The 288358-nt window shown below is 39.3% G+C and overlaps 2 protein-coding genes across 2 annotated transcripts; one reads left to right on the plus strand and one right to left on the minus strand.

Moving 5' to 3' along the window:
* Positions 1-83398: 83398 nt before the first annotated feature.
* On the minus strand, positions 83399-84712 carry LOC149153408 (uncharacterized). The gene has a single exon (XM_089443816.1). The coding sequence runs from the start codon at positions 84710-84712 to the stop codon at positions 83399-83401; it is 1314 nt and encodes a 437-aa protein (XP_089299942.1).
* A 15920-nt stretch (positions 84713-100632) lies between these two features.
* LOC149153409 (Tetratricopeptide repeat (TPR)-like superfamily protein) lies at positions 100633-215214 on the plus strand. The gene is made up of 2 exons (XM_089439848.1): positions 100633-103986; positions 214862-215214. The coding sequence occupies exons 1-2, from the start codon at positions 100903-100905 to the stop codon at positions 214898-214900; spliced, it is 3123 nt and encodes a 1040-aa protein (XP_089295974.1). The 5' UTR covers positions 100633-100902; the 3' UTR covers positions 214901-215214.
* Positions 215215-288358: the final 73144 nt, after the last annotated feature.

Genomic DNA, 288358 nt, shown 5'->3' on the forward strand with positions numbered 1-288358 from the left:
AACATCGGCCAAAGCCTTGGAACAAACATGCAATCATGAGTTGGAAAAGAAAGGAAGACTAATCGCTGGCATCCAAAGTTTAACTTGGGATACATTTTGGTTTTTCTTAATCAAGCCATACAGTCAGAGGGCCGCGCTCAAATGTTTAACTGATGCTATCAGTTGCATGATCCCCGAGATCCAAAATGCCACATATTCAGCTCAACTGAATTCTCGCCTAAGCCGTCCCCTAGAGTTGCAACCGATGTTAGATATCTGCCAGCTCAAGCCGAAGGGAGATCATCCGAAACAATGAATCATGCTGCCGACTGAGGACAAGCCGATTTTGAGGAGATATTCATAGCATAGTTGTACCAATTAATTAGCACTTTTATTTTGTAATTAGTTAGCTTAATTAGTATTTATAGGCCCTTTCATGCATTTGGAAAGGGTCCTTAGTTTTTGTATAAACTCAAATCAGGAAGTCACACTATTGTGCTTCTGATCTATTTTTTATAAAGACTGGGCCAGTATTCTGAATTTTGACAAAGAAAGCTTTGATGATCTGTGCACTATTGCCTTTTGTGGAAGTGTTTCTAAGTTGGAAAAAGGAATTTGAATGCGATTGATATTGGGAGTGACTCGAATAAACATATGGTACTATTATCTATGCTCTTCTGTCATTTTTATGTGAATCTGCATTCGTTTAAATTTTGCTATCATTGAATATATATATGTGTTTTAACAGCAATCCTTATACTTTTCACTATTGAATGTCCGAGGACTGTTATTCTTTCACTCATATCTATGTCTATGATATATATGAGAAATAGTGCAATAATGTTTGCTTGATTGCTTTGTTCAACTATTTGGGCTTAATAATTATCATATGAATAAACATCTTTGCTTACCAACAAGAGTCATCTATATGCCTGTTTGTAAATGAAGACCATCCAAAGTTACACTAAAAGCAGCAATTTCCCGGGATAGAATAGTTGTTTATATTTTAACTTTAGATTAGATCATTCATCCATTATCATTAGATATTAGAAAATCAATTATTTATCCATCCCATTTACCAATCATTGGGAAACTGGTCCCATTATATCCAGTCGGAGCCACCACACCAAACGGAAAAGGAGTTGCCTTTAAGGTCCAGACTGGGTGGTTATCCCCGATGTTGATGCAGTGATTTTCGAGGCATCAACAGGACCACACCCTCTAAACTGGGAAAGTTGGGTCACAACCGAACTCAAGCAGTGTTGTGCACACGGTTGGAGGTCTTCAACCGCACTCAGGCATTTTCATGCATGCGGTTCAGGGTCTAGGTCAGTGAAAAGGAGCCCCAACTTAGGGTTTGGTCACCTTGGGTGGTTCTTTGGCCCCTTAGTGTCTTGTATCCCTTAGAGATGTTTTAAATTGTTAATTTTTGGTCAGATTGTAGGCCCCATATCCTAAACTGTAGCTTGAAGGTCGGGTCATGGCATTGTAAATCATCACCTCATGTTTACCTTGGTAGGCTGGTGAAACTGGTAAATGTGGGAGGGGTGGTTATAGAGTGGTATCAAAGCGAGGTTGCAGCACTGAACCTCGAGATAGATGTGATTGAGATGTATGCATGTATGATTTTCTATGTGTTTTCCATGCATGCATCTTGGTTATTTCTAGTGATGGTCACCATAGCAATTGGTGCTGTCATTGAGACGATTGATATGTTGATTTCAATATATATACATATGTTGTGCTAATCCAAATTAACTATTCTGACAAGATAACCTCCCCTGAACTTCACTGAGGTATGTTGGATTATGTTTATATTTGGTTATCTGACATGGTATGTTTGTAGGAAGTAGAAGATCAAATATGACAAGCATAATGGTGGATTACAGTTCACATGACTCTACTTATAGATCATATGAGTAACAAAGAGATGATTACTCTCCTATCATAGCAGACACCTTGAAAAGTTAAAAGGTAATAAGAAGTTATAAGGCAAATAATGAAATAATCATTCAATCACAGGAAAGAATCTCCAGGGTGCAGGAAAAGCAAGGAGAGGTCAATGCAGTGATTCTTCAGAGCTTATCATATCTGTAGAGACATGGATAACCATGAATCAGTTATGGGTGGGATGGCAGGACTAATGGGGCATATGGTAGCAGGTCTCATGGTGGGCATAGGTCGGGCAGGGATGATACGGTCAAAGGTGGCAAGTGGATGGATACACCTGATAGGAGAGGTAGTGGTTATGGGTTCTATTCTAGTTCTAGTAAAAAGAGACAACATGGTTATCATCGTTATCATCCTTATAGGAGGAATGGAAATAAGTTCTTGCCAGATGAGTTCAAGAAAGACAAGCCTCCTACATTTTATGGAGAGCTCAAGTAGTCAGAAGATGCAGAAGCTTGGTTGCTTGGAATGAAGAAGTTCTTCGAGTTGCATGACTATAAAGAGAACATGAAGGTTAGGATAGCTATAATCAGTCTCAAGGGAAAGTCAAACATTTGGTGGGAAGATGTGAAGCATGTCAGAGGCATCAGGATAGAGGAGTTGAGTTGGCATGAGTTCAACAGACCCTTCAAGAATAAGTACATGTCAAAGAGATACTATGACGTTAAGGCTAAGGAGTTCTACAAATTGAAGATTGGATATATGATAGATGACGAGTATATGACTATTTTTTTGGAGTTATTGAGGTATGTACCATATATTAAGGATGAGAAGACGAAGGTTCAAAGATTCATCAGTGAATTGTCTTTAACATTTAAGGATCAAATTGAGTAAGATGAGCCTCAGACATTAGAGGAAGTAATTGGAAAGCTGAAACATTGTTATGAGTAGTCTAAGCATAAATCAGGGCCTAAGCGAGGTTGGAAAGGTAATGACAAGACTAAGGGAAAATGGGATAAGAAGCAAGTAAGATCTCAGGGTGAAGGTAATAAGGAGAATGTAGCGTTGTACAATAAGTTCAATGCAGTTGAAAAAGTACATGGATTTCAGTCCAAGGAGAAGAACAAGGGTGATGGCAGGAAGCCTTTGCAGTGTTAGACTTATGGTGGAGAGCATCGCATGAGAGATTGTCCACAACATCAGGGTTGCAGACCGCAAATTTACAGTGCTGAGGAGGCACAGACATTTGGGGATGTTGGACAGAGTATTCCTCGAATTTATGCAGCATTGGATAATAGGCAGGTTTATCATCAGGCATCTATTATTTAGATGGAAGGTAAGCTTTGTGATAAAGTTGTTTCTATTTTGATTGACCTCAGATCTAGCTATATTCATATCAGTCCTGACCTGGTGTATAAGTGTTGCTTGAATAAAGAAGTGTGTGCAAGTTCTTGGTTAGTGCAGTTTGCTACAGGTACTAAGAAAAGAGTTAATCATTGGGTGAGATCTTATGTGTTAGATTTGAATGGTATGTGTACATCAACGCATTTAAATGTGCTTTCGTTGGGATAATACAATATGCCTTTGGGTATGGATTGGTTGTACATTCACAAGACTAAGGTAGATTGCTATGATAAGGCTATCGAGTGCTTGGATGATGATGAGAGGATAATCTTGGAGGGTGTTGTAGCGGCTACAACCACCCTCCAAAACTTTGTCTATGCTTCAATTTTGGAGCCTTCCTTACTATCCACAATGTAGAAATTTCTCTATGGATCAGCTAGCTCTGAAACCATGTAGAAATTTCTCTATGGATCAGCTAGCTCTAATACCATGTAGAAATTCTGCAAATTCTCTACAAATCTCGCTTTGAGACCATATAGAAAATCTGACTGTAGATTAACCCGATAATGCAATATACCAAAGCAAAATACTATAATCTACTTCTACTATCAATTTGTGAAATCTTAAAGATCGAGTTGAATCAGAGTTGAACACATATAACGATAAGAAGAAGAATCAATACACATGAAACACAAAAAATACTTAGCGAAAGCCTCAGTTAAGAACCCCACTATCTATATTATCATACAAGGTGGAAATACATCAGAATTATACAAAGCCTTAACTCTCATAGCTAGCCAGCTCTCAGTACAATCCTCCTGGATGTTCACAGGCAAACAAAGCTTCTGACAAGCCTTCTCCTCTACCCTCCAAGCTCCTATTTCCTTGTGTAGTTTCTCCTAGGTGATCCTCCTGTTACCAAGTGGAAGACTGATCACTCACACTGATCCTACACGCTATCAAAACTGCGCAATCCTCAAGGAACCTTACCTTGACTGCATGGATGAGTTTCTTTTATAGGAAAACACATGCAACTGATAGTAACCTGTCCTTGACATTTAACTCAACTGGGTATTTCTTAGAATAGACATGCATGAGTTTCTGATGAGGGAATATTCAGTTATCTGGAGTACACTCGTTGAATGCATCCATGCATCAACTGACTGATAACTCACAATTAGTTCCTCAAACAGTTTGGAACTAATTTAACTGGACTTAACTCAGTAAACTGAGCTAACTAATTACAACTCAAATATAACTCAATCTTATCTCCTTAATTAAGGGATAATCTCCTTAATTTAAGGGATAACTATTGCATGACTTCAGAAAGACTTCTAACTTGAATTTCTCCAGCTAATTAATCCATAATGAATTAATTAATTAATTCCAAACAGTTGGTGAGACTAAATTCAAATTTAATTCACAATTTTAATTTAAGGACAAATTAAAATTGGAATTTCTGGATTCTATTTTTATCATTCCTTGTTGCTATTTTCAACACACAACAGCTCATGTCGCATTGATCTAGGTATTCGTGCTTCGACTGAGACTTATATTTTTAGTTTGGCTTGTGTTTAATTACTTAGTTGATTTTCTAACTCACAAGATAATCTCCTAACTTGGTCCCACAGCATTTTTGGGCTTGCCCCTCGAAACTATGCAATCCTGGAGGGCAACTAGCCTTGCTAATGGCAATTGTGCACTCCTGGCTTCCAGTGACCCTTGAGCTCATAAAATGAAAATTCATGAGGAGGCAGCCCAGAAATTGTGCAACCCTCACTGAGCTTAGAAATTGCGCAATGCACTGAGCCGAAAAGTTGCCTAGTCGTCAGAACTGTGTTGTCTTTCCCAACAGTGTGCATGGAAATTTTCCCCTGAAAAGGAAAAAAAACAAAAAATAAAAAAACATCCCTATAAAATAGGGATATATTTTTAGTATCCCGAAGGAGGCACTTGCACTATTTTTAGAAATTTCTGCCAAGTGTCACTTTTTCCTTGATTTTGGGCATGCACGACATAAACCCTTATTTGCCCAAATCTATTTAATCGATGCTTCTAGAGCTCATTTGAACACTCGATCTTGGAGCTCTAGTATTCCCAAGCAGATCAAGGAGCCATCGATGTGATCGTCGTTGCTTTTCCAAGTGGGTTTTGATTTTGTCATGTTTTGCTACTTTTTCTATCGTTTTTTTTTTGTTTGGCTAGTGTGAGCGTTGTTTCACTTGTTTCTCTTCATGGTTATTAACGTTTTAACTTATTTTAACTTGTAGAAGTGTTGTTTCAATTTATATATTTCCTTTCCCAAGTGTCGCATCAGATTTCCTATTTTTGAACCAGTGGTCACTATTACGATAAATCTCATCACTTACTTCGTTTTCCTTCGGTTTGATCAATTGTTGCACTTGATTCACATGCATCTATCCACACTTTGTTAGATTTTCACTCAGCTTCACACTATCTCTCAGATCTTCCTTTTTCTCACACTTCCCTTGGGCAGATCTGGGTTTCCCTTGGTTGGATCTCACTTTGCACAGCTAGCACTACGCAATCTCGAGGCTCAAGCTACAAGCTTGGCCTCTGGAATTTCCAGTGCACAGTATAAGTTGGCTCCAACTGTGCACTGCGCATGTTCCAAGAGCCAGCCCCTCAGCTTGGCCACTACATAGTCTCTCCCAGGCCTCTACCTAGGCTAAACTGTGCATTGTGAAGTTCCAATCATCAGGCTTCCACCTTGGCTATTGGTACTCCGCAGTGCACATTTTCCACAGTAAGCCAATCCCCCATGTCAAGAAAATCATGCAATCCCTCACATCTAGTGCCCAACTTGTTGCTTGAACTTGACTTGAAGTTGTTTTTCTTTAAACTGACATTTGCTTGCCATGAGTTTCCTCTCTGCCACAGGTACAACAATTGTTGAGCACCTCTCTAGCAATCAATGTTACCATGGCATCTAAGAGAGTTGCATCAAAGGAAACCATTGACAGAAGTACTGGGGAAGTAGTTGAGTAGACATCGGTTAATTTACTAGTGTATACAGATACTCGGTTGTTTATAGCAAAGGGAACAATAATGAGATGGCAGCAGATAAAAGACACTTTTGCAAACGACTTTGAGGTTGATTTGAAGGACCGGTGGGTCTATCTTAGCACCCAGAAGTTGGGGTTATACAAGGTTGCATGCAGGTACCTCACCTTCCCATGTGCAGACATCATCAAGTGGACTGTCTCACATACGGATGAACGGACTATCACATTGAGCAGTGCGCTTGCCACCTTTAGGGAAGAAGACTTTCAACAAATGTATCACTTTCTCGAGCTAATGAAGCGCAAGGACTCACACTTCTATGCTACCCATAGCGACATGAACACAAGAGACATTCTCAAGCGTTGGGTGAAAGAGCCATGGAAGTTTAGACAAACACCCACCCATGTGTACAAGACAAAGTCCCTCAGGAAGGCTTACCAACTCTTGATTATCTTTTCTTGTAGAATCCATGATCAAGAGTACAAAAACCTTTCCTGAAGGGTGGGAAGTCTTATTGGATCAGATGGTGAATGATGGGAGGCCATTAAATTGGTCAAATCCTTTGGCTCAACAATTGAAGGCCCATGTAGCACAGGTTCGAAATCCACCCAAGGATGAACAAGCAAGATTCTATATGTCTGCATACTTACTAGTTGCAATCTGTGTGCAACAGCAGTTCCCTGGCATGAACTGGACATGGACACCACGAGAGATTGTCGTGAACATCTATTGCAAGTTGCTTGTAGACTGTAGTTATTTAGGAGTAATGGCATGACTAACTGGCCACTTTATTATCTCGCTATACAAGCTTATATTTGAACAAGATCCCTCTTGCATGTCCCAAAAAGCAATGGGGGTGATAGTAGACATTGCAGATTGGTATGCCTCACCAGGTGGAACCTTCATTAGAGTGTTTGGCGGAGATAAGCCTTCGCATGTCTTACCAAGGTATGCCACTGACAAACTGATCATGCAAGAAGTATCATACCATCTCGCTACAGGGTTGTCAGCAACGCTACATATGAAGAAGAAAGCACCATGGCCCACTCCTCTTTTGTGGATCAAATTATGTTATGCAACCAGCTTACAAAATAGAAGAAAATATAGATCAACTCCTTCAAAATTAGCCTCTTCGAGGGGTCAACCTCCTTTACATTACACAAATGAACAATTCTTGGATGATACAAATGAAAAAACCTCCTTTCTATATATATGAGTCTAAGGGGTCACAATATAATCAAATACGACATAACAATAATAATATAAGGGCACAATAATAACAATAGTGGGTTTCTATGGGGCACAATAATAACAATATGGGGACAATAAGGGCACAATAATAACAATAAGGGCTACAATGACAATAGTAATGGGGGAAGCACTAGTATTATAGGGACCTAACATGCTCCTCTCCTTCAAAAAAGTGTTGCCCTCAACGCTTGGGTAGTTCTGGATGCTTCTGTATAAAATTCTCACCCTCCCATGTGGAATCTTCAGTGGGTAAGTTCTTCCACTTGATGAGATACTCCAAAATTGATCGATTCCGTAGCTGTCGAATTCTTGTTTCTGTGACTGCTTCAATTTCCAATATGATTTTTCCTTCCTCGTCAAGTTCTGGCGATATTATTTGAACTGGGAGTTTGTCACCTATAACCTTCTTTAAGCATGAAACATGGAAAACTAGGTGCACTCGGGAAGTTGCGGGAAGCTCCAATTTGTATGCCATAGTACCAACCTTTTACAACACCTTGTACGAACCATAATACTTTGGTGATAACTTATTATCCTCCTTCACTTGCTTGAGGGACTTTATATGGTTGTAGTCGTAGGAATACCCAGTCACCTACATCAAAACTTATTTCCCTACGATGTTGATATGCCAGTTGTTTCATTCTATTTTGCGCCAAAGTGAGGTTATCCTTTAAGAGTTGGAGAACTTTTTGTTGATGCTCGATGTGATCTTCCACTGCTTGAAACTTAGAATTTTTTCTTAAATGTGACGTGATGGGCGGTGGATGATATCCATAAAGTACCATAAATGGGGTCATTTTTGTTGCAGTATGGAAGGAAGTGTTATACCACCATTCAGCCAGAGGCAACCATTTGACCCATTGTGTATGTTTATCAGATACAAAACAACGAAGATATCCTTCCAAACATTTGTTTACTATCGCAGTTTGCCCATCAGATTGGGATGATAAGATGAGCTATGAGCTAACTAAGTACCAAGACAAGAAAATAATTTTGCCCAAAAATTTCCTGTGAAAATGGGATCTCTGTCGCTTACAATAATCTTTGGGTTTCCATGTAGCTTTTGAATTGTTTCCATAAATGCAGTGGAAACTGTACTGGCTTTAAATGGATGCGATAGTGCACAAAAGTGTGCATACTTGGTAAGTCTGTCAACTACCACCATGATGACACTCTTTCCTTCAGACTTGGGTAAGAATGTGATAAAATCCATTGAAACCTTCTCCCAACATTGGCTTGGAATGGACAAAGGTTGTAATAGACCTAGGGTCTTAATTGTTTCAACTTTATTTTGTCGGAAAACCAAACATTCTTCCACAAACTTTTGAATATTTGATTTAAGGCCATCCCAAAAAAAAATCTTCTTAACCCTATGGTAAGTTTTTAAAAATCCTGAGTTCCCTCCTAAGGGATAGGTATGCAATTCCATAAGAATATTGTGTTTGAGTTGGGAATTATTACATAGGTATAAGCGATCTTTGTACCATAACGAATCATTTTTCCAGCTAAATGTATCAGATGTACTGGTATCTTGTTGTAACTTTTGAATGAGTGTCCACACTTCCTCGTCATTCTTCCATTCATCCCTTGCTTCGTTTATCCAATCTGGTTGGATAATAGAAATTGTGCAAACCAATGTTTCCACATCCTCGTCCTTTCTTGAGACTGCCGCAACATTTTGCTTCCCTTTTTTGTAGATGATTTCAAAGTCATAACCCAACATCTTTGTGACCCATTTTTGCTACTCTTCTGAATATAATCTTTGTTCTAAAAAGTATTTAAGACTATCATGATCTATTTTTACCTTGAAGCGTCTTCCCATTAGGTAGGGTCGCCATTTCTTAAGTGCATGTAGTATTGCCAACATTTCCTTCTCATAAATAGCTTTGTGTAAATACTCTCCTTTGATTGGACGACTTTTCGAAAGAAATGGGTCTTTCTTCTTGCATTAAAACAACACCAATTCCATTTCCTTAGGCATCACATTCCATAATAAAGGTTTTTGTGAAGTCCGGCATAGCTAAGACCGATGCTTGGCACATTTCCTCTTTAATATGTTCAAAGGCCTTCGTTGCTTATGGAGTCCATGAAAATGCATCTTTCTTCAATAATGTTGTTAGAGGTGTTGCTATTCACCCATAATTCTTAACAAACTTGTGATAATACCCTGTCAACCCAATAAATCCTCGCATATGCTTTATGGATGTGGGGATTTTCCATTCCTTAATGGATTTAATTTTGCTATGGCCTACCTTCACACCTTCATGAGATACAATATGACCCAGATATTCCACCTCTTGTACTCCAAAGAAACATTTGGAGCTTTTTGCATATAATTGTTTCTCCTCCAATAGTTTTAGCACCCTGTCAACATGTTGAACATGATCCTTCCAAGACTTGCTATAGATTAGTATATCATCAAAAAATACTAACACAAATTTTCTAAGGGTTTGAAAATGGAATTCATCAAACCTTGAAATGTAGAAGGTGCATTGGTAAGGCTAAAAGGCATGACCAAAAATTCATAACGACCCTCATGAGTTCTAAATGTTGTTTTTGGAATGTCTTCAGTCTTCATTCTGATTTGATGATATCCTGAACAAAGATCCAACTTGGTGAAGTAAATTGATTCATGCAATTCATCCAATAATTCATCAATGAGAGGAATGGGAAATTTATTTTTAATAGTGAGCTTGTTGATCTCCCTATAATCCAAACACATGCTCCATGACCCATCCTTATTGTGCACCAATACTACTGGAGCAAAGAAAAAACTTTGACTAGGTTGAATTATACCAGCCTCTAGCATTTCTGCAACCATACATTCAATTTCACTCTTTTGGGCATAGGGATATCTGCAAGGCCTGATGTTTGGAGGAACACTTCCTGGAATCAAATGGATAGCATGATCATGATCACGAATACATGGGAGGCCTTTGGGAGTCTCAAATACCTTGGATGATTGTCCAAGACCTTTTAGAGATCTGGAGAAATAGATGATTTCGATGTGGGAACCTCTAGTGAACATAGTTGTGCAATTATGCCTCATTGTTATTTCTTTAGAAGCTTTGTCATTCCATTAGAGCTGATTATCTTTCTTGGTTTCCCTGTGATACCCTTTAATTCAACTTCCTTTCCTTCCGAAGAAAATTTCATGAAAAGTTCTTGAAAATTAAAAGCTATTGTACCCAAGGATTGTATCCATTGGACTCCTAGTACAACATCAACACCACCCATTGGAATGGAAAGCATTGGGCTATTCAATACATATTCTCCCATGGATAGCTTGATATTATGGCACTTTCCAGAACAATTTATGGTTCCTCCACTTGCAACCATCACTTGACACTCTGGTGTTGGATATAGGAAGCAATTCAATTCCTTGACTATCTTACAATGAATAAAATTATGGGTACTTCCCGAATCAATCAACACTATTACCTTTTTCTTCTTGATATGTCATTCTATCTTGATAGTTTGAGGAGTGCTAATTCCAGCCAATGCATTACAATATATGGTCAGATTCATTTCTTCTTTCTCTAGGGTTTGTTCTTGGTGTATATCCTCTTATTTTGATGTTTCTTGTTCCTTTTCTTCCTCCTCTTCATAATATATGTAAAATAATTTCTTCTCAATGCACTTATGACCTTTAGTGTATTTGCTATCACAACTGTAACAAAGCCCTTTTGCTCTTTTTTCTTCCAATTGTTGTGGTGTCAATCTTGTAGGTTGTGGAAGGCTAGGGGCCACAACACTTCCATCTTTATAGTTATGAGTGGTAGGCTTCCTTGTGGCCATAATTTTGCTTTCCTTTTTCTTGCCAACTTGAATGCCTTCTCTAATGAATCAGGTTCCCAAAGTCAAACCTCATGTTGGATGTTATCCTTTAAAGTCCCTATGAACACATCAATCCTATGCTCCTCTAGAATATCTTTTACCCTTATATTCAATTTTCGGGAGTCCTTAATGTGCTCCATCATTGAACCCTTTTGTTTGAGATTTATCAATTGGCAAAAAAAAAGTGTTGTTTTTTGTATCCTCATAGTGTGCTATCATTTCTTCCGTAAAAATTGCCAAAGTTACAAATTGTTTACGAGAGCAAAGCCATTGATACCATACAAACTGATTTGGTTCCAAATATAAAGTTGCAATGCTTACCTTTTGTGTGTTTTGCACATTATGGAGATCGAAATATTGCTCCATCTATAGTATCCATGTTACGGGATCCTTGCCATCAAACTTCCTCATATTGATCTTTGGAACATGGTGGGTCTTCAATCCACCATTAGAGTCTATGGAATCATGATTAACATTTCTTTGGTTCTCCTCATGAGTTTCCTTTACTACCCTTTCACCGTCAGTAGTCATTTCTTGTAGCAAATTTTTCAAATCTTCCATGTTGCCTTCAAGTTTTTCTTCTATACCATCCATCTTAGCTTCCATGCCTGTCTTCAAATCTTCAATGTTACCTTTAAGTTTTTCTTCTATACCATCCATCTTAGATTCCACACCTTTCTTTGAATCATCCATCTTAGCTTCCACACCATCCATCTTAGCTTCCACGCCTTTCTTTAAACTATCAATCTTAGCTTCTGTTACTTTTTGTGAGAGTGAATTTTGTTGCACCTGGTCTCCGAATTTTGATATATGATGTTGCATTTCTTCCTCTTCTTCATGAGTCATGCTAGATATTTTAGGTTGCTTACTAGGTGTTTCCATTTTCTTTCTTCGGGGCATCAATTAATGATAATAATGCTTCACTATGCCCTTTGAATCCCTTCAAACCAATTTTTCAAACCAAACTTATGCAAATTTTATTGTAGGAGATCGATATTGAATCTGTTGTATCTCTGTAATTTTAGATCTCCAAGGTCTGAAATTGTGTCATGCGGTAACCCTCTAAGTCCACTTTCTAACCCCACAAGTCTGATCAAGATTGGATTCTCCAAGGAATAGTTATGCCAAATCTCCCACGATGACCTGATTATAGATTGTTTCAGTAGAGCGAACTTGTACGAAGTTCCACGTGTCATTGTTTCGACCTTAGGACCTGTAACCGATACACAAAAAACTACAGTCTGCCCTCTTTCTATAACTTTTTACGAAATTTCAATTTGATGCTCAGAAAGAAAGTTATGACGATTTTCCCCAAGTCACTTGTTTGAGATATAATTCAAGGTCCTGCACAAACCCTAACTTCCTTGGATCATATCTCCGAAAATATAGCAAGACAAGATCTAAAATTCAAACTAGAGGTTCATAGAGGCTGCAGCTCAAATGGGTTTTTTTAGCTTCTTAAATTTCACAAAAGAATAATAATAATAATAAATAAAAATAAAAATTTATAGCGAAAATGCCACTATGACCTGTTTGGAGGAGCAAAACACTAGAATCCAATGCTCTGATACCAAATGTTATGCAACCAGCTCACAAAATAGAAGAAAAGATAGATCAACGCCTTCAAACTCAGCCTCTTCGAGGGGGAAACCTCCTTTACATTACACAAATGAACAATTATTGGATGATACAAATGACAAAACCTCCTTTCTATATATAGGAGTCTAAGGGGTCACAATATAATCAAAGCCGACATAACAATAATAATATAAGGGCACAATAATAACAATATGGGGACAATAGGGGCAAAACAATAGCAATAAAGCTACAATGATAATAGTAATGCGGGAATCACTAGTATTTTAGGAACCTAACAGATTATACGAGATAAAGAACTTGAATGTTGCAGATGTCGAGCCTAAGGAGATAGTGAAATTCGAATTCGGCACCAAGGACTTTAATCGTATGATCCCCACATTATTTGCAAGGACCACTGTATGAGAGTTTACTTTTTGTGGATCAGCGGGGCATTTCATTGACCAGAGGAGGATCCTTGGAGATATTGCTAGAATGCCTCCAAACTCAATGAGGTGGTCAGTGTAGCAAGGACTTCAAAGGCCGCTCCACAGATAGCGGCAACTCTGAAAGCAATAGTAGCAGAAAGAAGAGATCTCGTGCAGGAAAAAGGAAAGAGGAAGATTTCTGACAATCCAGAGGGAGAGAAAAGCAGCTCCTCTTATCGCGAAGGCAACACAGGTAGTAGAAGAAAAGGATGCAAAGAGAAGAGCGGAGAAAGAGAGAAAAGCAGAGGTTGCAGGAAGCAAAATTGAAGTTGCAAGAGACAAAGAAGAAGTTCAAGGAATAACATGAGTTAAGGAGGAGAGAAAAAGAAGAGAAGCAGAAGCAAGAAGAAGAAAAAAGGTGAGACGTGATGACAAAAGAAACAATGCGTATACAAGTTGAGGAACAAGAAAAACCAACAGCTGAGGAGGAAGGTGAACAAATGCAAGATCAGGAGCTTGCTAAACAAATTGAGAAATTGATTGAAGTGACAGACATGGAGTTGGAACAGGAGACACAACATGAAGATGTTGACCTGAAGCTGAAAGCACCACAGGCCATCCCTCAGTCTCCACCACCTCCAGCAGCAAAGTCAACCTCGAGCGAGCAAGGAGATGTTGTTCTCCTTGATGATATCCGGTCATGGATGTTTACAATCTATCATTCAATGAGCTACATAAGAGGATTGTACAAGCACGGAGGAAGCACTTTTCGAATGATCACGCATCACCTGCATTCATCAAGGAAAGGTTGATAGTGTCGGATACCATGAAGCATCCAACTGCCATTTTCAAAGCCAGCTTGGCCTATGCAGGAGCAAAAATATCAAAAGTTTAGTATTTGAAGGCCGAGAATGAGCCACTGGCACAGAACTTGCAGGTTGCCATGCAAGAGGCAGAATAAATTCAAGCAACAATGTAGAATGCAGTTTCCGCATTGGGGGAGTTGACAGCAGCAATACTTGCAGAAGTATCAATACTTGGAGAAACCATGTGGAAGCTCTATGACAGATTTATCACCGTGCATAAAGCAGTTATCCGTTTGCATCGCCTATAGCAGTAAAACAAAGAGTTTGTTAAAACTCTCAAAAACATACAAGTTGTCATCGCATATGTACAACAGTGGACAATGCAGTTCAAAGGGGCACTGCTTGACTTAGTGAATAAAATGAAGCCATAGGAAGAGTTGGAGAAAGAAAAGTTTCAAATGTTGATCCAGAACAATGAGCATCTTTCCTCAGTCATTGGCAACATATAGGCCTCATATGTGAGGTTGTATAGTAGTTTAGATGTCCTGGTGATAACACACCAGATCCCATTGATTGGTTCCCTCACTAAAGCTAAACCCAAGAGCCAAGTCCGACATGAGGTCGAAGAGTACTTGGAGCAGCTAAGACAATAGGCCACAAGGGAAGACCTGGAGCTGAATGCACACAACATGCAGAAGTTCATCAGTGGTCCTATTAAGGTAAAAACAATGTTTCTCATTCTTCAGAACAAGTTGGACACAAGTTCCAAGACAGTGTCCCTGGATGCCATGGAGGATATACTCTGCTTCCAACAAGACACCATGAAGCAGTTTGAGGACACCATCACATAATACCAAGCTTGGCACCCATACATGACCAAGAAGAAATAAGTGGAGGTTTTTGAGCTGGACTTCACCCAAACTCCAAAGTCATATTGTTGTGTCTCGTTAGGCTGTCCCTACCCTATTTTGTCTTATATGGGTACAAGTGTAATTATGTTGTAAGTGAAATTCCAAGTGTCAATATTGGAATATGAAAAGTCACCATGTAATGTAATGTGTCATTTTGTGAAGAAGTTGAAGAGTCATGAGGGTAGTCCAAAGGTCATAAAGGGGAGTTGAAGAGTCACCCCCTCTTGTTATAAATAGAACCTCGTAACTCATGTAACAGGATTTTTGGAGTCAAGTGTTTGGCTAGGATTAGGCTTAGAAAGAGCTTGGGAGTATTGTGAAGAGCCTTGGCTTCTCCATAGCGTAGAGCGAGTATACTTCTTTAGAAGAGCACGTGTTCTTGATTGTAATGTTTCACCATTGGGGCTAGTGGTCGTCAATGGTGTATGTATGGATGGAACTTTCACTTATAATAATAAAATCAGAGCCAATGTGCTTTCATGCATATGTTCTTAATATAGTAGGAATATTCTTGTTGTATTGGCAATGTATGTTATTTAACTTACACATATGCTTATGAACTATTTTGTTTTCATTTGTATGAATCTTGTTGAAGGCATGTCACTGGATTAACTCATCACTTTAACTTGTGGACTATTTCGTGTCTTAGCTTGTGATTTCATTTCACTCGTGTGTTCCTTTCAAGCTACATACTATTACAAGCTTCCAAATGGTGCACCTCCTTTTCCCTTCATGTGTTGGAACCTTCATGCATCAATCTTGATTCTTTGCAGGGTCATACACTTTCTCTCACCCAACATTATCATACTTTCCTCTAAGTGTTTCCACGGTCAAGGCATTACATTACCACTCATTATTGGGACTCCTACTCCAAATGATGTGAGGTCTAGTTGGGACTTCATATCGAGGAGATCCCATGAATGTTGGCGGATCCAACACCATCAATAGAGGGTAAGAAAATCCTACATCAATGAGGATGGTTACAACTATGCAAGTGAAGTGCATTAGCAGGAAAGGATGTGTATTGTTTGTAGTTCATATTTCTAGTGACAGAGGGAAGGATGTTGAGGATGTTGAAGTCTTTAAGAGGTATCAGTTTTACAGCAGTTTCAGGAAGTCTTTCCAGCAGATATTTCAGAGTTACCACCTCACAAGGAAGTGGACTTTTCTATTAAGCTAATGTTGGGAGCAACACCAACATCAAAGGCCCCTTACCGTATGAGCACTCCAAAATTATTGGAATTGTAGTTGCAACTTAAGGAAATGATCGATAAGGGATACATTAGGCTAAGTGTGTCGCCTTGGGGTACACCAATATTGTTTGTGAAGAAGAAGGATGGTACTCTCAGGTTGTGCATTGATTACAGGCAGTTGAACAAGGTGACGATCAAGAACATGTTTCCTTTGTTGCGGATTGATGACTTGCTTGATCAGTTGAAGGGAGCAACAATGTTCTCGAAGATTGACTTGAGATCAGGATATCATAAAGTACGCATCAAAGAAGAGAACATCTACAAAACCACATACCATACCTACCAGGTATGGGAATTATGAGTTTGCAGTAGTTCTATTTGGTCTTACTAATGCTCCAACTATTTTCATGTAGTTTGATGAATAGTGTGTTGCGTCCTTATTTGGACAAGTTTATGATAGTATTCATTAATGACATATTGATATATTTTAAGAATGAGGAAGAGCATGCATAACACCTAGCAGCATTGTTTAAATTTTTGAGAGAGCATCAGTTGTATGCCAATCTTAATAAGTGCAATTTATTTCAAAGAAAAGTTCATTATTTGGGACATGTTAGTTCCAAGGAAGGTATCGCAGTGGACACGAAAAAGATCATATCTATCATGGAATGGCCAACTCCTAAGAATGTGGATGAGGTTAGATCACTTATGGGACTAGCAAGTTATTATAGACGGTCCATTAGGAACTTCTCATAGATTGCCTATCATATCACATCTTTGTAGTGAAAAGGGAAGAAGTTTGAATGGACTAAGGAGTGTGCAGCTAGTTTCAAGCAGTTGAAGCATTTGCTTACAAATGCTCCGATCTTGAATATTGTAGATCCAGAGAAAGAGTTAGTGGTATGTATATATGCTTATAAGAGAGGACTTGGCGGAGTCTTAATGCAAGAAGGATAGGTAGTATGCTATGAGTCAAGAAAGTTGAATGAGCACGAGTAAAACTATGTGATGCATGATCTTAAGTTGGCAATTATCATTCATGCATTGGATATGTGGAGACATTATCTTATTGGTAGAAGATTCATCTTAATGAGTGATCATAGTGGGTTGAGGTACTTGTTTAATCAACCTTATTTGAATGTTAGGCAAGCTAGATGGTTGGCTACTCTCAATGAGTTTGACGTTGAGATCAGGTACATTAAGGGAAAGGAGAACATGGTTGCATATGCTCTTAGTAGAAGAGTGTAGTTGAATCACATTACAATAGTTAGTTCTTATGAGACAAACTTGCAGGAGCGGATCTTGCAGGTAGGGCAACATGATGACAGGTATCAAAAATTGAGGCACAGCTTACCGCAGCAGGGTACAGGTGATAGGGATGAGGAGTATCACCTCATAATAGATGGCTTGGTCAAATTTAGGAATAGGATATATGTACTAGATGATAGTGAGCTCAAGAAGCTTATTTTGAGGGAGCATTTCAAGTCGTATTCAGGTCACCCGAGATATCAAAAGGTAATGAAACCAGTTAAAAAATTATATTATTGGTTGAACTTAAAGAAAGAGGTGGTTGAGTTTGTTGTGAGATGTTTGGACTGCCAGTAGGTAAAAGCAGAGTGTCAGAATCTAGGTGGTTTATTACAATTGATTTTGGTTCCAGAGTGGAAATGGGAGGTCATTTCCATGGAATTCATTATAGGTTTGTCGACAACATCAAAGCAGCACGATTCTATCATGGTCGTGCTTGACATGTTAAGTAAGGTATCTCACTTCATTGTAGTTAATTCTATAAATTTAGCTAGTGAGGTAGCTCATGTTGAAAATGCAATAAGATGATGGAGCTTAGTGGAAAGGAGTCGCCTTCACTAAGTGGGCCCGCAGGCTATTTTTGGCGCAAAGTCTATTTTTAGACATATGGATCATGGTCTATGAGTTGCAGGATGTTGTTTATGGATGATTGGTCATGTTGGGAAAAATAGATGGACTTCTATTTTTGGATCACAGTAGGAGTGATCAGAGTCTATTTTTAGACTGCTAGTCAAAAATAGAAAAGTCAAATATTATTGTCTCATAATAATATTTAGACTATAAACTTTATCTTATCCTCTTGGAGCACTTCAGTTTGAGCTACAGATGTGGCACATGCAGTTGTCAGAAGGAAATACGCTTTCTTTGTGGGTCAGTTGAGCTATTGCATGCAGGACATCAGTTAGAACTCATGTGGTTGAGTTCTGTGGAGTTGGATGAGCAGTTAATGGAGTTGTGTTCAGTTTGACTTAGTTGAACTAGTTGTATTTAGTCTAACTGGCCAATAGACTAAGTGATGAGTTGTGTGAATTAGTTATTAATTAATTCACTAATTATTAACTCATAATGCAACTGAAGAATACATCAGTTAACTCAGTTCATGTACAGTTCAGTAGAGACAGGTGTTAGAGGTTGAGATTGCTATCAGTTGTGACTATAGTTGTGCATGAGATCTTGCACAATCAAAGGATTGAGTATGCCCATGAGAATTGCTTATGCCCAGTGATATAGCCTGTTTAGTCAATTTAACGTCTTAAATTGCTCTACATAAATTATCAATCCGGGTATCGTAAACTGATGAAGTGTGGTGCACCATATGTGCTTAGTTAACCTTTTTCTTACTTCGTTGTTTTATAGTTTATGTTGTTTTTGGGGTTTTGTTCTTGTTGGTTTCCTAAAGTGTCTAATGCAAATGGAAATCCTATTCTAAGGTCTTAAGAATACTTTTAAAGGACAAGTATGGATAGAGATTTCAAGACAAGGTCTATGTCCCTAATGGTAACTTCCAAAACTTAGCACTTCAAAAGATCCCAAAACATGTTATTGATGGAATTAGTACTTAAACAAAAGTGTAAATATGCAGCTACTTCAATCAAACAAAAGATGAAATACTGATCATGAAATCACTGTCTTTGCTGCTTGTCTAAAAATAAAAGTTAAGCTATTGCACTCAAACAAATCAAAAATTGCAAGGAAAGTAAACTAAAATCACATTACATCAACTCATATTCTGACCCCTCACCATTCGACTCGCTCTGGCTATCGGAGGTAATCATAAACAACTTGAGCAATCTGATATCTAATTTGCAGAAAATAAAACTAATATTAAACTACACATTCATACTTCAATCCCTCACCATTCGACTCGCTCTGGCTATAGGAGGTAACTGAAAATGACATGAGCAATTCAATAACTATCTTGCAGAAAAATAAACTAATATCAAACTACGCATTCATACTTCAATCCCTCACCATTCGACTCGCTCTGGCTATAGGAGGTAACTGAAAATGACATGAGCAATTCAATAACTAACTTGCAGAAAAATAAACTAATATCAAACTACGCATTCATACTTCAATCCCTCACCATTCGACTCGCTCTGGCTATAGGAGGTAACTGAAAATGACATGAGCAATTCAATACCTAACTTGCAGAAAAATAAACTAATATCAAACTACCCATTCATACTTCAATCCCTCACCATTTGACTCGCTCTGGCTATAGGAGGTAACTGAAAATGACATGAGTAATCTAATATCTACTTTGCAGAAAAGTAAACTTAAAATCAAATCACATCAATTCATAGTCTGATCCCTTGCCATTAGTCCCGCTATGGCTTTCGGAGGTAATCATCAACAACTTGAGCAATCTAATATTTAAACTAACTAACAAAGTAAATGAATAAGACTGAAATCAAAGCATAACTAAAATTGAAAAGCTAAAAAAACAAAGTCAGCAAAGAGGTAAATCTCATGTCACTATTTGATGCAAAAACATGTAAAAAAAAAAAACTAATCTACAATCAACCGGTTGAACACACTTACATGAATTAAAATTGCATGAATGGAAAATCTAATCTATCAAACTTGAAAGCAATCAAATGACATAATGAAATCAAAGCAAAATTACAAAATGAAATCTACTCTACCTTACATTCTAATGTGCTCCATGACATCTACTTCACATCTCCTTCCATGTTGAGAACATCAAAGCTTTATTCAAATTCTTCAAAATTACAAAGTACAACAAAGCTCTCCAAAGCTTTCAAAAGCCATCAAGGAAGAACTACAAACTCCAAGCTAAAGAACTAAAAGCCAAGCCAAGCTAAAAAAAAGACTAACAAATGAAGGAGAGAGATCTCCTATTTATACAAAAAGATGAGAAGCCATCTCATTAATGAGAGTCCATGAATTTCTCCCTCTACCTCTAGAGTCCTAATCAAAATAGGAACTGATAAGACACATGTCTTCTTAGAGTTACAATATAATTAGGAGATGTGACACATATCCTCATGATCCCATGATTCTTTTCACTCAAATTCGAATTTGGCCTTAGCGTGTCACATAAGAGTCTTCTAGAAGCCTCCTTTCAACCTACACATGTCAACAATCTCAACCCACTTGTTAGGTATAAGCATATGCACATTATTTTCTAATTTTTAACCACAAATTCACTAAAAAGGCTTAGAATTAATAAAGTTTGGAAAAACATAAATGTGGCCCAATGATAATGAAAGTGGGATGAATGTGGTGACATAGTAGTGAAATGAAGGTGATATGATGGACATAATAGTGAAAGTGTAATGGAAATGAATGACATTTTCAAGACTCAACATAGCCTGTGCTCACGTGATTTCCAGTGTGAGTGATTTTCCAAGGTAAATAGAACTTGGAACGAGTTTGGATTCATTCATTCTCTTGCAGGATTGTGCAGTGGAGGCAAGCAAGCAGCGGAGGAGATTTGGAGATCAGATCTGAGTTGTATTATGTGTAACAGGTGGAGATAGTGCTGGATACTTGTGAGGAGTATTGCACTATGTAATGTTACATGTTCTCAATCATTAATATACAGATAGTGTGGGGTTTTCAGCTGTAAGCTTTCCCGGGGATACATATTGTGTTAATGTGTGCATGCGATTGATGTTTCATTGTTTTTGACGCTGCTAAATTGATGATCAACGTAGAGGAGGTTATGTATTATGCATGTATTCCGCAATAGTGTATAATTGGGATAATATTTGTGAATAAGTGTCATATTATTCAAAATTTCTACATGGTATCAGAGCGAGCTGATTTGTTGAAGAAGTTCTACATGATATCAGTGATGTATTGATCATCAGATCTATTATTCAGAAAGTGTTTACATTTTATTTCTTCAGGCAGAGTCTGTGATCGGGTCAGGTAGCCTCTGGATTCATCCTTCTTTTGAAAGGTGAGATATCCAGTGAATGCCCATACAGTCGATCTCTGTACGAGAAATACTTTGTTCTCACGAATTTTAGATCAGAAGCGATTGAGTTTTTTTGAGCTGGTGGAATTCGAATTTGCAGCAGTGTTTTCTTGGTGTCAAAGTTGAAATGTCTTTCAACGGATTGCGATTGGAGTATGCCCTTGAGGGCAGCTCGAACTATATTGCATGGAAGGACAAGATGGAGGTGGTGTTAGATGATAATGGGTTGAAGGAGTTCATAGATGCGGATGTCCCAAAACCTACTCATGCTGCTCAAGTCGGGGATTGGCAAAAGAAGACAGCAAAGTGTCGAAGGATTCTGTTGGAGGACGTGAGGGATCATATTGTGTCCAGCCTCCATGGAAAGGCTTCTCCATATTTGATGTGGAAAACGTTGACAGAATTATTCCAAAGCAAGAGCGACCAGAGGAAGTTGGCGCTCAAGGATAAACTCAGAAACATTAGGTGTGAGAATGGAGACAGTATGCCCCAGTATCTCACGAAGTTCACCCAATGCCGGGATGAGCTGGGAAGTGTGGGGGTAACTGTTGAGGATGAGGATATGGTGAGTCTAGCACTCCTTGGCCTTCCTAAGAGTTGGCATAGCTACCAGGACTCGGTGAATGGAAGGGAGAAATTGCCAGGATGGGAGAGACTTTGGTCGGATCTTGTGCAAGAGGAGATTAGACAGCGCACCAGAGACAGTTCTTCATCTATGCATGATGAGGAGAATTGTGCCTTAGCGAGTAAGGCGAAGAAGGGAAAGGGGAAGGTTTCTCTTTCCGAATCCAGTTCTTCCAATGATGGGAAGAAGGTTGACAAGTCGAAGGTGCAATGCTTTCGTTGTCATGAATTGGGCCATTATGCTACTAATTGCCCAAAGAAGAAGTCCAAGAAGGGATCCGGGGAAGGATCTGAAGGTGAGGCAGCCTCACTTGCTTCACAGTTTGAGTTGGACTTCACACTCTTCGCATGCATGGTTTCATCCATGGTGGGAAGTGGTTGGTTTCTTGACAGTGGAGCTTCTTTCCACATGACCGGTGACAAAAGTTTGTTCAATACTTTGGAGGAGAAAGATCTCCAGATACTCATAGCGATGGGTAATGATGAGAAGTATAGTGTCTCAGGTGTAGGCACCGTTATTTTTCAGAGGGAGCATGGAGCTCGCCTTACCTTGACCGATGTCAAGTATGTACCAGGACTGAAGAGAAACTTGGTGTCAATCGCGATGCTGGAAGGCAGAGGCTATGATGTAGTCTTTAGTAAGGGAAAGGTTTTCCTTGGACACATCATCACTAGACAGGTGAAGCAGATTAGTTCACGGGTCAAGAACTTGTATGCTCTTGAGGTTCAAGATGCATGCAAAGCCTTGAGAAACGAGGCAACTGATGGAGACTTGGTGGTTGAGAGGGAGCGTATATTACCTCTCAACATGCAGAGCCAGAAGAAGTCTCAGACGATTGTGGAGGAGCCACGATTGGTGCAGCAGCTTCAGGAGGTTGTGGAGCAGCCACAACAAGGGAAGTTGAGAGGAGATCGAGTAGAGACATCTACTCATGCAGAGACCTCCAGTAGGGGGAAACTTCGATCCAGGTGGGCTGAGGGATCGCATGCGGCCATACCTCCAGGTAGGAGGTGGGGTGATGTGGATTGATCGTACCAAGGAGGAGGGGCAAGATCCTTGAGGTACCCAACCTCTTGAATGAGACCTTGCTACGAGAGCCCCGATGTGCAGTAGCAGGAACTGGCTGATTGGGTAGAGATAGATGCGGATGGAGCGGCAGAGAGAGCGACAGTGTAGGGAATCCCAGGACAGCGCATAGCTAGCAAGTTGCAGCAATGCGAGAGGCACAAGTGTTTTGCACAGTTCTAGGTGGCACAGAGAGGTGTGCAATGGTGCGAGATGCATGGAGATGTTGCAGTAGCGCAAATGTCAGAGAGGGAGCACTTGTTAGCAGCAGGTAAAGCTTCAGTATCAGAGTATGTTCCTAGCCCAACAGAGTGGTCAGTTGGGAGTGTTTTTTTTGTTCCAAGTGTTGTTGGAGCAAGTGGACCGGGCAAATGTGTTGCATGCAAAACTTTCCAGAGTTGCAGGATAGGGGTTGCAGATAATCCATATCTTGTTGAGAGGAAGTGTTGAAAATGCAACAAGATGATGGAGCTTAGTGGAAAGGAGTCGCCTTCACTAAGTGGGCCCGCAGGCTATTTTTGGCGCAAAGTCTATTTTTAGACATATGGATCATGGTCTATGAGTTGCAGGATGCTATTTATGGATGACTGGTCATGTTGGGAAAAATAGATGGACTTCTATTTTTGGATCACAGTAGGAGTGATCAGAGTCTATTTTTAGACTGCTAGTCAAAAATAGAAAAGTCAAATATTATTGTCTCATAATAATATTTAGACTATAAACTTTATCTTATCATCTTGGAGCACTTCAGTTTGAGCTACAGATGTGACACATGCAGCTGTCAGAAGTAAATACGCTTTCTTTGTGGGTCATTTGAGCTATTGCATGCAGGACATCAGTTAGAACTCATGTGGTTGAGTTCTGTGGAGTTGGATGAGCAGTTAATGGAGTTGTGTTCAGTTTGACTTAGTTGAACTAGTTGTATTTAGTCTAACTGGCCAATAGACTAAGTGATGAGTTGTGTGAATTAGTTATTAATTAATTCACTAATTATTAACTCATAATGCAACTGAAGAATACATCAGTTAACTCAGTGCATGTACAGTTCAGTGGAGACAGGTGTTAGAGGTTGAGATTGCTATCAGTTGTGACTATAGTTGTGCATGAGATCTTGCACAATCAAAGGATTGAGTATGCCCATGAGAATTGCATATGCCCAGTGATATAGCCTGTGCTCACGTGATTTCCAGTGTGAGTGATTTTCCAAGGTAAATAGAACTTGGAACGAGTTTGGATTCATTCATTCTCTTGCAGGATTGTGCAGTGGAGGCAGGCAAGCAGCGGAGGAGATTTGGAGATCAGATCTGAGCTGTATTGTGTGTAACAGGTGGAGATAGTGTTGGATACTTGTGAGGAGTATTGTACTATGTAATGTTACATGTTCTTAATCATTAATATACAGATAGTGTGGGGTTTTCAGCTGTAAGCTTTCCCCGGGATACATACTGTGTTAATGTGTGCATGCGATTGATGTTTCATTGTTTTTGATGCTGCTAAATTGATGATCAACGTAGAGGAGGTTATGTATTATGCATGTATTCCGCAATAGTGTATAATCGGGATAATCTCTGTGAATAAGTGTCATATTATTCAAAATTTCTACAGCTCATATTTTCATCATGGAGACAGTGAGATTGCATGGTGTTCCTAAGAGTATTGTGTCTGACATAGATGCCAAGTCCACTTCTAGGTTTTGGAAAGAGTTTTTTGTAGGTTTGGGGAGAGAGTTAGTTTTTAGTGCAACTTATCATCCGTAGACAGATGGACAGACAGAGAGATTTAACATGATTATTGAGGACACGTTGAGAATGTATGTCATGCATCAACAAAGGAAGTGGGAAGAGTATCTTCCACTGGTAGAGTTTGCTTATAATAATGGGTATCAGGAGTCCTTGAAGATGGGTTTGTTTGAGGTTCTTTATAGGCAGAGTTGTAATACTCCCATCAGTTGGTCAGTTGGAGTGATCCAGTGAATAGGGTGTTGATTGGACATGACATGTTGGCATAGATGGAATAGGAAATGCAGGTTATTAAAATGAATTTCAAGGCAACACAAGATAGGCAGAAGAGTTATGCATATCGACACAAGGTATTTAAGGAGTTTCAGGTTGGAGAACATGTGTACTTGCACATCAAGCCCAAGAGGATCTCCTTGAGGATTGGATCATGTGCCAAGTTGGCATTTTGGTATGCGGACCTTTCAAGATCCTTTAGAGGATTGGACCGATGGCCTATCGACTTGCGCTGCCTCCGATAGTGAAAGTCCATGATGTTTTCCATGTTTCATTTCTTAAGAAGTATGTGTAGGATGGTGATCATGTGATTGATTGGTTTGTATTGCGGGTGGAACCAAAGGGAGAATTCCAACCAGAACCACAATGCATATTGCAGCGAAAACAGCTCATGTTGTTAACCCGAGTAATCGAGCAAGTTAAAGTGTAGTGGAAGCACTTTGGGCCCAATAAAGCTACATGGGAGATGGTTAATCATATGTAGGTTTTATATCCTTCATTATTTGTTGGTTGAGAAAATGAGTTTTTGGTATATGTATATGTATATGGATGTTGTTGTAGATGCCACAATGAGTTGTGTTATAAAGTTCCAATAAGCAGTATGATTGTCATGTTTTTTATGTTGGTCATGGTTTGCAATAGTTGTTCATTGTAAATACTGCATCAAGCTATGTTATAAAGCTCCATGGGCAGTATGTTTTGTTTTCAATGGTTTGTTGGTCATAGGTGTCATTGAACACCGAGGACGGTGTTCCCCCAAGGGGGAGGGGTTTGTAACAACCTCTGGTTGATTTTCCATGTAAATAAAATAAGACCAAGGTCATGGGACACGTATTCCAAGCTGAATGTTGGGCAAAACATAGTGATGGGTATCACTAGCGATTAATTAGTGGCTATGGAAATTGGCAAAGGCAAAGTGGCATTTATTGGCATTTTATTTGTGAAATAAAGGAAAATAGGAGAAATGGAACGTGAAGGGACACAAGTTTTCACGAGAATAAAAATGAAGGAAAATGAAGAAAATAGAGGCCTAAATGATAAAAGGCTTGTGAGGACCAGTTGCTAGTCTTTGTCAGATTATTTTTGGAGCTCTCTTCTATTATCTCATTCTCTCAAACTCTTGCACACACAGAGTATTCATAAAGCAATTTGGCATACATTGGATTTGGAGAAAGAAGGCAAAGAAAAGCATGAAAGTGCAAGGGAACAGGTGGATCAACAACTACAGCTGAATTTATTTGCAAGTAATAGGTTGCATGTGTGACTTCCTTGTTGAGTTTTGGATGCATGGTATATGCATGTGATTTTCTGGTTATGAGCTATCATTGACATGGAGATTTTCTTGGATTGAAAGTGGTGTTATGGATGTTTGCTTGGATTGAAAGTGGTTTTAGCCTTGCCTTTCCATTTCCTGGATATCCATGGTGTTATATGTTTTTCCACTTGTTGTTTTTCTGATTGGTGCTCATAATTCCTTATGGTTGTGGGTTGGAGCAAACACTCTGGAAGCCTTAGAAAAACTTGGGTTGAGTTACTAGTCTTGGAGCCTAGGTTGGTATAAATGCTCTGGAGCCCTTGGTGGGTTGAGTCACTCTTCCCTAGAGCCGAGTTGGACAAACGCTCTGGAGCCCTGGAATGTTGTGGGTTGATTTACTAGTTCCTAGAGACCTAGACAACTTGGGTAGAGACCAATCTGGTTGGTGTTAGTGATGTCCAACAATGGAGGTGGAATCATTGTGGTGGAGGGTTGAGGTGGATTTGCCTCTGAAAGCCTTCGTTTTGTTTTTCATTGGTTTAGTCCATGAGATACCACATTCATGCTTAGAATATGGCGCGAGGGTGATTGGATAAAGGAGAGATTTGGTTCAGCCCAATCTATGGTTGGGCAGTACATGGAAGTCCCTGAATTGGCTGGTATTTTCACATGTTAATATGAGACATTTCATTATTGTGACCTATGAACATTTGTAGTGATTGTGTTGGTGATATTATCACTGAGTTGCCACAGTTTCTATGTTGGTTATTTTCTGGTTATATAATGTATATTGTCCATGGGTCTTAACATGTTTTGATGAATATATGAATGGTTGATGAATGCATGGACTAACAAGTGTTTATGCAGCTATTTGAAGAGGGCGTAGGGCCTTCCTGGTGATTCTCATATGAATCTCAAACAATTATGATCAGATATTTATTCATGACCTATAACTTACATGTTTTCCATGTGTTTGACGAAATGTCTAGTGTGTTCTAGGCAATCTAGGTTGAGTTTCGATTTGAGTCTGAATGTTTAGCCTTATTGTCATGTCATTTATCATTCTGGAGAAGTCTTAGGGAAACTGGGTAAATGTGGGAGGGGTGGTTACATTAGGTAAGTGTAGAGATCATTCTCACCTACATTATTTATCATTTCAGCATTTACTTTCATATTCTAGCTATCACTTTCCTTCACGATAGTCAATTTATTGCTTATCCCCTTCCTTCCATTATGGTCAATTTATTCTTTTTGCTTGTCATCATGACATTGAAATGTGTGTGTTTTGGTTTTACAGTTGTTTCTTGATGTTTTAGTGTAAGGACATCCACATTCTCCATGAGTCTATAACTTTTCGCATGAGAACTTTCCCCAATGTTTTTTTTTAAGAAAAAGAGTTTACTCCTTTACTGTAATTTTTAAAATGAGTAGAGATATATTTTCCTTATGGAGCAACATAGTCCTAAATTATTGCTATATTCATATGGTATAGCTTGAGACTATTGATACAATGGTATCAAATCCACGACATGAGACAAAATAAAACAAAAGAGCCCAGTTAAATCAAACACTAATAAACCTATCTTTGACATGAAGATTTGTCTATCATCACTTACATTACCATTCAAAAATAACACTTTCATCTCCAAATAGTTAGACCGGCCCTCTTTATCCTCCCATGTTGTCATCTATTGATTAGGAAGTTCCACTATAGTCTAGGTAAAGGAATTTACCTATTGATTATATTCTCTAAAAACATGAGTGAAAGAGATGAATCTGAAATATGCTGAAATAAGATGAGCCACAACAATGCTCAACATTAAGTGAATATTGTGAACTTACATGGGTCTAGTCAACTAGTTTATAATGAATCTAGAATCACTATGCACATTTAGATTAATAACCTCCCTTTCTTAGTGTACTTGAATGAGATAGTATACTACAAGCAGTATTGAATTATCCATGGTACTCTAACTCATGTCCAACCCGAAAGACAACTAGTAGTAATTTTGGAGGAGAAGGTAATCTCCAACACCACTTAGTATCAAATCACCTTTTTCTAATCTGTCAAAGATGCCTAGATATCTATTAGGGATCATAGTAGGGGCTACAAGAAACCTTGGTGGTTCCCAAATATAAACTAGAGACCTTATAGGAAGAGAAAAAAAGTTGACAAAAAAACATGAGTGATTTGATCTGCTTACCTTGAAATAAAGAGTCATTACGTGCCAACCAATTGGACTACAGGACAAATAAAAGTAATCTCTATGTATGATCATATCCATTTGTCTTATTTAGTTAATTTTTATGTGGTTGCAACACTTGAGCCAGCGAGGTTAAAGGCATAATTCCAATTTTCCTTAGAAAAGTGACAGGGGATAAAAATGAAGACTATTGATTTTGATCATTCCTCACATAGATAGTAGGGACTAGGGCCTTCGTATCCCTTGTATTAGAATCCCAAGTTAATATTGTATTCAAAACCAACTAGGAAAAAACATTATTTTTTGTTGTGATTCAAATTTCCATGGATATTTCGACCAAGATTAGGGGCTTCATCCTAGATTGCACAACACAACGATTTGTAACCTAGTTTGGTGAAATAAGTGCTCAAATAGATATTTTCACTCAACCTTGGTATGTTGTCTTCATCCTTAACATTTGATTCCTACATTAATAAGTAGTCCCTTAAAGGTTTTCCGCATGATCTAGCCTCTCCACTTAGTCCCAAGCCATTGTTGTTAGACCAAAGTCGATATAATGACCGATGTGTAGATGGAATAACTACATTGGAAATGATGAAGAAATTCCATAATTTTAGTTTATGTTTAAGCACTCCAACCAAACACCTTAATTTTCCATTGATCCCATCCTAACTTGATCGTTTTACCATTTCCAACCTACTAGTAATAATATTTACTTATAACTTCAAAGGAAGTGACTATAGTTTTCAAAAAAACCTAGAGCCCCCCTTATGGGATTTATTTGGTGGATATATCCATTATTTAAGCACGTTGGACCAATATATTCTCAAAGGAATATATCTTGTTCTAGACCTATTTTGGTGATTATCTTTGAACCTCCATTCATTGCAAAAGATTTTAAAAATAAACCTTGTTGTTTGATACCCTATCTTCCTTTCTCATTAGGTCTACGCATGGACTCCCAACTTGAAAAAGGGAGGTCATTGTCCTCCTTATTGGCCTTCCAATGGTAACTAGAACCAAGGTTATAAAAAGTGTATATATTCACACTATCATGTCTAATGAAGGTGTAGGGGAGGGGAATCACCTCACTATAAACATTACTAAAAGGGGAGAGGGATAGTGGAGTTTCAACTCAATTTTAGGGAAAATAAAGAAACCCTAGGGTAAGAAGAAGAGTGGAAGAAAATAGAAGGGAAGAATACCCCTAGAATAACTATGATTTTACTCTTAATTAGTTTTATATGGATCTAAGTTAATTAGGGTACTTCAATTAGGATTTATAGCAAGTCACCAACATTAATATACAAAAGAAATTCAAGTTAACTTAGGGTTAATTCCCAATTTCCGGTAGTGAAATTAATTAAACCAAGTGTTGGAAATGGAAGAGGGGGAAAGGAGGAACTCACTTAGATGATATTTTTTGTAGTTTTTCAAGCCTCTTAGGCTAAAGATGAGAGTTATGGCAAGTCTTTGAGAGAGTGTTCCAGCTCCTAAGTGACCCTATACATGCAACTCAATATTCCTACAAAATAAACTTGCATTAATCTCCAATACAAAGAGATAAAAAAAACTAGATCTCCCATGTAAATGATATAAAAATTCAATCAATAATTGGTGACATATAGTGCACTCGGAAGGGTTTCATACCTCCCTTGACCTAGCTATGTTGGAATCTCTATTGAGGTTGTAGGGTTAAATGATCCAAGGCACAACTATGGATTTTGAGATGCTTGAGGAGAATAAAACAAACTCAGTGCAAGGTTAGATCCTAACGAATAGTAAGAAATCCTTGTTGAGGTGATGGAAGAAACAAATGGAAGCAACTCAATGGAATGGTAAGAAGACTATGGAGGTAGATCAAGATTCGATGCGAGACAAAGTTTGTGCCTACAAGACATCGTTTGAAAGATAGGTTGTTTGAAGAGAAGAGGAGAGAGAAATTAAAAGGTGTAAATAAACACACAAAAAAGACCCCAAGGTGCGAGTGTCCATAAAATTAATTATTGGATAGAAAGGGATATGTACACCAAAACTCAAATTATGACAGTTTATTTTATACCATGATTTGTCAAGGTTGTGTCATAGATTTTCCCCCTAAAATGAGATATATATGCCAAGAGTTGTAATACATAATTACAATACAACCATGAATCTTGAAATAATTAAATAATATTTCACTCGTTTGATCCCATACATAGCAATTCAAAACATATTTGGGTCATTATGGACTTGTAATAATTTTTCTTAAGTAAATATGGATCCCTTCAAGCATTTGTGCCCTAAATTGAACATACAAAGTTAGGAACTATCCCAAACGAGTGTCCAAAAGGTCAAAGTGAACCAAAATGGTAACAAAGGGTCGAATACCAGAGAGGAAAAGGGGAAAAGTACCCTACCAAAACACTAGACGTCCCTAAGAGGTCATACCTCTAGGCACATAAGGTATGGTGAACTCAGGATATGTAGTCAAACATTGTAGGAGGGTAGAGAAATATCATGCCATCACTATGCAAGTCATGTATAAACATAGCACAAGATTTGACCATGCATTGGAAACTCTACATAGGTAGGAATGTGTGAATGCTAGAATGTGAAACTTGTATGCTACATATTTGCCTTCTTACTAAAGTTGATATCCATAAGATGAGAATAGTAGCAAGTTGTAAGGAAGTATGTGAACAAACAAAACTAGAGAAGGCAAAGTGAAAACAAGAGTAGCAACAATCAACATAATGATACATCGGGAAGAGCCTATCAACACTATGTGTGGTGAAAATTGATGCATAAACACGGAGAGAGGGTAGTCTCCATTGTTCAACTTCACTTAAGTTTTTTATGTTTACATGGTGGCATCATTCCTTGATAATTAGTGCAAAGAGAGAAGCTATCAAACCCATATGTAAGTAAAATGATATCGATCATGTATAAGACAAAGAGAAATAGGAGTTTAGATAATCTTCGGCGAAATCACATAACCAATCTTTTGTCGACGCGTTTCGAACCAACCAGTGTGGTTCATCGTCAGGACAAGTTGAAGAACCAATCCGGCAGAACCAACTTGTCCTGACGATGAACCACACTGGTTGGTTCGAAACACGTCGACAAAAGATTGGTTATGTGATTTCGCCGAAGATTATCTAAACTCCTATTTAAACAAGCTAAGCCGGATTGGTTCTTCAACTTGTCCTGACGATGAACCACACTGGTTGGTTCGAAACGCGTCGACAAAAGATTGGTTATGTGATTTCGCCGAAGATTATCTAAACAATGTTATGGATCACAGAAGTCTAAATTCCTTAGAAATAGGAGTGTAAGGAGTGATGAAATGCATGACAAACAAAAGATGTTGGGATGGGAGACAAGGTATTCTAACTATTGGAAAAGCAAAGCAATACCTAAACTATGAAATTGGACATAAGAAAATATAACCGATATGTTAGCAAAATACCAATTAGAGCATGAAGCGAAACAAGACTAAGTCTAATTATTATAATTGCAACTAGTCTCTGAAAATAAAAATGGAAAATCTAATTATCATGAACAAGATATCAGAAAGGGAACATTGGGTAAAAGTAAGAAAATGATACCTACACTTCCCTGAATATAATATAGGATGATGGCAGTTGGATAAGGAATGAATAAGTGACAATCAGGGTACCTAAGCAAGATATGCATTGAAAAAACAAAGGTTAATGTTTTTCCCTAAGTGGGGCGGGGACAATGACACTTACTCTCAAGGAAATATGATAAGTGAGTGAAGGCAAGGAAAAGGATAGGAGTGTAAAAAGTTAATGAACAATGCAATATTCATCAAGAAATCAATAGTTTACCCAATTCAAAAATTTCAGCTCATTTCAACGAGTTCATAGATATATCACATAATTTTAGCCTTGGGGTAGAGCTAAAATATATAAAAATACATGTACAAATATCTCAAATATGTCCACAACTATTTTAGACAATTTAAAGTAGATAAACATTGCAAAATGTTTCAATATATATTAATACAACAACCCTCAGGGCACGATCTAATAAACTATGGAGATCTAAAAATTAACACAACTTCACATTTCAGATCTAAAGTATCAACTAAGGCATTGCAAATCATTCGACATTTCAACCTTTTGGTCCTAATAAATTGATATATGAGAGTAGCCATGAAACTTGTTAAAAACGCATGAAACTAGATCTCGAAATTAGATCTTCAACAAAATAATTTAGGACAGTGTGATACAACTCCTTATTATCATAATATAAAAATGAAATACAATGCCTTAACTCATCATAGGTTGGTACATTTGGTCATTTCAATTCATCCCAAGTAGGGACTCTTTCAAATATTACCAAACCCTAGCTAGGGCATCCATAATCACTACAAGCCCATCTAATAATAACAAGGACTAACAAGGCATGCCACCAAGATACATAAACATCTCCAAGGAGATCAACAATAGGATATCATCATGCAAGCTTCATACACTCTTCACTTGCATCTCACAAGCCAAAGAACCCTATTGCATGCATCCCACAAGTATTATTCTTATTACAAGAGTGAATTCATATTTCATATAATTAGCGTCACATCAAATAACAATATCTAAGATACACTCTAAACGTTATTAATTACAAATATGTTTTCCTTCCTTCATATATAAAAATAGGGAGGGGAGCCAATGATATAACAATAATTAGGTCCACAAGTAAGCTCCAGGTTAAGTCAACAACAAATCCCCAAGTCTTCGCTAAGTCAATAATAAATCCCCCCAGTAGGGGGCTATGTAAAGCATCAATGTCAGATGGCACAATAAAGAGAAAAAACCCCAAGGTTGTGTTCTCTCCAAGTATAAGTGTTTGCATGTCAAGTTCTACTCTAAGCAAGATAGTTCACCCACCAACAATAACTCCTCAACTCAAGCATTCCTCCTTGATAAACATGTAAGGTGGCTCCAATTCTCTCAAGGCTTTATGCACAACCTCTAAGTGCATGATGTTGTCGTCCATAATATTCACTCCACCTTCCCAAATTCTCATCCTTCTTAACAAGTGCACCCTTGTAGAAGATGTCAAACCACCATGTGTATGCCAACTAGCACACCAAAAAGTGTGCCAACTAGCACACCAAGAAGTGTGCCTCTATGGAATTGATCCTAAGACAAGCATACATCCGCTAAGCTCTCTAAATATAAGGTAATTGAAATATAATGAAGGGGACACAGAACTGCAAGCCCTCCACATCACACAAATATCTCCCTTACCAAGGTAATTTTTTTTGGAGCAACTAAAAGCTAAAAAAGGAGAGAATGACAAGTGACACTGGGGTTGAAGTGGTGAAGGAAAGAGGTAGTAGGAGATGACATTGGTGAACATGAAAGAATAGATAGGGTGACAATGCTAGCAAGAAACCAATGTGAGAGCTAAGGTGATGATGTTATTGAGACACTAATGCAGGAAGTGGGCATAATAAATCAACATCATGCTAACATGAGTAAGGAATCATACACTAACACAAGGATAGTCCAAGCATCATAGGTTATGACACTAATTAAACCATCAATGAGTATGGCAGGTGATATATGTCATCAAGGAGACAACAAAGAGGTGAGAGCTAGGAAAAAGGCATCTTGATTGTATCCATGCATAAGATAACAACGTAGAGGGAGCTAATCATTGGTTACTATGAAAAGCGATGACTAAGTAGAGGTAGGGAAGGGAAGTAAAGGAGAGTATGAAGAGAACGGAGAGGTAAAGTAATAAAGCAAGGAGAGGAGGGGTTTTTCAAAGAAATCGAAGTCATTATGAAGGAGAAAGAGAGAGGGATTAAACAACCTAGAGAGAGCCATCAAATGGACATGGGTATGGCTAGAGATACCTTTTGAGAAAGAGGTTTATCATGCCATCCTAAATAAATAAAGGAGAGAGGGAAAAGGGATTGATGCTTTAATCATTGGTGAAGGCTCAAGGGAAGGTATGATGTGAGGAGGCAATATATGAAGAAAGGATGATCTTACAAAGGAAGAGGATCCATTGTAAGGGAGACTTCAAGTGATAGGGTCACTAGGTCATGATTGATGGATAAAATAATGGCAATGAGGTATTAATGCAATCCTAACAACCAAGCGTTCATCATAGTGCAAGTGAACTAACAAGGTCAAGTTTATAGGTTTTGAAATGTCGCATTAACGCAAACTATGAAATAGCATGGAGGCTCAAGAAAATAAGAAAGTACATCCCCCCAATTGTTGAGTAGAGGGAAGTACTCTAGATTTTTTTTGAATGAGATTCATTTTCTGGTCAAGGAGGAGAAGTGTAATGTTTAGAAGGGGCATCTTGTTTTGAGAAGTGCATTGTTGATATGACAAGTCTTGTCTTGGAGGAGTGTTATGTTAAGAGGTATAAATTTGGGTAGGGGCAATGAATGGTATACTTCATTGAGAAAAGGAAAATTTCATTCATTAAAGGATATGGAGTTCATCAAAGTTGTAAGTGTTACACTTATGATACTTTCACCTCTTGTACAAACTAGGGCATAGGTCAATATCTAAGTCTTAATGATTAGTTGTAGTCTAATCACTTATTTGAGGAGGGAGAACCTCGGTCACATCACTTACGTTGAGGCATATGTGGTTGGGTGGAAGGAAAGGCTACCATCTATACTGCAGGGGCAGGGGAGGAAAGCTACCCTACCATAAATTCCACTAAAAAGGGAGAACGAAGTGTGGGGTCACCACTCAATTTAAGTAAAATGAAAAAAAGCATATAATGAGAGGAAAAGATGAAGAAAAGAGGAGGAAGGGCACCAAATTATTAATTGGTTGTTTAGGTTTGTAGGGTTAGGGTTTCAATGAGTAATCAATAAGAATTTAACAAAGTAAGTGCAAACTAACCTATGGTCGATGCCCAATTTCCTTTGGTGAACTAATTAAACTAAGTGTTGAACATGAATGAGGAGAAAAGGAAGGAACTTCTAGATGAATGTGTTATATGTGTTGAAGCTTCTTGGGCTAAAGTTGAGATTTATGACATGTTTCTAAGAAAGTTTTCCACGCCCTAAATGATCCTCCATATGTAGCTCGATTCATGTGCAAAATAGAATTACATTGATCTCCAATTCGAAGTAATAAAAGCATTATATCCATCATGCAAATGATATAAGTATGCAAATAATGAAGGGCAACATAAAGTTCCCTTGGAAGGTTTTAATACCTTTCCTGAACTAGCTTTTGGAACAATTTTGAGGTTAAAAGGGTTGAATCATCCATGTTATGAGAGGATGATACAACCCTAAGGGGGGGCGTATATGGGGTAAATGTATGTGCAATAGAGGTAAACCTAATAAAGGGACCATATGTGCAATGAGTGATAATATGTATATATAGTGGTCAATATAGATATTATTGGGGAGTGAAAAAGTGATATGGATATGATTGATGATTTTTTGAGCGCGTGCAAGGAGCAACGACACCGACACATTGAGCTTCTGCGGATTGCAACATTGCCATGGCCCCAAGAGGGGACCCCGAGCTTGACCCTCCTCTTCCTCCCGAGCTAACCGCGTTTCGGAAGCTGGTAGTGGCATGCAATAAATGTCCAGCAAATGAAAACCAGCAGAAGTTTGTCAAGAGAATGGAAACCATTCCCACAGTTGCTCTACCGACTGAAGAACCCTGCAGATCGGCTCTGAACCTAGCATAACGAGGGCTCATTGGGAAGTTCACTGGGCTATGGCCCTCGCCTAAAGTTGTAGATGCTTGGGTGCAAAGGAACTGGCAACCTCTTGTCAAAGAAGGAATCAAAAGACATTTAGTCGGCAAAGGCTTCTTTGTCTTCGTATTTGAATCGATAGAGGACAAGAATCTCATATTCAGAAATGGCATGTATTGCATGGGCCCTTAGGTTTTGTACCTGAACCAATGGACTTCGGACTTCAATTCGACTCAAGATGTGCCCTCGGCTATCTCCATTTGGGTGCGCTTGCCCCATTTACCTCTGCACTCCTGGAACCCCAAATCCTTAGAAACCATAGGCAATAAGCTCGGATCGAGCAAAAAGGAGGGACCAATGCTCCTGCGTGAGAATTTGTGTAGAAGTTGGCCTGAAGGAAGGCCTCCCTAAAGCTATAAAGCTCACGATGGTTGATTGGTCTCACATTCAAGTGTTAGACTACGAGCAACTCCCATTTAAATGTTGGCATTGCCATGGCTATGGGCACTTTGCCAGGCATTGTAAAAAGAAAATAGAGGAGGGGGTAGAGAACTCGAAAGGAGAACAATGGACTCAAGTCCAGAAATTAGCATTAGCTAAGCAGAACAACAGAACCAAAGGGAAAGGAGTGCCCATGGGGAGCGGTGCTCCACCCATAGTACAAGGGGAGGGGAGCACAGTCCCTCCAAGAGTAGACATATCCAGCAATCCCTTTGAAATACTCAGTACACCAGAAAAACTCCTAGCTCCAACAGACGAAGAGGCTGAACAGCAAGCCATTACTATGGAAGAAGATAAAATACAGGAGGAAACAGGCCCTCTCCAAACCAGAACCCCAAGAGGTGGCTCTAGCCCCCCATCCTATGCAGAGATGACAAGGAAGAAGACTCCAAAGATTTCTGGATCCTCGGAAGATGAGACAACTGAGAGGCCTTTGAAAAGAGTTGGAAGGAAATCTCACAGAGAGGCAAGGGAAGAAGAGGCGGAGAGACAAAAAATGCAAGGCAGCCAGCCCACGATTGAGATGTCCATCGGCAAAAATACTAGAACCAGGCCTCCCAAGGGAGGGTTTGCTCCCCCCTCTGCTAGTAAATAATGCGATTAGTCTCTTGGAATTGCAGAGGCCTGGGGAATCCCTTAAAAGCTGAAGCTGTGAAGAACCTTTTGAAATCAGAATTTCCTGAGATCCTCATGCTCCAAGAGACTAAAATAGAAGGGGATGCCCTTCTTGATCTCAACAAAGTAAAATGGAAAACAAAATCCGGAAAAGCAGTAAGTGCAAGGGGTACATGCAGTGGGCTTTCCACCCTCTAGGAGGAAGACAAATTTCAACTTCAGAGCTCCTTCCAAACGCAGCATTGGATTTACACTGAACTCCGACATCTTGCTAGTAAAATCACCTTTGCACTCTGTAATCTTTACGTCCTTGTCCTCTATGCAGAAAAGAAAGAATACTGGCAAACCCTGTCCGATTTCCTTGATGCTTACTCCCCCAAGAATATAATTCTAGCAGGAGACTACAATCTAATCTTTGACCCAAAGGAAAAAAGAGGAGGAATCAGCAGCAGGGACCACTTCCTTCCCTTTGTGGAAGACCTGATTCAACAATGGGATTTACTGGACTTTAAGCCAAAAATAGGGCTCTACACTTGGTCAAATAACAGAGCTGGGGCGAAGCATATATCAGCCCAGTTGGATAGATTTTTACTTGAGAGAACCCTCTTTTTTGAAAAGAAGATCATCTCCACTAAATTCTGTCAAAGTTGACTTTAGATCATAAACCCATTCTTTTGTTGTTCGAAGAAGAGGAAAATTCAAGGCCCATCCCCTTCTGGTTCATCCCTCTCTAGTCAGACAGGGAAGGGTTTATGGACATAATCATAAACACCTGGTCCATCCCTATTCTTGGATCGCCCAGCTATGTGTGGGAACAAAAGCTAAAGGCCACCAAAACAGCCTTGAAAGAATGGATAAAAAATCCCTCAGACTCCCCCACTAGGCTTAAAAAGCAGAACATCAAGCAGTTGTTCGACTTGCAAATGGACATGGCGCTACAAGACATTACCTGTTCAGAAATTCATAATGAGCAGGAACTCCAACTGAGCACTCTTCGATCATTTAGAGAGGAGGAAGAATCCTTGAGGCTCAAATCTCGTAATCTCTGGCTTATGTCTGGAGACAAAAATTCTGCCTTCTTCCACAAGCAAATTCGAACTCGTCTTTCTAGAAACCACATTGCTGAAATCACCTCACTGGATGGGGCTGTCCTCAAAGGCACAACTCTATTAAAAGAGGCTGCAACCTCTCATTTCCAGCAGTTGTACAAAGAAGAAGGTGCGGATGATGATGAGGAATCACAAGACTTCCTCACTCACGTTCCAAGACTGGTTAATGAGGAGGATAACTCAAGACTCCTAAAGCCCTTCACTGAAGACGAAATCAACAATGTCATCTAGAAGATGGAACCAGACAAAGCTCTAAGACTCGATGGGTTCTCCATTCATTTCTATAGAATCTGCTAGGACATCATCAAGGCTGATCTATTTCGAATGATCAAAGGCTTCCTCCAAAAAGCCAAAGTGGGAGGAAGCACAAACTCCACTTTTCTAGCGCTAATCCCAAAAGAAGTAAACCCGGTGGCATTTGATCGCTTTAGGCCAATCTCGCTATGTAATGTGTCCTACAAAATTCTCACCAATTTACTTGTGAATAGAATAAAGTCGCTGCTAGAAAAACTCATCTCTCCCAACCAAAGTGGGTTTGTTAAAGGCAGGCATATCCTGGACAATGTGATTTTGGTGCAGGAAATCATTCATTCTAGCCACCAACGCCAAGAGCAAGGCATGCTAATTACGATGGACTTGGCGAATGCCTTTGATCAAGTAAGGCATTCTTTCCTCCTCCAAGTTCTTTCCACTTTTGGTTTCAATTCTGATTTTATAAAATTGGTTAAAGCATGTATAGGAGAGCCTTGGATAGCCCTTTTAGTAAATGGCAGGCCGGTAACTATTTCAAAACCTCGAGCGGCATAAGGCAAGGCTGCCTACTGACCCCCTTCCTGTACATTTTAATGGCAGATTCCCTAAGCTGAAAGATGATAGCAGAGAAGCTAAATGGGACACTTCCAGGCATCAAGGTGATAAAAGGAACAATCCCAATCAACCACGCCTTGTTCGCTGATGACTCTCTTCTTATGGGAGGTGCCTCCATTAAAATTGCAAGGGCTTTCAACGATGTTATCCAAAGCTTCTACAGAGTTTCCAGAGCTCTGGTCAATAGGAGGAAAAGCACAGTGTATGGCTGGGTGGTAGATCAACAAACTATTCTTCGGATTGCTCAAGCCCTAGGCTTCACAGGCTACGCCTCTTGGGACAAATTCAAGTACTTAGGCCTGCCTTTAACTCTGGGAACCAACAAGGCCCCTCATTGGATGGAAATTATCAGCAAAATCAAGGAAAAAATGACTGCGTGGGGCAGCCAGTGGCTTACCTCAGCCGGGAAGCTTATCCTTGTAAAATCTGTTCTCTCCTCCCTTCCAATCTATCAGGCTTCATTTCTTTTAGCTCCAAAAATGATCACCAAACAACTATCTAAGTTGATTCGAAATTTCCTGTGGCAAGGAGGAAAGGGGAATAAAAAAAAAATCACCTAGTAAGTTGGGACATTGTGAAAAGGCCACTATCAGAAGGCGGACTTCAGGTAAGAGACCCTGGGTTGGCCAATCTGGCTTTGGGAGGAAAGATTCTCTGGAAAATCTTCTCAAATCAATGACATCCTGTAAGTCAAGTCCTCATTAAAAAGTATTTGCATGGGCTCTCAATAATTAATATGGATGAAGGATCTTCCTGCAAAGGAATCACTCTACCAGCCGAGGTTGGGAGTTCTTTAAAGATGATCTCTACAGAATCCCTAGAAACGGAAAAAGAATTAGGTTGTGGGAAGACAAGATCATGGGCCTCCAACCCCTAAAATTGCATATTTGCATGACTGGCTCATTCAGCATGGCATCCACAAGTTGGCTGATATTTCCTCTTGGGACTCTGGTGGGAATTGGATTGATTGGGCTTTCCATCGCCTCCCTGATAGGCTGCATCCTCAACATCACCTCTTCCTAGCTGCGATCTCGGGTCTGGCTCCTGTGCACCTCCATTCAAGGGACAAGTGGGGTTGGGGGAAGACCGGTGCTTACTCAGCATCACAGGGCTTTGCAGCTCTCCAAGAACATCATCCGCAGATCCACTCTCCTTCGCTTTGGCAGCATGTATGGGACCCCTTTGGCCTCCCAAAGATTAACTTCTTCTGCTAGATTCTCATGCACAAAAGGGTCCTCACAGGAGATAACTTAGTGAAACATGGAATTATCAGACCTCATAGATGCCCTCTCTGTTGCTCAGCTCAGGAAACGATTGAACGTCTATTCATTAACTACCCCTTCACACAAGAATTATGGATGCAAGCAATGCTCGGGCTCAATACTCAAATCCCAACGCAGCTCTTAGTAGTTAATCTATTCACCTCCTGGAAAGAGCGCTCCCCTCACGCATTGAAGAGAAAATCAATGTGGGCCAAAATCTGGTATGCAATTCCAAAATTCATTTGCTGGGAAGTGTGGTTAGCTAGGAATGAAGCCATCTTCAATAACATATTACAATCTCCCAATGTAGTGGTTGTCAAAGCCAAAGCATTGTTGTTGGAAACTTTCGAGAATCAGCCTCATAAGCCAGACAATGTGCTCCTCCCTGAAGAGATCAACTGGCTCGGTGAGTCTCTGAGGCATCCAGAGTGGTGGCTTCGCACCTCTGAATTGGATTTTCAAAAGTGGTGGAAGAAACAGGGAAAAGTCACGATATTCTTTGACGGAGCCTCCAAAGGAAACCCGGGGATATCAGGAGCAGGGGGTGTAATCTACTCCTTGGACGGGCACAAAAAAGACAGCTTTAGTTGGGGCCTAGGACAAAGCACTAACAACCAGGCATAAATTCTAGGATTGCTCAAAGCATGCTAGCTTGCTCAGGGGAACAGAGGAAAAAACCTTCAAGTCTTCGGGGATTTGGAAATCCTGATAAAAATCCTAAACACAAGTGATCATCTCAATAACTCAGTGCTCAACAAGACCCTTGAGAGACTCAGGAAAGTGCTACAGAACTTCACTACCAGTTCATTCTACCACATCCTCCGAAGTCTAAACAAGGAAGCCGACACAAGGGCAAACATGGGATGTCTCTTAGCCCAAGGTGATCTTTCAAAGAATGATGAAGCATCAATATGGCACCCTATTCCTTAAGATAGAAGTCTGAGTTGTGCAAGAACAGGGCATTGGTGGCAATGATCTCCTTGTTACGCCCTCCATCTGGCAAAGCTTCTGTCTCCATGATTTTCCAAATAACTGGTGCAGGCATCACACAATCGAGCTACTCCTGATCGCTGATGAATGCACGGCCTTGTCACATCTCTGCTCCAGCATCACAGTCAGAACCTCATATCGTGCTTGTCACATTCAACGTGACCAATACTCACCTACGCATTCAACAAATAAGCAACGTGATAAAACAACGGCTCAGCAAAATTTTTCCATAACCAGAGGATTCAGATCTGATGTGTGCAGGATTCGTTTCTGGGCACCTTCAGGTCTCGTCTTATCCTATCAGAGAGAATCGGAATTGGATTATAAATTGTTTCCCCTTTTTTTAGGCTTCTATGTATCGACCAAGGATCCATATGTAATTACACCAGAAACTATTGTTTAAGTTGGTTTTTCTTCGCATGGTCGATGGATCCATTCAGATTCTATTAATGTTGTGCCGCCTGGAAGCAAACTACTGAAGTGCTATGTAATAGTGGTTGTTAGGCTTCAGCCCAACCTTTCTTCAACAAATAAAAATCAACCGTTCTTGTTAAAAAAAAAAGTGATATGGATATGGGAATGTAAAGTGGTTATCTGGTGAAGGTTTTCCTATTATACAAGGAGTTATTACATAACTCATCTATATTATCTAACTCCGTGTTCATATCTTATATACATTCTTCTTAGGCCTTTGGTACATAACATTTGGTATTGGAGCATGAACATGTGATTTGGTTATATGGATGTAATGGCATTATTTGGAAGAGTTTCTCCTATTGTATAGGGAGTTATTGAGCAACTCATATTTGATATCTCTTCCAAAGTTGTGCTCCACATTCACATCTTGTGTACATTATGTGTACTATGGTTTATTATGTTATTTTAAGGGTTTGGTACATAAAGATGGCCCAAAAAAAATTAACATATCTAGATGACAATTGAACTCCTTAGAAAAATGGATACTTGAATTGGTCTATCCAACTAAAATGTGCCCTATGTGGTCAAAAGAGTGGTTCTAGCCCACCATTAGGCCTTAGGAATTTCCTAGGGTGATTAAGATGACAAAGAACCAATGTAGAAAATACTCACATAAAGCCACACAACAAGATGCATGAATAATTTCATGGATTTAGAGAATATTAGCGTCAAAATAAGTACCATTTACCCAATGAAGTGAATTTTGTGGGGAGATCCAAAAACCATTTGATTTGTGGACAACACAGTCATTTTGGAATTGGACCTGGGGTTCCTACTTCACCAAGCACCATAAAAATGCAAAGTCATCTCCCTTCTTGGACTTCCACCTCTATTTGTGAATTAAATTTTATTATGCTAGAACTCCTCCCTATGGATTTCTTTCTCAATATCTAATGGGTTGAATCCTAAAAATCCTTCTCTAAAATACTTATCTAAGATAGATGAGGAAAGGATCTTGACTAGGTATTTTATCTATGACTTGTAATAGGCTCTTTAGAGGATTCACAAAAGATGGAAAACAAGAAGGAAATCCAGAGCCCATCAAGGAAGCTAAAGATAAGAGTGATGACATTAAGGCTAAAGAAGACCTAGAAAATGAAGAGAATTAAGAAGATTTTGAAGAAGATCTCCTCACTAAACTTATGGCTGCCATGGAAGAGATTAACAATTTGAAAAAAGAAAATGAGGAACTTCAGAAGAAAGCGCAAGTTGGTGACCAGGACAAGACAAGGAAGGAAGTTGACATTGTCAAGCTTCAAGTACAAGAAAGAGATGAGGAGCTCACTAAGATTAAGGAAAAATTTCATCAAAACAAGAGAAAGCATCATGAAGAAGTCATATCCATGACAAATCAATTGGATAAGGCAAAGAAACGGGAAGATACCTTGTCAAACCACCTTGAACAAAGGAACAAGAGCTTGAACAAACTTGAAGCAGAGATTGGTCAATACAAGGAGGAGGTCTCCTCCCTTAGATCTCAAGTAGAAGAAGCAAGGAAACAAGCACAAGGAGTTGAGAAGGTGATGGAAGCTTTGACATTCATAGAAGGACAAGTTGATGAAGTAGAAAAGGAGAGAAACACCATGATATGCCAACTAGAAGAAAATGATGATGACATCACCAACTTAAAATCAGAAATCACTTCTCTTAAGGCCCAATTGTGTGAAGCAACCAAGATGAAGGAAGAAATGGAGATCATTCTATCAAAGAAGGATGAAGAATGCAAGAAAATGAAGGAAGAAATGGAGATCATTCTATCAAAGAAGGATGAAGAATGCAAGAAAATGAAGGAAGAAATTGTCTTTCTTAAAAAGGAAGTTGACTTATTGAATAAGAACTTGAAAAAGTTCTCAAACCCTAGATGACATCCTAAGTCATCAAAGGTCTCCCCTCGATAAATCAGATCTTGGTTATGCAGGTGACTTTTCAAGCAAGAATGATGCAAAACCTAATGCTTCAAACAACAAGGATGTGAGGAAGCCTAGAAGAAATGTTGATGCTCCTAGTTCCAGCAAAGGCAAGGAGAAGAGTCAAGACAACTATGGAAGAAACCTTCCTCCAAGAAGAAATGCAAATGGTGTCAAGGATGCAAGAAGCAATGGTTATCATCAAAGGATCCCTAGGCAAAAGGACTTCAGAAGTACATCAAGGAAACCTTCTTCTCCCAGGTACCAAAGTATATTTCTTGGTTATTGTTATTCTTGTACGAACTTTGGACACATGGAAAAATATTGTAGGGCATATCACAAAGATAAATATAATGGTTCTCGTCAATCTTCAAGAAGCAAGTTTGCAAGAAGTCATGAATTCTTATTCATGAACAACATAGAGTGCTTCAAGTGTCATAACATTGGACATATGGAATGTGATTGTAACTTGAATTGGGCACCTACACAAGCTAGAACTGTGCCAGAGAAGAAAGTTACACAAGTATGGAGAAGGAAGCAAATTGAATCCATAAATCTCTTGAACACTCTAGTCAACAACACATGTTGACCTGATAATGTCATCCTCGATATTCCAAGTATTTGATGGGGAGACTCTGCCAAAAAGAAAACCATGCATACAGTTAGGGGGAGTTTATGATGATTGGGCATTCTTGGAGAAGCTATCTATGAATGGGCCCTATGAAATCCTTGATGAGCAACATGGACATTCATTCTTTGATAGATCATCTCTCGGGAACTTTCCATTGAAGAACATGATCCCTTATTCATCCATGAACTACTATTGAAGATCTCTTCCACTTGATCACTAAGCAGGTAATCTTTCATGAGCTAGAGGAGGTCGTGCAGATAGGGGGAGTTGGTTCATCATATAAAGAAATGCAAACACATCTATTATGGACCACATTGCCAAAAAGAAGAGCATCTTGACAGGGGGAGCAACACATCTATCATGGAGAACTATCATTGATGAAGAGAATACGATAAAGCAGCATGTCAAGAAGTAGCTTGATAGGGGGAGTACTTGGGCACCCCATTTTCCATTGATGTCAAAGGGGGAGAGAATGCTGAAAGGGGGAGAGTATTGCCATCAATGACAAAGGGGGATATTGTTGGATAAGGTTGTCATTGATGTCAATATGATGTCATGTCCAACATTGTTGAAGCTAACCCTATGTGTCATTGATGATGACAAACGCTAGAATCACTTAAGTCAATATGATGTCAAGCCATTAATGAAGTTAACCCAGGGGAATTAATATAGTTGACGATAAAGGAAACCCTAACCTTAGATGTTGTTTATTTATGTAAAACACTTGCTGAAGATGTTAAAGATACCCTAAATGTATATATGAAACTATAGATTCGTATGCTACGTGCTTGAAAAATACTAAATGCATATGAAGCCTTACACACATAAATGATGCCCAACTAACCTTGCAAATGAAGAGCATTTAAGGAACAATTTTGGAAGGCCCCTATACAAGAATTCATGAATGAGGCAATCAAGAACATGAAGAGGGCATAGACATAATGACATGAAGACAAGGACATGAATTGTCAAGACAATTAACGAAGGAATCATCCATGAAGAGGAAGCCCATCTATGAAAGAATGTTTTTGTCCTATATTTATGCACTCATAAATATCAGTCACATAAAAAAATACTTTTTGCTACCTTAGCGGCAGAATTCTCCCATGAGACCTACACCATCTGAAAGAGCATAATTTCTCCTTTCCAATGAGCTATTACACGTCCCAAAATTCCAAGCGGTCATAAAGTTATTGATATTTTAAGTTAAGGTATCATTTTTGGCCAGCAAGCAGACCTGAACGTGTAAATTCAAGTCAGCCTGCCTTTATGATGTGACCATTCAATTCATGAACAAAATGTGTATATATAGAAACCGCAGACCTCATTTCTCCTCAACAATTTCGGTGATTATTTCAAAGAAGGAGCACAGAATTAAAAGGAGGACGAGGAGCACATTATAAAACATTGTTTGGGCAACTTTTTAAGGAGGCCGAGGAGGAATACCTCTGTGGTATTCTAGATCTGTAGAGACACTACATTGCAGCAGACTTCGGATTTATGACAGTCTGCTTGAAATCTTGGATTGCAGTCCTGTGGAAGAATTACAATCTTGGATCTGTGGTTATTTGGGTTGGGTTATCACTCAAGGTTGGAAAAGAAGCACAGATTGTTGACTAGTTAAATTGCAGTCCTGTGGTGGTGGACCTTGGGCTTAGTGTTGAAGGTTTAGAGCTGCTGTAGCCATTGTGGAAAGGATTTTAATTCATTTTGAAGACTAAATTTAAACCAGACCTATTCAATCCAAGAGCAGTACACTATTAAGGGCTTCCTTGTAGATTGTCTAAAGTAACCTTTAAGTGGAACTTGAAGTAGTGTTGGGCAGAACTTCAAATATTGTTATAGAAGATTTGAAGCAGTTTTTTGTGCTTGTTCTAGAAGATATTCATTAACCAGATTTGTGGGCCAACCTGTGAAGCATTTATTGGTATTCCTAGATTATTTCTTGGACCATCATTGAATACAACTTGAAGCATAGTTTGAGGCTTTATTGAAGGTTGATTTTGAATCAAACATTGAAGCAGAATTGAATTACCCTTCAAGTCTTGTTGAAGAACATTGTAAGAGTGGTGTGCAGATCTATTGAGAATATCTTGGGGCAGCCTATTAAAGACACCTTAAGCATTAAAGACTTGTTGAAGAAGACTTAGAAGCAAACTCATTGAAGGACTTGTGTAGTAGCAGTGTTAAAGCATTACTAAGGTAATTGTGTTGAAAACATCTTGTTGGGGCAAGAATTGTTGAAGACATTTTTAGAAGCTGACTTGGAGGCATTAGTGAAGACCTTGATGCATGATTGAATACCTCATGGAATAACCTTGGAGAATTTTTTTGGGGTAACATGAAGAGCAATGGTGACACATTCATGTGAAGAACAAGGTTGTCCTTGATGACGTGACGTGGAGACTAAGTGAAGGCATTGCTAAAGATTGATAGGGCTCGGTGAAGAATACATTGGGAGTCGTGAAGTACAACTAAACACATCTTGATGAAGTAAAGCAAGGGTTAGAGCCCAAGAGGTTGGAGACTTGAAAATACAAGGTTGGAGCCTTGAAAATACAAGGTTGGTGCCTTGGAGGATAGGATTGGTGTCCTCAAGAAACCAGGCTGAAGCCTGTACCAGAGAAGGGTTGGGGCCCTAGGGGTTGGAGCCTCTAAATGCAAGGTTGGTGCCTTGAGAAGATAGGGTTGGTGCCCTAGAGGTCAGAGCCTCACAAAAGTCCAAGTTGGTGCTTGGCAACAGGTTGGAGCTTGAGAGATTGAAGATTGGTGTCTTCATCTAGGGTTGGAGCCCTATATACATTGTACATGATTTATTGTAAATAAAAAATTAATAAAAGTATTTATTCTTATTGTTCATTTTGTGTTCTAAATATAAGTGATCTAACTGGTAAAAATAACAATTGAAAAGAAATATTGATTCACCCCCCTCTCAGTATTTCCAACACTTGGCACATTTCCTCTTTAAGAAGTTCAAAGGCTTTCATTGCTTTTGGAGTCCAAGAAAATGCATCTTTCTTTAGTAATGTTGTTAGAGGTGCTGCTATTCTCCCATAATTCTTAACAAACTTGCGATAATACCCTGTCAACCTGAGAAATCCTCGCATATGCTTTATGGATGTGGGAATTTTCCATTCCTTAATGGATTTAATTTTGCTAAGGTCTACCTTAACACCTTCATGAGATATAATATGACCCAAATATTCCACCTCTTGTACTCCAAAGAAACATTTGGAGGTTTTTGCATATAATTGTTTCTCCTCCAATAGTTTGAGCACTCTATCAACATGTTGAACATGATCCTTCCAAGACTTGTTGTAAATTAGTATATCATCAAAAAATACTAACACAATTTTTTTAAGGAAGGGTTTGAAAATGGAATTCATCAAACCTTGAAATGTAGAAGGTGCATTGGTAAGGCCAAAAGGCATGACCAAAAATTCATAATGACCCTCATGAGTTCTAAATGTTGTTTTTGTAATGTCTCCATTCTTTATTCTAATTTGATGTTATCCAACTTGGTTCTCATCATGAGTTTCATTTACTACCCTTTCGCCATTAGTAAGCATTTCTTGTAGCAACTTTGTCAAATCTATCTTCAAATCTTCCATGTTGCCTTTAATTTTTGCTTCTATACTATCCATCTTAGCTTCCATGCCATCCATCTTAGCTTCCACGCCATTCTTTAAACCATCCATCTTAGCTTCAACGTCTTTCTTTAAACCATCCATCTTAGCTTATGTTACTTTTTGTGAGAGTGAAATTTGTTGCACTTGGTCTCGTAATTTTGATATATCATGTTGCATTTCTTCCTCTTCTTCATGAGTCATGCTAGAGCTTTTAGGTTGCTTACTAGGTGTTTCCATTTTCTTTCTTCAGGGCATCAATTAATGATAATTATGCTTCACTATGTCCTTTGAATTCCTTCAAACTATTTTTTCAAACCAAACTTATGAAAAATTTTAAAAAGACTACACAACTTGTTTAGCTTTGTAGGAGCTTGATATTGAATCTGTTGTATCTCTGTGATTTCGGATCTCCAAAGTCTACAATTTCGTCCTATGGTAGCCCTTTGTGTCATTGTTCCAACCCCGCAAGTCTAATCAAGATTGGATTCTCCAAGAAAGAGTTATTCTAAAACTCTCACAATGACTTGATTATAGACTAGTTCAGTATAGAAAACTTGTACGAAGTGCCACGTGTCACTATTTCGACCTTCGGATATGAAACTAATACACAGAAAACTACAATCCGTCTTATTTATATATCTTCTTATGAAATTTCAATCTAATGCTCAGAGAGAAAGTTATGACAATTTTCCCCAAGTCACTTGTTTGAGATATAATTTGGGAGCCTGCAAAAGCCCTAACTTCCTTGGCTCATATCTCTGAAAATATAGTTAGACAAAATCTGGAATTCGTACCTAAGGTTCATCAAGATTTTGGCTCAAATGGGTTTTAATTTTAGCTTCTGAAACATCGTAGAAAAAAAGTTATAGTGAAAATTCCACGATGACCTGTTTGAAGTAGCGAAACCCTAGAATCCAAAGCTTTGATACCAATTGTTATGCAAGCAGCTCACAAAATTTAAGGAAAGATAGAGAAACAACTTCAAAATCAACCTCTTCAAGGGGGAAACCTCCTATACATTACACAAATGAGCAATTCTTGGATGATACAAATGACAAGACCTCCTTTCTCTACAGAGGAGTCTAAGCGGTAACAATATAGTCAATTTCGACATAACAATAATAATGTAAGGGCACAACAATAACAATAGTGGGCTTCTATGGGGCACAATAATAACATTATGGGGACAACATGGGCACAACAATAACAATAAGGGGCTACAATGACAATAATAATAAGGGGATACACTAGTATTATAGGAACCTAACAAATGATAAGTGACTGGATATGAATGCCCCGGACCCTTTCCCATAAAGGTTTGAAAGATGGAACTTGCTTTCTTTCTAAGCAAGGTACTATGTATTTCTAGGGAAAGGATGAGGATTTTGAGGGTTAGGTGTATGGGAATAGGATTTGAAATGGGTTCCCCGCACCCTAAAATCCTTGTTAGAATTGGTATCCGAGATGGTTCATGAAGAATGGTTCTTTGAAGGAGCGGGACCATATGGGGCCAAGTGCACCTGGTCTAGGGTATGACGAAGGTATGAAACAATCAATGATATTCTTACCCTAGAAAAGGTGGGAAGGATCAAAGAAAGAATTTTCACTCAATGATGTTAATTTGACCCTAGGAAGTGCTAGCCTTGGGGATGACAGGGAAAGTTTTAGTCCCAGATCTAGGGTTTGGCTTTTCTCCCAACTCCACCGTCGGGATTTCTTCAAATTTGGAGGAGAGCTAGAGGAAAGACCAGCGCAGGAGACTCTAGGAGATCAAAATTTTTCAATGGCTAACTTGTCAAGAAATTGACGCCCTATGCACCCTAATGTGGCTAGACTTGGGAGAAGGTAAACGAATAATTATTTTGGTGACCAAGCTTGGTAGATCAGTGCCTTAATCCTTGGGATAGTGGAGTCTATGTTGATTATGTGTAAGATTTATTGGGCCCAGTCAAGGAAGCCTCAAAATTACTTCACAAACCGTCTAGGTCAAGTGAAACCAATCTTGCAGCTTTTATACTTCAAATGGACAATAGGCATGTCTTATCAAGGTATGATTTTACCCCTAGGAGTTTTCACTCAAACTACATGGCCCAATACATGGAGAGAATGTTATAATAGATACAATCCCACAATAGTAAGCAATAATTTGCATGCAACAATTAGCCTTAAAACAACGAAAATCCCATCCAACATATATGACAAAAGTAACAAGAATAACATCAAAAATTTGTACTTACATGCAGTAGAGTATATCCAACCATTCACAAATGACAATAGAGAATCTCCAAGAGAAGATAGACTAATAACCATACATCACAATTCATTCATAAATGCTCCAATTCATCCTCTAGAAAAAAGTGTGAAATTATCTAAAGAAGAGAGAGATCCAATCCAAAGTGATGATGAGAAATGATCTCACCTCACTTGTATTTATACACATCTTAGGAGTTCGATTTAGCCTCCTTGGCCTACATAAGCCCCAAAAATAAAATAATGTGCTAATAATACAACTTTTGGTGACAAGCCCACCAAACTAGCTCATAAATGAAAAGATAAGCCTCTCAAGAGGTCAAATAATAATCTATGCATGTCGTAGGGCCCTCTAAGAGGCCTAATGAGGTCCATGGGTGCCATAATGAAGAGAAGGACCCTCAAAAGCAATGGACAAGGGGTTGGCCCCTTGTAATAACATCTGGTGCTCCAAATGACATCTGGGGCACACAAGTGTCCTCATGGGTCTCCAAACAAATCGAAGATGCTTGTAGGTCGCCCTCAAGGGATAGGATGATGGTGTAGGTGATGCCACATCATCGTGGAAGTCCTGGATCATTTGCCAAGTGTATGGTGTAGATCTAGGGCCGACTGGGCATGATGGATCAAGTGCATCCTCCTCATCCAATAGGTGAACCACGAGCAATCTCTGAATGGTTGTGGGGATCCATGGAGTGTAATTTGTTGTTATGGAGGCCCATGGCTCTCAACGCTCACCCTACATGTGCCAATGTAGCCCTCTGGAGGATTAGGACCCCATATAGGGAGACCAAACCCCAAATGGAAACCATATGCAATCTTGCATAAGATCCAATGCGTCCCCTAGCCTTCCAGTACAACAAGTCATTAGAGAAATCAAGTAAATGAGCTTACCTAATCATGGACCATAGGTGGGGACTTCATAATGGCCTGCCCTTCCATAATGGGCTTCGGGATGTGCCAATGTCTCCTAAACTCCAAATGGGTTAACCAAACACCCTATTAGGTGGTTTCTACCTCTAAAGGGGATAATATAGTCAAGGTACATTCGTCAAAAGGTGGTGGCATGTGACAGATAGGTGAATGAAGTAGGGGATGAGAAGGGGCAGCCCTAGGTCACATGTTGGGGTACAAGGGTAGCTAATACGAAGGAAACCCACATTTTGGGTTTATAATGTGTAGGAAGGAGCAATCATGGTACATGAGGTGCCCCGCCCTTGGTTTTTCCACCCTATTTTATATGCCTTTTGCCTTTTATGATTGTCTTTGATTAAATGCTCGGGGCTCAAGGGGTTAGAGCATGATGTGTATGATATAGTAGTGGAATCCCCCTTTTAAGGTGGGGCAATTCAACATCACAAGGGGTTGGTACAATAATGGGTTCATATATGATGAAAAAGGCTTGTAGAACCTATAGAAACGATGGTGATGTCCATGATAATGGGGTAGAGCTCATGTATTGGCTTTTTCCCACATGCTAACATGTTTTTGTTTCAACCATATTTTGCATTTTGTGGTACTTTTCTTGTATAATGTGGACATATATGCCTTTAACTTTATTTTCAGCTGCATCAACCTTTGAGATTCATTCCAAGCCATGACCCAAGGTGTGGGAAAGGAAAAGGGGCAAGCTAACCCTATGTGGACCCAGGCGGGAAAAATGGTTGATGTGATAATAATGAGTGGAAAGAGGGTAATATAAGTGGATAAGGGAGCAGGACCACATAACCAAAATAATGGTTTCCCATGAAATACCGTCCCTGAAACCAAATGGTCAGTTAAAGAGATCCCACGAGACTAGAATTGAAGGTTAATTCCTAAAACGGGTCTAGGGGAAGAAGCACAAACCTAGCCCATTCTTTCCATTGAATCCTACCATTAATCTAAGCTTAGAAGTGTCCATGATAAGCAAACTACAATACTCAGTTTCAAAATGGCAAGGCATACCTTTAGATTCGGGAGGCTCACCTTCAAACATACGATCATGGCAGATGGGCGAGGGACCACATGGTTGGCTCAGGTGGTGGAGAAAATGGCACAATGAACTAGTTGATGGCCACAAGGGGCTGGCGGCTGCCAACTTAGGACCATCTTGGAGGAATTTGTTCTCCTAGGGATATTACTCATAAAATGGTGAGTAACTTCTGGCTCCAACTGGGACATGATCTCTCGAAGAAGTGGCTGAAGCTACTCGAACGGTAGGTCACAAGAACTCCAACAATCTCTTGGTTACCATAGACTTGTCATCTGCACATATAATAGATGGAAAAACACAAGGCAACATGCTTTCGCAACGTCTCATGATCGCACATGCTAATATGTTAGGCCATAAAATCAATAGAAACTAAAGATATGGAAATTTTAATCTAAGTGTAATTAATCTATTATGAGAAATATCATATGACGTTATTTCAAATACAAAAATCAGCATGCAATACAACCAACTTTACCATGCATATAATACAATGTCAAGCCTCAAGATAATACTCCTTTAGGAATTTCCCATTCACGGGAAGGGAAATGGCTTCTCCGTCTGGAGTTTCCAAATGATAAGAGTTCACCCATTCCACATCACTTACCTTGAATGGGCCTATCTAGAGGTTATCCCACTTCTTGTGCATACTAGGTTTTTCTCTTCTTTTATCCCACAAGAGCACAAGGTCACTAGGTTTGAAGGCTTTGTGTAGCTATATTTGAAGGTGACTTTCATTTTATCATGACTATGGCCAATCTGGTCAAAAGCTTTCCTTCTATTTTCGTCGCTTTCAATTAGTTGATCGATCTGAGATTGTATGGCATTTTGTTGATCGAGGAAAGATTTCAGGCATTCGAGGATGGGAAACTACATTTGAATAGGTAACTTGGCCTCATAACCCTAAACCAATTGGAACAGGCTAAAACCAGTGGAAGCCTTCACGGTCGTTTGGTCAGCCCATAAGGCATACTTGACCGACCTATTGTTGGAAAGGTGCACAGATAACAACGTTTTTTAATGGCATAGCGGCAAGGTGTTGGCATCGTTTTACAAAGTTAAGGGTGTTAGCAATGATGGTGGGCCAGTAATAACCTGCTCTCAAAATCTTATGAGTGGTAGTTCAGGCAGCATAATGTCCACCGCATAAACTAGTATGGAATTCGTTCATCACTTTTTCGAATTCTTCCTTGCTAACACATAGGAGGATTACCCCATCGGGACTCATCCACCTAAGGCCATCTTGGGTCAAGCGAAACTTATATGATTTTAGCCTCAAAGCCCGCCTCTTGTGATCAACAAGATGGGGAGGGGCAGAAATATTGTGCAAATAATAAACTATGTTTGTGTACCAGTCATCGTTTTCGAGCTCAGTGGATGTAGCGCATAGTTTCTCCTCTTCTCCTTCTTTAATGGCTTGACTATTACTCTCAGTAAGCATCTCAACCAACCCTTGTCCCTTGATGACCTTTTTAGGGCGGATATCAAGGTCATATTCTTGGATTTTGGATACCCATTTTCCTCTAGATCCAAGATAATCATATTGTGACAGCACATCCTTCACAGCAGGGTAAGGGAAATATGCATATATCTTATTGTACCCTACATAGGCTCTAAATAAATTAAGAGAGTTGACAAGAGTGTAAGACTGTTTTTCAGTAATGGTGTATCTTGTCTCAATGTCTTTGAGGGGCTTGTTCATGAATGCCATCGGTCTTTCCCCTCCTTCCTCATCCTTTTGCATGAGAATACCAGTTGTAATGTCCTTGGATGTGAAGGAATATATTATAAAGTCCTTGGTGTAGTCGGGGTTGATTAAGACAGGGGTGGAGGAAATGCTTTCTTTAATATCTTCGAAGACTTCATTTGTAGCCTGGTTCCATGAGTAGGGAGTATCATTCTTAAGGTGATCATTCACAGGCTTGACAATTTCAGCGAAATTAGGCACAAATCTCCCCATGAAGTTTATTTTGCCGAAAAATGATCGTAAGGCAGTTTGATCTTTAGGAGGGGGAATGCCTTTGATGGCTTCAATTCTCTCAGGGTCAATACTAATCCCATCCTTAAAGACTACGTGCCCTAACAATTTACCCTTATCAACACCGAATATCAATTTCTTAAGGTTCAAGGAGATGTTGTATTGCCTACATTTCTAAAATTCCTTTCTCAAGTGTTTGCAATGATCATGTCTTTGCTTAGAAGCAATAGTCAAATCGTTTTGGTATATCACCATGATATTTCCAATAAGGTCTCTAAAGGCAAACTCCATGTCTCTTTGGAAAGTGGATCCAACATTGAGGAGACCAAATGACATCCTAAGGTACTTGTATGTTCCCCATGGTGTGGTGAAAGCATTTTTCAAGCGATCCTCTTCCTTTAAAATGACTTGGTTATACCTCGAAAAACCGTCAAGGAATGACATTATTTGCGAACCTATCAATCTTTTCAAGAGATTTTCCATATTGGGCAAGGGGTAATTGTCTTTTAGACACACACGATTGAGATTCATGAAATCAATACACATCCTAATGTTGCCAATCTTTTTACGTGTGATCACAGGGTTGGAGATCCAAGATGAATGTCATATAGGGGCTATTATCCCTGCATCGATAATCCTTTGGAGCTCTTCTTTAACCAAAGGTGAAAGCTTGGGGTTTATTCTTCTCAAATTTTGTTTGACAGGCTTGGCACCTTCCTTGAAAGGGATAGTATGTTGGATAACCTCAGGGCTATAAGAATTTAAGTCATCATTAGACCAAGCGAACACAACCTTGAATTCCCTTAACAATTTCTCGAGTTCTTCCCTCTCTTCTTTGGACATTTTCTTTCTGATTTTGACCGTTTGAGGAGAGGTTTCACATCCAAGGTTGAGCTCCAATGTATCAGGTGATTGTTGATCATCCTTTTTAGTGGTGGTAACATCATCCCTATAAAAGTGTTGTTCATTTATTAAGGCTTCACCTCTTCTATCGAGATCTTCATTGTCTCAAAGGAAATTGGCTATATCTTTATCATCTTCAAAAACAACCCAATGTTCTTCATAATCAGGGATGGAGGGTCGGTGTATTATGTCAACTATACATTTCCCTCTTTTAGCGGCATCACTGTGAATAATTGAGGACGTGGATGTAACCCTGGCTCGGGCATTGACCATGTCATTAAGGCATCGATCTAGGGACAAGAATTGTAGCTCATCAAACCCCCTGATCATGCTAGTGATTCTCTCCCTATAGGGTTTCAATTTTTCATCCTTAGTTTTGAAAGTTGTTCTTATCTATGAGATGACAAGGTCAGAATCCCCAATTATGAGTAAGTGTTGGATCCCCCTTGATCGGGCCACTTCAAGTCCTAGTAGGAAGGCCTCATATTCAGTTATGTTATTGGCGCAAGCAAATTGGATCCTTAAGGAGAATAACAAGTAATCCTCTGAAGGGGATATGATGACAATGCCAACCCTTGATCTAGTCTTAGAGTGGACCCCATCAAAACACATAACCCATTGCCCATGGAGAGGGGTTGTCTTGATAGGCTCACCTCTGAAAAATCTCCATTCATCAAGTTTATTATCTTCTTCTTCCAAGTCATTATCAGTTTTTTTATTGTTGGCAATCATTGTGGCAAAGAATTCCTTCCTAGGGATGGAAACATAGGAGTTTTCTTTCCAAGGAAGGTATATAGTGGAACTATCCTCACTGATGGATAGGTTAAGGCTTTCAACGAATTGTTTCGATATAATCATTCCCCATGTTGGATTGGTTTTCATAATGAGAATGTTTATGGAAAATTTTCTCTTAGGATACATATGGAAAAGGATCTTTCTACTTCTACTAGCCCACATACCCTGAATTCTTTGTAATTTAGAATCACCTTACCTCGACATTTTCTTGAAAGAGTAATTCCAAGCATTTTCAGAACGCTCAAGGGCATGATATGGATAGGGCTCCCTGAGTTTATGATGCAATTCTTCAAAGTATGCCTATTTATTGCTAGAGTCACATAAAAAGGATTAGTCAAACTTAAAATCAATCTTAAGGGGATTTTGGTAGTGGGAACAGGAGGTTCCTTTGCCTTGTTGCGGATTTCTTGTGTCATGATTTCTTCATGATGCAAAATACTTTCATTTGAGGGGGAAGGCTCATCTTCAATTTGCATCATGTTGATAGAATTATGCCTCATGGATTTATCAAGGTCAATCATCATGTTTTGAGCTTGGAAGAGATTAGAGGCGTTCTTATTTTGGACATCGAAGACCAACTCTCCTTTGAAGGCATTAAGGTAAGAAGCCATAACTACATCCTTTGGGGGAGACATTTCTTGAGGGATAGAATGTATGACCATAATGAATCATTGATTAAACTCAACAATGGTCTCATTCTCTTTCTTTTCACTCGACAAGAGCCCTTTGTATATTTGGACCATGTTATTTTTTTGGAACCATATTCTTCTAAAGGTTTGAAAAAATCCTTTCCATGTGGAGATGGAAGATGATGGAAGGTTGAAATACCAATATCGTGTGTTTCCTGTCACGGTTGTAGCGAAAGAAATCATTCGACAATAGTCATCATATAGTTCATCACATGTTCGGTATTCAAACTTTAAGAGATGTTCTTGGGGATCCTCCTTCCCTGTGAACATATGCCTTTTGGGGTCATTAGGCATTGCATAAAAGAGAGCCCCAACCATGGAGGAAAGGTCTAAAGGTCTAAAGATCTTATGTTTATTCCTATATTGATTTAGTGTTTTTTTAAGAAAGGAACATGGGGTTCGTCATCTCTCCTTCAATGGTAAGTCACAACTTCAAGGTCTTCCATCTGGGAGAGAGATCGCAGAGTCACTAAAGGAATGCTTTATAGATGTCGTTAATGAATCAATTCCCCAATGATTCAATAGGGAGGTAGACCTGCTTCCTCCTTGAAAATGGCTCCAAAAATGTTACCGCTCAAACTAGTAGGGGACTTAAGGGGAATCCTTAAAGGGAAAATGTTGGGCCAATGGCAACAAATAAAGTCTTAGCCCATTGTCACCTCAGCCAAGGTTCCATTCTATTTACGGACTTTCACCAATGGGAGGAGACTCTGTATGTATGGAGTTACTAATGAATGATAAGTGAATGGATATGATTGACCTAGACCCTTTCCCAGAAAGGTTTGAAAGATGGAGCTTGCTTGCTTTCTTAGCAAGGTATTATGTATTTCTAGGGAAAGGATGAGGATTTTGGGGGTTAGGTGTATGGGAATAGGCTTTGAAAGGGGTTCCCCACACCCTAAAACACTTGTTAGAATTGGTATCCCAGATGGTTCTTGAAGAATGGTTATTTGAAGGAGCCGAGACCATACAAGGCCAAGTGGACCCGGTCTAGGGTATGAGGAAGGTACGAAACAATCAATGATATTCTTACCCTAAATAAGGTGGGAAGGATCAAAGAAAGTATTTTCACTCAATGATGTTGCTCTGACCATGGGAAGTGTTAGCCTTGGGGATGGCAGGGAAAATTTTGGTCCCGGAGCTAGGGCTTGGCTTTTCTCCCAACTCCACCATCAGAATGTCTTCAAATTTGGAGGAGGGTAGAGAAAAGTCTAGAGCAAGGGACCCTAGGAGATCGAACTTTTCCAGTGGCTAACTTGTCGAGAATTGATGTCCTAGGCGCCCCAATGTGGCTAGATTTGGGAGAAGGTGAAAGAATAATTGTTTTGGTGACCACCGTTGGTAGATCAGTGTCTTAATCCTTGGGAGAATGGAGTTTATGTTGATTATGTGTAATATTTCTTGGTTCCCAGTCAAGGAGGCCTCAAAATTACTTCACAAACCCTCTAGATCAAGTGAAAGCAATCTTGCAGCTTTTATACTTCAAATTCACAAGAGGAATGGCTTATGAAGGTCAATTTTACCCCTAGGATACTTTGCTCACACTACATGGCCCGATACATGGAGAGAACGTTATAGTAGAGACAATCCCACAATATTAAGCAATAATTTGCATGCAATGATTAGCCTTAAAACAATGAAAATCCCATTCAACATATATGACAAAAGTAACAAGAATAACATAAAAGATTCATACTTACATGCAGCAGAGTATATCCAACCATTCACAAATGACAATAGAGAAGCTCCAAGAGAAGATAAACCAATAACCATACATCACAATTCATCCTCTAGAAAAAAGTGGGAAATTCTCTAAAGAAGAGAGAGATCCAATCCAAAGTGATGATGAGAAATGATCTCACCTCAATTGTATTTATACACATCCTAGGAGTTTGATTTAGCCTCCTTGGCCTACTTAAGCCCCAAAAATAAAACAATGTTCTAATAATATAACTTTTAGTGACAAGCCCAGCGAACTAGCTCATAAATGAAAAGATAAGCATATCAAGAGGTCAAATAATAATCTATGCATGTCACAGGGCCCTATAAGAAGCCTTAGGTCCATGGGTGCCATAATGAAGAGAAGGACCCTCAAAAGTCATGGAAAGTGGGTGGCCCCTTGTAATAACCTGTGGTGCTCCAAATGACATTTGGGGCACACAAGTGTCCTCATGGGTCTCCAAACAAATCGAAGATGCCTGTAGGTCGCCCTCAAGGTTGAGGATGATGGTGTAGGTGATGCCACATCATTGTGGAAGTCCTAAATCATCTGCCAAATGTATGTTGTAGATTTGGGGCCGACTAGGCATGATGGGTCAAGTGCATCCTCCTCATCCAATAGGTGAACCACGAACAATCTTTGAATGGCTGCGGAGATCCATGGAGTGTAATCTGCAGTTGTGGAGGGCCATGGATCTCAGCACTCACCCTACATGTGCCGATGTAGCCCTCCAGAGGATTAGGACCTCATATAGGGAGACTAAACCCCAAATGGAAACCATCTGCAATCCTGCATAAGATCCAATGCGTCCCCTAGCCTTCCAGTACAACAAGTCATTAGAGAAATCGAGTAAATGAACTTACCTAATCATGGACCATAGGTGGGGACTTCATAATGGCTTGCCCTTCCATAATGGGCTTCGGGATGTGCCAATGTCTCCTAAACTCCAAATGGGTTAACCAAACACCCTATTAGGTGGTTTCTACCTCTAAAGGGGATAATATAGTCAAGGTACATTCGTCAAAAGGTGGTGGCATGTGATAGATAGGTGAATGAAGTAGGGGATGAGAAGGGGCAGTCCTAGGTCACATGTTGGGGTACAAGGGTAGCTAATAAGAGGGAAACCCACATTTTGGGTTTATAATGTGTAGGAGGGAGCAATCGTGGTACATGAGGTGCCCCGGCCTTAGTTTTTCCACCCTTCTTTATATGCCTTTTGCCTTTTATGATCTTCTTTGATTAACTGCTCAGGGATCAAGGGGTTAGAGCATGATGTGTAAGACAAAGCAGTGGAATCCCCCTTTTAAGGTGGGGCAGTTCATCATCACGAGGGGTTGGGACAATCATGGGTTCATATATGATGAAAAAGGTTGGTATAACCTATAGAAACCAGGGTGATGTCCACGATAATGGGGTAGAGCTCATGTATTGGCTTTTTCCCACGTGCTAACATGTTTTTGTTCCGACCATCTTTTGCATTTTGTGGTACTTTTCTTGTAGAATGTGGACATATATGCCTTTAACTTTCTTTTCAGCTACATCAACCTTCGAGATTCATTCCAAGCCATGACCCAAGGTGTGGGAAAGGAAAAGGGGCAGGCTAAGCCTATGTGAACCCAATGGAGGAATGTGGACCCAGGTGGGAAAAATGGTGGATGTGATAATAATGAGTGGAAAGAGGGTAATATGAGCGGATAAGGGAGCAGGACCACATAAACAAAATAAGGGTTTCCCATGAAATACCGTCTCTGAAACCAAATGGTCAGTTAAAGAGATCCCACGAGACTATAATCAAATGTTAATTCCTAAAAGGGGTCTAGGGGAAGAAGCACAAACCTAGCCCATTCTTTCCGTTGAATCCCGCCATTAATCCAAGCTCAGAAGTGTCCATGATAAGTAAACTACAATACTCAATTTCAAAATGGCAAGGCATACCTTTAGATTCGGGAGGCCCACCTTCAAACATACGATCATGGCAAATGGGCGAGGGACCACATGGTTGGCTCAGGTGGTGGAGAAAATGGCACAATGAACTAGCTGAAGGCTACAAGGGGCTGGTGGCTACCAACTGAGGACCATCTTGGAGGAATTTGTTCTCTTAGGGATATTACCCATAAAATTGTGGGTAACTTCTGGCTCCAACTGGGACATGATCTCTCGAAGAAGTGGGTGAAGCTACTCGAACGGGAGATCACGAGAACTCCAACAATCTCTTGGTTACTGTAGACTTGTCACCTGCACATATAGTAGATGGAAAAACACAGGGCAACATGCTTTCGCAGTGTCTCATGATCGCACATGCTAATATGTTAGGCCATAAAATCAATAGAAACTAAAGATATGGAAATTTTAATCTAAGTGCAATTAATCTACTATGAGAAATATCATATGACATTATTTCTAATGCAAAAATCAGCATGCAATACATCCAACTTTACCATGCATATAATACAATGTCAAGCCTCAGGATAATACTCCTTTAGGAGTTGCCCATTCACAGGAAGGGAAATGGCTTCTCCGTCTAGAGTTTCCAAATGATATGAGTTCACACATGCCACATCACTTATCTTGAATGGGCCTATCTAGAGGTTATCCCACTTCTTGTCCATACTAGGTTTTTCTATTCTTTTATCCCACAAGAGCACAAGGTCATCAGGTTTGAAGGCTTTGTGTTGCTATATTTGAAGGCGACTTTCATTTTATCATGACTATGGCCAATCTGGTCAAAAGCTTTCCTTCTATTTTCGTCGATTTCAATTAGTTGATCAATCCAATATTGTATGGAATTTTGTTGAATGAGGAAAGATTTCAAGCATTCGATGATGGGAAACTACATTTGAATAGGTAACTTGGCCTCATAACCCTAAACCAATTGGAACAGGCTAAAACCAGTGGAAGCCTTCACGGTCGTTTGGTCAGCCCATAAGGCATACTTGACCTTGCTATCTCACCCCTCTTTATTATCACCAATGGTTCTTTTGATAATCTTTATGAGGTTCTTATTGCTAGACTCAGCCTGCCCATTTCCTTGAGGGTAGTAGTTAGAGGAATGCGATAAGATTATGTCGTACTTGTTACAAAGGGATGTTAGAGCCATGGAATCGAAAGCTTTGGCGTTATTAGTGAAAATCTTGGCGGGAACGCCAAATCTGGTAATAATCTTATCCTCAAGGAAATCCATAACCACTTGGTCAATTTCCTTCTTGGTTGGTATCGCTTCAACCCACTTGGTGAAGTAGACAGTTGCTATGAGGATCCATCTATGCCCATTGCTAGAATTGTCCTTGAACTCACCGATAAAATCTAAGACCTATTGTTGGAAAGGTGCATAGATAACAACGTTTTTTAATGGCATAGCGGCAAGGTGTTGGCATCGTTTTACAAAGTTAAGGGTGTTAGCAATGATGGTGGGCTAGTAATAACCTGCTCTCAAAATCTTATGAGTGGTAGTTCGGGCAGCATAATGTCCACTGCATAAACTAGTATGGAATTCGTTCATCACTTTTTCGAATTCTTCCTTGCTAACACATAGGAGGATTACCCCATCGAGACTCATCCACCTAAGGCCATCTTGGGTCAAGCGAAACTTATATGATTTTAGCCTCAAAGCCCACCTCTTGTGATCAACAAGATGGGGAGGGGCATAAATGTTGTGCAAGTAATATACTATGTTTGTGTACGAGTCATCATTTTCGAGCTCAGTGGATGTAGCGCATAGCTGCTCCTCTTCTCCTTCTTTAATGGCTTGACTATTACTCTCAGTAAGCATTTCAGCCAACCCTTGTCCCTTGATGACCTTTTTAGGGCTGATATCAAGGTCATATTATTAGAATTTGGATACCCATTTTCCTCTAGATCCAAGATAATCAGATTGTGATAGCACAACCTGCACAACCGGGTAAGGGACATATGCATATATCTTATTGTACCCTACATAGGCTCTAAATAAATTAAGAGATTTAACAAGAGCGTAAGCTTGTTTTTCAGTAATGGTGTATCTTGTCTCGACGTCTTTGAGGGGCTTGTTCATGAATGCCATCGGTCTTTCCCCTCCTTTGTCATCCTTTTGCATGAGAATACCAGTTGTAATGTCCTTGAATGTGAAGGAATATATTATAAAGTCCTTGGTGTAGTCGAGGTTGATTAAGACAGGGGTGGAGGAAATGCTTTCTTTAATAGCTTCGAAGACCTCATTTGTAGCCTGGTTCCATGAGTAGGGAGTATCATTCTTAAGGTGATCATTCACAGGCTTGACAATTTCAGCGAAATTCGGCACAAATCTCCCCATGAAGTTTATTTTGTCGAAAAATGATTGTAAGGCAGTTTGATCTTTAGGAGGGGGAATGCCTTTGATGGCTTGAATTCTCTCAGGGTCAATACTAATCCCATCCTTAGAGACTACGTGCCCTAACAATTTACCCTTGTCAACACCAAATATCAATTTCTTAGGGTTCAGCGAGATGTTGTATTGCCTACATTTCTAAAATGCCTTCCTCAAGTGTTTGCAATGATCATGTCTTTTCTTAAAAGCGATAGTCAAATCATCTTGGTATATCACCATGATATTTCCAATAAGGTCTCTAAAGGCAAAATCCATGTCTCTTTGGAAAGTGGATCCAACATTGAGGAGACCAAATGACATCCTAAGGTACTTGTATGTTCCCCATGGTGTGGTGAAAGCATTTTTCAAGCGATCCTCTTCCTTTAAAATGACTTGGTTATACCTCGAAAAGCTGTCAAGGAATGACATCATTTGTGAACCTGTCATTCTTTTCAAGAGATTTTCCATATTGGGCAATGGGTAATTGTCTTTTAGACACACACGATTGAGATTCCTTAAATCAATACACATCCTAATGTTGCCAGTCTTTTTACGTGTGATCACAGGGTTGCAGATCCAAGATGAATGTCGTATAGGGGCTATTATCCCTTCATCGACAATCCTTTGGAGCTCTTCTTTAACCAAAGGTGAAAGCTTGGGGTTTATTCTTCTCAAATTTTGTTTGACGGGCTTGTCACCTTCCTTGAAAGGGATAATATGTTGGATAACCTCAGGGCTATAAGATTTTAAGTCATCATAAGACCAAGCGAACACATCCTTGAATTCCCTTAACAATTTCTTGAGTTCTTCCCTCTCTTCTTTGGATAATTTCTTTTTGATTTTGACCATTTGAGGAGAGGTTTTAGATCCAAGGTTGAGCTCCAATGTATCAAGTGATTGTTGATCATCCTTTTTAGTGGTGGTAACATCATCCCTATAAAAGTGTTGTTCATTTATTAAGGCTTCACCTCTTCTATCGGGATCTTCATTATCTCAAAGGAAATTGGCTATATCTTTATCATCTTCAAAAACAAACCAATGTTCTTCATAATCAAGGATGGAGGGCCGATGTATTATGCCAATTATACATTTCCCTCTTTTAGCGACATCATTGTGAATAATTGAGGACGTGGATGTAACTTTGGCTAGGGCATTGACCATGTCATTAAGGCATCGATCTAGGGGCAAGAATTGTAGCTCTTCGAACCCCTTGATCATGCTAGTGATTCTCTCCCTATAAGGTTTCAATTTTTCATCCTTAGTTTTGAAAGTCACTCTTATCTATGAGATGACAAGGTCAGAATCCCCAATTATGAGTAAGTGTTGGATCCCCCTTGATCGAGCCACTTCAAGTCCTAGTAGGAGGGTCTCATATTCAACTATGTTATTGGTGCAAGCAAATTGGATCCTTAAGGAGAATAACAAGTAATCCTCTGAAGGGGATATGATGAGAGTTCCAGCCCCTGATCTAGTCTAAGAGTGGACCCCATCAAAATACATAACCCATTGCCCATGGAGAGGGGTTGTCTTGATATGCTCACCTTTGAAAATTCTCCATTCTCCAAGTTTATTATCTTCTTCTTCCAATTCATTATCAATTTCTTGAGAGTTGGCAATCATTGGGGCAAAGAATTCCTTCCTAGGGATGGAAACATAGGAGTTTTCTTTCCAAGGAAGGTATATAGTGGAACTATCTTCACTGATGGATAGGTTAAGGCTTTCAACGAATTGTTTCGATATAATCATTCCCCATGTTGGATTGATTTTGATAATGAGAATGCTTATGGAAAATTCTCTCTTAGGATATGTATGGAAAAGGATCTTTCTACTTATACTAGCCCACATACCCTGAATTCTTTGTAATTTAGAATCACCTTGCCTCGACATTTTCCTGAAAGAGTAATTCCAAGCATTTTCAGAACACTCAAGGGCATGATATGGATAGGGATCCTTGAGTTTATGATGCAATTCTTCAAAGTATGCCTATTTATTGCTAGAGTCACATAAAAAGGATTAGTCAAACTTAAAATCAATCTTAAGGGGATTTTGGTAGTGGGATCAGGAGGTTCCTTTGCCTTGTTGTGGATTTCTTGTGTCATGATTTCTTCATGATGCAAAATACTTTCATTTGAGGGGGAACGCTCACCTGCAATTTGCAGCATGTTGATAGAATTATGCCTCATGGATTCATCAAGGTCAATCATCATGTTTTGAGCTTGGAAGAGACTAAAGGCGTTCTTATTTCGGACATCGAAGACCAACTCTCCTTTGAAGCCATTAAGGTAAGAAGCCATAACTACATCCTTTGGGGGAGACATTTCTTGAGGGATAGAATGTATGACCATATTGAATCATCGATTAAACTCAACAATGGTCTCATTCTCTTTCTTTTCACTCGACAAGAGCCCTTTGTATCTTTGGACCATGTTCTTTTTTTGGAACCATATTCTTCTAAAGGTTTGGAAAAATCCTTTCTATGTGGAGATGGAAGATGATGGAAGGTTGAAATACCAATATCGTGCGTTTCCTGTCATGGTTGTAACGAAGGAAATCATTTGGCAATAGTCATTATACAGTTCATCACATGTTCGGTATTCAAACTTTAAGAGATGTTCTTGGGGATCCTCCTTCGTTGTGAACATACGCCTATCGGGGTCATTAGGCATTGCACAAAAGAGAACCTCGACCATGGAGGAAAGGTCTAAAGGTCTAAAGATCTTATGTTTATTCCTATATTGATTGAGTGTTTTTTTTAAGAAAGGAACATGGGGTTCGTCATCTCTCCTTCAATGGTAAGTCATAACTTCAAGGTCTTCCATCTGGGAGAGAGATCGCGAAGTCACCAAAGGAATGCTTTATAGATATCGTCAATGAATCAATTCCTCAATGATTCAATAGGGAGGTAGACCTACTTCCTCCTTGGCAATGGCTCCAAAAATCTTACCGCTGAAACTAGTAGGGGACCTAAGGGGAATCCCTAAAGGGAAAATGTTGGGCCAATGGCAACAAATGGAGTCTTAGCCCATTGTCACCTCAGCCAAGGCTCCCTTCTATTTATGGACTTTCACCAATGGGAGGAGACTCGATATGTATGGAGTTACTAATGAATGATAAGTAAATGGATATGAGTGACCCAGACCCCTTCCCAGAAAGGTTTGAAAGATGGAGCTTGCTTGCTTTCTTAGCAAGGTATTATGTACTTTTAGGGAAAGGATGAGGATTTTGGGGGTTACGTGTATGGGAATAGGCTTTGAAAGGGGTTCCCCACACCCTAAAACACTTGTTAGAATTGGTATCCCGGATGGTTCTTGAAGAATTGTTATTTGAAGGAGTCGGGACCATACAAGGCCAAGTGGACCCGGTATAGGGTATGAGGAAGGTACGAAACAATAAATGATATTCTTACCCTAAATAAGGTGGGAAGGATCAAAGAAAGTATTTTCACTCAATGATGTTGCTCTGACCATGGGAAGTGTTAGCCTTGGGGATGACAGGGAAAATTTTGGTCCCAGAGCTAGGGCTTGGCTTTTCTCCCAACTCCACCGTCAGAATGCCTTCAAATTTGGTGGATGGATAGAGAAAAGTCCAGAGCAAGAGACCCTAGGAGATCGAACTTTTCCAGTGGCTAACTTGTCGAGAATTGATGTCTTAGGCACCCCAATGTGGCTAGATTTGGGAGAAGGTGAAAGAATAATTGTTTTGGTGACCACCCTTGGTAGATCAGTGTCTTAATCCATGGGAGAATGGAATTTATGTTGATTATGTGTAATATTTCTGGGTTCCCAGTCAAGGAGGCCTCAAAATTACTTCACAAACCCTCTATGTCAAGTGAAAGCAATCTTGTAGCTTTTATACTTCAAATTCACAAGAGGAATGGCTTATCAAGGTCGATTTTACCCCTAGGAGATTTTGGTCACTCTACATGGCCCGATACATGGAGAGAACGTTATAATAGAGACAATCCCACAATATTAAGCAATAATTTGCATGTAACAATTAGCCTTAAAACAACGAAAATCCCATTCAACATATATGACAAAAGTAACAAGAATAACATAAAAGATTCGTACTTACATGCAGTAGAGTATATCCAACCATTCACAAATGACAATAGAGAAGCTCCAAGAGAAGATAAACCAATAACCATACATCACAATTCATCCTCTAGAAAAAAGTGGGAAATTCTATAAAGAAGAGAGAGATGCAATCAAAAGTGATGATGAGAAATGATCTCGCCTCAATTGTATTTATACACATCCTAGGAGTTTGATTTAGCCTCCTTGGCCTACTTAAGCCCCAAAAATAAAATAATGTTCTAATAATATAACTTTTGGTGACAAGCCCACCAAACTAGCTCATAAATGAACAGATAAGCATCTCAAGAGGTCAAATAATAATCTATGCATGTCGTTGGGCCCTCTAAGAGGCCTAATGAGGTCCATGGGTGCCATAATGAAGAGAAGGACCCTCAAAAGTCGTGGAAAGTGGGTGGCCCCTTGTAATAACCTGTGGTGCTCCAAATGACATCTAAGGCACACATGTGTCCTCATGGGTCTCCAAACAAATCGAAGATGCCTATAGGTTGCCCTCAAGGTTGAGGATGATGGTGTAGGTGATGAAACATCATTGTGGAAGTCCTGGATCATCTGCCAAATGTATGTTGTAGATCTGGGGCCGATTGGGCATGATGGGTCAAGTGCATCCTCCTCATCCAATAGGTGAACCATGAACAATCTTTGAATGGTTGCGGGGATCCATGGAGTGTAATCTGCAGTTGTGGAGGCCCATGGATCTCAGTGCTCACCCTACATGTGCCAATGTAGCCCTCTAGAGGATTAGGACCTCATATAGGGAGACTAAACCCCAAATGGAAACCATCTATAATCCTGCATAAATCCAATGCATCCCCTAGCCTTCCAATACAACAAGTCATTAGAGAAATCGAGTAAATGAACTTACCTAATCATGGACCACAGGTGGGGACTTCATAATGGCTTGCCTTTCCATAATGGGCTTCGGGATGTGCCAATGTCTCTTAAACTCCAAATGGGTTAACCAAGCACTGTATTAGGTGGTTTTTGCCTCTAAAGGGGATAATATAGTCAAGGTATATCTATCAAAAGGTGGTGGTATGTGACAAATAAGTGAATGAAGTAGGGGATGAGAAGGTGCAGCCCTGGGTCACATGTTGGGGTACAAGGGTAGCTAATAAGAGGGAAGCCCACACTTTGGGTTTATAATGTGTAGGAGGGAGCAATCATGGTACATGAGGTTTCCCGACCTAGGTTTTTCGACCCTTCTTTATATGTCATTTGCCTTTTATGATTTTCTTTGTTTAACTACTCAGGGCTCGAGGGGTTAGAGCATGATGTGTAAGATATAGCAATGGAATCCCCCTTTTAAGGTGGGGTGGTTCATCGCTCACTAGGGGTTGGGACAATCATGATTTCCTATATGATGAAAAAGGCTCATAGAACCTGTAAGAACCAGGGTGATAGCCATGATAATGGGGTAGAGCTCATGTATTGGATTTTTCTCATGTGCTAAAATGTTTTTGTCCCAACCATCTTTTGCATTTTATGGTACTTTTCTTGTTGAATGTAGCCATATATGCTTTTAACTTTCTTTTCAGCTGCATCAACCTCTGATCTTCATTCCAGGCCATGACCCAAGGTGTGGGCAAGGGGAAGGGTTAGGCTAACCCTATGTGGACAGTGGAGGAATGTGGACCCAGGCGGGAAAAATGGTGGATGTGATAATAATGAGTGGAAAGAGGGTAATGTAAGCGGATAAGGGAGTAGGACCACATAACCAAAATAAGGGTTTCCCATGAAATATCGTCCCTGAAACCAAATGGTCAGTAAAAGAGATCCCACAAGACTAGAATTGAATCCCACCATTAATCCATGCCCAAAATTGTCCATGATAAGCAAACTACAATACTCAATTTCAAAATGACAAGGCATACCTTTAGATTCGGGAGGCCCACCTTCAAACATACGATCATGGCATTTGGGCGAGGGACCACATGGCTGGATTAGGTGGTGGAGAAAATGGCACAATGAGCTAGCCAATGGCTATAAGGGGATGTTGGCTGCCGGTTGAGGACCATCTTGGAGAAAAAAAAATATCCTAGGGATATTCCCCATAAAATGGTGGGCAACAAACCCCAACAACCCCTAGAAGTGTGAACACCCGTTTGGATTGTATTTGAAATCTCATTGTTTATAAAAAAGAAATTAATGAAACGTTTGGCACCTATGTCAAATTTATGAGAGTATCCTCCTCGCCCCATTAACTCAAATCCATCCCCAAAGGGATTTCTTTGAGAATTCTTTCACATTAAAATGTCCAGTAAATGTTTTTTGTGATTATAGAAGAATCAAATCGCTTATAATGCCCTCATAGATTAAAAATAAAATAAAAAATAAAATAAAATAAAATATCCTTTGGATTGTTTCACACACACAACTTTCTTCTTACTTCTCCTAAACCCCTTCTTGATGACATTGAAATCCATGCCCTTTTATGGTTCCCCTATTGGTTGTTCATTTTTTGATGTTCTATAGGTACTTGTGTAACAACCATGGTGAAAATTCCATGTAAAATATATAAGGCCACAGTGATGGGACACATATTCTATGCTAAATGGTGGGCAAGACATCCTAGTGTGGGTGTTCATTTGGTTTATTATGGCTAAGGAAATTGGCAAAGGCAATGGCTAAGGCTTTGGAAAGGCATGAGGCATTTATTGGCATTTTATTTATGAAAATAATGGAAATTAGGAGAAAGGGGAGGTGAAAGGTCACAGGTTGCATGTGAGGAGGAAATGAAGGGAAATAATGGAAAATGAAGAAAATAGAGGCCTTATTGATAAAAAGGCTTCTAAGGATCAGTTGGCAAGCTTGGTGAGTTCAATTTTGGAGCTTTCTTCTATTCTCTCTGTCTCATTCTCTTGGACACTTAAAGTTTTCTCGAAGCACTCTTGGAGGAGTGTGGCATACTTGGAATTTGGAGCAAGAAGGCAAAGAGAAAGCAGAGATCAAGCAAGGAAGAGTAGGATCAAGTAGCTACAACAAGATTCCTTATAGGTATCGATTTTCATATGTGTTTTCATTGCTAGATTTGGCATGCATGGTATTGCATGTGGTTCTTTTGTTGTTATGGCATGGGTTTTGCCAAGTCTGATAGTGTTTTCAGCTTAGCCTTGCCATTTCCAAATAACCATGGTGTGATGGGGTTCTTGTTGGCATTATGATTCAGGTGTTGTCCTTGATGGCAAACCCATTGAGGTGATAAATCAAGAAGGACGCAGGAAATATGTTCAGCAAGTGCGTCCCCGCAGGTATACCATACAGAACCCGCGTCCAGGGACGCAGGCCAGCCGTTCAGGAGGTGCGTCCGCCCAGTGCACACATTTCAAGGCAGAGAAAAGCACGTGGGGGTTTCTTGTGTGGTATCTAGCCGACGGTTTTGTGTTTCTATGGTGTCGGCTCGTGGTTTTGTTCCATGTTTTGGGGAGAAGCTTGCCTATATAAAGCAAAGGAGTTCATTTGGATTAGGCATCATCTTGGTTGAATATCTTTTGGTGAGACCTAGTCCAGATCTATGAAGGCGAATCTTCTAATGGACTGTGATCTCTATGGCGCATGATCAGATCTGTGGATCTGAGTGTTTGGGTTGGTTCTGAAGTCCTCATATCTTTTATATCTGAAGGGACGCAGGTTCAGTGAAGGGAAAGTGCGCCGGGACGCAGTACAGTAAAGGCTCAGGTGCGTCTCTGAGGCAAAGGACGCGGCGCGACTGTGTTATTGGGTGCGTCTCTGAAGCAAAAGCCGCGGCGCGATAGTGTTTCTGAGTGCGCCGGTCGCAGCAAAACATAGAGGAACAGTGCGTCGGCACGCAGAACAGTGGAAGGTAGACTGCGTCCAGTCGCAGGTCACAGAAAGAAAATATGCGTCCCTGTCTTAAGATGATCTGTTGACTGTATATTTCTGTTCATAAGGTGTTCTGGGTTATTTCTGTAATTACTGATCTGATATCTGTAGTGGACTGTATCTGTTATATTCTTGTTGATCATTTGATTCTTCATGAAAAGAAGTAGGGGGTTGTAGCTCCCTTCCAGGAGAAACTGGAAAACGAGAGAGAGTTGTAGCTCTCTGCAGGTTGCAGCCTGCGTGCTGGTAAAGGACTGCACCAGTACAAAATCATTGTAAAAAGAATTTCTTGAAAGAAGATAGAGACATATTGCAGCAGGTGGTTTTCTCCCGCATTGGGTTTCCACCTTACATCTTGTGTTCTTTGGTGTGACTGTCTATTTTCTTTATTCATGCTCATTGTTTTATGGTACTGATATGCAAGAATAATTCAAAAGATCAAATAAGGAAGATTTGGTAAATTGCTTGATAATACTGATTCACCCCCCCTCTCAGTATTATTTCCAACAATTGGTATCAGAGCAGGTCCTTCAGAAAAGCTTGATCGCTTGAAGGTAGATCGTTCATCATGAGCAACTACGAGAGAGAAGCATCAATCAGGCCACCAGTTTTTGATGGGACAAACTTCAATTATTGGAAGGTAAGAGTTACTGCATATCTTCAATCTCTTGGTACTGAAGTTTGGGACATTGTAGAAACAGGCTATGCTTTTCCTTCAGCTACTCCTACAGATCCAGCTGAGAAAAAGAAGTATGAAACAAATGCAAAAGCAGTCAGTACTCTATTAGGAAGTATATCCCAAACAGAATTCATGAAGGTAATGCACTTCAAATCAGCAAAAGAAATATGGGACAAAATGATCACAAGCTATGAAGGAGATGAACAGGTAAAACAAGCCAAACTTCAAACTCTCAGAATTCAATATGAGACTCTCAAGATGTATAATGATGAAAGTGTGGCTAATTATTTTCTTCGGGTAGATGAGATTGTAAATTGTATGAAAAATTTGGGTGAAGAAGTAAAGGAGTCTCTAGTAGTTCAAAAGATTCTAAGATCATTATCCCCCAAGTTTGAATCCAAAGTATCTGCAATAGAAGAAAAAGAAAATCTCCGTGTTCTTACTATGTCTCAGCTACATGGAATTCTAACTGCTTATGAAATGAGAAAGGGAGGACCATCAGACAGAAGGGAGGCTGCTTTTAAAGCATCAGGCAAAGAAGATTACTATGAAGCAAGCCATGATCCAGAAGAAGAGGAAGAAGAATCAAATTTTGTCAGAAATCTTCAAAGAGGTTCTGGAAGGTTCAGAGGTAAGCTACCTTTCAAATGCTTTGCTTGTGGAAGAGTAGGTCATTATGCTGCAAAATGCTCCTATAAGGATAAAGGAAAGGAACCAGTTAGATGGAACAAGAAACAAAGCAAGAAAAGCTACTACACCCATGAAGATAGTGATGGCTTATCAAACAGTGATGAAGATGAACAAGGTAATAAATATAGGTTGTTAATGGCATTTGAAGATGATGATTATGAGGATGCTGTAGATGTGGATAACCTTTATGATGAAATTACTAGACTCAAGAGATGCATAGAAGAAAAGAACATGATTATTGATACTCTACAATTCCAAATTGATGAAAAGGAAAAACATCTTGAAAAATTAGAAGGTGAAATTGTTGGTCTTAGAAAAGAAATTGAGAAAACAAAAACTATTAATCTCAAGTTTGTCAAAGGATCTGAAACTTTGGATGAGATTATCAGTGTGCAGCGGTCTTCTCTAAATAAGACAGGTTTGGGCTATAATGGAGAAACTTCTCAAGCATCCACTTCAAAAAGTTATCTTGATGCAGCAAGAAGAAATGAGCAAGAGCATAAGGAAGATCATCAGGTAAAGCAGGGACAAATGTCAAGCAGAAACTATCAGGGGCAATCCAGCTTAAGGGTGAACAAAAGCCACAACCAGCCACAGGTAAAATCTTCTCAATTTGGTTCAAGAATAGATGAAAATAGAAATTACAATCAGTTGGCTGGTAGATCCAATAATCGCAGAAGCTTCTTCAATGGACAATGCTTTTCTTGCCATAACTTTGGTCACAAAGCAGCTCAATGTGTTGCGTATAAAACTATCATGACTAGGGAAGCTCAAAAACAAAGAAGTATGACAGGGATTACAAAAAGGACCTATAACAACTTTTCAGCTCTTGAAAATGAAGTTGAATGTTCTATTTGCAATAATTTTGGACATAAAGACTTTGAATGCAGAAGCAGGTTTCCGGAAAGAAAGGTACAGGAGCAGAAAAAGGAACAAGCCTCAGGCGCCAAAACATGGAGAATAAAGGAACCTCAAACAGAAAGATGTGGGATAGCATTTTATGCAGAAGGACAAGAAAATCTATGGTACATTGACAGTGGATGTTCGAAGCATATGACAGGTGATAAAGAAAAACTTGAGTCTTATTCTAATTTAGAAAAGGGAAAGAAAGTCTCTTTTGGAAATGATACTCCTGCAACTATAAAAGGAAAAGGTATTGCTCCTTTAAAAGAAGATGTTAAGGCTGGAAATGTTTTGTTTGTTGATGGATTGAAGCATAATCTACTAAGTGTCAGCCAGATGTGTGATCAAAGAACCGAGGTTATATTCAGATCAAATGGATGCCTTGTTCGTGATCTTGATACAGGTAAAACAGTTCTCAAAGGAAAGAGAACTCCAAATAATCTATACATATTTGATGAAGGACAACAACAATGCTATCTAAGCAAGAATGAAGAGCACTGGTTATGGCATCGAAGGTTGGGACATCTAAGCTTCTCACAAATAAGGAAAGCTTGCAAATATCAGGCAGTTCGCGATCTTCCAGATATCAAAATTCCTGACAACACCATATGCAGATCATGTCAGTTTGGAAAACAAACCAGAACTAACTTTCCAGAGAAAGAAGGATCAGCCAGCATGCCTCTTGAGCTAGTACATACAGATGTATGTGGACCATTCAGAAAAAGAACACCTAGAGGAGAGGAATACTTGATATTATTTATTGACGATTTCTCCAGGTTTGTTTGGTTAGGTCTTATGAAGCACAAAGATGAAGCATTCGAAAAATTCAAAACCTTCAAAGCCTTGGCTGAAAATGAATCAGGTCACAAAATTAAGTGCCTCAGATCTGACAGAGGTGGGGAATTTACTTCAAATGAATTTTTCGATTTCTGTGATGAACATGGGATAAGGAGAGAATTCTCTACAGCTAGAACGCCTCAGCAAAATGGAGTTGTTGAAAGAATGAACAGAACAATCCAACAAATGGCTCGTGCTATGCTTGATGAATCAGGAACCCCCGCAACCTTCTGGGGTGAGGCTGCACATACTGCGGTTATTATTCTCAACAAGACAAATGTCCGGGTGAACAGCACTCAAACCCCTCATGAGCTCTGGAGTGGTAAAACTCCTTCGGTAAAGCACTTCAAAATATTTGGGAGCAAATGCTATATCAAGAATACTGAGGAGCAGCTTGGCAAACTTGATCCTAGAGCAGATGAAGGCATTCTTCTTGGCTATTCTCCACATAGCAAAGCATACAAATGCTACAATAAAAGACTTGGCAGAATTGTTGACAGCATTGATGTAGTGGTTGATGAAAAGGGATATATTCCTAGGCAAATACATCGTGAAGACATCGAAGAAGATGAGAGCTACCCTCAAAGACAGAATGATGAAGAAGAAGAACCTCAAGAAGAATCTCAAGAAGAACCTCACGAAGAAGCAGAAGAACGAACAAGAATAGAAGAAAAGACTCCATCCAGATATGTTCAGAAGAACCATCCAGAATCTCAGATCATGGGACAAAAAGAAGCAGGTATACAAACTAGAAGAACAGTTGCAGAAGCTTCAAGCTATTTGGCATTACTTTCCTCCACCGAACCACAAAATGTGAAAGAGGCATGCAAAGATGAATGTTGGGTGAAAGCAATGGATGAAGAACTTGAGCAAATCGAAAAGAACAACACTTGGGAGCTGGTTCCTAGACCAAAAGATAAGAATGTTATTGGAACAAAATGGGTCTTCAAAAATAAATTGAATGAAAATGGAGAAGTAATTAGAAACAAAGCCAGACTCGTCTGTAAAGGGTATGCGCAGCAAGAAGGAATAGACTTTGAAGAAACTTTTGCTCCTGTTGCAAGACTTGAGGCCATCCGAATGTTCCTTGCTCTCTCAAGTTTTCAGAACTTCAAAGTATTTCAAATGGATGTGAAATCAGCCTTTTTGAATGGAGACCTGGAAGAAGAAGTATACATTGAACAGCCAGATGGGTTCATTCTTGGAAATGATCCAAATCTTGTATGCCGATTGAAAAAGGCTCTCTATGGTCTCAAACAAGCTCCAAGGGCTTGGTACTACCGGTTGGACAAATATCTTCATCAACAAGGTTTCTTAAAAGGTTCAGCAGATAGCAATCTGTATATAAAAGTTGAAAATGACAAATTGCTAATACTTGTTGTGTATGTAGATGACATTATTTTTGGCAGCAATGAAGAAGCTATGAGTCAAAGCTTTGCCTCTGTCATGCAGAAAGAATTTGAAATGTCCTTGCTAGGAGAACTGACATATTTCCTTGGTTTGCAAATCCAACAGAAGGAAGGAGGAATCTTTTTATCTCAAACCAAGTATCTCAAGCAGATTTTGAAGAAATATGGCATGGAAGATGCAAAACCAGTATGTACACCCATGGTCACAGGATGTAGTCTCAGTGCAAATGATGAATCTGCAGCAGTACATCAACCAACCTACAGATCTATGATTGGAAGTTTACTATATTTGACAGGTACCCGACCAGACATCATGCATGCAGTTGGAATAGTTGGAAGATTTCAGGCAAATCCGAAGGAGACTCATCTTCAAGCAGTAAAGAGAATTTTCAAATATCTTCAAGGGACTCAAAATTATGGCTTATGGTATCCTAGAGATACAGATCTTACTCTTCATGCCTATACAGATGCAGATTGGGCCGGAAGCGTGGATGACAGGAAAAGCACAAGTGGTGGTGCGTTCTTTATGGGTCCCAGACTGGTCTCTTGGTTCAGCAAGAAACAGAGTTCAATTGCCTTGTCTACAGCTGAAGCGGAATATGTTGCTGCTGCATCTTGTTGCACCCAACTTCTTTGGATGATGCAGACTTTGCAGGATTATCACATCACTTGTACCCCTCCTATTCCTATCTTATGTGACAACACAAGTGCAATCAGCATCTCAAAGAATCCGGTTATGCATTCAAAAACCAAGCACATACCAATCAAGTACCATTTTCTCCGGGAACAAGTACTTGAACAGAAGGTCAAGTTGGAGTATGTTCCTTCTAAGGAACAAGTTGCTGATATTTTCACCAAACCGTTGCCCAGGGACACTTTTGAATACCTCAGGCAAAAGCTGGGGGTTGTTAATGCATCATCTTACTGTTGATCATCTTCCTATTGGTGGTATAGGCTCAGGGGGAGCACATAATGCATTGTTGGCATTATGGAAAAGGAGATCTTGGAAATAGCTGCAATATGTCTCTATCTCCTTCATGATGGATTTCTGGTTACAGATCTGGAGATGCATGAGCATAGGGGGAGCATACCCTTTGCCCTTGATGTCAAAGGGGGAGAATGAAGCTGAAGATTATGTGGTTGCCATCAAGTCCAAAGGGGGAGATTGTTGGCATTATGATTCAGGTGTTGTCCTTGATGGCAAACCCATTGAGGTGATAAATCAAGAAGGACGCAGGAAATATGTTCAGCAAGTGCGTCCCCGCAGGTATACCATACAGAACCCGCGTCCAGGGACGCAGGCCAGCCGTTCAGGAGGTGCGTCCGCCCAGTGCACACATTTCAAGGCAGAGAAAAGCACGTGGGGGTTTCTTGTGTGGTATCTAGCCGACGGTTTTGTGTTTCTATGGTGTCGGCTCGTGGTTTTGTTCCATGTTTTGGGGAGAAGCTTGCCTATATAAAGCAAAGGAGTTCATTTGGATTAGGCATCATCTTGGTTGAATATCTTTTGGTGAGACCTAGTCCAGATCTATGAAGGCGAATCTTCTAATGGACTGTGATCTCTATGGCGCATGATCAGATCTGTGGATCTGAGTGTTTGGGTTGGTTCTGAAGTCCTCATATCTTTTATATCTGAAGGGACGCAGGTTCAGTGAAGGGAAAGTGCGCCGGGACGCAGTACAGTAAAGGCTCAGGTGCGTCTCTGAGGCAAAGGACGCGGCGCGACTGTGTTATTGGGTGCGTCTCTGAAGCAAAAGCCGCGGCGCGATAGTGTTTCTGAGTGCGCCGGTCGCAGCAAAACATAGAGGAACAGTGCGTCGGCACGCAGAACAGTGGAAGGTAGACTGCGTCCAGTCGCAGGTCACAGAAAGAAAATATGCGTCCCTGTCTTAAGATGATCTGTTGACTGTATATTTCTGTTCATAAGGTGTTCTGGGTTATTTCTGTAATTACTGATCTGATATCTGTAGTGGACTGTATCTGTTATATTCTTGTTGATCATTTGATTCTTCATGAAAAGAAGTAGGGGGTTGTAGCTCCCTTCCAGGAGAAACTGGAAAACGAGAGAGAGTTGTAGCTCTCTGCAGGTTGCAGCCTGCGTGCTGGTAAAGGACTGCACCAGTACAAAATCATTGTAAAAAGAATTTCTTGAAAGAAGATAGAGACATATTGCAGCAGGTGGTTTTCTCCCGCATTGGGTTTCCACCTTACATCTTGTGTTCTTTGGTGTGACTGTCTATTTTCTTTATTCATGCTCATTGTTTTATGGTACTGATATGCAAGAATAATTCAAAAGATCAAATAAGGAAGATTTGGTAAATTGCTTGATAATACTGATTCACCCCCCCTCTCAGTATTATTTCCAACAGTTCTCATGTTTTGGTTGAGCTGGATTGCCAGATGGATTCGAAGCTGAGTGAGGTGGATCTCTGAATGATAGAACACATGGCCTAGTAACCCTTGAATCAGACTGTGGGTTGCACTAAAGTCAAATATTGTGTTGCCTCGATGGGTCTATGAATCCTTGTCGATGAATGGTGGGGTATACGGTAAATCTAAGAGGTGGATTGCTCCCCATTGGGCCTAATAATCCTGGGTTAGGATATGTGGTAAATCTTGGAGAGCGAGTCTCGGTTTAGCGCCTAATGATCCGGTGTGGATTGCAGTAAAGCCTGAGAGACTAGGAGACAGGAAAATTCCTCATGATGTAGCTGGAGAAATCCGGTGGCATCCATGCTTGTTTTGGCCTAGTGATTTGGTGGAGATCATGTTAAAGCCTATTATTACATGTTCATCATGTTGATCTTGTGATCTGGGATGGATTACGGTAAAGATTGGTTTCTATTAATGAGGATGAGGTGGTTTAGCCTCAAGATACCCTAGTTGGTTATTTTGGTTTGAGTCCCATATTCATGCTTGGAATATGGCACGGGGGTGAATGGCTGAAGAGAGATTTGGGCTAAGCCATTCTATGGTCAGGTGGAAGGTGGTAGTCCCATCTTGGGTTTGGATTTTTCACCATCAATATGAAGTTATTTTTCCTTGTATTTCTATGAGTATTATATTGGTTTATATGTGGATCATATGGTTGTGATTGCCTTGGTATTTTTGTTGCTATTATGTTGATTATGTATATGCTTTATGGCAGTGCCTATGTATGGATTTCATCATGTTTTTACTTGTAAATGAATGAATAATGTATCTATGACCTAATAGATGATAATGCAGCAAATGATATAAGGGAACAATGATTCTTAGTGATTCTCAGATAAGTATGAGACCCCTATGCTTAAATCTGTTATTTACACCTATAGATTGCATTGATGCCAAATGTTTGACAAAATGTCAATCCTGGTTAGGGATGATCAGGACTAGTCCTGGAGTTAGTTTTTGGTTTATTAGTCTTGTCATCATGTGTTTAATGGATTTCGTAAGTAACAAGAAGTTCTGCGCAGTGGTCAGAATTCTGGGCTTGAAAAGTGCCTTAAATCCCACGAACTCTAGCATAGGTTTGCTGGAAATAGTCCCTAAACGCAGGCATGAAGGCTTGTGGGAGCATCCAAAGCTCTCTAAACACTGTCATGCCCATAGCTTGGGAGCGTCCAGAGGTTTAATAGCTTAAAACTCAATGGGAACCAGGGGCATGATACTTGAGTGGTTGGGATGGCTCCTGAGAGTGTTGTTGCTAATGTGGAAGGCATGTTTGATGTGTTTCCATCGATTCCACTTCCTTAAGGTCACCTAGGAGGTTGAATCATATCATAGTAGTCTCTTGTCACATGTTTACACTGGTTGGGCAGTTACTCAGGTAGATATGGGAGGAGGGTGTTACAAAGTGGTATCAAAGCATGGTTCACCCCTCGGAGTGGATGGGCGGTGTGTTGGTCATGCATTCATGTCGGTTGCATATGTGTTGCTTATGCTTGTAGTCCATGTGCTTGTTGCATTTGCATGGTGTTGATCATGGTTGTAGTGATGTCACCATGTGAAGGCTGATGGTGTTGTTGTGGGATGTGTCATCATGAGTGTATGGTTGCATATGCATTTGTTATGCATGTTGGTGTCTATATGTTGTTATGCATGTAATGTCATGGTTATGGTTATGCATGTATGGTAGGTCAGACATGCATTGTGAATTCATTGTATGCAATTAGGTCATCATCATGATATTGGTATGTTATGATGCTAGTGTGTTGGCTAAGATAGAGTAGGAGATACAGATCATTAAAGTGAAGTTGCAACAATGGACTTTGGGGTAAGAGCAAATCATCATACACGTATTGTATGTTTGGCATGGATGTATGTTAGTTAATAGATTGTTATATGCATTAGGCTTATATACATTAGGTTTATGTACATGTCTATTGATGTTATGGTTACATACATGATAGATGCTAGTTGATTATTGTAGTCATATGCACATGTGTCGGATAGTCATGAATGAAAATAACTTGTGGTTATATGCATTGCTATTGTTGTTTTATGTTAGATAACTTGATGATTATTCTATATGTTGTTGATGAGCATATTATATGTTAAATTGTTATTGTTATATGTTAGTTAATGATTAGGGTTATTACATTCAGATCTTGATGTTATATGTATCATACTAATTTAGGTTGGTCTATGCGAATGGTTAGGGTTATACCATTCAAGTATGAGTTAATATGTTGTGATATTGTCATACTAATCTAGACTAACTGTGTGGATGTGATTATTATGTATGAATGATAATTGTTTATGAGATTACTATGTGAACATGTTAGCTAGTTATTGTTATGGATATCATGACCTTGTTTATGGTTGAGTTGATAATGTTGCAAAGTTATATCGTGCTGATCTGGATTGATTGTGCAAACAAGATAGCCTCCCTTGAGATACATTAAGGTATGAGCTTGCTTATGTCATCTACTATGTGCTTGAATGTTTGATTATGTTGTTTAATTGGTGTTTGAGTTGGTGTCTATTATGTTGTATATCTGTTGTTGAATGTTTGATTAATCGCATGATATGAGTATGTGTATATAAGATTGCATCAAGAAATGATATTGTTTTAAGATGGTTTTACTCACGCATATGTGTTGAGATAGCTAACATGTACTTGATTGTAGTAGGTGACAGTTGTAGCATTATGTCTAATGACTATGAGTTGACTATGGATTATGACATGATTGTTAGTTTTGGTAAAGGTTGATTTCAAATTAGTAAATATGATGCCTTGATTTATGGAACACATCACTGACATGTGTGATCAGTTGTAGGGCAACATGCTTGGTATTAGCGTGACAAGGTAAAAATTGATGTGTTTATATAACTAACAGTTGGGTGATGTGACAGTACATAGTAAGCCTCAATTGCAACAAGGTAAAAAGATAAAAGAAAGGAATTGGGCAAGAATTCCTTTAACTATTTTTGGAAACCCTAATTCCAAACAAATGAGTGCTTTGCATACAGGAAATCTTCTTAACCTGGATTTTGTTTGACATTATGTGGGTATGTGCTATATTCATGGACATGTATTTGACATGTATAACAATTGGTTTCTAGTTATAGCTAGATATGTCAAGGGAATTGGAGTCCCTTAAGACATGGCATGGATGTGTTCAGTTGCAAGCAACATGCTTGGCACAACAAGGTAAGGTAAATGATGTATTGTTATGTTTATTTATGCACTGACAATTATGTGTTTATGGTAGTGTGATGCAGGGAGTTGCATGGAAAGAGAGGTTGCCATGAAATCTTGTAGAAGGCTTGGGTTGAGCTTTCCTTTGGAACCATGGGATTGAGTCATGGTGTCTGTTGTTAGTCTTGTGCTTTTGGTCCTTGGTGATTTATTGAGATTGATTGTGGTTTTGTTTATGATTGGTGCAAGGCCTTGCCACTTTGTTGTGGTGTCATGTTGTTATTGGTTTTCATGGTCTTCTTCTTGTTTGTTTCTTGTGCTTGCCTTTTATGTTTTGAGCCTTGGGAATTGGTTTGGGAAAGAGGAAAGTTAATGGAGCTCGGGAGAAGCTGAATGAAACCTAGCAGGTAATGTAAGACTTAGATGAAGTTGTTACATGTGTAAGGGTAGCTAAAGGTATGAGTATGACGATTGACTAAGTTGGTTGGGTCCATTAGTGTAAATGAACAATGGCAGGACCGTCATGAGAAAGGTAACAAGAAAGGTGAAGTAAATGGATTTGAGGTGTTAGATGCCTTAGCTATGTTGGGAACGATTGTTCTCAATGTTGTGTATAGATAAAGGGAGTTCTCTTAACCTTGACCTTATGATATCTGGAAATTATGTTGTCATCATGATTGTGTCAGTGTATATATATGTATACATGTATGTATGTACTATGTAGGTATGTCATTTTCTGACGAGATCATCACTGTTTTGTGCTAATATTATATATATGTATGTATCTATGTCATTATCTAACAGGGTCATCAGGAATCGTTCTTGTGGAGGAATGATTGCTTATGCAGGTGAATGGCAGAAAGAGGTTCTTGGTCTTATGAGGAATCAAGTGGGAAGAGTAGCCTCACAGATCTCTGAGGTCAGTATCATGTGGATATGAATTGATATTATGTGATTATACTATGTCTATGTTTATGTTATGGATAGGCTAATGCTGAGAGATACATCAACGGAATGAAAACAACGTGATCCACGACATGCTAGGATAAGCATGGATGGCAGAGAGACACTGGAAGTAAGGATGCTTGGTAGAGACAATGAGGTTTTGGATGTGTGGTACTACTATTGTGCATATGTTGTATATGGTGTACATGCTGCATCTGCAATGTTGTGTATATATAGTGTGTGTACATGTTGTTATGCAATGTTATGTACATGGTGGTACAAATAATGTTGTGTGAATATTACATATTCAGTGTTGGGCACAGATGGTGCCAAGCCTAGAATTTCAAATTCCTTTTGCCTGTCAAATTAAAATTTGACGACGTTTTTGCATTTTTTTTACCCTTCGTTTTACGTTTTAATCAAATATGTGAGTGTCACAGAAAACTCTATTTTAACAATTTTTGTAAATTTATTCCACAACACACAATAAGTCATCAAATTCGAGGCTGATAATGACTGTTATTTATAAAAATTCATTTTAAATTTCCATTATTCATAAATATTTAATAATAATTTTTTTAAATGAGATTTCTTTTTTAAATCATTTTTTTTAAAATAAATTCTTGAATTTATTCTGTGGCAAAGAAATTACACAGCTTTAGCGATATCTGCTTCGCTGAAATTGTAGATGAATGTTTCCATGGAATTTCCGAACACTTTTATGGTGGAATCCTCTGCTCTTTTCACAAAGTGAGAGTTCTTTTATATTGTGCTCCTGTGACTTCACTATATTGTCAGGATAACTACGTTGTTACATGATCCTCTTTTTAGAGTACATGTAACTCAAGATAACTACGTTGTTACAGGATCCACTAAAAACATAAAATCTCATTCCCTGTCAAATGCCATTACAAATAATATATCGCAAATTGACTTAAAACATGAGCTTGATCATTAAAGCTTTTTTTAAGTGCCAACGACATTCACAATTGGATATTATTTCAGTCGTCAATTGAAAGTAGAGGACTATTTTGTAATGTTTATACCAGTTTTGAGTCATGTTAGATATTAACTTAATGGAAGATAAAAATAATGGTTTGATTCTTGTTATATTGACATTGCAGATTTGTAGTCTATCAGATTTATGGTGGGACCATTTAAACAATAAAATCTGTGCAAAACTTATAATACATAGAATATAAATAAATAATCTAGTGAGACTGTAAATAAATCATGGACTATAAATAAATCATCTAGAGAAAATATAGAAAAGTTATGTAATAATAAATAGTTATTATACTTCATTAAAAGTCAAACTTCTGGAGAAACTACAAAAAAACTTATCAATAGGAATATCTCAATACATAGATCCTCTATTAAACATAAACTAGAAGAATTTTCAAAGCTCAAGAATCCTTCTTGACTTTGTATCTGTCCATATCTCATATACTGCATGCCAATCAACATTAGATGATTCAGGTCCATTCAAAGATACTCTCATTAGAGCATCTAGTGTATCCAACCCAAGCCTCGATTTTCTAATGTCCTTGATGATGTTTTGCTTAGAAAATCCCCTTTCACAATCCACTGTACTTGCAGGAATAGTGAGGACAGCTTGCCATAATTTCATCATATTAGGATAAGTTTTGTGCCATTGTTTTGTGTTACGAAAGACTTTCCATGCTTCTTTCATAGAAAACCCCTCACAAGCCAGATTTAATGAATCAACAAAAGGGTGCAACTCTTGTTCCCAAGCTTTAACATCAAATAAAGCTACAAATCCAACATCACTTGATATGGTATGTTGCAAATGTTGAAAAAGATTTAAAAACCAACGCTCTGAATTTTTCTCACGACTATGACGCTCTTCTAGATAATAGCAAGGGCTGAACAATTTCGCTGCATTAAAAAGATGAAGGTCTGGAAATCTTTCATTCAAAGAGTCTATAAGAGTCTCTATATAACCTTCAGTGAGTTGCTGACAACTCTCTTGTGTACCTTCAATACAAGGTTTCATAGATTGTTTCCTTGCTTCATTAGATTCAATATCCATGGCTGAGATAGAGATGTATCGTAACTCATGTCTATCTACAATTGTCCCTTCATCTTTAATATCAATGTATCCATTTTGAGAATCATTTAAAAACTTTGAAAGATAAGTTGTGCCTTCTGCAAATGTCTCTTTTCTCAAAAACCATCTAGATAATGTGCTTATAGTTACTTCAAGAGCCAACCCAATAGTTGTAATGTCTACATTTTCTTCTTGAAAAGTCACATTCAACTTGTTCAATTCCCCTAGCACATTAGCAAGCATATGTAAACAAAACTGGATAGAATATATTCTCATCTTATCATACCAAGATGAAGTTTTTTTTTCATTTTTCCACAAAGTTAAAATTGCTAGCATAAGCTTCACAAGCCTTATAATAACTTCCCCCCTGGATAACCATCTCACTGAATGTATTTGTAGAACATCAAGAACATCAATTTGCATGACTCTAAGAAAATCATTAAGTTCGTTATTTCTCTTTGGAGAGTTTTGAACCCATGAATACACTTTGTTTGCAATTTTTTCAACAAATAATAACTCAGGTAATTTCTTAGAAGCATTTGTTGCTGCTAAAGACTCACGATGAGCCACACAATGAACTATAATAATGTTTGGATTGTTCTTTTTCAAAAATGAAACAAAGCCATTTTCATGTCCAATCATTGCTGAAGCTCCATCTGTAGAAACATCTATCAAATCTTTATATTGAAGGCCTCAAACATCTATTAATTGATTGGCACTATCATATATTGTTTTTCCTTTTCCATCTACTACATCTTTAAGCTTCATAAACTGCGAGATAGGTGGCCCGAGACCCTTTGAGTCTAAATATGTTGCATAAATAACAAGGTGTTGCTCTAAGGTTCGATCAGTGCTTTCATCAACCATCAATGAGAAGAAAGGACTTTCCAACATATTTTTTATTTGAATCTGTTCAAGATGTTTTGATATGCAATATATAAAATCATTTGCAGACTTATGATTTGTGTATGAAGAGTACTCTTGAGACTTTGGCATATTTGGAGTTTTTTGCATCCATTAGAAATTTGCAAAGCTTCTCATACTTTGATAGAGATCAATCTTCTTGACAAATGAAATATGATATTTTCATTGTAGAAATCACTCTTTCCTTATTGGCATCTCTCACTTGTCTAATAAGATCTAGAATTGGTTTCATCTTTCCCTCTAATGCATTAATCCATCTTTCCTTAGCATCTTTATGCACCCATGATTTTTCATGAGTAACAAGAGCATCATGTTGTAATGTGGTGCAACCATTCCCTAAACCCCATGGTCCATTCATCCTATACTTCTCACAATAGTTACACTTCATAGCTATTTTATCATCAAACCTCACATAATTCAACCAAACAAACTTATCTAACCATTCCATGCAAAATTGTCTTTTTGTTTGCACTTTCATTTCTGAATTATCACCAACCTCTTCTTCAACTTCATTTGTTTCTTCATCTACATCATGTTCAGAAGAACTTCCAAAAATTTCATGTAATTGTTGTTCCACATGAGCATTATGGGTTTCTTCAAGTGTTTCTGAATTCCGTTGAGTCTTAGAAGTTTGCCCTTTTGTCCATCCATACATTTCCCCAATTGTAATTTGTATCTTTCTCTTCTGAGACATTTGTAGGTTTGTGACCACATGTATAAAATATATATATGAAAACTAGAATTCATTAAATCAAATAAATTAATACTTTCTAATAATGCATACTTATTTATTACCTAAATAAATATAAATATTGTATAACACCATTACCAATAAAACATTTATTAAAAAACTGTTAAATCACATGAAAATAATAGTACTTGTACTATATATTATTTGTGAAAAATATAAAAAATATACACATAAATTAATGAAAAACCTACATATTTTGATTCAATATAATTTGAATTAAAAAGGTAGATGGTTTTATAATTTCGACCAAAAAAAACTTGATGCTCTTCATCGTGTGACATATATGTACTTAATTGCCATTCCAACCATAAATTCGTGTTATCTTTTTCTTATATTTATACATATAAATACAATTAATATCTTTATTATCTTTATTGATATATTCATTTTTATTATATTTATAAATATAAATATGGTTACAAGTATAACGAAGGTAAGATTATAAAAAATTCAATTACAAAATTTAATTTTTATTTTATATCTGTAATTTTTTTTATTTGTGGTTACTACGGAGAGAGTCCAGCCAATCAACTCACCAGCGTATATTGGCAGGGTTAAGTGTTTGGGTTAAAATTTTAAATTTCAAGAAATTTAATTTTGAAAGTATTTGAAATATTGTTTTTATAGTTGTAATGAATTAAACACTATAAAAAATTTCTTTTTATATTTGTGGTTATTAAGCCAACCAACTCACTAGTATATATTTGCAAGTTTAAATGTTTAAGTTAAAATTTTAAATTTCAAAAAAATTAATTCTGAGAATATTTAAATTGTTGTTTATCAAAAATTTCTAGAACAATTAAAATCATGAATCTTTATAACTGTAATTAAAAATTCCAAAAATTCCTCCAAAACATTTTTAAAATCTTCAAAATTTTTCTATTATTTTCAAAGCTAAATGGTAACCTAGTTAAACTACGGATTTTATAAATATATTGGCCCATTTAGTTCCCATTGCCCACTAATCTTACCACATTCTCGTGCGTTTGGTTTTAAATTATTATAATAAGAGTAAAGAATGGGACAACGTTGTAATGTACAGTGGCCACTGTCACTGATAGTTAATAAGTTGCCATTCATTAAGTTAATAAGTTGTCATTCATTAGCTCTAATCTGTAATGGTATCTTCTTCTTTTTTTTCCGAAGGTGGCAAAACCTATCAAACTCAGGTGTCAAACCAACAGTGAGGACAACCATCTCTGGCTGCTATTCGCGAATGTCGATTTGACTCATCACCGTTATCAAGGAAAACCACGCCACCTGTAATAACCCGCTGGTGGTCCGTAAGGGAGCAGGCTTTCACTCCTGCCAGATGCCTCTGGGTCTTGGGCCGTTAACCTATTTCCTTACGTCCGAGGAAGACGAGCTCTTAGCCAAGCAGAAGCAGTGTTATGGCATACTCCAGGCCGAGTAATGGTATCTATGTAATAATTATGTACAATTTTGCAATTCAACTAGCATTTACATGTTATTTATATATATATATAAAGTTTAATTGAAAATTGTAATTTATTTTTGTTGGTTAAAGTGTATTTTTTATTATATAAATAAATTAAATTATTATAATATTTTTGAATATTTATATAAATATAGAGATTCAAACTTAAAAAATCCTAAAATATTAATTGTATAGTTTAAATCATAATTACCAAATTTTTGTCAATGGAAAAAAAATAGAGAATTTTGACAATCCTATTAATATGTAAAATAATTTGATAAAGATTTTATTAAATAATTACGTAAATGAACTACAATTTAGTGTTTAGTTTTTGTTTTCAAAAATTTAAAAAGATTTAGTGGTTAATTTTTGTTTTCACATATTTACTTTTCAAAGTTTATTTTTTACATCACTTTTCAAGGCTAGAAACAATATGTTTTTAAAAAATATATCTCTAAAAGCTCATATAATTGTTACATATCCTCACTATAATATGGTCCCAAGTTCCATATACTTGGAGACCACTCTAGGATTTCGTCCCACTCAATCCTCATCTGCTACTATATTATTTATAGTGTTAATTTTGTCTTTGATGATTAATGCTTAAATAAATATATATATTTTGGAAATTCAAAGCAGCGTATATATCTTTCAACTTATTGTACATTCGTTTTACAATCTGGCTAATAGTAAACAACTCATGGTCAAAGAAAAAAATATTTTCAATTTCAGTGTTGCATGGAAAGGTTTAGAGGGTTCAGTAACAAGAGAAAAAAAAAAATGTTCGGAAGGTTGAGACAAGAAAACAAATATGTTTATTTCATTTTAATATTTGGAAATTATTTAGTTTTTAAATATGCATGGATTAAAAAAGAATTATGAAGATATTTTATATTTAAGTTTTGAAAAGTGCATTTTTTTTTGGTAAATTGTAGTTTTAAAATTATTTATATCAATTAAAATTATTTAAATTTCAAAACGAATGAGAAAAAAATAAACATAAAAAATTGTGACTGGAAATAAATATGTAAAATGTATACTGTCCAATTTTTCTAGAATTGCAAAATTTTCATAATAGAATTCGAATTTGAACTTGGTATCTGTAGTTTAAGTGCACAAAAATACATACAGAAATACATAAATCCAAGATGTTAAAAACCCTAAACCAGGTAAACTACACCACTCAAACCTATCCCAAAACCTAAACAAAGAAACATAAAAGAATGAGATTCCTCGTTTTAAACTTAAACTCTACACATGCAATTATGAACGGTTTAAGATAAAATGCAGCCTTATAAGAGATGTCATGCCGATTGTGTGCGGGCGAAGAAGCAGACACCATGTAAATAGATAGGAGAATAGACAAAGCTACAGATAGACGCTCCCATTAATATGAATGAGATTCCATTATCATGTCATACAAATCAAACGAAATTTTGGGTAGATTGTTTTGTGTCTGCTTGTAGCTTTCATACAACCGTTAATTTATTATAATAAGAGTAAAGAATGGGACTTTTGTTATGTACAGTGGCCTCTAGTTTCATACAATCGTTTGCAACAGTCGATTCTGCCAACCCTGAGAAAATGCCTCTGCCCTTAAATTCGACTAAACCCACCATCCGAAATGCTTAAATGCATAGAGTTAAACAAAGGTTTGATTCCAAAAAGTATTGTAAATTTACATGGAAAGATTGTTTGGGAAATTGTAAAATTGTAAACTTGCATGGAAAGATTGTTTGGGAAATTGTAAAATTATAGGAAATTTTGACACGAAACCAATAGAAATTGCAATATTAACCCACCAGGCAGTTGAGTTACGAAGAAATCAAACAATAGTATGTCGAAAGTACCAAATTATTTTATAGGAGAAAAGTATTGGAATATGAATTTGGTTGTATTTTAAGTATTGGAATGTTACCTGTGAAACTTGAAGTGGAGAGTTGAGTTGTTGGGCATCCAAGTTTGCTCACAGATTCCACTCAGACACGGTCAATCCGCAAGAGAGGAGCACCAAAGCCGAATGTGCAGAAGTTGCCGAATGTGCGAAGACACCTTTTCTGCGACGCTGCAACAATTCTCCAAATTAGCCAGGGTGAATAGGTAAACCGTAAGCCATAGGGTGAATAGGTAAATCGTAAGTCGTAAGCCGTAGGGTGAATAAGTAAATCGTAAGCAGTAGATTGCAATTTGCAAATTGCAAGTCTCATCAGATTAAATTTGAGCGGCAGATTGTAGCTGGATAATTACTCCATTAATGGTAAGTACTAGGTAGTAGGTAGTGGGACAGTGAAGCATTTAAATGCCTTAAGTTTAAACTGCGTTGTGTACTACTGCTGGTCCCAGACTCCTATGAAATTAGGTATTATAAATTTTTACGTTTCACTTGTTGAAATAGACGTCATTTTGACGGGTTGCAAATGTGTATCACGCATTTGATTTGACATGGAAATTTTTTCAACTCTTGTCAAATACATTCTTCAACCAAAAATACGTCCCACAAGACATCAAATTCCAGACCTGGATGGTGCTATGTACACGTTGGATATGCGACATTGTGTGCATATGGTGTTGTGCGCATGTTGGATATGCAATGTTGTGTACATATGATGCTATGCACATGTTGGATATGCAGTGTTATGCACATGTGGTGTTGCATGCATGTTGTACATGTGGTGTTATGTACATATGGTGTTGTGTGCATGATTGTTCAAGTGGTGTTGTGAGCATTTGGTGTTATGTACATGTTGTACATATGGTGTTGTGTGCAGGTGGTGTTGTGTACATGTTGTGCATATGGTACTATGTACATGTGGTGTCGTGCATGTGGTGTTCAGTACATCTAAAGTTGTGTACACGTTATACAGGTGGTGCAATGCACATGTGGCGTTGTGTACACATTGTACAGGTGGTGCCACGTACATGTGATGTTGTGTACACGTTATGCAGGTGGTGTTGTGCATATGTGGTACTGTGTACATGTTGTACATGTGGTACTGGTGTACATGTGGTATTATGTATGTGCATGGTGTAGTCGTGGTATCATAACATGTGTATTCGTTGTGTTGTACTATGTGTACGTATATGTATTGTGTTCTACATCAGATGTAGGTGTATGTATTGTGTTGTGTTGTACACTGGATGTAGGTGTATGTATTGTGTTGTCTTGTACACTGGGTGTAGGTGTATGCGTTGTATGCCAGGTATAGGTAGATGTATTGCATGGCATTGTATGTCGTGTGTGGTTGTATGTGTGTGATGCACACTATGTGTATGTGCACATGGTTGAGGAGAAGCCAATAGGTGTTTGTCGGGTGTGGAAACCAATCCAGAGTGCATATGAAATAATGAAAAAGGTAGAAGCTAAGCATTGATTAAAGGTTAAGTATCCATATTCTATTTCAGTTTTATTATGCGTGTGAATTATGATTCTGGTTACATATGATTTATGATTTTGATTTATGATGGTTGTGTTTTGAGCTAACGTGATGTGATATATATTTATACGTGATGATTTGGTCAAAGATGCTAGTTTGACTTGTTATGACATGAAGTAAACAGGATTGCAACTGTACCTTATTGACGAGTTACCAATGAGGTATGATTTGAAGTTATTTCAATCTATTTTAAATCTAATGGAAGTTACGTGCTTGGTACAAGAAGCACGGAAAAGTCCGGTTGGGTGGTTGAAACTGACTGCAATAATTAGCAGCAATGAAAAAAGGAATTGGAACATGCAGCAGTATGTTGGTAAAGCACTTCAGGGGCAGGGCTATTATGGGACACTGGTACCCAATAGTGTCCATTGATTACCATGAGCATGGTATGACCAGTATGATGGTTTTGAGGCAAGTATATGCCTTGATTGTTGACCTTCCAATGCGAGGAAGCCTTTACAATGGATGGATCGCCCAGGATAGGGGATGTCGAGGAACTTGGAAGGTGAGTGACTGCACGGAAGGGGGTGACTAGATTGCCCAAGGGACTGTGTAGAAGAGAAGGGAAGGTCGGGGATGGATTTGTTTTGGTCATTAGCATTGCTAGATGAAATCAAATGCACATTGGGAGTGCACCCTGGAACAATGAGTCGATAACTGTTCGCTGAGTGTGGCACAAGATTATAGCACTGGACATTGGATGCAATTTGACTATGGCAGTGGAATTTGGTATTACTTTGAGGGTGAAGGTGTGAGCCTATGAATTCCCTTGTTGCAGATGCAGGCATCATATCATTTTATTTGTTGGTTTAAAAAATATGCATATGTGTATATGTGGTTATTGTAAATACCATAATGAGCTATGTTATAAAGCTCCAGTAAGCAGTATGGTTGATATCTTGTCATGTTGTCATGATGTTTTGCTTTTGAGTAGTTCATTCATTATAAATATTGCAATGAGTTAACTTATAAAGCTTCACGGGCATGTTTTCTTTTCAGCGGTTTTGCTAAAGTCTTGGTGTGGTTTAACACTGAGGACGGTGTTCCCTCAAGGGGGAGGGTTTTGTAACAACCCTGGTGAAAATTCCATGTAAAATATATAAGGCCACGGTGATGGGACATGTATTCCAAGCTGAATGGTGGGCAAGACATCCTAGTGTGGGTTTTCATTCGGTTTATTATGGCTAAGGAAATTGGCAAAGGAAATGGCTAAGGCTTTGGAAAGGCATGAGGCATTTATTAGCATTTTATTCATAAAAATAATGGAAATAAGGAGAAAAGGGAGGTGAAAGGCCACAGGTTGCATGTGAGGAGGAAAATGAAGAAAATAGAGGCCTCATTGATAAAAAGGCTTCTAACGATCAGTTAGCAAGCTTGGTTAGTTCAGTTTTGGAACTCTCTTCTATTCTCTCTTTCTCTCTCATACAGTTGGACACTTAGAGTTTTCTTGGAGCACTCTTGGAGGAGTGTGGCATACTTGGAATTTGGAGCAAGAAGGAAAAGAGGAAGCATAGATCAAGCAAGGAAGAGCAGGACCAAGCAACTACATTAGAATTCCTTACAGGTATTGATTTGCATGTGTGTTTTCCTTGCTAGATTTAGCATGCATGGTATTGCATGTGGTTCTTTTGCCGTTATGGCATGGGTTTTGCCATGTTTTACAGTGTTTTCAGCCTAGCCTTGCTATTTGTGGATAGCCATGGTGTGATGGGGTTCTCATGTTTTGGTTGAGCTGGATTACTGGATGGAATCGAAGCTGAGTGAGGTGGATCTCTGAAAGATATAACACATGGCCTAGTAACCCCTGAACCGGACTGTGGGTTGTAGTAAAGCCGAATTCTGTGTTGCCTCGATGGGACTAGAATCCTTGCCAGTGAATGGTGTGATATATGGTAAAGCTAAGAAGTGGATTGCTCTCCATTGGGCCTAGTAATCCCAGGTTGGGATATGCGGTAAAACCTAGAGAGTGGGTCTCAGCTTAGGGCCTAGTGATCCAGTGTGGATTTAGGTAAAGCTTGAGAGACTAGGAGACAGGAAAATTCCTCACGATGTAGGTGGAGAAATCCAGTGGCATCCATGCTTGTTTTGGCCTAGTGATATGGTGGAGATCATGGTGAAGCCTGTTATTACATGTTTATTGTGTTGGCCTAGTGATCCGGGATGGATTACGATAAAGCCTGGGTTCTATTGATGAGGGTGAGGTGGTTTAGCCTCGGGATGCCCTGGTTGGTTCTTTTGCTTTGAGTCCCACATTCATGCTTGGAAAATGGCATGGGGGTGAATGGATGAAGAGAGATTTTGGCTCAACCATTCTACGGTCGGGTGGAATGTGGTAGTCCCATCCCGAGTTTGGATTTTGCATCATCAATATGAAGTTATTTCTCCTTGTATTTCTATGAGTATTATATTGGTTTGTATGTGGATCATATGGCTGTGATTTCCTTGGTATTTATGTTGCTATTATGTTGGTTATGTATATGCTTTATGATAGTGGCTATGTATGGCTTTCATCATGTTTTTATTTGTAAATGAATGAACAACGTATCTATGACCTAATAGATGATAATGCAACAAATGATATAATGGAACAATGCTTCTTAACAATTCTCATATAAGTATGAGACCCCTATGCTTAAATCTATTGTTTACACATGTAGATTGCATTGATGCCAAGTGTTTAACAAAATGTCAGTCCCAGTTAGGGATGGTCAGGCCTAGTCCTGGAGTTAGTTTTTGGTTTATTAGTCTTGTCATCATATTTTTAATGGATTCCGAAAGTTACAGTAATTTCTAGGCAGTGGCCATAATTATGGGCTTGAAAAGTGCCTTAAACCCCGCGGACTCTGGCGCAAGTCTGCTAGAAATAGTCCCTCAACACAGGCATGTAGGCTTGTGGGAGCGTCCAGAGGTTTTATATCTTAAAAACTCAGTGGGAGCCAAGGGCATGATACCTGAGTGGTTGGGATGGCTCCTGGGAGTGTTGTTGCTGATGTTGAAGGTATGTTTGATGTGTTTCCATCGATTCCACTTGCTTAAGGTCACCTAGGAGGTTGAATCATATCATAGTAGCCTCTCATCACATGTTTACCCCCGTTGGCCGGTTACTTGGGCAGATATGGGAGGAGGGTGTTACAACTTGGGGGTGATATTCCTTTCTAGAACGGATTCAATCAAAGAGTTCCCCAAGTAAGAAATTGAGAAGTCATGGGAGGCTATCCTTACCAGTGTTGACAATATTGGTGATCTTTTCGGGAGCTGGAATATCACCGATAATATCACGATATTTTCGCTCCTTGAAAATATCACGATATTTCTGAGATATTGTTGATATCTCGCGAAAATATCACACGACAATAAGAGAAATCAACAGTCCGATTGGGCCGTGCCTAGAAAAGGGAAAATTTGAATTTTTTTTTTTGCTCATTTTGGTTTTATGAGTGTTGGAGAAGGAAGGGGAGAGCACTGTGATAGTTGTCAAGGAGGAATTGAGGATAGAAGAGCCATTATCACCACCAACTACGAATTTTTTATCGATCAAAGATTGAAGAACAATGAGACAAACTTCATTTCTTCCATTAACATGTATGTTCTTAAAAACCCCTATGTTAACGATTTTTTTTCGTAGATTTAGCATTATTCTTGCTTGCCTCTTTGCCTACCAACATTTTGCTTCTTTTTTTCCCATTTGCTATGATTTTCATGCCCATGAGCCAACGCAAGGGTTTTCTCCATATTTGGATAGTAAGCTTCATTTTTTTTTGTTCAACTTTCTTATGCACCCTCTTATTGCCATTTTTCATTCACATTGCAAATAATGTAGTATTTATATATATATAGATATATATATATTTAATGAGGTGGTTATTACCTATTATTTTTTGTGTTGGGGGGTTTAATGCCAATTTTTTGTTTTTTGGTGCCCTAGGTTTGAATTAGTTCACTACAAATATGCCAAAAGCCTTGGACCCATTTTGGGAGTATGGGGAACCTAATGTTGGGACAAATCGGGCACATCTATCATGCAAATTGTGTGGGACCAAGATGTTAGGAGGGGTTACGCGATTGAAATACCATCTGGCTAGACTCCTTGAACATGATATAATGCCTTGTACGATTTCTAGTGCAGAGGTTATACGAAAAGCTCTTGAAGCAATTGATGAAAAAGACAAAAAGATAACTCTAGGGAGAGGGCACTAGTCTTAGATAGATAGCTACTAGTTTTATTTGTTTTGCTACATATAAGTTTATAACTCATGATGATGAAATACTTTTATATATGTGATGTTATTTTGTATTGGTTCTCCACATTTGAGTCCTTGATTAGACATTTATCATGGATTAGCAGGATTTGGTATCGCCTTTGATGTATCATTTTTATTTTACATCCACTACATCATATATATCAATGCTTTTTTCGTACTTATGTGCGAGTGTGTTCATTTCATGTTGTTATTGCTTTGTATGTTTAAAAACCTCGAAAAAAAATGAATATATTATACATTTATTATGTTTGCCGATATTTTCGCTGATATTGTTGATAAGATGTTTTCTGGACCCTCGCCGATATTTTTCCAATACCAATATTATCAACACTGATCTTTACTACTATCCAAATTTCCTTTCCCCCCTCGAAATGCTTCACTTTTGTTGACCCCTTGCTAATTGAACTTGAGTAGCTTTATCAAGATCAGAAGCAAATTGTGTAAATGCTTCCAACTCTACAAATTGAGCTAAATCTACTTTCAATTTTCCAACTAAATTTTTCATAGCTTTTATCTGAGATGCAAATCCTACTCTAGATACGAAAATACCCACATTAGTAACATGTTGAATCCCACATTGTGTAATTTTGAGGGGTTGAAGCATTAGTACTTAATGGACTTTGAGGGGGAAAGTTTTGATGAAATAATGTAGATTGTCACCTTCCCTCTAATACATCTCCTAGCCTCCCTTTTTCTCACAAGATCCCTCTTTAGGCAGCCTTTCAAGGCCCTTTTGATTTTCTTATTGACTTGTTTCCCTCTATTCACCCTAAAGCCAAAACTCCCATCATTTTGTGCTTGATACTAGAAACACATCAACTCTTTCAATCTCTCAATAACTCTTTTCTTGACTTCTTACAAACCCTTAAACCTTCCCTTGACCATATTATTATATCCCCCATAGCTCCACCATTGATAATTCTTAATACTTAATCATTTGTGTGTGTGCAAGCACACATGTGCGTACCTTTCCTTCCTCATGTTAGAGCAAAGGTTAGATCCACAATTTTCAATACCTACCTTCCCCTTTTATCCGTCATTGTGCTTTTACAATTCTTGCTACCATGTTTTGTCTTTGCCTTCTATTCACTTTCATGACAATTCACTCTATTTCTCCTCGTGACATAAGCTCTTGCCACAGGGGCAATATGTAGTGTATAGTTTTCACATGTCACTCTCTTCCTGCAATTACACCTTCTTATGTGGGTGTGAGGAGTATCCATAATGCATTTTCCATAAATGAAATTCTTGCTGAGGACAACAAGGACCTTCTACATTTCCTTGTGACATCATTTGTGTTGGTTTACTTTCCCTACATCCACTTGTCTCTCATAAACACATAACCATGCTCCACCCAGCTGATGTATAATGCTTAGGCAATGTCCCACTTTTGTCCTATTGATCTTAACTCTTGGTCACAAGTTTGGCCTCTGTAAATCGTTTGGGCTCTCAATTGAGGGCACTTTCCAAGTGACTTTATCAAACCTTGGGTTTCTTATACTTTATTTAGTCTTAGTTAGTTGGAAATGCCCCATTTTGAGTCTTTGAAAGACCCAAATTTGATTGGGCATGTTTTTTGGGGGGTTTATTTATTCAAAATTCCACTTATCCTCCTTACTTTGGGTGTAGAATCATGAATTTTCTACACCTGATTACAGATGTGCCAATGGCCCCTAGAACACATAGCGTTTTTTTTTTTTTTTTTGAAATTACTTATAGTATGATCAATATATTTATTTTACACTAATTAAAACCCACAACATGATTTGTATGAAAAAACAACTTCTTTAATGACTAAATTAATGTTCACCCATGTACTCTTCTCTCGTATTCATTGTTGCTCTATTGAATTTACACCATATTATGACTTAGTTGTCTCTCACCTCCATTTTTATGCACTTGTTCTTCTTGGATCAATTGTTTCCTCATCCCTCCAACCACTTAGATGCTTCCTCAACATGTGTTTCTTCCTCTTAGTTCGGCCTTTATTTGTTGCTCTAGGGTGTCTTTGCCTCCATCCATACACATAACTTAGTCTTTTAAAGTCACCTCTAGGTAGGTACCAAAATAACTCTAGGAGATGAAGGTAGATTCTCACTAGAGGCACCAAGGGTTTCATGATTAAACTTCATTGGTAAGATATTTTTGTCTTTGATTGCTTGGTGTATGCTTCAGTTATTACATATTATTATAGATAGTTGTTCAACCATGTTTTGTAAGGGATCTTTGATAAGTTTGCAAATATGTTAGCCCTCGAGTGGGTGCATATGAGGTTAGACTTACGAGTAAGTCTTGGGTGATTTTGATGGCATGGATTACTTCATAGCACAATAACCCAGCCAAGGGGATATCAATATGTTTTTATAAGCAATATTCTCCACCAACCCCGCCCCACCTCACACAACCCCTTATAAAAAGAAAAAAGAAAAAATGTTTTAAGTACAATGACATAGGAATCTAACTCTTTGTTGGTTGTTTGGTGTTTGTCTTGGATCTTAATACAACTAGGTTCCTGTCCCTTCACTATCTCTTACTCTCTCTTTTACCTAAATTAAATTTAATCTATTTTTTTTAACCGAAATAGTGTATTTGTATTAATAAAAGAGAGTGCGAGATTACAAAGAGGCTGGACTGAGGATGAAGGATGGGGGTTGTAAGCTTCTCCATGATTACTGAAGTTAGATAATCACGATCCTTATTGCAGCCAATACAAAAATTCTATATTTAAATCCAATTTTTTCCCAAAATGTGCCTAAGAATAAAACACATTTGAAATACATGCACTTGTCAATTAACAAGATTTGTCCTTATTTTTGCTTTGTTCTTGTCCATGTGTGTGTGTGTGTGTGTTTTTTTTTTTTTTTTTAAGTGATACTATTCTATTGAAAAAAAAAAAATACAGCGAGGCTCCGGCCTCTGCGGTGCTGAACAAAGTTATGTCAAAATTTAATCAAGAAGACAAAACTCGACTGCCCACCGAGGGGAAACCAGTCCGAGTGAACCCATTGTAAAATGCCCACGCAGGGGTCTCAATTCTTAACCTAAAAAGGCCCACACAGGGGTCCTAAATCAAAACCAATCAAAACGAGCCACATGGTTTGAAAAAATAGTAGAGAAAAAACCCCATGAAACAAACCCATGAAACAACAAGAGAGCGGCGAATCGAAACCTGGCAACTTGGCCAACAGTCTGTTTGGACCCCCTAGGTATCGTCTGGTGGAGGCTCCTCCACAATGCGACACGCGTACTCATACCAGTCATCATCCTCTGCTGACGTGCCGCGCGGGATGCCACCGACTGCTTGCGAGTCGGCCGAACTACCCTCGACTGCATGCTTGCCTGACGTGCTACCCGGGATGCCACCAACTGCTTGCGTGCCACCCGAACTGCCTTCGATTGCATGCTTGCCTCCAGCCATATCCTCACCATGCAGAATGCTGTCATGACCAGCCTTGCTCGTCTTCTCTGCCGTCTGCTGCTTGCTGTTGTTTCCTTTCTCTGGTTCACGACCATCCTTGTTCGTCTTATCTGCCTTCTGTTGCTTGCTGTTGTTCCCTTTCTCTGGTCCAGGTTCGCGGGTCTGAGCATCTTGCTCATCCTGCAGACTGATTTCCTCACTGAAGGTCACTGTGACAGTGGCAATGATATCGGGACGATGCAACGTACTGTGAAAGCGAAATTGGGTCGTGTGGTGAGAGGGGTGAGGGGGGGTAGGGAGGTTGGCCGTTTGGGTAGCAGCGTTCATTCTTCTGGCACCATGGGCCTGTGCCCGACCTCTACCGCTGCGCGTGTCAGGGTGTCTGCCAGAGAAATGACCTCTGGAATGAATAGTAGAAGGGGATGAGGAAGGAGTTGCTGGTTCAGGGGTGGGCGTCGAGGGGAGGCGAATGCTTCTGCCGCGACTACCACCTCTTCTGCTATGCATTCGATGGCGAGTACGCGGCATGGCTGGTTGACGGTTGTTGGTCTGGGCCAAAATGACTGTGTTGTTATCAGTGATTGCAGTAGGGGAGGTAGAGTTTACTTTGGAATTGATGAGGCTATTCAGAAGAGATGCAGAGGAATTCTGGGCGGAATTCAGAGCACAGTGAGTGGTTTGGGAGAAATGGAAGCCATTCCCCAAATCAATACAACTGAGAATCCAACAACGCCTCCCTGTAATTGTGCGTGAGCTCGGCTCCGCAGCATGAGGGGGGCAAGAGCAGTTTAGCGGGGATGGGATGAATGGATTATGGCTTGCGGAAGCCATGGCCTTATGCCTGCTACAAATTCCTCGACTTGAGCACCAGAGTAATGGTGCCTGCAGGCCGACTATGGCTTGCCATAAATTGGCATGGAAGGGGACGCAGGTGGGCATGCGGCTTGGCTGCCTGCCGTCCTTCTGTCTAATCTGCATTAATGTCAATTTAATCACCTGCATCTAGGTGTTCTTGTCCATGTGTTGAGTTTGGCTTGCCATAGGATTTGTCATGGGAGAGATTCAATGCTGAGGTGAGAGTTCAAACATAAAGACCCCACCCCCTTTTGCATGCTAGGTTGGCCAATCTATCACCCTCTTTATTAAATCTTCTTAGAACACGAAACACTTAAATTGATTGAAATTTAGTCATCAATCTGTGAATTCGGGATAGAATTACAACCAATTGCACATCCTTAGGCTTGCGATCCATGACCACAACCCTTATAATATTTTGTGAATCCCCAATTGCAGTGGTATGTGCAATTCCTTTACTTTGAGCAATCCTTAAGCCTTGAAACAAGCTGTATTATTATGCCATGTTGTTAGTCAAGTGTCCAAGTCTCCATTCATACCTATCCTCCTTTTGTCCACCAGGGTTGAAATTCGCTCCCCCCGACCCCTTGCACTTGCCATCCCATAAAAAATAATCTAAAATAATCAAAATAAAAACAAAATCTGAAATCTTAATACCAGTTATAGTTATTCATTGTTTATACATGAATCAGAAAAATTAACTAAATTAACATTGCAAGTTTAGGTGAGAACAAAGGAGGGGCAAGAGCTTGCTATCATGCACAATCCTCTGCGCGACATTTTCATGAACATACCCTGCACATCATTCAAGTGGAAGTCAATGAAGCAAAATGAGATAAAATATGTGAACTTAGTTGTTTGCTTGATGCATATATTATGACCAAGGTAAGCTCCCTTGATACCCAACACGTGTCATATCAGGGGTAGGAACAACCATTGTATGCACACAATTGATTTATATTGCCATATGAAGACTCTATTAGGATGATTGTTACTCGACACGAATGAAGCTAAAGAGGAGTTTCTTTTAATGTTGGATGAGCTCCAACACTACTCGAAGAGCCTGAATCACCACATGTGGAGAATGACGACCATTTAAGTCTTCCACCAAACTGAGAAAACTCCTATTGCACCATGATAAAGAACCAATTGAAATTGAACCCTCATATTCATGCTAATCCACATGCTCTTTTATTAAACACCCATCTATATACTAGAACTTATATTTTGATTACAAAACTTAAATAGTAAAGAGTTTAGGTTATACCAATAATCTAACTTTTCGAGTAATAAACTCTAATAAATGTTGATTATAAAACTTGTATTGTATTTTTCTGATCAATAAATATAATTTTAACTTAAGAAAATTATTAATTGCGAAAAGAAACATCGTACTTCGTAATTTCTAAACGATATTATGACATTAATAGGATTTTCCAAGATGTGTTCCTCACTTGAATGTCATTGCCATTTGCAAATGAGCGCCATTAATCGATCAGTAAAATATGAAATACGATGATATGTTGTAGAAGGAACCATTAGGGAGTTGCATTTTTGAGAGCCCTAGGGTTTATGGGATAGAATTATCGTATCGAATCCCTTTGATATCTGAATGATTCAATGTTTTTCCCACGGAAGAACAAAGCTTATATGAACTTTGAAGTCTTGTCGTCATCATTATTATTCCCTTCTAACAGAAGAAAGCAGGCTGGTAGGCTTGGCTTCTGCTCCACATAGATGCTTAACCGCTATGAACAAACCATTGGCGGGGCTTGTCATTCGCTCATTGTCACCAGCAAAATGCTATATTTCCAGCTTTAAGCATTGGATTTTCATGCCAATGTCTTCCGAAAATCTCGATCATCGATTTGGGTATTATTGTTTTGCTTCTTTAAGGATCTGTAGCAGCGCTGGGTCAGATAAAACGGGCCCGGCGAATGGTGATAATGTTTCAAACAATGTAAATGATCAATCCAAGCTTACTTCTGAATTTGCAGATGCAGAGTGTTCCAATGCAGAAACAGAAATTGCACGGGTTTCAGAGTCAGGTATGGAGTCTTCCTCTGCAATGGAAGGGCACCCATTTGAAACAAGTACTAAATCAGGGCAGCCATTCTTGTACGACTGTGATCAGAGTGCAACAATAGCGCAAGTTTCTGATAGAAGTGAGTATTCCTCCGAGGCCTTTGCTATTTCAGATATAATTAAACATGCCAATAATAGGTGGGACAACGAAACTGAAAGAAGTCTGAGACAGTATAGAGAGAAGCTAAACGAATTCCTTGTTATTGAAGTCTTGAAGTGTTTGAAGGTTCCTGAATTGTGTCTTAGATTTTTTAAATGGGCAGGCCAACAAATTGGTTTTTCCCACACACCTAGAACATATGAAGCTCTTTTAGAAATTGCAGGATTCAATACGCACTGTCCTATACCTAGTAGTTTTTTACTAGAAATCAAGAAGGAAGATGATGATATGCTGGGTAAGTTGTTGAATATTATGATTAGAAAATGCAGCCGAACTGGGATGTGGAATGAGGCTATAGAGGGACTAGGTAAACTGAAGGATTGTGGTCATAAACCCACATCTACGACTTACAAGGCGCTTATTCAGGTTCTCTTGGCAGCGGACCAGCTTGAACTGGCCCGTCAAATATATTCCGACATGAGCGATTCGGGTTTTAGTATCGATTCCTACACTCTTGGCTGTTTTGCGCGTTGTCTGTGCAAGGCCGGTAGATGGAAAGAAGCGTTGAATATGATGGACAAAGTGGATTTCACTCCTGACACTGTTATTTACACCAAAATGATTAGCGGACTGTGTGAAGCATCCATGTTAGACGAAGCGTTCGCATTTATGCACAAAATGAGAGCTAATTCTTGCATCCCTAATGTTGTCACATACAACACTTTGCTAGGAAGTTTTCTCAAAGCAGGCCAACTAACTAGATGCAAGAAAATTGTGTCTCAGATGATGTCCGAAGGTTGTCGTCCCAGCGCTTCAATCTTTAATTCTCTCATAAATGCTTATTGCAAAGCAGGGCAATTCACCGATGCGTATAAGTTGCTAAAAAAGATGGCACCTAGTGGTTGCCTTCCAAATTATGTTACTTATAACACCTTGATTGGTGGCATTTGTGAGAAAGAGGTTCCCCTAAGCACGGAAACTTTGGATTTGGCTAAAAGAGTGTATCATGATATGCTCAGCGATGGGTTTATCTTAAATAAGGTAAATGTCGGACGTTTCTCTCGCTGTCTCTGTTCAGGAGGTAAATTCGAGGAGGCCTTTAGTGTTATACAAGAAATGATGAAGAAGGGCTTCATTCCTGATACTAGTACATACACAAAAGTGATTACGTTACTCTGTCATGCCAATAAGATAGATAAAGCCATCTTGCTATTCAAGGAGATGAAACAGAATGGTGTCGTACCGAATGTATATACTTACACAATATTGATTGACAATTTTTGCAAAGTAGGTCTTATTCAGCAGGCTCACAAATGGTTTGATGAAATGAAAAAGGAAGGTTGTCCTCCGAATGTCGTGACATATACTACACTTGTACATGGTTATCTAAAGATGAGTAAAATATCTGAGGCAAATGAAATATTTGCTGAGATGGTTGCTTCTGGTTGTGCTCCTAATATTATTACCTACACAGTGCTGATTGATGGACATTGTAAAGCTGGAGATGTGGAGAAGGCCTGTCAGATATATAGCAGAATGAGAGGTAGCGGACTTTTTCCAAATGTTGATATTTACTTTGACCAGATTAAAGCTACTGGTATTGAGCCAAATGTTTTTACTTATGGTGCCCTGATTGATGGTCTCTGCAAGGTTAACAGATTAGAGGAGGCTCATGAGCTATGGAAGGCAATGTTAGAAGCTGGTTGTGAGCCAAGTGATATTGCATTCAATTCTCTTATTGATGGTTTATGCAAAGCTGGCCAGTTGGAGGAGGCACATCAAGTTTTTCTGAAGATGGCCGAAGACGGCCATACTCCAGATGTCTACACTTACAGCTCCTTGATTGACAGACTGCTTAAGGATAGCAGGTTGGATCTAGCTCTTAAAGTTTTGTCAAAAATGATGGACAATGGTTGTGCTCCAAATGTTGTAACCTACACTGAGATTGTTGATGGTCTTTGCAAGGTAGGGAAGACTGAGGAAGCCTATAAGCTTTTTACCATGATGCAAGAAAAGGGTTGTCCTCCAGATGTCATTACCTATACTGTCATGATGGATGGTCTTGGTAAAGCAGGAAAGATTGATCGAGCCATTGGGCTTCTGCAACAAATGGCTGAGAAAAGCTGTGCTCCTGATTTTGTGACCTATAGAGTTCTGATAGATCACTGTTGCAGGGCAGGGAAACTTTCTGAAGCCCAAAAGCTCTTAGATGAGATGAAACATACTTATTGGCCTCCCTATGCGATGGGGTCCCATGGCATAATTCGTGGCATGAGTAAAGAATTTATAACTTCACATGATCTTCTAGATGAAATAACGGCTTTCACAACAGTTCCCATCTCAGCTGCTTATTCAATGCTCATAGACAGCCTTTGCAAAGCAGGAGAACTGGAATCAGCTCTAGAATTGCACAAGGAGATGATGTCCTGGTCACCGCATCTTCATACAACTAGTGCCACTACCTATGCACTATTGATTGAAGGACTCTGTAAGTCAGGCAATGTTGAAAAGGCATTTGAGCTATATGAGGAAATGACTAGAAAAGGTTGCATTCCAGAGACAACTGTTTTTGCCCATTTGATTAAGGGGCTTTGTATGTTATGGAAGAGAGACGAGGCACTTCAACTTCTCCATGGCATATGCAAGATGGTACGCCTTTAATCTTTCTTTGCTTGGTTTTATGTGAGTCGTACATGTGTTCCTTTATATCCTTGTTGATCCTCTTGTATATCTTGGGTTGAATTCTTGATACCATAGGGCTGTTAATTGTTTGATGGTGCTACTTGATCTTATTCGCCCTACTAATGGATTGACTGGTAATATATATACTAGTATATGCATCTAGTGAAAGTGGCGAATTTGAAGAGGTAACTTTTGAATTCCCTGTCTTTGCATTACGCACACACAGACACCTACACATCAAAACAAAATTGGAGAATGAAGGCAAAATAGATCTTTGTCTTTTTATAAATCTTGCCTAAAATAAACTTGTCAAAATAGTTTTCCTCACATGGAGAACACTAAAATAACTGTGTTGAAAAGGTATCCTTAAAATAATAAAAACTTAAAGCCTCTTACCTGAGGATATGTATCCTTAACCGAAACACCAAACCCGGGTGTTCAGCAAGGTACCTTTCATCCTTTGTTTTGGGTCAGGGGTACCCCTCGTGAATTTCTTCACTAGCCTTTGGATTTCTGAGTTGTAGACAGTTGGGAAACCTATTTGGCTCCATGTATCTTGCTGAGCTAGAGGATTTGGTGGCATATTTATTGATCAGCAGTGAGGTGCTTGATGATGCATGGCCTCTTGTTGAGTTTAGGGCATGGCATTAGTTTCTTTCATATTTTTTGGCATCTTCATGTTTCCCAATGCAGTTCACATTTACAGAGGCAGTTCACAGTTGCCAAGGCATGAGTCAAAACTACTTTGAGCCATTTTTCATGTATTGGGTCTTGTCATGCTGTGCCACGTTCTAGAATTTTTAATTCTCACCCTCACCCTATCCATTCATTTTGAGGCATATGTCACATCAATTAAGGGAACATCCACCATGGAGATTGTAGTATTCACTCATAAGGGCTTCTATTTGTCATGTGTGGATTTATTTGACAATCCCGATCCCCATGACTTGAGGGCTGGTTCACGTGACTTGTGGATGGTTATTATGTCTTTAAGAGCCCATGCATTGATAGTTGGAACTGTTTTTGAAGATGGGTCCACCTTTGAGGATTCATTGCTTGTTGGGTTCTTCACCTTGGGCAGCAATGTCTGCACACTGGAGGGGCTCAAGGAGGCTTGTATTGCATATTTGACTGTCTGATGGTTGATTGAAAATCTAGGAGTTGGAACTAACTCTAGGGGAAGTTGGTCAGGTTAATGATTTGTCAAAATTCTTAGATTTAACAATCTCTGGAATCCTACTGCAACCAACTGAATCTGCTTCACCTAAATCGTAAATTAGATTACAAAATTATTTCAGATTTCTTCTTGAAACATTGAAGTAAATTATTGAAGCAGCCTACACCAAATTAAATATGATTCTGAAACATAGGAATTGAGCAAGGAAAATAGAAACACATAGGACACCGTTATTTTTGGACAAGAGTTCTCCAAAAAAAACCAATGCGGGAAAACCGGTGCAGCAACTCTGAGGGTTTTATTATTATGCAGGAGAAAATCTGAGTACAATTCTAGGATGCTCAACTAGCAATCCCATACAAAGAGAATACTAAACAAAAGACTGGTGAAATGATCTCACCCTGTCACTGGAAGAATCAATGACTGATCCTGTTGAACTGGAGGCTCTGCGTCACCCTCTGCATGGCCTTTGCGCAAAACTGCGCCACTCTCGGTAGTTTTTGCGTCCCCCCTGTTGGGTATTACGTTGCCCCTCTTCTGGATCCTCTGTTGGCTGAGAAAATCGATCTTCTGCCTCTCAAACTCACACCCCGGCTTCTGACAATTGAAACTTGACTTCCCTTAGCAGGAAACTCGACTTCCCCTCAAGGACTGTGCTGCCTTTGCATCAGCATTGCGTGGGCCAGTGTCAGCCTTCCTTGGACGTCTTTCTGTCCTCTCTCTGCCTCGTACTCTTTGGAAATTCCTTCTTCCAGATTCTCACTGCCCCTCTGCTGCAAGAAATCTCCTCAATCAATTTTTCCTCCTGAGAACTTCTCACTTCAGAAAATCAATTTTCCTGATCTCTCAGTGTGTGTTTTCCAAATGACTCTCAAGCCCCTTCTTATATCTTCCTGTTGGACAACCAACGGCCTAGATTAACTCCTAATCAAAAGCTCATATCGTTTTGACTTGATCTGTGTCTTTTTCTAGAAGTTTCAGCCATGATTAGATTAATGCCCATTAATATTTTAATTTATTTAAGTTTAGACTTAGGAACCCTATTAAAAATATTAATTATTTTAATAAAATCACTTCAGGGTGGAATTTTCCAAAACGCTTTCTAGGTTTTTTGGAATACATGTGCCCAAGCTTCCCTACAAAATTTGAGGCTTAGAGCACATCTGATGCTAACCCAAATCAACACTCCCTCTTAGCGAGGAATGTGCTCTAGCAATACACTGCTACTGCATACTGCTCTGACTCTGAAGCACCGTCTTCTGCATTGCTAATGTCTGACATGTTGCCCACCAACTACTGCACTGTTGCTGCTACTGTACTGCTGCCTTTGACACTGCCACTGCCAATGCTACATCTGTACTACAACTCCCTCTCAAATGCTGCATCTGCTATGCTGCTAACACTGCCATTGCTAACACTGCAACTCAGTTGCTGAGAGAATCAACTGAAAACACCCAAAACTGGACAAGTATCCAGTGGATACACCTTGGTGCTAAAAGCTTGACTACTACTAGTCCCACGCTGTCTTCTGAAGCCATTGCGCTGCTAAAGCTCTGCATTATGCCTCCATGCACTGCCGCTTTTCTGCTTTGTGCCGCTCAAGTTCTGGCGCTGCTAAATACCGCATCTGTCGCTGCTAAATACTGCATCTGTCGCTGCTAAATACTGCATCTGTCGCTCCAACACTTCATGGCACCAACTGAAAACTCCTCCATCTCGCTACTACTGATCGTGGGCTCCCATAGCAAGGTGATGAACCAAGAGGTGGGCTCCTCAAGGATCTTGCCCATCTGTAGCTCTATCGAACTATAGTTCTAAATCAGCCCACCTCCCTCCTGGAGATATCTTGGCTGTTATGGCGAACTCCTCCTCTTGTTCGATCTTTGTGACTGCAACCTTAAGATCGTGCTTCTCATCCTTGTCCTTTTTCTTCAAAGGACACTGGGATGCATAGTGGCCCATCTCGCCACATTTGAAACGCTTCTCCTTAGAGACGCCTTTCTTTCGTCTCTTTTGCCCCTGCTGCCCCTTCGATGCAAGGGTTGCGTTATCCTCCTCCTCTACTTTGGGCTTCGACCTACTGTTGCTGCTACTTTCGTCAAGTTTGACCTTAACTAGGTCTCTCCTCAACTCTTCTTGTTTCAAAGCTGCCCACATCTCGTCCCAATTTGGCAATGCTGCTATGCCCAGGATACTTTGGACAAAGACTTGCCATTCATTCGAGACGGAATTTAGAGCCAGTCTCACTAACTCCGAATCTTGAGGTGTGTGCCCTGCAACCGACAGCTCGTCACGGGTCTCCTTCAGTTTTATGAGGAATGGATCCACACGTTCTCCCTTCTGTGTCTGCGCAGATCTCAACTTCTGTTCTAAGTACGTCTTCTGCTGCTTGGAAGATCCCTGATACAATGTGGCCAAGGCATCCCACATCTCCTTAGCAGTCCCTTTGCTAGCAACGTGACATACCACATGATCCTTGACTCCATCCAGGATCATCCTCTTCGCCTTCGCCATCTCAGCTCTGTACTTCTTCAGTGGATCTGCATTTGCAGGGACAACTAACACACTATCAACATATGTTTTGAGGGTATGCTCATCCAAGCCATCCAAATGACATAGTTGGAAGCTCTGTCCAACCTGTCTTGATCCCTTAAGCGACTGGTTGCCATATCCTCCCAAAAATGTCGAACAACTCTCTCTTTCTCCCTATTGCGTAGCTCCTAGCCTGGCTTACGCACTCCCTGATGGAGCTGGTAAGTTTGTTGCTCCTCTGTTGCCCAACAAATGAGAAATATTGATTTCCTCGGCAAGAAACCAATAAGGAAGTATTCCCTCACTATGCGATCTGCTTCCTTCTTTTGACGACTTTTCTGCCCAGCACTCAACTTGCAGAAAACTGCGTCCCTCTATCTCTGTGCTGAGGCTCTGCGTGGCTCCTTCTGCCTTGGCAAATTCTCGATCCGACAGTCTTACCTCTCTGTCGACTCACTCAGAGAGAGACACCCTCGAAAATATAGCCCTCCTGGCTAGAACTGCACAATCCCTCAGGGGATTCGAACTGATGCTTGTTGCAGCAAGTTAGCCCTTGCTTCAGTGCTAGATCTGCTCTTCCCTGTTTCACATCAACAACTTTGATACCATGTGAAAATTCCTAGATATAACAATCTCTGGAATCCTACTGCAACCAACTGAATTTACTTCACCTAGATCTTAAATTAGATTACAAACTTATTGCAGATTTCTTCTTGAAACATTGAAGTAAATTACTAAAGCAACCTACACCAAATTAAATATGATTATGAAACATAGAAACTGAGCAAAGAAAATAGAAACACATAGGACACCGTTATTTTTGGACAAAAGTCCCCGGAAAAAACCTAATGTGGGAAAACTAGTGCAACAGCTCTGAGGGTTTTATTATTATGTAGGAGAAAATTTGAGTACAATTCTAGGATGCTTAACTAACAATCCAATACAGAGAGAATACTCAACAAAAGACTAGTGAAATGATCTCACCCTGTCACTGGGAGAATCAGTGACTGATCCTGCGGAACTAGAGGCTTTGCGTTACCCTTTGCGTGGCCTTTGCGCAGAACTGTGTCACTCCCGATAGTTTCTACGTCCCCCCTGCTGGGTATTATGCTTCCCCTCTTCCGGATCCTATGCTAGCTGAGAAAATCGATCTTCTGCCTCCCGAACTCGCACCCCAGCTTCCGACAATTGAAACTCAACTTCCCTTAGCAAGAAACTCGACTTCCCCTCAAGGACTGCGTTGCCTCTGCATCAGCGTTGTGTGGGCCAGTGTTAGCCTTCCTTGGACGTCTTTCTATCCTCTCTCTGCCTCGTACTCTCCGAAAATTCCTTCTTCCAGATTCTCACTGCCCCTCTGCTGCAAGAAATCTCCTCAGTCAATTTTTCCTTCTAAGAACTTCTCACTTTAGAAAATCGATTTCCCTGATCTCTCAGTGTGTGTTTTCCAAATGACCCTTAAGCCCCTTGTTATATCTTCCCGTTGGACAACCAACGGCCTAGATTAACTCCTAATCAAAGGCTCAGATCATTTTGACTTGATCCGTATCTTTTTCTAGAAGTTTCAGCCATGATTAGATTAATACCCATTAATATTTTAATTTTCTTAAGTTTAGACTTAGGAACCCCATTAAAATAATTAATTATTTTAACAAAATCACTTCAGGGTGGAATTTCCCAAAACTCTTTCTGGGTTTTTTGGAATACATGTGCCCAAGCCTCCCTGCGAAATTTGAGGCTTAGAGCACATCCGATGCTACCCAAAATCAACATGACTAAGCTATGATTGCTTGTGATTGATTTTGTTGGATCTATATGAATCCCTATTGAGAAGTCTAACATATGATACTTTGTAAATCTATATTTGTGTGAATTGTTTCTAGGGTTTGCTATATGTTGTAGTAAGGTATGTCATACCTTTGGAATACACATTGAAACCCTAGATGGAATGAGAAAGTGTTTTGAAGTAGTCTAGGGTGTGTAACAAAAGTCCCTAGCAAGATGTTGAAGAGTATATGTCTCTTGTTCAAAATTCTGGGTATCTGATTTGTATAAAGTTGAAATGCTTCCGTGATTCTGATATGGCTAAAATCATGCTTCGATAGATTTGGTTGTACTTGCTATCTAAGCTCTACTTGCTATCTAAGCTATGCAGGAACATAATCTTCAACTTTGTGAAGATGCTTGCTGTAACAAGCATGATGTGGTTGATGATAATTCCGATGAAATAAGTGGAAGCCATGAAAAGATTCTCCTATGTCCAAAAGGACGAAGCTGATCTCTCGGAGGAAGCATGAACAAAAGAGATCTCCCTAAGATTAAGAGGGAGTCCGGATAAAGAGGTGCTTCCTGGTTGAGAGGGATTGACAGATATGGTTCTCTGCTTCATGTGTCATGCACTATACCAGGACTAACAACTGTAAGTCTGAGTGAAGGCCATGAGCAGGAAAAGGAAATTGGAGAATGCATTTTGTAATTTTGCTAAAAGAAGGAAAGCAGGATCTGATTGCAGAATATGTTGCGAAGCAGTTTGGTTAAGGAAGCTGTTGTCTGACTGATTTGAAGAACCGTTGAACCCTGCAGTGATGCGTTGTGATAACACAAGTGTTTCATGGGAAGACAAAGCATATCAACAACAAGTATCACTATATACGAGAGCTAGTGCAAAATAGTGTGGTGTAGCTACAATATATCTCCATTAATGAGCAAGTAGCTAACATATTGACAAAATCACTTCCAAACAAGAAGCTTGTATACTTAAGGGACAAGCTGGGTTTGGTGGATTTGTCCTCTCGAATTGATAGGGAGGGATAGACACAAACATTTTTGTCTTCACTTCGGAAGAAAGAATGGAGGGTTGGGTAACCATCTGGTATGTGATACTCTTTGAGAATGTGGTAGGGCATTCAATATAAGAGTAGTAGTGGACCGATATTCTTTGAGGATTAGCTACCCAAGATAAGAATAGTCCAGCGAGAGGTCATACTCTGGGAAAACCTAGGTGGAGTATGTACCTTGGAGAGACAATGATGTTGGTGTCTACACATCATTGGTCTCGCCAGCATTGTGCTCTGATCTTGTGGAGAGATAGAGTTGTTAGTCAAGGCCTTGCTATATAACAATGTTGGTCATTATGATGATAGATAGATGGGTTACCAATTTGACTCTTCTTATGAGATCTCTTCAGATTGAGAATGACCATGTACCTTCTATGAATACCTCCCTAGTTAAGAGGGAGTGTTGAAAAATGTGTAACTAGGTTCGGTCTTCATTAATATGAAATGTATTCTTGTATATATAAAATGAAAAAGAAATTATTATTATTATTGGAGCATGGGTTTCATGCTCAAGTTCTTTTATTTTATAGGTCAAGCACCCATTGAGTGCTTCTAGGGTTTGTCCTAGGTATAAGAGTCATTGTCATATATGAAAGACCCTATGGGCACATTGTAAATTGTAAAAGAAAATTTATTTTGTCTTGAAAATGTCAAAATACCTCCAAGATCAAGTCGGCCTACATGAGCTGTCAAGTCAGCCTAAGTGAAGAGACATGTCCACCCTTGAAGGAAGCCTATATAAAAGAAGAACTCCTCCTCCATTTGGATGATTTTCTCACTCATCTCTTATATGAAATTTGGGCAACAGTTTCTTCTGGGCAACAAAGTCTTCTGGGGTAGTACGGAATATGGGTAGCAGATTTTTTTGGAAGTACGAAGTTAGGGTTTCTGCACTGGGAAGTCTAAGGTTCATTTTTGGAAGTAAGAAGAGCAAGAAGGCAAGCGAAGGTCCCTTAGGGTTTCCTACTAGCCCTAGGACTCGAAAGGCAAGCGAAGTCAAGGGAAGAGTAGTTAGAGGGGGATCAAAGTCTCCTAGAGAAGAAGCAACAGTTGCAACAATTGCCGGGCAACAAAATTTCGGATTTACTGGGAAGTTGAAGATATTGCAGCTGGAGGCCAAGGAAGACTTGATGCTGGAGGGTATTTGTCTGAGTCTAGGTCATGGTATTCATCAATTGAAAGATCTGAAAGATAAGAAGAGATTTTTGGGTTTTCCCCTCAAGAGGAGGGGTTTTGGCCCTAGCTTGCAACCTATATATTGTGTCACTGTTCTTACTGTTTTGGTAGCTGTTTGATGTATTGCACATTGGAATAATAAAGATCAAAGCTAATAACTATAAATGTAACAAAAACAATTATCAAGTTAAGAGAATTAACATATACATTGCCCTACTGAATTCTCAACATGCTCTTCCTTGGTTGCCTCTCTCTCTCTTGCACTTAATTGCTCAAGAGCGTGTAAAAGCCTCTATCTTGCTCTTTCTTTATAGTTTTAATAGATAATCTATTGTTAAGATCACTCCTAGTCTAAGTACAATTTTAGACTTAATTGCTAAAAATAAGACTTTTACCCTTTTTACTAAAGTGAATTACAAAATAGAATTATTTTTTGAAATATCTTGAACTACTTCTTGCATGTTTCACACTGAACATATGCGGAAGTTACTATTTGAGCTATAATTCTCAACATGCCTATGGCAATACTTGTATCTTAGGAAGGACAATTATTGGTATATGTTGGATATGTGTTATATTCTTTGCACAACTACCCTCATGTGTTGTATGTTGCGTCGGGGTTCAGGGGTAACGCCCCCATTTTTTTTTTGGCTATTTTTCTGTCCATATTTGGCAGTTTTTAGCACATGGTTTTCGCCTCTAATGGTTTTATAGTGCATGGTTGTTTAGACCATGGTTTTGTAGTTTCAGTTAAGGAACTTGTTGAAGAATCTAGGGCAAATCAAGTTAATGAGATTCCTCTTGCCATGATAACTATTTGTGAGGCATTTTTAACTCTTTCTTATTAGCACAATCTTCTCTTGATATTATTAGAGTGTGTCTTCTTGGTTCATCAAATAGCTACCAAAAACAAAAGAGACAAGGACACAAGATGTTGGCTTTCTGCCAGGGCCAAAACCTCTCACTCTTTGAGAGGAAAACCCGCACAAAATTCTTCTTATAGAGATACCAATTGACGAATACTAAGACCATGACCCTTGACCTATTTAGCCACTCCAAAACCAAGACACCAATCCTCTTCTTTTTCACTGCTGAGATTATCATCTTTGCTGCACCACTGAGGCCATCACTACTGCACCATCGGGATCTTCATTACTGCTGCAACACCATTACTGCACCTTCACCGAGGTCTTCATCAACGAGATCTCCATATTGAGATATGTATATATAGTAGTGCTGCTTCTAGATACATCGAGATCATGATCTTCCATCAAGATCATGACTATGTCTATATGATTATTTCTATGCCAAGTGTCATTGTGAGATCACCGAGAATAATTACACATATATGCTGAGACAGAGTGTCATTGTGAGATCACCGAGAATCATTACACTTATAGGCTGAGACAGAGTGTCATTGAGAGATCACCGAGAATCCTTATTATCTGAGACTGTGACTGTGTCTAGAGAGTATGCTGAGAGTGTAATACTAAGAGATCTTCATCACACATATGCTGAGATTGGGACTACATTTTAGTATGTCGGATAGTGCTGTGAGGAGGCTGAGACATCACCGAATCACAAAGATCCTCCTCCCTCCGCAATACTGAAATACTGTCCTCATCCGAGATTTCCTGAGCTCCTGTACTTGTCCGAGATTTCAGGGGATCCGAGATTCTGTTCTGCCTGTAATGTGGATTCTTTGCATGCCTATATATAGTGGTTAGCCTTGTATATAAGCCGACATGACAGTGAATCGTTGTGTCTATTTACTTGAGCCGACATGACTACCTTTTACATCGTTTGGAGGCTGATTTCTTCAAGAGAGATTGTGCTTGTCTTTGGAGGGCTGTTAGACCAATGTTACTTGGGAGCGGGAGCGGGAGCGACCATTTTTAGAAGCTCCCGGTTTGGGAGCAATTTTTAAAAAATATATATATTTTTTATATTTTTTAATTTTTGATACATATATGTCAACAAAAACATGTAGAATGATGAATTATATATAAAAAACATAAAAAAACATAGATTGATCATTGAACCATATCACATCAATCATCTAGATTCTAGAAATTATAATCTTCATCAACCATGTCCACAAGTTAGAAAAATACATATTACAACTGCAACATATTGAGTCTCGTGAATCATGATTCATCAAATTCAATCTTAAAGTTTCAACTTCAAGCTTTCAAAATTGACAATTCAATATATAACATTTATCATCATTGATCACCAAAGTTGTACTTGTAAGCTAAGTTTAACCATTACAAGAAGTAATATCTTAGATATTTCTAAGTCCGAACTTCTAACTGTTAACATGAAATGAAATGTTATAAAATGAAACATGAATAATGAAATGAAATGAAACAACTTTAGTCTTTCACGAAGCATCATATTCATTATTCACAATCATTACCAATGAGTTATAATTGCCAACTTCAAACTTCAAATTTTCATTGTCACAGTCATATATTGTTTACAAAAAATATCATTATGATATGAAAGAGTCAAGAGTCAAGGACTCAAGACTCAACAGTTATGAAAACTAATAGAAACTCGAAAAGACAAGTAAACTGTAAATCTACATGTGGCCCTTGCCACGAGAGTCTCCAAGAGTATAAGCAGGTCGTGGTGGTCTTCTAGGAGTCTCTCGCACAGACCGACGACCAGAACTAGAAGGCACATGCCCTCCACGTGAAGGTGTAGATGGAGGTGGCGACAGCAAAGGAACAAGACTTGGACCTCGAGCACTGCTACTAGATGGTGGAGGTGGAGGTGGCATGGCTGCTGCAGGTGCAGCTGCTTCATCTTCATCCCTTATAAGTTCCTCTTCCAGTTCTTCAAGATGCACTATACCATCCTCCAAATTGTCATCCTCTGGGTGATTGTCCCAAATTTTATATGTGGGATCCTCATAAGCCCGATCAAAGTAATGACTCAACAACCTCAAGTTGTAGTGCACATAAACCAAGCTTTCTGCTCGGTTTTCATTGAGTCTGTTTCTTTTCACATTGTGTATGACGCTGTATGTGCTCCAACACCTCTCTGCAGAAGAAGTATTCACAACCTGTGATAGAACTATTTTTGCCAATTTTGGCAAAAGTCCATGGCCGCCATATGTTTCCCACCATGTGAGAGCATCAAATCTGTCTCTGTCTTCCATTGCATGGAAGGTACCAAACAAATCAGTGCCATTGAAGTATTTGCCTATTTCAAGGTGCACAACGACACATTCCTCCCTGTCAGGTATCAAATCTTCTAATGCTTGCAAATATCCACTAGTTACCTCTGCATCTAAATGGGGTTTGGTCCTAATCCCACTCCCTGGTGCAGGTTGGCCCAACCAAGATGTAGAGTAGTATTTTGGCGTAAGGATATACGCCAAGCAATGCAGTGGAAGATTAAGTCTATTCCACTGTTCACACACACAATCATGAATTAGTTTGTACAAGTTGGGATCTCTGTTATGAACAATATCTTTTATTTGCCCCAACATGGTATCCATTTGCTCATACACCTCGCCAATCACTGGTTTGTCTGTATCTGCAAATTGAATCATGTGATAAATGGGCTTGGTGAAATCCAATACTTGCCTCACACTTGTCCAAAACTGACCATCAAGATCGGCCTCCTCCACCAGTTCAAAACCTTGCCTGTCAGCTGCATTTGTAGCCCTTTCTTTTAATACCTGCCAATGTGGACTTGATACCATGCTAGCCAATGACTCTCTTACCTTCAAAAGGCGCCTGAAGGTGAGGTAATAGCTACCAAATCTGGTCTTCGCAATCTTCAACAACTCCAATCTCGAGTGATTGCGGAAAAGGCCATGGGTATTGCTATGATTTGTAATAAATTTTATCATTTGTTTGCCTTTCTTGTACAAATCACCAATCCATTGGTATTGTGCATTTTTGTTCTTGACAACATCATGCATCAGAAGGTTCAATGTGTGAACCAAACATCCAGACCAAAATATGTTGGGGTATTTATCCTCAATAATTGCCCCCGCTGCCTTACAATTAGGAGCATTATCAGTGATGACTTGGATGACATTGTATGGCCCAATACGGTCAATTGTTTCAAGTAATGCTTCTGCAATGTTGATGCTGGTCCTGAACTTGTCCGAGTAATCATGTGCAGTTAGAAAGATGGCACCACTAACAGACACAACAAGAACACTTATCAATGGCTTGCCTTTTACATTTGTCCATCCATCAGATACAATGGACACCCCATGGTCAGTCCAAGAACTTGTCATTCTATTCAAAGAATGTGATATTTTTGCTTTTTCATGATCAAGTCCAACGGTTCTTGCCTTGTCATACCCAGGGCTCTTGTATCCTTTAGGGGCATCATTTATGGCAGAAACCATTTCGTGCCAATAAGGTGAGCGAAGAACATTGAATGGTATCCCACATGCATAGAGAAACCTGTAAACCTTTGAATCCACATCATTCCTACACCCCTCATCAAGGAAATCTGATATGGTTCTATGCCTTAAACCTGATGACCCTGTGCCTCCATATCCACTGCCTTGGGAGGATGCTGAAGGAGTTCTTTGTGCTTGTGATTGTGAGCTTGGTTCAAAGAAACCCCTTGATTTTTTTGATTTGTATTGGGCTTCCTCCTCTTCCCTTATGTATTTGGCTCTATCCGCTGTTGACACCGCTGGACAAGTTTTGATTCCTATTTGTTTGTCTCCATCCCATGGCCTTTTCCCGTAGAGGTGTTTTCTGGCACGGGTGTATGAACCTGTGTAATCATTGTTGCAATGGGGGCAATGAAATTTAGTGGTTCCACCCCCTTTTCCTGCTTCAGACTTGTTAACATATTTCCACAATGGGGTTTGGTCTTGTTTAGTTTTTTGAAAGTCATGTTCACCCTCCTCCAGTTCCTCCTCACCGGGGTTTTCATCAAATCCACTTTCTCCAGCTTCTTCATCCTCTTGTTCATTTTGGCCCCTCCGTTTCTTACTCTCCAGCACCATAATAACCATAAAAGGGACCAAGAAGAGGAAAATCCCAAGAAATATAGCCAGGTCCATGATGTTTGATATTTGTAGGCTTTTGAATCTGCAAATTAATTTAATTAATTTAGATTAATTAATTTAATAATTTTAATCTATTAATTTAATTTAGATTCATGATTTTTTTACTAAATATAGCTAATAAACTAAATTAAACTACCTAAATTACTACCTAACTAAATTACTAAGTTACTTACCTCTTTGCAGGCTTGCTCCTCGCTCCTTTACTCTTGCTCTCATTCAAGTGATAATGAAATGTTTGTTTGCTCCATTGGGTTTTTAAAACATTTTTGTTGTTGTTTTGTAAATTGGATTTTTTTCGCGTCCGCGGCTTTTTTTCCGCCTAGATCGCTCCCAGCGTCGGTCGATTCACTCCCGAGCGTTAAATATTCGCTCTGGGAGTGACGCTCTCGATGTCGCTCCCGAAATTGGCAGGGAGCACAAAACACTGTGTTAGACATTTCTATAGACTTGTATACATTACACATAGGCTCAAGAAGAGCTTCTTCATACATGACATTGACTCTTTGACTTAATAATAAATCCTAAGGCTCTCAATGGGAGCCACTAACAAATAAACCTCTTTCTTATGAAACCCATGTCACAAGGCATACAAAAATAATTTTATTTCTTTTATTTCATCATTTACAAAGATCATGTCATTGTGAAGAACAAACCTAGTTACACTTTCTTCGACAGAACTATGATCGTATTGTAATCCATGTTAAATTGATTGGCAGTTTATGTATGCTGTGGGATATACATATTGTGTTGTAATACTACAATGAAGAATATATATTGAAAGTCTTTCTAGTTTTCTCGGTTTTGGGTTTCCAGGGTAAAATATCTGTATTAATTTGCATGTTTTCCATTGCGATTGCATCTATTTTATGAAGAATCTGTTTGAATCTGTTTGCAGCAATTAAATGTATAGGGTTAGAACCTACAATATAGAGCAAATTGTGTCATGGAACTATCGAGAGACTTTTGTAATGTTAGGTTTGTAAGCCCTTGCTTCAACCTTTTTGATAATATTTTCCTTGATTTCCTTAAATTTGTGCACATTATAGCTTATTGTTTTTGTGCAACTTGTAATTTTTTTGGGAGTTTCCATATATAGCATTGTGATCTTATTGATGTGGTGTGACAAGGAGAAAAATACAACAATTGAGAGGGATAACATCACATTCATTGAAAGGCTCAATGGTGAATGTGGCAGAATGCTTACAATCCTCAAAAATAGGTTGACCACTAGTCCTAACCCAACTAAGGTGCTAAGGACATACATGTGATTATGTAGGAAGTTCAAGAGACTTAATGATTTGTTGACAAATAATACTTTCAATTGCGCTGATGGATTTTTAATCTAAATTTTCCACGTGAAGAGAGCTTCCCCATCAATTGCAAAACATTTTGCATTCATCAACACCAACTAATGATTATAAGTATTGGGATTAGGGACTACAAGTATCTCACCTTTTTTTTGTTGCTTTGGTTGTTGCTCCGAGATCAAAATCTTGGCTCCATTTTCCTTTTGTTTGAGATACTTCTTGTTGTAATAATCAAAACTCTTATGGTATTGGAAATATTTTTGTGGTCCCTTGTTCGAAGGCTTGGGTTGGTAATGTTTGTTGTTTTGTCTACTCTTTTGAGTTGGGAAAGGAGTAGAAGGATAGGTAGAAGCAATAGTAGATGTAGATTTTTTTTTTTAATATGTTTCCTTGAAACTCAATAGAAGCATTAGATGTTTTTTTTTTTGGTTGGTTATAAATATGTTTCCTTGAAACTCAATAGAAGCATTAGAATTGACCCAAAAAGGTTGGGCACCACAAGCGGCCTGCTTGTGCAGGAGAAATGACCCTCAAGACTAAACCATTAACATAGGCACCTTTGTTTGGCTAAGTTGTAACAAGGAGTTATTATCATTTCAAAGTCACTTAAGATTGGTACTTGGCCCCAACTCCTCTATTCCTGTCTTGGGGGAAATTGAACCTTGGTGGGTGGCTTGACATGCCATTGTCTTCATTGCTAAATCACGACCACATTGTTGAAGTAGAGGATTTAAAGGGAGGAAGCAATTTTTTTAGAGATTGTTGTAATAACTTGTTGCAATCTTCAAGACAAACTAGAATGCTTATGCCAATAGAGCATTATCACAAATATCCATTTCGTTTTAAAAATGAGTAAATAATATCTAAGCTTGAGACTCTCATGTGAATCATATAGTTCAAATGCATTGAGAGAAGTTCGGTGCACTAATGCTAATAAATTAGAATGAAAAAAAGGTTGAGGTTCGACATTTAATGTAAAAAGAAAATTAAGAAATAAAGCCAATCATCTGTTGATAAAACTTGCATAGCTATCTTAGCCATAAACCATTTAAGGAGCAAGAGTGTTATACTTTGTTTGTTTTGTTTTGTTTTTTGATCCCTTTTGCTACTTAATAGATTTGAGGTTAAGATGGATCTATGCCAATGTTGCAAATATTGTGTTAGCAATATATTGTTGAGGGTTTGAATTATAACTAATCGACAATATTGGGAAAAATATTGACAAACTTAAAATATGCAAAAGTATTCATTTTTTTTTTCATTTTATAAACATCTTAAGCAACAACAACATCAAACAAACACATTGTCTATGGGGCATAGAGCAGACGGTGACAGGGCGTTCTGTTAAGGCACTCCATGGTGTAAAGGTCACCGGTTTGAAACTCCGTGGGAAAAAATCCAACCATGCTAAGGGATGGTGTGGCCCAGGTTGGGTGCAATCGTCGAGTGATTTTGACGGCTTAGATGCTCCTGGGTCGTGGCTACTCAAGCCACAAATTAGTTATGCTAGTCATCTCCAGATTGACATAAATTGGCAAATAAAAAAACATTAAACAAACACATTGGCCCAATTATTAAACTAAAATTGATATATAAGTTGTCAAGTGATATATCACACATTGTTATTGAATACTCATAATTGTCTCGAGTCTTGACAAATTAATACAAAATCGTATCAGAAATTAATAAATGTATCTCATGATTCGTCATGATGAGTGTTAACCCCTGATTGTGTTTCTGCTATTGGAGGGTTAAGATCCAATGAAATTCCATTAGGCTGTTTCCATTGCATGTGCATCCAGAAATTGACATTGATCAAAGCCTATTCAGAGTTGGTTTCACCATAGTTCAAGAAAATTGCTATTCTTGGCAGTATGCTTTTTTCTAGGATCTCTAGATTTAGGTTTTGCATGACAAAGATGTTTATATATTCATGCTCCTTGTAAAGAAGCAAATTCAGTGAGTGTTTTTTGTTTGTTTTGTTTTGTTATTTTATCTTTTTGCCTTTTGCTTTTTAAGAGATGCAATGAGGCTACCTCCCTTCATGATCAATCTTTCTTGTTTTTTGCTTTTTTTTTTTGGCATTTTTGGAGGAAGATTGCTTTTGGGTATGTCTATAATAAGTAGTTTATTTTTTGGTAGTTGTTACCCCTCATATTGACATGAGTGGTAAAGTTGGTCTCATGTAGATTGATAAGATCACTCTAGCATTCCAAAAGTTTGAAAGTTGGTGGAGGTTGCTTTAGGGGTGTATTTTTTCATAGATCTGCATCACGGTGGTCACCTAGTCACATTGTAGTCACTTTCACTTAGAGTTGCATGGTTGTCATCTAACATAGTGATGTATTTACCTAGTTCCATTCACATTAATGTCATTTCCATAAGTTTACCTAGGAAAATTGTTTATTGCAAACATATTATAACTTTTGTTTAGGTAAAATCCACTTCCCACATACATTTTTTTCACCACTTCTCACCTTTTTACCTAGGTGGTTTGTGTATCACATCACATCTTAATCTTTTCCCTAGGTAAATTCCTCAATTACACCTACATTTCACTTTACTCCATCTTCCAGAGGGTGCATGGTACCTTTTGTCAATAACTTAATAAGTCATAAGCCATATTAACCCTTTCCACTACCTCTAATTGGTGTAGGATATTTTAATTAAAACTTAAAACCCTAAACCTTAGGTTGAGTGCCTAATATTGGCTTATTAGTACTTTATTGTTCTAATTCTTCATTGAGGCCTTTTCTCTAAGTTTTATTTGCTAATTTGTCACTAGGGGTTATAACTTAATTCCATGTGGTACACATGAGACTAGGCACTCCCCCTTTGGCACCTATATTGAGGCAAAAATACATGACAAAAAGCTGATTCGTGCTCACACAAGCCTAACCTTGTTCACACGTGCTAAGATCTTACTGTTCAATTCCTATCCTTTAGCACAAGGTTTGAGGAGTTAATTGAGCTTTGAGTTGACTAGGGAAGCTAACTAGCAATGCACCCTAGGGTTTTGAGCCTTCACCTTATCCTTCCAATTCATTTTTCCTAACCACTCATACACACATCCCTGGGTGGTGTGCTCTACTAAGTGGACAAATCCACCTTGCACACATGTGAAGTGATTGTTATCCACCAAAAAGTGGGTGACCCCTAGGAGAAAAATTTTCTCCTCATTTAACAACCAACCAACTAGTAGCCCCATGATGGTCAATGCATAACACTATGTCAAAGTTCTCCACCTATTGCTCCGGTAAGATCTCTCTCCCTTCTAGCATTTCTTCTTAAAGGAAGGTGGGTCATCTATTGATAGGTACTCTAACCATTATTGCAATCATGTGCTTTCATTTAATGTTGTGGGCATATTAATATGGATCATGGGGCAAATTGAATGATTGACTGATCTTGATTGGATTCTTGTTCCCACACTTCATGTGAGAGGTTATCTTTGACTCTAGTCTAGTGGGACCTCCTTTGAGGACTCAGGGTTTAGGAAGGGCATTGATTATATAGCGTGTCCAAGGTAATCCATAATTACCACTTTCCATCACTCCCGATTATCCATATCCATTCTTTGGGTTGGTAGTAATTGGTCATTGGGATTGACACCCTTCATCCACATCCTTAAGTAAGGGTTGGGAAACATGGCCCCAGAGGTTGATGCACTTGAAAGAAAGTTAAAAGCATATAAAGCCACATTGAAGGAAAAGGTAAGATGCAAAAGATGGTTGGGACAATATTTAGCATGTGGGAAAATGCCTATTATGAGCCTTACCCCCTTCATTAGCCATCACCCAGTGTCTCAGGCATTAATGCTTCTTATAAAGAAAGGAACTCTTGAATGTCCCAACCTTGATGAATGATAAACTGCTACATCTTAAAGGGGTATTGGAAAAATATAAAAGCAAGTTTGGGCTTCTAAGCTATGCACCAAAAAAAGACAGATCATTAAAATAAAAGATGAATCAGAGGGGTGGAAAAAGTAGGTTGAGGAAAGGGGTAACTCATGCCACCACGATTGCTTCTTCCTTTCATCATTACACTCAGGATGCTAGACCCCCATTAGCTAGTCTCATGGTTCTGGTACTTTCCTTGAAGTCTGTCCCACTTCATGACCATTATTATCTCACATATCTATAGATTGATGGGTTGACCTAGGACATGCCACTCTCTTTGGGGGCTGGAAACACCTAATAAGGTTTTTGACCTAATCATCCCTAACATAAGTGAGGTAACTTGTTTACAGGTCTTGATCTAGTTAGACATTTGAAGGTGAGTTTTGTGTGAAGTATTCTTGTGCCCTTAGCATTAGATATGGTCCACTATGATGCTTTAATGGTTTTTGTCCCTAATGATGTTGATCTCACTTGATCTTGAGAGGTTTGTTTCAGGTGATGTTCTCACAATAGTAGAGATCTTTTGAGGGATGGGCTTGACCCTCTTCAACATTTCTCCAGAGCATGTTTTACCCCATTTTGAGAGCATATATGACCCTGATGCTTTAGTGTTGCCCCTCCAAAGATGAGTGTTGGGCTTTGAGATGATTCCACATGGTACTACATCCCTTCATGTACCTTTAGATGCTAAAACCTTGAGCCATAGAGCTTGAGCATTGGACTACTTGATGATGTGCCTAGAAGGATCCAGGATGCCCCTAGGTTGGCCTTGGCCCTATTTGATAGACGTTGTTTGTTCCAGAGCCCAAATGAGGATGGTTTTCATTGAGATGACTTGGGAGGGCTTGAACATTCTCCTTGAACCCCAACATTTGCCTTAAATGATGCCACGTCACCCCCAGAAGCCCTAGAAGGGTAACATAGGCCTCTTTATGGATGTCATCATGGTTGAGGTGACACTTTTTAGAGATGTACCCATATATTTTGAGGATTTCTTGGAGTGAGGAGCACTCATGGACCTATTCATCACTTGCTTGATGGATCTTGATCATTTCTAGAGGATGACATCATGGTGGAGACATTTATTTCCCACATGTGTGGGCTATTTATTATCATTTTGTTATGTTTTAGAGCTATTTTAAGGTTAGCTTGTGACCTTTGAGCTTGTTGTACGCTCAAGTGAACTTTTAGGGTGTTTTGCTTGTAAAATTATGAAAATGAGACTTGGTTGCCCTCATATAAATAGAGGGATGTTGCATTTCATTTGAATCATCATTCATCATTCATCATTCGCACTTCCCTCTCTTTGGAAGTGTGCACTAGCTCTTTGTCTCTTCTACGTGGCTATAACGTGATTTCTATGGTGCAAGTTGCTTTGGAGGTCGATCTTTTGTTCGAAGTTGGTTTCTTAGGATTGATTGAAGGTATTCTTGTGGAACTTTTGTAAGTTTACTGCATATATTCTATATTTTGCATGCTATATTGTTTGAAGTAGGGTTTTTGCACGTGCCATGGTTAAAATTGCAAAATTTATCTAGTGATCTTGCTCCTATATGGAATGCAAAATTGTTTCCCTTGAATCCTTTAAAAAAACTGAGTTGTGCATCTCTTAAATTTAAAATCTCCCTCAAAAAGAAGCCGCTAAGTAGATGCCCATGCCATCTCACCCTCTTCAACAAGGCCATCCTCTTTGAGTTTTCCCTAGATGACTTCGTGACCCATTTAGATCAAGGCACTCGTCTAGGTGGTGGTGATCAAATCCTCTACTTTTACGAAGTTCTCTCTCGTTTCTCTTAAATTCGAGATTCTAGGGTTAGGGTTTCTATGAAATATTGCTAAAAATTAATTTTGTTAGGTGTCATTGGGATTGCATTAAATAATTGTCTAAAAGCAAAGTCTAGCATTTATTGCATGTTAAAACCCTATATTTAGGTATGATGTCATCATTTTATTACCTTTTTATGCATGCTTCAGCTATAAAAACTCCATTGAAAGTCGCCCTAAACCATCCATATCTAATTGATAGTCTTGATCTTTTGCTATTTTATCATTGTGAGGCCATTTCTTCTGGTTGTTATATGACATTCCATGCCCTATTCTTGAAAATTTGTAAAACCCTAACTTATAACAACCCTCTAATTTACTTAATTGGTCTAGGGACAGAGTGCTTGAACTTTGGTAAACACTAGCTTAGCCCTCTAGGCTTTATTGGTACCCTATCCTATTCATTAGACCTCATCAATCTCCCTGAACCCTTCTTATTGAATATGGTTTAGGTGATCCATATAGGGAAGTCTCCCTTCTTGTTCAAATACCACTAAATAGTCGAAGAAAGGCTATTTAGGTGATAGTTGTAACTGATCTCATATTGTCTCGAGGTCTAGACCTTGCCTAGTGAGGCTTTGCACTAGACTTACTATATTTTGCGACAACTGTGACTATTGATTGTTTTACTTGGTCAAAAGTGCCCATTCGTTGAAGGAGCATTTCATGGACATTATCCAGTGAAATTTTTCCACAAAGCACAAAGTCCAAGTGCACACTTGCTTAAGTGGTTTGCACATGATTTTATAAGGGCACACTTGAGCTGATTTGCACATGGATTGAGGGCGCCCCTTGTATTTGCACATGTTTTGAAGGATGCACTAATTGGAGGTTATTTTCACTTGTGTTCTCAGGATCCCTATTGGTTTTACACATCTTTTTGTGAGGTTCTTCATCTATATAAAGATCCTTCCTCTTCATTTGTACTTGGAGTTGATTGGAAGAAGCCCGTGAGCTGTTTGCCCAAAGTATTGGAGTGATGTAATTGTGTTGTAAGTTATGTTTTTTCATGTTTGTATAATCTCTTATGTGCAACTTATGTTCTAGGAACACATCTAATAGGTTTTGTGATTGGAGGTCGAAGTGTAAAGGCTAAAGCTAGGAATAATCTTGTTTCATGGAAAGAAGTTAAAGTATTAAAATTCCCATTGTGAGTACATGCTTGCGCCTTGCCAAGAGAAAAGGGGTTTAAAGCCCAAGACCTCTTGTTGTGAGTAAAGGCTTAACCAATTTCTAGACTAGTTTGTTGTCAAACTCCTATTGTGAGTTCCTTCCTTTCATACTTGTAGAATCCTGTTTACTAAACCCTAATAGAACACCCTCTTCGTTTACACCCATGACCTCCATAGCCCAATGAGTAAGGCACTAAATCTTCTTTCATGTAATACCTCTGCCTATTTACGATATTGTAATTGCATGTACATTGATATTAGGCTGGTGAGCTGGATGTATGTGATTATAGGCTGGTGATCCGAGTTATATTGTGTGGCTTGTGTTCCCATGCAGATATGCTAAATAGATTTTTGGGGCCACCATGCTTAGGTATTTTATGTCGGTTTTTTCTAAGTGGATGGAGGGCCAAGATTGTAGATATAATGTAATTATACATATTATTAATAAAATAGGTTGGCTGCAAAGTCTACTCCACAAAAAGAGTATGGGGGTACAACTCCACGATGACAACAATGGTGAGGTGTTATGTTGAAAAGGCGTCTAGGGCCCATGTGGCCTTAGTGGGTGCCACTTGGCAAGTGAAGGCCATGCACTTATAAGAAGTGAATGCTTTGCATGTAAGAGCGTTCAATCATTCAACCAATTATGGTTGGATAGTGACTAGTGAGCCAGTGAGTGTTGGGGATTAGACTTTGGAACTGGTTGAGGTGTGGTTATTCAGTTAACCACACTGAATTTGATGCGTCTTGATTTTAGAGCTTGGTGCTCTTGTTTTGGTGAGCCCTAGTGGCTTTGATTATGGCTTGGTACTTATGGAGTTGTAGTGGAACTTTGGTTCAGAGATAGTCGGAGAGTCCTAGTTTGGACTCTGGCACCAACTGTGGGGTTATTTGGTTTGGGCTGATGGGCACTTGGACCTGTGGTTGAGATTATGAACCTCATAGTCTATGGCTAGGTGGAACGTGAAGAGTCTGCAACCAGTTAGATATTTTATGCAGATAATTATTCACTGTGCGATGATATATTTTGTGTATTTTTATGTGCATTTACGTATCTTGATAACAAACCCTAAAACGGGTATCTGTTGTATTTTATGTGCCATGCATTATTTATATGTGCTCTTTTGGCTGTAAACCCTAGCCGGGGTTTAGTATACATGTGTATTGATTCCGTTGTGCTTGTTTTATCTGACATGGGTACAATCGTTGGTTAAATGTGTCCATAAATGGTTAATTATGGCATGGTAAATAATGGTTGGTGTTGCCTGCTTATAAATAATAAAAATGACGCTAGGTACAGGTAGTGTTTTAAAAACCAGTCGGTTTGAACCGGAAACCAGTCGAACTGGTTGGTTCAATAGCCAACCAGGTCAAATTGGCAGAAAAACTGGGTTCGACCCCTCACTTCGCCCAAAAACCACAAAAACCAGTGCTAACCGTGTTGATTTGTGGTAGCATCAGGTGTGCTCTAGCCATGAAAATTGGTGGAGAGGCTAAAGCACATGAGATCTCCAAGACCCAGAAATGGTTTGGACAGATTGTACCCAGTTTGGGAGATATTAAAATAATTAATATTTTTAATGGAGTTCCTAAGTCTAAACTTAGGAAAAATAAAATATTAATGGGTATTAATATAAAACTGGGTTAGAAGGTTCCAAAAGTCATGGATCAAGCCAAATCTAATCTTAGTCGTTGATTAGAGATTTAATCTTGACCATTGAAGGACCAACGAGAAAAGTATAAGAGGAGGCTTGAGGATCAGTTGGAGAACACACCAGAGTGATCAGTCATTCATTTTGCTAGAGCGGGGTTGCTAAGCAAAGTTGAATCAGTGATCAACAGCGAGGGGTAGTGAGTATGAGGCAGAGAGGCAGAGACAATATTGAGAGACTAGCGCAAAAGCAGAGAGAGCGAACGCAGTAGCCAGTCCAGGCTACGTAGAGCCCAGCAGAGATAGCGCAGAGGCCAAAGGGACTGCGTCATCCTAGTAGAGGTTGCTGGAGTGACGCAGAGGGTCCTAGAGGCTGCGCAGTGCCTCAGAGGGTCCTGGGGCTGACGCAGGTCAACAGAAGGTTGACGTAGAGGGCAGAAGGGCCAGCTCTGAGCTTCAGTTGTGTCAGAGAGGGTTTCGTGGGACAAGTTTTCTGAATACCTGTTTTCGGATATAGAGGTATTGTTGCCGTGTATTTTTCTCTGTCTGGTGAGCCGGTTAGGCACTCAGTTGTACTCAGAAAAACTGCATAATAATATAACCCTCTGAATAGATGCACCGGTTTTCCCGCATTGGGTTTTTCCAGGGACATTTGTTCAAAAATAACAGTGTGTCACTTGTGTGCTTGTTTCCTTTCAGTTGATGATCTGTAGATGTTGTGACTGTATTGTGTTTATTTCGGTATTTAAATGTATTAAATAACTTGTTCGAATTTAAACAAGTAGAAGAAATAAACTAGCAGAATACAGATTAATTTTCTAATGGATAGACTTAGAAAATTCAACATGGTATCAGAGCCAGGTTGCAGATCATAGGAAAACTGAAGGCATTAGCTTAACAGAGCATTTGCAGTAGATTCATCTATCCCAAGTGACAAAGTTGATCCTTGCAGAAAGCGACAGAGGAAGGAGTGACGTAGAGGGACTGCGTCATCAAGTCTAGGCCAAAGAGAGGCAACGCAGAGGTTGAGGAGGGAAGAAACTGGCTCACGCAAAGCCATGCAGAGGCCAGAAGGGCTGACGCAGTTGGCTGAGGGAGCTGTTTTGCCGGTGTCGGAATTGCGTAGAGCCAAGAAGTTCAATCCTTCAGCTGCTGGGGCATAGGAGGTTGTGGGTAGTTTGCAGAGCGACGCTGGTGGGGTATTGTGGTTAGAATAGTACCTAACAGGGCAAGACCAAAGTAGAGGGAGTCGCTGCCGAGGCGGATTTCTAGCCAAGGAATTCGGATCAGTGTTGCAGTTGCACAAACGATTGAAGAGGGGCAACTTGTCGGTTGGTAGAAGGATTTCCAGGAGGGAAATCGAGACTAGGAGGGAGTCCAGAAGAGAACTTCCAGATGGGAAGTAGAGATACTCGGAGGAGTCGAACCGAGAACTTCCAGACGGGAAGTGGGGAGACTCAACAGGAGTCGAACTGAGAACTTCCAGGTGGGAAGTAGAGAGACTTGGAGGAGTCAACAGAGAAGAGCAGCGATATGGCCGTGAATGGGCTGAGAGATTAGGACAGGTTGAACGGAGCCTCCAACTTTGTGGTTTGGAAGGCCGAGATCTTGTCCATTCTAAACAGACATCGTATCAAGGATTTTGCCTTAAGAGTGATGGCTATCCCAGTTGACCCGGTAGCTAATGAAAGGTACGAGGACGCAATGGTGAAGGCAAAGTGCATCATCCTTGATGTGGTCAAGGATCATGTGGTACCACATATTGCCGAGAAGGAAACGACAAAGGAGATGTGGGATGCTTTGAAGACATTGTACCAGCATACTTCCATGCAAAGGAAGATGCTCCTAGAGAATCAGCTAAGGTCATACCAGATGCAGAAGGGAGAGCAGATAGATGTCTTCCTCGGTCGGTTGAAGGAGATCCGTGACCAACTAACTTCCATAGTGGCCACGTCGGATCAGTAATTGATGGTAAGGACCGCACTTAACGCAGTCTCCGAGGATTGGGAGACATTTGTCTAGAGCATACTGGGCAGGACGAGTCTTCCGGATTGGGAAGAACTGTGGGCAGCTGTTTGTCAAGAGATCAGACGACTGACCAAGGCGGGGAATAGCGGCAAAGGGGTCAGGATCAAGAAGGAAGAGGAAGAGGATGCGGCGTTAGCATCTGTGGGAAAGCAGGAGAACAGGAAGAAGAAGGACCTTTTTAAGGTCAAGTGCTTCCATTGGGGGTCACTATGCGAACCAGTGTCCAAGGAAGAAGAGTAAAGGAGAGGCTTTTGTCTCGAAGGTAGCGCTAGCCAGGGTGGAGAAAGAAGTCGAGGAGGATGATGATTGTGCCATGAGTGCTCATGTACCACATGAGAAGAAGTGGGGAGACATCGAGCTGTAGTCAGGAGGACTATAGGCAATGAGGGGCAGGATCCTTGAGGTACCCAACCACTTGGATTTTACCTTGCTACGGGAGCCCCAAAGAGGAATAGCAGGATTGGTGGATGTCGGTAGAGACAGATGCATATGAAACGACAAAGAGTGCTACAGTGCAAGAGTCCTCGGGCAGCGCAAGGCTAGCAGGTTGCAACAGTGCGAGAGGCACGAGAGTGTTGCAACGGTGCAGGATGGCACAGATAGGTTTGCAACAGTGCGAGATGCAGGGAGTTGTTGCAACAACGTAGAGGTCAGTAGAGGGAGCTTCAACATTAGGAGTGTTTCTAGCCTGACAGGGATGTCAGAAGTTGGGTGGAGCAGTTACTTACTTCTCAGTAACCCTGTGTGCAGTAGCAGTATGCAGTAGTATGATGCAGCATGATGAGAGGGGATGCAGTGTTGGGAGGATAGACCAGCGGCAACACGGATGCAAAGGGAGCTGTCGTACGGATGCAGCAGTGGCAGTGACAGGGCCATGGGCAGCAGTACAAGATGCAACATTACAGAGGATGTTGGGCGGGGAGGCCTAGCATCAACACAGGTACCAGTCCCAGATAATCAGAGTGATGCTTAGTGAGGAGTATTACCAGAGCACAGTCCTCGCTAAGAGGTAGTGTTGATTTGTGGTAGCATCGGATGTGCTCTAGCCATGAAAATTGGTGGAGAGGCTAAAGCGCATGAGATCTCTAAGACCCAGAAATGGTTTGGACAGATTGTACCTAGTTTGGGAGATATTAAAATAATTAATATTTTTAATGGAGTTCCTAAGTCTAAACTTAGGAAACATAAAATATTATTGGGTATTAATATAAAACTGGGTTAGAAGGTTCCAAAAGTCATGGATCAAGCCAAATCTAATCTTAGCCGTTGATTAGAGATTTAATCTCGACCGTTGAAGGGCCAATGAGAAAAGTATAAGAGGAGGCTTGAGGGTCAGTTAGAGAACACACCAAAGTGATCAATCATTCATTTTGCTAGAGCGGGGTTGCTAAGCAAAGTTGAATCAGTGATCAGCAATGAGGGGTAGTGAGTACGAGGCAGAGACAATACTGAGAGACCAGCGCAGAAGCAGAGAGAGCGAGAGCAGCAGCCAGTCCAGGCTACACAGAGCCCAACAGAGACAACGCAGAGGCCAGAGGGACTGTGTCATCCACGCAGAGGCTGCTGGAGTGACACAGAGGATCCCAGAGGCTGCGCAGTGCCTCAAAGGGTTGACGCAGAGGGTCTTGGGGTTGACGCAGGTCAGCAGAAGGCTGATGCAGGTCAGTGGAAGGTTGATGCAGAGGCCAGAAGGGCCAACGTTGAGCTTCAGTTGTGCCGGAGAGGGTTTCGTTGGACAGGTTTTCTGAATACCTGTTTCCAGATACAGAGGTATTGTTGCCGTGTATTTTTCTTTGTCGGGTGAGCAGGTTGGCACTCAGTTGTACTCAAAAAGACTGCATAATAATATAACCCTCTAATTGCTGCACCGGTTTTCCCGCATTGGGTTTTTCCGGGGACATTTGTCCAAAAATAATGGTGTCACTTGTGTGCTTGTTTTCTTTCAGTTGACGATTTGTAGATGTTGTGACTGTATTGTGTTTATTTCAGTATTTAAATGTATGAAATAACTTGTTCAAATTTAAACAAGTAGAAGAAATAAACGAGTAGAATACAGATTAATTTTCTAACGGATAGACTTAGAAAATTCAACATACCAGTTGGTTTAGGACGTAACCGACCAATTTATGGTCAAATTGACTGGTTCAGTCCTAAACCGACCAATTAGCTGCCAAGGCCGCAGAGGACCCACGCAAATGCAATTTAGGAAGCTTGTAGGGTGTTTTGGAGGGAAAATAAGGGTTGTTTCCCTCCAAAAACACCCTCTCCAAGCCTTTAAAAGGAGCTCACCCCCCTCATTTGCCTCACACATCTCATTTGGAGTTTTTGTGAATTTAATTGGGAGCTTGGAGAGCGTTGAGTTTTTACTGGAGTAGCGGAACAACAGAGAGTTTGAGCTAAGTTGTAGTCATTATGCCTCCAAAAGCCAAGGACACTGCATGGGCTCATTGTGATATGATTGATGGCAAAATGATTTGCAAATATTGCCAAAAATCTATTGAAGGAGGGGGTATGAACAGGTTCAAGTAACACTTGGCTGGGATAGGAGGCCATGTAAAGCCATGTGGAGCACCAAATGAAGTAATAGGGCATATTAGGGCATAATACCTTCAGAAGTTTGAGACTCAAGTCATTGAACCAATAGAGAAGTTTGTGACTCAAGCAATTGCAAATTTTGGGAGTCGAGACTCAACCAAATGAGTTTAATCATGACGATTCATGAGAAGTTTCAAGTGATAATGCTGATCACTATTATCATATATGTAGACTTGTAGTAGGCTAGTGGCCCCATAGTTTGTAGGCTTTGCACTCTAGAGGCCATTTAAAGCCTCATTGATTATATATTTTGTTGCTCATATGTATTGCACTTGGTGCCATTTTGATATATTCACCTTTACATGGTATACATATGAGCAAACTTTGCATATTTTGTGTCTATTGGTTTCGAATCATGGTTTTAAATCTTCAAAAAAGTTTTTTTCATTAGAAAATAATTATTTAATGTATTTTTTTAAAAGCCGGTTCATTTAGACCTGACTAGTCCCAGTTTGAAACCCGGTTTATTAGGTGGACCGGTTCGGTCACCGTTTCGGTTTTTAAAACTATTAGTATGCTTATAGGTACCATAGTTTTAAAAATTGGCCGGTTCAAACCAGAAATCGGCCAAATCGGTTGGTTAACTAGCCTTGGGATCAAACTGGACCAAAAAACTTGATTGGTTGGCCGGTTAGGGCCAGTTAGGTGCCAAACTGGCCGACCGATTAGCTAGCCTTGGGCTCAAACTGGACCAAAAAATCCGATTGGTTGGCTGGTTAGGACCGGGTAGGTGCCAAATCGGCTGGTTTGGCAACTAATTGGTCCTAACTGGTCGCTTTCGACACAAACTGGCCGGTTCAGTCCGTTCGAAGCTTGGCGGCTTTGTGGGGCTCGCGTATGGTATTTTAAGGTGGTTTTTCCCAAACCATGGGAAAAATTCCCTCCAAATTTGGTTCCTTACAATTATAAAAGCAAGCCGAAGCTGTCATTTGTCTCACACAATTGATTTTAAGTGTTTGTGAGAGTTTGAGAGCTTGGGCAGTGCTGCAACAACCTTGAGTTTTGGAGCAACACAAGAAGTTTGGAGGTTCTTTGTCATCTTGGAGGAGCTTTCTAGTGGAGTTGGCATCTTTGGGAGGAGACTTCATCAACTAGTTTTCATTTCCAACCTTCTAAGTATGATTTTTCCCTAAAAAATTTCCAGATTTCATTGGTCTCTGTTTTTAAGTTTTTTCCCATCTTTCAAGTTTCAAGTTAAAATGCATTAAGGAAGAAGGATAGTAGTTGATCATAGGTTTTTCATTTTCCTATTTTATTTGCAGATTTCTTTCATTCAAAATCTGAAATTTCACCATCCATTATGGCCCCAAAAGCCAAAGATGCTACATGGGTTCATGGTGATGTTGTTGATGGCAAAATGTTGTTCAAATATTGCAAGCACACAATGGGAGGGGGTATTTATAGGTTGAAACAACACTTGGTTGGTACAAGAGGCCAAGTAACCCCTTGTGATGCAGCATATGAAGTCATAGGGCCTATTATGAAAGAATACCTTGAAAAGTTTGAGAAGTATCAGGAGGCAAAGGCTAGGGAAAAGACTATACAAGATGAAATTGCAAGGAAGAAGGAACTTGTGGAAGCTATGGCTAGGAGAGAGAGAGAAGCAAGTGGGTATGATGATTTTGACTTTGAAGACTCCACCAATCTCCAAGACCCACTTCGTTATGTTCCTCCCTCCCTTGGGTCTCAACCTCAAAGCTAAGCCAAAGGTAAAAGGAGGATGAACATTAAGAGCTATTTCATACCTTCGTCCACCTCAGCCTCTGCTACTGCTAGTGCCGTTGCCTCCCAACCAAGTCTAAGTTAACCCACCTTGGATGCTGATTGGAAAAATCAATGCAAAGAAGTTGCCTTTTTGAATACATTGCCAGATGGTCGTATCATGCAAATATCCCCTTAAACTTTGCTCGCTCACCTTATTACCAAGCTATGTGGGATGCTGCTTTTGCTGCAAGAAAGGGCTTTAGAGGCCCTACTATGCATGACTTGAGAGGAAGACTTTTGCAGAAAGAGTTTGCATCCATTGGAGATTATTTGAATGAATATAAAGAATCATGGACCAAAACAGGTTGTTCCATCATGTCAGATGGATGGACTGATAGAAAAACCACACTATCATAAATTTCCTTGTCTCTTTCCCTCAAGGAATCATGTTTTTGAGATTGGTTGATGCATCTGATAGGGTGAAAGATGCCAACCTATTATTTGAGCTTTTGGATGACATTCTTACAACAATGGGGGCACAAAATGTTGTGTTGGTCATCACTGATAATGCCTTAAACTATGTTCTTGCTGGAAAGATGCTAGAGTACAAATACAAGACCATATTTTGGACCCCATGTGCTACACATTGCATAGACCTCATGCTTGAGGACATAGGAAAATTGGAGTGGGTGAAGAACACTGTAGAGCATGCCAAGAGTATCACAAAATACATCTACAACCACTCATGGGTGTTGAGCCTAATGAGGAAAAACACTGGGGGCAAGGAGCTTGTTAGGCTTGCCATCACAAGATTTACAACTCACTTGCAATTTGTCACTTCCCAACAACAAAACTTGCGGAAAATGTTTTCTAGTGATGAATGGAATTCATCTCGGTGGGTTCGCAAAGCAAATGGAAAAGACACCAAATGGAAAAACACTGGGGGCAATGGAGCTTGTTAGGCTCGCCATCACAAGATTTGCAACTCACTTCCTCACATTGCAATCTCTCACTTCCCAACAACAAAACTTGTAGAAAATGTTTTCCAGTGATGAATGGAATTCATCTCGGTGGGCTCGTAAAGCAGATGGAAAAGACACCAAAAAGAAAGTTTTTGACAACACTTTTTGGAAAAAACAGTAGAGGTTGTGAAAATTGGTGAGCCCCTTGTTAAGGTGTTACGATTGGTGGATGGGGAAAATTGGCCATGGGCTACATCTATGAGGCTATGGATCAGGCAAAGGAGCAGATATAGGTAACCTACAAAGACAGAGTAGGTAAATATGGGCCTATTTGGGAGATCATTGATAACAGATGGAACAATCAACTCCATCGTCCTATACATGCAACTGGGTATTTCCTGAACCCAAAGTATCATTATAAAGCTAAGCTAGGAGAAGATCATACTGGGGAGGTCAGAGATGGGTTGTATGAGTGCTTGGAGCGCATGGTACTTGATGAGTCACAACAATTGGAAATACATCAATACCTCACTGCTTTCTCTAGGGCCACAAGCACATTTGCAAAATTCTGGCAAATATTGCAAGAGACGTGGATCAACCAGGTAAGCAAATCCAATTTATTTGTTTTGTTGTGAAGTTCAATTGTTTAAAATTGAAACTGTAATTTGTATTTTGTAAATTGTTCAGAGTTCAAACTTATCATCTAAATTGTTGAAAAATGAACTAACTCTAGTCTTTGTCTTTGTAGCACATTAGTGGGAGTCGTTTGTAAGCCAATGCCCTCAACTGCAAAAGTTTACAGTGAGAGTTCTTAGCTAAACTTGCAGTGCTTTTGGGTGTGAGCGCAATTGGTCTGTTTTTGAACGGATTCACACGAAGAAGAGAAATTGTTTGGAACAAAAACGATTGAATGATCTTGTCTTTGTGCAGTACAACCTTTGACTAAGGTGCAACCAGTTGTTGAACAAAAGACCTGATACAGATCCCATTGTGTTGGATGATATTGATCCATCTTCAGAATGGGTGGAGGAGTCTCATCCAATTGAGTTTGATGCTGATTTTGATATTGATGCCATGGAGTTGGGGGGTGTTGATCCCAATGCAGATCTGGTAGTTGAACTAGTAGCTGGAAGAAGCAAACCACCAGGACCAAGCATAACACATGGTATTGGTGAAGGGAGCAGTAGTCTTGTAACTCGGCCAACTCGTGCTTCTAGTTCTGCTAGGCCTAGTATTGCTATTGAGGTTGTAGAAGAGTGTGAGGAGTTCTCAGACTCTTGACCAGATGATGTTTATGTAGCTCTTGCTTATGATTTCATCTCTAGTAGTGGTGATGAGTTTGATGAGTGATCATGTTGATCAATGATTTGTACTTTGAGTTTGAGCATTGTTTTTGGATCGAATCGGATGATGTTTATGTATTTTCTTCCATTTTCGGTTTATTGAATCCAGTTTGATCCGGTTTGATCTAGTTCCGGTTCAAATCATGGTTAGATAGGTGACTGGTTCGATGCCCGGTTTCGGTTTTTAAAACTATGACAGGTATAAACCATGGCAACACTAGTATAGTCGAATGGCTCTGAATATGAGCTAGGGTTTTGAGGCTTCCGCAGAAAAATGGCAGTACTTGGTAGTGAGGCTGTGGTAGCGTTGCCTGGTCAGGGGTCGGGGACATTACAAGGTGGTATCAAAGCCCAATTTTCAACAATGGGCCTGATTGGTCCTAATATGGAGGTAGAATGAGTAAAAAATCTATAGGTTACAGGTTACCCACCCACTGTTTGAAAAAAGTCCTAGTGCTGAAAATGGTTGAAATTTCCCCCAAAATTTGAGAACATTTACCATAGAAGAATACCTAACAGAGTTTAAAGGAATTACACGCTGGAATTAGACATTTTTTGGGAGAAATTAAGCCACAGAGGGCTAAATTCGTGCAATGACAACATATAGAGGCAATGGACAAGATTCTTGTTAGTTTATGGGAAGATTTTGTTGGAAATTGGGATTACATGTTTAAAATTCCATTAGTATTGCTATGCCCATGAGTTTACAGGAAAACCCCGTTGAAATTATATTATACAAGAATATAGTGTGAAAAAATATATAATGCACCACAATTGTTTGATATAATTTCATAACGAGATGCCTCTCGTAGGCATCAATGGTATATGCTTGAAAGAGTAATTTAGAATGTGGTATAAGAATTATTGGAGTGGAATTGTCTTTTGATTTGGGTGGCTACGTTCATGGTGACCAAACGAGGACTGTTCTTCATCTTGATAGTTTAATTTTATGTATAACTTACAATTAGAATATTCCTTTGGGATTGAAAGAGTGATCTATTTTATGAGATGGGAGGCCTTAATGCAAAACAATCCAAGGAGTTGTTTGTCGGCATGCATTCTGTTGTCGCTTTTTCTAGCACCTTTAGCACAAGTGCTTCAGGAGATATAAAAGCTTCCTAGAGACAACCTCTGGGTTGATTGTAGACCGGTGCCTAAGACATCTTAAGAGATGAGGGCTTTGGATATTATGAGTAGGACTTTCTGCTGCATTCCAATTGTCACGTAGTTGGAAAAAGAAAATAAAGGGGGCTTGGCTCAATAGTCTTTCATTACAGTGGACTAAAACACATACATGGATCTAAATGCACAGGGGTTAGATCTAGTTCATCTCAAAGAGAAATGATTGATTCTGGTGGCCGACTCACAACAATAGGCTGCCTTAATATTGGCATTGAAGTAACATGAAGAGGAGGAAAGAAAGGTGGGAATTCAATGCATAGGGCTATAAACAAAACAAAATCCTAAGCAACAATGTTTCGGCAGAAGTATGGAAGATTGAATAGGTGGAATGGTAGAAACAGTGGAGCGCTAATCATGGATACAATTATCACCAAATAACATTAGGTAAATCTGTGCACATTATAGGTACATAAGTAAATCTGTAGCTAACACAGGTACTGTTACTACTTAGCAACAATTATACAACCATGAACAAGGGTGAAACCTGCAGCTTCATTACACTATTTCAGAGGGAGAAAAACATACATGAAGTGATAAACAAAGGAGAAAACATACTGCACATTGCTCTGATAGGAATCAACAGAATAGTTTCATTAATCCTTGAGTCCAAATCACCAGTCCATTACATTTAGCAAGATATTGCTCAAGTCCCTCATGAATAGGCAGGTAGAACCAAAAGTGGAATCATAGAATTTCGACCACCGCGGGTGCAGAATTCTGGAACCTGTATTAAGTGTTTCTTCCCCCTATTTATAAGGAGAGGGAGAACTTTGAATCAACAATTACAAAATATCTCATCCAAGGGCTAGCTATCCAATTGACTAGCGGTCTCGGCGTGCGATAGCCCTATTGCCCAAAATGATTCTAAAGGATTCGATTCCTTTCTTGAAAATACATAAAAAATATAGAATAAACAGAAATTACCAGTGTTGATAATATCGGTATCGACAAAATATCGACAATGGTCCAGAAAACATCTTATCGGCAATATCGGTGAAAATATCGGCAAATATCGGCAAGCATAAAAAATGCATAATATATTCATTTTTTTTTTTAATTTTTATTTATTTTGTATTTAATTTTTTTAATTTTTAATTATTATTATTATTTTTTTAATTTAATTTAATTTTTGTTATTTTTATTTATATATATATATATTTTTTTCTTCTTCTTCTTCAGATTTTTAAACATATAAAACAATAACAACACTAAATAAACACATTGGCACATAAATATGAAGAAAACACTGATATATATGATGTAAAATAAAAATGATACATCAAAGGCGATACCAAATCCTGGTGATCCTTGATAATTGTCCAATCAAGAACTCAAATGTGGAGGACCAATACAAAATAACATCACATATATAAAAGTATCTCATCATCATGAGTTATATGTAGCAAAACAAATAAAACTAGTAGCTGTCTATCTGAAATCAGTGCTCTCTCCCCCTTTTACGGGAAAACTTGATGTGATGTTTGCCAGGCTTGCCCCTAGTAGTAGAAGGTCCTGCCCTTGCACCTAATGTCAAAGAATGAGTGCTAGGTATGGAGCTGTGCTCATCTATATTTATAGCAGATGGTGTTGATGTTGATGCTCTCACATTCTCCTCCTCTTCTTGCTCCACTCCTCGTGTTGCTCCTCCCTTGAGTCCTCCTTCTCTTGCTGCCCTTGTTCTAATGGATCATCTGGCTCTAACCACGAAGGTGACTACTCCAAGATGGGCACCTCAGACTCCACCCTCCACTGAGACAATACATCAATATTGTCTAAGGAAATGGCATCTGGATCCATTGGTGCTTCTATTTGCTTCACTCAAAGTCGAATATTGTAATGCACATACACTAAATCATTGATGCAATGTCCCTTCCTAAATTATTTTGGAACAAGATTTATTTCTACATTTTGTGGGCCAATTTTGGTGAAGACGGGGGCCCATAGGATTTTTGATAGAAGACTTAGGAGTTAGAGGCAGGTTAATTTTATTTTATTTTGTTTTGTTAATGATACGTGGGGACCACCCACATAAGAAATATGCACTCCCTAAGCCAATGATTCAAAATGCATGGGAAGGAAGAAAAGACAGGAAGAAAGGCTCCACAAAAGTTATAAAAGGCAGGCAACACACTTCATTTGGAATTCTTAGCTTATCGAATTTGATTCTGTTGCTTGAGTTGTTTAGCCGGGTCACTTGTTGTTTAGCAAGAGTTTTCCAAGTGGAGAACTCACCCTTTTTTTCAAGGGACTTCAAGTGCCACCCTAGAGAGGTTCATCCATTATCATCCGGAGGAGATTTGTATAGAGATTTCCAACATTTTTATTCAATTCGCCCCAACAGTGCGTATTTTCTGGAGGACGTAGTAGTGGATCTAGTGTGGCCATTGCAACATTCTTCCAGAGGGCTGTTGCCGGGAGAAATTAGGAGAAGAAGGCTCAATAGATTTGTTGGTTATTGGTGAGTTTGAAGGCTAGGAGTGGCAGCAATATCCAGGAGTGATTTTGCAGATTCTGTGGCCAGCGCAGAAGAGAGAAATTGGGCATACTTGGGAGATAGAGTTTCAGCCATTAGGGCTATTGGTTGCTGGGAAAAATAAAGGAAGTACTGGTGGAGTTGATTGCTACATTTCAAGAGTGTCTAGGGAGGATTTTGTTGGTGGTTTGATAGACAACGTGCTTCAACAGCTATTGGAAAGTGTAGGGCTTTTGGGGGTCGATTTTGGAAGGTCAAAATCAGGCCAAACCATTTCTGGGTTTTTGTGGGTTTTTCCTGAGGAGCCTATATATAAATTTGCAAAATTTTTTGAGCACCGGAGGTGGGGTTTTCAGCCATATCTTTGCAGCAGACAACGCATAATTGTTGGGGATTGCACAGTGCCTTTGGGGGTCGATTTTGGGAGGTCAAAATCAGGCCAAATGATTTCAAGGCTTTTGTGGGGTTTTCCTAAGGAGCCTAGATATAAATTTGTAGAATTTGCTGAGCACCAGAGGTGGGGTGTTTAGCCATATCTTTGCAGCAGACAATGCAGAATTGTTGGGGGTTGTGTAGTTGGTCAGTTGATTGTAGATCTAGGTTGCCGTTGCTTCACTTGGGCTTTGCTCCGCTCGCCTTTGAGGCAAGCTCAGGTGCATTCCTTCCATATTTTGTACTCTTGCACCAGTTTATAATAAAATAGCTTAGCTACTTCCATATTTTTGATTGTTTCGGCCCTTGGGTGTTTACTAGATTGTTTTAAAATTTATGTGGTAAAAATTGTTATTTGTTTGCATATCATTGTTTTTCCTATTTTGGAACATTACAATTGAGGCATGAGAACTCCAACCAGTAAGAGTGTCAAAAAAACTAACGAGTCTTGACTCTTGACTCTTGAGTCCTTGACACTTGAGGGTCATATATTAAAAATTAAAAATTACAATAAATGTAATTGCACACCCGAAGGCTGAAGGTCAAAGTTATCCCTGTTGCGCTTTTTTGAGTGTATTTTCTCAAATACACTCCAATTGCGCTCACATCCTGAAGAGCTACAATTTTGACTCAGGATTCTTATGGCCAATTTCTGCAAATTTGGTGCCCTTGCACTATAGCTTCGCCACCAAATATCTACAACAAAATAAAGAAATAAAAAAGTCAAAAACTTAAAACATAATTAAACTTTCAAATAAAAGTTACATAATTGAATTTTAAAAATCTAGAATTATAAATAAGTAAACTCTAAATTGAAAATTCTAAAGAGTGATGACTTGTCACTTATGGGGCATGAAGAGGGTCCTTTCCCTAATAGCATCATCAAAGCCAAATAGGCCAACACAATCCCGATAAAACTATATCTCGTGATTGATTTTTCTACGAAGCTCATGATTAGGGACCATCCTCTGAATACAGTAATGGAGTCCTTCCATCACCTCACCATCAAAATCAAAGGCGCATTTGTATGAAAATGCTGGGTTGAGGAAGAGTGTTGCATGAATGGGTCGATGAAGCATATCCTTGTCCAACGACTATCAATCAGATCCCATAACATCATATTCCTATCAAGCCCAGCAGAACCCTTGTCTACACGATAAGAATGAATGGCCTCCTTGGCCCTATCCATGGCCTCATACAAATAAGCCATTCCAGGCTTGTCCCCATCTACCAATCTCAGAACCTTTACTATAGGTTCACTAACTGAGCACACTTCTTCTACTCCCTGCCAAAATGTGTCAGTGTACACCATTTTTGCAATGGCTCTCCCGTCCTGTCTCTTGTTGTATCTACAATCACGCCACTCATCAGAAACAAACATTTGCTTCAACTCAAACTGGCATCGAAGCAAACACTGAAGAGTAATAAAGTTGGTGGAAAAATGTGTGATTGCAGGACGCCACAACTCCTTGTTTCTAGTGTATCTTCTCATGAGGCTAAGAACAAAAGCATGGTTATAAATAAACTTGGGGACGCTCCTAGCCATATCAATCACCTCCTTGATGAAGGAGAGTTTCCCCATATCCTCAAGCAGCAAATCGATACAATGTGTTGCACACAGAGTCCAGAACAATGTGCGATGCCTCTCCATAAGCATCCTGCTGGCAGACACATAATTCACAGCATTATCTATTATGACTTGCACCACATTTTGCACACCAATCTCTTGGATGAACCCATCTAACAATTCACATATCATTGTTGCATCTTTTATAAGTGTTGATGCATCCACTGATTTAATAATCATGGTACCTTTAGGACAATGTACTAAGAACTTTAGAAGGGTCCTACACTTCCTATCTGTCCAACCATCAGACATCACTGTGCATCCAGACACTTCCCATGTCTGTTTCAACTCCGCCAATCTAGAGTTGATGTCCTACTTTTCTGCTTGAAGGATTGGCCCCTATAACTCCTTATATATAGAACTTTTGTACCTTAGGCCCACAACAGCAATAGCATCACACACTGGCTACCAAAATGGATTGGTTTGGGTGATGCTGAGAGGTAAGTCGCTCCAGAAAAGACACCTTCCCATAACTCTATCTGCTTCTTACTTCTCCCTTTTCTTATTAATTGATTTTATGGAAGGTTGTGCGCCATGTCCTGTTCATGGAACAAAAGTTGATGACCTCACACTTCCAGTAATAGGTGACGTTGTGGAGCCCCTCCCACTACCCTCAGCCTCAAAAATAGAAGAAGATATTCCGAAAGATCTACCTGCACGTTCAACCTTGTTTCTTTCGGCCTCTTCCTTATCTCTTTCTTTTTCATCAATTGCTTCAAGAGTTATTTGTATAAGCTCTGTTAGTGTCGGTCTTGAGCCCTCCATCAGTGATCAATAACTCTTTGCATATGCATTTATAGGTGTCTCATCAGTGTCAGTTTTGCATCCCGCTAGGCATGCCATAACACTGAATGGAGGAGCTGGTCTTTGTCTTCTTGGCTTTGCTGGATCAGGTCATACAACAATGTAATTGAGTCAGGCTTGTTCTTGTTTTTGTCTTAAGGTCCCATGGTCTTAGGTCTAGGGTTTTGAGTCAAAATCATTTCAAGGTCATGAGTCATGGTCAGTAGGTGCCCAGCAAGCCGGAAGGAGTCTTGTACATACGTTTCATTATCATTTTCTTCAGCTATAGCTCATTTTATGCCTTGGGTTTAAAAACCCTGTTTTTAAGTCCAAGGCCATGTGGAAATTTGAAAAAATAAAGAAATTCTCAAAAATTTGTAAAAGTGCCGGCAATAACCCTGGTTCCTTCACTACAGTCCCTCAGGCGGTCAACCTGCAAAAAGAAAGGAGTCAAACGCATCAAAAGGCTCATTTCAGGACAAAATGACTCCAAAACAGTGTTAAAAAAGAATGTCCAAGTGGAAACATTAGAAAGTGGGTTCTAAAGTTAAATTTTTTTTGAAATGAACCTATAAAAGCAATTTTCCCTCTTTAGTTACTCTTATTGTGCATATGAAGGTCAAAAATTCATGTTAGAGGCAAGAGGAGGCAACTCGGCAAAATTCTGCAAATTACAAGGGTAATTCTGCTGCGCGACCACGTGGGTGGGCGCGACCAAAAAAAGGCCAACGCGCTGTGTTAAATTACACAGGCGCGACCAAACGGAGGGGTGAGACCAAACTGGCAGCTTGCGCGACCAAAAAGTCTGCCCGCCCTAAAAACTCACCCAAACGCCAAATCTCCCTCAAATTTGCTCGATTTTGTTGAGGTATGTCTCTTCCACGTGTTGTGTGATGGTTTTGTGGTTGCAAAGGAAGGTAATGCTCATGATTTTATGCAAGGAATCAATAGAGAATAAGCTAAATGACTTGATGTTTTGCAAGCAATATGTATGACAGTTTGTTTGTTTTTCAAGGCAATTTTTTTTTCCTTATATCCCTCCATTCATTTTCCCAAAATTAAATTACATATGTTAACATGTTATATTTGTTAATCTCATTTGCAAATTAGTCATACCAAACCTGCTCCTTAAATCCTATCAAATCCTACCCCTAAATCATGTGCAAACCCTAGTCCTTTCAAACCCTACAAACCCTACCTTTTCCCCATGTTATATGATTAAAACCCTACTCTCTCTACACAGCAAATTTGCATACATTAATACACAGCAAAGTAAAAAAGAAAACATTGTAAAAAAAAACAAAAAGAAAAGTGATGACAAGGCATGCACATAAGAAATTGTAAAAACAGTGAAAATGTCATTTGCATAGCCTTATAAAAAATAAAGAAAAGTGTCATCTTGCTGTGTATATGTCAAAGATTCAAAGCTGTGTTAAAGTCATCACAAAATTCATCAAAAATACAGCTGCATAATTGTCAAAGGAAACAGTTTTGTTGTGTTAGGGTTTCTCATTAGCATGGTATCATCTCTCTATCCATAAAACTCTGTTTTTCCCTATCCATTCCTTATATTAAAACCCTAATTCAATTGCATTTCCCTTCATTAAAACTCCTTATGCAATTGAATGTCCCTCCCTATGATCAAAGCACATAGTGAAACCCTAATTCCCTATGGTAAAGCATGATGGAAACTGCCAGCACCATGGAAAGACTGCTGTTATGAAAATTGTTTGGCAGATTTTGGTGATGGGTTTTATTGTCTCCTTAAACCTATTTCTCTATATCCCCTCATCTCCCTAACTCACAAGACATCATACTCTATTTCCATTGCAAACCTATCACCGTAACCCTTCCCTCCCTTGGTGATCAAACATACAAAATCACTGTTTCCCAAAAGCATTGAATGGCCATTCTAAAAGTTATAAAAAACAGAGTATGCTCTTAATAGACATTCAAAGACAAAATGAAATGAGCAGCCTGTTAAATGTTGATATTTGATGCTGCCTTATCCCCCTATGCCCATGACATCCTTCCTTCCATCATGATGAAAATTCTATATTGTCCTTTCCCTCGGTGATTAAAAATCACAGTTTCCCTAAATAAAGTATTGATTTGCAAATGATGAAAGATGAGATGGCATGTTTAACATTATGTGATGTTTTCCTTCAGAATTCCCTGCTTATATATATATTTTTTCCCTTTCCTATATGTAAATTCCCTCCCCTAACATATCCCTCATGATGTTTCCCCTTGAAAACAGCATACTTCACAGCATTTTGCAGGCAGGGCAGCGGTCAATTTGACTTGTTTTTTCCACCTTGCTCAATAACACCATGTCAACCACTGAGACTAATGAGCAAGGTGATGACCGATCATCATCTTCTGAGATTCATACACAGCAGAGGCCTCGTAGGGGAGGCAAGGGTGGTCATCACAGGAGGGAAGAGCCCACATCATTGACAGAGTTGCAGGCTTGCCCATTGGCAGTGTCTTGTTTTCAGCATATGGCTTGTTTTCAGTTTTGTGAGAGGCTGTCACACATCCAGCATCACAGAGACTTGGCCCGGTTGTTTGTCCTCCATCTCCATGATAGGCAGGTCACCCTTGCAGGGGTAAATTTTGTGTTTTCTCCAGAGGCTATCACAGATGCTACCGGGATACCTAATGTGGGTGAGGTATGGCCAAAGCGCAAATGGGTAGACCTGGTATACTATGAGCCATATGTTAGGCCTGCCTATGTGCATCACTTGACAAGGAACTTTCCTATCAAGTTCCTCCGAGCAGAGTATATAGACACCATGAGACTCATTATGCACTACTTCACATGCGAGGGGAGATTCTCACGAGTATTTTCTTGTCATATCCGCATGATGATGCACTTCACCAGAGTGAGGATGATGAACATCTCGGCATACTTATTTCATGACATTCAGAGGATAGCCACTACCTTTCGGAGACAGACTCCAGTACAGCAGCTCCGGAGCCTATGCCATCATGGTCTTATTCAGCTAGTAGTTTCCCATCAGCTGAGCCAGCAGGGCATCCCTTGGGCGGATTTCATCTCCCGAGATGTTTTCACACAGCCACATTCAGGGCCTGTGGCAGTTCATGAGGAGGGAGGGCCATCACATCAGCCCGAGACCAGCATCCCGAGACACATGGCTTCTTCTCCTCGGGTCACATATCAGAGAGGTCACAGGACCTTATTTGCAGCAGCCCGACGAGTACTTTCTCTACAGCCAGTGGAAGGGGTCTCGTCTTCATCATCAGAGCAGCGAGTGTTATCTCCACATCAGGTGGAAGGGGCCTCGCTTTCTTCATCGGCACAGGCAGTACGAGAGGGCAAGCAGCCCATGGTTGAGGATGAGGTAGTTGGCGAGGCACATGATGATTTCACTGGTCGTGATGCTCATTCTCCTCCTTCTTCAGATTTCTATGAGCTCAAGGAAGAGAACCTTGTGTTGCAGCGGAAGCTTGAGATGGCTCAGTGGACTATCACTTATTTAGAGCAGCGGACCAAACAGCTGGAGACCGAGAAGGAGTTGGATGAGTTATGGAGGATTCGATTCGACCGAGACATCAACCGCAGGAGGCCTGGGGACCCATTGCCCAAGGATAGAGAGTTATTGCTCATCCGAGCAAATTGGCGCTTGGAAGGACAGAGAAGGCAAACCGTGACAAAGAGCTGCTCCGGAACATGAAGACACACTACTGGGCAAGATTACATGTTTGCAAGGCGAGAATGAAAATTCTCCAAAGAGAGCTGTCAGAGGCCCGGAAGAAGAAGAAAAGGACAAATCCACTCCGCATCTTGGCTGAGGCATCCCTCACTCATCATGGTACTGATCAGCCTTGATCTAACATCAAAATCTGAAAATTTTGAGAATTTTGGAGCATTTTGCAAATTTTTGGTAAAATTACAGGTTTTGCCCACGGTTTGGTCTCACCCTGGGTGAGACCATTTTGAAGGGCTGCTCGGAATTTTGCAAACTTGGCATTTTTGGAAAGGGCATGCAAAAAGAAAAATTACCAGTACTTGGGGGCAGCCTAATTTTGAGTTTTGAGCCTCCAAAAGCTCAAAATACACCTTAAAAATGACTTTCTGCCCACTTTTTGAGTTGCAGAAAGTGACCTTGGGAGAAATGGTTTTTGAGGGGTCAAATCAACACCAAATCCAGAAATTCCACTTGGGATGGAAAGTAGACAGGCCAAGCTTTCCAATGAGCCATCTTGCACCTGATTTGGATCAGTGGAACCCACTCAAAAGTAGCTGCAAAGGGGCGCGACCAGAACTTCCAGGGGCGCGACCAAAACCTCCAGATTTGCCAATTTTTGACTAGTTCGGCCAGAAAAGCACTATTTTCACTTTGGTTGACTATTTGGGCATGTAAATGATGGATTATTGTGTAAATTTCATGGCATTAGATACTTTTACTCTTCTTTACCACTTCTAGAAGCTTCTTTGATGTAAATAGTGAATATTTAATGCATAGATAAGCTTCCTAAGTTTTAGAGGTAAGTTGTTGAGCTGGCCTATTATCTAGTGACTGATTTAGAATTAGTTGCAACAGCTCCTAGGAAGCTGAGCTCGACCCCTAGAGGTGGGGAAAGAGGTTTGACCTTCTATATTATGCCTTCTCTTTCTCATTTTGATGGTTGGACTCTAGAGGGAGAAGTGCTATTGTATTTTTGACTTGTATTTTCTGCAATTTGAGGAAAAGGAAGGCCAGGGTTTTGCAGACTTCATTGTGGATTCTTGTGGATTATTATGTTGATGGTGTGTCTCCTACTGTTATTGTAAGTGTGTTTATGTGTTCCATTTCTTGATCTCTTGCTGCTATTTAAACAAAAGAAGTGATAAAGTTTGAATTCATGCATGCCATGCTCAGCTTTCAATTTTGTTTAAAATTTATGTTTTCCACTGTCTAGAGAGGATTCGAATTCATTGTTTGCCCTCTTTAGCCTCTCTTCTTTCTTCCCTGATCATCTCTTTCAGTTAAAGGCATCAGCATAGACTCCTACCTTGCCCCAAAGACCCACCTGCAAAAACTGAGCTCAATCCTCGCACCCTAAATTGCACTCCCTCCAATTGCCACCAAAAACCCAAAAAATCTTTAAATCAACCCCCCTTATCAATTTACTAGCCTAATATCTTTGATCCTAATTGGTCAGCTTATTATATTATAAGATCTATCAAATCTGACCCGAGAGAGCCTTCTCATACCTCGTAGGGCTAGCTACGAGGTGAAATGGTTTGATGTAGCCTTGAGAGTTTGTCTATCTCAGCCTAGGTGAATTACAAGCGCTAACATATTGGCGACCATACTGGGGAAGAACATCTAAATCTTTGCTCATTGAGTGTGTTGTTTCATAAGTCTTAGACGGAGCCTGAAGTTACGCCAGAAGCCTTTGAAAACGCTCTTGTTTTACATCAGCGTTAGTAGATAAACGCTGCTTCAGTCTATCTCCGTGGGATTTGTGAACATAGCGCTTCAGTGACATCTTTATCCCAGTATCATTATGGACTCTAAGCTTCAGATGATAAGCTAAGAGTTTCTATTTGGCTGAGTGGTTTTTCCTTTCCTCGTTTATTTGTATTTACAAGCTGGCTTCTTATCCAAAATTGATTGTTAGATCTAATTCATCGCCTGCTGTAATTAAATATTTTGAAGATCTTGATTTCGACGAGGATTTTGAATTGTCATTGTTTAAATCTAAATCTGAAAGTGCACTCGATACTTTGGTTCTTGATCCTGACTTTGCAGCTGTGATTGACCTCGAAAGGCATAACAAAGTGGTTGAATCTTATATTTTGCGGCATCTTCAAAGTAGTATACATGCTTCAACTCTTGTTGATTTTATTGAAAACATATCTGATCATATTGGGTCTACTATTGATCAAGCTGAAAATCTTCAAACTTCCCTCACGGCTCATCGAGCTTCTTTCCCTCCTTTCATCTCTATTTCACCTGTTTCGCCTATAGTTACACTTCCCGATACCCCTGTTGGTTCACCTCCATCTACACCTCAAACTCCATCATCACCTTTATCTCCGCCAACATCCCTTCCCCTTATCACAACCCCTGTTATTATACTTCCACCTCCTCCTCATCATACTCCTTCTACTCCTCCACCTCCCCCGCCTAGAGTCATGGCTGCCCGATTTGCTCCCCTTGTTCTCCCTGCAAACCTTCATGACATGCCAGCTGACTACCAGAGCAAGATACCAATGTTTGATGGCACTCCACAGAGTGTCTCAGCTCAGCAGCATGTTGACCGGATGACTACCTTTTTTGATCTGTATGAATTGGATGAGGAAGATGTTACCATGAGGTTGTTCGTTCAGACTTTTGGAGGAGAGGTCCGGAAATGGTTCAGAGGGTTGAGAGCAAATAGTATTGTTTCTTTGGAAGCACTTCAAACACAATTCTTGGACAGATGGGAAATCAGAAAGGATCCGCTGCAAATCAATGCCGAATATAACAACCTTAAGAGAAATCCGGGTGAGTCCGTTCAAGACTACATCATAAGATTTAATGCAGTGTATAATGCTATACCAGATGATCTTAAGCCTTCTCGAAAATCTGCCTTGCTCAAGTTCCCGGATGGTTTCGATCCGGAGATGGCCTACTCACTGCGGGACCGAGATCCTCCTACTTTGGAGGAAATGCAGAAAATTGCAGTCAGTGTGGAGGCTAATTTGAATGACAAAAGGGCAAGAATGAAGGCGGAAAAGAAGGTCACAATCAAAGAGGAGGTAGCATCCACTTCTCAAGTTATTCGGAAAATGGAAGAGATGTCAAAGGCACTCCAAAATCTCAGTCTTGGCAAACCGGAACCACAAGTTCGAAATCCGAACTTTAGAGTCCAACAACAGCAGCCCCAATATAGGATAAAACAGCGGGAGCCACGAGGACAAGAGGCAGCAGTACAGCAACCGATCCAACCCCCATTTCAGCAAAACTATGTCACTCAAGAATCTGAAGATGAGGGTGAAGGTCCCGGTGAAGAAAATCATTTTTTCACTCCCGATGACATGCCCACTTACATCACGGAAGAAGACGAGCTGGTAAGTAATGCTTATGCGCCTCGAGATGAGCATTACATTCTATCTAATGATGTGGCACTTCAAGATGAGTCTGAGGAATATCAAAGAGGTTATCTAAATGCCTTATCAGCTCAACAAGGCAAAGAGAGACAACTGAGAAACCGAACAGTACCTATACATCCACTTCAAAAGAAGGCAGAAAATGCGGCAAAGAATGGTGCTGATGTTCCGCAAAGAAAAGGTAAAGAAATCATGGATTCTTCATCAGCCCCAACAGCTCCAGCAAACAAGATGGATCAGCCATCAAATGTACCTAAAGATAGAGCAGAAAAAAGAGATAATCCGGCCAAAGAAAGTGAAAGAAGTCAAGCGTTCAGCATTGAGAATGAAGTCTCAAAATTGAAATTGTCCATTCCACTTACTGAAGTCATGAAGAACACTACATACAGAGCACAAATTTCTAAGATGTTCAATACTGATCCAATGTTAGATGCGGTTAATGTGGAGGATGATCAGCCGGAATTGATCTTTGGGCCAGCTCTCAATGGTGAGTCACCGGAAAGCGATGTCCCGCCATTCTATATCAGCTTGAGAATTCATGATTATGTGCTTCATAATGCTATGTTCGATTCGGGAGCATCACACAATTTAATGCCCAAGGCAATAATGGAGAAGTTGGGACTTGATATAACTCGTAACTACCATGATCTATACTCATTTGATTCCAGCCGAGTTAGATGCATCGGTCTGATTAAAGATTTAGTTGTTAGCTTGGATCAAATTCCCGAAAAGAATCTCTTGATGGATGTGGTAGTAGCGGACATTCCGCCAAGGTTTGGCATGCTTCTTTCAAGGTCATGGGGATCAAAACTCAAAGGCACTTTACAGCTGGACTTTTCATATGCCACTATTCCGGTGTTTGGACAAATGAGGAAAGTCTATCGAGAGCAAAAGATGAAGTATATGATTACAAGCAAGGAAAAACCGGTAAATCATCCTGTAAACTATGTACAGACAGATCTAGAGTCCTATGTTTTATTTGCTGATAGTTTTAATGAAGTAAATAGTCAATTAGTTCAGATAGAAGATATCCCAGGCATTGCTGAAGATGTTAGAGAAGTATTGAGAACGGAAAGCAAAGAAAAGGCTGCTGTCATAAAGTCAATTGCTGAGATAAATGGACAGCAAGTCATGACTGAAACAACATCACAAGTACAGCCCTTGGATGATGATGAAGATGGTCTTTGGACCATGGATTTCGACGGGGCAGTGGGCAGCGATGGAGCAGGCATTGGCGTATGGATCCGCAGCCCATTTTCAGTCTCTAAACAAGTTCCAATTAAGGTACAAGTTTGCTCTTATAAATTGGCTTTTGATTGTTCAAATAATGAAGCTGAATATGAGGCCCTTATAGCTGGTTTGAAAATCCTCCGGAAATTAAAAGCAAAGAAGATAGCAATTTATGGCGACTCCGAGTTAGTGATCAAACAAGTAAAGGGGGAATTTCAAGCTAAACATCCTCGTATGCGGGCTTATCGCAATGCTGTTCTAGATATTTTGAAGCGGTTTTCAGAGCATACTTTAACATGCATACCCCGGATACAAAATGGAGTTGCCGATGCTTTGGCTAAGGCAGCAAGCAATTTAAAGATACCAATGAATTCGAGTAACAAGTTTGAAATCTATGTAAAACACCGCCCCACAATCCCGGACAACCAAAGGAATTGGCAAGTCTTTCAGGATGATGAGGAAATCAAAGACTTCTTGCATGGAGAAGGAAAGTTTGAAGAAATCTCAATTGACATGGAGCCTGAAGGAATAAATCAAATGGATGTTTTGCAGCTGAAAGACAATCATATTCCAAAGGGATTGATTCCTTTAGAAGAGCTTTTTGATCAAGACGATGTGGCTCGCAAGCCAACTTTGATGCCAACCGAAGAAGGTGTGGAAGATGTCAACCTTGGGACAGTGGAACATCCAAAGATGGTGAAATTATCGAAGGCCCTGCCACCCAAGGTAAGGAATCAATACATTAGATTGCTGTCATCATTTACTAATGTATTCGCTTGGGATTATTCAGATCTAAAGACTTATGATACAAGCATAATTCAACACACTATTCCAATCAAACAAAATCAGAAACCTTTTCGGCAGAAGTTGCGGAGGATCAATCCCAAGTTGCTGCCCTTGATTGAAAAAGAGGTAAATAGACTTTATCAATCCGGAATTATAGTTCCCGTTCGCTTTTCAGATTGGATTTCTAATCTAGTGCCAGTGAGGAAGAAAACCGGTGAGATTCGGTTATGCATAGATTTTAGAAATTTGAACAAGGTATCTCTCAAAGATAACTATCCGCTGCCAAAGATGGATCACATATTGCAGCGAGTAGTAGGTGCCTCCAAGATGTCATTGTTGGATGGATACTCCGGCTACAATCAGATCCTGGTCCATGAGGATGACCGTGATAAGACAACCTTCACTACACCTTGGGGAACATTTCATTATGCTAAAATGCCTTTTGGTTTAAAGAATGCAGGTGCAACATTTCAGCGAGCTATGGACATGGCTTTTGCCAATGAAAAGGACATATTTTTAGTTGTTTATCTTGATGACTTAACGGTATTTTCTAAATCCGATGAGGAGCATCTTTTTCATTTGACGAAAGTTTTTCAAAAATGCAGAAAATATGGCATCTCTTTAAATCCAAAAAAGAGTCTCTTCGCCATGAGTGAAGGTAAATTGTTGGGACATATCATTTCCAAAGATGGTATACGTATTGATCCCGCAAGAGTGGAGGCAATTCAGCAGCTAGAACAGCCCCGAAACAAGAAGGAGATACAATCTTTTAATGGTAAATTGAATTTTCTGCGTCGCTTCATTCCTAATCTTGCAGAGCACTTAAGAGAAATGACTAACATGCTTCGGAAGGACAGCGAGATCAAATGGACTGAGGAGGCAGTCAAATCCTTCAACTTAATCAAGGTAATCTTGTCTTCAGCCCCGACCTTAATCAGCCCTGATTATACTCAGGATTTCATATTGTTTTCTTTCGCTTCCGAGCATACACTAGCAGCAGTTTTGATGCAAAAAAGAGAGGGTGTTGAAAGGCCAATTGCATTTTTCAGCCGGATCATTAGAGATGGGGCATTAAACTATAACATCATTGAGAAACAAGCGCTGGCCCTGATTAAAGCATTGAAAGATTTCCGGGTTTATATTCTTCATTCTCATGTCTTAGCTTATGTTCCTAGTGCAGCGGTAAAGGATGTCTTGGTACAAACAGAGCCGGAAGGTAGGAGAGGCAAGTGGATTGCTGCTCTCTTGGAGTATGATGTTGAAATCAAGCCAACCAAGCTGGTTAAAGGACAAGGACTTGCTAAACTAATGGCTGAAACAAACTTACATGCGCTTGACATCAACTTGATTGCAGCCTTGTCCGATGGTGAAGGAGAAAATTCAGCGGTTCAGGTATCAGACATTTTCATTAATTCTCCTTGGTATACTGATATAGTATATGTACTTCAGAATGTGTTCGCGCCTCCTGGAATGTCAAAGAACAAAGCAAGGACTTTGAAATTGAAGGCCGCTAAGTTTTGCATCATGAAATCAGCATTGTATTGGAAAGATCCCGGAGGCATCCTACTGAATTGTTTGGTTGAAGAAGAAGCGAAAACAACGGTAGAAGACTTCCATAAAGGTGATTGTGGAGGTCATTTATTTTGGAAAACTACAGCCAACAAGATTTTGAGAGCTGGTTTCTATTGGCCATCCCTTTTTTCTGATGTATACAAAGCGGTGAAGAGCTGCCATGAGTGCCAAATATTTCAAGGGAAACAAAGATTGCAGCCATTGCCACTCAAGCCGGTGGAAATTAGTGCGCCTTTTCAGCAGTGGGGCCTTGATTTCATTGGTGAAATACACCCAGCTTCATCCGGGCAGCATAGATGGATTTTGACTGCTACCGACTACTTCACCAAGTGGATAGAAGCAGTTCCTACTCGACAGGCCACAGACTCGGTAATTATCTCCTTTCTTGAAACTAATATCTTGTCCCGTTTTGGCTGTCCATTCAAATTGATCACGGATAATGCAGCTGCTTTCAAGTCAAATAAGATGGTGGATTTTTGTTATAAGTACAATATCAGTTTGGGTCACTCCACCGCTTATCATCCGCAAGGTAATGGGCTGGCCGAATCATCAAATAAATCACTAGTAAACATTATCAAAAAGATGCTGGAGATCAACAAGAAAAGTTGGCACAAGAAGTTGGTCAATGCACTGTGGGCTGATCGGGTGAGCCAAAAGAGATCAATAGGAATGTCGCCATTTGAGATTGTTTACGGGGTTGATGCAGTTTTTCCTACATCACTTAGTGTACCAGTCGCAAAGTTAATCCAAGAAACGGGAGAAGACATGGATCCAATGCAACGGAGAATCAGTCAAATGGTCCACCTACAGCAGACAAGGGAAGAAGTCCTCCAAAACTCTTTGAAGCTGCAAGAACGTATCAAGAAGATTTATGATAAGAAGGCAAAATCAGAAAATTTTCAACTAGAAGATGTTGTTTTGAGATGGGATGCTCGAAACGAGGACAAAGGTAAACACGGTAAGTTTGATAATCTGTGGAAAGGTCCTTTTAAGATTGCTGCATATCGTGGTCCTAATGCTTTCCTTCTTAAGGAGTTGAATGGCGATGAATGTCCCGGTGGGTCGGTGAATGGCCGGCTTCTCAAGAGATATCATGTTTGAACAATGCTGCTCTAAATCATCTTCATTGTACATATCATTTTACTTTACTACAGCAAGCGTGAACTGATCTTTCATTCTTGGTTTGGGGCCCGAAGTGAAGGCTATAATTCCAAGCATGAAGATTGGTTGGTGTGGGATTTCAGTTTGTTTATTTTCTGCAAAAAGTCAGTTTGTTTGAGTCATAGTCCTTTCAAAGTTTTCAGTTTATAGTCAAGTCAAATAAAGTCTTTTTGAGTTGGTTATTTTTTCTATTAGTTGACTCCATTGCCCAATGAATAAAGCACTGGTCTGCTCTCCCAAGAGGTCTGAGGTTCTTGGCACCTCCAAGGAGCTACCATCCCCATTGGAGCCAATGTTAGTGTCGGTCTTGAGCCCTCCATCAGTGATCAATAACTCTTTGCATATGCATTTATAGGTGTCTCATCAGTGTCAGTTTTGCATCCCGCTAGGCATGCCATAACACTGAATGGAGGAGCTGGTCTTTGTCTTCTTGGCTTTGCTGGATCAGGTCATACAACAATGTAATTGAGTCAGGCTTGTTCTTGTTTTTGTCTTAAGGTCCCATGGTCTTAGGTCTAGGGTTTTGAGTCAAAATCATTTCAAGGTCATGAGTCATGGTCAGTAGGTGCCCAGCAAGCCGGAAGGAGTCTTGTACATACGTTTCATTATCATTTTCTTCAGCTATAGCTCATTTTATGCCTTGGGTTTAAAAACCCTGTTTTTAAGTCCAAGGCCATGTGGAAATTTGAAAAGATAAAGAAATTCTCAAAAATTTGTAAAAGTGCCGGCAATAACCCTGGTTCCTTCACTACAGTCCCTCAGGCGGTCAACCTGCAAAAAGAAAGGAGTCAAACGCATCAAAAGGCTCATTTCAGGACAAAATGACTCCAAAACAGTGTTAAAAAAGAATGTCCAAGTGGAAACATTAGAAAGTGGGTTCTAAAGTTAATTTTTTTTTGAAATGAACCTATAAAAGCAATTTTCCCTCTTTAGTTACTCTTATTGTGCATATGAAGGTCAAAAATTCATGTTAGAGGCAAGAGGAGGCAACTCGGCAAAATTCTGCAAATTACAAGGGTAATTCTGCTGCGCGACCACGTGGGTGGGCGCGACCAAAAAAAGGCCAACGCGCTGTGTTAAATTACACAGGCGCGACCAAACGGAGGGGTGAGACCAAACTGGCAGCTTGCGCGACCAAAAAGTCTGCCCGCCCTAAAAACTCACCCAAACGCCAAATCTCCCTCAAATTTGCTCGATTTTGTTGAGGTATGTCTCTTCCACGTGTTGTGTGATGGTTTTGTGGTTGCAAAGGAAGGTAATGCTCATGATTTTATGCAAGGAATCAATAGAGAATAAGCTAAATGACTTGATGTTTTGCAAGCAATATGTATGACAGTTTGTTTGTTTTTCAAGGCAATTTTTTTTTCCTTATATCCCTCCATTCATTTTCCCAAAATTAAATTACATATGTTAACATGTTATATTTGTTAATCTCATTTGCAAATTAGTCATACCAAACCTGCTCCTTAAATCCTATCAAATCCTACCCCTAAATCATGTGCAAACCCTAGTCCTTTCAAACCCTACAAACCCTACCTTTTCCCCATGTTATATGATTAAAACCCTACTCTCTCTACACAGCAAATTTGCATACATTAATACACAACAAAGTAAAAAAGAAAACATTGTAAAAAAAAAAAAAAAGAAAAGTGATGACAAGGCATGCACATAAGAAATTGTAAAAACAGTGAAAATGTCATTTGCATAGCCTTATAAAAAATAAAGAAAAGTGTCATCTTGCTGTGTATATGTCAAAGATTCAAAGCTGTGTTAAAGTCATCACAAAATTCATCAAAAATACAGCTGCATAATTGTCAAAGGAAACAGTTTTGTTGTGTTAGGGTTTCTCATTAGCATGGTATCATCTCTCTATCCATAAAACTCTGTTTTTCCCTATCCATTCCTTATATTAAAACCCTAATTCAATTGCATTTCCCTTCATTAAAACTCCTTATGCAATTGAATGTCCCTCCCTATGATCAAAGCACATAGTGAAACCCTAATTCCCTATGGTAAAGCATGATGGAAACTGCCAGCACCATGGAAAGACTGCTGTTATGAAAATTGTTTGGCAGATTTTGGTGATGGGTTTTATTGTCTCCTTAAACCTATTTCTCTATATCCCCTCATCTCCCTAACTCACAAGACATCATACTCTATTTCCATTGCAAACCTATCACCGTAACCCTTCCCTCCCTTGGTGATCAAACATACAAAATCACTGTTTCCCAAAAGCATTGAATGGCCATTCTAAAAGTTATAAAAAACAGAGTATGCTCTTAATAGACATTCAAAGACAAAATGAAATGAGCAGCCTGTTAAATGTTGATATTTGATGCTGCCTTATCCCCCTATGCCCATGACATCCTTCCTTCCATCATGATGAAAATTCTATATTGTCCTTTCCCTCGGTGATTAAAAATCACAGTTTCCCTAAATAAAGTATTGATTTGCAAATGATGAAAGATGAGATGGCATGTTTAACATTATGTGATGTTTTCCTTCAGAATTCCCTGCTTATATATATATTTTTTCCCTTTCCTATATGTAAATTCCCTCCCCTAACATATCCCTCATGATGTTTCCCCTTGAAAACAGCATACTTCACAGCATTTTGCAGGCAGGGCAGCGGTCAATTTGACTTGTTTTTTCCACCTTGCTCAATAACACCATGTCAACCACTGAGACTAATGAGCAAGGTGATGACCGATCATCATCTTCTGAGATTCATACACAGCAGAGGCCTCGTAGGGGAGGCAAGGGTGGTCATCACAGGAGGGAAGAGCCCACATCATTGACAGAGTTGCAGGCTTGCCCATTGGCAGTGTCTTGTTTTCAGCATATGGCTTGTTTTCAGTTTTGTGAGAGGCTGTCACACATCCAGCATCACAGAGACTTGGCCCGGTTGTTTGTCCTCCATCTCCATGATAGGCAGGTCACCCTTGCAGGGGTAAATTTTGTGTTTTCTCCAGAGGCTATCACAGATGCTACCGGGATACCTAATGTGGGTGAGGTATGGCCAAAGCGCAAATGGGTAGACCTGGTATACTATGAGCCATATGTTAGGCCTGCCTATGTGCATCACTTGACAAGGAACTTTCCTATCAAGTTCCTCCGAGCAGAGTATATAGACACCATGAGACTCATTATGCACTACTTCACATGCGAGGGGAGATTCTCACGAGTATTTTCTTGTCATATCCGCATGATGATGCACTTCACCAGAGTGAGGATGATGAACATCTCGGCATACTTATTTCATGACATTCAGAGGATAGCCACTACCTTTCGGAGACAGACTCCAGTACAGCAGCTCCGGAGCCTATGCCATCATGGTCTTATTCAGCTAGTAGTTTCCCATCAGCTGAGCCAGCAGGGCATCCCTTGGGCGGATTTCATCTCCCGAGATGTTTTCACACAGCCACATTCAGGGCCTGTGGCAGTTCATGAGGAGGGAGGGCCATCACATCAGCCCGAGACCAGCATCCCGAGACACATGGCTTCTTCTCCTCGGGTCACATATCAGAGAGGTCACAGGACCTTATTTGCAGCAGCCCGACGAGTACTTTCTCTACAGCCAGTGGAAGGGGTCTCGTCTTCATCATCAGAGCAGCGAGTGTTATCTCCACATCAGGTGGAAGGGGCCTCGCTTTCTTCATCGGCACAGGCAGTACGAGAGGGCAAGCAGCCCATGGTTGAGGATGAGGTAGTTGGCGAGGCACATGATGATTTCACTGGTCGTGATGCTCATTCTCCTCCTTCTTCAGATTTCTATGAGCTCAAGGAAGAGAACCTTGTGTTGCAGCGGAAGCTTGAGATGGCTCAGTGGACTATCACTTATTTAGAGCAGCGGACCAAACAGCTGGAGACCGAGAAGGAGTTGGATGAGTTATGGAGGATTCGATTCGACCGAGACATCAACCGCAGGAGGCCTGGGGACCCATTGCCCAAGGATAGAGAGTTATTGCTCATCCGAGCAAATTGGCGCTTGGAAGGACTGTTAGAGAAGGCAAACCGTGACAAAGAGCTGCTCCGGAACATGAAGACACACTACTGGGCAAGATTACATGTTTGCAAGGCGAGAATGAAAATTCTCCAAAGAGAGCTGTCAGAGGCCCGGAAGAAGAAGAAAAGGACAAATCCACTCCGCATCTTGGCTGAGGCATCCCTCACTCATCATGGTACTGATCAGCCTTGATCTAACATCAAAATCTGAAAATTTTGAGAATTTTGGAGCATTTTGCAAATTTTTGGTAAAATTACAGGTTTTGCCCACGGTTTGGTCTCACCCTGGGTGAGACCATTTTGAAGGGCTGCTCGGAATTTTGCAAACTTGGCATTTTTGGAAAGGGCATGCAAAAAGAAAAATTACCAGTACTTGGGGGCAGCCTAATTTTGAGTTTTGAGCCTCCAAAAGCTCAAAATACACCTTAAAAATGACTTTCTGCCCACTTTTTGAGTTGCAGAAAGTGACCTTGGGAGAAATGGTTTTTGAGGGGTCAAATCAACACCAAATCCAGAAATTCCACTTGGGATGGAAAGTAGACAGGCCAAGCTTTCCAATGAGCCATCTTGCACCTGATTTGGATCAGTGGAACCCACTCAAAAGTAGCTGCAAAGGGGCGCGACCAGAACTTCCAGGGGCGCGACCAAAACCTCCAGATTTGCCAATTTTTGACTAGTTCGGCCAGAAAAGCACTATTTTCACTTTGGTTGACTATTTGGGCATGTAAATGATGGATTATTGTGTAAATTTCATGGCATTAGATACTTTTACTCTTCTTTACCACTTCTAGAAGCTTCTTTGATGTAAATAGTGAATATTTAATGCATAGATAAGCTTCCTAAGTTTTAGAGGTAAGTTGTTGAGCTGGCCTATTATCTAGTGACTGATTTAGAATTAGTTGCAACAGCTCCTAGGAAGCTGAGCTCGACCCCTAGAGGTGGGGAAAGAGGTTTGACCTTCTATATTATGCCTTCTCTTTCTCATTTTGATGGTTGGACTCTAGAGGGAGAAGTGCTATTGTATTTTTGACTTGTATTTTCTGCAATTTGAGGAAAAGGAAGGCCAGGGTTTTGCAGACTTCATTGTGGATTCTTGTGGATTATTATGTTGATGGTGTGTCTCCTACTGTTATTGTAAGTGTGTTTATGTGTTCCATTTCTTGATCTCTTGCTGCTATTTAAACAAAAGAAGTGATAAAGTTTGAATTCATGCATGCCATGCTCAGCTTTCAATTTTGTTTAAAATTTATGTTTTCCACTGTCTAGAGAGGATTCGAATTCATTGTTTGCCCTCTTTAGCCTCTCTTCTTTCTTCCCTGATCATCTCTTTCAGTTAAAGGCATCAGCATAGACTCCTACCTTGCCCCAAAGACCCACCTGCAAAAACTGAGCTCAATCCTCGCACCCTAAATTGCACTCCCTCCAATTGCCACCAAAAACCCAAAAAATCTTTAAATCAACCCCCCTTATCAATTTACTAGCCTAATATCTTTGATCCTAATTGGTCAGCTTATTATATTATAAGATCTATCAAATCTGACCCGAGAGAGCCTTCTCATACCTCGTAGGGCTAGCTACGAGGTGAAATGGTTTGATGTAGCCTTGAGAGTTTGTCTATCTCAGCCTAGGTGAATTACAAGCGCTAACAAGCTCCACACTACAAACTGTACAAAGCCGAACATCATGTCTAGGGAGTCTAGCCAGATGGTATTTCAATCGCGTAACCCCTCTTGTCATCCTGGTCCCACACAATTTGCATGATAGATATGCCCGATTTGTCCCACCATTAGGCTCCCGATACTCCCATAATGGGTCCAAGGCTTTTGTCATATTTGTAGTGAGCTAATTCAAACCCAGGGCATAAAAAAAACAATAAATTGGCATTAATGATTAAAGTTTAAACACTCATACACAAAAAATAATAAGTAATAACCACCTCATTTTAAAAAATATTTTTTTTGCTACATTATTTGCAATGTGAATTCAATGAAAAATGGCAATAAGAGGGTGCATAAGAAAGTTAAAAAAGGTAATGGAGTTTGCTGTCCAAATATGGAGAAAATCCTTGCATTGGCTCATGGGCATGAAAATCATAGAAAATGGAAAAAAGAAGAAGCCAAATGTTGGTAGGTAAAGACACAAGCAAGCATAACCCTAAATCTATGAAAAAAATCATTAACATAGGGTTTTTTAGAACATACCTGTTAATCGAAGAAATGAAGTTTGTCTCATTGTTTTTCAATCTTTGATCCACAAAAAATTCTTAGTTGGTGGTGATAATGGTTATTTGATCCTCAATCCCTCCTTGACAACCACCACAAAGCTCTTCCCCTTCCTTCTCCAACACTCAGAAACCGAAATGAGGAAAAAAAAGAGAAATTTCCTTTTTCTAGCTGTGACCCAGCCTACCCAGCAATATTTCCTATCGTTGCGTGATTTTTTTGTCGAGATATTGATAATTTCTCGGAAATATCGTGATATTTTCGGGAGAGGAAATATCGCGATATTTTCTTGTCGCCCAAAATATCGCGATATTTCCAAAAATCGCCGATATCTCGACGATATTATCATCACTGGAAATTATAGTAAAATAGAAACAAGGAAAACTGAATGATGATGGAGGAAAATATCCCTATGACATTCCTGGGATTGCCCTTGATCAGGCCACGTCTCTGCCATGATGTGCCTCTCTACTGCTCGGTCGGTTCACCTGTCGCTTTCGCCTTAACTGCCTGACTTCACCACTCTCTAGAGTTGGTAGCGATCAACTGTGGTTGCCTGTTACAGAGTAGAAGTGGAGATCGACCTGGCAGTCCTTCATTGTGTATCTGAGTGGAGCTCCATGCTGAGCCATTAAGTCTTCCTGAGTCCCATACCTCCATTTACTCTCCGAAGACGTGCAACGAAGTAGTCGAATTCATTTCTGTGGCCCATGTAGTCCTTGGTTTCTTGTTGCAGGGGCTTCTACAAGATTAGCCCATATCGATTTGCAACTGCTCCATGCCTTCATTCAATACCTCAGCTGCCGACCCATTATGCCTTTAAAGCTCTGTACCATACTATTGGAACTTCACTGCATCAGGACTTTTAGTCTTCAAACATTACAATACGGTGGGCTCCGGTGTCCCTTGGCCCCCTTTGGTTTAGCCCCTTGGTTCTTTGACTCCTCTTGTGACTGTGGGCCAACCTTCATATCGGAGCTCCTTTATCGGCGGATCGCAATCAGAGGTTTTACTTTGATGTAGCAATATTCCTCAACTTGCGATCGCTGATTTGCGACCTGACATCATCCTCTGCCACGTGTCACGTTGTGAGTGGTGACACATGTCACCCTGTTTTGGCCCCTTAGGACCCTCAAAACGCTGAATTTGCATGCTACGTGTCTCTCGTCGGAACCAATCATATGTCGCCATGTGTCATTAATCGGAGCCCATCCTGTGTCGCCACGCGTCATTTATAGGAACCAATCTCTGCTCACCATGTGTCCCTTATCGAAACCAATCTTATGTTGCCATGCATCCCATTGGAGGAGAGAGAAGAGGCCTGGTCTTGCTCTGGTTTTACATTGAAATCCTTTGTTAACCTGCATTAGGCCCTCCCCGATGCTTTAACACTGAAGGCACAATCCCGACGCTTTAACACTATCGACGTTCGTTGATCGCAACTTTGTTAAGGTTGACACTTTGAAAACGCCGATCGTCAATCACCGATATGGCCTGGACCCGCCGACTGCCGATATGCTGATATCGCTCTAGACCTCCGATGTGTGGGACCTCTGATATGCCAGGACTTCCGATTTGTGGGATCGCCGATATGTTGGGATTTTACACTTAGGCATTTTCTCCTTGTTTTTTGATTTTCAAAGGGAAACTTCAATCTGCTCTAGCTTTTGATTCCGGAGTCCATTCTGGGACTTCCACATACCGTTGGAAAGCTAATTCTGAGCACTATCCAATGGAGGGGGTCCGATTTAGCTTTGAGTGCTTATGTGGCTTGGAAGATGGCTGCAAACTTTTCTGCTCTTTTTCACCCTTTTGACAGTTGAAAACAAATTTTGTAGAGGGTGAAAACATTGGCTCCACCTCGGGATAGTGCCTTGCTGGCAAGGTGCTGAGAACCTGCAGACCAGGAGCCTTCACCATTGGGCATGGAGTAAAAAATTATAATGCACTTATACAACCAGAAAATCTCCATGGAACTTTATTTGCACGGAGTTCTTTCCTCATCACACTGAAATGCAGAAATAAAAATTCTAACAACTAGAAACTAACTGCTTAACTAGTGAGCTTATTTATATACAATTCCTATTTACGTATAGGGCATCAATTCACCTAAGTGAGTTCAACCCTCCAATGGTACCAGGTCAACATTTGGGTGCTGGACCTAATGCCTCCATGCAGCTGAAATTTGAAAATCAAAACAACCATGCACCATGAAAATATTCAAACAAAAACCCTGATACATGCTCTAGAAACAACCTCTATTGTTGACGTAAGAATGTTGTCATGTAGTCAGCTTCAGGGTCATAGAACTGACGAGAAAAATTTGCAGCTGCCTTATTTTCATGAAAAGTCTGCTGACCAATATCTTCTTGGTCAGGGCAGCCACAAATACTGTTCAGCTCCTCAGCTTTAGATTTTTCAAGAAAAACTTGTTGCTGATCTTTTGCTACCCATTTGTCAACGGGTCAACCCTCTTGGAAATCTGCAATAGATTCTTCATTCTCTGAATTGTAAGAGTCATAGATTCTTCATTGTTTGAATTGTAAGAGTCATAGATTGGAGAATCTATTGAGAATTCTTGGCAGGAATCTTTCTGCAACAGGCAGTCGTAGACTCTGCTTGGTCCTTCAACTTTGGGCTCTTCTTGAAAAATTTGCTGTTGGAAGCCTTCTCCCCACTTGTTTGTAAGTAGATCCCTTTGACAATTTGTAACCACCTCATCCTCCTTTGAATCATATGAATCATAAATCGGAGGAGGTTGAAATTTAGACAGTGGAGTCGCCAGGATGTTTACCATAAGATGGAAATTCTAAAAGTGGAGTCACCAAGGTGAGAGATCTTCAACCCACACTTCCCTTGCTCACTTGACAGAGGGAATGTAAAAAATTGTCGTACCTAGGGGAAAATATTCTGATTCGTTCCCCAGCAACGATGTTAGAAAGATGTCACTTTTTCTAGCACTTGTAGCACAAGTGCTTCAAGAGATATAGAAAGCTTCCTAGAGACAACCTCTGGGTTGATTGTAGACCAGTGCCTAGGACATCTTAAGAGAGGAGTGCTTTGGATATTATGAGTAGGGCTTTCTGCTGCACTCCAATTGTCATGTAGTTGGAAAAAGAAAATAAAGGGGGCTTGGTTCAATAGTCTTTCATTACAGTAGACTCAAACACATACAGGGATCTAAATGCACAGGGGGTAGATCTAGTTCATCTCAAAGAGAAATGACTGATTCTGGTGGCTGACTCACAACAACAAACAGCCTTAATATTGGCGTTGTAGTAACATGAAGAGGAGGAAAGAAAGGAGGGAATTCAGATCATAGGGCTGTAAACAAAACATAATCCTAAGCAACAATGTTCCGATAGAAGTATGGAAGATTGAAGAGGTGGAATGGCAGAAATAGTGGAGCGCTAATCATGGATACATTTATCACCAAATAACATTAAGTAAATATGTGCACATTACAGGTACATAAGTAAATCTGTAGCTAACACAGGTACTGTTACTACTTAGCAACAAATATACAACCATGAACAAGGGTGAAACCTGCAGCTTCATTACACTATTTTAGAGGGAGAAAAACATACATGAAGTGATAAACAAAGGAGAAAACATACTGCACATTGCTTTGATAGGAATCAACAAAATAGTTTCATTAATCCTTGAGTCCAAATCACCAGTCCATTACATTTAGCAAGATATCGCTCAAGTCCCTCATGAACAGGCAAGTAGAACCAAAAGTGGAATCATAGAATTTGGACCACCGTGGGTGTAGAATTCCGGAACCTGTATTAAATGTTTCTTCTCCCTATTTATAAGGAGAGCGGGAGCTTTGAATCAACAATTACAAAATATCTCATCCAAGGGTCAGCTGTCCAATTGACTAGCGGTCTTGGCGTGTGATAGCCCTGCTGCCCAAAATGATTCTAAAGGATTCAATTCCTTTCTTGAAAATACATAAAAATTATAGAATACTCAAAATTACAGTAAAATAGAAACAAGGGAAACTGAATGATGATGGAGGAAAATATCCCTATGACATTCCTGGGATTGCCCCTGATCAGGCCACGTCTCTGCGATGATGTGCCTCTCTACTACAAAATTTTTGCAGAAATGGCTTAGCAGAACTCTGAGATCAAGACAGATTAGAGGGTGCATCGAATTATTGTATCTGGAAGGTCAAGATGTCCTTCCTGCTAGATGAGTATGGTCTAAAGATGTACGTAGAACGAGTTGTAGCTGTGCCTATAGATGCAGACCAACAAGCTAATTACAATAAGGAGATGGCCATGGTAAAACAATTGATTCTCGATGGCGTTCCAGATCATATTTTCTCTCACATTGCGGCCAAGAATATGACCAAAGAAATGTGGGACACTATTGCCTCACTATATCAGAATCCTTCTGCAGCGGAAGATGTTCCTGAAGGAAACGATGAGGAATGTTCGTATGCAGAAGGGTGAATGCATCAACCCCTTTCTCACCAGAATTCAGGATATCTGGGATGAGCTTGCAGCTGTAGGAGAATCGCCTCCATCTACAAAACTTGTGCGTTTAACCCTCAACAGTGTTACAAGGAATGAGAGAACTTCTAGGACATTTTGGTATGAGATCAACTACCTGGGTGGGACTGGATGTGGGCAGATCTCACACAAGAAGAGATGAGGAGGTCTCTAATAAAGAGCTCCACAAGCAACAATAGCAGCAAGGGGTCGAAGGGTGTGAAGGAGGAAGAAAATGTTGTAGGAATTTATCAGGTAAGTTCCTTAGATAGAACACCAAAGGTCACCGCTCACAAACAGATCACAGATCAATACACCATTATTCTTGACGTGGTTAAAACCCTCAGAGGGAAAGAGTCCACGGACTGAGCCAACGCGGCCACTTCATGCAATTTATAAATAAAGGAAAGAAAAATTACATAAGCTTCTCTCCGAACGGTCACCCTACAAATGACCCTCCATGCTCTTTAAATAGAGATCATGGACCAATCGGGTGTTAAGCCACTGATCAAGTGTCAGTAATATCAAGGAGAGAATGAACTGTCGGATCACTTCATGTCTAGAACATATTGTGACCGTCGGATTGGAAGTTACAAAAGACATAGTAAAGAAACACACTTTACCTAACTCTACACTAGACCAAGTTATACTTAACAATTTCCTATGTGTCGGAATATCCTCACATCCCCCCTTAAGAACAACTTGGGATAGGATTGAAGGATTTACAAATATGACACAATAGGAGAAGGAAGGAGGCATTAGAGCCTATCCCCCCTTAGTGACAACTTTCCTGAATTCCAACCATAAATTGAAGTTTAGTAAACTTCGCCTCTGTGAGAGCCTTTGTGAAGATGTCTGTAACTTGATCATCAGTTGAACAATATTTCACTTCAAGAAGATGGTCATGAATGAGCTTTCTGATGAAGTGCATATGTAGTTCAATGTGTTTGCTACGCTGATGTTGGACTGGACCTTTGCATAGTTGAATGGCACTTTGATTATCACACCAAAGTGTAGTTGGATGCTGCTGCTGAAAGCCAAACTCTGACAGCATCTGACAAAGCCACAGGGCTTCCATACTAGCTTCTACGGTGCCACGATACTTTGCTTCTGCTGAAGAAAGAGAAATGGCACTTTGTTTCTTGCAAGCCCATGTAATAGGTCTAGAACCAAGAGTGAACACATAACCTGCAGTAGACTTTCGATCATCAGGGTCACCAGCCCAATCGAAATCACTGAAACCAACCAATAGAGAAGATGCTTCTGCATTGTAATGGATCCCAAACTGAATTGTACCTCGAACATAACGAAGTATTCTTTTAGTTGCTTTCCAATGAATCTCATGGGGGTTTTGCATAAACCGAGCAATAAGGTCAATAGCAAAGGAAAGGTCAGGACGGGTATGGGTCAGATACAAAATCTTTCCTACAAGTTGACGGTATAAGGTAGCATCAGCATCAGGGGAAGTACAAGTAACTGAGAGTTTGACTCCAGACTGAAAGGGAAAAGGGGCTGGCTTACAGTCTTCCATGTGAAAGTGGCGTAGAAGATCACAGGCATACTTGGACTGGGAAAGGGAAATACCTTCCTTGGTTTGCAAGACTTGAAGACCAAGAAAATAATGAGTGTCCTAAGTCTGTCATTTGAAACTTCTTTTTAAGGCTGGACTTCACATGGTTTATAAGGTTGGGATCACTACCAGTAAGGATAAGATCATCAACATAAAGAACAAGAATGATAAGAGACTTACCCACTTTCTTGGTGTAGACAGTATTGTCAGAATGACGCCTAGAAAATCCAGTATCTAAAAGAAAGCTATCCATTTTGGCATACCAAGCCCGAGGGGCTTGCTTGAGACCATAAAGGGATTTCTTAAGCCGACATACAAGGCTAGAGTCTGTTTGTATAAAGCCAGGAGGTTGTTCCATATAGATTTCTTCATGCAAGTCCCTATGCAAGAAGGCAGATTTAACATCCATCTGATGGACTTCCCATTTGAAAGAGGCAACAAGGGAAAGAACAAGGTGGATAGAGTTCATTTTGGCAATAGGGGAGAAGGTTTCAGTATAGTCAATGCCTTCAACTTGTGAAAAACCCTTAGCAACAAGACGAGCTTTATGTTTATCAACTTTTCCATCTAGTCCAAACTTGGTTCTATAATCCCATTTGCATCTAACAAGTTTTCGTCCCTTTGGAAGAGAGAGGAACAAGATCCCATGTATCATTTGCCAATAATGAACGATATTCTTCATTCATAGTTGCATCCCAATCTGGATGGCCTGAAGCTTCTGCAAAGGTGTCAGGATCATGATTCGATGAAGCTTGAGCTAGTAAAGAGGCTCTATCGAACTGAGAATGTGTACGTCGCTGATCTGTAGGATCACCTACAAGAGCACCTGCTGCATCCCGAGTAGCACAGACCCATTTTGGAAGCTGAGGAGCTGAAGGAGGATCCTGAGAAGGTGGGGGAGGATTGTCATCCTCACTGTCATCATCTGAAGAAGAAATGTTTTCAGAAGTAGAAGGGATAGAGAGAGGTGGCACATCCGCCGAACTAGGCTCGTAGGCCGATATATTTTCAACAAACTTTACATCTCTTCTAATGATAACATTTTTGGACTTAAGTGGAATAAGTCTATATCCTTTGACATCTTCAGAATATCCAAAAAAAATACATTTTCCACTCTTAGGTTCTAAAGCTTTATGTTTCTCATCTGGAATATGGGCCCATGCTTCACTTCCAAAAACATGAAAGTGACTTACATCTGGTTTAATTGAGTTCCATGCTTCTTTTGGAGTGATATTCGTTAAAACCTTAGTAGGAGTGCGATTTACTATGTAATTTGCACAGTTAATTGCTTTTGCCCAAAAATTAAGACTAAGTCCTTTAGATTGAAGCATACAATTAACCATTTCCTTTAAGGTGCGATTCTTCCTTTCAGCTACACCATTTTGTTGTGGAGTATATGGAACAGTATGTTGCATTTGAATTCCATGCTCAGTGCAAAAGTTGATGAATTTGTTGTTAACATATTCTCCGCCATTATTATATCTTAGCTTAAGAATTTGATGTCTAGATTGTTTCTCAACAAAGGCCTTAAAGGCCAAGAACATGTTAAATACATCACTCTTGAGTTTTAAGAAGTATACCCAAGTGCGGCTGGAGAAATCATCAATGAAAGTTAAGAAATACTTGTAACTAGAGAATGAAACAACTGGAAGTGGACCACATAAATCACTATGCACAAGCTGTAAAAGGGCTGAGGCATGCCAAGAGGCACTTTTTTCTAAACTATCTCGATGATGTTTTCCGAGTACACATCCGGAACAAACACCATCTTTGCAAGATACCATAGGAAGACCTGTCACCATATTTTCTTTACATAGATATTGAAGGGAGTGATAGTTTACGTGACCAAATCGCTCATGCCAAAGTTTGCTCACTTCATCATTATTTGCAACAAATATCGAGGGAAGAGTTGATGACCCAAAGTTGTTAAACTTATACAACCTTGTAGAATCATCAGCGATGCCAGCAGCTAAAATCTGTCTAGGATCTCTTAGGTCCTTAATTACAACATTGTGAGGTGAAAATTCAATGGTTTTACCTTCACCTGAATGAGTTATTTGATATACAGATAAAAGGTTGTAGGATAAGGTTGGAACACATAATACATCATTAAATTGACCATTGTTTAGATGAACAGTTCCAGTCCCTACAACACTAAGAGATTTATCATTACCAACATATATATTTTGGTGTTACAATCATTTAAAGAGGAAAAGATGGCTTTATATTTGGCTATGTGATAAGAAGCTCCAGGATCAATGAGCCACTCATGAGAATGAGAAGAAGAAGATACATTTAGTGCATAACCAGACCGAGATGCTTGACAACCACATGTAGAAAGTGCTATTCCTGAAGATGAAGTTGAAGTTGAAGAGTGCTCCAAATGGATGTTATGCTTCTTCATTGGTGCTTCCAAGGCTTCCATCTTCTTAAAGCATTTGGATTCTAAGTGGCCATCTTGATTGCAAAAGTTGCAATGTATATTAGTCTTCTTCCCTTTGTTTTCATTTGCCTTATCATTTTGTTGAATTGATTTTTCATTTTGAGACTGAAATTGCGTAGGACCCTTGTTTGGTTTAGGACCATTTTTTTTAGGATACGACTTCTTGGGATTCTTTGAATTTGGTTGTTGCTGAGCGGCTAAGGCTTTCTTAGAAGAGTTTCCAAGATTAAAAAGACCAAGATGTAAGAGTTTTTTTTGTTCTCTTATTAAAGAATCACAAAAGGCATCAAAAGAGGGGGACTTGTAGTCTTGTCCTTGAGAAATAAGGGCTTCTCTAATAGAATGGAAGGTGGAAACAAACACAGAGTAGGCTGGTCCCAGCTTAGTAAGAATGGAATAGATAAGGCTACCATCTTCTTTCTTAACCTTAACACCTTCCATGAGAAGTCTATGGGTCTTGAACTTGGACATAAAATCTTCAATGGAAGAAAAATTATTGGGGTCCAACGTAAGCAACTCATTATCGAGTTGATGAGCTCTAATTTCATTTTTAATTCCAAAAACTTTAGTGAGTTGTTTCATTGCTTAATTAGGGGTATCAAGTTTTGCGATGTGGAATCTAAGATTTGGAGAAATAGACATCCTTATCAACGCACGTGCTTGATCTTGCCTATTTTCCCATTTGGCTGCCTTATCTTTATCTTTAGGTTTAGTTTCTTGGCTTGAGGCTATTATATAAAGACCTTTACTTCTAAGTAAATCCACAATGTAGGACCACCATTGGAAGTAATTGGTGCTGTCAAGAATAACTTGGCATGGACTTTCCATTTTAACAGAAACTGAAGCTATAGATGCTGAAACTAAGTGTTCCAATGGAAAGATCTCGAAAAATTAGGCCGATTAAAAAAAAAACGGCTCTGAAAACGACTTCCGGATGAAGAAGTTATGGCTTTTTGAAGAAAAGTTGTTGAAGATGCCGACGAAGTGCGTGAATGTGCAGAAGTGAATGATAATGTTATATTTAAAAAAATCCCCGTCCCCCCTCTCCCCTTCCAAACTTTATCTAATTAGCTCACTTTAATTTTTTTGTTTTGTTTTGTTTTGTTTATGTGACCCACTTTTATAAATAAGTGAAAATCATTTTTACAATGGTACTTTATGAGCTACTCACTAAATTGTAACCTAAATAAAAGACAAAGAGACTTTAGAATTATAAGTGACTCACTTTTATAATGGGTGAGAACACTTTTACATAAAGTAACTTTAAAACATAAGTTACAAGTGCTTTTTAAAAAAGTAACTCAACAAAAAGAAAGACTTGAACCCAAGACCTCTATTCTCATAAAGTAACTTTCGACCAAGTGAGCTAGTTTAAAACTTTAAATGGTTAGTAATTTTTGGAAAAGAGGAAGGGTTTTTTTTTTTTTTATAGTCACTGAAGCTTTGGGGTGCGTGCTTACATGAAAAAACTCTTTTTGCTTACAAAACAAAAACCACGCAACTCAACACAAACATGCAAAAAAACACCAAACCTTATGGCTAGAAGTTAGCTTTCTCCGGAAACTAAATATTTTCCTCAATGTTTCTGATTTTCCGAGATTACACTAAGGCGCGGCGGAAAAGAGCATATGCATGAGAAAAATCCTTCCTTTCTGTTTCTGATTTGCCTAGATCACACAGGGTCACGGGGCAAAGAGCATACACAGAAATGAAAGGTATAGATCCGGTAATAAAAAACAAAGAGCTAAATAAATCAGTGTTGAAAATATCGGTATCGGCAAAATATCGGCAAGGGTCCAGAAAATATCTTATCGGCAATATCGGCAAAAATATCGGCAAAATATCGGCAAATATCGGCAAGCATAAAAAATAAATTTTTCAAATTTTTAAATATAGCCGATATTTTGCCGATATTTTCCGATATTTGCCGATATTTTGAAAATATCGCGATATTTTCAAAACAGAAAATATCGCGATATTTTCTCGGCGATATATCGTTTTGCCGAAAATATCGCGATATTTTCGAATATCGCCGATATATCGGCGATATTATCAACAGTGAAATAAATTGAAATAAACAGAGAGATGAATAACTAAAACTGCAAATAAAGACTTTCTACCTCCAGATCTTAAAAATGACGTAGCCAGGGCTACCAGAAACCTTTTCATGTGAAACAAAAGGGGTTCTTCATTGGAACAGATGCTCCTAACACAATAGAGCAGTCCTCTCGGCCCGAAAGCAGTTAGAAACAATAGATCTAGGAAACGACAGTCGGATGTAGTTGTACCGACTTCGGATTTGGATCACCAATGGATGCGGCCCTCAAATAACTCTGATACCATGTAGGAATTTACAGGGTAAGTTCCTCAGATAGAACACTGAAGGACACCGCTCACAAACAGATCACAGATCAATATACCAGTATTCTTGACGCGGTTAAGACCCTCAAAGAGGGAAACAGTCCACGGCCTGAGCCAATGCGGCCACTTCAGGCAATTTATTAATAAAAGAAAGAAAAATTACATAAGCTTCTCTCATGAATGATCACCCTACAAATGACTCTCCATGCTCTTTAAATAGAGATTATGGACCAATTGGATGTTAAGTCACAGATCAAGTGTCGGTAATACCGAGGAGAGTGAACCGTCAGATCACTTCATGTTTAGAACATATCGTGACCGTCGAATTGTAAGTTACAGAAGTACATAGTAAAGAAACACACTTTACCTAACTCCACACTAGACCAAGCTATACTTAACTATTTCCTATGTGTTGGAATATCCTAACGTGGCCCTTGCGTCGAAAGGGAAGGCAAAAGGTCCCAGTCAAGGACAAGGCTAGTAGGGAGAGAAGAACAAGAAGAAGAAGGATCTGTTGAAGATCAAGTGCTTTAGGTGTGGCGAGTTTGGCCACTACAGTATGCAGTGTCCTCAGAGGAAGAAGGACAAGAAGGAGAAGCAAAATCAGGGGGAAACATCCGCAGAGATAGATCAATTGTCTTCCAAATTGGAGGACCATTTCGTTTTGTATGCAACTATACCTCCAAGCGAGATGTGGGGAGACATCGAGTTCTAGATTCCAAAGTTGCGCAGCGCTGGGCAGGGTCCATGGAAGAGCAGCAGATGCAATTTATTCCTCACATGGATCATTGCCCTTGCTACAGGGGCCCATAGGATTCAGTAGTAGGAGGATCAATGTCAATTGGTGCTGTCAGTTCTAGAGTGACAGTTACAGACTAGTTGCAATCAAATACTGAGGAGCACAGAGTAGTATTGACAGCAGTGTAGGAGGCACAATGCAGAGTCAACAACAACGCAAATTTCCCAGTAGACAGTGCAAAGGCTAGTAGCAATCAGAGACTTAGGAGATAGTTGCAATACAAAGACAGTGGATTCAGGATTTTGGATGCTTCTCAGTTGCAGTGGCAACAACAACAATGAGAGGGGGTATTAGTTGGGTTGCAGTGTAGATGCAGAGTTGGCAACAATATATGATGTAAAATGCAGTGTCAACAACAACACAAATGCAACATGTTTCAACTACAGTTGATAGCAGATAAATCAGAGTTAGCGCAGTGGTTGGGGGACAGTGGTAGGCAACTACATTTGTTAGACATCAGCAACGTGTATGGAGGATGATGCAGACACTGAGTGTAGTAGCAGTGCAACACTAGAGAACACATTTTTCGCTAAGAGGGAGTGTTAGTTTTTGTAGCATCGGATGGTGTTCTAGTCTCAAAATTTGTGGAGAGGCTCAAACACAAGAGATCTCCAAAACCTAGAAATCGTTTCTGGAAATTCCACTTAGAGATAACTCAATTAAATTAATTGGTCGATAATTAAAAATTGCCTAAGTCTAACTTAGGGAAATCGATTAATTAATAAGAATTAATTGAGAAAGGTGGGAATTCTCTAGAAACTCACATGGATCGACTTAGAGATTATCTCAACCATCTATAAGGATTTAATCGTGGCCATTGAAGTCTCAACTGGAGATTATAAGAGGAGGTTAATGGGTAGATGGAGAATATACCTATGTAGATACTCAATGATCTAGACAATTCGATTTTCCAGTGCAGGTGATTCAGAAGGAGAGATCTAGTAGGTGGCAGAGTAGTAGATTTTCGAAGGAGTTTCCAGTTCTGGAAAAGTTAGGAAAGGAGGCTGAGTTTATTTTATAGGAGGCTGCGCAATGCCTCAAGAGGGGCAGTTTAATTAAGCCAACCGAGAGGTTGATTCAACTTCCAGTAGTTGGGAAAATTTGCAAGAGGCCGGGAGAATCACTTCTTGAGGTAGCATCAAGCTAGACGTCATCATTAGAGGCAATTTCTGGGTAGCACAAGTTGGACTTGCGCAGAGGCAGCCCAAAGGCCTGCGTAAAGGTGTTCCAGAGCTAGTTTTGAGACTAAGTTTGTTGTGGGATTGCTTGGAGAGGGTAATTTCCCTCAGTTGATTTTGCCATTATTTCTCTCAGATAGAAACTTCAATTTGGCGTCATTTTATTGTACTCAAAATTTCTTTTGCTGCATAATAATAAAACCCTCATTGTTGCATCGGTTTTCCCACATTGGGTTTTTTCAGGGACAATTGTCCAAAAATAATTGTGTCATTTTTATGTGTGTGCGCTAACATATTTCTCAGTTTCTAACATTTTATTTTTCCGCAACGTTTTTATGGTGAAAATTGCAGTTGTGATTTTATTCGTTGTTTGTTGTAGCAAATAAATTCCATAATTAAATTTACAGTTAGAAGAATAATTTCGAGTTGCTATAATAGACTTGTAAATTTTCACAATAAGCAAAACAAGAAATGATCAATCCCAAAATAATCTCAAATGGAAAGTGAAGGAATGAGGGCTTATTTTGGGTGATTCTTCTACTGTTTGGGTCTTACGACAAATAAGAATCCACTCATGCACCTTCAATAATGTCTTTTCTCCTTCCCAATAGATCACATCAACTATGTCATGAATTGCATTGTCATTTAGATCCCTATGCGGCCACGAGTCATCAATTACAAGTGAGATAAGACTTGATGCAGTTACCTGATTGTTACATCATCAAAGGTTGAAGATTCTGCTAGGTAGGTAAGCATCATATGTAATACGCAGAGGTTTCTCCTTTGGATAATTATTATTAGAATTTTGATCGGTTACCCACCACCAGTGGGTGATCCCATGGGAGAAATTTTCTCCTAGATTTGTCTTCAGCCGACAGCCTACAACCCCTTGCCAGCCACCTGATAGCTTTGATGTGCTACTTTTCTCTGTTGTTGGAATATCACAGATTTTGTATATACTGTTTGACTTTCCTTACTTGATAATTACTTGTGATTATTAGTTGGCCTTTTATTACTTTTATTCCTTGTTCATCAAACAATTATCAAAACAATGAAGATCACAAAGAGACAAAGTACACAAGATATAGGCTCCAAGCCAGGGAAAAACCCCTCCAAGGGGAAAACCCAAAAATTATACTTCTCTTCTGATAAATCTATTCAAAATGAGGCTTCCAAGACACAAGACCAAAGGCAAAATTCCCAACAAAAGATCTCTTCCAAACAAATCAAGTTCTTCCAAAGTCAGTGATGATCAAAGTAGCTTCACCTCAGAGTTTCGACCCCGCAACAAGGTTTGCAATTTCGGCCTGCAATTTTGGCCCCTGCAACTCGTCCAAAAACCCTAGATAGCTTCGTACGTGTGGGTAGAAAAGAGAGTTTTTTCAAGAGATCTTCCTTCTTCGATTTCTTCCTCCTCTTCTTGTCTTTCTCGCTCTTCCTTCTTCTTTGCTATTGCAAATCGAACTTGCTTGAGAGTGTGATCCAAATGAGTCAAAGTCCTTATTTATAGCCTTTTGGAAGGGTCGAATAGGCCTCTTTAGGCCGACTTGGTCTTGGAGGATAATTTTGCTTTCTTGAATAAAAAATAATTATTTTCTTTCATTACAATGAGTCCAAATGGGACTATAATACATGACAAAAATTCTTTGACCTAGAAAGTCCCAGAACCATGAAGAACATGCTTTGACCTATACTAGAGCATGAAACCCATGCTCTTACAAATAAATTTTCTTTTTCGTTTCATATACAAAATATACAATGTCATGTTTACAAGGTCATTAGATCAACACTAGTTACATTCTTCAACACTCCCTCTTAACTAGGGAGGTATTCATAATCCCATCATGAAGTACAAGGAATGTCAAACTTGAAGTATTCTCATAAGAAGAATCAGATTAATAAGCCATCTTTTAAACATCTATATCACAACCAACATTGTCAACAAGGCCTTAATTTGACAAGCTCAACTTATATGAGAGCATCACGCTGGGAGGCTTTACGTGAGATACCACACTACCTCTAAAGGCACATACCTCATCCGGATGTTCACCAAGTATGTCCTTTTAGGACTATTCTTATCTTGGATTGCCAATCCTCAAAGAATATCAACCCTCTTCGATTACTCTTATCTTGGATGCCCTACCTCATCCTCACAGAGTATTGGTCTATAGGCTCACTTCTGTCTCGGATTTTATGATCCTCAAGAAGTTCCAATCTCAGATGCTTATCCAATCCTCTACATCCCATTCTTTCTTTATGCCCTTCATTAAAACTTATGGCTGTTAGTCCCGGTCTAGTGCATGACACATAAAGAGAAGAATATAATATCCATCATCCCTCCCTCTCAATTAGAGAAGAGATATCCACCAAACCAAGCTTGCCTCTTAAGTACTCAAGCTTCTTGTTTGGTAATGCCTTTGTCAGAATATCAACTACCTGTTCATCTGTAGGAACATAGTGTAACTTTACAACCCCATCTCGTACCAGACATCTAATGTAGTGGTACTTGTTATTTATATGCTTTGTCCTAGTATGAAACACCAGGCCCTCCATCAACTTTATGCAGCTTTCGTTGTCACAATGTATACATGTAGGGCTTAATGGTTCTTCAAATAAATCTAATAGCAACATCCTGAGTCAAACAAATTCTCCGCAAACTTCACTTGCAACAACATACTTGGCTTCAACACTACTCAAAGCAACAATATCCTGCTTCTTGCTCATCCATGAGATCATGGAAGATCCCAAACTAAAACATCCACTTGTAGTGCTTTTTCCATCTGTTTCACTGCCACCCCAATCAAAATCTGTATATCCTATGAGTTGGATTTCATTACCAGCATATCAAAGGCAGTGATGTATGGTCCCACATAGATATCTTAGGATATGTTTGGCTACTATCCAATGGTCATGCTTCGGCTCCATCTGAAATTTGATCGAGGATATTTACTGCAAAACAAATGTCAAGTTTAGTATTTACCAAATACATCAAGGAGCCAATCCACTGTCTGTAACAAGAAGGATCCGCCGGACTAGAATCTGAACTCCTCAACTTCTTTAGATTAGTAATCATGGGAGTTGTCATTGGCTTTCTATCCATCATGCCAAATTTTTGTAGGATCTTTGATCACATATTTTCCTTGACCAAGATATATTTCACTTGGTTTCTGCCAAACTTCTAGTCTCAACTAGTAATGCATAATCCCAAGATCCTTCATGTCAAATTCAGATGCTAACTGCTTCTTGCATTCCTAAATTCGATGTTCCACACTTGTAATAAGTAGATCATCCACATATAAAAGAATGATAACTAGTTCATCCTTGACCACTTTAATGTAGAGGTTAGGATCCGCAAAACTCTTGACAAACCTACGTCTCAATTGGTATGCATCCATCCTAGCATACCATGCTCTACGTGCTTGCTTTAAGCGATATAGAGCCTTCTCCAATCATCAAACATTTGTCTCCCTCTGATTGACTTCAAATCCTTGAGGCTGTTCGATGTAAACCTCTTCATCAATGGTTCCATTCAGAAAAGTTGTTTTAACATCCATTTGATGGATGTTCCTTCCGTAGAAGCAGGCAAAGAGATAAGTGATCTAATCATTGTATATCTAGTTGTAGGAACAAAGGTTTCTTCATAATCGATACCTTCTTTTTGTGAGAAGTCTCTAGCTACAAATCTAGCTTTGTACTTGTCAATGCTCCCATCCACAACATGCTTTATCTTATATATCCATTTTGAAGTGACAATAGATTTGTCAGTTGGTCTAGGAAAAATTTCCCATACATCATTCTTCATAATTCACTGGTATTCTTCCTGCATTGCATTCCTCCATTCTTGATGTTTAGTTGCATCTTCATAGGAGGAGGGTTCAACTTCAATGAGCTTAGTCATATAAGCTGCATAACCAAAATACCTCTTCGGTCTTTTACTTTCTCTAAAGGTCCCTTTTGCTGTGTGTCCTTCTACTTCTTGTAGAGTTGTCCTCAACCAAGCAGGCCTCTTATAAATTTTAGGAACAATTACTTGCTGCATAGGCTCACTAGGACCTTCAACATCTTCTTGAGTTGATGTAGGATCTTGACCATTGTTGTTCCTTGAGATATCCTCAAAAATGGGTACCTCTTCTTCATCAAAATCAACTGGAATATCTTTGGATCTCTTGTAAGCCACATTTTCATCAAAGATTACATCCCTACTTACTTCAATACGGCGATCCTATTTAATGTAGATCTTGTATGCCTTTGATGAAGTACTTTAGCCAACAAAGATGGATTTCATACTGGTAGGATCCAACTTCTTCCTTTTGTCCTTTGGAACATGTATATAAACAGGACATCCAAATATTCGAAGATGATCCACAATAGGCTTCTTTCTTGTAAATGCTTCTTTCGAAGTCATGTTGTTGAGAATCTTGTGAGGACTTCGATTCTGCAAGTAGACAACTGTTACACATGCTTCTCCCCATAAGAATTGAGGGAGATCTTGATCATGTAGCATGACTCTGACACATTCTTCAATCGTTCCGTTCTTTCTTTCAACCACATCATTTTGTTCAGGATTATAAGGAACAATTAGCTCCCTCTTAATCCCTGCTTTCTTGCAAAATGCTATAAGTTCTTTGGAGGTATACTCTCCACCATTGTCATACCTTAGGGTCTTGATCTTCCTTTTTGTCAGATTCTCTACTTCATTCTTGAATTCTTTAAATTTCTCGAATACCTCATATTTGTTCTTGAGGAGGTATAACAATGTTTTCCTTGAGAAATCATTGATGAATGTCACATAATACTGATGTCCTCCTAGAGCTCTAAAATTTCCTTTGATCTTGTGTCACTTCTTGTAAAGGGTTTCTTCACGTTCTTGCCTAGAGCACATGCCTTACAAATTCCTTCATGTTCTTCCTTCAATTCAGGGATGCCATTGACCATTTGTTTTAGAGATGGCAAAACTTTATAGTGAAGATGTTCATATCTTCTATGCCATAGTTCAGAAGGACTAACATCTAAGTGAACTAGGGCTTGAGGGAGAGGAGTAAGTAACCTATACAAAGTTCCCTCACGAATCCCAATTATCTTCCATGATCAATACTAGAGTCCTTTCCCCAAACCAAAACTTTGCCATCAACAAAAGCTATATTCTATCACCTTTATGTTCTAGACAAGAAATAGAAAGTAGTTTTTTTTTCAAACTTGGAACATATAGAATATTGTTGAGATGAATGCTCCCTCTAGACTCTAGCTCCAACGAGGTAGACCGAAATTCCCTTCACTGGATAACTCTTCTTGTCTCCAAGTTCGACTGAATGAGAAGAGGTTCCTTTTGATAGAGTATGGAGTTGACTGCATTCACCTGTCATATGTCTGGAAGCTCCACTGTCTATAACCCATACATTATCATCCTTGAAAGTGCCAGAGAGAGCGGAGAAGAAACTTTCATCCATCACTTCTTTTGCTAGCTTGGAGATGATCTTCAAGATGCATTCTTTGGTAGTCACAATGAAGTTCCCAAGAAACTTGAAACTCCTTTTCATAATCCTTGCCATTGAGAAGAGAGTGCCAACCAAGATGTGATCTTCAGTCTCCTTCTTGCACCTTAGCTTTGATACCATGTTGGAAAATCAAAGATCTTGTATACACTGTTTGACATTCCGTACTTGATAATCACTTGTGATTATTAGTTGGCCTTTTATTACTTTTATTTCTTGTTCATCAAGCAATTATCAAAACAATGAAGATCACAAAGAGACAAAGTACACAAGATATAGGCTCCAAGCTAGCGCAAAACCCCTCCAAGGGGAAAAACTAGAAGGAATACTTCTCTTCATATAGAATCTGTTCAAAATGAGACTTCCAAGACTCAAGACCAAAGCCAAAATTCCTCCCAAGCACCAAGCCAACCCAACAAAAGATCTCTTCCAAACAAACCAAGTTTTTCCAAAATTAGGAAAGATCAAAGAAACTTCACCTCAGAGCTTCGACCTTGCAACAAGGTCCACAATTTCAGCCCTTGCAATTCATCCAAAAACCCTAGACAACTTCGCACATGTGGACAAGAAAAAGAGTTTTTCAAAGAGATCTTCCTTTTTCGACTTCTGCCTCTTTTTCTTGTCTTTCTTGCTCCTCCTCCTTTGCTATTGCAGATCGAACTTGCTTGAGAGTGTGATCCAAATGAGTTGAAGTCCTTCTTATTTATAGCCTTTTGGAGGGGTCAAATAGGCCTCTTTAGGTCGACTTGTCCTTGTTGGGGCTGACTTGGTCTTGGAGGATAATTTTGCTTTCTTGACTAAAACATAGTTATTTTATTTTGTTACAATGAGTCCAAATGGGACTATAATACATGACAAAAAGTCTTCTTTGAGCTTGGAAGTCCTAGAAGCACGAATAACATGCTTTGACCTAGACTAGAGCATGAAATCCATGCTTTTACAAATAAAATTTCTTTTTCTTTTGATATACAAAATATACAATGTCATGTTTACAAGGTCATTATGAACACCAACACTAGTTACATTCTTCAACAATTGATACCTGAGCCAACCATTGTGTACCCTCGCTCATCTGTCATGATCGTATGTTTGAAGGTGGGCCATCCAATCCCAAAGGTATGATCTTTCATTATGTAATTGGGTGTTTACGCTTTTTTTTCTTGGGCACACTTGGGCATGGATTATTGGGCGACTTGGAAGAAGGAAGGGATTTAATTGTACTTTTGTTCCTTTACCTCAACTCGGGGGTTAATCTTGAATCCTGGTCCTATGGGATCTCCTTTATTGGCTTTTAGCTTTAGGAGTGGCACTACACAGGAAACCCTGGTTCTAGTTGCGTGGTCTCGCTTCTTGGTACCATATATCTCACTCTCCTCCGCTCATTACAAGCCCTTTTCACATTTTCCCTATCTAGGTCCACATTTGTCCATTGGGTCCACAAGGTGTTAGCCTCCCATTCCCTTTGTCCACACCTTGGGTCAGGCTGGAACGATGCCCCGGAGGTTGATGCAGTTAAAAAAAAGATAAAAGCATAATATGGCCACATACAATAGGAAATGTACCACAAAATGCAAAAGATGATCGGAACAATAAAATTTAGCACGTGGGCAAAAGCCAAACATGAGCTCTACCCCCCTTCATTATGGCCATCACCCTGGTTTCTAGTGCCCCTATGAGTGCCCCTTGCATCATTAAGGAACCCGTGAATGTCCCAACCCCTGGTGGGCGATGAACTGCCCTACCTTAAAGTGGGTAATCACTACTATATCTTACACATCACACTCTCATCCCTTTGAGCCCCGAGCAGTAAAATGAAGAAAAATCAATAAAAGGCAAAAGGCAAATGAAGAAGGGTGGAAAAACAAAGGCCGAGATAACTCATGTACCATGATTGCTCCTTCCCACATTCACATACCCAAGGTGTGGGCTTTTCTCATCATAGCTACCTTTGTACCATGACATGTGGCTTGGAGCCTTCCCTTTGTCCCCACTCCGTTCCATCATTATTTCACATGACACCTAACATTTAAAGGGTGTACCTTGGACTTGTCATTCCCTGGGTCCTTCTTTAACCACTCCTACCCATGAAGATAACACTAATACATGTTCAAAGCCCCAAATTTGGAAGGGAAACCCAATATGAAGTTCTCATTTCTGCGCTTGATTAACAAGCTTATTTACTCTATTGCACTAATGAGTCATTGTATTGGAAGGTGAGGAGACACATTGGATCTTATACGGGATTGTAGGTAGACTTTCATCTTGGACTTGGCCTCCCTATACGATATCCAAGCCCTCCAGAGGATCACAATGGCATTTGTAGGGTGAGCATTGAGAGCCATGGCCTCCATCCATGCAGAGCATTGATTGCCACATCATGGGCTTTTCCAACACCACCATTTGCTTGCTTGTGTCCCAGTTATTCAGAGATGATGATGCACTTGGATCACGTTGCCCCAACCAACTACACATTGCACCTAACACTTGGCAGCTATTCCAAGGCCCAAAGGAGGTTATATCTTTCCTAGGGAGACATAGGAGGGCATGTGTCATCTTCGAGTTCTCATTAATGGAGCATCTACTTGATCTTGAGCCACTTGGAGACCCATGAGACCCATTTGGAGCCCACAGGGCCCAAATAGGGGGTTTGGAGATGTTCTGCAACATATGGAGGGCATGACCCTCTTCATCATGATTTTTGAGGCCCTCACTCACATTTCTAGCACAAGAGGCCTCAACGCTGCCCCTCTAGGCCTCCACGCATGCATGATGTCAACCTTGCGTGGGCCTAGGAGGAGAATTCGATTTGATTTTGAAGCTATCATGGTTGGCTTGTAACCATGGCTGAGTTACTTAGCACATTAGGCATATCAAGGGTCTTTGTCTTTTAAAATTTGAACTTATAACTCTTGTATAAATAGGAGAGACCTAGTCTCATCCTAAAGGTCACACTTGGGATTTTCGATACCTCATTAGAGATTTTCGAACCTGCGCTTTGTGGATGGTTTTTGGAGATTTTGGATGAATTTTGATGTTTGGATAATTTCACTATCTTTCTTGGAGCTTCTATTTGGCATTGTTATGGATGGATATGTTCTTCACTATCTTGTATGTGCTCTTTATTGATGAATTTCTGATTTTGTTAATGTCTAATGCATGGAATATTATCTCAAGGTTATTAATGTGCCATAATTGTTGAAATATTGTTTAAAAATTGTAACTATTGGGAAATTTTGCATGTATTACTCATAGATCGCGTACGCGTGAATGCTCCTAGGGGATAATTGTATTTGCATCCTTGAAACTTCATTAACAAGTGTCATTGAAATATAAATATCTAAAGGTGTAGCGAAGTTGCTTCCATTAGGTTTCCTTAAAAGAGCGAGTTGCCAATATTGAGATTATCCTGGACTCCATAGCCTCCCAATGGTTAGGCACTGATCTTGAATCCTTGGTGATCATTCTAAACAAACTCATTTTATCTCTCTTTCACCTTTCTTTTTCGTCCCCTTAAGGATAAGGAGGCTAACCTAGGGCTTAGTGCGAAATATTTTGGAGGAGGACATTTTAAATTTCGCTTGGAGAATATTCTTTCTTAGTGTCTCCTATAGGGATCCTCAAGTTTTGGAGGAATTCCTATGGTGGAATCTCCATAAATTTGATGCCCTAGTTGTCACATCAAGAGGGAACCCTAGGAGCCAATCCTTCAACTTGGGGATTCTTTGAAGGTATTTGCTTTAGTACTTGTTGAAGTAAATATTACATTGCCTTTTCTCTTGTCTACCTTGACCTTGGATGCACTCATATCTCATTATATATCTCAACCCTAGGTCTCGTGTAGCCATCTTTCAAAGGGGTTTTTCATGGAAGGTCTTACTAGCTTCTCCCAAAGCTCATACATTTGTTGAACCCTTCCATTGAATGAGCTACCTTCCCTCACTTCAAACCTATCATAGATACATATCTATCACAAGTGAGTATTACTAGGACTCCTCCCGTCGGTGAAAATCTGAGAAGAGTAGGGGACTTAGGCTGTGGTGATAGTGGGCCTCTGTCCCAAGTGTTGTTGTGCCCTCTAGATTTTGCCTCTTTACAAGGTTTGCTAGTTTGTGTAAAAACGCCTCTGAAGGCTACCTCAGAGTAGGGTTTCATGTTCATGTGAAAGTGGCCTTCTTCGTTTGCCATGCATTGGTATCTATCGGTTTTGTCCTCAATTTGAACATCAAAGAGTCAAGGGAGTAGCTTTACTACCTAAATCCTAGGAAGGAGAACATTGTGATTATAACCATTGAAAATAGGGGCATCTTTGAAATGGGCAATATAGGATTTGCAATTTCTCTCGTCTATTTGCTAATTCATAGCTTCATCAATTGATGGGATTTTATGGTATCAATTGTAAGTTCCGTTAGACATGGAAAACAAGATATTTTTGTAACAATCCTCTTCTTCGTTCACCAAGTTGAAATATTCATTAGTTGCCTCAAAGTAACCCATTTTATTCTCAAGGTGAATATCCACCACAAAGTTTCCTATCTGTATTTGACCGGGATCCTAGAACATGAATGTAATAAAATTAGCATTTTTGTCACTATCACACTCAGTGCATAGGGTGAAACGACGTGCTATGTCTAGGGAGAACATTCCGACAAGGAATTTACATTAATTATTTGTAAGTTGTTGCTACTATAGACAGGGAACAAATGCCATGTTAGAGGGATATAGTGACGGCATGTGTTGCATGAGTGGTATTGCCAAATATCAAAACCACCTTAAGGTAGTATCAGATAGCCAAAGGAGCTGTTTTGGCTGAGGACGTATAGAGTCTGATATCCAATTAAATAAATCCATGTCATTAGGCCGATGGGGACCACATGATCCCATCAGATCGTGGAAACCAGTTAAAGGACGAGCATGTTGGGATCCATTGGCATATCGGCTGTTGGATCGAGGAGATTTGAATCATCAGGTCCCATTGCACAACAAGTTCGTGTAAAAACTCGGGTTGGTTTGGAGTCAGATGGGCTCATGATTGTCTGATTTACCAACCCTAATCGTTGTGTGGAGGTTTATAATATGAAATATTATTATTTATGTTGTCGGGGTGCATGGAGGGTCTCACAGTTGACCTCCACCATCAATCTCCCGTTAAATGAGGGCTGTCAATTGGCTAGGAGTACACATTGTATTTTATGGATATTTATTTTTATCATAGGGCGCATGAGTGGATGGAGGGACCCATGAAGGTTATGTGGGGTTAGAAACATTATATCATATATTTAATATATGTATGTTATACATGTTTGCGCAGTGAATGTGTGGACAACTCCCCTGCATATTCTCATAACTATATATTATTTTATTATTGATTTTGCGCCAGGTTGTGGTGGATCCATGGGCGCACGTGATGGATGCCATAGTGGCATGTGGGCCAAAGTAATGTTGTTGGATAGTGCTATAATGACCTGGACTGGGGTGCCAAGGTGGCTGGACCATGTAGGCAACATATGTGTTAGTTGATGTTGATATGGCTAGTGAGGTGAAGTGCCATGTTTAGCATATGGTAGAGGACTCGACAACCAAGAAATTTGAGGGCGCATAAGCACCAAATTTCAAAATGACATGGGCTCAGAACAACTGATGGCTTGGGGAAAGAAAGGTCTGACTTTGTAGGGCTATATCTTTTCGCCCAAGAGTTGAAATTGGGCCCATGAATAGTCAAAAGAAAGGTAATACAGTGATAAACTCAAAATTCTGGGTTGAAGTAAAAAAATTATGAAAGTTTCAAAAGTAAGTTATAGGAACATAAAGGGGAATTGTGCTTAACAGGCTCAACTTCTGAAGGGCATAACGTTTAGCCCAAGTATCGGAATTTGATAATTAAATAGTCAACACAAGGTTATTGACGAGGAGAACATTCTAGCAAACCCAAAATTTGAAATAAAATGAGATTTGTGAAGAAAATCTCATAGGAAAGCTACACGAGTTTGGAAAAAGAAGCATTTGATCTAGTTAAAATTTCTGAAGGGCATAACTTTTAGCCCAGTTATTGAAATTCGATAAGTGAGTAGTCAGTGGAAATCTATTGACTAGAAGAATACGTTGGTGAACCCAAAATTTGAATTTGGGTACGAATTTTGAAGCAAATTTCCCGAAAAGTTACAGGATTATGATAGGGCCATGATGACTTTTAACAAGACTATGATCACTCAAGCGTTGCCTTGAGTTGAGTACAATGAATGATGGTGAATTGACAGTGACTAATATAAAGAGCCCTGATGAAAACACCAAATTGAGGTTGGAATACGAACTGTAGAGTTCTGGTTTCTTACACTGCCAAGGTGGATATGTATGTCTAGGTAACAATGACGGGCTTTCGTATAGTAAAGAATTAGATAAAATGATAGCCACTATAACATGACAGTAGATGTAGGTACTACTGTAATGGCAATAGCAATGTAAGATACAGGTGGTTGGTAAGACAAACGAATTATGTGGAAAGACCATAGAGCAGGACAACTATGTTGATTGGGTTCTATGATATGCAAGGAAATGAGAGGGAAAAGTTTCTAAATCTTCTCTTGCTCATGAATTGTAAAATATTACATGTGATGTATATGCAAGTATGAATGTAACGTATGAGTATGTGCTTGATGATTGTATGCTGCTTGCCAGCAATATGTTGCAGTATCTATATATGATATAAGGACTAATCATGGTTGTTGTGTTGCTGATGCTGCAATGGTATAAGACAACCTTAAGGAGGAACAAGCCTTGTAGGATTGCGTTCTTCTTTTGCATGAAGGCCTTGGCAAGATGGATCGTCCGAGGGATTGTTCACCAGTGAAGGGGATGCCTGAGCCTGGAAGGGAAAGTGCGACTAGAAAAGGTGATTTAATTGAATCTCCCATGTGTTGGAGAGTAAAGTGGATGGCCCAAGGGCCTAACAGGTAATTGGAGGCCCTGGAAAGGTAGTAGGAACTCCTAGAGCCATGGACACTAGAACGTCCCTGTTCACCAATAAGTCGCCTTGGAGGTGGTGGCACGAAACTTGAGGAACTGCTGAGAGCAATGAAGGGGTGCACCACTTGGGCATAGGCTAATGGGGGGCGTGAGTGTTGTTGGGGTTTGGTGTCTTGGCTGGTGGAGGGTACTGAGTAGGTACCTGGTGATGGGAAAGTAGATGCCCCATGAAGTCAACAACAAATCAACTCCTACATATAAGTATCGATTCAATTTGCATATTTGATTCTTGTGTGTTTGAATATATGTATTGTAAATTGAATCTCTTAGGAATAGAATAATTATGAAAAGACTATTGGTTTTCTTTTTTTGGCATGCTTAGAGAAATTATAATCAGCTGCCATAAATTTAGGATTGAAAATCTTTAGGAATTATCCAAACATAGTTTCTGAGCTTGGTATTTATAGCATTGAGAATGCTGTTTGGTGCTCCAAGGTGAAAAGTAAAGACTATGGAAATTAATGTAGCTGTGTAATAACAAAGGGTAGACATTGGAAAAGCAACACGCTTGGCTGCAAAACAGGTGCATGCACAGGATTGTGACAAGATATGAAAATTTTGTAATGGGAATTGTATATAGGAACAACAGTTAGTAGAATTGTATATAGGAACAACGTTAGTAAGGCAACAATGGATTTGAATGCAGGAACTTTATGCAAAGATTGTATACATGCTTTATTACAAGAGAATAAGGTGATATCAAATATGTTTATCTATTTTGAAAAATTTAGACCTACTCCTATTATATTTCCAGCAAGTTTGTAACAACCTTATATTAGTCTTTTTAAGCATAGTGGTATTTGGATCGGCTGCAAAACCTTGACTAGACCTAGGCTACTTGGGAGCGGTAGCGGGAGTGGGGAGCGACATTTTCAAAAGTTTCCGGGTCGGGTGCGATTTTGGGAGCAATTTTTATATAATATATTTTTATATATTTTGATGCATATATGTCAACAAAAGCATGTAGAATGATGAATTAGTGATAAAAAACATAAAAACATGGATTAAACCATATAACATCATTCATTTAGTAGTTATAATCTTCATCAACCACAAGTCCACAAATTACAAGTTCTCATTTATATAGCATGTAAGGGTGCACATAACCAAAATAGCATCGAGTGCAATCCATCTCTGAACTGAAAATACATCAACAAATAGGCTCTAAATGGTCTCTAGCATCAAAAAAATTATCTTACAACAAATACCTACATATCATCAAAATCATTGTCTATCTTGGGATCTTTGTCATTAATATCATCCTCTAAGCATGAACATAAGATAGCAAAAACGTAGCATGTCAAGTCAAGATTTTGTTTGAGTGATGGGTACATTTTTAGTAGCATGATGATAGAAGAGTTCGACAACCAATGTCACTAACCTCAAGGTACATAGAGGGTTTGGTGCTGTTGATTAAATACGAGTTCCATACCCTAGTACATGACAAAATCCAATGGAAACATTGCAATCCCCCCAATCCTGAAAAACTGATAAGTTTGCTGGATTTTGAGTGAGATCTAAAATTCTACTTTCTCCATATGAAATCCAATGAGGTCAGAACCACTCTCAAACATCCTGAGTCATTTCATGGTAATGTTAAAAATTTAAGTAAAATGATGAAAATGAAAGATAAAGGAGAATGTCACTTTTACTTCAAGAATTTAACATTACCATGAATTGCATATCAATACTAGGGCCATAGGCTTGAACTCAAAAATTCTTGTTTCCAATCTTCAATAGCTCCCTTTATCACTCCCGAATTGGCAGATAGCACAAATTTTTTTAGGGAGTGCACTCTTGAAATTCGCTCCTGTGGTCTTGCTCAGAGCACTCTTTAGGAGCGGATTCGGGGGGGGGGGGGGCTCCCCCGCAACCTTGGATTAGACTAATGTAGCTTCAAAGTTTAAATCCTTGATTAGTATACAAGGATTTCATATTCTGTTTCCTAGAAATGGTGAGAAGTGGGACATTATTATTAATTTGGCAACTCAAGGACAAATTCCCTCCTTTGGACAATCTTCCTCATTAAGAAAGACCCCTCCTAGCCCTTGGAAGAATTTAATTTGGTTACGGAAAAATGTAATTTTAAGGAGGAAACCCACATGTTTACAAAAGTACAAGTCGACTTTAAAGAGAAATTGGACACCCTTGGAAGCATATAAATACAAGTCAAGTGACCCTCATTTGGACATCATCATCAAGAATCTTCTTCTTCTCTCTTCTTTGGTTTGACTTGCACAGGTCTGAGATTGGTTCACGAAAGTGGTTTGTATAGGTCCGAAATTGCAGGGTTCAAGCTTGCACGTGTGAAAAGGAAAATTTGATCTGGGGTTGTAGGGTTGGAACATGGAAATATTGGCTGTAACCGCACGCATACAGGGTGCTCCCTGCGACTGGATAGTTGCAACTGCACTAATGGTTACCAGTTCTGTGCGGCTAGGACCTAGGATATTTTTGACAGTTCACTGTAGACTTTGACCCTTGACTGTAGGCTTGAGAACCTTGATTTTGATTAGTATTGTTGTTGGGCTCATTCTTGGATATTGTTAGGTTGGTTTTGCTGGAGGGTCTTGTGATTGATGAATTGGAACATTTAACTTTCTCTTCGTTGAACATTTTATGACAATCTAATAAGAAGAAGAATTTGAAAGGGTTTTCCCCTTTCTGGGGTTTTCCCCTGGTCTTTGACAGAACCCGGTGTCTCCTATTTGTCTCGTATTGTTCATGGCATTTATTGTTCTATCTACAATCGCTATTGATCATTATAAGATTAAATTGTTTTTAAAGATTGCTAATTAGAGATAAGAATTGGGCTAAAGTAATTGTAATAGCATAAAACAACATAAATTTAACATGTTATCAAAGCTAAGGTGAAGTTAAGCCCAAGGAGACAAGAGACAGGAGCAATCATCTTTGAAAGAAGCTGAAGGAGCCTATTTGATTTGGTCAAGATGTCTACCTCTTACTTCAAGGATAATGAGAAGCTTGGTGACTCATCTAACTTTGTTGCTTGGAAGATCAGGTTGGAAGTTATATTAGATGACAACGATGTTTTGAAATATGTGCAAGGAAAGGTACCTAAGCTTTCGATGAATGCTTTTGCTGCTATAAAGTCTAGGTACAAGAAAGGTGACCTCAAAGCTAAGAAAAAATCTTATTGATGGTTTGCAAGATCATTTACTTGTTTATGTTGGTAATTTGAAGAGTTCTAAAGACATTTATGATAAGTTGGTTGGGATGTATCAATTCAAAAATTTGAATCATATCCTCTCCTTGAAGAATAATCTCAAGGAATTGAAAATGAATAAGGGAGAATTTGTGCAATCCTATATCATGAGGGTATCTCAACTAAGGGATCAATTGCAAACTGCTGGTGAAACTATATCTGATAGAGAGTTGGTGATGATCACTCTTCAAGGTCTTCCTCCTATTTGGGAAACCTTCATTACTACTATAAGCAACAACAATAGACTTCCGACATTTGATGAGCTCGTTGGACAATGCACTCAAGAGGAAACCAGGATGATTGCTCGAGGAAGGATTCAAAAGCATGAAGAAGGAGAACCCTCCACATTTGTTACACAAGATAAGAAGAGGAAAGGTAGAGGGAGACCATCCAATTCAAGAAAGTCTTCTCCTGAATCCAAGGACTCCAAGAGAATATTGAGAAAAGATAGGCCTCAAGTTGAATGCTTCAACTGCCACAAGTATGGTCACTATGCCCGAGACTATTTGAGAAAGAGAGATGCTCCAAGATCCAACTGAAGCTACAACAACATGTACAATGACAAGAGAAGAAAAGTTGATGATCGAAGAAGAGGAGATGATAGAAGAAGAAGGGATGATAGAAGGAGAAGAGACACTCCGAATGACTATGAAGAAGGCCATCATCCTCAAAAGAGAACAAGAAATTCCATGTATGAAAACAATGCAGTTGCTCATCAATCTGAATATATTCTTATTTTTGCTCTTTCTAGTTCTTCCCCTCTGGATTTGTATGATGGTTGGTAGATATTGGGGCTTTTGGACATTTCTCTAGGTATAAGGAAGTCCTCTCTAATTTGGTTGAGAGGGAGACAAGTTTGATGTTAAAATTGGCAACCAGGGCAAAACTTCATGTGGGTCATCTTATTCATGGCTAATAATATTTTTATTAGATTCCTCTCGTCGAGAGGTGTAGGATTGATATAAAGATCATCCAATTCCGATAAGTATTCATGGAGATATGAATTTATTTTGATTATGGAATTATTATCAAGCCGACCTACAACTAATGTAGGCTCAGAAGCTCAACAGTCGCATCTATTCACCCACCAACGTTGTGTATAAATATAAGAGGACTTTTCCTCATTTAGACTCATCTCATCACATCTCTCTCTCTCTACTGCGCAGATATGAGTCTCTTCTCTACTGCGCTGAAATGGGTCTCTCTCTCTCACACATGTGAAGCCGGACGCTGTTGAATTTGAAGCTGCAACTGCAGAAGTAAAGATTGACTTGCGTGGCCTAGAAGATCTTCTCTTTGGAACTGCGCTGTAGGTTCGTCTGAACCTCCTCTGAAAGCCGCAACTTTTGGTGGTGGAATGAAGTCAATCCGACAAACGGTTTGCAAGATATTGATTGCCCTAGTTTGAAGCCGGAAACTGCTGAAACTGAAGCTGCAACTGCAGAAGCAAAGATTGACTTGCATGGCCTAGAAGATCTCCTCATCTGAACTGCGCTGTAGGTTCATCTGAACCTCCTCTGGAAGCCGAAACTTTTGGTGGTGGAATGAAGTCAATCTGACTGTCGGTTTGTGAGATATGGTCTGCCCTAGTTTGATAATGAAGCCGCTAATGCTGATGCTACTGATCTAGGGTTTGCTACTGCTGATATGAATCAGATTTATTGTACTATTTCTCTCTGCTGAATTATTGAAGATAAAAGAAGATTTGATCAAAGGGTTTCCCCACACATTGTGGGGTTTGTCCCTGGCTCGCCGCCACATCTTGTGTCTCTTGTCTTGGCTTGTTTTCTGTCGATCGTTTAATGTTCTATCTACACTTTACTTTATGTACATGTGATTGCTAATCGGTGGAATATAATAAGAGAAAGAAGTAAACTGTTATAAGCATAGAACATACCATAACTGAACATGGTATCAGAGCTGAGGTGAAGACAAAGCCCAAGTAAGAGCAAGAGCAATCATTGAAGAGAAGATTGGCAAGGCTATCCTAAAAGAACTATGGGGTCCTCAACACTCTTTCCTGCCGAAGACAAGCTCCGTGAGAAAGCTGACTATCACGGATGGAAGATGTCTATCGATCTAACCCTTGAAGATCAAGGAGTGCTGGACCATGTAAGAGGCAATATTGTTGAGCCTTCATCAAATGCATCTTGCTGCTGCCTGGAACAAATGGAAAAATGGTGAAGTCAAAACAAAGAAGATCATCCGGGACTCTATCGACAAGCGCTCTGTGGCCTACATCTCTGATCTAGACACCTCCAAGGAAATCTACGACAGACTGGTGAGTTTATTTAAAGTTAATGATGCAAATCAAGTTTTGTTTCTTAGAAATAAGTTGAGGGAAATCAAGAAGGGTAAAGATGAAAGTATGCAAGCATACTTCTTAAGAATCACCGAGATCAAGAACGATCTCCTATCTATTGGGGAAACCATTACTGACAGAGAAATGGCACTCACAACTCTCGGAGGATTACCATCTGAATGGTATGTGTTCAGGACTACTCTTCTGAACAATAATGTAATTCGTAGTTTTGACTTTCGAGGAATTAATGGCTAGATGCATTCAAGAACAAGCAAGGGTAGAAGAGCAGGAAATGCCCTTGCCTAAAGGTCCTCCTGCTGCTTTTTCTTCTCATGCTAAGAAAAGAGATAATGCTGGGTCTAAATCGAAAAGAAAGGCTGGATTTAAGGGTGGAAGAAAAGGACGATGTTTCATTTGCAATAAAGCAGGTCACTATGCAAGGGAATGCCTTGATAGAAAGGACTCTCACCGTGACGATGATCAAAATCCCTCTCATGGTAATCGAAGCAATGGAAAATTCAACAACAAAGGAAAAAGGAATGTGGGAAATCAAGGAAGAGGGCAACCATTCAAGAAGGCTAGAAATTCCAGGTATGAATCTAACACTGTTGACGATAAGCAGGCTGAATATTATCTACCAGCTGCTCTATCTACCTTCGCTCCTTCGGACTTAATGGGAATTTGGCTCATTGATAGTGGTGCCTCAAGACACTTCACTGGTTACAAAGAAGTACTCTATAATCTGGTAGAGAAAGAAACTAACCTGGAAATTGTCCTTGGAGATGACATGAAATACCTAGTGAAAGGTGTAGGCAATGTTTCTCTTAAACTGAATCAAGGTAATACGATTCACTTACAAGATGTATTATATGTACCTGATCTCAAAAAGAACCTGGTATCCATCTCGGCAATGGAAGACAAAGGCTATAAGGTAACCTTCAGCGATGGTAAGGTACGCATATGGAAAAATAATGTTAAAGATGCTTTCACTCTTGGGTTTCGAGTTGATTCTTTATATCAAGTCGGTGGAAGTCCGCTAGGTGTCATGTCTTGTGACACAACGCTTCAGTCCGAACTTTGGCATCGGAGGTTTGCCCGCCTTCATTACAAAGCTCTACCCGATGTAAGACAGATGGTAACAGGGATACCTGAATTCCAAGTAGAGAAAGAAGGTGTATGTCCGGGATGTGCCGAAGGAAAGCTCAAAAGGGGACCATTCCCTTCGAGTCAAGGCAAGACCTCCGATATATTACAACTAGTTCACTCAGACATATCAGGTATGATGCCTGTGAACTCCTTGGGAGGATACTCATATTATCTCACTTTTACAGATGACCATTCTCGAAAGACCTGGATATACTTCTTGAAAAAGAAGGATGAAGTGTTCCCTTGGTTCCGACACTTCAAAGCCCTAATCGAGAATCAAACCGAAAAGAAGATCAAGATCTTAAGAATTGACAATGGGACTGAATATGAATCTAATGAGTTCCATGATTTCTGTAAAGAGGCTGGCATCAAGAGGGAGACTACTACACCATATACTCTTGAACAAAATGGTGTGGCAGAAAGGAAGAACCGCACAATTATGGAAGCTGTCCGGGCCATGCTACATGATCAAAGTCTTCCTAAGTTTCTATGGGCTGAAGCTGCAAACACTGCCGTATATGTACAAAATCAATGCCCTCATCAAGCATTGGGTTCCAAGACTCTTGAAGAAAAATTCACCGGTAAGAAACCTGATGTTTCTCATTTTAAAATTTTTGGAAGCCCTGTATACTTTCATGTGCCGAAAGAGAAAAGAAATAAATTGGGAGCATCTGGAAAGAAGGGAATTTTCGTGGGCTATGGTGAAAATACTAAAGGCTATAGAATCTATGTAGCCGGTCAAAGGGAAGTCATAATTAGTCATGATGTCACCTTTGACGAAGATATGGCTCTTAGCAAGGTGATCAATCTTCCGACTTTGAGGAGCTCTTAAGAAGCCGACACCAGGGAACCGAAAGAAAAGGATGATGAATCAATGCCTGATGTAGAAGAACCCATGGATTCGATTGATCCTCCTCCATATGATCCTTCCTCTTCTAGGAAGAGGCCTTCATGGCTTAAGGGGTTACTTGATGATGCTGAAGGACATGCTGCACCCCGAGGAACCGTTCGTGAAAGTAAGAAACCTAATAGGTATCAAGGATACCTGACCATCATGAGCACGATCATACAAAATGAGCCTTCGTCATTCTCAGATGCCGTCAAGCATCAAGTATGGAAGGATGCTATGACCGAAGAATATGAGTCTATCATAAAGAATGATGTTTGGGAAGTAGTTCCCAGACCCCAGGACAAGACTGTTGTTACTTCCAAATGGCTTTACAAGATAAAGCATGCAGTAGATGGAAGCACGGAAAAGTATAAGGCTCGTTTTGTTGCTCGAGGTTTCTCCCAAAAGGAAGGTATAGACTATGATGAGATATTTGCACCTGTTGCCAAATATACGACCATCCGCTCGATCATAGCCCTTGCCGCTTCACAAGGATGGAACCTACATCAGATGGATGTCAAGACTGCGTTCTTGCATGGCTCGATCAAAGAAGAGGTCTACGTGGAGCAACCCGAAGGATTTGAGATTTATGATCGAAAATCTCATGTATGTAGGTTGAAAAAAGCTCTCTATGGGCTGAAGCAAGCACCCCGAGCATGGTATGAGAGGATCGATAGCTACTTGATGAAGCTGGGATTCACTAGGAGTGAAGCCAATCCTAACCTTTACTTTAAGGTTGAAGATGACAAGCCTCTCATACTGGTGTTGTATGTGGATGGCCTCTTTCTAACAGGTGCAGACCCTCTCATTCACAAATGTAAGAGGGAGCTGGCCTCTGAATTTGAAATGAAAGACCTAGGACTGATGCACTACTTCCTAGGACTTGAAGTGTGGCAAAAGCCAGGAGAAATTTTCCTATCTCAAGGAAAATATGTGGTGAAGATATTGGAAAGATTCAGAATGGTGGACTGCAAGCCTGTAACTACTCCGATGGAGCTTGACTTCAAGAAGTTAAGCGGTAGTGCTGCTGGACCTGTTTTACGAAATGCTACCGAGTATCGTCAACTCGTCGGAACATTAATGTTCTTAGTGAACTCCCGTCCAGATATATGCTTTGCAGTCAACACGTTGAGCCAGCATATGGTTGAACCCCACCACATACATTGGATTGGTGCCAAGAATCTGCTGAGGTATCTTCGTGGCACTATCACTTATGGGTTAAGATACATTGTCAGAGATGTGAGACTATTTGGATACACAGATGCTGACTGGGCAGGCAATGTGGAGGACCGTAAGAGCACTTCCGGGTGTTGTTTCTCCTTGGGATCTGCTTCGATATCCTGGATGAGCAGGAAACAAAAGTCGGTGGCTTTGAGCACCGCCGAAGCAGAGTATATTGTTGCTAGCATGGCTTCTTGTGAGGCAGTTTGGTTGCGAAAGCTCTTCAGTGAGTTGTTTGGATTCACATTGGATACCACTGTGATCCTTTGTGACAACCGAAGTGGGATTCGTTTGTCAGAGAATCCTGTATTCCATGATCGCTCCAAGCATATTGATATCAGATACCATTATATTCGAGATATGGTGCAACGGGGAGCTATAAGGCTCCATCATATCGGTACAGATGAACAGGTCGCCGACATTCTGACAAAACCCCTTGGGAAAGTAAAATTTCTGACTTTCCGTGAACAACTTGGAGTTGTTCAAAGACCCTCCAATGAGGGTCATGTATGATGCATTGAGCTCTGAGAGCTCCAGGAGGGTGCGGGGTGCTTCTTGGAGCAGCATATGACCACAGGATTATTCACTATCTCCTGGTGGTATACATGTACACCCCGTGGCGACATTGTAGCAGGATTGATGTGTTCTCCTGTGAGGCCTGGATTGATGTGTTCTCCATGGAAATTGTAGCAGGATTGATGTGTTCTCCTGTGAGGACAGGATTGATTAGTTCTCCTGTCGAGGCATCCTACCCATGCAGTCTGGGACTCATGGGAAGTACCTCTCATCTGATCAATGAGCAGGGAAATGAAGTTAGGGACCATAGTAGTACCGATGGACGCATCGTTGTAACTACCGTACTCCCTACGCTAGGATGACCTCCATTGATCTGGGATCAATGATACTGGTCTGGGACCAGTGGTAGGAGTTGTACCATACTATGACGCTGACTTCGGGTCGGTTGAGACTGGTCTGGGATCAGTGGTACATACTCTGAGACTGACTTTGAGTCAGTGGAGGATGATATTGGTCTGGGACCGTTGGAGTTGTACTCACTATGACGCTGACTTTGGGTTGGTTGAGACTGGTCTGGGACCAGTGGTACATACTCTGAGACTGACTTTGAGTCAGTATGATACATCCTTGATCATTTCTTCTTCTTCATAATTCAGACAAAAGCAGAGTAGAACAGAACAATGCAAGAGCAGAGCAGAACAGAACAAAACAATACAGATCAGTGCAGGGCAGAACAAGACAAAGTAGAACAGGCAAAATAGAGCAGAGCAGGGCAAGGGTCAGGTTGTACAAGGCAGTGCATTTGATGGATGAATAGTAACGACCGATAGACAGATTGCAGATGAAGTTCTCCATGGTTGAGAGGGAGTGTTAAAATTGGCAACCAGGGCAAAACTTCATGTGGGTCATCTTATTCATGGCTAATAATATTTTTATTAGATTCCTCTCGTCGAGAGGTGTAGGATTGATATAAAGATCATCCAATTCCGATAAGTATTCATGGAGATATGAATTTATTTTGATTATGGAATTATTATCAAGCCGACCTACAACTCATGTAGGCTCAGAAGCCCAACAGTCGCATCTATTCACCCACCAACGTTGTGTATAAATATAAGAGGACTTTTCCTCATTTAGACTCATCTCATCACATCTCTCTCTCTCTACTGCGCAGATATGAGTCTCTTCTCTACTGCGCTGAAATGGGTCTCTCTCTCTCACACATGTGAAGCCGGAAGCTGTTGAATTTGAAGCTGCAACTGCAGAAGTAAAGATTGACTTGCGTGGCCTAGAAGATCTCCTCTTTGGAACTGCGCTGTAGGTTCATCTGAACCTCCTCTGAAAGCCGCAACTTTTGGTGGTGGAATGAAGTCAATCCGACAAACGGTTTGCAAGATATCGACTGCCCTAGTTTGAAGCCGGAAACTGTTGAAACTGAAGCTGCAACTGCAGAAGCAAAGATTGACTTGCGTGGCCTAGAAGATCTCCTCATCTGAATTGCGCTGTAGGTTCATCTGAACCTCCTCTGGAAGCCGAAACTTTTGGTGGTGGAATGAAGTCAATCCGACTGTCGGTTTGTGAGATATGGTCTGCCCTAGTTTGATAATGAAGCCGCTAATGCTGATGCTACTGATCTAGGGTTTGCTACCGCTGATATGAATCAGATTTATTGTACTATTTCTCTCTGCTGAATTATTGAAGATAAAAGAAGATTTGATCAAAGGGTTTCCCCACACATTGTGGGGTTTGTCCCTGGCTAGCCGCCACATCTATTGTCTCTTGTCTTGGCTTGTTTTCTGTTGATCGTTTAATGTTCTATCTGCACTTTACTTTATGTACATGTGATTGCTAATCGGTGGAATATAATAAGAAAAAGAAGTAAACTGTTATAAGCATAGAACATACCATAACTTAACATTTGACAATCATTCTTGGAGACAATTCCACTCATCCTGTAAAGGGTTTTGCTTCTATCAAATTTCACTTAGACTTTGGGGAATCCATTCTTCTTCATGATGTGATGTACGCATTGGGTTTAAAGAAGAATTTGGTATCTATTTCTTCTTTGCAAGACAAGGATATGAGAGTAGTGTTCATCAAAGGAAAAGTCCTCACATGGCCTATGGAATCTCACATGAGAGATGCTTTCACCTTGGGATCTAGAGTTGAAGGGATCTATAGAGTCAATGGAAGACCTCTTCTAACAATGGTCCATGACATTAATCATCAAAGTGAGCTATGGCACTGAAGGTTAGCACATCTACATTATGAAGCCCTATCGAAATTGAAGAAGTTAGTCTCTGGGACGCCCAATGTTCAAGCTAGTCATGATAGAGTATGTCTGGGGTGTGCCAGTGGAAAGAAGATAAGGGGACCATTCTCCTCTAGTAAGAACAAGATCGATGATATTCTTCAACTCATTCATTTTGACCTATGCAGACCCATGCCTGTGCACTCTATTGGTGGACATCTCTACTACATAATCTTCATTGATGACTTCTCCAAGAAGACATGGATATACTACTTAAAGCACAAGGATGAGGATTTTGATATGTTCAAGGAATTCAAGGCGTTGATAGAAAATCAAACAAGGAAGATCAAAGTCTTTCGATGCAACAATGGTGGAGAGTACATTTCAAATGAGTTCATTGACTTTTGCAAGTAGGTTGGAATCAAGAAGGAAACTATCGTACATTACAACCCCGAGAAAAATGGAGTGGCCGAAAGAAAGAATAGGTCCAATGTAGAAGCTTCTCGAGCCATGCTGCATGATCAAAAGTTGCCGAAATTCACCTGGGGAGAAGCTACAAATACAACGGTATATGTTCAAAATCAGGTACCTCATCAAGCATTGGACAACAAGACTCCTAAAGAAGTATTCATAGATGTGAATCTTGACATTGGCCATTTCAGGATATTTGGTTGGCTTGTGTATTTCCATGTGTCGAGGGAAAAGAGGAACAAGCTGGAAGCCATCGGAAAGGAAGGTATAGTTGTTGGTTATTGTGAAAATTCTAAAGCATTTAGAATATACATATCTGGTCAGAGGAAGATTGAGTTTAGTAGGGATGCAACTTTCGATGAAGACGTTGCCCTTGGAAAAGCAAGAAACCTTCCTCTTGCTGAGAAGAAAGGTGATGATGACATACTAGAAGGTCCTTCTGTGTCGGAATCTGAGAAGGACATAGTTGATGATCCCATGGAGCCTATGGACTCCTTGGATCCTTCCTCCAAGTAACTCCCCTGCCAGGATGAGACCACTATGGCTTTGTGATACTTTACAAGATGTTGAGATATATATTCCTGCTAAAAGGACCTTTAGAGAAAGTAAGAAGCCATGCCGATATCAGGGATATGTTGTAGCTATGAGCACTATGATCCAAGTTGAGCCTTCTACCTTTGAAGAAGCTGTGAAAGAACATGTTTGGAAGGATGCCATGGCTGAAGAATATGGATCGATTATGAAGAATGATGTATGGGATGTTGTGCTGAGACCTAAGGGAAAGTTTGTCGTAACTTCAAATGGCTATATAAGATCAAACATGGAGCTGATGGAAGCATTGAGACAATGAGAAGTATAAAGCAAGGTTCGTGGCCCGAGGCTTCCCCCAGAAAGAGGGAGAAGACTATGACGATATATTTGCTCTTGTTTCCCGCTACACTACTATTAGATCGATTGTTGCTCTTGTTGCTAGCCAAGGATGGACACTTCACTAGATGGATGTAAAGACAACATTTCTTCGTGGCATACTACATGAAGAAGTATATGTTGAGCGACCCTAGGGATTTGAAGTGAAGGACAAGAAGACTCACGTTTGCAAGTTGAAGAAAGCATTATATGGCTTGAAGTAAGCTCCCCGAGGTTGGTAGGCCCATATTGACAATTACCCGGTGAAGCTTGGATTCACGAGAAGCAGTGTTGACCCCAACTTCTACTTTAAAGTGGTCCAAGGTATGCCTTTGATTTTGGTTTTATATGTTGACGATCTATTCTTAAAAGGTAGTCAACCCCTGATGATTGAATGTAAGGAGCTGGTATCTGAATTAGAAATGAAGGATCTTGGTATGATGCATTACTTTTTGGGACTAGAGGTTTGGCAGAGACTTGGAGAGATTTTCTTTCCCAAGGAAAGTATGTTGTGAAGCTATTGGAAAGATTTGGAATGACTGAGCGCAAGTCCCTAGCCACACCGATGGAGATGAACTTCAAGAAGTTATGTGGAGACATTGCTGGACCTGACTTGGCAGACCCCTCTGAGTATCGACAACTGATTGGGGCACTGATGTTCCTTGTGGACACCCGTCCGAATATATGCTTTGTAGTGAACACTTTGAGTCAAAAGCCCCTTCATGCACATTGGGTTGTTTCCAAACACATTGAGATATTTGCATGGGATGATCAATCTTGGCTTGAGATATACTTCCTAAGAAGTGAGACTGCATGGATACACTGACGCTGACTGGGTTGGAAATGTGTTATTGATAGGAAGAGCACATCCGAGTGCTGCTTTAACTTGGGATCTGTGATGATATCTTGGATGAGCAAGAAACAAAAGTTTGTGGCTTTGAGTATGGAAGAGGCAAAATATATTGCTGTTAGAATGGCTAGCTGTCAGTTTGGTTGAGGAAGGAAGCTCTTTGGAGAGCTGTTTGAGTAGGTCCTAAATATGGCAGTGATATATTGCGACAACAAGAGTGGGATCTGATTGGCAAAGAATCCGGTGTTGCATGACAAGTCTAAGCACATTGAGATCATATATCATTACATACGTGACATGGTGTAGAGAGGAGCTATGAGACTCCATCATATTTCAACTAATGAGTAGATTACAAATATACTCACCAAGGCTTTGCCGAAAGTGAAGTTCTTGGTCTTCAAATAGCAACTTGGACTGATGGATGTGACCCTCCCCGGTAAGGGTCTTGGCTGGTCGAGGACACTGAGCTATGCTCTTCCCCCCCTGTCTGAGCTCCCAGGGTGAGGAATTGAGCCGAAGAGCTCTTGGGGTTGAGGGAACTCATGGACAATAGGTGTGTTTGATCCTTACTTCACAGTAAGTGTGTATCTCCCCTATTGTCATGTTAGGGCATGTTTGATCATTACCTCACAATAAGTGTGTATCTCCCCCCTATTGAGTATACCACAATATGCATGCTACCCATAAGCTGGGCTTGTTGGGATTGTTCCTCCCCATTTGGCCAATGGGTTGAGATGATGACTTGGGCGTGTCTGATCCTTACCTTGTAGGGTAAGTGTGTATCTCTCCCAAGTGCCTTGGGTTGTGTCTGATCCTTACCTTGTAGGGTAAGTGTGTATCTTCTCCCAAGGTTGTGGATGCAGGTGTTCTACCACTTGACTCTTGAGGGTCCTGATGGGAAGATTAGCTGTGATCCTTACCTACCATGGTAAGTCATATCCTGCTTATTGTCCTTGGATAGTGGGTTGAGCTGGGCTCCCCTATGATGTGGGTTGAGTTGGAACTCCCCTGTGACGATTATTGGATAGAGGGTGGTAGCTTGAGCTCCCCTCCTTTGTCAAATTCTTCTTCTTTTAGATTTGAGAGTGTTCAGCAAATGAGCAAAGATGAGAAGTGACAACATTTGATGATGGCGAGATATTTGAGATGAGACATATGTTGCAGTTGGTAATTTCTCCTTAGTTGAGAGAGTGTTAATTTCACAGCCCAGGAACAAATTCCCTCCTTTGGACAGTCTTCCTCGTCAAGAAAGACCCCTGTTAGCCCTTGGAAGAATTTAATTTGGTTAAGGAAAAATGTCTTTTTAAGGGGGAACCCACATGTGCACAAAAGTACATGTTGGCTTATAAAGAGAAATTGGACACCCTTGGAAGCATATAAATACAAGTCAAGTGACCATCATTTGGAAATCATCATCAAGCATCTTCTTCTCTTTTCTTTGGTTTGGCTTGCGTGGGTCTAAGATTGGTTTGCGAAACTGGTTTGTATAGGTCCGAAATTGCAGGGTTCGAGCTTGCACGTGTGAAAAGGAAATTTTGATCTGGGGCCGTAGGGTTGGAACAGGGAAATATCGGCTATAGCCGCACGCATACAGGGTGCTCCCTGTGGCTGGTGAGTTGCAACTGCACTAATGGTTACTAGTTTCGTGCAACTAGGACCTAGGATATTTTTGGCAGTTGACTATAGACTTTGACCATTGACTGCAGGTTTGGGAACCTTGATTTTGGTCAGTATTGTTGTTGGGCTTATCTCTTGGATATTGTTTGGTTAGTTTTGTTGGATAGTCTTGTGGGGCTTATCTCTCTTTGCTAAACATTTTATGACAATCTAATAAGAAGAAGAATTTGAAAGGGTTTTCTCCCTTGTGGGGTTTTTCCCTAGTCTTTGACCAAACTTGATGTCTCCTATTTGTCTCGTATTGTTCATTGCATTTACTGTTCTATCTACAATTGCTATTGATCATTGGAAGATTAAACTGTATTTAGAGATTGCTAATTAAGGATAAGAATTAGGCTAAAGTGATTGTAACAACATAGAACAACCGAAAATTAACAATTACAGGTGGGAGATGGTAACAAGTTAGCAACTACCAAAGGTGGTTAGACAATGGTGGTGATTATAGAAAAATGTTGAGGGGAACCTAGAAGGGTAGCACACTAGTTATAACAGGCTTATGTTAGGCTGATGACAATTTATAACAGGTTATGATAGATTTATAACAAGTTATAATAGGTTGGTAATAGGTTGTACCATATTGGTCACAAGTAATTGACAGGTACAACAGGTTACTACAAATAGATTGGTCACATATACATGTCAAGTTCCTTATAGTGTGTAATAGAGTTGTCACAGGTAAGTGACGATCATTATAGGTTACAATTGGTGGATTGGTCACAGGTTTTCAAACAAGTTTTATAACAGGTTTTGTGATCGATTTATCATAAGATGATAATAGGTTGTAGCAGGTCTATGACAGGCTTATGGCAATACAAGTTGTGATAGGCCTTCTGGTAGGTCTTGATAGGTATACAATATGATCATCATAGGGCCATACTAGGTGTTATGGCAAGACTATGACAGGTTATGATAGGTCATAACAAGTGTGAATAACAAGAATAAAAGGTGTTACGACAGGTTGTAGCAATTTGTAATAGATTCGGTACAACTTTGACAAGGTTGACCATTATATAAATTCAACCATAAAGCAAGGATGAAGGCAATCAGAAATGCAAGAATAACCACTGAGGATATATGTTTTTATTCGGGAATGGTATGCAGGGACCGTGCTTATGATTTGAGGCACTTGGAAGCCAGCTATGGCTATGGCTTGTTGCGCTACATAAAATTTCATTCTTCATGTTTTATTTTTATTTATGCACTTGGTTGCTGATTGCTCTTGCTAAAAGAAAGAAAACGCATATATGTATAAAATTAATTGTTGCAGATATTAATGCCATTTGTTTTGATGTCCTCTAGGTGTGATGGTGATGTTGTTGAGCTTGCACGTTCATCAACATGGGGCAAGGACCTCTAGATCCTGCTAATGTGCGAATGGCACCAAAAGCGTGGAGGATGCCCTAGGATGAAGCCATCTATGAGGACATGGACTTGCAGCTATAGAGTGGGAGCTCAAGTCACTTTGCAGTAGCAAATTCAGATTATGGACATATAATGCATTGAGGACAGTGCATAAAATAAGGGGGGGAGGAATGTAATACCCCTACCCGTTTATGATGTTGTAATTACATGTACATTGATATTACACTGGTGAGCCAGATGTCTGTGACTATAGGTTGAGTTATATTATGTGGCTTGTGTGCTACATGTAGATATGATAAATAGATTTTTGGGGCCACCGTGCCTAGGTATTTTATGCCAGTTCGGCTAAGTGGTTGGCGGGTTGAGATTGTAAAATTGTAAATATAATGTAATTATACATTATTAATAAAATAGGCTAGTTGCGGAGCCCACTACACTAAAGAGTATGGGGTGCGCAACTCCATGGTGATAAGGCAATAGTGGTGAGGTGTTATGGTGAAAAGGCACCTAGGGCCCACGTGGCCTCAGGAGGTGCCACTTGGCAAGCGAAGGCCATGCACTTATAAGAAGTGAATGTTTTGCCTGTAAGGGCATTCAGTCATTCAACCAGTTACAATTGGATGGTGACTGATGAGCCAGTGAGTCCTGGGCGTTGGACTCTATAACTGGCTGAGGTGTGGTTATATAGTTAACCACATTGAATTAGATGCATCCTGTTTTTAGAGCTTGGTACTCTGGTTTTGGTGAGCCCTGGTGGCTCCAGTTATGGCTTGGTGGCCATGGAGTTCTGGTGGAACTCCGTTCAGAGATAGTCAGAGGCTCCTGGTTTGGATTTTGGCACTGATTGTGGGGTTATTCGGTTTGGGCTAAAGGGCACTTGGACACCTGGATAGCAACAAAGCTCCTGGCGCTGTAGGTTGAGACCATTCTAGCACGCTGTAAGGCGCCCTGGAAGGCAGACACCGTCGAGGGATTCGGGTTGTGCCACTTGGGTGCAGGTTAGGGTAACGTGAGCTTGTGGCTAGACACTGAGGCTGCTGGGGTTGGTGTCTTGGCCAGGGTTTTGTTATTTGGTTTACAACTGTTGCATGTGGAGTTGTAGTACTAGCTCGGGGTTGACTTGTGGTTGAAATTATGAACCACATAATGTATGGCTGGGTGGAACATGGAGAGCCTGCAACCAGTCGGACATTTTATGCAGATAAGTGTTCACTGTGCAATGAGATATTTTGTGTATTTTTTTGTGCATTTTTGTCTTGATAACAAACACTAAAATGGGTATCTGTTGTATTTTATGTGCCATGCATTATTTATGTGTTGTTTTGGTTGTAAACCCTAGCCGGGGTTTCGTATATATGTGTATTGATTCTGTTGTGCTTGTTTTATCTGGCATGGGTATAATTATTGGTTAAATGTGTCAATAAATGGTTAATTATGGCATGGTACATAATGGCTGAGTATTGCCTGATTATGCATGTTGATAACTAATTATAAATAATAAAAAATATGCCAGGTACAAGTACAGACCATGGCAACACTGGTATAGTTGAATGGCTCTGAATATGAGCCAGGGTTTTGGAAACTATACTAGGGTTTTGAGGCTTCTGCAGAAAACTGGCAGTACTTGGCAGTGAGGTTGTGGTAGCATTGCCTAGTTGGTGGCCAGGGACGCTACATTTCATCTATCATCCCCAACATTCATATTGTTTACTTTCCATCCTTTTTGTTATGTTTTTGTTAAATTCTCTCATAACCCCCCTTTTGCTACACAAATTGAGCCTAGCAAACCAATAGGGAAGCCTCCCTTGACTTACGTTTATCTTTGTTTAAAGTGCAGAGGAGGGATGGTGAAGTGACAATGGCCATCTTCCTAATTGCACATGTCTCCATCTAGGTGTTAGGACTTTTCACTTTTGGGTGTGAGAGTGTGTTAAATAGTAGGTGCAGGTACAGGTTGAATGTCATGGTTCCCAAGCATGCAATGGTGGGATGGTGACTGATGAGCCAGTGAGTCCCGGGGGTTGGATTCTAGAACTGGCTGAGGTGTGGTTATGTAGTTAACCACATTGAATTAGATGCATCCTGTTTTTAGAGCTTGGTACTCTGGTTTTGGTGAGCCCTGGTGGCTCCAGTTATGGCTTGGTGGCGATGGAGTTCTGGTGGAACTTGGTTCAGAGATAGTTAGAGGCTTCTGGTTTGGATTTTGGCACCGACTGTGGGGTTATTCGGTTTGGGTTGAAGGGCACTTGGACACCCAGGTAGCAACAGAGCTCCTGGTGCTGCAGGCTGAGACCATTCTAGCAAGCTGTAAGGCGCCTTGGAAGGCAGACACCGCCGAGGGATTCGGGTTGTGCCACTTGGGTGCAGGTCAGGGTAACGTGAGCTTGTGGCTAGAGACTGAGGCTGCTAGGGTTGGTGTCTTGGCCAGGGTTTTGTTATTTGGTTTACAACTGTTCCCTGTGGAGTTGCAGTACCAGATCGGGGTTGACCTGTGGTTGAAATTATGAACCACATAATGTATGGCTGGGTGGAACATGGAGAGCCCGCAACCAGTCAGACATTTTATGCATATAAGTGTTCACTGTGCGATGATATATTTTGTGTGTATTTTTATGTGTGTTTGTGTCTAGAATCTAGATAACAAACACTAAAATGGGTATCTGCTGTATTTTATGTGCCATGCATTATTTATGTGTTGTTTTGGTTGTAAACCCTAGCCGGGGTTTCGTATATATGTGTATTGATTCCGTTGTGCTTGTTTTATTTGACATGGGTATAGTTGTTGGTTCAATGTGTCAATAAATGGTTAATTATGGCATGGTACATAATGGCTGAGTATTGCCTGATTATGCATGTTGATAAGCAGATTATCAATAATAAAAAGATGCCAGGTACAAGTACAGACCATGGAAACACTGGTATAGTTGAATGACTCTGAATATGAGCCAGGGTTTTGGAAACTATACTAGGGTTTTGAGGCTTCTGCAGAAAACTGGAAGTACTTGGCAGTGAGGTTGTGGTAGCATTGCCCAGCTGGGGGCCAGGGACGCTACATTTCATCTATCATCCCCAACATTCATATTGTTTACTTTCCATCCTTTGTGTTATGTTTTTGTTAAATTCTCTCATAATCCCCCTTTTGCTACACAAATTGAGCCTAGCAAACCAATAGGGAAGCCCCCCTTGACTTATGTTTATCTTTGTCTAAAGTGCAGAGGAGGGATGGTGAAGTGACAATGGCCATCCTCCTAACTGCACATGTCTCCATCTAGGTGTTAGGACTTATAACTTTTGGGTGAGATTGTGTTAAATAGTAGGTGCAGGTACAGGTTGAATGTCATGGTTCCCAAGCATGCAGTGGTGGGATGGCTTAAGATTTTGGTAGGTGAAGAGTGATGATTCAAGAGTATTGTTAACTGAGGGGATGGTCTACTAGAGTGACACATGGCAGTTTTTTTGGATGGTGTCATGTGTATGAGGTTTGCAAGGCAATATCCTGAATATCTAACCTGTCCTTTTTTGACTTTTAAAGGTTCAAAGGTTGAGTTTGCCATTGTCATTTTTGATTGGCAAACACACAAGATTCTCATTGCAAAAATAGGTCAAGCAGAAAAAGAATTGTTAACTGCTTATGTATATTTAGTAGCTTTATCCTGTCAAGCAGGAAAAGCAAGAAAGGGGGTTTATTATTGCCCAAAACTAAACATTTAGGTTGACCTTTCCTTGCTGTTGATAAGATTGGCTAGGAATAGGCTAATTTGACTGTCTCATTACTGTTAGCATTCATGTTAATATTATCAAGCCAAAAGTAAACCCCTAGGTAAAGTTGTTGCTATCCTTGTTTGCTTGGATTATGGAGGTTGGTAAATATCCTTAGTTGACCTCCATCATAATTGGCTCATGCTGAAGTAACGGTGAGTTTCAAGGGAGATATGGCATTTTCTTTGTCAAGAAACATGCACAGGATTTCCAGAAAAGGTAACATGCTGTGTGTTAAAGTGCTGTCAAGTGGCAGCTTTGATGAGAAAAGAAGGCACGTAAACACCTGGAAAGAGGATCAGGTTGACTTTGTTTTTGGATTGGTAGCCAGGAAATAAATGCTGTTATTTGTATTTTGTGCCAAATATGCATGGGCAGGTCACTATAGAAAGCTTTTTATATATTTGAAACATCCATACAAAGGCAGGTACAGGAGTAAATTGTCAATTCGTTTGATTTTTTCTACAAGTGAAAGGTTTTGAAGTGCAATAAATTAATAACTGGAGGAAATTCCTGTGCTGAGAGCTGCCATCCTAGACTGTTAGGTACCAATGTATTAGAAAGATAAAAAGGCAGTGAAGTGGAAAAGGCTGGCTTTTGACATAAGAAAAGCCCTCCAAGACAGCAGGCCAACACACCTGCCATTCATGCAAAGTTTCTCAAAATTTGCAGATTTTCTATCCTTTTTCTCTGGCAGCTAGGGTGAGTGATTGAGGTTTTGATACCTACTTATACAGGTTGGAGGGGAGATGTTGTGGTTGGACAGTTTCACTATTTGACAACTTTGTAGCAGTGGATGACTCCTCACTTTTTCATCCTCCAGACTTTAGATCATTACCTCCACTGCAAGAAAGGAGATTGATGGCAGCATGTCACTTGTGACTCACAGTGATGCAATCAATCTCTTGAGTAACATGTGATTTGGTCCAATTATGCTTTGTTTTAGCTCTTTGAATCTATTAGTTATCATTGTTTAAATTGTTTTGCAGTGTTATGGTAGTTTATGGTGCGCTTATTTTGATTTTTCTTCACTTAAGGCACACATTTACTTCAATTATTTCCATTAATTTGTTGTTACTACTATCTACAGGATTTGATCTCAACCATTGTATATTGTTATTAAAGCTTATCCTCACTCTTGACTGTTTATGGACAGCCCCAGAGTAGGTCCTTTGTGTGCTGATCATTTTGAATTTTGTGCAGATTTATTGATTAGATGGCAGCATACACCCTTTAAAGACACCATGTGAGATTGGAAAAGAACCAGTTCAATTGGTGAGGCTTTCCAACTGTGACTGGAAAAGTCTGCCCACAGTTATTAGGCAATCTGCTTGTGCAGATTTATGTGATAACAGTGAGTCATCTGGATTCTACAATGAGAAATATACTATGGAATCATCAATTGTCTGTACCCCTTTTATGAGCAAAGGTAACTGCTTTTCCTTTGGAAGCAGTGGGTGCAAGGATTGGGGTGGAAGTTAGAGTGGAATTGAAGAGTCTTATGCTAGCTGCATGTGTTTGTGAAGGTAGTAGCGGTAGTTCACCATTAATCTCCTCTAAAAGTGCTTGCATTGGAAGCAGAATATTCCCCTCTTCCTCCTCATTCCTTTCCATATCTTGCACATCGGCGTACCGCTTAAGTGCCTCCTCTATTACACGCCTCTCATCCTCCACCCTCAATTGAGCCATGGTGTCAATTGCATCCAACTAAATAGCCTCTTAATCGGGGGTTTTATCAATATGCTTCACCCACAACATGAGACTGTAATAGACCCTTGTCATATAAGGTGTTGGGATTATAATTTGTATGAGGGTCATATTATAATTAGAGGACGTGAGGGTTTAAATTGATAAATTATATTAAATCAAGATTTAATTTGAACATTTCAAACCCGTTGTGTTTGTTGTTGTGCATATTTTTAAACACATACTCCAGTTGTGCTCACATCATGAAGAGCTACGAGTTTAGTTGAGCCCCCAAATGGCAACTTTATATAAAAATTGGTACTGTTTTACCAAGTTTGGGTACCAAACATCTACAACGAATGAACATAAAAGAAAAGCATTAAATTATGGTTCAGTTGAGTAGCAAATAGATATAAAGGAACTGCAATGAAATTTGAAACAAATTCAACCTTACTTGGCATTCTAGTGGTCCTATTGTGGGCAATCATGTCACAACCAAATGTTCCAATGGCTAGTCTATGTATCTTGATTTGTTTCCAAATTACCTAGCCTTCACTGGGAGTTAGCACCATCCTTTGAGCATATTGGAGGAATTCATTTATATCCTTGATATCAAATTTGAAAGCATAGGAATAATATAAAGTGGGGTTCAGGGAGAGCTTTGTTGCATGAATGCAAATTGAGAGTTCCATCACTTATTAGTGAACTATGATATTTCAGATAATTTATTGAATCCCTCCTCCCCTTTGTTTTTGCAGTACCTATGGATAGCTTCATTGGCCCTAATAGCTTCCAGGAGGTACGCTACATCTTTTCATTAGAACACCATTGTAAGACCAATGAGGTGCAAGTCCCAAGGCCTTGGATGATGTATATGGTGCCTTAGGCATTTTGTTGGTCGACCATGATCAGTCCCTTTAGTCCTCACTCTCAATTCCTTTTGTCTTGGATTGTATTGGAGGCCTTGAGATGGATTTGTTGGGATGCATGGCTTATGGGAGCCATTGGTTTTGTAGGGGTGATCACACTATGTAGGGTTTGTTGTGCCCATGGTTATAAGTGCACCTATGTCATTCTTGTTACCCACCACCAATGGGTGACCCCATAGGAGAAATTTTCCCCTAGATTTGTCTTTAGCTGACAGACAACAACCCCTGACAACCACTAATGTAGCTAATATATTATGCCAGTTGATCTTTGCTCCTTGAGCTAATGATATGTCCCCTTGCCCATCTGTTGAGAGCGTATGTTTCAAGGTGGGCCATCCAACCCTAAAGGTATGTCTTTCATTGTGCAATCAGGTGCTTATGCTTGTTTTTCCTTGGGCACATTGGGTATGGAGTATTGGGTGACTTGGAAGGAGGGGTTTTAAATGTAGTCTTGTTCCCTCACCTTAAATGGGGGGTTAATGCTCAACCCTAGTCCCGTGGGATCTCCCCTATTGGCTTCTAGCTTTAGGATGGTACTACTTGGGAAACCCCGATTTTGGTAGGTGGTCCCGTTTTCCGTTTCATAGTTTTCACTCCTCTCCGCACATTACATGCCCTATTTCATTATCTCCCTCCTTTGGGTCCACAAGGCTCTGGTACTCCCCCTCCCCTTGTCCACATGTCTGGGTCAGGCCTAGAACATTGCCCCAGAGGTTGATGTAGCTATAAAAAATTAGACTAAAACCATATCATGGCCACATACAAAAGAAAATAATATCACAAAATGCAAATAATGGCCGGGATATTATATTAGTGCGTGGGCAAAAGCCAAACATGAGCTCTACCCCTTCATTGTGGCCATCACCTTGGTTCCTAGGGCCCCATGAGTGCCCCCCACATCATTGAGGAACCCATGCATGGTCCAACCCTTGGTGGGCGATGAAATGCCCAACCTTAAGGGGGTAATCACTGCTTATATCATACACAACGTGCTCTCATCTCCTGGAGCCCCGAGTAGTATAATAAAGAAAAATCAAGAAAAGGAAAAAGACAAATGAAGAAGGGTCGAAAAACAAAGGTTGGGGTAAATCATGTACCATGATTGCTTCCTCCTACATCTATACACCCAAATGTGTGGGCATCCCTCATCATTACCACCCTTGAACCCATGGCATTTGGCCTTGAGACTCCTGTGTCCCAATCCACCTCATCATCATCCACATGACCCCTATCACTTGAAGGATGTACCTTGGACATGTCTTTCCCTTTAGCGGTTGGGAACATCTAATAGGATTGTTTATTAGCCACTCCTACCTAGGGAGGTAACACTCAAAGCCCCAAATTTGGAAGGGAAGCCCATTATGAAGTCTCATTTGTGTGCTTGACTAACAAGCTTGGTTCACTTAGATGTACTAATGAATTATTGTACCTAATGGTGAGGAGATGCATTGGATCTTATATGTAATTAGTAGGTGGTTTCATCATGGGCTGGGCAACTTAACTGGGGCCCAAGCCCACTAGAGGATCATATTGACACTTGTAGGGGATGTGTTGAGAGGCATGGGACTCTGTCATGTGATAGAGCATTATCTCATCTCATGGGCATCGACAACACCTTCAATAGCATGTTCGTTGCCCCACATTATTCACAAGATGATGCACTTGGACCAACATTGCCCCTAATCAGCTTAATAATGTACACATGGTTTGGCAGCTCATCCAAGGCCCAAAGGAGGTTTGCCTCACCCTTGAGACATGGGAAGGCAAGCATCATCATCAGTGCCCTCATTTGGAGCAGTCTACAGGCTTATCTTTCACCAGGAGATCCATGAGATCAGTATCTGTGCCCTAGAGCCACTTGGAGCACCACATGATGACTTACATGGGCACGAAGGGGCCATCCTCTTGTGCATCATTTATGGAGCCCTCTCTCTCATTTTGGGACTTTGAGGACTCAATGTGGCCTTCCATCGGCCTCATTTCATCATGAATTCATCATTTCAGCTTACTATTGGATGGTTTATTCATAATTTTTGGAGCTACTTGGTGGGCTTGTCACCAAAATTTGTTATTTGCACATTATTTTATAATTTTTTGGGCTAATTAAGCTAAATCGAATTAGGAGAGAATCATATAAATATAACTAGCTCTCATTGTGAGAGAGCATCATCACCACTTGGATCTTTTCTCTTGTACAAGAATTTCACACTTTTCTCTTGGATGCTAGTTGGAGATTCTTTGATGCATTTCGATATCTTTGGAAGCTAACATTTCGATCTTTCTTGGAGCTACTTCTTTTTTATGGTTGGATATATCTCTTGTAAGTACTTTTTGTTGAAGATATCTCTTGGAATAATGTCTAATGTGTGGAATTATTACAATTAATTAATTCTCTTGTGCCTTAATTTGTTGAATATCATTGTAAAAGGTTATTTGGTTGTAAATTGCACATGTTACTCATTGCATGACAATAGATGAATGTTCCTAGTGGATGGGATTTTGTTCTTCTTCCATGAAAAGCCATAGATATTGAGTAGGTAATTGTTAAAGAGTGGTTGCTAGGGCATCATTCTTTAGCCTCCTTGAAGACGATTTTGGCAAATCTTGAATCATCTTAGACTCCATAGCCCAAGGATTAGGCACTGGTCCAAGAAAAATTGGTGATCAACCTTCCCTTTTCTCTCTTTTCTTCTCTCCAAAAGTTTTGGCCCCTTTTCCTAGACAGCGATCTAGGGCATCTAGCGAAATCCATTAGAGAAGGAATTTTGAGATTCCTCTTGATAGAACTCTTTCTTAGTGAAGGAATTTCGAGATTCCGCTTGGATATAACTCTTCCTTAGTGTTTCCTCTTGGGGACCTCAAAGTTTGGTGGAATTCTCACAGTTAATTCTCCCAAAATATTTATGCCCTAGGTATGCCCTAGAAGGGAAACTTGGTTAGTTTTTTTTGGGATAAGGTGGCCTTCCTGAGGGTCATCTGAACCTAGTATTCGGTAAATATATCTCACAAGACCCTTTCCCCTCTCCTACCTTGACCTGGTGAGCACCTTGGAGGCACAAATATCATAAAAAACCTAGGTCTAGTGCAGGTTCTTTCTAGGTCTCTCAAGTGAAGCACAAATCCTATTTCAAGTGACAAATCACCTTACAAAGCTTCTTGAGAGGTCCTATATCACATTTGGAATCTTGACCTTAGGTAAGCCCGTTATTATTGCAAATTCCAAGCCCTAAGTCTTGATTTCCATCGTAGGTCTTTCTTGGAGAGCCTTTAGCTTCTTGGAAGCATTGAGCATTGATTGAGCCTCTCCTTGAATGGGCTTAGTGGAATCACTTTACACATAAATCATTGATCCTTCCTTTCTCAAGTGATTCCTATCTTATCGGGACTCATCCCATCGGTGAAAGTCTGTAAAGAGTAGGGGACATTGACTGAGGTGACAGTGGGTCTTTGTCCCATTGTTGTCATTTGGTCTAGTTGTTGTCCCATAGGTTCCCCTCCTAGGGCACTACTAGATTGTGTGGCAACAATTCTCACATGGTCATGTTTTATAGAGTTTGTATGTTGTGAAAATTTTTGAATCTAGAAACAAAAATCCTATTGCAGTGACTGGTTTAACATCTCCTACTTGTTATTTCATTCAACAAGTTATTTAATTACATAAACATTGATGTAAACACTACTGCAATCTACATTGACATACAAATCATAAACTGAAGCAATAATTGAGACACACACACAAGGGACACCGTTATTTTTGGACAACACGTCCCCGGAAAAACCCAACTTGGGAAAACCGGTGCAACAGATAGAGGGTTTTATATTATTAAGCAAGCAGAATCTGAGTACAACAAGTTGCCTCTCACACCGGCAAACCTTACAGAGAAATCACGACAACAAGAAATACATATGAGGGTTTACCTTGTCCCCAAGCCCGGCTGATCCAATGAGCGATCTAGCACCTCCCAGCAACTATTGCGCAGTGCCTACGCAATCACTACGTGGGCCTGCGTCTTGCCTCTAGAGGACTACGTCACCCCTTCTGTTGGATCGATTTGCTAGATGAAGACTGTCGTTTAGCCATTCCGGCTCAGAACTTCGCTTCTCCAGCACAATCTTAGACTAAAGACAACACTCTGCACTGCCACTGCGTGAGTCCCTTCTGGATTGCGTCAGCTCCGCGTGAGCTCCTCTTGGGCTGCGTAGGCCTCTGCGCTGTCTTCCTGCTCAGGCTGCCTCTCTGCTACATACTCTTTGGCTCGGAACTTACTCTCTGATCCAAATCTCTGCTTCTGCCCCTCTCACTGCAACAAATCACTGGTTCGATTCTCTCAGCAAACCATGCCCCAGAAAATCGAACTGACTGATCAATATGCTCACTCGGTGTATCTCCAACTGACCCTCAAGCCTCCTCTTATACTTTTCTTGTTGATGAATCAACGGTCGAGATTAAGTCTCTAATCAACGGCTAAGATTAAATTAGACTTGATCCTCGTCTCTTAGAAGCTTCTCACCCATATTTTCATTAATACCCATTAATATTTTTATTTTCCTAAGTTTAGACTTAGGAACCCCATTAAAAATATTAATTATTTTAATAAAATACAATCTGGGTGGAATTTCACCAAACGATTTCTGGGTCTTGGAGATCTCATGTGTTCTAGCCCCTCCACAACATTTTGGAGCTAGATCACATCCGATGCTACCCAAAAATCAACATCTCCTTGGCGGTGGTCTAGTATATTTAGTTCTCCACGTGGCAGTCTCACAATTAACAAATTACATGTTTCTCGAGGCACTTCATGGCTCCCAATGCATAGGATCATTGGATTCAAAATTCAACAAAAGCTCAAAGTGACCAACAACTTGTGTACTCGACATGCCACATTGAAAATTTGGCAAAGGGAAGATTTTAAAGATCAAATTTGCCTCTAAAGGAGACATTGGCGTAGTACATGAACAAAATGATGGCAAAGCACATTTTATGTTGCATGGGCCATATTCTACGTTGTATGTGCAATATTTTATGTTGCATTTGGTTCATAAAGCCTTATGTTACCCATGCTAGCCTTCTCAAGCTCAAATGCAGAGTGACATTGGTGCTCTTATGCAAATCAAGCAAATCGCTGCCTCTTAAACCACCTTGCCACCTTTTCCAAGCTAAATGTTTAAATCAGGGTCAAAAGTGGAATGTTGGAGGAGTCAAGGTCAATGTCGGGCCCATTTTGGCTAGTCAACCCAATTTAAGGCAAACGCTCCACTCTCCAAGCCCAATGTTGGTTAACTCAGGCAAAACATTGTTCTAATAAGTCAAGTTCAATGTTATCTGAGCTAGACGTCAAGGTCAACAACGAATTGTTGGATCTTAAGTGGATCAAATCTAGCTGTCGGGACTTTTCTCTGGTCAAATCGAGCCATAATCCAAGCAAATTGAGTGGAAAACAAGTTAGTCATTCAACCCCTTAGTGGTAATTTCTTATAAAAAATAATTTTTATTTGAGAATGACTGTCTCTCTAATCTTGTGGATGACAAGTCAAACAATTATTATTTTGGGAGATGGAGTTACTAACCGTTACAAAGAAAATTAGTCTATTGTTGAATTCTGGGATGATTATGCCATTTTAATAAATTTTTTTTTCCTGTGTAAATGTTGGATCAACTTTCTATTCTTTTTCTTCTTGTCTAATGTTGTAAGAGAGCCTCATAGAGTAGATAATTTTTTTCTGAGTTACTGTAAGGCTACCAGGTGAATTCATCGAGGGACAAAGTTGTCACATGGAAGGAGAGGAAAGATGCTAGACCTCATCTCCTCTTTGTCAGTACAAAGTGTTTGTCAAAACCAATTGTTGGACAAACCCTTATCAGGGGTTCCTTTAGTAAGGAAGCGTTCTCATTGTGTGCTATAGTTAACCCAGTGGTTAGAACTTAGAAACTTCTCCACAAGAGGGATTTTTTCTAGTGGAATTCGAAGATTGTATCATTGTCCTAGACCAGATCTGGGTGTGATAGTTGCTTAGACTTCAATCCCCTGTTCCGGTCTGCATAACTTACAAAGTGATGGGTGTGATCTTGATCCAATGCCCTGAAAGGTAAAAGCAAGGCCAAGGTAAACTCTATTATAGCAACCGTTTATTAAAAAAAATATTCATCTCCTTTTTTGTTTTTGTTTTTATAACATTTAAAAATTACAAAAATATTTTCCTTTTATTTTCCCTAGTTTGTGCCAATTTTTTTATTTTTAAAAGCTAGCATATCCTCGGGGTTTTAGTTTTGCATGTTTGAAAACATTTTTTTGGATTTTAAGAAGGGTTTTATTTTTAGTATATAGCCCTACCCTCTAGTCCTAGCCATAGCGTGTTGACCTGAATCTGTTGTATGATCTAAGCACTCGAGTGACAGTTTTATCATTGTTTCTGAAGAAGACTAACGAGTATGTTCTATTGTAAACAGGTCCTTAACTGGCATATAACTGAGAAAGATCCAGGATGAGTAAAGTTAGTCCTGTCAGAAATGGCTGTTTTATACCTCAGAAAACCATTCTTGGTGTCGGATAGTAGTGCTATCTAATAATATTAAAAAAGGTGCAATATCCGTCAGGGAAGCTGTCAATCCATTTTCACTGAGCATAAAAGTGAAGTTGAAACTTGAAAATGCCATGTTCATGGAGCAAAGCACAGTCTCTTCGAATCCAGGATTTGACTTGCAACGGCAGGTCGGTATTCATTTATGCAACCATGAAGCAAGTATGGACAAGCCATTAGCCTTGTTTATTTTTCCAAGAATTGACATGGTGTAGGGATGCAGTCCAAAATATTCATATTTTCGACGGTAGGCATCTTTCTTTTGTTAGTTCATTTTTGACATTCTGTTCTGTTTTTTTCATTTCATTTCAGATGAACTAGTTATCCTATGTAAATTATTCACCAGCAGTGGCTTTTTATCTTCGTAAGTGAATTTTGTGTTTTGCAATAGTAATCGATGATATGCATTTTCCTATTTGCTATATATTGTGTCCTTTAAAAGTTCTATTTACCTGTTTGCTATTTTGTGATAAACTTTTGATATTTATTGCAGTTACAGCCCTATGAAAGAAGCTGTTTAGAGGCTATGTTGGCAAGCCTCCTTGTCCGTGTTAGTTTCTCTACATCAGCATTTTAATTGTGTTTGCTTTCTAGCATGCACATGAAATCTTGGCATTTAAGGATCTGCACTGGAAGCAGTAAGCCTGGTCGATGCAATTTCTATATTTTACACTTCTAAAGATAGATTTGATTGCTTTAAATTGGATTAAAAAATGTCGTTCCTATGCATGATCTTTGTACTTTTTAGATATTAACCAGACAGTTCTTGTAGTGTTTATGTTTTATGTGGTTTCAACTTTCTATTCTCTTGAGTACTTTTGTCTGTGTTGACAGGTTGTATGATCGGAGGCAGCTTTTGCAAATGATTTCATCTAGATTTCCTCACATTTTCTTTATACTCTTGTGCCATTCCCTCAGCCCCATGGAATACATTTCGATTTGAGTGGGTTGTCTTACAGAGATGGTTATTTTACATCCCATTTATTTCATTGAATATACTGACATGGAGAATCATCATTTAAACATTGCTACATATTTTGAAGAGAACGTAATTCTGTTATTTATCCAGAGCATTGAGAATCTGTAATCTTTGATGTGATAAAATAGTGATTCAGAGTGCCTGTTTACTGGTAATGCAACCAAGAATCTGCCTTTTTAATGGCGGTAAAAAGAAAAGATGGAATGCCATGCAAATACTATAATGAAAGCAAACACATTGAAGGCTTCAAACTGCAAATGCCAGTTTATGATTCTATTAATCAATGGTTCTCTCTTTTCAAATTGAGCTATAGAACTACCATGCCTTTGAAAACGCATACAAATTGAACATACTGAAGTGATCTTCCTGGAAATAAAACTAGCTTTACAGTATTTTAAGTTTTGAGCATGAATTCCTTTTTAAAAAGGAGAGGTGAAGAAGCTTTCAAATGCATGGTCTATTTTCAACTATAGATTGATGAGTCAGGTCTCAGATCACATGATTGTGCTGAGTTTTGGGAGTTCTTTCCATCTGATTGATACATTTGGCCATCAGCAATTCCCAATGATATTGGTGTTGAAATATATATTTAGGAGCATTACCATTGCAGAGAATCTACAGAGACATGGACGTTGAAATATTTGTGAGAAATTCCTTGAGATTCATAGGACCTTTTATACTACAAATGCTAGCATAAAGAGCAGCAAAGATACCAAAACTATTGCTTTTCTGGCTTGAGATATTATAGCTTCTGGTTTACATTAAATATATTGATCACAATTTATCAGAGGGATTGTAGTTATTGTATCTGGCACAGTTTGATTACTGAAAATTTTCCAACACATCCTTTTTCTTGTTTGCAGAAGTAAAAAATTGATTAATGCAAACAACCTGATGGAGGAAAAATCAAATTTGAAGCAAGTGGGTAGCTTTAATGTTGGTAGGAAATTGTGTTTTAAATCCGAATGGTAGTACACTGACAAGACATGTGGCCACAACACAAATCACAGTTTCTTTCACCATAAACAACATTAATTTTGTGGTGTAATTCATAAACTTAACAAACACCACAAAAATAATGGTACAATTATTCGGGAAACAAATCAACTTTGAGTTTCTTTGACAAAGAATATGCAAGCAGTCATATAAACAACTTGAAGCATCTAGGCAACTCATTTTCATTGTCACGAGTTGTTAAGTTTAGGTTTGTTCTATGCTAGAGCAATTTATTTCAATTTTCACAGTTAGCTCAATATCTTTTCTAGATTAGCGATCACATCAGCATTAAAGTAAACTGCAGATAGAACATAAATATAAATCGTAGAAGACAAACCAAGACAAGAGGACACAAGATGTGGCGCTAGCTAGGGACAAAACCCAATGTGGGGAAACCCTTGATCAATTCTTATTATATGTTCTTCAATAGTTCAACAGAGAGAGATAGTACATTTACAATTGAAGACAACACTTTGACTTATCAAGATGAGAGCATAGATCATTTCTAAGAAAATGATACATGAGATCAGTTGAAGACATGCTACTTCAACTGATTCTCCAAGGTGACTCCTCCACCTATCATCGTGCAACATCTCGTCATCACGCTGCACCTCACCGTGCTGCACCATGCTGTACCCATCATCACAATGCTAGACCTTATGACTGCTGCACCTAATGCTGCAATGCTGTCCCATGTGTCATGATTGAACCATGTTGTCCATGTTAGCTGTCCCATTGCTTGTTTGTTGTCCCTTGCATGCTTGGTGTACTTGCTGCTAAGTACCATAAAACTGTTCCAATGTTAGTTTGCTGTCCCTTGCATGTTGCTGTACCATTGTGCCACTGCTGCACAATGTCATGGCTGTCCCGTTGTGCTTTGCCATACCATAATAGCACCATGAATTTTGCTGCACTAAATACTAGTTGTCCCATGTTGTACCATTGTACCATTGCTATCCCGTTGTGCACTATATGCCATTGACCATCGCTGTCCCATTGCTATACCATATGCTGCACCATATTGCACCAAGTTGTCTTTGCTGTCCCATTGCTTATCATTGCAGCACCATGTAGCATTGCTATCCCACTGCTGCACCATACTTCTCCAAGCTGCCTTTGCTGTCCCATTGCTTATCATTGTAGCACCATGTAGCATTGCTGTCCCATTGCTGCACCATACTTCTTGCTGTCCATACTGCTGCACCATTGCTGCACTATACATCTTGCTGTCATATACTATGCTGTCTATAATGTTACAACATTCATCATAAGACTTGGATCTATCATTCATGACTGTGATTCAATCCAAACAACATATAGAGCATCTTTATTTAGAATAGCATTAAGGATAGCTGAAGGTGTGGCTTCTTTATCTCAACGTTTACGTGTGAGAGCATTCTTTCCATGACAACGATGGTATTCCTTTCATGACTGCGTATAGGATAAGGGCTTTTCCTTTCATGACAACAAGGGCATTCCATGTGTAGAGAACTTCTTCTAGGACAATGTTTAGGTGCCATCTTCATTAGGCAGCGTAGCAACTAGGTTTAGGGCATCTCTTCTCCTTAGACCTGCGGCTAGGGTTTCTGCCTTCATTTCCATGGTTGCGTATTATTACTTCTTCATAGGGCAGCGTTAGGGCTTCTTCATAGGGCAACGTTAGGGCTTGCTGGTAGGCCTCCTTCACTGTGCTAGATCTCCCTTTCCTCCTGCGTGTAGGGCTTCTTCATTAGGGCAACGTAGAGCCTAGGGCAGTGCCTCTAGATTAGGGCAGCGTTATCCCTTAGGATCTCTCTTCCTACTAAAACCCAAAGACAAGTAGAGAGGAAGAGATCCCAAGCGTGTTGAAATGACTTGAAGGCCACCTCTATTTATACTAAAACGTTGAGCACAAGTGGGGTTTATTTGGTTGCTAACCGACTTTGACGAATTGTCCCATAACACAAATAAATTCATATCTCCATGAATACTTATCGAAATCATATGATCTTTAGATCAATCCTACATCTCTCGATGAGAGGGATTAAAGAAAAATATCAGCTGCCATTAATAAGACGACCCACATGGAGTTTGGCCCTAGTTGCCAATTTTAACACTCCCTCTCAACTAGGGAGAACTCCATCTGTTGATTCATATGTCTGATTGTACTATCTCTGCCATTAGTGCCTTGCATTGCTCTGCTCTGTTGAACCATGAAGAAGAAGAATTGATCGAGAATGTCTCATACCATTCTCTACTGACCCGAAGTCAGTTCCATATGACAAGAGTGTGTCATATCACTCTTACTGACCCGAAGTCAGTTCCATATGACAAGAGTGTGTCATATCACTCTTACTGACCCGAAGTCAGTTTTATTGATCCCAGATCAATATCACAAGGGAGTGTCTCAAACCACTCATACTGATTCCAGATCAATTTCATTGATCCCAGATCAATGGAGGTCATCCTAGCATAGGGAGTACGATAGATACAACGATGCGTCCATCGATAGTACTATTATGGTCCCTAACCCCATTTCCCTGCTCATTAATTAGATGAGAGGTACTTCCCATGAGTCCCAAACTGCATGGGTAGGATGCCTCGACAGGAGAACTAATCATCCTATCCCACATGAGAACTAATCATCTTGTCCCACAGGAGAACAAATCATCTTGTCCCAAAGTCGCCACGAGGTATCACAGGGGAAGGCTGAGCCATTCACCCTATACACAACGCGCCATTAGGGGAGGGTGAGTCGCCCTATGGTCGTGTGTTGCTCCAATGGGTACCCCAAGCCCCCTCTAGAGCTCCCAAAGCCCAATGCATGCAACATTCAGAACCCTTATAAGAAGGTGTCTCAACGACTCCAAGTCGTTTGGGAAAGTCACAGATTTGACCTTTCCCCGGGGCTTTGACAAAATGTATGCGACTTGTACATCAGTCTCAATGCGATGGAGCCTCCTTGCTCATCGACGTACCATATCCCAGATAAGGTAGTATCTGATGTCTATCTGCTGGAGCAATCATCGAATACAAGATTCCTCAACAATCAAATCCCCCCTGGTTGTCACAGAGAATCACAATGGTATTTATCATGTGTATAAACAGCTCACTGAAGAGCTTCCACAACCAGGTAGCTTCACATGAGATCATACTCGTAGCTATGTATTCGGTTTCGGTGGTGCTTATAGCAATCGACTTACGCTTCCTGCTCATCCATGATATCAAAGCAGAATCCAAAGAGAACCAACACTGAGAAGTGCTCTAGTGATCCTACACACTGCTTGCCTAGTCAACATTTGAATAATCATGCAACTTCATATTTCCGGTAGTGTATCTCAATCCATGAGAGATTGTGCCCCGAAGATATTTCAGAAGATTCTTGGCACCAATCCAGTGAGGCTTAACCAAATATGAGCTCACCATGCTAACTGCAAAACATATATCCGAACGAAAGTTCACCAAGAACATCAATGTAATTGAGTTTATGAAACTTAGAGGCATTTCCCAAATCTGGTCTGTCATCACCACCATATAACTTCTGAAAGTTAAGATCCTTGAGGTAGTCACTGGCTTGCAGTTTACCATTCCACATCCGAAATCCAACTCCCTCTTACTTCTGCAAGTGAGAGGGTCTGCACCTGTCAGAAATAGGTCGTCCTCAGAAGGTGCCGGTATGAGAGGTCTATCATCCACAACCTTTAAACAATGGTTTGGATCGGCTTCACTCTTAGTGAATCTCAGCTTCATCTGACAGCTATCAATCCTCTCATATCAAACCCGGGGTGGTTAGCTTCAAGCCATAGAGGGCTTTCTTCCACCTGCATACATGAGATTCCTGATGAATCTCAAACCCCACGGGTTGTTCCAAACCTGTGGACCTGCTACATGAGGGGAATGGTCCCCTTGTGAGATTTTCCTTCAGTACATCTTAGACATGTACCTTCATGCTCCTTTTGAATTCAGGCATCCCTGTCATCATCTGACTCACAGACCTTTGGTGCTATGTGTCAACTGACATGGTCCCCAATGGACTTTCTACAATTTGATACAAATTGCCAACCCTGAACCCACAAGTAAAAGCATCTTTGAAAATTCTATTTTCAAACACGTACCTTTCCATCGATGAATGCCACCTTGAAACCTTTGACTTCCATTGCCGAAATGGACACCAGGTTCTTCTTGCAATCAAGTACATAAAAGAGATTCAATAAATGAATCGAGTTACCCTCATTCAATTGAGGAGTAACATCCTACACCCTTTTCGGAATAGGTGGCATTGGCTCCAAGTATAATCCCACGATTGTTACCATCTCTACGAAATTCGAGAGAGCACCCTTCTATCCGATGAGGTGCCTTGAAGCACTACAATCAATAAGCCAGATTCCCAAAGAATCTGAGGGAGAGGGCCAATACAAGATAACACTTCTTTATCTTATCAGAAACAACATTTGATTCTTCATACCTGGGGTTCCTTGCTTTCATTGAAGAGTCTACTGTATCCTTGATGACCTGCATTACCTGTCACTCCTCTGATCATTGAAGATGTCCCTTGAATGATTGTTATCATCATCAAGTGATGTGTCCTTGCCAGTGGGACACTCCTTCACATAATGGTCGAACTGCCTTTCCTTCCATCCTTAGATCCAGACTTCCCATAGAAGTGATCTTCAGGTAGGCCATTAGAAACTTCCGTTGCGCCATTCTGATAATTTTCTCTACTTCGACTTCGCCCTTGGTGAATTAGAAGAGGGATGAGGAATCCATTGATCCTTTTGTCCTTTCCCAACTATTTTCGGTTATTTCTCTTTCACTCTTGCTTGGGCTTTGTCTTCACCTCAGCTCCGATACCATGTTAAGTTTAGGTATGTTCTATGCTAGAGCAATTTATTTCAATTTTCACAGTTAACTCAATAGCTTTTCCAAATTAGCAATCACATCAGCATTAAAGTAAACTGCAGATAGAACATAAATATAAATCGCAGAAGACAAGCCAAGACAAGAGGGCACAAGATGTGGTGCTAGCCAGGGACAAACCCCAATGTGGGAAAACCCTTGATCAATTCTTCTTATATATTCTTCAGTAGTTCAACAGAGGGAGATAGTACATTTACATCTAAAGTCAACACTCTGACTTATCTAGATGAGAGCATAGATCATCCCTAAGAAGATGATACATGAGATCATTTGAAGACATGCTACTTCAATTGATTCTCCAAAGTGCCTCCTTCACCTATCATCGTGCTGCATCTCGTCATCATGTTGCACCTCACCGTGCTGCACCATGCTGCACCCATCATCACAATGTTGGACCTTGTGATTGCTGCACCCATCATCACAATGTTGGACCTTGTGACTGCTGCACCTAATGCTATACTTCTGTCCCATGTGTCATGATTGAACTATGTTGTCCATGTTAGCTGTCCCATTGCTTGTTTGCTGTCCCTTGCATGTTTGCTGTCCCTTGCATGCGTGTTGTACCATTGCATGTTTGGTGTACTTGCTCCTAAGTACCATACAATTGTCCTAATGTTAGTTTGCTGTCGCTTGCATGCTGTTGTACCATTATGCCACTGCTGCACAATGTCATGGCTGTCCCGTTGTGCTTTGCCATACCATAACAACACCATGAATTTTGCTGCACTAAATACTAGTTGTCCCATGTTGTATCATTGTACCATTGTTGTCCCATTGCTGTACCATATGCTGCACCATATTGCACCAAGTTGTCTTTGCTGTCCCATTGCTTATCATTGCAGCACCATGTAGCATTGCTATCCCACTGCTGCACCATACTTCTCCAAGTTGCCTTTGTTGTCCCATTGCTTATCATTGTAGCACCATGTAGTCTTGCTGTCCATACTGTTGCACATACATCTTGCTGTCCATACTGTTGCACCATACATCTTGCTGTCATATACTATGCTGTCTATAATGTTACAACATTCATCATAAGACTTGGATCTATCATTCATGACTGTGATTCAATCCAAACGACATATAGAGCATCCTTATTTAGAACAACATTAAGGATAGTTGAAGGTGTGGCTTCTTTATCTCAATGTTTACATCTGAGAGCATTCCTTCCATGACAACAATGGTATTCCTTTCATGACTGTGTATACGATAAGGGCTTTTCCTTTCATGACAACAAAGGAATTCCATGTGTAGAGCACTTTTTCTAGGACAACGTTTAGGTGCCATCTTCATTAGCTAGCGTAGCAACTAGGTTTAGGGCATCTCTTCTCCTTAGACTTGCGGCTAGGGTTTCTGCCTTCATTTCCATGGCTGCGTATTATTACTTCTTCATAGGGTAGCGTTAGGGCTTCTCCATAGGGCAGCGTTAGGGCTCGCTATTAGGCCTCCTTCATCGTGCTAGATCTCCCTTTCCTCCTGTGTCTAAGGTTTCTTCATTAGGGCAGCATAGAGCCTAGGGCACTCCCTCTAGATTAGGGCAACATTATCCCTTAGGATCTCTCATCCTACTAAAACCCAAACACAAGTAGAGAGGAAGAGATCCCAAGCGTGTTGAAATAACTTGAAGGCCACATCTATTTATACTAAAATGTTGAGCACAAGTGGGGTTTATTTGGTTGCTGGCTGACCTTAACGAATTGTCTCATAACACAAATAAATTCATATTTCCATGAATACTTATCGGAATCGGATGATATTTAGATCAATCCTACACCTCTCAATGAGAGGGATCCAAGAAAAATATCAGCTGCCATTAATAAGATGACCCACATGGAGTTGGCCCTAGTGATGCCTCTCCCATCTATAGGTTTCGTATGGTACAATAATCTATAGAAACAAGGGAAAGAGGAAGAATGCATTGTGATTGAGTTCAACACTAACTTAGTGAGTTATTATTTGTGTGAATGTGTTCCATGTTGCTATGTTGTGGTGGCACCTCGGGAGAGTGCAAGGTTGCCTGCCAGGTTTTTAAAGTGATCATATTTCATTATGTGCAAATGGGTTGTAGCAGTAGATTGCATGATTTAAGTCAGCACATCCTGGGAAGTAACATTGTAACTGACATTGTGAAAGGAAAGTCCATTGCAAGTGCAAAACTTGCCGATATGCTTTTGTGAAATTCATACTTGTGAAACAACTAACCCAAATTACCATGGATGTAGTCATCGTTTGAATTTATTCAAGATCAAACCTCAGGAGTTATTGCTCCCTACGAAATATCTTACTAAATGATTTTTTCTTATCTTGATGTGCACCAACGTGTACCACTTGTTGGCTAGGGCCATTTGTCCATTGACCCCGTTGTGATAAAGTTACATGGTTCCTTGTTTGGTTACCTATTCTTTATGCTGCAGGATTGTATCTTCTTGTAGAACTATGTTGACATTAGCAACCAGTCATTTTGGAAGTGGTAAGACATAGTTCTATTTATGTTCATCTAACATTGATACCTTACAGAGATTTATATGGTTCATGTTAAATACTAGATGGATTCCCATACACAATGTCAAATTCAACTAGCATGTTCTCGCTAGTCTACTCAATGATTGTACAATGGCCCTTATTTGAGTGAATTGTTCTCTCTCTCTCTCTCTCTCTTTGCTTGAAGCGGCATTTTTGAAGATACACCCAAACTCCATCTCTTGTTTGAAATTGTTCATCTATTTAATGTTGATCATGTTTGGCCTTGTGCACTTTATCATGTATTTTCTAGATGTGGTTGGTGAAGCTTAGTGCCTACCCATATGTAGTGGCCTCCACTATCATTGCTGCCTCAAGAATTAAACCTAAATTCGCTGATGGATTCAAAATCCAAGACTCTTTAAATGGTGAAATCCCTTTGGTGTAGTGTAGTTCATGACTATAACTATATTGCACATGGGGGATGTTGAAATCACAAGTTTTTGGAATGTCAATAGTTAAAAATGCATAACAATTGAACCATGGTGTGATTTTATCTTAGTCTATCCATTTCTTTGTGGATAAAAATAAAATACTCCTCTTCAATTTGGTGTCCACTAGTAACCACATGTTCGGGAAAACAAAGTATTCCATACAAGACAAACACCTTCAGTAACCACTCACACAATTAGATCAAACATCATAATACTAGTATTTTTACATGGTTAAAACCCTCTAACTGGAAAATAGTCCATGGCCCAACTGTTGGAATTAATGCTTCCATGTCATGTGTAGTTGTCATTAGGAGTTATGAGGAATCAGTCTAGAAGTCATTGTTTCTAATGTGTGAGTTGTAATGCTGATCTGGTTCAGTGGAAGTCAGTAATTTGTGTCATATATATTTGTACCTGTGATGATCAATAAAATGATTGAAGAGTGATTTGTGTTATGTGTAATCGCTCTCTGCGCTCCCTTCTATTTTTATGTCATGGAATCAGAGCCTACTCTGGCCTGACTCCCTCAAGGGAGGGTCAGAGAGATGTGACAGTCATAATAGCTGATTCTCTGTAAATAAGTAGACTAGGGTAGGAGAGTGGATTGTCTTCATTTTTTTTTTTTTTTACATTAGTAGAATAAATTGTTGTTGAGGGATTTGCCAAATTTGTATGTCTTGGTAAAGACTTTTGCGATGTGCCTCTGTGTTATAACTTTAGCCGGCGGAGCATTAGCTAATAAGAATTCCCTTCTGCCCACTCAATCTGTAACCTCATCGAACCATGAATTTTGCAGCAGATCTATCACTGGTCATAACATCAAGGGGTCAAATTGCATGGATCAAATCGGCCAAAGGAAATCTTCCCTGCTTGTTCTTTCAAGTCAGACACTGTGTATTTATCACCGTTTTTGTTTTAGAAAAGCTCTGTTTGGTGACGTCGAGTACTTGGAGGCTACTCAGAATGCAAACACTCTCATCACAACCAACTGTTGCAACGTCATCCACAAGTTCTCCACTGATCCTGTCTGCCTCTATGTTTTGGAGAATTTAGCATTTACGGATAAACACTAATTCACTAGACAAGTAGATGTGCCTAGAACAACAGTTTAAAGTGTTTTAGACTTTTCCTATAAGCAATAGATAAGAAGAGAGGATAGAAGGCCTACTTGTAGTTCCGCTTTCCTCTCGTCTCCCTTGTATCGATTCCGTCGCTTTTTCCCATACTTAATCCGCTTGAGAAGTACCTGTAAACACAACAGAAGACAAAAACCGATCAAAGCATATGATCCATTGAATATGAATGAAAGGAATCAGAAGCAGTTCATACATATAAGCATTATGAAAGAACACAACATATGGAAAAAGGTTCAAACACTTTATTAGATAGAAGAAGGAATTACAACCATCAGTGTCTGAATCAAAGTCATTCCTCTAGCTTGGATCCCATCCACATCATATCAAAAGCAAGACAAGCTTGTGGCATCACATTATTTGCTCCAAAGTCAAGTCTCATAGCAACATTCTCCTTATAATGCAACATAATCCAGTCCCTGATCACTTAGATGAGTGGTCAATTTATAGGAAGATGAAGGAGGTTTTGTCATTAATGGTGACATTGAATGGTCTTCCATACTTAGAATTAGTTCCATGGAGGAAGGGATGAGAGGATAGGATGCTCTTTAACTCATTCCTCATCCATTTTCGAGCTCATAGGATTTGATAAGACAGGGAAACTTCTAGATGACTCCAAAAGATAAGAATATTCCCCAAACCCTATGTGAATTTCACTCATTCTCGCCCAGCGTAGGTGAAAGGAAGCCTAAGTGCTCTACAGAGCAACCTAGCAGTGGACTCAATTGCTCTGCAGCGCACCTTCATAAGGGCTTACTTGTGCTGGTCCCTCTAGAGGCAATTTCTGGATGTTTTCAAGTCAAGAAACTGTCTAGGAAGGAGGCATTCAAAGGGTTGACTTGTTTAGGGCATGAAACAATTGAATTTAGGGTTTGATGAGCCCTAAAACACTGATCTGAATGTTGGAATTTGATGTGCCCAAATGGATCTGTAACAGTTGCCCTCTAAAGCATGAAGTCGGAAAAATGCCAATGTCGAATGAAATGCATTACGATGTGATGAGGAGGTATCGAAGTGGAAGGTGACTTGCATCAATTACAATACATATTGATATTTGATTTTACATGAATTGCTGAGGGAAGACATACCCAGGCTCAGCTTATAAACTTTCATTACATGTACATAAACAATTGTCTACAGACATGGACCCATGATCAGAATGACTATCAATGTAAAGCCATTGTACATATGATTTAATACTCCTCATATCGCAGCTCGGATGGATGAAACTAGATCCAGGGTCTTCAATCTCGTTCAACCGTTCGCTCATGTACAAGTCTAACCATGTGAATATGTGACCTGAAGTCGAACATGGGAAGACACCATCTGATTACCAGCCAATGATGTTAGCTGTTAACAGATGCGAGAGAAATCACCGATAATGAAAATGATCCTCAAGGTACTGCAATACATTTTGCATGGTGTGAATGAATGATTTGATGTCGAACACCATACAAAATCTTTTGGTTGAAGGCCATTGATGTATGCCTATCGCCAAAAGCGAGAAACCTGCCATTTATGCATGCAAGCCTTAAGGTACTGAATGGGTGTTTCTAAGTCAACTTCTTGGATAATGAGTTGATGTCGACAAGAAGTGACTCGTCGCAGGAGGGCCTTGATGTATCCCACATCAACGACACGAAACGAGTGTAGTGATTTTAGAGATGGAATTTGACTGACGACACAAGGTTTAGGAATGGCGGTCATGAAAATGAAGGTTTATGGTATTGCAAAAGATGAATTTTGACTAGATGACTTCTCTTGAACATGTCGGCGACAATAAAGTGAATTGGTAGCATTGACCCAAAATAAAGTGATGGATGGTATGATAGACCAACGGTGTGATAACCATCAAGCTAATAACCCAACCCAGATAGTCACGGTGATGGAGTGAAAGTGTCGTGTTCAAGAGCGATCTGCTACCATAAGGTGGTTTTCCCCTTTTTCCATTTTCCCCAGTCACCACTGACCAGTACCTCTTTATTTTTATCAAGCTTGAGGAGGATAACATATGTTTGTTGTATAATTTCACCCTTCGGACGAATCCATCGCTATTTGATGTTTTAACGAGTCTAGCGAAGGTGAAACTCGATCTTGTCTAGATGAACAAGTTTGTCGCTATTTGATGTTTTTAACAAGTTTAATGACAAAGATAACTCGGTCCTTTTCATGTTTAGAGAGTTTGAAAAGGCACAAAAAGAAAGCTCCACAAGTTCTTTTTTGTAAATTAATCTCTCAAGTCCGAAAAAGCGTAAAATAATACAAGAGAGATAACGTTTCCAATCCGTTAATGAGTTGGAAATGACAAGTGCTCGACAATCTTTTCATGTTTAGAGAGTCTAAAAAGAGCTTAAAGAGGACTCCAGTTTGAGGAATGAGTGGTGTCTATGGTAGCAACTGGTTCCGGTGATGTTGGAACTTCTCAAAACATGTTGATTTATGTGAAGAGGCTGGCTAATAAAACCACTCATTGCAACTGTTCCTTTAAAAAGGTAAAACAACCAAGTGAAAGCGTATAATCAACCAAAGAGATGGTGGTGATGGAATTGAAACAACCAAGACTCATTTGATAGGAAAGGCTGATAGAATGACAATCACAAGGGTTAAAATGGAAATGGGTTCATTTTTACACAAGCTTGAACCATAGGGAACCATGTTTGGATTCTGTTTCATGTTTACACAAGCTTGAAACGAAAAACTATGCTTGGATTCAGTGTCATTTTTCCACAAGCTTGAAACAAAGAACTATGCTTGAGATTGGTTTACATGCCCCCAGCATGATAAAAGGGAGAGTCCCTTGTAACTAGATGGAAGTCGCTGCGGTGAAGTAGGACAATTATCCAACACCTTTTTGGCTTCGTCCAAATAGGGACAAAGGTGAATGGGGTGATTCCCTTCACATAACCTACAGGGAAACTTAACTTTACCACTAGGTGCATGTCCCAAAAGCTTCATTACATTCACCTAAGTAGACTACTGATGGTTATCAGGTGGTTGGAACGAAGGTTCATATACGAGATCAAGTGAAAGACTCGACTGGGATTTTACGAGATCTAATCAAAGACTTGACTTAGAACGTGGGACCTTGTTTCATTTTTAAATTAGCTTGACACAAGACAAGGAACTCTTCTCGGATTCCTTATTTCATTTTTTAACGAGCTTGACACAAGACAAGGAACTATGTTCATATTCCTTGTTTCATTTTTTAACGAGCTTGACACAAGACAAGGAACTATGCTCATGGGCCTATTTCATTTTTTAACGAGGTTGACACAGTGAAAGAACTATCCGATGGAGCTATTTCATTTTAACGAGGTTGACACAGTAAAAGAACTATCCTCATACCCTTGGTTTCATTTTTTAACGAGGTTGACACAAGACAAGGAACTATCCTCACATTCTTTGTTTCATTTTTTAACGAGGTTGACACAAGACAAGGAACTATCTTCATGGGAGCTGTTGCATTTTTTAACGAGGTTAACACAGTAAAAGAACTATCCTTATGGACCTGTTTCATTTTTTGATGAGGTTGACACAGTAAAAGAACTATCCTCATATTCCTTGTTTCATTTTTTAACGAGGTTGACATAAGACAAGGAACTATCCTTGTACCCTTGGATCACAACTCATAAGAGGCCATGAAGGCGAGATCTGGTTCCAATGCTCCCGGTACATGATGTACAACATCACTGAATTGATCGTCAGTTGATGTAGTATGGAACAGGTTGCCACATAATTAACCCGTGGCGGGGATGATACCATTAGTACAAAAGGATCACTTAGGGAAGATGGTTGACTGGAAGCCATATTTGGACTGGGAAATGAAAGCTGGTCAACGGTGACAATTTTGCGTTCATGCGGGAAACAAATCACTCAAAAGAGTGTTGAAACAACAGCTCCCATGTCATAAACATAGTCGAGCCCAAGAAGTAAATTATAATCTAAAGGGCCTGGGACTACCATCACATTCAGATAAAGGATTTTTCCTCCCAAAGTAATAGGCAACTAAGGAAGGATACCTAATGGTTGACTGGTTCCTCTATTAAAAGCCAACCGATTTTGAGTAACACACACAAGTGGTGGGGAACCGAGCGCTTGCCAAGCAGTTGAGGAAATGATACTCACAGATGCACCTTAATCTATAATAGTGCCTGATACAATCATATTACAAACTTGTACTATGATCTGGAAAGGCACATAAGAAGGAAGACGGAATTCAACCAGTCAATTCCGATCAAAGGAAGTGACTAGACTACTTGGAGGGGGTACCGTAGAAACGGGAGAATTAATCCCTTGAGTTACGAGAACAGGAGGATTTTCCTCCTGTCTTGATGGAACAGGAGGACTGCCCCCAAGTTCATTAGAATCTGAAGAAACAAAAAGAACTTGAGTGGTATCATATTCACTCTCTTCGAGAAAGGTACGATTAGCTGAAGGTGAAATCAGGTCAACTGTTACCTCGACCTGTTGATTTGGGTCGGGTATAGACTCATAGGATTCACTTTCAGAGAGAGTGGGTTTGACCGACGATTGATTTTGGTCAGTCAATTAATCAACTAATGAAGGATTTAGGGAGATTCTCCTGTAACCAGATGGAAGTCGCTGCGGTGAAGCAGGACGATTATCCAACACTTTTTTGGCTTCATCCAGATAGGGACAAAGGTGAATGGGGTGATTCCCTTCACATAACCTACAATGAAACTTAACTTTACCCTTCTTTCCATGAACTTTACTACCATTAGTTGATGGTGTGTCACCAACATGATCTCGAGAAGTTGATGACATAGGATGATGTGAACGAGAAGACCATTCGTCTAAGATCTGAGGAATACCATAACAATTTCGAAGAAGATGGTCTTCCGCACAAAGTTTTCATGGATATCAAACTTTGTGAGGCTTGACAGATGGTTTATCATCAGATGTTGCATTCAAAGCAATGGTTGCTTGGTTGCCCCTCTGCTAAATTTGCTTCTTCTTCTTCTTCTTCTTAGCCACCTGGTTACTAGTACCAATACTTTCACCAGGCGAAGAGGAAGAAGGGGAGGAAGAAGCAACCGAGGAAGAGGGTAAAGGGTCAACTTTAGGATCAACTGGAGGTTGATTTTGTCCAGTCGGAGGTGTACTCGATTGTGGAGAAATCACGACATTTTGAACCAAGGAGGTTGAAAACAACCATACTAGCAAGCCAATGGTAAATCCTGGAAGGGACAATGTAGCCATATAAGGAGCACCGACATTTCCGAAAGGAGGAAAAGGACTAGGATTCCCATCAAAAGGAATTCCTTGATTAGTGGACTCTAGATTTGTCGCCATATGTTTCAACCTAAGATCAACTAAGGAGCGAGCATGGAGGATGTTATCTGCGGTCAATTAAATTTATTTTAATCAAAGTAATAGAACAAAACAAAAGAGGGATAATCTAGGCAAAAGGTTTACCAAGCAACTGTGAACTGCAGAATACCTCCCGTCGAACCGAGAAGTACGAGCATGAAATCTCTCCGAATGCTCTGTCCAGTGTATCACGGTGTACAAGGCCGCTGACTCGGTTACCTAAGGATGGATAGCAACCTAGAGTTGTCCTGCCATATATACTCGAAAGTACGTGGAGGCCGAGTTCGTATAAGCGGTGTCTAATGCAAAACCGCACAGTGAGAGCATTCCCATATACTATACATATTGTAACAACGCCCTATATACCTGAAGGTACATGGATGAGCTACGATATACCCACGTACGTGGAACAAGGTATCACACTCGGGATGTATTGCAGACAAGTTAGCGACAACTGCTTTGTTTTACGACGCCGAAACACGTCTCTAGCCTAGACCTCTAAATGTCTTTCGTTAGGTGACAATGCTCCATTAGGTAAATTCAGATAAATTTTAAGTTGATCTCTTTTAGAATTTGCCTTTCAAGGTTCATCACGTGATGTATGTTTGCAATTCCTAAAATGTAACTAATATGATAATCATTCTTTCCATTCGATTTAACAATGAAAATCCTTAGCTAGTAGGGATAGAGCAATTAGATCTTTGACAAAGAGCAAATAGCACAACTAATGCAATTTCTCCTAGCTATTCCTTTCAAGCATTCACAAACTACAATATGAACGATGCAAGTTTTTCTTTTCGATTTCCTTAATGTGAATATGAACAAAAGGAAACTATGCACATACAATCAATCAATCTTTAATAAGAACGAAGACTTTACGACAGTTCTAATTCGAAGGAAGAGAAGACTTTACGACACTTTCTTTCGAACGAAGATTAATCAACTATATTCTAACTTTGACTATAGACTGATAATGACAAAGAAAACATAAAAGAAACATTAATCAATCAAATCAAAGTAGGGTTGGCAAATGAGATAAAATTTGTTCTCTGAGACATGACATTCATTGATCAATCAACAAGCAAAGAAAAGTTGGCAAAAACACTTTCCAAAGGTGGGAATTTGACCTAAGGTTGATTAGCGTAGGTCAAAGAGGGCCTAACTGCGCTGCAGAGCACTGTCTCTCACTCAAGGGTGCTCTGCAGAGCACTATCCCCTGACCAAGCCTGCGTTGATTTCTGAGAGGCCACTCAAGAGTCATCTAACCTCAAATTTTGACCAAAATTCAATGCAAAAGAGCTGAAATACAATCAATGAACACAAATAAAGTCTACAAGGATGTCTTAGGAGGTGGATAAGCTACTAGGAAAGAGGATTCTTCCCCAGCGGAGTCGCCAATTTGTTTTGGAGAATTTAGCATCTACGGATAAACACTAATTCACTAGACAAGTAGCTGTGCCTAGAACAACAGTTTAAAGTGTTTTAGACTTTTCCTATAAGCAATAGATAAGAAGAGAGGATAGAAGGCCTACCTGTAGTTCCGCTTTCCTCTCGTCTCCCTTGTATCGATTCCGTCACTCCTTCCCGTACTTAATCCGCTTGAGAAGTACCCTGTAAACACAACAGAAGACAAAAACTGATCAAAACATACAATCCATTGAATATAAATGAAAGGAATCAGAAGCAGTTCACACATATAAGCATTAGGAAAGAACACAACATATGGAAAAAGGTTCAAAAACTTTATTAGATAGAAGAAGGAATTACAACCATCAGTGTGTGATTCAAAGTCATTCCTCCAGCTTGGATCCCATCCACATCACATCAAAAGCAAGACAAGCTTGTGGCATCACATCATTTGCTCCAAAGGCAAGTCTCATAGCAGCGTTATCTCTTTACAATTCAACATAATCCAGCCCCTGATCACTTAGATGAGTGGTCAATTTATAGGAAGATGAAGGAGGTTTTGTCATTAATGGTGACATTGAATGGCCTTCCATACTTAGAATTAGTTCCATGGAGGAAGGGATGAGAGGATAGGATGCTCTTTAACTCATTCCTCATCCATTTTCGAGCTCATAGGAGTTGATGAGACAGGGAAACTTCTAGATGACTCCAAAAGATAAGAATATTCCCCAAACCCTATGTGAATTTCACTCTTTCTCGCCCAGCGCAGGTGAAAGGAAGCCTAAGTGCTCTACAGAGCACCCTAGCAGTGGACTCAATTGCTTTGCAACACACCTTCATAAAGGCTTACTTGTGCTGGTCCCTCTAGAGGCAATTTCTGGATGTCTTCAAGTCATGAAACTGTCTGGGAAGGAGGCATTCAAAGGGATGACTTGTTTAGGGCATGAAACAATTGAATTTAGGGTTTGACGAGCCCTAAAACACTGATATGAATGTTGGGATTTGATGTGCCCAAATGGATCTGTAACACTCTGCTTCGTCCTGCTCTCCAAAACAACGAGCACCGGTCATTGCAAGAACGATCTCTCGGTGCCATCGGTAGCCTCGACTCGGTTGATCCTTGTTCCCGTTCCGTTTATCCCCATCAAGGTCTCGACGGTGGAAACAAGAGTTTGTCTTGTCTATCTGGATTTTGGATACCTACTTTCCCATTCTCATGAAATAATCCCTCGTGGATAGTGGCATGAATTGGTCGCTTTTATTAGTTTGATTTGTCAAAACCTTATTTATTTAAGGTTATTTTAATATTTTCGAGGTTGTACGGTATAAGGAGTTTGGCATATTATAAAGAGGCCGAGCATGAGCTTTCTGGTTTGGGTATTGTGATTTATAATTTAAAAAAATAAATAAAAAAAAAGGCATGAGAGATAGTGTTGATGTTTGTGTTTTTATTGGTTATAAAAAGGAATGATGGTTCTTAAACTAGAAGCCCCGGTGTCCGAAACGTCAATTCTTGTGTGTTAGTAATTTTGGTTATAAAAATGGTTGGTGGTTCTTAAACTGGAAGCCCCAGTGTTTGAAACATCAATTCTTGTGTAAGGTCAAGTTGTTTGATCAACTCTTGAGCACATTCAGTATCCAAACCTCCATCCTATCAACTGACGGATAGTCGAAAGCGAAATATCTGACAGATGGTGGTTGGTTCATTACTTGATGACTCTTATTGTTGATCCTGCAAAGCTCATCAACGATGGTCAGAGGTGGTTACGTTTTAAATGGAGGTCAAGTGACAACTCAAAGATGTGGTGGTGAAAGAGAAATGTTTACGAGATTCTAGAGTGGATGTGGGTGCTGATGAAGACTAGTTAGACAAATATTTATTTGTTGTTGTAATATGTTTTCCATGTAAGAATTAAGGGAGGGTGTTGGAAGTAATGCTTCCATGTCATGTGTAGTTGTGATTAGGAGTTACGAGGAGTCAATCTAGAAGTCATTGTTTCCAATGTGTGAGTTGTAATGGTGACCTGGTTGTGTCGAAGTCAGTAATTTGTGTCATACATATTTTTATCTGTGATGATCAATAAAAGGATTGAAGAGTGATTTGTGTTGTGTGTAATCACTCTTTGCTCTCCCTTCTATTTTTCTATCATCAACTAACATGGCCATTTGAGACAATTTTATTAATGTAAAAGAAAATTTGTACATAAGAGAGTCTTTGAGAATCGATCATTGGAAATGACCCTCCATGCTCTTTAAATAAAGATCATGGACCAATTATGTGTTAAGCCACAAATAAATCTTTGTTAGTATCAAGGAGAATATGAGTCGTTAGATCACTCTATCTAGAACGTATCATGACTGTTAAATTACTATTCAACTAATATGCACTAAAGAAACACACTTTTAACTAAAGGCACACTAACCGAAATTGAACTTCATCAACTCGTAAATGTCTAAATATCCTAATGCTGCAACGTTTATGAGAAATATATCAAAAATATATTGTCATGGACTTTGATAATTGATGATGGTAGACCAAAATGCACCCAAACTTTGTAAAAAAAAATTAGTCTACACACTGCTATAACTAGTCTACCTGCGTGGTATTATGACAACAATTTAGTTGAATTGTTGCACTACTATCATTATGTAATTACCACCTTTATTAGTTCTATGTAAACTTGGTAGGAAGGCAATTGAATTTGAATCCTATTCTCTACAAGTGAAGGAATATGTATAGATTCTTAAGTGAAATAGGAAGAACCATAATGGCACACACGCAATACACAAATATTTACCTTGGAACATTTTAATTGGGAATACCAAGCTAATTTAGAGTAACATGTCTATCTTCTTCATTGCATTTTAACTTGTGCAATATTATGTTTTCTACATCTAAAACCCTAATTCATTAATCACAACCAGATCACAACCCTAATCCCTTAATTGAGATTAAACTATAATATGTCAAAAAAACATTCATTTAAAAAAAAAAAAAAACCATAAATGGGCGTCCAATTTTTTTGGGACGTTGTCCCAAACCTTAATAGCTTAGGTCTAATGCTTATCCCCACAAACTGTTTTAGTCAACAAGGGGTAGGGTGGACGATTACAATGGGCCAAAAAACTATTTTTCAAAAAGCACAAAAATAGGCCAAAATTTGGCGCTTTTGTTTTTTATTTATTTATCTCGAGTTGTCTTAAACCTTGATGGGTTAGGGCTAACATCCCTCCAGATAAATTATTTTAGTAAATGGATGGGGCTAATACCCTTCCATGCCCCTAGCCCACTAGTGCAATTATTGGCTTTGCACTTGACACAATCTACATGCAAGAATATAACATGTCTCCAACATTTTCCCACTTGTTTTCTTTGCAAAATTAGGGGCCTATGATTTATAGGGTCACAAGTTCAAGGCAACAATGTTCATTGCTTTTCTACAATAGGGGAACTTCTTTACTAACAAACTTTATTAGTGAATTTGCAATATTTTTCAAGGTGTCAACCTTCTCTTGCAACACCTCCTTGTCTTTAATCGTGTCTCTCTCTCCATTCTTAGCTACTTTGCTTATTTATGGAACAAAAATGCACTTGAATAGAATGGAACCTTTTTTCCACCTAGTGACTCGGTTATAAAAAATCCCAATAGCCAATTAGGGGTTAAATTTGACCCATTCAACCCTCAATATGAGTTACAACTCGACCCTTCTAGAGTCTTCTTCATAGTGCTTACATAGCTAGCCTCTTTTCCATGAGTAATAGCGGTTGACATGGCATCCTCTTGAATTATGTTGGTCAATTTTGATAGGGCAACTTCTTAGAAGTATAAATTTTTCATACATGCTTCTATTGAGGCGATTCTTGTTCATAGTATGGTTGAGACCACAAAAAGTGGTCATTTAAGGCCTCAATTTTTTTTTGATGTTTTTCACTTGAAATTTTCCAAATTGGGATTGTTTCCTGCAAAATTTCCACTCTAAAAGCGTAGAGATGGATGACAAATAATATATTGATCCAATCTTGATTAATGAAGTATCTATTGCCTCTACCCAAAGTTTCTGTTGTATACTTGATTTTTCCATTAGTGTCTTGCCCATTCTTTGTACAAATCCATTATGTTGAGGTGTGTATGTAGTTGTATTTTACTGTGCTATTCTACACTAATTGTAGAACTACTCAAAATATTTCCTATGTAAACTCTCCTCTATTTGTTAGTTTTTGGGTTTTTATTAACTTATTTCGAAAGTGTTTACACCTTGTTTGGGGGTGCTCCATGAGATTTGGAGCAGAGGGGTGTATGTTTAGATCTTGGATGGCTTGAGATGAATTAGTAAATGGTAGAGTCCATGATGGATTTGTTGGAAATTGTAACTAGGTTCGGTCTTCAAAATGACTCTTTTATAAACATGGCATTGTATATTTTGTATAAAGAAAGAAAAATAATTTTAAATTATTCAAAGCATGGGTTTCATGCTCAAGTCTAGGTCAAAAACATGTTCTTCATGCTTATAGGTATTTCTAGGACAAAGAAAAAAATGTGTCATGTATTACAGTCCCATTTGGACTCTTTGTAAGAAAGAAAATATTTATTTTGAGTCAAGGAAAGCCATTTTATTCTCTAAGACCAAGTCGGCTTAGTCAAGATACCTAAAGGAGGGCTATTCGACCCCTCAAGAAGGATATAAATAGAAGGATCTCGACTCATTTGAAGCACCATTTCATCTCAAGCTCAATCTTCAATATAGTGAAGAAGGAAAAAAAACAAGGACGAAGAAAAGAAGAAGTCAAAGTCTCTTGGGGATCATATTTTTCTGTCCACACATGTGAAGCTGCTAGGGTTTCTATGAAGTTGCAAAGTTGCAGGAGGTCGAAATTGTAGGGCCGAAATTTTGAAGTGAAGCTGCAAGGTCAAAATTCTAGATGGGAAGTTGCAGGGTTGAAGTTTTGAAGCTTCCTTGAAGAAGATCTTGCTGGTGGGATGACTTGCTGCTTGGGAGGATTTTGGGATTTGGTCTTTGGGACTTGGAACTCTCAATGTAAGAATATTCTATAAGAGAAGATTTCTTTCTGGGTTTTCCCCTTAGAGGGGTTTTCCCCTGGCTTGTAGCCTATATCATGTATACTTTGTACCATTGTGATCTTCATTTTTTTGGTAATTGCTTGATGAAGAAGATATAATAAATAATAAAAAGGCCAACAAATATCACAAGTAATTATCAAGTTAAGGAAAATCATCTATAATCTACAAGTCTCTTGATTTTCCAACATGGTTTTAGAGCTAAGGTGCAAGAAGGAGACTGAAGATCACATCCTAGTTGGCACTATGAAAGGGTTATGAAGAAGGGTTTCAAGTTTCTTGGGAATCTTGCTATATCCATCAAGGGTTACATATTAAAGATCATCTCCAAGCTAGCAAAAGAAGTGATGGATGGAAGTTTATTTTCTGCTTTGTCTGGGACTTTCAAGGACAAGAATGTATGGGTTATTGACAGTGGTGCTTCCAGACATATGATAGGTGAATGCAATCAACTCCATACTTTGTCAAACTTGGAGACAAGAAGAGCTATCTAGTGAAAGGGATTGGATCTACTTTGTTAGACCTCGAGTTTGATGGAAATATTCACCTCAACAATATTCTATATGTTCCAGGTTTGAAGAAAAACTTACTTTCTATTTCCTGTCTAGAAGATAAGGGTGATATAATTGCTTTTGTTGATGGAAATGTTTTGGTTTAGGGTAAGGACTCTAGTATTGATTATGCTAGGGTAATTGGGATTCATGAGGGAACATTATATAGAATTTTTACACCTCTCTCTCTAGCCCCAGTTCACCTAGATGTGAGCCCTTTTGAAATATGGCATATAAGGTATGGACACCTTCATTACAGGATTTTTCCTTCTCTAAATGAAATGGGCAATGTCGTCCCCAAATTGAAGGAAGAATATGAAGGGACTTGTAAGGGTTGTTCTCTAGGAAAGAATGTGAAAAAATGATTTGCAAAAAGTGATACCAGATCTAAGGAAGTTTTATATCTCATACACTTGGATGTATGTGGTCCTATGGCAGTAAAATCTCTTGGTGGACATCAATATTATGTGACCTTCATTGATGATTTCTCAAGGAAAACGTGGTTATATCTCCTCAAGAACAAAGATGAGGTATTCGATAAGTTTCAAGAATTCAAGAATGAAGTAGGAAATCTGATAGAAAGAAAGATAAAAACTCCAAGGTTCAACAATGGTAGAGAGTATACCTCCAAAGAACTTATAATGTTTTGCGAGGAAGCAGGGATTAAGAGAGAGCTAATCGTTCCTTATAATCCTAAACAGAATGGTGTGGCTGAAAGGAAGAACAAAACAATTGAAGAATGTGTCAGAGCCATGCTAGATGATCAAGATCTCCCTCAATTCTTATGGGTAGAAGCATGTGCAATAACTGTCTACTTGTAGAACCAAAGTCCTCACAAGATTCTCAACAACATGATACTAGAAGAAGCATTTATAGGGAAAAAGCAGAGTGTGGGTCATATTCGAATATTTGGATGCCCTGTTTATGTGCATATACCCAAGTAATAAAGGAAGAAGTTGGATCCTACCAATCTGAAGGGAATCTTTGTTGGGTATAGTGCTTCATCTAAAGCATACAAAATCTACATTAAAGAGGATTGTCATATTGAAGTAAGCCGGGATGTCATCTTTGATGAAAATGTGGCTTACAAGAAATCAAAAGATGTTCCAGTTGATTTTGATGAAGAAGAGGTACCCATTTTTGAGGATATCTATAGGGACAACAATGGTCAAGATTCTACATCAAATCAAGAAGATGTTGAAGGACCTAGTGAGCTTGTTTAACAAGTTGTTGTTCTTGAAATTCATAAGAGACCTGCTTGGTTGAGGACAACTCTGATCTGATTCTTCATCTTGTCCCGATGGTGAACCACACTGGTTGGTTTGAAATGTGTCGACCAAATTTTTCTGATGTGATTTCTTCCGAAAATGTTTCTATTACTCAGTGATTATCGTATTTATTTGAAGGACCGCTTAGCCCTACACATATACATTGTGATAATGAGAGGTGCATAAGATTGACAACAAACCTAGTGTTTCATGCTAGAACAACGCATACAAATAATAAGTACCACTACATCAAAAGCTTGGCACGAGATGGGTTCGTGGAGATGCATTTTTTACCTACAAATGAACAGATAGCAGATATTCCAACTAAAGCATTACCAAACAAGAAGCTTGAATATTTGAGAGAAAAGCTTGGTTTGGTAGACATCTCTTCCCTAATTGAGAGGGAGTGCTGTTGGGTAGTTCTTCTCTTTATGTGTCATGCACTAGTCTAGGACCAACAATCGTAAGTCTTAGCGAGGGCCATAAGGAAAGAATGGAGTCCGGAGGATTGGATAAGCATCTAAGATTAAAAGTTCTTATGGATTAGAGAATCCAGGAAAGAAGAAGTATGCTGATGCTCTTTGAGGATGATGTAGGGCATCCAAGATAAGAGTAGTCAAAGAGGACCGATATTCTTTGAGGATTCAGGATTGGAAATCCAAGATAAGAATAGTCCTAAAAGGACATATTCGGTGAACATCTGGATGGGGTATGTGCCTTATAGGTAGTGTGGCAACTCACGTAAAACGTCCCAGCGTAATGTTCTAGAATGAAGTTAAGCTTATTTAGTTAAGGCCTTCAATGACAGTGGTGTTTATGATATAGATGTTTGACACATGGCTTATCAATCCGATTTCTTATGAGAATGATTCAAGATTGAGATTCCTTGTACTTCATGATGGGATTATGAATACCTCCCTAGTTAAGAGGGAGTGTTTGAAATTTTAACTAGGTTCGGTCTTCATAATGACCCTTTTATAAACATGACATTGCATATTTTGTATAAAGAAAGAAAAAATTTATTTAAAGCATGGGTTTCATGCTCAAGTCCAGGTCAAAAGCATGTTCTTCGTGCTTATAAGTCTTTCTAAGATGATTTTTTTTTGTGTGTCATGTATTAAAATCCCATTTGGACTCTTTGTAACAAAGAAAAATATTTATTTTGAGTCAAGAAAATCCATTTATTCTCCAAGACCAAGTGTCGGCCTAAAGCAGGGCTATTCGACTCCTCAAGAAGACTAAATAGAAGGAGCTTGACTCACTTGAAGCACCATCTCATCTCAAGTTCAACCACGAAGAAGGAAAACGAGCAAGGAGGATGAAGAAAAGAAGTCAAAGTCTCTTGGGGATCATCTTTTTGTATCCACACGTGCGAAGCTGCTAGGTTTTCTATGAAGCTGCGAAGTTGTAGGGCCAAAATTCTGAAGTGAAGCTGCAGGGCTGAAATTCTAGATGTGAAGTTGTAGGGTTGAAGTTTTGAAGCTGCCTTGAAGAAGATCTTGCTGGTGGGCTGACTTGGTGCTTGGGAGAATTCTGGGCTTTGGTCTTTGGGGCTTGGAAGTCTCATTGTAAGAAGATTCTATAAGAAGATAAGTTTCCTTTCTGGGTTTTCCCCTTGGAGGGGTTTTGCCTTGGCTTGGAGCCTATATCTTGTGTACTTTATCTCATTGTGATCTTCATTGTTTTGGTAATTGCTCGATGAACAAAATATAATAAATAACAAAAAGGCTAACAAATATCACAAATAATTATCAAGTTAAGGAAAATCATCTATAATCTACAAGTCTCTTGATTTTACAATAAGATTTGCACATTGCGGTGGCTTGCTCAGTAGTGGTTTGATCTTAATGGTGTGCTTGTTTTCCATTCTTTCCTAGAATGTTGGAGTTCTCTTAATAACTTGGGGGATGTCCTTCATGATACTACATCAAAATTTTCGCTTATTTAGAAAACACCCTACTTGAAAGGAGAAGAATTGTGCATGTTGGAGGAGGGAATCCAACCATATATAGCATAGAGTAGCTTGGATTCCTTTATGGACGCTTAGTGTTGGCTCATGGACACCTAGATTGGGGTGATTTTCATGTAGGGGGAGTGGACCCAGAGGAATACATGGCGCAGGAGTGATAGAGTTTTATCACTTCTATTTGTATTTATGAATTTTAATTAAATTATTCGAGTGAAAGAAAGAAAGAAGAAAGAAATTATTTTAACGTCCACGAGGCTAAAGATAGCCTGTGGGACAGATTGCTTCTTCATCTGCTTGATGTATTCGACCCTTTTTCTATGAAACTTCACAATAAATGCTCCCAGCTTCTTCACAAACCCCTCACTAAATAGATTATCCCAAGAGCTAGCTGCCAGCATATCTGCATAACTTTCCCTGTTGTCTTTGAAGGCCTCACATTCTAAAATGAAATGTTTTTCTGTTTCCACTTTTCCGGAAGAACAAAAATGCATACCCTTTCCTCCCACAATTCCTTTGGCCTTTTCCAGTGTCCTGTTTCACAACGGAGTTGATGATAATTAGTCCTTAACTAAGCAATAAGAATTTTGGCTCTCCAAGAAATATTGGCCTCTATGTATGCTTTTGGTTGATGATTATGAGTGGGATTAAACACTTCAATATAGTAATTTTTCTTTCTTCTTAGCTCCTTATCCCAAGTACGTTTGTGGAACTTTTCCATAACAAAAGCTTTTCTCTTTGATGTTTATGAGACACGCGTTCAAGCAAATACCCCATTTACTAAACCATTTGTTTTTTTGTTGCATCCAAGTTTTTTTGCTCTTGCACAATCTATCATTAAAGACAACCTTAGGCCATCTACTCTCTTCCATTTGCTCAATTTTTTTTAAATACCTTATGACTCGCACCATAGCAATTGCTTCAATAGGAGCAGTCCCTGTTTCACTTAACAAGATATCATAAGGAACTGCACTTTTAATCTTAAATTTGTTTGTAATCAAATGCTTTTGAATTTTCTCAATTTGTTTCCACTGCATGTCGGAGGTACTACTAGCGCACAGTTCACAACCATAGAGAATCATCGGAATCACTAGAAGCCCAAAAAGAGTTTGAGTGGTCTTCCAATCCCATAACTCTGCCTCTCTACACCTATTTTGAAAAGCATAAAATGCTTTCCAACCCCCCAAAATTCTTTTCTTTCTACAACCATTCCAACTTAGATTTTTGTTGAAGTCAATCATGAGGTATTTGTAATCCGCAACTTCTTCCAGAATGTTGCCTTCAAAGTAGAACTTATGTTGGTTATGTTTTCTTTTCTTAGAGAAGACCACTACTTTCATTTTCTTGATATTGACTTGCATCCCCACACTTCTACAAAAATGCTCAAGGGATAGTAAGTTCTCTTGCAAACCAAGAGCCGATTTAGCAATCAAAATAAGGTCATCTGTATATAAAAGAAGCCTTATAACAAACTTGCACAAATAGATACCATCACCCCCTTGCGAATTTAACCACTCCTCAAGATTGTCGATATATAAACCAAAAAGGGTAGATGACAGTGGGCAACCTTGCTTGACCCCGATATCGCTTCTAAAACTTTTAGAAATGCCTGCTGAAGTTCTAATTTTGACTTTCACATCTTCATACAACCTATGCACCACTGCTCTCAAATGTTTAAGAACCCCAAGTTCCTCCATTCTCTGCCAAATTCTATCCCTAGGAACCGGGTCAAACGCTTTTCTGAAATCAACAAAGCAACAAAAGACTTCTTCCTTTTTCTCCCAAACTTTTTCAATGATGTGCCTTAAAGTTATGCAATGATCAACTATGGAATGTTTAGGTCTAAAACTTGCTTGCCCTTTAGCACACTTATCTCTTTCTTCTGCCCACTTGCTAATTTTGTTTTCTAGCATGCTTCCAAATAGCTTTGGAAACAAAGGGTTTATCATGATGGTCCTATAATTGGAGGGATTATTGACGTCACTGCTCTTGAAAAGAGGTATTGCTAGACTAGTTGACCAATTTGTGGGGAGCCCTTGTTATATGATGTTGTTGAAGATTTTTGTAATGTGAGGTGCAAGAATATTTGAGCCCCACTATAGATATTATGCTTGGAGTTCAACTAAGTCTTTTGCTTTTCCAACATCCAACTTCTTGATACCCATCTCTACCTCTTGTACCATGAAGAGTTCAGTATCAGTGTTGACCCAGGGGGGAGGGTCAACCTTGGGAACCTGCTCATAGAGTTGTCTTGCATAGTCAAACCATTTAGAAGCTGTAATATTATTTCCAATTTGTATCTTTTTTGGTTGGAGCTCCTTCCAAAATAATTTGGGATTATTTTTCCCAAGGAAGATTAGTTCTTCCCTCCTTGAAACCATGAAATCAACCTTTTTTTCTTGCTTAATAACTACTTGTACGATTTGAGCTTTATGTTATCCTTTTTTGACTCTTTCCACATTCTCCTTGCCTTTTTGCATTCCTCGTCAAACCAAGTATTAACCTGAAAGCAATTTGTTTCAGACTTCTTAATTTTTGTATTTTTTCACTTTGTAAGTGCGCATTGAATTAAAAGTGTTAATTCATGACTATGAAGGCTATGAATTGTAATTTTCTCCTTCTCAAAGAGCCTCTCTAACGTCATTTTGAAGGTATTACAATTTTCTGGCGTCAAAAGAATTCTGCCCAGTGGGAGATTTTGTTGGACATGCTGAATTTTTGACTCTAATTGTTTTTTTCCAATCCAAGAGAAACATAAATAAATTGGCTTGTGATCTAATTTCAAATCCCACAACTGATCTCCAACCAAAACTTCTTCCATTTTCTCACACAAACCATGCGAGCAAATTACATAATCTACCACACTTGCTCCATTGTAAGTATTGCAAGTGAAATTACTGGACTTTGCCCATCTAGTCAAGCCATTACAAATGTCTAAATCAAAGGCCCCACATAGAGTAAGCAATTGTTCACCAAAGAGATTGCAGCCCTTGTTCTCTGAAATTCTTTCCCAGTGATGATTACTTTCTTCTGTAAGCCAAATAGGGTCACAGTCATCTTTACAACAAAGAATGCTAGCTTGCTCACTTGCAGTCCTAGCATTGAAATCACCCACTATAAGGACTTCACTTAGCTGCGAATATGTTGCAATATCCACTTTTAAAGATGCAAATGGATCTTTGTGGTCAAGACCTCTACCTTTGTAGATTTTTGAAACCTGTGGCGCAAAATAGCATGCTGCAATTCTGATGTGGTTTCTATTTTCTGATATTTTAAACCAAATGAATTGCTTATTTGAGTCTTCTTTTTCTAACTGAATAAGATGACCTTCTTTCTCCCTTGCTAAAACCATGATACCCCCGTGCCCTTTGCCATTCCCCGCTGCCTTGTTCCACACTGCCATCTTCCAGTATCCTTCAAACAAAGGTGTCTTGTACCCTTCATGCTCATGTGTTTCTATGAGGCAAATTATGTCTCTATTTTCCGCAATAGGCCCTAACCCAGGTCCTCATCTCCATGGGTAACCTCTGCAATTCCAACAAACTAATCTTAAGAAAACCTGGGTATGACTTGATTGCTATTTATTTTGACATGCAAGACTCACATTTGAGTCTTTGTCCCTGTTTTCCCATACCGACCTTGCTTTCTGATTTCCTGTTGAAGAGTTTGTTGCTTCTTCTTTATTACCATCTTGCTACTTTGTTCTGGAAGGAGGTCCAAATTGCTCTATCACATCTTTTCCTTTATAAATTCATGCTCTCTTTCCTTCATCTCTTGCTGCCCTAAACTTTAAAATTTCCTCCATTCTTTCCTCCTGTTGTTTAACAGTTAAATCTTCTTCTAAGAAAAAATGAGAACACCTCAAGAGATGTTTCTTGCTTAGAATAATATATTTATCACGCAAGCTAGACATAATGACTTTTATGGGCTTGGCTCTCTCCCCGTTAAACTTACCCACCCTCCATGCTTGACATATTTGTCCTTGCCATAGCAACTTGTCTTTCAAGAAGTCTCTTGCAAGGTCAAGAGTACATTCATTTTTCCCATAGTCTTTCACCCCTTTAATAAATATGTTTGCTGCCCTATTTTGTCTTTCCTTGCCTTCACTATCTTGCATGTTGTCAGCCTGAATATTTATTTCTCCTTCCTTATTAGCAGAATTGCTAATAACTTGAGCCCAAGTTTTGGAAACTTTGGTGGAATCTCCTTTCGTTTCTTGTCTTGCGTTCTTTTCATGGTTGTTTATTTGGGCAATCATTTTCCCTTTACCTTGGGATGATTTCACATTCACCACCTCTGTACTTTCCACTACAGATTTTTTTATGTTTTGCACATCCGCCTTCATGCGTTGCCATTCTGTCTTCCCTATCAGGAGAGCTTTCTGTAGCAATGTCACTAGTTCTTTTAAAATTTTATTGCTTTCTGCTAGCGCATTGTTCTCAGCGGTTATTATATGAATTTCATGATCTCTATCCTGCCCTTTAGCTTCTAAAACCTCCAACCTTTGTTTTGCATTTAACAATTCTTTCACATAAATATCAAATGACCAGGGGAGAGGTGTGGATGTGGGACTATATAAGACAAAATCATCAATGACTTTTCCTTTGGACTTCTTGTTGCCATCAGCGGTTATTATATGAATTTCATAATCTCTATCCTGCCCTTTAGCTTCTAAAACCTCCAACCTTTGTTTTGCATTTAACAATTCTTTCACATAAAGATCAAATGACCAGGGGAGAGGTGTGGATGTGGGACTATATAAGACAAAATCATCAATGACTTTTCCTTTGGACTTCTTGTTGCCACGTGCTTGTGGAGGAGACTTGTTTGAGTGCTTTTTGCGAAGGGCTCGATTACTGTTCTTTTGAGACCGTTTCTTCCTTGCTTGCTCCCATTTTAGACGGGCTTTTCTTTGTTTTAAAATGCCCCGATATTGTTTGGCATTGACCCAAACCTACTTCCTAGCTTTGGCGGATAAGGCTTTTCACCTGTCCTAAATCATTTGTCTCCACATGTTCTGAAATTTCTGGTTCCTTTGTCATGTTTGAATGCATTCGCTGTTGCTTGCTCGCTGCTCGATACTTCTGCTGCATAAAAGCTTCCTGCTCTCACACTGCTCACTGTTCACTGCTTGCTGCTCTCACTGCTGCCCACACTGCTCTGCTCTGATTTGATCATACTGCTCACCACGCTGCTAAACGGTTGGACAAAAACCTCCAGTGAATTTAAACCCAACGGCTCCTCCAAATTCAGTCCTCCAAATGAACATGGAGAAAACTCAGGTGAACAACATGCCGAATTGAGTGGTGACTGCCTAATTAACGCAAGGTGGAAGCCACTTGGCTGTAGGTGATCTCTCTATATGTAAGAGTAACGCTATTCACTGTGTTATATGACTTTCGATGTCAAAACTGGGTAAGTAAAAACAAAGTCGTTTACAATGTTTCAGCACGCAGAATCCCTGTCCCATGAAATTAACAAAGTTTCAGCACACATTATCCGCACACTGAAGACACTACGCACACTGAAAAAGATCGGCCGCCAACCGCTTCGCCCAGGTTATCTGTAAAGAAATTCTTCGAGTCCCTGACATCATAAGAGTGTTTCCATTTACGCGATATGCCACTTGTCACTACTAAGATTACGGATCTTTTGAAAAGTCCGCTGCGGCTGAAAACTCATAAGGTGAGCATCTGCTAAACGCGTCTCTTTTACAACTCATGAAAATTCCAAGTTCTTCACATCGTTGTCTCGGTAAACAAAGTTTAATTGCAGAGTACGAGCAATCGGACGAGGGTTAATTCCTTTAAAGGATAACCTTTTCGCATCTCTTTGAGCTGCTCCACCTTGCAGTCAGGGCAGTTTTCGTGTTACGTCACGGACTTCCTTAACAGTGGCTCACATTGATCGCTGCCACTAGCCATTTCTCCAGCAACAACCTTTCCACATCAAAATTCGGAAAAAATTTCACAATATATCGCAAAAACTCACTGTAATCTAAACCTGTTGGTGTACATGCACTTAGACTAGCTGTGTTGGTGTACATGCACCTAGATTAGCTCAAGCTAACTTATTGCTTGCATGTGGCACATGTACACATTAACATAAGATAAAACACACTTAGCTTTAGTTAGCTTTAGTTATTGCATGTACAACTAAGCTTAACTTAGTTGCTTTTATGTATTTATTCTAAAACTAATATTGTAGAATCAATTTTTTTTTTATTCTTTTCTCAATTCTTGCTCGCTTCCTTCCTTCTCTTGCAAGCTTGTTTATTGTTTTGCAGATCTAGATTTGTGTATCTCAAAAATCTTACATGGTATCAGAGCACAGAGATTTGTAATTAGTGCACAAGCAATTTTATTTGCAGGTTCAGAAGATTGAAGCAACAACAAAGAATGGAGTCTAAATTGGAGTTTCCACAATCGACAATTCTCACTCCATATAATTGTTTCGAATGGAAGCCAAAGATTCAACTTCATCTCAGAAGTAGAGGCTTATTTCGAATAACCATGGAAACGGAAGTTGAACCAACATCGGCAATGGAGAAAACAAGATATTTCAATCGCATGGACGAGGCCTTCGGCATCCTATGTTTATCTATTTCTCGGGAACTGCTATTTCATGTTGAATCATGTTCAACTCCAAATGAAGTATGGAAAATTTTGGAAGGATTGTTTGGAAAACAGGATGAAATGCAAGGTCACATTCTCGAAAATGAGTTAAACTCATTAGATCCGAGAAAATTTGAGAACATTCAAGATTTTTTCACAAGGTATAAAGCCTTGTTGGTTCAGCTGAAAGGATGCGGGATCGACAAATCCAAGCAAGAAAATCAGTTGATTCTTTCCATTTTATCAAAACTTGGTCCAGAGTATGCAGTATTCGTCTCTACATTCCACACAGTCAGATCTGCAACTGGTGCAGCTTGGAAGATTCCCTCACTGGATTCTTTTATTCAGTCTTTGATGCATGAGCAAGATAAGCTCATCAAAATGGGCACACTTAAAAATTCCAAAGCGCATGCACTTACTGTGCATGCAAAAGGAAAGGCAAATTCCAAAGACCATAAGAAAGGAAAAGGGAAGAAGGATCCTGATCCAAGAAAGGGAGGACATCCCAAACCCCCTGATGGATCATCTGGCTCAAAGGAAATGAAAGGAACGAAAGGGCAATCAATGTGTAATTATTGCCACCGTGGTTTTCATCCTGAATCTGCATGCATGAAGAAGACTATAGATCTTATGGCGCAAACACTCCAGCAACACAATCTTGGAGACCACATTCCTGAGAATGCTAAGAAGAAGTCTGGAGAAAAAGCACCAGATCCAAGAGGTAACGGGCATGCTTTGATTGCTCTTCATTCTGCACCACAAGAATGGATCATCGATTCAGGAGTTTCACATCATATAGCTTCTTCAAAGGAATCCTTTTCTTCTCTACATGCATACTCAGGTCCTCCCATTCTCATGGGGGATAATTCTGCAGATGCAGCAACTGGACAAGGAAGAGTGCAATTCGAAGATGGAAGTTTTGAAAATGTCTTGCATATTCCAAGGCTTTCTGTGAATCTTCTCTCAGTGTATCAGATGACACACACAGGCAGCGGAAGGAAAGTGGAATTTACCCCAGATTCCGTGAGCATTTATGACATGCAAACCAATTTGAAGATTGCGTCTGGCAAGGTAAATGATCAATCTCGTCTGTATACATTTTTTGATTTTGTTCCTCAATCAGATTCTATTTTGCTACTTACGCATGCAAATGTAGAAAGTAGGATTTGGCACGAGAGATTTGGGCACTTGAATTTCAGATATATGCAACAGCTTAGTAAGCAAGGGATGGTCAAAGGATTGCCAACCATTGAATTTTCAGATGGTGTTTGTAATGGATGTGCTCTTGGAAAGCATCAACAAGAAAAATTCGAGAAGGGGCATGCATGGAGAGCCTCTTCACCTTTGGAACTTGTACACAGTGATCTCATGGGTCCATTTCCGGTGCTTTCAATGAGAAAAGCAAGATATGTGTTGTCATTTATAGATGATTACACGAGATTCACTTGGGTTTACTTCTTGAAACTCAAGTCTGAAGTTTTTCAACATCTAAATATTTTCAAAGCGCATGCGGAAAATCAGTCTGGAAAATGCATCAAAATACTCCGCACAGATAATGGGACGAAATATGTCAACAAAGATATCAAGAATCTTTGTGATGAAGCAGGCATACAGTTGCAGCATACAGTTCCTTACACTCCACAGCAAAATGGCGTGGCTGAAAGGAAAAATCGATCTTTGAAAGAGATGGCTAATTGCATGTTGCATGCAAGATCTCTTCCGTCGAAATTGTGGGCCGAAGCTATTAATTGTGCCTCATACATCTAGAACAGATCTCCTCATAAATCTGTTATTGGAAAAACACCTTTTGAGGCTTGGACTGGCATGCAACCTGAAGTTAGTCATTTTCGCATTTTTGGATCTCGAGCATGGGCCCGCATTCCTCCAGAGAAGAGAAAGGCTTTGGAGCCTCAAAGCAAAGCATGCATGTTTGTTGGATATTCTGATGAAGTCAAAGGGTACAGATTGCTTGATATCCACACTGAAGAGCTCTTTATTGAAAGGAGTGTAAAGTTTGACAAAGATATGTCGCATGCACCAGTAGATGAACTTGTTACCAAATTTTCATCACCACTCATTGATGAGTATGCAGATGAAACTTTAGACCAGCATTCTGATGAAGATGAGTCTTTTCCTGTGACCCCTATTAGACCACCAGTTGTTGAACATCGAGATCATACTTCTGCATGTAGTTCGGAAGATTCTCGACCATCTTCAACACAAAAATGGCGCATCATGAGTGATATCCTTGATGATCCTGCCTCTATCCCTCTGTTTGAGGAAGATCCGCAAGCACTCTTAGCTATGGAGCCATCCATGCCCATGCATGCTTATATGATGCATGGATCTGATCCAATTTCTCGGCTGGCTGGATGTAAAGATCGTCACAGCAAAGTCCTCACATCAAAAGGAATTCGTGACAGAAGGATCAGGCTGTCTGTCCCCGCTGCAATTCAGTTCTATGACCTGCAAGACAGGCTAGGGTTTGAGCAGCCTAGTAAGGCGGTGGATTGGTTAATTGACATTTCCAAATCAGCTATAGATGAGCTCCCCGTACTAGACACAGAAATGGCAGCTTCTGCTTCTGCTGGTAACGTGATTAACTTAATTCGCTCTAATACTTCTCGTGTCGAGCACTGCATTTCATCGCCAACAGAGAGTGCAACTGCGGCTGCTGCATCCGCCTTGAGATTTGGCCTGGGCTCCCTGGAACGCGAATGGACAAGTTCTCGTAAGGCTATGAAGGATTCGGACATGGGACGGAGCAGCAACAGCACATCAGATGGGAGCATAAAAGAATCAGCGGAACATTATACATCAAAATCTTTAATGTCAAAGCCGTGTTCTAGAATAGACGCAAGATTTAAAGAAACGGAACGAGCCAAGAAAAAATCGGTCTTCGCCAAAATCTCTGGTAAATCTCCATCGGCCATACGTCAATTAAACTCGAGGCTTCATCCCGCCTTTTTTCCTTCGGTTCCAGTGGAGTCACAGTGCATAAAAGATGATAAAGAAGGTGAGATCCATGCTCAGGCCATATCCGGGACAGGGAGTGCTCGGCCACTCTGGGATTCTAATGTGTCATCTTACACAGGCATCTTGTTTACCAGCCAGGATTCTCATCGGCCTCAAGACATGGGCACTTTAGGTTCTCCAGCAATCCAAAATTGCTTCCCGCCAGAAACCATTCAGGCCCTTAATCTTCAAATCGATGGAGACACCGTTCTTGCATTCTCCGATCCAAAGAAAAGTGGACACTGGGAAGACAACTCAGCGCAAAGTCAGGATAATCTATCCTATTCCAATATCAACATGAATATTATGAAAATCCTTGATCAACAGCAGCAGCAAGAATCAGACACGCACATATATAAGAATTTCGCATCAACGATTCTTCCTACGTTATCTAACGATATAAATTTTTCGACGTCATGCCTCTCAAGTCCAGGACCACTACAATCAAATTCCTCAGCTTCTATAACAAATATGCCCTATCTCCCAGACTCTGAAGATTGCCTATGGTAACACCTTTCAAAAATCAGGGCACTTCGTTCCTTTTCAGGGCAGGATAACATAAAGCATGAAGACAATTGTGCAGTAACGACGATTCTTACTAGCGGAATATCGTTCTATTACTCTGTAATAATTTTGTAAGGATTTATTACTTCTCTCTACTTTGCATTATATTTTGAGGGGGGTTTTCTTCCCACTGGGTTTTCCCTCTTTCCTCCTTTTTATGCATTGTATATGGGTACCTAAAATGGCCGTGTTTCCGGGACTCATTCATTCTGCATCACACTCACCTAAGCTATGCTTAAGGGGGGGTGTTGGTGTACATGCACTTAGACTAGCTGTGTTGGTGTACATGCACCTAGATTAGCTCCAGTTAACTTATTGCTTGCATGTGGCACATGTACACATTAACATAAGATAAAGCACACTTAGCTTTAGTTATTGCATGTACAACTAAGCTTAACTTAGTTGCTTTTATGTATTTATTCTAAAACTAATATTGTAGAATCAATTTTTTTTTATTCTTTTCTCAATTCTTGCTCGCTTCCTTCCTTCTCTTTCAAGCTTGTTTATTGTTTTGCAGATCTAGATCTGTGTATCTCAAAAATCTTACAAAACCAATAAATAACGAAAATTCAGATTTCATTTCGCGGGTTTTTCAAGATTTTATAAGGTCATTTTTGCTACCGAAGAAAAATTACTTTGGATGACACGGTATGTGAGCACAAATTTTCTTAATAACTCCATGATAAGAGCTAGGGTTTGTATTTGCAAAGGAAATCACAAGGTTTCTTCTCTTTAGGGGTTTTCTCATTTTCCTTCTCGGCTACTTTCTTCTCTGTGGGCTTCTTTTCATCTCTGGGTGCCATTGTTGTTGCTTGACTCTTTGGTTTCATGTGTTAGAGCTCGTAATTCTTGTCGTACACACCAATCTATCTGCATTCTCACTCCGTAGCTTTTGAGATTTTTACACATACAACCATTCAGGTTTCTTCATCAAAAGGGCTCATAAGATCTTTGATGCAAAAACATCTCATTGGCCTTCTTGATATTTGATTCCACACTTTTTGAAAAAGAATGGAGGGCAGTGACGAACATGAATTATTGTGAATTAGCGGAGCATTATATAATTACCGGAGATTTATAGAGCACCACTGTAACTTAGGTAATTCCTTACTGTTCGAGCTGCCGTAGATTAGAGAAGATTTGGCAGCGCTTAAGGAAATAATTATGATTGATCTTGGACTATATGTCAAACACACCAACAAATTGTTTTACAAAGGAAAGATTGTCGAGGTTAGGGAGGAGATTAAATGCCCACGACAACAACTCGTCCTCTAGTCTCAGTGTTGTGGACAGTGAAGTCGCCAAAGGGAGTATCAACGTTGTTCCTCTTCCAGACATGATGAAGGTGTGTATCAGGACTGACTTTCTCGACTTTGTGCATGCAAACATGGCAAAAAATAAATCCCAACCCTATGCCATCAGCAAAAATGCTGGTCATTAGACTTCCGCAGAGTCACGGGGAACGAAGTGGGCGTTTTTAGAATCCCCCATGTTGTCATAGGTTCATTCGACATTGCATGCATATGCATTTTCAGATAATTCAACTCAATTTGTTGGCTTATTTACCAATCCAGCAGCACCTGCCTTTTCTTTTTCGGGAATATCCCATTCGACATAGTCGACTCCTGGGGCTTTAACTATTGCTTCATCTGAGTGAGGTTTTTGCATGTTTAGTGCTCTAGTGTCATCTTCAAGTTCTTCATATTTTCTCTCTCCCACATTAGAAGTCAGAGGAGTTAGACATAATCCCCATCCCACATTAGCAGTCAGAGGAGTTAGAGATAATCCCCATGAGAAATCTAATCTTCATTGTGTCTGCTGCGGGAATATTGGACCTGAAACGAAGACTTGTAAGATTCCTTTAGAGAAGATGAAAAAGAACACAGCTCTGGTATCCATTCATTCCATTATTTCCCGTTGCAATGTTGGCATAATTGGAGACTTATTCAAAACTTCATTTGCTTTTGGAGAGATGTATGGTTACTTGACATTGGTGTAACTTGCCACGTGACATTCCATAGACATGTTTTTGAAGAATTGAATGAAAATGTAGATGGTGCAATAAACTTTACCTATTGTTTCAGTCTCAAACCTATCAGAATTGGCACCATTAGTCTCAAATTACCCAGATTTCCTAACTTTTTTTTGCGTGATGTTCTCTATCTTCCTGAGTTGCAGGGGAACTTGTCTCTTGTGCATATTCAATAGCAAGGCCATTCCATTCACTTGGTTGATGGAAAAGTTGAAGGAGGCATTTCAACAACATGGTTGTCATGATAAAATGAGCTTGAAGTTGAAAGTGACATCTGCTGGGGCACATATATTTGCATACTTTTCTCACCATGATGAAGGTAATTTTCCATCTAGTCTCTTGTGGTGTGCTAGATTAGGGCACATCAATTATGATAGTCTTTAGGTGTTGAAGAAAAAAATTGTTTATGGTTTTCCCACCATTTCAAGGAACTTGGAATAATGTGAGGCATGTGTAAACACAACCAGCATCATTTTCATGATTCCACTTTGAGAGCACGTAAACACCTAGAGTGGATATGCTCTGACTTGTGTGGCCCCATCCCTATTCCATTTGCCTTTGGTAATAGATATATTATGACATTTATCGATGAATACGTCAAGATATGTTGGGTTTATTTTTTGTAAGAGAAATCTCAAGCATTTGAAACATAATGGAGGACACTTCAAATGGATTTGAAAGTTATCTTCACCAACATGGGATCAAGCATTCAACCACTGTGCCATACAATCCTCAGTGGAATAGTGTAGTATAAAGAATGAAAAAGACAATTTTTTTGTATGGCTAGACTAGTGGGACTACCCACTGTTGATTTTTTAAGGATCTCCTAATATGATAATTACTTCTTATGATTTCTTATATTAATCTTTCTTGCATTCACATTCATCATAAAACAATTATACAGAAGATCTCAACAATAGAAACAAAATGCCAGTATGATCATAAAGAGATAGCCAAACAAGAGACACAAGAATTTTACCCTAGGAAAACCCACTTGGGGGAAAACCCAACAACCTTTTTTTTAGAGAAATTATTCAGTTCATCAAGAAATACATCTAATCCTTCTATTGAAAACAAGATCAAACTGACCAACAATACTCCAAGGCAAACTGTCCACAAGATGAGATGAAATGTAGCTTGAAGATTTGGTCAAAGTCAATTAAACAGGCCGAAATTCGGACTTGTTCCTTCCGCAGAAAAATATTGGCCGGCTCGCAGTGAAGATCCCCAGAAAGATTTGGCTTGTCTACTACACGTGTGAGATCAAACGAGGAGAGAGAGAGAGATTGATCTTCTTCGAGACAATTACGTCCTTATTTTCTTTGTTTCCTTTGCATGGATGAACAAATGATACTTTGTTCTGTGATTGATCCGAATTAGTCAAGAGGAGGAAGTCAAATGACATATATATAATGATTCCGGGAGGTTGAATTGGTGTGATCCTTCAGTGGGGCTGACTTGAAATCGACCTTACATTTGGAGGAGAAAATTCAATATTTAGAAATTCAAAATTCCCTCTTTTTGAAGCTGACATGAAGAAAATGTCTTGAATTTATTATTACATATATACGAAGGGCTAAAATATCAATTATGAAGATTGAGCATAGCTACAAAAATTCAACACTCCCTCTTAGCTAAGGAGTGTTGAAATATGCAACTAGGTTCGGTCTACATAATGAAATATGTAATCACGATTTTATATATTTGATGTAAAGAGAAAAATAAAATTATTCTTGTCATTCTTGAGGCATGGGTTTCATGTTCAAGGTTATTTGATTTATAGGTCAAGCACCCATTCAGTGCTTCTAGGGCTTGTCTTTGAGTCAACAAGTCATAAAGAGTCATTGTCATGTATGGAAGACCCTTTTGGGCATGTTGTATACTGTAAAGAAAATTTATTTGAGTCAAAATTAGAGTCAAAGACCCTCCAAGACCTTGTCATCGTGCTGCAACAAGTCAACCTTCAAAAGGATGACAAGTTGGCCTACCAAGAGGAACAAGTTTGCCTATAAGGGCACTCAAACAAGTCTAAATAGAAGCACTCAACCTCATTTAAAGGATATTCATTCTGCTCAAGAAGTTCGATTAAAGTTACGAAAAGAGGGAATAACCAACGAGGAAGGAGGAGCAAAGGATTAAAAGGCATTGTCTTGGGCTGAAATATCTCACACGTGTGAAGTAATTTAGGGCATCCATATGCTGCAAGTAAACTGAATTACATAGCAATCAATAATTCTCGTTTTTGGTGTCGAGAAGACTAATTTAAGAAGCCGAATTATCAAGAAAGAAAGTACTTCCCAAGTGAAGGAAAGGAGAGATCAAACTGCTCCAAATCTATCACACGTGTGAAGTGCAATAATTGTAGGAGGCTGAAAGTTGCAGGTAAGAGAGTCTGAAGTTGTAGTCAAAGTTGCAGGTTGAAATTCTTGGTTAAAGGAGAAGTGGAGGCTGCTATAAGGCAAGTTTGACTTAGGTTGAATTGGTGAGAAGGAAGTGTTTCAAGGAGAAGTTTGACTTGGTATTGGAGGGGTTTTGTCAAGTGTCATAGGTATTGGAATTCATCATTTGAAGTTCAGTAAGAAGATAAGAGTTCTTGTGGGCTTTCCTCTCAAAAGGAGAGGTTTTGGCCTTGGATGATAGCCTATATCTTGTGTCCTCTTGTCTCGTTGTTCTTTATTTTTTTGTAGCTATTTGATGATAATAACACTAATTATAATCAAGTGAAAGAAAAAACTAATAAAGTTAAGTAAAAATACATCACAAACAGTTATTAAAGCAAGAGAAATCACCTAATCTAGCTGCCCCTAGATTTCTCAACATGGTATCAGAGCTAAGGTGACAAGACAAGAAAAGGCAGCTTGAATAAAGGATCTATGGAGCATCAAGGAGGGCTACCCATCTCATCTCAAGGATCATACCATCTAGAAGCAACAACAAGAAGAAGACCTCAAAGACTACTTTTAAGAAGGAAACTACCTACACTCAAAGAAAGAAGGATTACAGATATTGAAGTATCCATATTTTACACTTCTACATCCCAAAGAAGCAAGAAGCATTGCCATCATCGTTAAAGGAATCAAGGTGATCTCCCTGTCTTTGAAGAAAGGATCACATCTCAAGCATCTTTGAAGAAAGACATCTCTAGAAGAAGTATTGTCATCTTCAAGAAAGCAAACATCATTAATCATCAAGAAAGGCATCAAGTTGAAGATATTATCATCAAAGGAGCATCTTCACTTGGCAAGTAAGTATCTTTATATCTATGTTTGAATCTATCAAAATGACTTCATTCTGCAAGGAAAATAATAAATTGGCTGGGTCATCAAATTTCCTTGCATGGAAGAAGAGGATAGATTTAATATTTAATCCTCATAAAGAATGAAGTTATTGGACATGTTAAGAGTTCAATCTCCAAACCTTCACAAGAGGAAACTCAATCATTGTCGGAATATATGAAAGGGGAAATAAGGGCTCGAAGAATCCTTATAGAATCAAGGATCCCCTCATCCCTTATGTAGGAAAGTTGGCGAAATCGAAAGAAATCTATGATAAGTTGGTAGGATTGTTCTCCCTAAGCACTACAAGAGAAGTTATATCTTTGAGAACATAGTTATACAAGATGAAGGTATCAAAGGAAGAAGGGATATCATCATATCTTATGAGGGTGTCACAAATAAGAGGCCAACTACGAGAGTTAGGGGAAATAAGACCCCTTAACACTATTCGTAGCTCCTTAAAATCTGTAAAAGACCTTGTTGACCCCAAGGATATGAAAGGTGTTTACGTTATACCATGTTCTTGTGGGACCCCCTACATTGGTGAAACTGGGCGCTCTATTAATCAGAGGATTCATGAGCACGCAATCGACATCAAGCATGGGAGGACCCGCTCTTCAGCTTTGGCGGAACATGTGGAGAAGACTAAGCATCATATATGCATTGAGGAGGCCTGGGTTATTGCAAGGATTGCTCCTTTTCATCACCGTAAATTTAGAGAGGCCATTGAAATTGAAAGGAGGCAGAGTAATCTTAACAGGGATGGCGATTGGAAAATTAACAGTTGTTGGATCCTTGCCCTTTCCTCTTAGGCCCCCCCTTGCTTTCCCTTTTTCATTCCTTTGAGTTTATCGATTTCTTTTTTGGTTTTAATTTTATTCCTTGGGCTCATGAAAGGTTTGAATCTGGGTCTCTTCTGTTCCCCCCTGGGGTTTGTTGCTTCCTCTTTGTTCCCTTCTCCATTCTTTGTTGTCCCCACTACCCGCACACACCCCTCCCCCCAGTGCCCCCCTGCCTCCCTTTTTCTAATAATCCTAATTTATCTCATCTTAATTCCATTAACAATATTAATATGGGTATATATATATTTTATTTAGTTCTAAAATTAAAATGATAATAATTTATCCCTTAAAAATAATTATATACAGGGTATAATTCTTTTCGTTTAGGTATATAAATTATTCTAATATTTTAGTTATTTATTTAAATGTAAAAGACAATAAATAAATAAATAAATAAATAAATATATATATATATATATATATAGTTAAATAAAAATATATTTATTTATATATATTTAAATAAATTAATAAATTAATTAAATTAGCTAATTAATTAATTAATTAATTTGCCCTAATGTTTGATCCAGTCAAAAAGTAGTTGTTTTTTCTGGTCAAAAGTTGTCGTTTCTTTCTAGCCGTTGGAGTGTTCGGCCTCTCTATTTAACTTGTTTCCATGATCTGATTCTTCATCTTGTCCTGACGATGAACCACACTTGTTGGTTCAAAACACATTGACAAATGAATTTTGATGTGATTATTGCCAAAAACATGTCTCAAAAACTTGATATGGATCACATAAGCCTTAATTCAATAAAGAAATATCCATCGTTGTGCTCAATGCACTACCTGATGAATGGTGTAACTTTGTATCAAGTATCTATGGAAAGAAGTTAGTTACTCCATTCAATGAACTTTGGTCATTATGGAAAATTGAAGAAACTAGGTTGAAGGCAAAGAGCGATGTTGGATCAAACGAACAAGTTCAAACATATGTTGCCATGACCAAGAGAAAATGAAAGTTTGGTCCTCAGAGAAATAAGGAGATCGATATGTCAAAGATACAATTCTAGGAATGTAATTATTATTATTATTATTATCCATTTTTAAGGTCACGACCAACCCAGACACCAAATTTGTGTATGAAACCCCCTTGTTTGTGGGACAAGGGACCCACCTCTGCACATCGATTTGACTGCTAAGTCTACGAAGGCATACATACTCTACCCCCTCTGGTTTTGAACCTGTGACCTCTTAGGAGGAAACACATGCTCTTAACCATTAGGCCCATTCAGGCTGTAATATGGGTGCTTTAAAAGGAAATGTCCCAAACTCAAGAAGGACAACAAGAAGAGAAAGGAAAGAAATGAAGCCCATGTCACCGAAGAAGTGGAAGAACTTGAAAAGAAGAAATCAAAGAAGGAGGAAGTGAAAGATCTTTACTATGACTGAGATAATCTCCTTCACTTAGTTCTTTTCAATTTTGTAAAAGATAGCTATCATGATAGGAAGCATCACAAGAATGATAGGATGCATCACAAGAATGATAGGATGCATTAGATCTGAAATAGAGATGACATCATCATAGAAGCATGGAATTATAACTGGAGTAGATAGTTTACATGGTTGTAGCTGTCATCATGATAGAAAGAAAGTATCTCATAGTATCCACATTGGAAGCATATAATGACAACTGAAGTAATAATTATATGATTGGAGAATGTCATCTAGCATAATAGAAGATAAAGAAGTCATCATACATCATCATTGTTAGGAAGGATGAAGATAACCAAGAACCTCCATTGGAATCTTTATTAGAAGGTTCACCTCTACTTGAAAGAAGCAAGTGTCTTGTTGATAGTCTACGATCAACCGTGTGTGATCCAATGGTAAGGTATGATGACAAATATGTGCAACATGTTGAGTTGTTTGAAGTAATTTCATCTTCAAGCAAGGAAAAGAAGATGCTAGAAGGAAGTTTAGATGACCAAAAGAAGGAAAAGGTATGTATATATTTGATAGATAAAGTCACGTCATCATATAGTTGCAAATAACATGGTTGAATGTTTGATCTCATGAGCATGATCAAAGAAGAAGTATCTCTTCCATTAGAATGAAACATGTAGGCATAAAGATAATGTGCCTTAAACTCTTCTACATATTGATAAGATGAAATCAACATAATATGACCTCATATGGTGGTCGACAATGATGGTTCCTATGATGAAGGAACTATGTATAAAAGTTCCCGAGAAATAAATATGTGAAGAAAGGAAGAAGAGTTTGTGAAAGAATGCAACTATAGTAAGATAAGATAAGTGATCAACATCTGATAACTAGAAGAATTAGCTATGGCATCTCCATGGAGAAGGTATGGTGACCCTAATAAATTCTGTAAAGGAAATAGACCTTTGACATTGAATGTCTTGGAGATGGAGTCATTCACGAGTAGGATGTTTATGTTGCATGAAGATGATGTCATGACGTAAGGCCATCATAAAAAATGTAATTTTGATTTGATGTTTATTTTGAGTTTTGAAATCATCTGGTTGGGTTGTTACAGGGCTACCAAAAGAGAGTAGTAGATTCTGGATTTTAGGCATCTGTGGTTTATTTCTTTTGAGTTTTGTCTCGGAGTATCCACAGTAGAAACCATATTTGTCAACGTTTCGAATCCCAACAGGGATCCATCATCAGGACCAATCTGAATGATGATATAAGAAGAGCTATGTGATAGGATAAATAGTTTTAAAGGTCGGCTGATAACTTTTAATTTATATTTTATATTTTAACAGATTTTATATTAGTTGAAAAAATTAATTAATTGGATTTAATTTAATTTAATTTAGTTCTTAAATTATTAAAAAAAAATAAAAATAAAAAAAAAATTAAAAATTATTAATTAAAAATTAAAATTATTAATAATTTTAATATTTTAATTAATTGAATATAGTTTAATTATTTTATATAAAGTAATTCTTTTTATAGTTAGTTAATAATAATTTATTAATATCATAAACTAATATCTTAAATTTTTTACTATCTTTATTTTTATGATAATTATTTTTATTATTTTTATGATAATTATTATTATAAAATTATTATTATAATTTTTTTTATAATGGTTATTATTAAGAATTACAATTTCATTATGGTAGTGAAAGAAGTTTTGATGTAGATTTACAATATTGATTAATATGGTCGAATTGAGAGCAGAGAGCAGAGAGCGGACAACTAGGGTTACAGATTGCTGAAGAGGTTTTTCTCCATGGAAGGGCATAGAGGAGGGAGCTCCACTCCCTCCTACAAGGAGGTAGTTGCCAATAAGGGCAAGAAACCTCCAGAAAATGGCAGAGGTACTATTGAGGAAGGAAGAAGAAACAAGGAAGAGGAAATAGAAGGAACTAAAATGAAGGAGAATAAAAGCACAAAAGACAAGGAGGAAGATGAGAAAAAAACAGGAAACAAAAGACAAAAGACAAAAGGGACCTTGTAAACCCAAAGCTGAAATCACACCTAGAGTAGTTTTAAATGATCTAGCGCTGCAGGTGCACAGGGATCACATGCAAACTTATGCAATCATCTACAAATTCATGGGATTATGGCTCACTGAAAAAGCTTTACAAACATGGATCAAATATCACTGGAAGCTTGAAGGGAGCATTGATCTACATCTGGGGTCCAAGGGATTCTTCACTGTGGTGTTCACTAACATTAAAGATAAAGACAGAGTGTTTGAAGGCGGGCCCTACTTCTATGCAGCAGCAGGTCTCTATATGCGATCATGGATGATGAACTTGGTCCCGGAGCAAGAAACTTTCACGTCGGTCCCGGTCTGGGTAAGACTCTATTCTATACCTCTGGATTATTGGCAAATGGAATTGCTAGCTACCATAGGCAATAAATTAGGTCGGTTTGTCAAAGCTTCTGAAGCTACAAGGAGGGGAAAATACACCTCCTTTGCTAGGATATGTGTGGAGATGGATCTATCCGATGCCCTTCCAGATGAGGTAATCTTGGAGGTTTTTGATGAAGAATGGGTGCAAACAGTAGACTACGAGCATATTCCATTTAGATGTCGTAGATGCCATGAACATGGGCACCTACTCAGAGACTGCCCTCTCAGTAAAGCAGAGAACAAAAGCAAAACTAACACAATGAAAGACACTGACAGCTTTCACAAAGTAGTACATAAAGGAAAAAGCGGCAAAAGAGGGCCAAAGCAACACCAAAATGAAGGACAACAGGTTAGTCAGAACCAGTTCCAAGTTCTCGAAGAGGATGAAGAAATAACAATAGAAGATCAAGCAATGAACGGATGTCCTGAGGAGAAGGAGAAAGAAGAAAACCGTGATCATACACAGGAAAACAAAAATTAGAAAGGGATCATGATGAGTGATATAGAACAGTAAATGGATCAGGAAATGACCCAGAGCGAGATGGAACTGGAGGACCATGAGCTACAGGAGATTCTTGACAGAGAAAACCTAGATCTTGAAGGGTTCTTGATTCAGGGAACAACTAGTGGGGTAGAATCACTACCACAAGAAGAGTTCACTAGAATACAACAGTTATTCTTATGGAAAACTTAGGCAAAGGGTTTGGAGGGAGAAAACAAAATTGACAGGCAGAGTAATGAAGGTGTGAAAATGGTAAAAATGACTCCGGGATTAGCACCAAGAAATCCAAGAAAGAAAAGAGGCAGGAAAAAGCAGAACGAGCTACTGATGGAGTGTGGAAAGCTTATGATAGACTCAGGTAAGATGAAAGATCTAGCCAGTTACTCCTTTACCAATCTTTAATTATGAAGTTCACATCTTGGAATATTAGAGGTCTAGGCAGTAAAAGAAAACATAGAATGTTGAGTAATAGAATGAAACAAGCAGCTCCGGATATAATTTTCATCCAAGAAACGAAATGTTCCATTCAAAAGTTAAGGAAAATCCATAACAAATGGCTCAGTAGATTTGAGTTTCTAGAAGTTAAAGCAGAGAATACAGCAGGGGGTATCCTTACACTCTGGAATCCCCAAAAATTGGCATAATTGATGTGGAGGCATCGAGGAATTATTTATCAGTGGTGATACAGCCTGTAGGAGATAGGGATACATATCTAGTCACGAATGTTTACGACCCTCAGAGGATAGATGACAAACTTAGGTTTATAGAGTCCCTTGTGGATCTCAAGGTCAGGCATGCAAGAATACCTTGGATCATGGGAGGGACTTCAATATGATCAAATCACTCTCAGAGAAAAAAGGGGGTACAAGAGCTCTAAGTAAAGATTATTTAGCCTTCCAAATATTTTCAGAAAATAAGAAGCTTGTTGACATTGAGACAAACAATGGCCTCTTCACATGGAACAATAAAAGAGGAGGAGATTCCCAAGTAGCCTCCAAGTTAGATAGATTCATTATCTTTGAGGATCTCATGCTTATAGACAAGGAAATAATAGAAAAAGTTCTTCCTTTTGGAGGCTTAGATCACTGGCTAGTTCAAATGGAGATCCAGGGCATAGGCACCCCTAGGAATAGACATTTCAGATTTGAGAATATTTGGCTTTCACACCTAGAATTCATCAGCAATACTGAAAAATGGTGGACATAGGATTTGCATATTCAGGGATCAAGAATGTTCCTTCTACACAAAAGATTAAAGCACATCAAAATGACGCTGAAAGCTTGGAATAAGAATGAATTTGGCAATATTTTTGCATGAAAGAAATCTGTGGAAAATAAAATTCAGGAACTCAACCAAGCTATGATCAAGGAAGGCTTTGATAAAAAAAAAATGATCAAGTAGAGAAGCATCATCAAGAATGGAAAAAATGGTTCCACAAATCCACCATTGCGAACAAGACTCACAACAGGATCTCTTCGATCAAGGGGAAGGATGGGCAGATACATCAATCCCATGAGGAGATAGAAGCAGTGTTAGTTCAACACTTCCGAGGCATAGCTCAGGAAAACAATCCAGTAAGAGAACCTTTCATTAGGGACTTAACCAAGCATATACCTAAGCTGGTGTCAAAAGAGGATAACTTTAATCTTAATAGACCTGTGACTGAAAAGGAGGTCAATGAGGTCCTCAAAGAAATGCAAAATGGCAAGGCTCCAGGTTTGGATGGATTCAATGTGGATTTCTTCAAAGCTTGCTAGAATATTGTTAAACAAGATATTTTAAAGGTAGTGGAGGATTCCAGGCTGAATAGAACTATTTTGAAGGCACTCAATACCTCCTTCATCTCCCTGATTCCCAAACAGGACAATGCTCAAACATCAGAAAGGTATAGGCCCATTTCTTTATGCAATGTAGTATACAAGATAATATCCAAGGTAGTGGCCAACAGACTCAAACCTCTGCTTCCTATGCTTGTTTTGGGGGAACAATCTGGTTATGTGGAAGGAAGACAAATACTAGATACTATCATTCAATCTCACGAGGTGGTTCACTCGTTAAATAGTAAGAGGAAAGCTGGTATGATTATGCAATTGGACATAGCCAAAGCTTATGATAAAGTGAACTGGACATATATCAGGAAAGTGCTTACTGCATTTGGATTTGATCATAACTGGGTCAGATGGGTCATGGCCTTGGTGACTTCTTCCAGCTTTTCAATACTAGTTAATGGCTCTCCCTCTGAGATTTTTCTTCCTTCAAGAGGCCTTAGACAGGGAGATTCGCTCTCTCCTTTTCTCTTCATCCTCATGATGGAAGGACTGGGTCGGTCCATCAAGCATGCTAGAGTATCAAGCAAAATTCAAGGACTCCAACTTTCAGAGAATGTACAGGCACTGACTCATCAACAATTTGTAGATAATACCGTGTTACAAGGAATTCCCACAGTTAAGGAGGCTCTAGCATACAAATTTTTTTTGAATGACTTTGCTATGGCAATAGGTATGGAAGTTAATCTTTCCAAATCAAAAATATTTTTCTTTAACACTCATATTGCCATTCAGAGAAATATCTCCAGAATTCTTGGCTTTCAAAGAGATTCCCTCCCCTCTAAGTATTTGGGAGTTCCTCTAACATCTAAACCTTTGCACAAGAGAATTTGGGAGTGGTTAATCATTAAGATGCAAGATAAAGTTAGGAAATGGACCATCAGATCTTTAAATCTGGCTGGTAGATTGGTGCTAACAAAAGAGGTGCTCCAAGCTAACCCAGTTTTCATGCTATCAACACTCCCAGCTCCAAAAGGAGTCTTACAACAATTTAGAAATATCCAAAGAGACTTTCTCTGGGGCAAGGAGGAAACAAGGAAAAAATGGGCTTTAGTCTCATGGGAGAAGATATGTAAACCCAAGGACCACGAAGGCCTAGGATTGGATGATCAAGAGATTCTCAGTAACGTTCTAGGGGCCAAACTATGGTGGCATTGGGTCAAGGATCCAAAGGCTCAATGGGCAAGCATCTGGAAGGAAAAATATGCCATATCCTGGCAATCCTCTGATATCATAAGGATGTCTGGAAATATAAAGGGCTCACCCATCTAGAACAAGGCCTGGAAGAACAGAGGTCTAGTTCAAAAAAACAGTTTTTGGGAAATCAGAGAGGGAGATCTAGCACTATTCTAGGAGGACAAATGGCAACAAGAACCAACACTATTAAAAGAAGAATTTGTGGGCCTCAAGCATGAGATAGACACCCAAGGATTATTTAAGGTAAAGGACTTTGGGAGCATACTCACAATACAAGAAAATGGAGAACCTGGAGGAAAATAGATAGCAGAGAGGATAAAACCCTGAACATGAAAGCAGAGACCCTTAAGAGAATATTGGAACAGAGGAGGATTTTAGTAACTGAAGGGATGGATCAACTAAGATGGGGCAACAACAAATAAGGAAACTTTAATATTAAGGAAGAAAAAGGTATTCTCCTTAGACTGGAATCCCATGCGCCAGATAGGATATGGTAGAATCTATGGAGGCACCCAGGCTGGATGAAGATTAAACTCTTCATGTGGCTGGTGCATCACAAGAAAATCTTGACCTGGGATAATATTAGAAAGAGGGGTGTGCTAGGACCCTCCAGATTCCAGCTCTGTGAAGCCCAAGAGGAGACAATGGAACATCTTCTCAATAGCTGCATTTTCACCTCCAAGTTATGGGACACTTTTGCCACCATCTTAAAACAGTCCGACAGGGAAAAAGAGAGTATCACTAACACCCTAAACAAGTGGAGGAAATTTTCTTTCAGATTATGAAGTTCTTAACTCTGCTTGGGCTCTTTTGCCAAGCTTCATTATATGGAATGTTTGGAAAGAAAGGAACAAAAGGATCTTCAAAGAAGATAAAAATCCCTCTCTTTGCCTGTTGGAGCAGATCTTAAAACAACTTAAGGAGACGGTTGGCACCATAGTAAGGAATCTCCCCAAAAATCCTCCCTCAGAGGCTGAAATAAGGATTCTTAGGCATTTAGGCATGCAAGGTCTCATTCCACAAGGCTGGGACAAGAAAGTAATCATGATGGAAACGGTTAATGAGTTCTGGAATCCTCCTCCGAAAGGTTTTTTGAAATACAACATAGATGGAGCTTCAAAAGGTAACTCGAGAACGACGGGCTTTGGAGGGGTTCTTCGGATGACACTGGAAGCATTCTCCTCCTCTTCCATTGTCATTTAGGGAAAGCCACCAACAACATGGCAAAATTAGTGGCTTTGGAACAACGCTTAGAATTTCTAAAACAAGATAACTGCCTAAATGTGATAATAGAAACTGATTCGGAGTTAGTCATTAACTCGGCCAAGAGAATTAGTTATGGAACAAGGCTGGGGAAAGTTTCAAAACACTGGAGGTTGATACATGTTCTCCATAGAATACAGGGTCATCTTCAGGGACTACACATAGTTAGGTTCAACCATGTGCACAGAAAGGCCAACAAATTGGCAGACATTCTGGGCAACCAAGGTGTCAGTTGTAATGATAGCAGAATTTTGATGGAGTGGCAAGTAATGCCTCAGGGCAACCTAAAAGTACTTTGCCACAACCAGGTGGAAGAGGATAAAGAAGTGTACCGGAACAAAGCTAAGGAAGCTAAGTCTCAATGAGCAGTTCTCTATATGATTCAAAAATTTTGGTCAGACAAGTCTATGGTGGGAGGCTGGCCACGGTCGGTCTCAGCAGCAATGGTAATTTTAACTCCAAAAATCCCCGGTGTTTGTCGGAAGGTTTTCTCAATCCAGCAGAAGGTTATGAGAAAAAAGGTGGGAATCATAACTATTTCGGCGGCAACATTATCCAAAAGTTCCATTGGCGGGAGACAAAACCGCTTCCCGAATGGTTTATTGTTGCTCGCACCACTCTCAAGAAAAAAGTGGTTTTGGAGATTTGGTAGTGATGCCATACAGCTTCTGACATGTGGATGAGGGCCGGGACCATAAACCACCCTCATCGCACACTAAAGTACGGGGATATTGAACCGTGCGATATTTATCTCATCCGTCCGATTTCGCAAGGCCGACCAACGATTAGGAATGATCGCGCGGTTTGGTGGGGTCGGGGGGTTAATCAACAAGCATCTTTGAGGGGCCATATGCATCTCCGATGTCAGATTGAGAAAGAGTAATGGACGACAGCGATTAAAGAGGTAGGTTTTGTGAATGATTGTGTAGGTATTTGCGTGGATTTTTCACGCGTCCTGCTATTCTTGTAGCATAATTTTTGTATGTACTCTAAAGGGTTTGGAGGGTACATTTTTAGGGTTGGAGGGTTATGTTTCAGGCGGATAGCTTCTTGTTTTGCCTGAGTCCACAGGGCTTGTTGGACGTGTGTACATTATGTAAAATAAGCTTGATTTAATGAAATGGAAGGCACGACTGTTGCTTTAGCAAAAAAAAAAAAAGGAATTACAATTTCATTTCTAATAAAAATAAGGTTAATAGTTAGTTTGTTTAGTTTTATAAATAATGTTTTTATTATATTTTAATATATAATGATATAATAATATAAATTAGATATTATTAGTAGTTAAGTAATGGTTTTAATATAAATAATTTAATTATATTGTTTAATTATAAACAAATTAATATTATTATTATTAAAATAATATTAATGAAAATAATAATTATAAAACTAATAGTCATATCTAACTTTAATTTCATTATAAGATTAGATATTTATAATGGTAGGAAAAAAAAAAACAAGATTAGCTAGGATGCCTTGGTGGTTCTAACTCTCTAATTAAGGGTAGCCAACTTCTATTGATCTCGATCCCGCTGTCCCTATTGAGATTATTTGGATGTTTTATAATCTCAAGGGCTTCCCTAGTCTTCCTTCTTTGATACTGTTCCTCCCTTGCGATAATTGAGGCGCTTTCCAAACATCAGGTTTGTTCGGAAAGTGCCTCAATTATCGCAAGGGAGGAACAATATCGAAGAAGGAAGATTAGGGAAGCCCTTGAGATTATAAAACATCCAAATAATCTCAATAGGGATAGTGGGATTGAGATCAGTAGAAGTTGGCTACCCTTAATTAGAGAGTTAGAACCACCAAAGCATCCTAGGTAATCTTGTTTTTTTTTCCTACCCTTATAAATATCTAATCTTATAATGAAATTAAAATTAGATATGACTATTAGTTTTATAATAATCATTTTCATGAATATTATTTTAATAATAATAATAATAATTTGTTTATAATTAAATAATATAATTAAATTAATAATAATATTAATTGGTTTATAATTAAATAATATAATTAAATTATTTATATTAAAACCATTATTTAACTACTAATAATATCTAATTTATATTATTATATCATTATATATTAAAATATAATAAAACATTATTTATAAAACTAAACAAACTAACTATTAACCTTGTTAGAAATGAAATTGTAATTCTTAATAATAACTATTATAATTTTTTTTTTTTTTTTAATAATAATTATCATAAAAATAATGAAAATAATTATCATAAAAAAACGATAGTAAAAAATATATGATATTAGTTTATGATATTAATAAATTATTATTAACTAATTATAAAAAGAATTACTTTATATAAAATAATTAAACTATATTCAATTAATTAAAATATTAAAATTATTAATAATTCTAATTTTTAATTAATAATTTTATTTTTTTTAGAATTAAGGAATAAAATAAAATAAAATAAAATCCAATTAATTATTTTTTTCAACTAATATAAAATCTGTTAAAATATAAAATATAAATTAAAATAATATAAATTAAATATAAATTAAAAGTTATCAGTCGACCTTTAAAACTATTTCTTTAAAATTATTTATCCTATTACATAGCTCTTCTTATATCATCATTTAGATTGGTGCTGATGATGGATACCTGTTGGGATTCGAAACGTTGACAAATATAGTTTCTACTGTGGATACTCCGAGACAAAACTCAAAAGAGTAGTAGATGTCACCTACAACTAACACTCATAAGAATATCCTAAAAGAAACATGACTTGGGAGAGGTAGCTGTATAAAGAAATGTTAGATGTGGAATAGAAGAACACTTTCTGATGAAAAGAAGGATGACATGACTATTGGTTCAACCATATGAAGGAAAGTGATGGATGGACAATGCCCTATGATGAAGTGATGATAAAAAAGGCTCCATGATGAAGAAGATGAAGTTCATGACCTTGGGAAAAGGAGCCCTACAAGCAATTGATAGTACCATGTTGTCCACCAAAGAGAAGAGAGCTGTTGTTGGAAACAATTCCCTAGTTAAGAAGGAGCTTGGGCAAGTCCCTGGTTAAGAGGGGGCTTGAGTATATTCATTTATAGGAATGAGTACATCCTCCCTAGCTGAGAGGGAGATATATACACATCATTCTTGTCTTCATGTTATGAAGAAAGAATGGAGGATTCGGTAAACATATGAGATTGGTTTTGATGCTCTTTGAGGACATGGTAGCGAATCTAATAGGTAAGAGTAGTCGAAGAGGAAATTCCTTGAGGATGTGTCATTCCAAGACAAGAATTGTCCTAAAAAGACTACCCTTTGAACAATCGGGTGGGCTATGTTCCTTGAGAGACAATGATTTAGGTGTCTATAAATCATTGGTCTTTCCAGCATTGTGCTCTGATCTTGTGGAGAGATAGAGCTGTTAGTCAAGGCCCTGCTACGTGACAACGTTGGTTGGTATAATGAGATGCACTTATATAAGCTGATAAGATAGCTTATAAGATGGCTTACCAATCCAATTTTTCTTATGATAATTCCTTAGTATGAGAATGTCCAAGTACCTTGTGTGCATTATGAATACCTCCCTAGTTAAGAGGGAGTGTTGAAATACCTAACCAGGTTCGGCCTTCATAATGACATATGTAATCATGATTTTATGTATTTGATGTAAAAAGAAAAATAAAATTACTATTGTCATTCTTGAGGCATGGGTTTCATGCTCAAGGTTATTTGATTTATAGGTCAAACACCCATTCAGTGCTTCTAGGGCTTGTCTTTGAGTCAACAAGTCATAGAGAGTCATTGCCATGTATGGAAGACCCTTTTGGGCATGTTGTGTATTGTAAAGAAAATTTATTTGAGTCAAAATTAGAGTCAAAGACCCTCCAAGACCTTGTCATTGTGCTACAACAAGTCAACCTTCAACAAGATGACAAGTCAACCTACTAAGAGGAACAAGTCGACCTATTAGGGAACTCAAATAAGCCTATAAATAGAAGCACTGAGCCTCATTCAAAAGACATTTATTTACCTAAGAAGTTTGATTAAAATCACAAAAAGAAGGAATAGCCAACGAGGAAGAAGAAGGAGGAGCGAAGGATTAAAAGGGATTGTCTTGGGCCAAAATCTCTCACACGTGCTAATTAATTTAGGGCATCCATATGTTGCAAGTAAACTGAATTATGAAGGCATAAATAAGCCTTGTTTTTGCTGCTAAGAAGACTAATCTAAGAAGCCAAATTATCAAGAAAGAAGGACTTCCCAAGCAAAGGAAAGGAGAGATGGAATTGCCCCAAATCTGTCACATGTGTGAAGTGCAATAATTATAGGAGGACGAAAGTTGTAGGTAAGAGAGGTTGAAGTTGTAGGTAGAAATTCTTGGTCAAAGGAGAAGTGGAGGCTGCTATAAGGCATGTTTCACTTGGGTTGACTTGGTGATAAGGAAGTGCTTCAAGGATAAGTTTGAATTGGTCTTGGAGGGGTCTTTGTCAAGGCTCATAGGTCTTGGAATTCATCATTTGAAGTTATATAAGAAGAGAAGAGTTCTTGTGGTTTTTCCTCTCAAAAGAAGAGGTTTTGGCCCTGGTTGATGGCCTATATATTGTGTCCTCTTGTCTCATTGTTCTTTATTGTTTGGTAGCTATTTGACAATAAGAACAATAATTATAATCAAGTGAAAGAAGAGACTAATCAAGTTAAGTAATAATACATCACAAGCAATTATCAAAGCAAGAGAAATCACCTAATCTAGCTACCCCTATATTTCTCAACAGGGAGGTATTCATAATGACTATCTAAATGTTCTATTGATAAATAATTTCTCTAATAAAAGGTTAATACAACTTCATCATTTATTATTAGCATCAACATCATCCGATTAAAATAATCCTAGTTAGCAACACTTACCTGTGGCAAATCAACAACATAAACTAGTTACCATAATTCTGGTCAGTACCTTGACCCATGGTACATCATTACCATAAAAAAGTCACCATAATTCTAGTTGGTGCCTATAACCCATGGTATACAAAATAGTCTTGGTTCACCATCATCCTGGTCAACATTTTTGTCCCATAGTGAAATCCTAAAGGCCTCACTTTACATGAGCAATTCTAGGCCATGATGCTAAATGTGCTCACTCAACCTATCCAGAGAGTCTGAGTCTGATGTTGAAAGGCACCTACTCAACTGAGTAATTATGGGCCTCTAGGACCATTCTTCCTAATCTTGGTCAACATTCTTGACCCAAGAAGAATGGTTGTCGTCTTCCAAATCATTCTTCCTAATTTTGGTCAAAATACTTGACCTAGGGAGAATGATTGTCCTTGATGCTAGCATATCAACACTCTGAACCATTCTCCCTAATTCTGGTCAATATACTTGACCCGGTGAGAATGGGTGTCCTTGATGCTACAACTCCAACACTCCCTCTTATTGAGAGAGGCACTCCAAGCTTGTCCCCAAAGTATACAAACTACATCCTGGTACAAAGGCTTTGTCAGTAACTTTCTTGTTTGTAGAATAGTACTAGAGTCATATTGCTACCTTTTGTACCATGTCTCGATACTAGATCTCACTGTGCTTTGACTTGTCATCATGGTCATCACTTGCACTTGATCAGACAACCTTTCAAGTATTTTCTGAATCCATACTGCTTCTCAAGTTACCAACCATGCTGCAATATACTCGACCTCTACAATACTGAGTGAAATAGATGTATGCTTCTCGCTCATCCAATAAATTATGATGTATCCCAAATTAAAGCAATATCCTGATGAACTCTTTCTGTCTTTCGCACTCTCTGCCCAATCTGAATTTGTGTGCCCCTGCAAGTGTACTTCATTGTTTGAGGCATATCTCAAACCATAAATGGTTGTTCCATAACCGACTGTACCATGCCGGTGTTTCAACACATGTTGAGCTACATGACTTGGCTCAACCATAAGCTCATCAAATACTTTCTAGTTACTTGAACTAGGTGTTTTTTCTAAAACAAATCCTTTTGTGGCAATCCTAGCTACTCCCTCTGCCATTGTAGCATATCAACTATCTAGCTTGATAATATCAATGATAGTCCATCATCCCAAAAATATCTGAGGGATCTCAATAGTATGCTTCTTTTGATCAAGGAGGTAATGCATCAAATCTAGGTCCTTCATCTCGAACTCAAAGGTCAACTCCCTTTGAAGCTAAAACAAGGCTTCTTGAGGAAGCCCTGACTGCTCCCTCTGTCACATGAGTCCTTCTTCTTCTATCAGAAATAAATCATATAGGATCAACCTTGATCCATTAATCCAAGTCTGAGGTACATTCTTCTATTTCCAATCAAGATACTCCTTTATGACCCTCAAAGCCTTGAGGTGGTCCCATGTACACTTCTTCCTCAATTTCTTCGTGGAGGAAAATTAACTCTACATCCATCTGATGTAATTTCATAACATAAGCAACAACAATTCTAATAGAAGTGTACCTAGATACTAGAGCAAATGTATTTTCATGATCCTCTCCCTCTTTCTAGGAAAACCTTCTACTCTCAAATCTCACTTTGTACTTGTCTATGCTACCATTCGCTGCATGTTAGATAATGCAGATCCATTTGGAAGTCATCACCGACACCCCTTCGACAAAAGCAAGGCATAATTCAAACTTGCTGATCTACGTGCTCCCTCTGAGATCAAATCTCATCTTATACAATATCTCTCAACACAAATCACTGATTCTGGGAGAGTCCTCTTGTCACAAGCTTTGCTTCATTCTTCCACTACTTCCATCTACTGATAGAGCCTTGGTAGATTTCACTATGTACTTGCAATCCTTACTAGGAGGCTATGGAAGAACAATTATAACCAAGCAAAGGATACAAATACAAGAGGCTAACTAACAGTAAAACAATAACAATAATAATTAAGGAAGAGAGATATAAGTTACTTATCTTTGGAGAATTATAGGGAAATGTCAACTCCCTCTTTATCTTAGCCATCTTGCAAAAATATTCACCCTTGTTTTCATCATCAGTTACATTCCTTCCTTCCTTGCATGAGCTAGGGTTTCTTTTTTCAACGGAAACATTGGTCTAGATCCAAGTCTAGGGTTTTATTCACAAACCCTAGGGAAATCACATCTAAAGAAAACTTCAAGCCTTTTGTAAGAAAAAATTTGTCATATACAAATTTTCTTTTTATGCCCAAAATCATAGAATTTTCATGCCTTTGCATATGTGATGAAATATATCATATCATTAATCAATCTACGATGTTCGATCAGTTGAAGCAAGTATATTAGGATTAATGATAGCCTTTTTAAGGCTTGCACTATGCCTATAGTAGTATAAGTCAAATCATGTTTACAGATCTTCAACATCCATAATTTTCAAAGTGAGATCTCTTCATTAGAAAATATAACAGACCTTCAACATATTGAGTTATGGTTCTTATAACAATGAATTATGAAATTCTTCACAACCTCACAACTTCAAAAATTTCTCAATTTACGTTGTAAGCATAGTATTGTAAGTATGCATTCTCAGCTGAATATTGTTTCATTCCAAACCAAGTCAGTTTTCAAATACTTTATAGTAGTAATAATAATTTTTTTGCTTTATAAGGACAACTTCAGTTCGTCACAGGAGGACTTCAGTTTCAAAGACTTGATGAGGAACTCAACCTCTTTTTCATTGTAAACTTATGAATTCCCTTTGACATATGAAAGCAAGTGTCTTCATGGTATTCCAACGTCCTTCTTAGCTTCCATTGATTATGGTTAACCTTTACATGTGCTTAGAAATATCCAAAATCAATCAATGATAACCTAGTACCAACAACATATCTAATTCAACAACATCATACTTGACAAAAAATCCTTACCCCATCATAGTATTAGAGGCTTCAATCCCTGCAACTTTAGACTCTGCTTTTGAATACTTATCTTTGCAATATAATGTGGTATCTCAAAGGAAGTATCCCTAATAGTTTTGTAGTCAAGATAGGAAGCTTCTAAATCTCCTTCAGTTTGTGAACATTTTCCCTTGAACCATGAATTTCAAATTTCCAGGAGATTTCTTCTTGGTTTCCGCTTCTTTGAATTAGATAATATTCCATTTTATTCTGGTAGGAACAATGGAATCTTATCATAGAACACTCTAGATTTTATAGCAAGCTGACACTTAGTAATTTTAGGCATTTGTTTTGCATGGATTGCTCAATACTAGAACCTTTACATTTGTCTTGCAACAACATTAAGAGCCTTTTTTTATTTTACAAAAAAAATATGCTAACCTTTCTACATAAAGGATACAAAGAATCTTCAAGTTCCATTGAAAAACCTTCTAGAGCTATGAATGACCACTTTGACCCAAGTAGTTGCAATGAAATTGGTTGATCTTTCTTCAAATCTTCCCAAAAGGAAATTTTGTACAACTCCAAAAATAATATAAAAACTCGGATCACTAGGAGAGAATAATATCAACTCCACCACTTTGTTGTTAAATATGACTCGATCTGATCCAATAACTTGGCTCCCAAGATAATAGGAATTCAACCTCCAATGTGATAACCAAATATGGAAAGTACATGATCTCGACTCCTCGACCTCAAAGTGAAATGAACTTGGTTCCTTAAGAATTTAAGAGACTCAACCTCTTAAGACAAAATAATCTTCAATTTTGGAAATGACTTAACCTTTCAAGTACCTCGGTCTCTTAGTCAACAGTGCGTTCTTCACACAAAGATTTAATTATGGTATGATCCCAAAAACTTTGAAACAAATTTTCCATCCTTTGCTTCAGCTATATGATCTCGTTGGATTTCGCATCTAAGGCTTCTCGATCTCTGTGAATGTTACACTGAGGCCTTTTCAACCTTTTGCAATCAGACTGAGGCTTCTTTTCGACCTACTTGTGGTAGGATTGAGGCACTTTTGGCCTCCTATTTCATGACTTCGTCATTCTTTGTTCTTAACTAGTGGACATAAAAAGAAAATTCAGATGGTCTAAGATCTCTCATGAGATTGGTCTCTTGAAGTGTGGAAGGCTAATGCAAATCCAAGCTTTGAATTTTCCAAGGTTACTTCTTATGATTTCTTATATTAATCTTTCTTGCGTTCACATTCATCATAAATAAATTACACAGAAGATATCAATAGTAGAAACAAAATTCCAGTAGGATCATAAAGAGACAACCAAACAAGAGACACAATAATTTTACCCTGGGAAAACCCACTTGGGGGAAAACTCAACAACCTTTTTATTAGAGAAATTATTTAGTTCATCAAGAAATACATCTAATCCTTCTAGTCAAAACAATATCAAATTGACTAACAATATTCCAAGACAGAATGTTCGCAAGATGAGATGAAATGCATCTTGAAGATTTAGTCAAGTTTAGTCAAATATTCCAAAATTTGAACCTACTCATTCTAGAAAAAAACTCAGTTTGATCACAATGAAGATCCATATAAAGATTCACCATGTGAGATCAAACGAGGAGAGAGACTCGAGTGAATGGTCTTCTTCTAGACAATTTCGTCCTTCTTTTCCTTGTCTCCTGGATGAATATTTAATACTTTGTTTGTGATTGATCCAAATATCTAAGAGGAGGAAGTTGAATGTCATTACATAATAATCTTGGAAAGCTGAACTGGTGTGACCCTTCACTAAGGATGACTTGAAGCCGACCTACATTTGGAGGAAAAAATTCAATATTTAGAAATTCAAAATTCCCTCTTTTTGAAGCCGACATGAAGAACATGTCGTGAATTTATTATTACATATATATGGAGGGCTAAAATATCAATTGTGAAGACTGACCATAGCTACACAAATTCAACACTTACGGGGTTTGAAACCAATGACCTCCACAATGAGTACCTTAATAGTGTACCCATTCATGGACTATTCTACACCCTGTGGGTGAACACGACACTCTTGAACATGATATGTTCAATGCTATTTTTCAAGGATGTGAAGTGATTATGCAACTTTATGTGTAGTATATGTCGAAAAAAGGTGTCCATCTCATGTTCTCGAGGATAAGACTCCTTATGAAACGTGGTATGGCCACTCTGGGTTTTTGGTTCCACTTGCTATGCCTTAGTTATAGAGGATCAAGGAAAAAATACCACATACCACAAAGACATATCATCTTTATGATGAGGAAGAATTTTTTTTCGTTCTTTCTAGAGATATGATTTTCTTGAATCCACCATGAATGACAACACTATTGAGTGGTAGCTTGATAATTTGGATAGATTCTCTCATGTAAAGACATATCACAAGTTTGATTATGAGATTCAACATTTTGAAGGAGGGGTCCTTATCTTGGATCAATATTTGGAATCTCCTTTTGAAGTTCCATCCCTCCCTCATGTAGAAGATCCAACCATCTCATCATAACATGAAGTTAGATTTGAAGATGTGATCAAGAGGATTTAAATTGAATCTCGATGAGAATTTAACACCATCTAAACTAGTGGAGCAACTTTGGCCATCTCAAAAATGTCAACCAAAGTGGTTCATAAATACACTTGAAGGTGTTTGTCTTGATGAGGTTGGAAATATAGGAACCATAATTTCAATAAAAAAAGATGGAGATGATGTAGTTAATTCATATTTAGGTGATGTAAATGATATGAATGTTCATATAATTGTGAGTTGAATTTATCTACTACAATTGAATCAACTTCTTTGAAGAAGCCGCTTCTCATGATGAGTGGAAAGAATCCATGCAAAAGGAGTATGATGCTCTCATCAAGGATGGGACATGGAAGTTGTTGGATCGTCCACTTGGAACCAAACCAATTGGTTGTAGGTGGGTCTACAAGAACAAGTACAAATTACATGGCTCATTTGACAAGAAAAAGTGAGGCTTGTGATAGAAGGATTTTCTTAGAAAGAAGGCATAGACTATGAGGAGAACTTTTACCCACAACAAAATGGGCTACTATTTGTGCATTTTTTTCTTTGTCAACAATAAATAGGTGGAAGATATATCACTTGGATGTGAAGATAGCCTTCTTGAATGGAGACTTGAAGGAGAATGTCTACATGTCTCAACTATAATAATTCGTCGTGGAAGATCAATAACCAAAGGTATGTGAGCTCATTAAGTCCTTGTATGACCTAAATCTAGCATCTCACACATGGTATGAAAAGTTAATCGAACATAATTTGAAAATAAATTTCAAGCATTTTAAACTAGATTATGCAACTTTATTTGTAAAGAAAGTTGGAAAAATTGTTGTGTATCTTGTGGTATATGTAGATGCCATTTGATAACAAGGAACAACAAAGCATATATTGCATCCATAAATAAATAATTGAGGAAGGTTTTTGAGATGATAGAAGTGATACCTTCACTATTGCTTGGGTATTTGATGAGCCCCAAAAATGGATCATTATATGGGCTCATTCAGTCTCCTAATTCGACTTAATCCACCATTATCATTAGTTTATTGCATGTTTTTGATTACATTTATGTTAATAGAGTGAATTGGGTTAGTCATTATGCCAACAAGTCTAATGGGTTCTTTGTGTAGTTTTTTGGTCAATTTTGAGACAAAATCAAAGGTTTAAATGAGCACTTGGCAGCCAAATTCGTGGGAGAACAAGGGAGAGGATTTGTAGGAAGGTGTCCCCTTCATTTATGGGTCCTTACCTCTAATTCTCCACCATCAGCTCGGAGTTCAAGGGCCACCAAATCTATTATCACAAGGGCAGCCGAGCAAGGGCTAGTAAAGTGGCTGTTAACTACAAGTTTTGACAGTCGAGTTCCTAAAGTTTAGGAGGGCTATTGGGGTCCTCAATTTGTATAAATAAGAAGGCTTAGGGCCTCATTTCAGTTAGTCACTTTGTAGGCAGAAGTTAGCTAGTTTGTAGTTTGATTTTAGTCATTTTTTTAGTCATTTTTTAGGCAATAAGTTAGCTCTGCATTTCGACACATTTTCAAGTTTTCCTTGTGGACAATTTTTGGAATGTAACTATTCTTTTGATCAATAAATTCGAATCCAGCTTTGCAGCAGCTCTACATCTCTCTTAGGAGGCTGTAGCTCTTGGGGTTGGGCCCATCTCAAGTGCCCAATACCTCCTTTGTTTACTTTTATGTGTCTTTGCTGCATTCTTAGAATAAAATCTGCTATTTAGATTTAAATCTTGTTTTGTTATTTAGGTTGCTTTTGATGATTAAAAAAGGCTTTTCATGTTCAGATTTAGTTTATAGGTTAATAAAAAGGAAGATCTTCAGAAAAAGGGCCATCAAGGACCTCTTATTTCACCTCTCCCTCAGTGGGATCAGGAGCTGGGATCAAGGTGACCTTGCTGCCAACAAAAACACTTTCTTTGCTTCGCCATGCAATCATTAGTGTTCGATTATTATTTGTAGAAGTTGGTTACATGTTCAGATTCTTGATTGCTTCATTGCATAAGTTATTTCACATGGTTTCAATGCAAATAAACTTCTGTTCCATTTCTTTGCTGTTATCTAGGTTAGAATAGACTAACGTAACTAGGTCCTTGATTTTCCAAATCCTTGTTTGTTTCATTTGAAAAACAACTTGCAGAGCACCTGTTATCCTTATTTATCTGCCCATTCTCCATCAATCCAACCTGCTTCATCCTCTACTTATAATCCTTGCCTTATGTTTGCCATTTTCTCACTCTGCCCTAACTTCCCATATTGTTGTGCAACATTGCTCTACCTCTCCTTGAACAAATCCAACCATCCTCGCCACTTCTCAGCTCCATTCACCAAGTCCTGGACATCCTCACACCCCTATCTCACCTCCATACCCACTCCTTCATCTTTATTCCTCCATCCATCCTCCAAAATCCCATTTCTGAACATCCTGTAGAAAAATTATAGACATCCTGTAGAAATTCTAGAACATCCTGTAGAACCCCTGCAGACTTCCTGTAGAAGCTCACAAATGAGGTTTCTTGATAGCCAAACTCTGTGAAACTCTCTGGAAGGGTGTTAGGGACCCCTTAGGCCCTCTCTGAACCTTCCCGACCTCCTCCAAGCATTTCCTCTCGCCAATCCACCTCTGCACAGTCAAAACCAGTTAAAAGCACATGCATGATAATTCTAACAACTTATTCAAAAATACAAAAAGATGTTTCTTTTCAGATGTTACTGTAGAAGTAGCTTAGACACATGCATTTTACCTTCCTAGAAGTCAATGGCATCTCTTTCAGTAGCTTGCATCCTCTTTCTTGCATCAGTAGGGCTAGCTGGTAGAATTAGGGTTTGCTAGGGTTTGCATTTCCTTTCAGCTTTCTAGTTTCTTTCTGCAAGTAGATTAGCCTCCTTTGAGTTAGCTTTCATCCATCAGTTAAAAATCTTCTTCTAAGAGCTCATAGAAGTTGGCTTAAGCTCCTAGTGGACTTGTTCCAACTGACCAAGTGACAGCTGTGGCAAGAGCTAGTACTTGTGCATACAACACCTTCACTTCCAAGTTTGTTACGAACTACCGGGTTGATAAAAGTAAAGAAGGGAGTCCCAGGAGTTGCAACATTATTGCTGCAATACTGGGGCCCACCAGTATTGAAGTGACTCAGAATCTAAAGCATGTATTCATATCCAAAATTAAGTATATTGGATAACTGTTGAACAAATTTGGCATTGTAGATTGCAATCCTCTCTCTACTCCAATAGAGAAAAATCTGCGGCTTACATAGAAAGAATGGAATGAATTTCATGATGCTACTAGCCTACTAGGTATAGATAGCTTGTGGGGAGTCTCATCTACTACATTACTAGCAGGACAAATATTTCATTTGTAGTTGGGATTCTTTCTAGGTTCATGAAAAAACCTTGTGAAGGGAACTGGTGTGTTGCAAAGAGAGTTATAAAGTAATTGATAGGAACTCAAGGTTTTGGACTCAAATATACTAAGGTAAATGACTTCAAACTAGTTGGGAATTTAGATTAAAAATTTCACTGGGATAAAGAGAATGGAATGTCTACTTTAGGATACCTTATGAGTCTTGGATCGACAAGTATCCCTTGGAGATCATGCAGACAATCTATTTTGGAAGATTCCACTATATAGGTAGTGTATGTGGCTATTGTAGAGGTGGAAAACGAGATTGTGTGGCTCATGAATATATTAAAGGATTTATAGGAGAAACATGTAATGCTACTCCAGTTTTGATTGATAACACTTCTGTAGTCAAGTTGGACAAGGATCCTAGATTCCATGATTGAAACAAGCACATCAACATGAAGTACCATTTGATTCAACGTCATGTATAGGCCAAGACCATTCAATTAATACATTGTTTCATAAGTGAGAAAATTGGATATATCTTTACCAAAGTGCTTAGAAGAGAAAAGTTTGAAAAGTTTAGAACACCCTTTTGAATTAAGGTGGGTAGATACCTGATCTTTGGGATTATGGTAAATTATAAATATTGTTGTAAATATTAATTTAGGAGAAATATGAATAGTATTAGATGGATAGAAAGTCATTTGCGCTTATCGAAAGTGTTGGAAATTGTAACTAGGTTCAGTCTTCATAATTTTTCATTGTACTTGTATCATTATGTATTTTATTTAAAAAGAAAAAAGAAGAAAATGAGAAGAATACATTATTATTTCATTAGTTAAGTATGTTCTTCATGCTTTTAGGATTTGTTGAGTAAAAGAGTTAAATTCCTATTTGGATCTATTGTAAATAAAAAGGGATTTTTTTTTTGAAAATGTAATGAGGGTAAAATCACCTTAAGAAGCCAAGTTGACCCTCCTGGATGACAAGTCAGATCATTGAAATGTGTCTTTTCACATGTTGGAACAACTATATATTGGCATACATTATCCTCCAATTTGGTTAGAAATTTTGTGCTTCTATGACAAATTTGAAACAAAAAGGGATGTAAATTTCAGAGGTTATATCTTTGTGAAGGAGTGCGAGGTCTCGACGTTATGCCTCTGAAATAAAGTGCAATTTTTTCTATGAAGGATGATATGAAATGTTGTGAGCTTTCTTGTGATAGATAATGCAATCCTTCCTGTGAGAGATGGTGGTAGATTATGCAAACATTTTGTAAAAATAGTCTAAGATTCTTGGGCTAGATGTGTGAGTTTTGTTAGCCCCCTAATTTTCTCTCTTTTTTGCCATTTTCCCCTTCCTAAATCATAACCATTTACTGCTATTTTACCTCTCTTATACACCCTCATCTTGCACCAGTCAAAGCACGGTGACATATTTCGTATAAAATTTATTTTTCATACTTTTACTTTAACTTAGCATTAATTAATCATTTATTACGTGATTTATTACTTTTAATCACTCTTTGTAACTTATCGATATCTCCAATGTTTATTTGGTAGTTAGAGTACTTACCGTGACCGCTGATCCTAGTGCAGGATCAGATCTTGCACCGTTGCCAGCACAACAAATCCTTGCAGCAGATCCAAACCTCCTTGATCACCACCTCATTTTGCGCAGCTTCAACCATGACAGAAAAATTGATTCAAAGGCAACTGAGATTGAATTTGTGAAGAACGAAAGCTAGAGATTGGCTATGACCAATCTTGTTAACTGTCTAATTTTAAAGGTCGAAAAGCTAAATTCTGCATTTGGTTATGTAATCGGTTGAATGATCTATTTTGGCCTTTGGCCAAAGATCTATATAATGTAGAATATAAATAGGACTAAGGGAGTTTTTGGATAGAACAAAGACACAACCAAAGAGGCAGTAACAGGTTGCTGTATTTTGTTATCGCTCTAATCTGGGTTGGATGATGTATTAACGTATGTACTTGCTTCGGTGAATTAATAAAAGGGAGCTCTGCCTCATGTTTCACAAATCGTATTTCTATATTTGAGCTGATGAATTGATTAAAGTACTGAGTAGCATTTTTATTTAAAGGGGAAATGCGCTGGTTGGCTAGGGCCCAGCCAAACCAGCACGTTTACCCCATTTCTCGTTTTCCTGTAACTAGTGTTTATATTGTCAAGTGTGATTTAATTTTAAGCACATGCATTCCTGTCTGAGTGAAAGCGGATCCGTTGTGTGAAGTAGATAAATTTTCTTTCTTGCACTTGATTTCAAATTGGTTTTCCTCCGCCTAGTCCAAGCAGGAGAAATAACACTGCATCAGTGCACGTTGGTGTGATATTTCCTTTTCTGTAATTCTGTTTGATTGGTTTTCCCCGCCTGGTCCAAGCAGGAGAAATGAACCTGCACTAGTGCACGTTGATGTGATGCAACAAGCCTTCTTAGTCTACTTCCTGCAATTTTCTTTCTTTCATTAAATGCTTATGACAAGATAAATGTATATTGATTGTTTCTTTATTCCTCCACTCTGTCAAGATCAAAAACATTCATTTTTTATGTGGGCAATTTGATTTAATAGTATAAGAGCACTTGCAATAATTAAGCAATCATTTTAAGAATTAAATGCTAAGTGCAAGAAGCTCTGATCCGGTGCAAGAACTAGTTTCTTGCCACGGGATCTGAATGCTTTGAACCTGGAAAAGTTCAAGTCCTTGCAGGAATTAAAAATCCTTTAGTAAAGACACCATTTATACCTTCTGCATAAATCTCTGTTCCTGCACTAGTGCAAGCAGACTGCGATAGTACAAGACAGAATGGTGCAAGAAAAAAATCTCTAAAGGAGCAGGTTTAAGGGCCCATCTAATGAGACTGCTAAGTGTCTCTGCTAAAGAAAAAAACACACACTCAGTAGTTAAACAATAATTAGCTAGAGTGATTTCCCTTCAATTCCCTCTTGCAAATGCATTCTTCCTTGTTCCAGTCTTAGATTATTTTGATGGTTCAAGTTGCCTTTTTCTCTTTTTAATTTTATTATGCAATCTTTCCTTTAAAGAAAGTAGGGATTTATATTAGAAAGATTCATACCATCTTTGGCATTGCCTGTGCTTCGTCTCTAAGTTTACGGATCCCCTGGGTTGACAAATTAAGTGTTGAGGAGTTTGCTTAAGTGTAATTCCTGCACCCAACATTTTGGTGCTGTTGCCAGGGAGGCGATTTGATTTGGTAAGAATTTTCTGATTATACAATAGAGGTAATTTTTCCTTTATTTTTGCAGTATTGTTTGAAAAAGCTTCTTTGAAGGAATTTTACTGGCGTTAATTGATTTATGACAACATTTTTTATTAGAATTTGTTTGTTATTTTTCTTTCAATTTTGAAATGAATGCCCAGAAAAGGTAAGGGTTCAAAGCCCACTAAGGGCTGAAAGAATTCTGAAAACAATTCTCACATTGGGTCTCCTTCTGTAAGCAGGAAGCCCAATCGAATTCAAACCCATCACGCAGGAACAATCCACCTAGATTCTGGTGACAACAACTCAAGTGTGGTTCAGCTTGTTGAGAGTGGTTCAAGTAAAAGGGAAACAATTGCAGACCATGAAGATCATGTGGAAGGGACTGGTGAAAACCGGGTAAGTGGAGAACAATCCACTTTTGTGTTTGCAATTGTGGATCTTAATACTGTGGCGCAAATGAAGAATATTTCACCATCAGCTCTCCCTCATTTCCATGGTAAAGTTCATGAAGATCCTGACTCTTTTCTATTCGAGTTTGATATTCTGTGTAGAAGTTATGATTATTCAATTGACGCTCAGAAGTTAAGATTATTTCCTGTTACTTTCAAGGACTCAACTCTACGCTAGTTTATGGGGTTAGGAGGAAACACTATAACCTCTTGGGATTAGATGAAGAGAGTGTTTTTGTCTAAATATCAAGAATATTGCAAAACTCGGGACATGCAGGATGAGATTTTTACAATCATACAGGATGATGATGAAACTCTTGAAGATTACCTAGAAAGATTTCTGTATATTTTACAAAGGTCGAAACTTAAGCTTGATCCCAGTACTATTAGAACCTTGTTCTTAAGAGGACTTAATGATAATGATGGAAATAATTTAAATCTGTTAGGACAAGGTGATATTTCTTAGCAAACTTTTGAACAAATTTGTGAATTATGCAGGAAATTTTCAAGAAATCAGTATAGATCTGGTAGAGGAACTCGAAATAGAAATAGAAAAACTGAATCTACTGATGCTATGATTATTGGACTAGAAAATAAAATGGAAAACATGAAAATTGATATAATGAATATTGTTACCAAACAGTTGGACTCTTTAAAATTTCAGCAAAAACTCATGAAGGAACAAGAGTCATTATGTATTTTCTGTCCTAAATGTAGAGACAAGCATCCTCCTAAAGAGTGTCCTCTTAATTTGAAAGAAACTAATAAGTGTGCTATTTGTGCAGAAGACCATGTCACAGAAAAATGTCCCTCTATACCAGGACTTAAAGCTGTATTTACAGGGGGACAGCCTGAAGCTGAATACTTGTATGCTATGGGAGCAAGAAGGAATTGGCCTTAGGTAGGTGTAGGTATGGCTCCTGAATTTTCTCCACACTATTTTGGTTATAATTCACATGCATATTCTTATCCTAACACTAATCAGCAGTGGCAGTATGGGAATCAATATCAGCATGGGCAACCTTCTCAACCATGGCAACAAGGTTGGAGAGGGCCAACTCATTCTCCATATTCCTACCAGCCACCCATGCAGTCATATCCATCTACGCATACACCTTATTCAATGCTTCAACTTCTGAGTCAGTCTACTCCACCATTGCCTTTACCTCCAACTTTTCAACCTCCTCAGTTGCCTGCTCAACCTATGCCCAATCCTAACAATAATAAAGTAGTGCAAATGATCTATGTAACAAACCCACCTTTACCATTCAAGTACCAGTCTATTCCAGTTGGGGTTCATGATATTCAATTAAGATCGGGAAGGATTGTAACATCAGAAAATCAGAAGCAACCTAGAGTGATTTTTGAAGAGAAAGGATAAGAGGAAACTCTTAATCATTCTCTGAAAGTTGTCACTAAATAGTCCTTACCCTCTGAATCCTTTCCATCTTCTTCCAACTAGCCTCCCTTCCCAGAGAGGCTAGTAATGGAAAGAAGTGAGACTATTTTTGAGACTAGCTTGGCATCAGAGCTTGAGAATCTTTTCATTAAGATACCTTTGCTTCAAGCCATCAAAGAGATCCCTATTTGTACCAATATTATTAAGGAACTCTGTCTCAAGAAACTCGTGAGGAAGAGATTGGAACCCCGAACCATTCAATTTTTTGGTAGGGCAGCATAGTTGAGGACGAGATGTGTGTCTATGGAAAAATATACTGATCCCAAAAAACCTGTTGTCTTAGTTCATATTGGTAATGTCCTTGTCTCTAATGTTCTTATAGGCCTGGGGGCAACCATTAATGTCATGAATAAGCAAACCATGGATCAACTTCGGTTATCTCATCTTCGCCCTACTCCCATTGTGCTTGAATTAGCAGACAGATCTAAAATTAAGCCAGAAGGAGTATTGGATGATGTGATCATCTCATTAGATTCTTGGGAATATCCTATTGATTTCATTGTGCTTCAGCCAAAGAACCTAGTAGGAGGACATCCCTTGATCTTGGGTCGACCATGGCTTGCTACAACTGATGCATATATTGGATGTCGTTCCGGTGATATGTGTTGGTTTGTGTTATATTCTTTCCACGTAGTTAACAGGGGGTTTGAGGGGCACCCGTAACCCCACTATTGGGGTTCGGGGCAACGCCCCGGAAAATTTTGGTTTTGGACCCTATGTTAGGTTGGGCGGACCCACCTATGGTTTTGTGCATGATTTTCGCACATGTTTTTTGGACGCGATGGTTTTCGGTCCATGGTATTGGATGCTTCGGCATGTATAGATATGTATTATAACATTGAAAGGAACATAATGAAAAATCAAGCTGGTAGTCCCGGTTTTGGGATCCAGGGGGAAATCTCTGTGTATATTTGTTTTATGTGTTCTACTCTCGCATTATTTATTTTCTATGTTTTAGAATTCGTATGCAGAATTCGTATGTAGGTAATTTCTGTACGGGGTCAAAACCTATATTTGGTATCAGAGCTGTTTTGGCTTCAAGGGGACGCCTTTGTTGCAGAGGGGTTTCGCTCGGGCCTGTGGTAGACCCTATTTAGTGGGAGATCTGTGAGATTGATTCTAGTGGTGAAAGAAGATGGCGAGCAATGGAAAGATAGAGATCGAGAAATTTAATGGTCAGAGTTTTGAGTTGTGGAAACTCAAGATGGAGGATCTGCTGGTGGATAAAGATCAGTGGATCGCTTTAGATCCAGGTACTAAACCAATGGGAGTGTTCGATGAAGAATGGAAGAAGTTGGATCGAAAGGCAAAAAGCACAATAAGATTGTGTGTCTCAGATTCAATATTGTTGAATGTATCAGGGGAAGCTACAACGAAGGCTTTGTGGGGCAAGTTAGGGACTTTGTACCAATCTAAGTCTCTGGTGAATAAATTGTTCCTGCAGAAAAAGTTGTATAACCTGAGGATGAAAGATGGAGACTCGGTGACAGAGCATATGAATGCATTTAATACTGTCCTAAGTCAGTTAGCATATGTTGAGATTAAAATTTCAGATGAAGATAAGTGCATTAGTTTGTTGTGTTCTCTACCAGATTCATGGGATAGTTTGGTTATTGCAATAGGTTGCAATGCAACTGCCTTGCGGTTTGATGAAATAGTGTCATCCTTGTTGACAGAGGAGATGAGACGGAAAAATATGGAGAGCCAGAATGGTGATGCCTTGTCTGTATGAGGACGGTCCCAGAACAGAAACAAAAATAAGTCATCAAGTGGGAGATCTAAATCTAGAGGGAGATCTAAATCTCCAGGAAAACCTTTAAAGGTGGTGTGCTTGAAATGCGGAAAGGAAGGCCACTTCAAAAGGGACTGTAAATCTAAAGCTCTTGACAAAGGAAAGGGATCTGATGAGGCTCCTTCTGCAGAGGCGAAAACCACCTCAGATGAAGGTGGGGATGTGTACTTGGCTTCTTCAAGTACACATGTAGATCATGAGGCATGGTTGATTGACTCAGGTGCATCCTTTCACTTCACTCCCCATAGAGAGTGGTTCTGCGAGTATGAGAAATATGATGGTGGTTATGTCTTCTTGAGGGATGACAGGAAAGCTAAAATCATTGGTCACGGAAAAGTAAAGTTGAAGATGCAAGGTGGAAGGGTTAGAACACTTCTGGGTGTTCTGCATATTCTTGCATTAGCCAGAAATCTAATTTCTGTTAGTAAGCTGGATGATGCAGGTGTAAAAACAGTGTTCGAGAAGGATACCTGCAAGATGGTTCGGGGAACGCTGGTATTGATGCGGGGAGTTCGGATTGGAACTCTGTAAAAGCTGCAAGGTAGCACTGTTGTTGATGGGTGCAACAGTTCCATGGTTCCTGAAAGTGGAGTAGAAAATCTAGTGGTCTCTGGAGAAAAGACTATGTTGTGGCATCAGAGGCTTGGACATATTGGAGAGAAGGGACTTCAAATACTTCATGGTAAAGGTGTGGTAGAAGGTATGAGTAATAGCTCTCTGGATTTTTATTTCTATGAAAATTGTATATATGGGAAGCAGAATCATGTGAGTTTCCCCTTGGGTGGTAAGAGGGCGAAACATAGATTAGAGCTTGTGCACAGTGATGTGTTTGGACCTGTGAAGGTTCCATCACTGGGTAAGTCTATGTACTATGTATCATTTATAGATGACTTCTCAAGGAATACATGGATATATTTCCTTAAGAAGAAATCTGAAGTCTTTGATAGGTTTGAAGAATTTAAGGCTCTAGTGGAAAACCAGACAGAGAAGAAGATAAATGTGCTGAGGACAGATAATGGTGGAGAGTTTTGCAGTAAGTAATTTGAAGAATTCTGCAAGAAGTGTGGTATAGCACGGTAGAAGACTACTCCATATACACCTCAACAAAATGGAGTTGCAGAAAGAATGAACAAGACGTTGATGGAAAGGGCAAGAAGCATGCTCAG

The sequence above is a fragment of the Pinus tabuliformis genome, chromosome 9 (genome assembly GCF_031772625.1).
Source record: "Pinus tabuliformis cultivar Carrire ecotype Pingquan chromosome 9, CPIR1, whole genome shotgun sequence".
In the NCBI taxonomy this organism is placed as follows: Eukaryota; Viridiplantae; Streptophyta; class Pinopsida; order Pinales; family Pinaceae; genus Pinus; species Pinus tabuliformis.

Coding starts and splice junctions, on each gene's coding strand:
- LOC149153408 (XM_089443816.1), bottom strand. CDS start 84,712: ATGATTGGACATGAAAATGGCTTTGTTTCATTTTTGAAAAAGAACAAT.
- LOC149153409 (XM_089439848.1), top strand. CDS start 100,903: ATGAACAAACCATTGGCGGGGCTTGTCATTCGCTCATTGTCACCAGCA. Junction 103,987..214,861: donor TCCATGGCATATGCAAGATG/GTACGCCTTTAA, acceptor TATTGTAAACAG/GTCCTTAACTGGCATATAAC.